Source organism: Dendrobates tinctorius, unplaced genomic scaffold (genome assembly GCF_039654945.1).
Source record: "Dendrobates tinctorius isolate UK_male_01 unplaced genomic scaffold, ASM3965494v1 ptg000152l, whole genome shotgun sequence".
Classification (NCBI taxonomy): domain Eukaryota; kingdom Metazoa; phylum Chordata; class Amphibia; order Anura; family Dendrobatidae; genus Dendrobates; species Dendrobates tinctorius.
Window position 1 is genome coordinate 3,086,247 of NW_027361819.1, and position 288,358 is coordinate 3,374,604.

General features: G+C 46.7%; 5 protein-coding genes and 1 long non-coding RNA gene across 12 annotated transcripts in view; 1 reads left to right on the forward strand and 5 right to left on the reverse strand.

Annotated features, from left to right (window-relative positions):
• Positions 1 to 14,995: 14,995 nt before the first annotated feature.
• LOC141050731 (uncharacterized) lies at positions 14,996 to 122,670 on the forward strand. The gene is made up of 9 exons (XM_073547341.1): positions 14,996 to 16,022; positions 38,825 to 38,910; positions 60,760 to 60,815; positions 68,651 to 68,877; positions 70,634 to 70,902; positions 78,210 to 78,335; positions 117,095 to 117,236; positions 118,707 to 118,757; positions 122,130 to 122,670. The coding sequence occupies exons 1-9, from the start codon at positions 14,996 to 14,998 to the stop codon at positions 122,396 to 122,398; spliced, it is 2,253 nt and encodes a 750-aa protein (XP_073403442.1). The 3' UTR covers positions 122,399 to 122,670.
• Positions 122,671 to 123,222: 552 nt separating this feature from the next.
• On the reverse strand, positions 123,223 to 159,759 carry CDIPT (CDP-diacylglycerol--inositol 3-phosphatidyltransferase). 4 transcript variants are annotated; one of them, XM_073547392.1, is made up of 7 exons: positions 159,561 to 159,759; positions 139,454 to 139,515; positions 125,713 to 125,847; positions 125,461 to 125,614; positions 125,299 to 125,380; positions 125,144 to 125,225; positions 123,223 to 125,050 (listed from the first exon to the last, which is right to left on the reverse strand). In XM_073547392.1, the coding sequence occupies exons 3-7, from the start codon at positions 125,804 to 125,806 to the stop codon at positions 124,881 to 124,883; spliced, it is 582 nt and encodes a 193-aa protein (XP_073403493.1). In that variant the 5' UTR covers positions 125,807 to 125,847; positions 139,454 to 139,515; positions 159,561 to 159,759; the 3' UTR covers positions 123,223 to 124,880. The 4 variants fall into 4 exon arrangements, with proteins under 4 accessions (XP_073403493.1, XP_073403490.1, XP_073403492.1 ...); XM_073547389.1 differs by lacking the exon at positions 139,454 to 139,515; XM_073547391.1 differs by lacking the exon at positions 139,454 to 139,515 and having other exon boundaries at positions 159,460 to 159,759.
• Positions 159,760 to 167,845: 8,086 nt separating this feature from the next.
• On the reverse strand, positions 167,846 to 193,286 carry TAOK2 (TAO kinase 2). 3 transcript variants are annotated; one of them, XM_073547339.1, is made up of 20 exons: positions 192,794 to 193,266; positions 182,517 to 182,720; positions 182,369 to 182,440; positions 182,181 to 182,282; positions 179,846 to 179,891; positions 179,661 to 179,757; positions 179,415 to 179,528; positions 179,069 to 179,160; positions 178,772 to 178,865; positions 177,067 to 177,148; positions 176,822 to 176,989; positions 176,311 to 176,517; positions 175,870 to 175,998; positions 175,555 to 175,791; positions 175,286 to 175,414; positions 174,625 to 174,828; positions 174,281 to 174,520; positions 170,021 to 170,233; positions 169,731 to 169,913; positions 167,846 to 169,086 (listed from the first exon to the last, which is right to left on the reverse strand). In XM_073547339.1, the coding sequence occupies exons 2-20, from the start codon at positions 182,646 to 182,648 to the stop codon at positions 168,553 to 168,555; spliced, it is 3,075 nt and encodes a 1,024-aa protein (XP_073403440.1). In that variant the 5' UTR covers positions 182,649 to 182,720; positions 192,794 to 193,266; the 3' UTR covers positions 167,846 to 168,552. The 3 variants fall into 3 exon arrangements, with proteins under 3 accessions (XP_073403440.1, XP_073403438.1, XP_073403439.1); XM_073547337.1 differs by lacking the exons at positions 167,846 to 169,086; positions 169,731 to 169,913; positions 170,021 to 170,233 and having other exon boundaries at positions 172,081 to 174,520; positions 192,794 to 193,286; XM_073547338.1 differs by lacking the exons at positions 167,846 to 169,086; positions 169,731 to 169,913; positions 170,021 to 170,233; positions 192,794 to 193,266 and adding an exon at positions 182,870 to 182,988 and having other exon boundaries at positions 172,081 to 174,520.
• A 212-nt stretch (positions 193,287 to 193,498) lies between these two features.
• TMEM219 (transmembrane protein 219) lies at positions 193,499 to 208,914 on the reverse strand. 2 transcript variants are annotated; one of them, XM_073547395.1, is made up of 6 exons: positions 208,759 to 208,914; positions 208,165 to 208,332; positions 200,262 to 200,478; positions 198,739 to 198,877; positions 198,324 to 198,471; positions 193,499 to 194,135 (listed from the first exon to the last, which is right to left on the reverse strand). In XM_073547395.1, exons 2-6 carry the CDS (start codon positions 208,318 to 208,320, stop codon positions 193,995 to 193,997), a joined length of 801 nt encoding a protein of 266 aa, XP_073403496.1. In that variant the 5' UTR covers positions 208,321 to 208,332; positions 208,759 to 208,914; the 3' UTR covers positions 193,499 to 193,994. The 2 variants fall into 2 exon arrangements, with proteins under 2 accessions (XP_073403496.1, XP_073403495.1); XM_073547394.1 differs by lacking the exon at positions 208,759 to 208,914 and adding an exon at positions 208,520 to 208,666.
• Positions 208,915 to 247,706: 38,792 nt separating this feature from the next.
• LOC141050765 (FMR1-interacting protein NUFIP2-like) lies at positions 247,707 to 261,460 on the reverse strand. The gene is made up of 4 exons (XM_073547408.1): positions 261,114 to 261,460; positions 250,960 to 251,949; positions 250,410 to 250,442; positions 247,707 to 248,506 (listed from the first exon to the last, which is right to left on the reverse strand). Exons 1-4 carry the CDS (start codon positions 261,241 to 261,243, stop codon positions 248,457 to 248,459), a joined length of 1,203 nt encoding a protein of 400 aa, XP_073403509.1. The 5' UTR covers positions 261,244 to 261,460; the 3' UTR covers positions 247,707 to 248,456.
• Positions 261,461 to 277,160: 15,700 nt separating this feature from the next.
• Positions 277,161 to 288,358, reverse strand: part of LOC141050767 (uncharacterized) — a 12,359-nt gene continuing 1,161 nt past the window's right edge. Inside the window, exons 2-3 of the long non-coding RNA XR_012220528.1 lie at positions 283,476 to 283,611; positions 277,161 to 282,760 (exon numbers count right to left, since the gene is read on the reverse strand). This is a non-coding gene — a long non-coding RNA (uncharacterized lncRNA). The remainder of the gene's footprint in view (positions 282,761 to 283,475; positions 283,612 to 288,358) is intronic.

The window sequence follows — 288,358 nt, forward strand, 5'->3', positions numbered from 1 at the left end:
AGACGCTTGAACCCTAGACAGGCTAGGTGGGCCTTGTTTTTTACACGTTTTGATTTTGTGGTCTCTTTTCTTCCTGGCACTAAGAATGTCAAGGCAGACGCCCTCTCTAGGAGCTTCTTTGCTGATTCTCCTGTGGTGACCAAGCCTGCTACCATCTTAGGCGAAGGGGTAGTTCTTTCTGCCATCTCTCCCGATTTGAGACGTGCTCTGGAAGAGTTCCAGGAGGACAAACCTGAGCGTTGTCCCAGGGGAAATTTGTATGTTCCTGACTAGTGGAAGAAGAGAGTGATGTCTGAAGTTCATTGCTCTGCATTGGCTGGTCATCCAGGTATTTTTGGTACTAGAGATCTGGTGAGTCGGTCTTTTTGGTGGCCCGCCTTGTCTCGTGATGTCAGGAATTTTGTGCAGTCCTGTGGGACTTGCTCCCGGTCTAAACCTTGTTCTCGCTCTAGTGGGTTGTTGATGCCTTTGCTGGTCCCCAGGAGGCCATGGACCCATATTTCAATGGATTTCATCTCTGATATGCCTGTCTCTCAGAGAATGACTGTTATTTGGGTGATTTGTGATAGGTTCTCTAAGATGGTTCATCTTGTACCACTCCCTAAGTTGCCATCTTCTTCTGAGTTGGTGCCCCTGTTTTTGCAACAGGTGGTTCGCTTGCACGGGATTCCTGAGAACATTGTATCTGACAGAGGAGTCCAGTTTGTGTCTAGATTTTGGAGGACTTTCTGTTCCAGGCTGGGAATTCAGTTGTCCTTCTCCTCTGCTTTTCACCCTCAGACCAATGGGCAGACAGAAAGAACAAACCAGACCTTGGAGTCGTATTTGAGATGTTTTATTTCCGCTGATCAGGATGATTGGGTTTCATTTTTGCCCTTGGTCGAATTTGCTTTAAATAGTAGAGCTAGTTCTGCCACTTTGATGTCACCTTTTTTTTGTAACTTTGGGTTTCATCCTTGATTTTCTTCAGGGCAGGTGGAGCCTTCTGCCTGCCCAGGCGTTGACACTGTGGTGGAGAGAATGCAACAGATCTGGGACCAAGTAGTGGATAAGTTATCTCTCTCCCAGGAAAAGGCCCAGCGGTTTTCCAACCGACATAGGACCATTGGTCCCCAGTTTAAGGTTGGTGATATGGTTTGGTTATCATCAAAAAATATCGCTATGAAGGTGGCTTCTCCTAAGTTTAAGCCTAGATTTATTGGACCTTACAAGATTTTGGAGATTATTAATCCGGTCTCTTTTCGTTTGGCTCTTCCTGTCACATTTAAAATCCATAATGTGTTTCATAAGTCCTTGTTGAAGAGGTTTGTTGAACCAGTTGTTCCTGGGGTGGCACCTCCGGACCCTGTATTGGTTGAAGGTAACATGGAATATGAGGTAGAGAAGATACTGGATTCCCGTCTGGCTAGACGGAGACTCCAGTATTTGGTTAAGTGGAAGGGTTATGGTCAGGAGGATAATTCCTGGGTCTCTGCCTCTGATATTCATGCCAAAAGATTGGTGCGTGCCTTTCATCGGGCTCACCCTGATCGCCCTGGTGGCGTGGATGAGGGTTCGGTGACCCCTCCTCAAGGGGGAGGTACTGTTGTGAGGTCATTTTCCCCTTCACCATTGAGGTCTGATGAACTCCCTCTTCTGGTGAAGGAAGGTAGTGAGGCTGATTGCCAAGCACCTGAGCAGGATGATGATGACTGGGTGACTGGAATTGCTGACTGGATATAAGGCAGCCGATGCCCTTCTGCCTTGCTGGTGATTTCTCAGAGGGATTCTAGGAGACCAGTCTGATTCCTGCTCCTCAAAAGCTAAGTTTTCTACTCTGCTTTTTGCATTTGTGTTTTGGTTTTGTTTTGCCTTGTTTTTCTGGATTTCTGCCATTCCCTGCTGGGGTGAGCTGAATTCCTTTTTGCTCTGTCTTCAGAAAATACCTGAGTACTGATATAGTCTTTTTGAAGCCTAGCGTCTTCAGGGCTTTTTTCCCTATCAGTCTGTTGGCTCTTGTTTTGATAGGGTTTTGGCGGATTGCAGACAGCAGATTTTCTATCCTGTCCTTTTTAGTTAGCTTGGGCACCATCATTTGCTCAGCCTATCTTTCTATCTGTGTGAGTGTTTTTTCATCTTGCTTCACCGTCATTATATGTTGGGGGTTGCCTATTGCTTTGGGGTCTGCTCTGGGGCAGTTTAGATTTCCCGTTCTGTCTTTAGGCTATTTAGTTCTCCGGCTGTGATCGAGGGGTCTAGGGCACCATAGGAACCCCCCACGGCTACTGCTAGTTGTTGATAGGTTCAGGGGTCTGCAATCTGATAGCTGCCAACATGTCAGTTTTCTGGACTTAGCTAGTATTTCTGTTTTTGCCTCCTACGGTGACTCATTCCTAACAGTTGACCAGGAAGGGAGAAATTCCCGTAGACTGACTGCCACGACCGTAGAAAGCAAACTCTGCCACGGGCAGCGCATCACACCAGTCATCCTGTCTGGAAGATGCCAAACATCTCAGAATTTGCTCCAGGGAGTGATTGGTACGTTCAGTCTGCCCATTAGATTCTGGATGGTAAGCAGAGGAAAAAGACAGAGTGATTCCCAACTTCTTACAAAAATTCCTCCAAAACTTGGCCACAAACTGCACACCTCTGTCAGACACCACATTCATAGGCACCCCATGCAGATGGACCACATGCTGCACAAACAACGTGGCAAAGGTTTCAGCAGACGGTAAAGCGGGCAGAGGTACAAAATGAGCCTGTTAGTAAAATCTATCCACCACCACCCACACAACGGAGTTACCCCTAGATGGAGGAAGATTAGTGATAAAATCCATGGCCAAATGTGTCCATGGTCTCTCCGGAATTGGTAAAGGCACCAATTCCCCGGCCAGCCGGCACTGAGAATTTTTTGAACGGGCACAAACCCCCAATGCAGACAATCTTTTAACATCCGCAACCATAGAGGGCCACCAGAAAACCCTAGCAACTGCCTCCTGGGTGTCCAAAATCCCAGGATGAGCACTCAATACAGACTCATGAAACTCCCGCTGGAGTCTAAGACGGAAATGTTCTGGTATAAACAATTTACCCACAGGTTTGTTACTGGGAGCCAGAGCCTGGGCCTCAAAAATCTCTCTCTCCAAATCAGACGAGAGTTCGGCCACCACCACCCCAGGCTGAAGAATGGAGGACAGGGGTCCAGGAGGAGACACCGGATAAAAGCTTTGTGACAATGCATCTGACTTAACATTCTTAGACCCCAGGCGGAAGGTGATGGAAAATTGAAACCGGAGGAAAAAAATTACCACCGGGCCTGCCTGGGGGTCAATCTTTTGGCAGACTCGATATAAGCTAAATTTTTGTGATCGGTGATCATGGTGACAGGATGAACAGCCCCCTCCAAAAAATGCCTCCATTCTTCAAAGGCCAATTTGACCACCAGAAGCTCTCTATTACCCACATCGTTATTTCTCTCGGCAGAAGAGAACTTTCAGGAAAAGAAGGCACAAGGTTTGAGGTTGGTCAGAGTAGCGGGACCCGGAGACAACACTGCCCCCACTCCCACCTCAGAAGCGTCTACCTACACGATAAAAGGTCCAGACGCATCTGGCTGAACCAACACTGGGCCGGAAATAAAACACTTTTTTAAAGTCAGAAAATAATTTTTTTGCAGACGTCGACCAATTCTTCACATCAGCACCCTTAAGTGTGAGATCAGTCAGGGGCTTGACCACCTGCAAAAAACCCTTAATGAACTTTCTCTAGTAGATTGCAAAGCCCAGAAAGCATTGCAAACCCTTTAAATCATGAGGTTGAACCCAATCAATAATAGGTTGGACTTTTTTTGGATCCATGCGAAATCCCTCACAAGAAACAATCAAACCCAAAAAAACAATTCCTGTACAAAGAGTGAACACTTCTCCAACTTAGCATACAAATGGTTTTCTCTAAGTGTCAGAAGAACCGTTCGCAGATGGTGCAAGTGGGTTTGACTATCAGGGGAGTACACTAAAATGTCATCAAGATAAATGACCACAAAGCTCCCAATCAGATCAGAGACAATGACATTAATAAAATTTTGAAAAACAGCAGGAGCGTTAGTCAGACTGAAAGGCATGACCAGGTTCTCAAACAGTCCTTCAGACATGAGAAACGCTGTTTTCTACTCATTCCCTTCACGAACCCTTATCGGGTTATAGGCCCCCTGTAAATCAAGCTTGGAAAACCATTTGGCAAACGAAAGTTGGTTACACAGATCTGGAAAGAGGGGGAGTGGATACATGTTTCTCACAGTAATCTTGTTGAGTTCCCAAAAGTCGAGGCATGGCCGCAACTTACCATCTTAATGAAAAAAAAAACAGTGGCTGCAGGCGTGACAGAAGGGCGAATATGCCCCTTGTGGAGACTCTCCGCAATATACTCCTTCATGGCTTGATGCTTGGGCCCAGACAGATTAAACAAATGAGCATTGGGAAGTTTAGCCCCAGCAACTAAGTCAATGGCACAATCGAATGGTCTATGTGGTCACAGCACCTCAGCCTTGCTTTCGGAGAACACGTCTTCAAAGTCTTTTAGGTACTCCGGAATACCCTCCAGACCGACAGACGAAACAGATACAGATTTTAAAGGGGTGGAAAATGGCACAGAATTGCAACACACACTGGTACAATTGGACTCCCATTGAACAATTTCCCCAGTCACCCAATCAATAACAGGGTTATGGCATTGAAGCCAAGGCATACCTAAAACCAGACCCGCAGGTAAATTATTCAAGACAAAACAGCTTATGTTTTGCACATGAGCAGGGCCCACTCTTAGTGAGAAAAGCTCAGACACAAAACAGATTCCCTCTCGGGTGAGAGGAGAGTAGTCAATGGCCACCACCTTGACTGTGGATTCAAGCCTAACTGTCCCTATCTTATAAAGAATCACAACACGAAGGCCAATTAAACTGATGGTAGATCCACAGTCAACGAAAGCGGTAGTCAAAACGTGACCACCAACAACCTCCAACTCCACCTGGAGAAGGACTTTAGCAAATGAGGAAAATTGCACCTGGGAGTCTGGGCAACCTCCTCGATCGTTACCCAGACATAGGCGTTTCCCGACGTCTTGGATGAGGTGGTACAAGAAGGACAGTCCTTTTTCCACTGTCCCGGGGCTCCACAGTAAAAGCACAGCTGGTTATCTCTGCGGCGTCTCCTCTCTCTCTCTTTGACCAAGATGACTGCCACCTGCATGAGTTCTGTAGTCGAAGATGTGTCCCTTGAGCTGGAGTATAAAGGGGTTTCCTGCTGCATCACCCCTTTGCCCTTGAGGCTACGGTCCATACGGACAGCCTGGGTCATGGCGTCCTCCAGGGTATCCTGGGAGGATGCAATGCCAGTGCATCCTGCAAACGGTTGGACAAGCCTCTGCGGAACAACCCTCTTAAGACGGCATCATTCCAGGCAATCTCAGCTGCCCAGCATCTGAACTCGGAACAAAACCACTCCGCTGAGTGCCTCCCCGGTGTCACACTCATCATCATATCCTCAGCTAGACGCACTCTATCAGGCTCATCATAAATATGCCCAAGAGCCTGAAAAAACAGATCCACAGACATACGTTCTGGAGCGGGGGGAGAGAGAGAAAAAGCCCAAGCCTGTGGAGCCCCCTTTAATAAAGAAAAAATAATTCCCACCCTCTGACATTCATTCACCGAGGAGTGCGGACGCAGAGAAAAAAAACAATTTACACCCCACTTTGAACACCCGGAATAATTTTTTATCCCCAGAAAAGGTGTCGGGTAACTTAACAGGTGGTTCAAGGGAAACTAAGGAAACATCTGTGGCACCTTCACCCCGAGCCCCAGAAGAAAAAGAACCCTGCATGGCATCAGCAGCCTCTCTCTGAACCTGTTGATGCGACTGAGCCAGGGTTCGCTGCTCCACAGACAGGTTTTGCATCATTTGAGTGAGGCTATTCACTTGTTCAGAGGGAGCATGCAACGGGTCCATGGCTAAACAAAACCCCCACACCCGACAAGGAAGAAGTACTCTGTGGTCAGTGATAATATCAAGAACCCTGCTGCAGACTTACAGCAGGAGTCTGCGCACATGTTCCAAGAGGTCAGAGAGTGTGTGAGGGGAGCTGCGGTAAGCTTACCTGCCGGAGCGCAGGTCCTGAAGCACGTGACCACCGGGGGAGTGGCTGGAGGCGGAGCCAGACGACGAGTAGTGGCGGTGACCAGCGATGTCGGAGAGTAGTCAGTATGTGCCAAAGTCAAGCCGGGAGGTAGAAGTAGTGCCAAAGGGTGAGACGCAAATGTGACACCCCAGAGTCTGGTTGCCATAGTGACATTGCCTCCCTCTAAGGTGTGAAGTCATGCCTGGAGGCCAGGTAACACAGGTTACATGACAATTCCTGCTGCAGGTCAGAAAGGGGAGCTTCCTTATAGATTCTGGCCAGCAGAGGGGGATAGTGAGTCAGCAAATAGTGCGCTGAGAGAGTAAACAAGGGAGTTGTCATGGAAACAGGAGCAGCTTGAGCTCGTGACAAGACAGTTAGACAGGTGGAGTTGGTCTGTGAGGAGGGAAGGGACTGGAGCAGAGACAAGAGGCTCTGGGGGAACTAAAATTGTGTATAGCTGACCCCAGAGCGAAGCGTTGATATAAAAAGGGACACCAGAGTCCTTGGCTGGGCAGGAGCTGTACGCCCTGACAGCCGAATCTTGAGTCCAGGGGACTGCAAGTTCCTTGGAGGCACTGAACACCTGAAGGCACGGCAGCAGATCAAGAGCCCGGGGCTGACAGTGAAAAGGACAGTACCCGTGGAATAGGCTCACGTTGTCTGCCATACAGGTTAGAGAAACCATCACGAAGGAGAGGGCCGCAGCTTAGCTACAAGCAGCAGGCAGAGGCGTATCCAGGGGGGGCAGCCGGGGCAGTTGCCCCGGGCGCAGGCAGCAGTGTCTCCCCCCCCGGCGGGTGCGTTCTGCCGCTACCAGTCCTGGGAGCCGGCGGTTCTCCGTGTCACCCGGCGCAGAGAAGGAGACCGCGCCGGCTCCCAAGCAGCAATTGTACTTGGGGTCTATACAGACGCCAGTACAATTGAAGCTCTGACCGCCGGGTCAGAGCGACGTCAGCAGCGTGATCAGGTCATGTGATCACGCTGCTGACGTCACTCCCGGCGCCCAGAGCGAACGCTGGTGGTAAGTGTGCTCCACTGTGGAGCTGAAGAACCACCGAAGATGGGAGATGGGGAGGTGTTCATGAGTGGAGATGGGGGTTAATGTGGGGATGGGGGTTAATGTGTGGGGGTTAATGAGTGGAGATGGGGGTTAATGTGGGGATGGGGGTTAATGTGTGGGGTTTGATGGGGGTTAATGTATGGGGATGGGGGTTAATGTGTGGGGGTTAATGTGGAGATGGGGGTTAATGAGTGGAGATGGGATTAATGTGGGGATGGGATTAATGTGTGGGGATGGGGGTTAATGAGTGGGGGGTTAATGAGTGGAAATGGGGGTTAATGTGTGGAGATGGGATTAATGTGGAGATGGGGGTTAGTGTGTGGGGATGGGGGATTAATGAGTGGAAATGGGGGTTAATGTGTGGAGGGGTTAATGAGTGGGGATGGGGGTTAATGTGTGGAGATAGGATTAATGTGGAGATGGGGGTTAATGTGTGGGGATGGGATTAATGTGGAGATGGGGGTTAATGTGTGGGGATGGGGGATTAATGAGTGGAAATGGGGGTTAATGAGTGGGGGGTTAATGAGTGGAGTTCGGGGTTAATGAGTGGGGGGTTAATGAGTGGAGATGGGGGTTAATGAGTGGGGGGGTTAATGAGTGGAGATGGGGGATTAATGAGTGGAGATGGGGGATTAATGAGTGGAAATGGGGGTTAATGTGTGGAGGGGTTAATGAGTGGGGATGGGGGTTAATGTGTGGGGGGATTTGGAGTGGGGGTACATAATGTGTGGGGGGATTTGGAGTGGGGGTACATAATGTGTGGGGAGATTTGGGAGTAGGGACGAGGGGTTATTGAGTGGGGATGGGGGGTACTTAATGTGTGTGGGGGATTGGGAATGGGGGGATTTGGAGTGGGGATGGTATTTAATGTGTGTGGGGAGATTTGAGGACACAAAATGAAGAGTATGTATGAGGAAACAGTATGGGGGATGGGTGCAGACAGTAAGGGGTGCAAACGGGTGAATGTATGTGGACACAGTATGGGGAGTCGGGGATATGTGTGAGCAGACAGTATAGAGAGTGAGGGGGTAAATATATGAGGAGACAGTATGAGGAGGGAGGGGAATAGTGTGAGGTGACAGTATATTGCAGATATTTGTGTTTAGGGGCATTATAATGACACTTCTATCTTTAAGGGCATCGTGTGGAGATTTGCTGCAGAAGACCGGAGAAGATGGACGTCTGCAGAGACGGCTGTGGATGAGAAAACTCATCATGGGGTCTGGACAAGAAGAAGAAAAGGAGAACAACTCCAGAGACGACGTCATCTATAAGGTACCTGGGTGTAAATGTTATTTGTGATACTGACTTATTCTCATGTTTTTATTTGTTAGGAACATTAAAGGGTTTGTCCAGGTTTGTGCTGAGTCTGCAGTCATTCTATGTGACTGCAGACTTCTGAGTTCTCACAGTGCTCACTGAACGCTGTCAGGATTCTCTCGTGCCGGTAATTTACATACATGCGGTCACATGCTGACTAGACATGTGTGGCCTCACTCAATGAAAATGAACTGAGCGAGGCCGGGCACGTCTAGTCGGAATGTGGCCAGAAGTATATAAATCACATACTTGTGCTGACATGAAGGTACATCAGCAAGGGAGAATCCTAAAAGTGTGCAGTGCATTTACTGTGAGAATTCAGAAGCTGCAATGTCAGGATTCAGCTCTGCAGGTTCCAGTAGTCATCACACGGACACTTCACTCATATGCGATTTTCATACTTGGCAACGAGCTTCTCATCCTGCTTTCAGTTTTTTACTGAACATTGAGAGCATTAGGGTGAGCGGCTCGTGGGTACATGGCTAAGAGTACAAGTCGCATATGTACTTGGGGGGGGGGGGGGCGCCGAATCAAATTCTTGCCCCGGGTGCCAGGAAGCCTAGATACGCCTCTGGCAGCAGGGACCCGGAAACAGAGCGCAGAAGGAAGGTCCCAAACCCCCACCTGGCAGGATGGATCCCCTGAATGCCTCCAGGCGAGCCGGACTCAATCCATCATCTGTATGTGGTACCCCGGATTGCAACAACTTGCAAGTAAAAGGTAAAGAAAACTGCATCTCTCTGTGTCCTTCTCTTATTTCTCTGCACCCCAACGTTCACCGCCATCTGAACAATCAATCAAATATATTTGCCCTGGGGAGCTGAACCATCTTTGCTGCGTCACCATCAGCCCCAGAGGACCAAAACCGCAGCGTCGGCCACTCATTGCCGAACACCACGGGTGGCGTCACTATTAAACATCACACAACTTTCCTCTATATTTAATTACTGGACTCCCAGGGCCACGGACCAGGTCATTGCCACCGTGACATCCTCTTTCAAGAGCCTGACCGGCCTGGTACCGAGTACCCTAAGGCCCTGTGGGGCACTCCACAAAGAGTGGTCAGGACATAGCAGAAAGGGAGCTGAAGATAGCGGTGCAGTACAAACAGGGCAGACAGACGGGAAGTAAGAGTACCAAGTCAAAGGTCAGAGCCAGAAACAGACAATAAGCACAGAGTCACAAGGCAATGCACAGAAAGAGAAAACAGACCGGGTCATACACTAAAAGGCAATCAGACTAAACAGTATGCAAGCACACCAGGGGGTCAGACACGCACCCAAAAATGAATGTATCACTGACAAGGATCCCTAGTCGCCTCCTGCAGTGATTTTACAGTACACGGCAGATGAATTGCCTGCTTTTCTTCTATTATCTATCAATGTAATATATATATATATATATATATATATATATATATATATATATATATATATACAGTCATATGTTAAAGTTTGGGCACCCCTATTAATGTTAACCTTTCTTCTTTATAACAATTTTGGTTTTGGCAACAGCTATTTCAGTTTCATATATCTAATAACTGATGGATTCAGTTATATTTCTGGATTCAAATGAGGTTTATTGTACTAACAGAAAATGTGAACTCTGCATTTAAACAAAATTTGACCGGTGCAAAAGTATGGGCACCTCAACATAAAAGTGACATTAATATTTCGTAGATCCTCCTTTTGCAAAAATAACAGCCTCTAGTCGCTTCCTGTAGCTATTAATGAGTTCCTGGATCCTGGATGAAGGTATTTGTGACCATTCCTGTTTACAAAACAATTCCAGTTCAGTTAAGTTTGATGGTCGCCGAGCATGGACAGCCCGCTTCAAATCATCCCACAGATGTACAATGATATTCAGGTCTGGGGACTGGGATGGCCATTCCAGAACATTGTAATTGTTCCTCTGCATGAATGCCTGAGTAGATTTGGAGCGGTGTTTTGGATCATTGTCTTGCTGAAATATCCATCCCCTGCGTAACTTCAACTTCGTCACTGATTCTTGCACATTATTGTCAAGAATCTGCTGATACTGAGTTGAATCCATGCGACCCTCAACTTTAACAAGATTCCCGGTGTCGGCATTGGCCACACAGCCCCAAAGCATGATGGAACCTCCACCAAATTTTAATGTGGGTAGCAAGTGTTTTTCTTGGAATGCTGTGTTTTTTAGCCTCCATGCATAACGCCTTTTTGTATGACCAAACAACTCAATCTTTGTTTCATCAGTCCACAGGACCTTCTTCCAAAATGTAACTGGCTTGTCCAAATGTGCTTTTGCAGACCTCAGGCGACTGTTTGTGGCGTGCTTGCAGAAACAGCTTCTTTCGCATCACTCTCCCATACAGCTTCTCCTTGTGCAAAGTGCGCTGTATTGTTGACCGATGCACAGTGACACCATCTGCAGCAAGATGATGCTGCAGGTCTTTGGAGGTGGTCTGTGGATGGTCCTTGACTGTTCTCACCATTCTTCTTCTCTGCCTTTCTGATATTTTTCTTGGCCTGCCACTTCTGGGCTTCACAAGAACTGTACCTGTGTTCTTCCATTTCCTTACTATGTTCCTCACAGTGGAAACTGACAGGTTAAATCTCTGAGACAACTTTTTGTATCCTTCCCCTGAAAAGCTATGTTGAATAATCTTTGTTTTCAGATCATTTGAGTTGTTTTGAGGAGCCCATGATGCCACTCTTCATAGGAGAATCAAATAGGAGAACTACTTGCAAGTGGCCACCTTAAATACCTTTTCTCATGATTTGATACACCTGGCTATGAAGTTCAAAGCTCAATGAGGTTACAAAACCCATTTAGTGCTTCAGGAAGTCAGTAAAAAGTAGTTAGGAGTGTTCAAATCAAGAAAATGATAAGGGTGCCCATACTTTTGCACCGGTCAAATTTTGTTTAAATGCAGATTTCACATTTTCTGTTAGTACAATAAACCTCATTTGAATCCAGAAATATAACTGAGTCCATCAGTTATTAGATATATGAAACTGAAATAGCTGTTGCAAAAACCAAAATTGTTATATAGAATAAAGGTTAACATTAATAGGGGTGCCCAAACTTTAACATATGACTGTATATGTGTGTGTCACTGACATCTATATATCTATGTGTATATATCTATTCTATCTATTCTATTCTAACTTGTCACGCTGTGATTATACTGTATGCGACACATGAATTGTCGGCTTTTCCAAGGAGATCAGTGTGTAAAAAAAAAATCGCACAGTATTCGCATGGTCCGAGGGCTGTGTGATTTTTTTTCTCGCACCCATTGACTTCTATTGCGGGATGCGATCCGATTTCCAATTACAATCGCAGCATGCTGCAAGTTTTTCCCAGTCCGATCGTGATCTGATCCGAGCTGGAAAAAAAAACGCAGATGAACACACAATGATAGAATAACATTGGTCCGAATGCAATCCGATATTTAATTGGATTGCATTCATCCAATTTCATCGCAAGTGGAAATGAGCCCTAAGACTAGCAGAAGAAGAAAAGCAAAAGGTGTCACCTGTGGTCTGCGTGATCTACACCACAAGAACACAAGTATTGAGACACACGTCACATTCATGAATTCTCGTTCTCTTCCATTGCCCCCTGGTGTAAAACCTCCGGGCCCCTCAGCCTGAGTGGATGACCTCTGGCCCCTCGCCCCCAGTGCACAACCTCCGGCCCCTCAGCCCCAGGTGTATAAGCTCCGGCCTCTCACCCCGAGTGGATGACCTCTGGCCCCTTGTCCCTATTGCATAAACTCCAGCCCCTCAGCCCCAGGTGTATAACCTCTGGTCCTTCACCCCCAGTATATAACCCCGCCCCTCACCCCCAGTGTTTAACCTCTGGCCCCTCGCCCCCAGTGCATAACCTCCAGCCCCTCACTCCCCAGGTGTACAACCCCTGGCAAAAATTCTGGAATCACTGGCCTTGGAGGATGTTCATTCAGTTGTTTAATTTTGTAGAAAAGAAGCAGCTCACAGACATGGCACAAAACTAAAGTCAATTCAAATGGCAACTTTCTGGCTTTAAGAAACACTAACAGAAATCGAGAACAAAAAATGTGGTAGTCAGTAATGGTTACTTTTTTAAACCAAGCATAGGGGAAAATTTATGGAATCACTCAATTGTGAGGAAAAAAATATGGAATCACCCTGTAAATTTTCATTCCCAAAACTAACACCTGCATCAAATTAGATCTGCTTGTAATCTGCATCTAAAAAGGAGTGAGCACACCTTGGAGAGCTGTTGCACCAAGTGGACTGACATGAATCATGGCTCCAACATGGGAGATGTCAATTGAAACAAAGGAGAGGATTATCAAACTCTTAAAAGAGGGTAAATCACGCAATGTTGCAAAAGATGTTGGTTGTTCACAGTCAGCTGTGTCTAAAATCTGGACCAAATACAAACAACATGGGAAGATTGTTAAAGGCAAACATAGACCAAGGAAGACATCAAAGCGTCAAGACCAGAAACTTAAAGCAATAGGTCTCCAAAACAGGAAATGTACAACAAAACAAATGAGGAACGAATGGGAGGAAACTGGAGTCAACGTCTGTGACCGAACTGTAAGAAACCACCTAAAGGAAATAGGATTTACATACAGAAAAACTAAACAAAAGCCATCATTAACACCTAAACAGAAAAAAACAAGGTTACAATGGGCTAAGGAAAAGCAATCATGGACTGTGGATGACTGGATGAAAGTCATATTCAGTGATGAATCGCAAATCTGCATTGGGCAAGGTGATGATGATGGAACTTTTGTTTGGTGCCGTTCCAATGAGATTTATAAAAATGACTGCCTGAAGAGAACATGCAAATTTTCACAGTCATTGATGATATGGGGCTGCATGTCAGGTAAAGGCACTGGGGAGATGGCTGTCATTACATCTTCAATACATGCACAAGTTTATGTTGATATTTTGGACACTTTTCTTCTCCCATCAATTGAAAGCATGTTTGGGGATGATGAAATCATTTTTCAAGATGATAATGCATCCTGCCTTAGAGCAAAAACTGTGAAAACATTCCTTGAAAAAAGACACATAAGGTCAATGTCATGCCCTGCAAATAGTCCGGATCTCAATCCAATTGAAAATCTTTTGTGGAAGTTGAAGAAAATGGTCCATGACAAGGCTCCAACCTGCAAGCTGATCAGATTGATGAAGAGTCCTGTGTGACACTCATTACGTCCATGCCTCAGAGACTGAAACCTGTTAGAAAAGCCAGAGGTGGCGCAACAAAATACTAGTGATGTGTCGGAGGGTTTTTTGTTTGTTTTTCATGATTCCATATTTCCCCCCCCCACAGAATTGAGTGATTCCATAATTATTCCCCTCTGTATAACCTCCGGCCCTTCATCTCCAGGTGTATAACCTCCAGCCCCTCACTCCCAGATGTATGACCTCCGGTCCCTCACCCCTAGGTGTATAACCTGTAGCTACTCGCTTCAGTTGCATAACCTCCGGCCCCTCGCCCCCAGTTGCATAACCTCCGGCCCCTCGCCCCCAGTGCATAACCTCCAGCCCTTCGCTGCCAGTGCATAACCTTCGGCCCCTCGCCCTAGGTGTATGACTTCCAGCCCCTCGCCCTAGGTGTATGACTTCCAGCCCCATGCCTCCAGTGCATAGCCTCCAGCCCCATGCCTCCAGTGCATAGCCTCCAGCCCCATGCCTCCAGTGTATAACCTCTGGCCCCATGCCTCCAGTGTATAACCTCCGGCTACTAGAGCTCAGTGTATAAACTTCGGCCCCTCACCCCGAGTGGATGACCTCCGACACCTCGTCCCTAGTGAATAACCTCTGGCCCCTCCCCCCAGTGAATAACCTCCGGCCACTCACCCCCAGTTTATAATATCCGGCCCCTCGCCCCAGTGCATAACCCCTGGCCCCTCACCCCCAATGTATAATATCCATCCCTTTGCCCCTAGTGTATAACCTCCGGACCCTCAGCACCAGTGTATGTTTCCATGGGGCGTATTCTGTAAGCATTTGCTGCAGATTGGACGCTGCTTACAGCCGCAGCGTCCATTCCGCAGTGTCCAGATGATACAGCATAGTGGAGGGGATTTTATGAAATCCCTTCTCCACTGAGGGGTATAGAGATGTTTTAGGTATGGTGTGCTGGAGGATGATACTACCTGTTAGAGTGGGTGCTCAAAGCTGGATGTGACAGTGTGCTGGGAGTCCTTGATGGGAGAATCTGAATTGGGGGGATTGTGGGAACCCCTGGATCTCAGTGTATGGCTTTGGAGTGATTTCTGTGGAAAAGCTTTGGTTATCACTACACCTGTAATGGGGGCTTTGGTTGACACTACTGTGAGGGGGGTGGGAGCTGGATGTGGCTCTCAAGGTCAGAAAGGTTGGGGACCACTGATATAGAGGATGAAACGCTGCAGACTACTAGAAGCGGAAGTCAGAAGAAAGAGTATTTTCAGTTTCATTTACAGATCAGGAAATGGCAGCCGCGGTGCTGGAGGGCGAGTTGAGCTGCCACATCTGCCAGAAACCTCACACTGGGCCGGTGTCACTTCCCTGTGAACATGTCTTCTGTCTGCTCTGTATACAAGACCATCTGGCCGCGCAGGACAAGTCTGAATTTTATACGTGTCCTCAGTGTGGGAAACGGTTCACTGCTAGACCTTCCGTGGAGAGGAAATCAGAGCTGAGAGGAGCGGAGCACCCCAGGTGTGCGCGGGAAACAACTCAGGCGCCTTGTAAGTACTGTGGTAACCCTTCAGCACCTGCCGCTAAGATCTGTCTGAAGTGTGAAGTGTCCCTGAGTCCTGCACATTTGGCCGCACACGAGTCGCTGGAACACAAGTTAGTAAGTCCAACAAATTCTCTGGAGAATCAGAAATGCTCGGTCCACAATCTGCCCCTGGAGTATTACTGCCTGCAGGATTCTGCCTGCATCTGTTCAGACTGCTCCATGCTGGGAGAGCACCGAGGACACCCCGCCGAAACTCTGGACGAGGCTGCCACAAAGAAGAAGAAGGAACTGAGGAAAAGTCTCCAGACATTGGACTCCGAAAGGAAGGAAACAAGGATGACTATTAAAAGTCTCCACGAGAGCCTACGTGCAGAAAAAAAAAAAGCCAGAAAACTGGAGAACCAGGTGATCGCCGTCTTTGGAGACCTGCAGGAACAACTACATGTCCTGAAAAAAAAAGTCAAATCTGAAGTCTCCATACAGAAAAGTCAAGTCATAAAATATCACTCCAACGTCATCTCAGAATTAAAAGAAGAATACAAGGAACGATCCCGCTCAATAAGTGATATCAGGAGTACGCTTCGCATGACCGAGCCATTATCTGTACTGCAACAAGAAGCCGCACCGAGCGAAGCCGCACCGAGCGAAGCCGCAGCCTGCGAACAAGAGGACGAGGACAAGAAGCCTCTGATTAGGGAAATGGACGCTGATCTGATCCTAGCAAACATGCACAGAAGTCTGACTGAAATTGTCTCCTACAGCTGCCACACAGGTAGAAGGATTTCCTATTCTATCCTAACAACCCATTGAGCAATTGAGCAGTGGTGCAACTAGTGTCCGATAGGCCCCCACCTGCATGGTGGTCAGATGTATGGGTCCTTGTAGCATTCTAGATCCTATTGTGACATGTGTATACATCCTGGTATAATGTTCACCATCCTGGGCCCCTTTCTGGTATAATATTCCCATCCTGAGCCCCTTCCAGTAATAATGGCTACCATCCTGGGAATCTTCCTGATATAATGTCACTCATTCTGGCCCCTTCCTAGTATAATATCCCCCATCGTGAGCCACTTCCAGTAATAATGCCCCTATCTTGGGCCCCTTCTTGCTATAATGTCCTTGAAAGTGCCCGTGCTTCAGCTGAATGTATGACCGTGATGGCTATGCCCCTGCCATTGAGAGAAATGTATCAATACTGTCTAATTCTTATTGAAAACTTAGATCTGACAAGTCTTAAAATATAAGCCAGAGCTTCATGTTGTTGGATAAAACTGTCTAATTTTAATACTGTGTAGTCAAAAGGCCTCACACACATTATATTGTCTGCCGAGCCCCCCGACATCAACAGACTTGGATGACAGTCTAATGTGTATGGGGACACTGGCTGAGAGATGGTCGAGGGAGATGACGATCACTCATGTCCGATTTTGGACTGCCGTGACATGACTGTCGGAGGCTTTCTCATAGACAGCACAGGAGCTCTCAGCAAAATGTATGGGAAAGATGGCTCAGACGACTGACCGATCAGCTGAAGTGTTTGGTCGATAGTCATCTAATGTGCAATGTGGACTAAACATCTATGACGACACAGAATTTAATCGTAATTATCCAGATGTCTATTTTCAGTAGACCTGGAGGCATAGACTGTTATCTTTATGTTGACTCTTCTTGTAGGTTGAATTGATATTTGTAAATTGATGAACGGCTGTTATTTACCTATTATACAGTTTATTGTAAGGTTATCTTTGCAAAACAAGGACGCAAGGTCACTGATCAATGGATGCTTGCTTAATATGTTGAATGACTATGGTGTGGGTCTTGTGGCTCATTGACTTGCAAAACAGTGGAGGAAAAATCTATGCAAAAGTGATTAAATAGTCAAACAATGTGAGTTAATCTCATCACCCCTTCCCCTTGACCTACGAATAATGGCTTGAAGAACAGTTGTGAAGTATAAAAAGGAATATGTGTCACGAGCGCTTCGGAGGTGACAGGCTATCATCCTGCGTCAGGCTTCAGAAGGTTTGAGCGCCTGTCCATACAGACTTCTCCCTGAACCATCTGCCTCTAGGACCCAGCGTTGACCTCCTCCTGCCCTGAGAAGTTTGGATCTATTTAGTTAGTGACTCAGCTGTGACCCAGTGTGGGTAATAGCTTCATTTCCACTTCTGCTTGCTAGAGTGTTGGACCTTCTCAGAGTGCTCCAGTTTGGTGTCTGGAATTCCTCTTCTGGTATCCATATCTGGCGATTCAGCTAAGTGTTCCCCTGTTTGTCTCACCTTACGTCTTTAGTTTAGCGGAGACTGCCTAGCGCGCATCTCCCTCCCGTTCCCTATTCAGGACTAGGCCCCAGGGAGATTCAGGGCCTCACATTCCGGCTCGGCGATTGGTGAGGAACCAATATAGGGACTCGGTAGGAGTTCTAGGGAGAGATTAGATCTAGCCTAGGGGGCCTTTAGTGCTTGAATGTTCGTAAGACATATGGTGGGGATGGGCAGGGGTAAGCATCTCAGGATGTACAAAATTTTTGGCAGAGTAAATAGTTTTACCGCGAGGTTCCTCCCCCACCAGGTCAAGTCTTTGTCCTTGAAAGATCTACTGTCTTTAAGAATTGATTCCTCTATTTTTTTAACGTTGAATTTGACTGTTTCCGATAGATTTGCAAACTGTATTTCAAGCTTCGACCCTACTCATCTGGCAATGAAGAGCAAAAAGTAGGGATTGTGATTTCTTTATTGCAGGGAGATCCACAATCGTGGGCTTTTTCCTTACCACAGGACTCTGTCTCCAGTCTGTGGAGGGTTTTTTTTTGGGCCCTGGCCCTCATTTATGATGACCCTGATCGAGTTACCCTGGCGGAGTCTAGACTTCGCCGCCTCCTGCAGGGGAACCGGTCAGTAGAGTCATATAGCTCTGAATTCCGTAGGTGGGCAACTGACACAAAATGGAATGATGCATCTCTTAAGAGCCAATTTTGTGAGGGTCTTTCTGAAAGACTAAAGGATGTTCTGGCTATGTATGAGGCTCCTGCGCCTTTGGAGGCGGCTATATCACTTGCTATACGTGAGGATAGACGCCTTCGGGATCGGTGGGTAAGACCACTTTCCCCAGGTCCCTTTGGTGGGAGTCGTTCCCCTGTGTCCGAGGATCAGCCTGGCGGTGAACCTGTGTTGGGGGAGGAGGTAGAACCCATGCAGTTAGGAGGGGCTGCCACCCCGTATTTCTCCGCTGAGAGTCGCAAGAAAAAAGGTGTTTGATTTTTCCAGGGGGGGGGGGGGGGGAGGGTCATTTTATTGGAGCCCGCCCTTTGGTACCAAGGCAAAAGGGTACTCTGTTAACCCTTGGTGGTCTGGAGCTAGCTAGATAAGCAGGTCGTGCATTTTTCTTTTGCTTGCAGTTCCCGATTTGTCCTGTCAGCAGAGGTAAAGCTAAAGAGCAAGGCCGAGAACATTTCTGTGTTTGTTGACAGTGGAGCTGGAGTCAGTATGGTGGACGCCGAGTTTGTGCTGTACATTAGCTAAGCCTATTCCCATTTTCGCCATTGATTCAGCTCCACTTACACAGAAGACTCTCATACAAATTGTTCATAATATAAAACTGAGGGTGGGGCCAACCCATTCTGAAATAATTCCATGCTATGTTTTAGAGGGGCTACCTACTCCAATTGTGTTGGGCCTACCCTGGCTGGTCAGACATAATCCGGTGGTGGATTGGCAAGCCAGGGAAATTATTGAATGGGGAGATTACTGTCAGGAGAACTGTCTGAATGTTTCCCTCTCTGCAGTCTCTGCACAAATCTTGCCGATGTAACAGGCCAGATTAACCCCCCGCCCAGAATATACCCGGGGTTAATGTGGCCTAAGCCAGATTATACCCCTCTGGGTCAGAATATACCCCAGCTGCTGTAGATCAGATTTTTCACGCTTTTGAGAATCATTGAGTGATATACTTAATAACAGGGCCCCAGGCAACGCACAGGAGCCCCAGATAATACACAGGGGCCCCAGGCAGCGCACAGTGGGGTAGAGGACACTCATGGGGCCCCAGACAGCGCACAGGGCCCCTGGCAGTGCTCAGGGCCCCAGGCAGCACACGGGGCCCCAAGCAGCACAAGGGGGCCCCAGGCAGTGCACAGGGCCCCAGGCAATACACAGGGTCCCCAGGCAGCATACAGTGACCACAGGCATCGCATAGGGCTCCAGGCAGCTCACAGGGGCCCCAGGCAGGACACGGGGGGCACAGACAGCGAACGGGGTCCCAGGCAGCACACAGGGCCCCAGGCAGCACCCAGGGCCCCCAGGCAGCGCAAAGAGCCCCAGACAGCGCACAGGGGCCCCAGGCAGGATACAGGGGCCCCTAGCAGTGCACAGGGGCCCCAGGCAGCGAACAGGGGGGGAGAGACAGTGCACAGGGCCCCAGGCAGCACACAGGGGCCCCAGGCAGAATACAGGGGCCCCAGACAGAATACAGGGGCCCCTGGCAGCACATAGGGGCCCCAGGCAATGCACAGAGGGACAGAGACAGTGCACAGGGGGGCAGAGACAGCACACAAGGGGGGAAGAGACAGCGCACAAGGGGGAAAAGACAGCACGCAAGGGGGGGGGAGAGACAGCGCACAGGGCCCCCTGTGCGCTGTCTCTGCCTCTCTGTGCGCTGTCTGGGACCACCTGTGTGCTGTTTGGGACCCCCTGTGTGATGTCTGGGGCCCCGTTCTTGAGTATATCACTCAATCCTGTGCAATGTCTGGGGATTTTGTGTGATGTCTGGGGCCCCTGTGCGATGTGTGATGTCTGGGGCCCCTTGACGATGTCTGGGGGCCCCTGTGCAATGTCTTGGGGCCCTGTGTGATGTCTGGGGCCCCTGTGCAATGTCTGGGGCCCCTGTGCAATGTCTGAGGCCACTGTGCGTTGTCTTGAGCACCTGTACGATGTCTGAGGCCCTTGTGTGATGTCTGGGGCCCCGTTCTTGATTAAAACACTCAATCCTGTGCCATGTCTGGGGCCCCTGTGCGCTGCGTGGGGCCCCGTGTGCTGTCTCTGCACCCCTGTGTGCTGCCAGGGGTCCCTGTATGCTGCCCGGGTCCCTGTGTGCTGCCTGGTGCCCCCATGTGCTGCCTGGGGCCCCGTGCACTGCCTGGGAACCCGTACGCTGTCTCTGGCCCCCGTGTGCTGTCTGTGGCCAAGTTCGCTGTCTCTCACCCCCCCCCCCCGTGTGCTGCCTGGGGCCCTGTGCGCTGTCTGGGTCCCGTTCACTGTCTCTGACCCCCGTGTGCTGCCTGGGACCCCGTTCTCTGTCTCTGCTGCCCTGTGTGCTGCCTGGAGCCCCGTTATTGACTATATCACTCAAGGGTTCTGAAAAGCTTGAAAAATCTGATCTACAGCAGCTGGGGTATATTCTGACCCTGAGAGGTATAATCTGGCCTAGGCCACTTTAACCCCGGGTATATTCTGGGCGGGGGGGTTAATCTGGCCTGTTACTCCGGGATTTCTGAAGGGCTTTAAGGATGTCTTTTCGGAGAGGGGGAGTCAGGAACTACCCCCGCATCGTGCATACGATTGTCCCATTAACCTGATCCCCGGAGCTAAGCTGCCCAAATCCAGACTGTATAATCTTTCTGGCCCTGAGAGACAGGCTATGAAGGAGTTCATTGCCGAAAGTCTGGAGAAGGGACACATCAGACCCTCATCTTCGCCCGTTGCGGTGGGGTTCTTCTTTGTGAAGAAGAAGGATGTCGGCTTACGTCCCTGTGTAGATTTCCGGGAATTAAATCAAATCACCATCCGAGACCCATACCCTCTGCCTCTGATTCCAGATTTGTTCAGTCAGGTGGTGGGAGCTAAAGTGTTCTCCAAGTTGGACATAAGGGGGGCTTACAATCTGGTTAGGATCAGAGAGGGGGGCGAATGGAAAACTGCCATCAACAACACTCAGGGCGCCTTTTTTTTTGAGCCTGGTTATGCCATTCGGTCTCACTACTGCCCCTGCAGTTTTCCAGCACTTCATCAACGACATATTTCGTCATTTGGTGGGCAGGTTTGTGGTGGTCTATTTAGATGACATTTTGATTTATTCGCCGGATTTTGGGACACATCAGGTTTTACAGATCTTAAGAGATAAACTGCAGGCCAAACTGGAGAAATGTGTTTTTGCCGTACAAGAGATACAGTTTTTGGGATATTTGTTGTCATGTTCCGGTTTTCGGATGGATCCGGAGAAGGTCCGTGCTGTCCTGGACTGGGACCGTCCTGAGAACCTGAAGGCCTTGCAGAGTTTTCTGGGCTTTACAAATGTTTACCGAAAATTCATTTGGAATTACTCTGCAATTGTTAAACCCTTTAATGACATGACAAGGAAGGGGTCGGATTTTTCTAATTGGTCAGAGGTTGCTCTGAATGCTTTTCCTCCCTAAAAAACTGTTCTGCCAAGGCACCCATACTCACTCAACCCGATGCCTTTCAGCCATTTATTGTAGAGGTTGATGCATCGGAGGTGGGGGTGGGGGCTGTGTTGTCTCAGGGTCAGTCTCCTGGTAAATGGCACCCATGTGCATTCTTTTCGAAAAAATTGTCCTTGGCCGAAAGGAACTATGACGTGAGCAACAGGGAGCTGTTGGCAATTAAATTGGCATTGGAAGAATGGCGACATTGGCTGGAGGGGGCTGCCCATCCAATTACAGTTATTACTGACCACAAAAATCTCTCATATCTGCAGTCGGCCAAGCGTCTGAACCCAAGACAAGCTAGGTGGTCGTTGGTTTTTACAAGGTTCAATTTCGTGGTCACTTTTCGCCCCGGGGTCAAAAATGTCAAGGCGGATGCTCTGTCTAGGAGCTTCCCGGGTGGGGGAGACCAAGAGAGTCCAGTACCAATATTGCAGGAGGGTGTACTTGTTTCGGCACTATATCCTGAACTGGAGGCTGAGGTGTTGGAGACACAGGGGGCGCCCCTGCCTACTGTCCTTCAGGGAAGCTATTTGTACCTCCCAGTCTGCGTCACAAGGTTATTAACGAACACCACAACTCGGTGCTAGCAGGGCATCCAGGGGGTAAAGCAACTGCGGACCTTCTCTCTCGTCGTTTTTGGTGGCCAGGGTTGCAACGGGATGTGGTGGAACAGGTGTCCACATGCAGTTCTTGCGCTCGCTGTAAGGTATCAAGTACTCACCATCTGGTACTCTCCTCCCATTACCAATTCCCTCCAGGCCTTGGACACATCTACCCATGGATTTCATCACGGACCTACCAGTATCTGCGGGTAAAACGGTGGTGTTGGTGGTCGTGGATAGATTTAGTAAAATGGTCCGTTTCGTCGCATTACCAGCACTTCCTAATGCCAAGACTCTGGCCCAGGTTTCCATTAATGAGATCGTAAAACTTCACGGGGTTGGAGTCTCCTGGATATATCACTTCAGCTGCTCGGCTGTGCCATAGTGCTAATAAAAATGAACTGCTCCAAGGGGGCAAGCGCAGCCGAAAAATTAAAAGCGTATGCTAGACCTGACGATTCAGATGCCGCACGGTCCCTCAGAAATAACCCCTCACAGGTTCAGCGTAAAAACCGCCCCTCTGAGGGTGGAGAGGAGAGTGTGCAGGAGGAATTAACCCTCAAGCAGGCATCTGAACAACTGATGCAGGCCATCTCTTTAACCAGAACATCGCTGACGGGGAAAATAGAGGACGTGTATACCGAGGTGGGGCGTCTTCGCCAAGATATGCAGGCCATGAAAGGGCGTATTATGGAGGTGGAGACGAGGGTCTCCAAGGTCGAGTATACCATCGCTCCCATGGAGGCCAAGCTTACGAGAGCGGCGGGCTCGGTAAACGCATGGAGGCAAAAAGCAGATGACTTGGAGAATAGAATGCGCCGGAATAACATCAGAGTCATTGGTCTGCCGGAGCACTCGGAAGGTCAGCATCCGGAACAGTTTCTAGAAGATTGGCTCAAAACCTCTCTGGGAGACGAATTCTCCCCAACATTTGCTGTGGAAAGGGCCCATAGGGTCCCCACAAGACCTCTTCCTCCTGGGGCCCCACCTAGACCCTTTTTGGCCCGTCTCCTCAACTGCAGGGACAGGGATTCAATTCTACGTCTAGCTCGACAAAAGAGTCCCATTAAGTTCAACAATGCCGTGATCTCAATTTTTCCAGACTTTTCCATGGAACTTCAGAAACAACGAGCACAATTCGTGGAGGTCAAGAGGCGGCTCCGGGAGAGGAATATCGTGTATTCAATGATTTATCTGGCCAGACTCCGGGTGGTTCACGGGGGTTCTTCCCTATTTTTTACGGATCCGGTGGAGGCGGCTGAGTGGCTGCGGTTCCACAAAGGGTCTGCTGAGAAGGAATCCTAATGTTTCTACTGTTAATCAGAATTCTTTCCATTGACGGTTTGATTGGAGCCTTTTCCACGGACGCCTGGATTACCAACAATACCGGACACTGAGTTCAGTGATGGTATCCCCGTGTTTATTCCGTGATGGGAGAGCAGGACTTTGCTCCCGTATTGTTTGTTTTTCCACTTTGATTTTTTTTATAGTGGTTTTGGTTTTATTTATTTTTTTTCAGGTATAATTCGCAGCCAACAGCAATTTCAGTCAGTGATGGTATCCCCTTCCTTATTTGTTGATGGGGGCGTGAGACTGTGCTCCAACACTACTAAGTTCTTGTTTTGTTTTTTTCTTCAAGGTCTTAGTTTTTATAGTTATTTAGTTAAATGCCGCAGCCGATGCCAATTTTGTTCTCTAGGTGATATCTCTGCACTCTGTTTGGGTACCACTATGCAACATATTCAGATAGGCGGGAATGGGTTCTGAGCTGATTTGTATGACCTGGAATGTAAGGGGCATAAAAACCCCCCGAAAGAAAATTAAGGTGTTCTCACAAATTAGACAATATCGCCCTCATATTGTGGCTCTGGTGGAGACGCACCTAACCAGGGATACGGTTCGATGGGTGCAAAAACCATGGGTACAGTGGTTTATACATGCTTTTCACACCAGCTATTCCAGGGGAGTTTCATTATTAATACATAAAGATGTTCGGTGGGAGACCAGGGAGGCCCGGAAAGATCCTGAGGGACGGTTTGTGTTTGCGCTAATTAACTCTCAGAAATATGTTATCCTGTGTATTTGCAACCCTCCCCCAGCGAATATGTCAATTATCCAGAAGGCATTGAGTTTCCCCCTGAATTACCCAGATGCTCACGTTATTTGTATGGGGGACTTTAATTTAGTTATGAATAATCATCTAGATAAACTGAGACTAGGTGATGGAGTGCAGAGCGGGACATCCCCCCGGTTACATCCCGGCTGTCACAATTTATGGCAGGAAGCGGGTGGCTGGATCTATGGAGAATGCGCCATCCTGAGACGAAGGAGTATACTTGCCACTCCTCCACTAAACGCTCTGTCTTGCATAGATTACATTTTTGGATCCGGCGGCCTGGCGACTTGGGTAGATGATGTTGAACATGGCAGTAGGGGGATTTCAGACCATAGTCCGGCTATTCTTAAACTTAAATTTCGCCCTTCGACCAACAGGATAACATGGAAGTTGAACCCCTTTTGGCTGAAGTTGATAAAATCGCCTGATAGGACGATAGATCAGTTACTTTGCTTCGTCTCGTCCCACCCTGAAACCCGAAATGTTAATATATTTTTTTGGACACTCTTAAAGCTTATCTGAGGGGTTGTTTGTCCTCTACGATCTCTTATATTAAACGGGTGACATCGGAGGAGGATGGCAGGATGGAGCGACGTCTGAAAAATTCGGAGGCAGCCTATATATCTGATCAAACTAATAATAATAGGGTAGAGTGGTTGACTGCTCAAAGGTTATATACTCAATATATTGATACTAAAACTAAACGTAAACTATTTTTTACTAGACAATCTTATTTTGAAATGGGGAATCAGGCTAGTAAATTTTTGGCTTATCTGGTGCGACAGCATAATACAACTAACACGATTCTGCAGATTCGCCACTCGGATGGTACTCTGGTTTCTTCAAAGGAGGAAATTCTGAAATGTTTTTCCGATTATTATAGTTCGTTGTATAACTCTAAAATTGATGTGGATGGCCCTGAGTGTCTAAATTATTTGTTAGACATAGAGTTTCCTACGCTGAGCCCTTCCCAGCAGGCCTTTATGGATGCTGAATTTACTCTGGAGGAGGTGGAGGATGCCATAAAGGATATGGCCTCTGGGAAGGCCCCTGGGCCGGATGGATTCCCTGTTGAACTGTATAGGAAATACCAGGAGATACTGGCGCCTCTTTTGTTGACGGTGTTTCGAGGGATTTGGGAGGGGGGGTGCATGCCGGATTCTTTCTATGAGGCCAATATAATAGTTCTTAAAAAGGAGGGGAAAGACCCTTTAGATTGTGGATCTTATCGGCCCATATCATTGGTAAATGTGGATTATAAGATTTTTGCAAAAATTTTGGCCAAGAGGTTAAATTCAGTCATATTGGATCTTGTACACTCTGATCAAACTGGCTTTATGCCTGGTAAGAGCACCTCCATTAATATTAGACGAGTCCAGTCAGTGGTCCAATATAGCTCTCTGGAGCAGGACAATGAATGGGCATTGGCATCGCTGGATGCGGCCAAGGCCTTTGACTCTCTTGAATGGCCTTTTCTCCGTGCATGTTTGCAGAGGTATGGATTCGGTGATAGATTTAAAAAATGGGTCAGTATTTTGTACATGAAGCCTAAGGCCCGGGTCATTGTAAATAATTCCATATCTGAGCCATTTTCACTGCATAGGGGAACTCGTCAGGGGTGTCCCCTTTCCCCGGCCCTTTTTGCTCTTGCTATTGAGGCACTGGCAATTCGTATAAGATCTTCCCCTGATGTTACTGTTATAGAGATAGCGGGTAGGACAGATACCATGGGCCTATATGCTGACGACATGGTGATATTTATGGACAAAGCGGAGGAGACCCTGACAAGAGTGATCACTATTATAAATAAATTTGGTAAATTTTCTGGCCTATACATAAATTGGGGGAAATCTGCTCTGATGCCTCTTTCCCATTCTCCAATGCCACGACTTGAGACTCTCTCCTTGCTACCCATTGTAACCAGTTTTAAATACCTGGGTGTCCATATTTCTAAAGACAGTAAACTTGATCTGCACCTTAATATATATCTGCTACAGGAGATGGTTAAGGCCAAATTTGGGGTAAACTTCCACTGTCTGTGGCCGGACGTATTAATTTGATTAAAATGATATTACTCACCAAGCTTAACTACTTTCTTCAACATAGTGCTATAGTGGTGCCCAGATCCTTTTTCACCAATTTGAATTCTCAGATCACGTCCTTTATATGGGGGAACACTAGGCCCAAACTTAAGCTAGCCATTTTGCAGAGGACCCCGAAGGGAGGGGGGGGCAGTGTTACCCAATTTCTTTTTGTATTATTTATCTGGGCAGGCCAAAGCCATAACCACGTGGATGCCCGGCGGTCACCTACCTAATTCTAAAAACCATTTACTTCATGACGCACAAACTAGTTGCCCTTTGGGATTTTTGGAAACGAGGAAAACAAATGTCTCACGACTGCTGCCCCTGCTTCGTCTGGCACGATCAATATGGAAACAGATCAAGAGGGTGGTTGGATTTGAGGATATTGTGGCTGAGATGCCCCTATGGAATAATGGCTACCTTCCGGCGTTACTTGAACATCCATCCGCCGAGTTTTGGGCTCAATATAGTGTCTCTACGATACGCGATCTGTATGACCATGGAACTTTGATCTCTTTTGAACAATTACAAATTAATCGCAGTGTCCCGAGGTCTCAGTTCTTTTGTTATTTACAGCTAAGATCAGCGTTTCAATCACATATGAGATATATAGGTACAGATAACGCTATTTCATCTCTACCCTTGATAGGGATCCTTAAATCACAAGGCCCCCAGGGTCTCATCTCCTCTCTATATACATATCTGTTGTCAATAGGGACAGAGTCCACCATAGACTCCATTAAGAAGAAGTGGGAAAGGCTCATCCCAGATACACAGGGAGAGGAGTGGGAAGAAATACTGGAATCATCGATCAAGGTATCTCCATCTGTTAACAACAGGATGATACAGTTATATATCATAAATCAGTCATATTTGACTCCAACTCGACTCTTTAAGATGGGTTGATACCAATCGTCGGAATGTTTAGATGTCATTCAATAGATGAAGACTTTATTCATATGATTTGGTGTTGTCCTGTTGTTGCACAATAATGGAGACAGGTGACATCACTACTGACGTCTCTGGTACAAATTCCTGTTCCCCTTGAGCCACTGGTCTGTCTACATGGAGTATGGGATGAGGAGACATGGGGTCAATATGTTGGGATATTTCTAAGGGAGACACTGTTTATGGCACGAAAGGTATTGGCATTGCGGTGGATGAGGAGTTCATCTCCCTCTCTCGGGTCCTGGATCAGTCTGGTGAACTTGATTATTCCATATGAGCGCACATTATATCAGAATAGAGGGTGCCCAGGTAAATTCGTATAACTATGGGAGAGGTGGAATTTCTCTCACCTTACTTTGTAGAGTGTAGATGTCACATAATAAATAGCTAATTGTGTGGAAGTAGGCTGCGGAATAGTTTTTTTCTTTTTTTTTGTTCTTGTAGATGTAGGTACGATTTAGTAGTTAGGTAGATATCATCGCTGGAATAATAACACAAGGCCATAGTGATTTAATGTACATTATGTTTTGCTTTATTTGCATGCAACTGGTATTTACATGTCGCTGTACATTTTAATGTCGTGTGAAATACATGTGTATTTTATATTATGTTTAACATTTCATACCAGTATGTATGCTGTACACTTGTTATGGTTCAATAAACAAATTTAAAAAAAAACAAAAACTTCACGGGGTTCCCTCCGATGTCGTGTCTGATCGGTGAACCCAATTTGTTTCCAAATTCTGGAGGGCATTCTGTTCTCGACTGGGGGTACAGCTGTCCTTCTCTTCAGCCTTTCATCCCCAGTCGAACGGGCAGACAGAGCGGGTCAACCAGAATTTGGAGACATACCTCAAGTGTATCTCTGAAAACCAAGAGGACTGGTCATCTTACTTACCATTAGCTGAATTTGCAATTAATAATCACCGTCAAGAGTCCACTGGCAGGTCACCATTTTTCGGTGCGTATGGTTATCATCCACAGTTTGGTACCTTTAATGGGGGAAGGGCTTAAGGAGCTCTGGAGGAGCGTTTCGCGTTGTCGCTTTCTTCCGTGTGGCATGGCATCCTGAAGAATGTGAGAATTATGGGAGACAGGTACAAACGTGTGGCTGACAGGAGACGTGTGCCAGGTCCGGACCTGAATGTGAATGACTTTGTGTGGTTGTCCACTAGGAATATTAATTTGAAGGTTCCTTCTTGGAAGTTGGGACCAAGGTTTATTGGTCCTTATAGAATATCTGCTGTCATAAACCCAGCGGCGTTTCGTCTGGAGCTTCCTCAAGCTCTCAAAATCCACAATGTTTTTCAAAAATCTCTTCTTAAGAAATGTGTGAACCCCATTGAGGGCTCATCCCCACCGCCCCACCCAATTTTGGTAGATGGCAATTTGGAGTTTGAGATTTCGAGGATTGTTGATTCTCGTCTCCTTCATCATTCCTTGCAGTACTTGGTGCACTGGAGGGGTTATCGTCCAGAGGAAAGGACGTGAGTGTCAGCATCAGAGGTGAATGCCCCCAGGTTGGTTAGGGCATTCCATACCTCACATCCTGAGAAACCGAGTCCTGAGTGTCCGGAGGCCACTCGAAGGAGGGGGGGTACTGTCACGAGCGCTTCGGAGGTGACAGGCTATCATCCTGCGACAGGCCTCAGAAGGACTGAGCGCCCAGGGCCGGCTCCAGGTTTTTGAGGGCCCCGGGCGAAAGAGTCTCAGTGGGCACCCCTTTAACACATACCACGATTCATGCCATGTGGCATCCGTGGTGCTGGCCAAAAAACGGACTTGTCTCCGTGTGGATCACACGGACATGTATATGATCCACACGGACACACGCTCTGTGGCAAAACACGTTCATGTGAAGGAGACTATTGATTAGTAGTGTACATATGAAAGAAAGATGAGAAAGAAAGAACAGAGAGAAAGAAAGGAAGAACAGAGAGAAAGAAAGAACAGAGAAAGAACGAGGGGAAAGAAAGAACAGAGAAAGAAAGGAAGAACAGAGAGAGAGAAAAAAAGAACAGAGAGAGAAATAAAAAAAGACTAGAGAGAGAAAGAAAGAGTGGACAGAAAAAAGAACAGAGAGAGAGAAAAAAAGAGGGGAAAGAAAGAACAGAGAGGTAGAGAGAAAGAAAGAGAAAGTAAGAGGGGAAAGAAAGAAAGAACAGAGAGAGAAAGAAAGAACAGAGAGAGAGAAAGAAAGAAAAGAGAGAGAGAGAAAGAAAAAACAGAGAGAGACAAAGAACAGAGAGAAAGAAGAAAGAGGGGAAAGAGAGAGGGGAAAGAAAGGACAGAGAGAGAAAGAAAGAGGGGAAAGAAAGAAAGACCAGAGAGAAAGAAAGAAAAAGAACAGAGAGAAAGAAAGCATGGACAGGAAAAAAGAACAGAGAGAAAAAGAAAGAAAGAGGGGAAAAAAAGATCAGAGAAGGAGAGAGAAAGAAAGAAAGAGGGGAAAGAAAGAACAAAGAGGGGAAAGAAAGATCAAAGAGGGAGAAAGAAAGAAAGAAAGAAAGAAAGAAAGAAAGAGGGGAAAGAAAGAACAGAGAGAGAAAATCCAATCTACCTGAAGATTTCATCCATTATAAGTTTATGCTTAGAACATACAACACTGCCCTTCACCTCTCCAAACAAACCTATTTCAGCACCCTCATCACCTCACTGTCCAATAACCCGAAACGTCTCTTTGACACTTTTCATTCTCTACTCAACCCAAGAGTACAGGCCCCAACCACGGAGCTCCGAGCTGACGATCTGGCCAATTACTTCAAAGAAAAAATTGACCAGATTCAACAGGAAATTATCTCCCAATCACCTCATACCATGCACTGTCCTCCCTCCCCACTGCATCTAGCTCACTCTCTGATTTTGAACCAGTCACAGAAGAAGAAGTAAGCAGGCTCCTTGCATCTTCTCGCCCAACCACTTGCACCAGTGACCCCATCCCATCACATCTCCTCCAGCCCCTTTCGCCTGCTGTCACCCCTCACCTAAGTAAAATATTTAACCTCTCTCTCTCTTCTGGTATCTTTCCCTCCTCATTTAAGCATGCCATCATACATCCACTACTTAAAAAACCATCCCTCGACCAAAACTGTTCCGCTAACTATAGACCTGTCTCTAATCTTCCCTTCATCTCTAAACTCCTGGAATGCCTGGTACACTCCCATCTTATCCGCTATCTCTTTGATAACTCTCTTCTCGACCCTCTCCAATCCGGTTTCCGCTCTTTACACTCTACTGAAACTGCCCTCACTAAAGTCTCTAATGATCTACAAACAGCTAAATCTAATGGTCATTACTCCATGCTAATTCTCTTGGGTCTCTCTGCAGCATTCGACACTGTGGATCATCAGCTCCTCCTCACTATGCTCAGCTACATTGGCCTCAAGGACACCGTTCTCTCCTGGTTCTCCTCCTATCTCTCTGACCGCTCCTTTACTGTATCTTTTGCCGGTTCCTCCTCCTCTCACCTTCCCCTTACTGTTGGGGTTCCTCAAGGATCGGTTCTAGGCCACCTCCTCTTCTCCTTGTACACTGCCCCTATTGGTCAATCAGTAGATTTGGTTTCCAGTACCATCTCTATGCTGATGACACCCAATTATACGCTTCTTCTCCTGACATCACGCCAGCCTTTCTAGAAAACACCTGCGATTGTCTAAACGCTGTGTCTAACATCATGTCCTCACTATATCTGAAACTGAACCTGTCAAAGACTGAACTCCTGGTGTTTCCTCCCTCTACTAATGTACCTATACCCGACACTGCCATTTCCGTGTGTGGTTCCACCATTACTCCCCAGCAACAGGCCCGCTGTCTTGGGGTCATACTTGACTCCGAGCTTTCCTTTGCCCCCCACATTCGATCACTGGCTCGCTCTTGTCATCTGCACCTCAAAAACATTTCTAGAATTCGATCTTTTCTTACTTTTGACTCCGCAAAAACTCTTACTGTTTCTCTTATTCATTCTCGTCTCGACTATTGTAACTCTCTTCTAATCGGTCTCCCTCTTACCAAACTCTCCCCTCTCCAATCTGTCCTGAATGCTGCAGCCAGGATCATATTCCTCACCAATCGTTACACCGATGCCTCTACCTTGTGCCAGTCATTACACTGGCTACCCATCCACTCTAGAATCCAGTATAAACTTATTACCCTCACCCACAAAGCCTTCCATGGCTCAGCACCACCCTACATCTCCTCCCTTGTTTCAGTATGCCACCCTACCCGCGCCCTCCGTTCTGCTGATGACCTGAGGTTAGTATCCTCAATAATCAGAACCTCCCACTCCCGTCTCCAAGACTATACACGTGCTGCGCCAATTCTTTGGAATGCACTTCCCAGGTCAATACGATTAGTCCCCAATCCCCACAATTTTAAGCGTGCCCTGAAAACGCATTTATTCAGACTAGCCTATCGCCTCAACACATTAACCTAATCTATCCCTGTGTGGCACAGCCAAAAGTTTTACCATAACCAGGTTCCCCGCATCATGTTCCCACATGCTTTATGCCTCCATTAGCCCTCTGTGTCTGTACTGTTACACACTTAACATTATGGCTGGTCCATACAATCAGGGCAACTGTTACCACCCACCTTTCGTGTCTCCCTCTTTCCTCATAGACTGTAAGCTTGCGAGCAGGGCCCTCACTCCTCTTGGTATCTGTTATGATCTATGTGATTATTGTTATGCTGTAATGTCTATTGTCTGTACAAATCCCCTCCGAAATGTAAAGTGCTGCGGAATATGTCAGCGCTATAGAAATAAAATTTATTATTATTATTATTAAAGAAAGAGAACAGAGAGAGAGAAAGAAAGATTCTATAGAGATACCATAGCAGCCCGGCTCCCATTGTAGTGCCCACCTGAGCCTCCCGATGCAGGACATATCATGATCCGCTCACATGGCCAACATCCCCGAGTCCAAGGTGATCCCACTGTTCACGCTGACGGAGGAGGACACGATGATGGATCTGAAGCATTCCCTAAAGTGCCTCCATGGTTCCATCACAATCTTCTCCCAAAATTACCTCATTTACAGACAGCTTCCAGCATGACACTTACGGTAGAAAGTCACGTGCGAGTTTTAAAGTGCTCCTCCGTGTACTCCTGTGTCCGCGGGAAAAGTAAACTCCCGACTGGGGCAGTCTCTCTCAAAATCGGGACTGTCCGACTGGACCTGGGACGGTTGAGAGGTATGAATGCTCCCCACCATACACCTCGTACACGTACGGCTCCGCACACCTCATGCACACAGGGTTCCGGTTTGTATGCCTCGTACACACACGGCTCCGCTCCGTACACACACACAGCTCCACTCCATACACACGTGGCTTCACTCTGTACACCCCGTACACACCCGGCTCTGCTCCGCTCCGTACACCTCGTACACACACGGCTCTGCTCCCCACACCTTTTACACACACGGCTCCGCTCCGTACACCTCGTACACATGCTGCTCCGCTCCCCACACTTCCGCTCCCCACACTTCGTACACACGCGGCTCTGCTCCGTACACCTCGTACACACACGGCTCTGCTCCCCACACCTTTTACACACGCGGCTCCGCTCCGTACACCTCGTACACACACTGCTCCACTCCCCACACCTCGTACACACGCGGCTCCGCTCCGTACACCTCGTACACACATGGCTCCGCTCCGTACACCTCGTACACACGCGGCTCCGCTCCGTACACCTCGTACACACATGGCTCCGCTCCGTACACCTCTTACACACGCGGCTCCGCTCTGTACACCTCGTACACACGCGGCTCCGCTCTGTACACCTCGTACACACGCGGCTCCGCTCCGTACACAAACGGCTCTGCTCCCCACACCTCATACACACAGAGCTCCGCTCCGTACACCTCGTACACATGCTGCTCTGGTCCATACACCTGATCTTGTACACACATGGCTCCGCTCCGTACACCTCAAACACACAGGGCTCCGCTCCGTACACCTCGTACACACAGGGCTCCGCTCCATACACCTCATACACACAGGGCTCCGCTCCGTACACCTCATACACACATGGCTCCGCTCTGTACACCTCGTACACACATGGCTCCGCTCTGTACACCTCGTACACACGCGGCTCCACTCCGTACACCTCGTACACACGCGGCTCCACTCCGTACACACGCGGCTCCACTCCGTACACCTCGTACACACAGGGCTCCGCTCCGTACACCTCATACACACGCGGCTCCGCTCCATACACCTGACCTCGTACACACATGGCTCCGCTCCGTACACCTCATACTCACATGGCTCCACTCCGTACACCTCATACACACAGGGCTTCGCTCCGTACACCTCATACACACGCGGCTCCGCTCCATACACCTGACCTCGTACACACATGGCTCCCCTCCGTACACCTCATACACACATGGCTCCGCTCCGTACACCTCGTACACACGCGGCTCCGCTCCGTACACCTCGTACACACGCGGCTCCGCTCCGTACACCTCGTACACACGCGGCTCCGCTCCGTACACCTCGTACACACGCGGCTCCGCTCACCTCGTACACAAGCGGCTCCGCTCGGTACACCTCGTACACACACGGCTCCGCTTCGTACACCTTGTACACACGCGGCTCCGCTCCGTACACCTCGTACACACGCGGCTCCGCTCCGTACACCTCGTACACATGCGGCTCCGCTCCATACACCTCATACACACGCGGCTCCGCTCCGTACACCTCATACACACGCGGCTCCGCTCCGTACACCTCATACACACGCGGCTCCGCTCCGTACACCTCATACACACGCGGCTCCGCTCCATACACCTCGTACACACACGGCTCCGCTCTGTACACCTCGTACACAAACGGCTCTGCTCCCCACACCTTTTACACACACGGCTCCGCTCCGTACACCTCGTACACATGCTGCTCCGCTCCCCACACTTCCGCTCCCCACACTTCGTACACACGCGGCTCTGCTCCGTACACCTCGTACACACACGGCTCTGCTCCCCACACCTTTTACACACGCGGCTCCGCTCCGTACACCTCGTACACACACTGCTCCACTCCCCACACCTCGTACACACGCGGCTCCGCTCCGTACACCTCGTACACACATGGCTCTGCTCCGTACACCTTGTACACACGCGGCTCCGCTCCGTACACCTCGTACACACATGGCTCCGCTCCGTACACCTCGTACACACACGGCTCTGCTCCCCACACCTTTTACACACACGGCTCCGCTCCGTACACCTCGTACACATGCTGCTCCGCTCCCCACACTTCCGCTCCCCACACTTCGTACACACGCGGCTCTGCTCCGTACACCTCGTACACACACGGCTCTGCTCCCCACACCTTTTACACACGCGGCTCCGCTCCGTACACCTCGTACACACACTGCTCCACTCCCCACACCTCGTACACACGCGGCTCCGCTCCGTACACCTCGTACACACATGGCTCCGCTCCGTACACCTCGTACACACGCGGCTCCGCTCCGTACACCTCGTACACACATGGCTCCGCTCCGTACACCTCTTACACACGCGGCTCCGCTCTGTACACCTCGTACACACGCGGCTCCGCTCTGTACACCTCGTACACACGCGGCTCCGCTCCGTACACAAACGGCTCTGCTCCCCACACCTCATACACACAGAGCTCCGCTCCGTACACCTCGTACACATGCTGCTCCGGTCCATACACCTGATCTTGTACACACATGGCTCCGCTCCGTACACCTCAAACACACAGGGCTCCGCTCCGTACACCTCGTACACACAGGGCTCCGCTCCATACACCTCATACACACAGGGCTCCGCTCCGTACACCTCATACACACATGGCTCCGCTCTGTACACCTCGTACACACATGGCTCCGCTCTGTACACCTTGTACACACGCGGCTCCACTCCGTACACCTCGTACACACGCGGCTCCACTCCGTACACACGCGGCTCCACTCCGTACACCTCGTACACACAGGGCTCCGCTCCGTACACCTCATACACACGCGGCTCCGCTCCATACACCTGACCTCGTACACACATGGCTCCGCTCCGTACACCTCATACTCACATGGCTCCACTCCGTACACCTCATACACACAGGGCTTCGCTCCGTACACCTCATACACACGCGGCTCCGCTCCATACACCTGACCTCGTACACACATGGCTCCCCTCCGTACACCTCATACACACATGGCTCCGCTCCGTACACCTCGTACACACGCGGCTCTGCTCCGTACACCTCGTACACACGCGGCTCCGCTCCGTACACCTCGTACACACGCGGCTCCGCTCCGTACACCTCGTACACACGCGGCTCCGCTCCGTGCACCTCGTACACACGCGGCTCCGCTCACCTCGTACACAAGCGGCTCCGCTCGGTACACCTCGTACACACACGGCTCCGCTTCGTACACCTCGTACACACGCGGCTCCGCTCCGTACACCTCGTACACACGCGGCTCCGCTCCGTACACCTCGTACACATGCGGCTCCGCTCCATACACCTCATACACACGCGGCTCCGCTCCGTACACCTCATACACACGCGGCTCCGCTCCGTACACCTCATACACACGCGGCTCCGCTCCGTACACCTCATACACACGCGGCTCCGCTCCATACACCTCGTACACACACGGCTCCGCTCCGTACACCTCGTACACAAACGGCTCCGCTCCGTACACCTCGTACACACGCGGCTTCACTCCATACACCTCGTACACGCGGCTCCGCTCCGTACACCTCGTACACTCATGGCTCTGCTCCTTACACCTCGTACACATGCTGCTCTGCTCCCCACACCTCTGCTCCCCAGACCTCGTACACACAGCTCTGCTACATCCACCCTGTAAACCCCTCCTGACCCAACACATAATAAACTTCACCTCATCCAGCAGCATGACAACCAGCACAGCCAAGTCCTGCATACACTGAGGGCCCTGATCATGTGACCCCTGACTCCTCCCCTCCTGTGACCTCATCGCAGGTCCTGTGCTGCAGAGAAGCCCAGCAGGAGCTATGTCATTGCTGGGATTTATCAGGGCTGTGGTGGCCGGTGGGGGTCTCTGGCAGGGTGAGGATGGGGTTGGCACATGGGGGCGTGGCGGCGGCGCGGGTATCATAGAATCATAGAATCGTAGAGTTGGAAGGGACCTCCTGGGCCATCTGGTCCAACCCCCTGCTCAAAGCAGGATTCGCTAAATCATCCCAGTCAGATGTCTGTCCAGCCTCTGTGTGAAGACTTCCATTGAAGGAGAACTCACCACTTCTCGTGGCAGCTTGTTCCACTCATTGATCACTCTAACTGTCAAAAAGTTTTTTCTAATATCTAATCTGTGTCTCCTCCCATTCAGTTTCATCCCATTGCTTCTAGTCTTTCCTTGTGCAAATGAGAATAAAGTTGATCCTTCTACAATGTGACAGCCCTTTAGATATTTGTAGACAGCTATTAAGTCTCCTCTCAGTCTTCTCTTTTGCAAACTAAACATTCCCAAATCCTGCAACCTTTCCTCATAAGACAGGGTTTGCAGACCGGTCACCATTCTGGTCGCTCTTTTCCCAGATAGCATGAGTGGGCGTGGCCCCCCTCGTCTCGCCAGGGCCCGGCATTTGCCCAGGTGTTGACGCCGACCCTGTGAGCGCCTGTCCATACAGACTGCTCCCTGAACCATCTGCCTCTAGGACCCAGCGTCGACCTCCTCCTGCCCTGAGAAGTTTGCATCTATTTAGAGAGTGGCTCAGCTGTGACCCAGTGTGGGTAATAGCTTCATTTCCACTTCTGCTTGCTAGAGAGTGGGACCTTCTCAGAGTGCTCCAGTTTGGTGTCTGTATCTGGCAATTCAGCTAAGAGTTCCCCTGTTTGTCTCACCTTACCATCTTAAGTTTAGCGGAGACTGCCTAGCGCGCATCTCCCTCCCGTTCCCTATTCAGGACTAGTCCCCAGGGAGATTCAGGGCCTCAGGTTCCGGCTCGGCGATTGGTGAGGAACCAATATAGGGACTCGGTAGGAGTTCTAGGGAGAGATTTGCTCTAGCCTAGGGGTCTCCAAATCCCTTCCCTAGTGTCTGGGCCCCCTTCCCCGTTTCCCTTTATGTTACACTTGTTTTTCCCTCACTGTGCGTGACAATATGCCTCTGTAACAAGACATCCAAGAGATCCAAAGTACTAGAGACTCTTTACAAATCCACAGTCATGAACACTCTACATCATGGAGAGTGTTCATGGTTCCATCACGAGGGACACAGATGTGACATTCTGCAGATGCCAGCTTAGGGGACCACGGCCCCTGCTGAAAGAATACAGATCTGCTAAATTGACCATCACAGAACCCATGGATACGTTTGGGATAGTAAGGATTTGGACCCACCAGTCACCTGAGGCCCATGGATAGGTTTTGAAAATCCAAAGTTGAGACCCATCGGTCACCTGGCTCCACGGAGATGTTCGGAGAAGCCAGGTTGTGACCCTCCGGTCACCTGGCCTCGTACGCAATGGACTGTCAGCTTCCTAAGCTTGTCGTTACCTCCGCTCTGTGCGTGCCACAGGTGTGGGAAGTCGGCCCTGGAAGTCGCAGCTGGTTTTAATCCCGGCAAGTCAGTGGAAGGGTGAAACTCTAATTTTGCACCATTTTGGGTATTTTGCTAAGGCTTTTCTATGTGTTATTTGCCTGTTTTGTGGTTCAACAAAGTATTATCACACTTTTTTACCCTCACTCTGTGTTGTCTGACTAGTATGCCCACAGTAAAAGGAGAGCGGGCATTTGGTGGGATGAGCCCTGGCCCATGTGGTTTTGGCTAGCGAGCTAGGGCACTTACTGAACCCCATGTCTCCACAGCATCATTTTTATTTAATAAATCATTAGTACAGATAAAAATAAGAAATCTTGTAATAAATATTATCAGAAAAAAATGCTTCTTTCTCTGCGAAATTGTCAATTCAAGGGTAAAATCTGTATTCAGAGATCGGAGATGGAAGTTAGTGCTGATAAGATTCTATGTAGTGGAAAGGAGGAGCTAGAGGCAGAGCTCCTCCCCACTGCATATAATCTTATTAGCACCAACTGTCATCTAATATCTCAGTAATGTAACAATCGATCTTCACGGAATACAGATTTTACCCCGGAATTTAGAATTTTGAGAATGAATGTTGGGTCCATGTATTGTCCCTGATAAGTGACTGATCATTGAGACCACCAGCAGTTACCTGGTACTTGCTGTTAAACCTGTAGCCAGTGCTCAATTCCCCCACAGCACCTCTACAGGGGAGATTATGTATTACACCACATACAATGTAATTGACAGGTTTGTCCATCAGATATACAGATGTGTTGGGTCATCAAGAGAGACGAAAAAAAAAATTGTAACCAATTCTATATTGTGTATTTTAGATGTGAAATATATAAAAGAATATGCAACCGATGAGAGTCAGTGTAACGAAGCAAAGCAGGAGGCGGACACGGAGCAGGGCACTACGGTGAGAGGATCGAGACACAATATATCAGTTAATATATGAAATTAGTTCTTAAAGGGTTACTGCTAGTGTTGTAAATGGGCATTGTCAGACTGCTTTTCTTTTACTTATAGTTGGTTGCCCTGGAGACCGACTACCGCTTCTAGACAGCAGAACGTGCACAGTGCTTACCAGCTCTTTCTTTTCAGCTTGTAAGCACTGTGTTGAAGCTGCCAGGATCGCTGCAGCGCACTGCTGCCTCCTAATCCTAGCCAGCTTCAGCAAAGAGCTTACAAGCTAGACGGTAGAGGTGGTCGGTCTTTTAGGTAATGAAAAGAAAACTGACAGTATCTCATACTGATTAATACTTTAGGCCGGGGTCACACTACAGAGGAATATGGGAGAGTCTATGGGTGCGCAAAAAATACGGATTACACACGGACCACACATGTGACTTGCGAGAAATACGCACCAGGTGTATTTTAGCAAAGCCGGCAATTCAGTGCGCGATACAGTAAACTCACACTGACAGGTTTAATAAAGAAACGAAAGAATAGATATATACACATAGAATACATATATATATATACATGTAATTGAGACGCACATATATATATATTTATATTTCACAGAGTTCTTCACAGCAGAATAGCTGCTAATTAAATTGCCGGCTTCTATCAAATCATTCCCCAACCCGACATGAAATGACACATGGTTACATACAGTAAATCATATCATTTCATGTTTTTTTTTTATATGTCTTTCATTAGTAATTAGATGAGGGTTGATGTGTAAAATTTGGGACGTGTAGGTGTTAATTTAAGGGGATAATTTGTTGTAATAAAATGTGTGGGCTCCCGCATTGACAAATTACCGCGGGAGCCCACACATTTTTTACAACGAATTAACCCCTTAAATTAACACCTACACCTCCCAAATTTGATAGAAGCCAGCAATTTAATTAGCGGCTATTCTGCTATGAAGAACGCTGTGAAATATAAATATATATATATATATATATGTGTGTGTGTCTCAATGACATGTGTCATAGGACTCCATTATATGTCCATTTTGCAAGCCTGCGAGAAAATCTCAGCATACGAATTACATACGGATGGTGACATGCGCAAAATAGGCGACCACACCTTGCTTACGGATGACATACGGAGCACTGTTTAGGGGACATTTCTCTGTATTACGCCTGTAAACTTCGGACCGTATTTTGCGTTGGTTAGTGTGACCCCGGCCTTAGGCTGTGTGCCCACGTAGCGGTTTTCAAGCGTTTTTTTCCTGAGCAGAAACGCATGCCCTTGCCAGGGAAAACGCATGCGCTTTTTGACACGCGTTTTTGACGCGATTATCAAGCGTTTTGACATGCGTTTTCCTATGCGTTTTTGCAATTACAGTGTATGTATGCGCATGCGATTCCGCACAATTAATGAACATGCTGTGTTTTTTTCCGCTATGCGTTTCCGGAGCAGAAAAAAAACGCACCATTAGCACAACATGTGCATTTTCCATTCTATTACATTTGATGCTTTTCTTAAGCGATTCCGCAGCAGAAACGCTTGTCTAAAAGCGCTGCGGAAACGCTTAAAAAACGCAACGTGGGCACACAGCCTTACACTGATAACTGTGACTGCGTCAACTGCAAACTAAGAATTCTATCCAGATCAAAAACAAATTATTCTCCAATGTCCATACGGTAAATTAGTAACACAAAGTTGCTTTTTGACCGAAATGTGCCAAAACTTCAAGGACACGAGCTGGTATCAGGTTCTGAGGGTTTGTTTTTTGTGGGACAAGTTGCACTTTAGAATGACATTATTCATTTTATCATGTGATGTACTGGGAAGCGGGGAAAAAATTCCAAGTGCGTTGAAATTGAAAAAAAAACTTTGTTTTTTGGATTTTTAATTTACCATATTCTCTATATGGTAAAACTAACCTCATAGTATGATTCTCTAGGTCAGTACAAGTTCGCAGATACCAATCATGTATATTTTTTTATTTAAGTGGTGAAAAAATTTTTGGAAATTTCTAAGAAAAAAAAAATTCACTTTTGTCGCCATTTTACTAGACCCGTAACTTTCTAATTTTTTGGGATCTGGGGCTGGTGGAGGATTTATTTTTTGCACTCTGAGCTGACATTTTTATTGATACCATTATGTTATGTTATATTTGCCTCTTACTGCATTATAACCCCTTAACGGCCGCCGATACGCCTTTTAACGGCGGCAGTTAAGGGTACTTAAACCACAGAGCCGTAAATTCACGACGCTGTGGAAAAAGTTTAGAGCACCACCCAGAGTCGGAATTTCTCTGGGGTCTCAGCTGCCAGAGGTAGCCGAGACCCCGGAGAACATGATTCGGGTCAGTTTTTACCGACCGCGGTGTTGCGATCGCCGTTATTAACAGTATAACGGCGACCGCAAAAAAGAAAAGCTGATGTGCCATATAATTTCTCTCTCCTCTCATGTGATTGCACATCAGAGGAGAGAGAAATAGGGTTCTCGATCCCCCCATTACCTCCGGGCGTCCCAGGCTCTCCTGGCTTCCCCCACCGGCGGGCTGCGTCTTCTTCCGGTAAGAAAATGGAGGGCGCATGCACAGTGCGAACGCCGAGATCTGCTGGCCGGCACCCGGCAACAATAGGAAGATTTTTCCTATTGGTTCATTTTAGTCACTGTGATAGACCCTAAAACAGTGATCAAAATAAAAAAAATAGTAAATGACCCCCCCCCTTTATCACCCCTTAGTTAGGGAAAAATAAAATAATAAAATAAAGAAAATGTGTTTATTTCCATTTTCCCATTAGGGTTAGGCTAAAGTGAGTTGGGCTAAAGTTAGGGTTAGGGGTGTGTTGGGGTTAGGGTTGTGGTTAGGGTTGAGATTAGGGTTAGGGGTGTGTTGGGGTTCGGGTTGGAGTTAGAATTGGGTGATTTCCACTGTTTAGGCACATCAGAGGCTCTCCAAACGCAACATTGCGTCACCATTGACTCCAGCCAAGTTTGCGTTCAAAAATTCAAACGGAGTTCCCTCCCTTCTGAGCTCTGCTGTGCGTGAAAACAGTGGTTTACTCCCACATATGGGGCATCAGCGCACTCAGGACAAATTACACAACAACTTTGGGGATATAATTTCTCCTGTTACCTTGGGGAAAATAAAAAATCAGGGGCTAAAAAATCATTTGTGTAAAAAAATTATTTTTTATTTTCACGGCTCTGCATTATAAACTTTAGTGAAACACTTGGGGGTTCAAAGCTCTCTCAACACCTCTGCATAAGTTCCTTGGGGGTCTAGTTTCCAAAATGGGGTCACTCGTGGGGGGTTTCTACTGTTTAGGCACATCAGGGGCTCTGCAAACGCAACATGATGCCCGCAGACCATTCCATCAAAATCTGCATTCCAAAATGCGCTCCTTCCCTTCCGAGCGCTGCCATGCGCCCAAACAGCTGTTCCCCCCACATATGGGGTATCAGAGTACTCAGGACAAATTGCACAACAACTTTTGTGGTCCAGTTTCTCCTGTTACCCTTGTGAAAGTAAAAAATTTGGGGGTGAAAAGATCATTTTTGTGGAAAACAAAAAGATTATTTATTTTCACGGCTCTGCGTTATAAACTTCTGTGAAACACTTGGAGGTTCAAAGTTCTCCCCACACATCTAGATAAGTTCCTTAAGGGGTCTAGTTTCCAAAATGGTGTCACTTGTGGGGTATTTTCACTGTTTGGGCACATCAGGGGCTCTCCAAACGTGACATGGCGTCTGATCTCAATTACAGCCAATTCTGCATTGAAAAAGTCAAACAGCGCTCCTTCCGAGCTCTGCCGTGCGTCCAAACAGTGGTTTACCCCTACATATGGGGTATCGGTGTATTCAGGAGAAATTGCACAACAAATTTTGTGGTTCATTTTCTCTTTTAACACTTGTGAAAATAAAAAAAAATTGATTCTGAAGTAAAATGTTCATAAAAAAAGTTAAATGTTAATTTTTTCTTCCTCGTTGCTTCTGCTCCTGTAGGGTTAATAATCTTCTTGAATGTAGTTTTGAGTAGCTTGAGGGGTGCAGTTTTTAGAATGGTGTCACTTTTGGGTATTTTCTGCCATATAGACCCCTCAAAGTGACTTTAAATGTGAGGTGGGGCCTAAAAAAAATGGTTTCGTAAATTTTCTTATAAAAATGAGAAATCGCTGGTCAACTTTTAACCCTTATAACTTCCTAACAAAAAAAAATTTTGTCTCCAAAATTGTGCCGATGTAAAGTAAACATGCGGAAAATGTTATTTATTAAGTATTTTGTGTGACATCACTCTCTGATTTAAGGGCATAAAATTAAAAGTTTGAAAATTGTGACATTTTAAAATTTTTTGTCAAATTTCCGTTTTTTTTCATAAAAAGACGCAAGTCATATCAAAGAAATTTTATCACTGTCATGAACAACAATATGTCACGAAAAAACAATCTCAGAATCAGCGGGATCTGTTAAAGCGTTCCAGAGTTATAACCTCATAAAGCGACAGTGGTCAGAATTGTACAAATTGGCCCGGTCATTAAGCTGCAAATTGGCTTTGTCACTAAGGGGTTAATGCAATATTGCCGCGGCCAAAAAAAACGTCATTCTGATTTTTATTTTTTTCTCATTACGCCATTTACCGATTGGATTAATTCTTTTTATATTTTGATAGATTGGACATTTGTGAATGCAGAGATACCAATTATGGTATGTATTACACAAATGCCCAAACTAATACAACCAAGGATGATATTAACTAATAAAATAAAATGTAATAACACAACAGAAAGAGCGACAAAGCTCACAGAGTATAATCCTAAAATGATTTATATTAAAGTTACATGTAACACAACAACAGATTAAAAAACAGAAACTGTTACGCAAAGTGTAGGGAGCATAGAGACTAACTAAAGTGCATAGCGCAACGAAATAGACTATTCAGCCATACAGAACAGCAGAAAATAGCAGCAGGTAAGTACAAAAATGGAGTCCGCCATATGGTTGCATAAATTAAATCAGCTATGACCTAACACAGAGTGGATGGCTAAATCTAGGCACAATAGTTGCCGGCAGAAAAAGGTACCGGACTTGGGACAGTCACATACATAAGAGGAAATACCATAACATGAAATCAACTCAGGAAGACTATTATGCAATGAGTACTTACAACACTGATGTCAGGTTGTATGTTGTAGAGATTTGTACTCACTCAGTGGCGGTTGAGGTAGGCACAGGAAGCAGTATTGATGAAATGTACAAGCACATTTATCAAAACTGCATAAACTGCTCTGGATAGGAAAAAAACAAATGAACAGCCTTTTCCGGCACAAAGTAACAGATAACTAAGTCCATATAGCACTGGATCCACCCGCACAGGTCAGTGTCTTCAGAAACACACACATGGGAGGTCTCTACACCTCCAGCCACAGACACTGAATGAGGCAACTGGCCTCCATTTTATCAGCCAAACCATGCCCCTGAGGTGGGGATATGTGAGCAGTCATTCCCACCCATCTCTTATGACCGCTGGTAAAACCCGGCAATGGAATAGCCAAATAACTCTCTCAGCACTATATGTGCTGGAGCATGCTGCCGAGTTCATATCACCGCAGCTATCAACTGTGATGACACATATCTCCCCTCAAGGACTTGTCCGGCGGCCATCTTACATACCCTCCCCCTCTGCCCAAAGTCGGGAGGCTTGGCACCTTCTGCTAACAGACAGTAGATGCTTGACAGAGCATCAGCATTGCCATGCAGTTTTTCTGACCTATGCTCCACATGAAAGTTAAAATCCTGAAGGGCTAGGAACCACCTGGTCCCTCAGGTATTGTTCCCTTTTTTCTCCCTCATCTACTTCAGGGGGGCATGGTCTGACACCAGTCTGAACTTCTTGCCCAAAAGGTAGTACCTTAGGGTGTCCAACGACCATTTGATGGCTAAACACTCCTTCTCCACTTTGTTGTAATTTTTCTCACAGGATGACAACTTTTGGCTGAGATACATTATGGGGTGCTCTTCTCTGTTCACTTCTTGGGACAAGACAGCTCCCAACCCAACATCCCACACGTCCGTCTGGACCACAAACTCCTTGGAGAAATCTGGTGCTATCAGCACCGGCTGTTTACACAGGGCTAGCTTCACTTACTGGAAGGCCGTCTCAGCTTCTGGAGACCACTTAGCCATAGCCGATTTTGTCCCTCTAAGGAGGTCTGTCAGAGAGGTGGCTACCATGGCGAAGTTCGGGATGAACCAGCGGTAGTATCCCACAATGCCCAGGAACGCCGTAACCGGTTTCTTCTAGAGGGGTTGTGGCCAGCCCTGGATCGCCTCAACTTTGTTTATCTGGGGCTTTATTTTGCCACTGCCTATGACATAGCCCAAGTAAATCGCTTCCTCTATTCACAAAGTGCACTTTTTCGGGTTAATGGAAAACCCCGCCTTCAGTAGAGCATCAAAGATTCTTGTATATTGGAAACATCCATCTGGTGTTCAAAAGGAAGTCTTCTCTTTGGCGCTTTGGGACATGGGAATTTGCCAATACCCTTTTGTGAGGTCGAGGGTAGTAATGTATCGAGCTGGCCCTAGCCTCTCAATTAATTCATCAACCCGGGGCATCGGTCTTAGAAACCTCGTTCAGCTTCCGATAGTCATTGCAAATTCGCCATTCCCCATTTAGTTTTGGCACTAGGACTATTGGACTTGACCAACCACTCTTTGATTCCTCGATGACACCCAAGCTCAGTATCCGCTTCACCTCCTTGGAGATCACCTCAGCATGCTTTGGGAATCCGGTGGGGCTTCAAGTTGACCCGGACATGAGGCTTCGTCAGGACGTCATGCTCTATGACCTTCATACAACCTGGAAGTTCTGAAAACAGGTCTCTGTTACGCTGTAGCAACTCTCAACACTGCTGCTTCTGCGAGCAAGACAAGGTGTCTGCCACCTTAACATCCTATGCACCGACATCGGACTTGGCCAGCAAACAAGGAGGTTCCACAGGTTCTCTGTCCTGCCACGGTTTGATCACGTTCACGTGGTACACCTGGTAGAGCTTCCGCTTCCCCGGTTGGTGGACTTTGTAGTTGACTTCACCAACTTTCTCCACGACCTCATAGGGGCCTTGCCACTTGGCCAGGAATTTGGTTTCCACCATGGGCACCAGTACAAGTACTCGATCCCCTGGGTTTAACTGTCTTACCCTGGCTGACCTATTATACACCCTGGACTGGGCTTCCTGAGCTTTGAGGAGGTGTTCCTTCACAATGGGCATCACAGCAGCAATCCTCTCTTGCATCTAGGTGACATGCTCTACCACGCTTATATAGGGGGTGGTTTCAGCCTCCCAGGATTCCTTCACCACATCCAGAAGTCCTTGAGGATGTCGTCAGTAGAGCTGTTCAAAAGGGGGGAAGTCAGTGGAAGCTTGGGGAACTTCCCGGATGGAGAACAACAGGTAAGGAAGTAGACAGTCCCTATCTCGGTGGTCCTTCTCCACTGCTTTCTTCAGCATAACCTTCAAGGTTTTGTTAAACCTCTCCACCAGCCCGTCAGTCTGGGGATGGTACACTGAGGTTCTGAGCTGGGAAATTTGCAGGCTCTTTCACAACTCTTGCATGACCTTCGACATGAAGGGGTCCCTTGGTCCGTCAGTATCTCCTTTGGCAGCCCGGTTCGAGAGAAGATATGGATCAGGTCCTTAGAGACACACTTGGCAGAGGCATTTCTTTAGGGTTCCGCGTAGCATAATCCAGGACCACCAATATATATTGATGTCCTCTTGCGGATTTTACCCGGGGTCCCACCAGGTCCATCGCTATTTGCTTGAATGGCACCTCGATGAAGGGCAATGGTACCAGAGGACTGCGAAAGTGGGCTACTGGAGAGGTCAGCTGGCATGTTGGACAGGGAAGACAATAGTTCATAATTTCTCTGTAAGACCCAGGCCAGTAGAATCACTGCAGAATACGCTCCAGGTCTTATCTGCCCCCAGATGACCACCCAGTACATGGGAATGAGCCAAGTCTAGCACCTTGCGTCTATAAGGCCTTGGTACCAACAGCTGCTCTATTACCTCACCTTTTGGCTTGGTTACCCTATAAAGCAGATCTCCAGTTACAGCAAAATGAGTGAAAAGACTATCAGCCCCCGGCTCCTGAGGCACACCATTTAACACAGTTACATTGTCAAATGTTAGGTCCCTGAGTTGGGCAGTTCCAAACTGTCATGTGGCATGCCTGTGGCCCCTCTAATGCTTGGGGAACAGCACTGCAGGCTGGATAGGCAAAATACGAGTAGTGCCGTCCTGTGCTGCAGTCCATTAGCTCGGTTGTCATGGGACAACGGGCGGCTATGTGACCAGGATTATGACATCTTCAACACTGTATGTTATGGGGAGGGACCTTGGGCACTAACTCCGGTGCTCTTGGCTGCCCAGGTGTGGCTCTAGCTCTCCTCTTTTGGGTGTCAGCCCTGCTTTGGGAATCCCAGTATGGATATGCCCCACCCCCTTGCTTCACCAAGGACCTCTCGACCGCCTGGTACCTCACCACCGAGTTCACCAGGTCATCGGCATTACGGGGATCTCCTTGGACAATCCAGGATTGCACCGGCCTCGGCAGGGAGTGTATCAGCCTGTCCATAACAACCCTCTCCACCATCTGTGTCGGGGAGGAGGATTCAGGTTGCAACCATTTTTGGACCAGGTGTAGGAGATCGAACATTTGGGACCGGGGAGGTTTGTCACTGCGATATGCCTAAATGTGCACCCACTGCGCCCTGACAGTCAAAGTCACTCCTAAGTGTGCCAAGATCTCAGCTTTCAACTTGGCATACTCTTTAGCATCCTGCAATGCCAGGTCATAATAGGCCTTTCGCGGCTCACCTGTTAAATATGCGCCAGAATCTCGGCCCACTGCTCCGGAGGCAATTTCTTCTGTTCCGCCACCCTCTTGAAAACAGTCAGGAACGCCTCAACGTCATCCCCCAGGTTCATCTTTTCCAACGCTCTTCTTTCCGTCTTCCGGACGTGAGCGTCATCAGCTGGACCTGGGGTTGGGTGTTATGAATGAGTCACCGTAGGAGGCAAAAGCAGAAATACAAGCTAAGTCCAGAAAACCAGAGAAGTTGGCAACTATCAGATTGCAGACCCCTGAACCTAAAAACACAACTAGCAGTAGCCGTGGGGGATTCCTACAATGCCCTAGACCCCTCGATCACAGCCGGAGAAATACATAGGCCTAAAGAAAGAAAGGGGAAATCTAAACTGCCCCAGAGCAGACCCCAAAGCAATAGGCAGCCCCCAACATATAATGACGGTGAAGCAAGATGAAAATAGTAACACAGACAGAAAGATAGACTGAGCAAAGACGGGGCCCCAAAACTACCTAGATAGGAAAGGACAGGAAGGCTGCTGTCTGCAATCTGCCAAAACCCTATCAAAAACATAAGCCAACCAGCTGATATGAAAAAGGCCCTGAAGCAGCTAGGCTTCAAAAACTGAATCAGCACTCAGGTATTTTCAGAAGACAGCTAAAAGAATTCAGCACACCCCAGCAGGGAATGGCAGAAATCCAGAAAAACAAAGCAAAAACAAAGTCAAAGCGCAAAAGGCCGAGCAGCAAACTTAGCTTTGGAGGAGCAGGAATTCAGACTGGTCTCCAAGGATCCCACAGAGAAATCACCCGCAGGGCAGAAGGGCGTCGGCAGCCTTATATCCAGTCCGTAACTCCACTCAGTCAGTCATCATCATCAGCCTCAGGTGTTTGACAATCAGGCTCACTACCTTTCTTTACCAGAAGAGGGAGTTCCTCGGGCCTCAGTAATGAAGGGGAAAATGAACTCACAACAGTTGGGGGCGCTCGTGTTGCCTTGGATGGCGGTTGCCAGAAGCTGCATCTGCTGCTGTTGCTCTTGCTGGCTCTGCTGTAACAACAGCCTGTTGGTTTCTTACTGCTGTTGCTGTGACTGAACCAAGTGTTTCAGCAGGTCCTCCATTTTGTCTCGCAATGCTTGCTGGCTTGCCACAGATTTAATCCAGGACATGCGGTATCGGCAGTCACACTGTCTCTTGGGATTCGTGCCCGTGCTTCTAACACCAATTGTAGGGGTCCATACTCACTCGGTGGCGGTTGAGGTAGGCACAGGAAGCAGTATTGATGAAATGTCCAAGAACGTTTATTAAAACTGCATAAACTGCTCTGGACAGGAAAAAACGAATGAACAGCCTTTTCCGGCACAAAGTAGCAAACAGAAAAAGTAACCAGTCCATATAGTAATGCGGGTCTGCCTGCTCAGGTCAGTGTCTTCAGCAACACACACACGGGAGGTCTCCACACCTCCAGCCACAGACACTGTGTGAGGCAACTGGCCTACCATTTTATCAGCCTAACCATGCCCCTGGGGTTGGGATATGTGAGCGGTCATTCGCACCCATCTCTTATGACCGCTCGTAAAACCCGGCCCTGGAATGGCCAAATCACTCTCTATATGTGCTGGAGCATACTTCCGAACTCACATCACCGCAGCTAACAACCGTGATGACACATATCTCCCCTTAAAGACTTGTCCGGTGGCCATCTTACAATGTTCACCATTGCCCCAACGCACGTTTCGCCAGAACTTCATCAGGAGGCGTGAAGTTCTGTTTTTTAATCTGTTGTTGTTGTTGTTGTTGTGTTACATTTAACTTTAATATAAATCATTTTAGGATTATACTCTGTGAGCTTTGTTGCTCTTTTTGTGGTGTTATTAGATACCAAATGTGTATTTTTTTAATTTTTATTTTTAATGGGGTAAAGGGGGTGTTGGGGTTTGCAGAACGCACTAAATAAAATGTAATAATGATAGTATGTTTGTAACCCGGGGTCCAACGTGCAAAGATGGAAAACTGCAGCTAGTGAAAAATGGTGGACGGAAGGTAAAGAAATGGCTACTTAGACACACAGTGTTAACCATCACACTGTGTGAACAGCAGTCTAATATGTGCGCTCGGTTTCTCCACAGAGTGGCAGATAAGAAACAGAACTAATAGTGCTGTACCCTGTTATATGTCACAGGTGTACAGCAGGGATGACACTAGTTGGGGTCCCTATAACTCACCCCCCACTACGCTGGTGATTGAGCCTGCCCTGTCACACGGTTTGTGCAAGTCAGCACATGCGGCTCTGCCGCCCGATGCAGGTGCTAAGCTCATGCGGGAGTTCCCACCCTACACTGCCTGACTCAGAGAACACTAGCAGTGCCGGTAGTAGCATGCATGCACAAGCCTCCCAACTGTCCTGGATCCAGCAGGACAGTCCCGATTTTGACAGCCTGCCCCGCTGTCCCGACCGGGAGTTTACTTTTCCCGCACTGCACTGATAAACCACCCCATGCACCGACTCCATCCATTCCTCGCCCTCCCAGAGAGACCCACCACAGACCCTCACTGCTAATAAATCCCAGCAATGACGTCGCTAGGCTTTTCTGTGCACACAGGACCTGTGATGAGGTCACAGGAGGGGAGGAGTCAGGAGTCACATGATCAGGAGCCTCAGTGTATGCAGGACTCTGCTGTGCTAGTTGTCATGGTGCTGGATGTGGGGAAGTTTATGTGTGGCGTCAGGAGGGGTTTACAGGGTGGATGTAGCAGAGCTGTGTGTACGAGGTGTACGGAGTGGAGCTGTGTGTGTAGGAGGTGTACGTAGTGGAGCCACGTGTGTACGAGGTATAAAGAGTGGAGCCGTGTGTGTACGAGGTGTATTGAGCGGAGCCACGTGTGTATGGGGTGTGCGGAGCAGAGCCGTGTGTGTAAAGTTGTGGCCAAAAGTATTGACACCCCTGCAATTCTGTCAGACAATACTCAGTTTCTTCCTGAAAATTATTGCAATCACAAATTCTTTGGTATTATTATCTTCTTTTAATTTGTCTTAAATGAAAAAAAACACAAAAGAGAATGAAGCAAAAAGCAAAACATTGATCATTTCACACAAAACTCCAAAAATGGGCCGGACAAAAGTATTGGCACCCTCAGCCTAATACTTGGTTGCACAACCTTTAGCCAAAATAACTGCGACCAACCGCTTCCGGTAACCATCAATGAGTTTCTTACAATGCTGGAATTTTAGACCATTCTTCTTTGGCAAACTGCTCCAGGTCCCTGATATTAGAAGGGGGCCTTCTCCAAACTGCCATTATTAGATCTCTCCACAGGTGTTCTATGGGATTCAGGTCTGGACTCATTGCTGGCCACCTTAGAAGTCTCCAGTGCTTTCACTCAAACCATTTTCTAGTGCTTTTTGAAGAGTATTTTGGGTCATTATCCTGCTAGAAGACCCATGACCTCTGAGGGAGACCAAGCTTTCTCACACTGGACCCTACATTATGCTGCAAAATTTGTTGGTAGTCTTCAGACTTCATAATGCCATGCACACGGTCAAGCAGTCCAGTGCCAGAGGCAGCAAAGCAACCCCAAAACATCAGGGAACCTCCGCCATGTTTGACTGTAGGGACCGTGTTTTTTTCTTTGAATGCCTCTTTTTTTCTCCTGTAAACTCTATGTTGATGCCTTTGCCCAAAAAGCTCTACTTTTGTCTCATCTGACCAGAGAACATTCTTCCAAAACGTTTTAGGCTTTTTCAGGTAAGTTTTTGCAAACTCCAGCCTGGCTTTTTTATGTCTCGGGGTAAGAAGTGGGGTCTTCCTGGGTCTCCTACCATACAGTCCCTTTTCATTCAGACGCTGACGGATAGTACGGGTTGACACTGTTGTACCCTCGGACTGCAGGGCAGCTTGAACTTGTTTGGATGTTAGTCGAGGTTCTTTATCCAACATCCGCACAATCTTGCGTTGAAATCTCGTCAATTTTTCTTTTCCGCCCACATCTAGGGAGGTTAGCCACAGTGCCATGGGCTTTACACTTCTTGATGACACTGCGCACGGTAGACACAGGAACATTCAGGTCTTTGGAGATGGACTTGTAGCCTTGAGATTGCTCATGCTTCCTCACAATTTGGTTTCTCAAGTCCTCAGACAGTTCTTTGGTCTTCTTTCTTTTCTCCATGCTCAATGTGGTGCACACAAGGACACAGGACAGAGGTTGAGTCAACTTTAATCCATGTCAACTGGCTGCAAGTGTGATTTAGTTATTGCCAACACCTGTTAGGTGCCACAAGTAAGTTATAGGTGCTGTTAATTACACAAATTAGAGAAGCATCACATGATTTTTCGAACAGTGCCAATACTTTTGTCCACCCTCTTTGTTATGTTTGGTGTGGAATTATATCCAATTTGGCTTTAGGACAATTCTTTTTGTGTTTTTTCATTTAAGACAAATTAAATGAAGATAATAATACCAAAAAATTTGTGTTTGCAATCATTTTCAGGAAGAAACTGAGTATTATCTGACAGAATTGCAGGGGTGTCAATACTTTTGGCCACAACTGTACTTGATGTACGGAGCGGAGCCCTGTGTGTATGAAGTATATGGAGCCATGTGCGTATTTTGGGTATATGGAGCAAAGCCGCATGTGTACGGGGTTTACGAAACGGAGCCCTGTGTGTACGAAGTGTACAGAGCTGAGTCGTGTGTGTACGGAGCGGGGAAGAGCCATGTGTGTACGAGGTTTACGGAGTGGAGCCATGTGTGTACTGAGTGGATCCGTGTGTGTGCGAGGTGTACGGAGCGGAACCGTGTGTGTATGAGGTGTGCAGATCCGTGCGTGTACAAGGTGTATGGTGGGGAGCATTCATACCTTCCAACTGTCCCAGATCCAGCGGGACAGTCCCGATTTTGAGAGTCTGCCCTGATGTCCCGGCCGGGAGCTTACTTTTCCCACAGATACAGGAGTACATGGAGCCCCGAGGAGCACGTGATGGAACCATGGAGGCACTTCAGTGAATGCTTCAGATCCATCACCGTGTCCTCCTCTGACAGTGCAGACAACGGGATCATCTTGGAATAAGTGATGCGGGTCATGTGAGTGGATCATGATATGTTCTGCACTGGGAGGCTCAGGTGGGCACTACAATGGGAGCCAGGCTGCTATAGTATCTTTATAGAATCTTTCTTTCTCTGTTCTTTCTTTCCCTCTCCCTGTTATTTTGTTCTCTCTCTAATCTTTATTTTTTCTTTCTCTCTCTGTCTGTTCTTTCTCTCCCCTCTTTCTCTCTCTCTCTCTGTTCTTTCTTTTTCTCTGTTTTCTTTCTTTCTCCTCTTTTTCTCTCTCTGTTCTTTCTTTCCCCTAGTTCTTTCTTTCTCTGTTCCTTTTTTCTGTCCCCTCTTTCTTTCCCTGTTCTTTTCTTTCCCCTCTTTCTTTCTCGCTGTTTTTTTCTTTTCCCTCTTTCTTTCTCTATCTGTTCTTTCTTTCCCCTTTCTTTCTCTCTCTGTTGTCTTTCTCGCTCTGTTCTTTCTTTTGCTCTCTGTTCTTTCTTTCCCCTCTTTCTTTCTCTCTCTGTTTTCTTTCTTTCTCTGTTCTTTTTCTCTCTGTTCTTTCTTTCCCCTCTTTCTTTCTCTCTGTTCTTTCTTTCTCTCTGTTCTTTCTTTCTCTCTCTGTTCTCTTTCCCCTCTTTCTTTCTCTCTGTTCTTTCTTTCTTTCTCTCTCTATTCTTTCTTTCCCCTCTTTCTTTCTCTCTTTCTGTTCTTCCTTTCTTTTTGTTCTTTCTTTCTCTCTGTTCGTTCTTTCTCTCTCTGTTCTTTCTTACTCTGTTCTTCCCCCCTTTCTTTCTCTCTCTGTTGTTTCTTTCTTTTCCCTCTTTCTTTCTCCCTCTGTTCTTTCTTTCTTTCGTTCCCCTCTTTCTCTCTCTGTTCTTTCTTTCTCTCTACGTTCTTTCTTTCCCCACTTTCTCTGTTCTCTCTTTCCCCTTTCTTTCTCTCTCTGTTCTTTCTTTCGCTCTGTTCTTGTTATGATGAGTCACCGAAGGAGGAAAAAACAAAATACCAGCCAAGTCCAGAAAAACCAGAGAGGTTGGCAGCTATCGGATTGCAGACCCCTGAACCTATCCACAACAACTAGCAGTAGCCGTAGGGGTTTCCTTCGGTGCCCTAGACCCCTCGATCACAGCCGGAGAACTACATAGCCTAAAGACAGAAAGGGGAAAAACTAAACTGCCCCAGAGCAGACCCCAAAGCAATAGGCAACCCCCAACATATAATGACGGTGAAGCAAGATGAAAACACTAACACAGATAGAAAGATAGGTTGAGCAAATGATGGGGCCCAAGCTAACTACATAGGACAGGATAGGAAAGCTGCTGTCTGCCATCCGCAAAAACCCTATCAAAATGAGCCAACCGACTGATAGGAAAAACAGGCCCTGAAGTCGCTAGGCTTCAAAAGACTATATCAGCACTCAGGTATATTCTGAAGACAGAGCAAAATATCAACAGATCAGAGACAAAAATGAAATTCAGCTCACCCCCGGCCGGGGATGGCAGAACTCCCAAAAAACAAGGCAAAACAAAAACAAAACTGAAGAGTACAAAGCAGAGCAGAAAAACTTAGCTTTGAGATGCAGGAATCAGACTGGTCTCCAAGAATCCAGCAGGAAAATCACCAGCAAGGAAGAAGGGCGTCGGCAGCCTTATATCCAGTCCTCAATTCCAGCCACCCAGTCATCATCTAGCTGCCCAGGTGTTTGGCAATCAGTCTCACTACCTTCCTTCACTAGAGGAGGGAGTTCATCAGACCTCAATGGTGAAGGGAAAAATGAACTCACAACAGTACCTCCCCCTTGAGGAGGGGTCACCGAACCCTCATCCATGCCACCAGGGCGATCCGGGTGAGCCCGATGAAAGGCACGCACCAATCTTTCGGCATGAATATCAGAGGCAGAGACCCAGGAATTATCCTCCTGACCATAACCCTTCCACTTAACCAAATACTGGAGTCTCCGTCTAGCCAGACGGGAATCCAGTATCTTCTCTACCTCATATTCCATGTTACCTTCAACCAATATAGGGTCAGGAGGTGCCACCACAGGAACTACTGGTTCAACAAACCTCTTCAACAAGGACTTATGAAACACATTATGAATTTTAAATGTGACAGGAAGAGCCAACCGAAAAGAGACCGGATTAATAATCTCCAAAATCTTGTAAGGTCCAATAAATCTAGGCTTAAACTTAGGAGAAGCCACCTTCATAGCGATATTTTTTGATGACAACCAAACCATATCACCCACCTTAAACTGGGGACCAAATGGTCCTACGCCAGTTGGAAAATAGCTGGGCCTTTTCCTGGGAGAGAGACAACTTATCCACTACTTGGTCCCAGATCTGGTGCATTCTCTCCACCACAGTGTCAACACCTGGGCAGGCAGAAGGCTCCACCTGCCCTGAAGAAAATCGAGGGTGAAAACCAAAGTTACAAAAAAAAGGTGACATCAAAGTGGCAGAACTAGCTCTATTATTTAAAGCAAATTCGGCCAAGGGCAAAAATGAAACCCAATCATCCTGATCGGCAGAAATAAAACATCTCAAATACGACTCCAAAGTCTGGTTTGTTCTCTCTGTCTGCCCATTGGTCTGAGGGTGAAACGCAGAGGAGAAGGACAACTGAATTCCCAGCTTGGAACAGAAAGTCCTCCAAAATTTAGACACAAACTGAACTCCTCTGTCAGATACAATGTTCTCAGGAATCCCGTGCAAGCGAACCACCTGTTGCAAAAACAAGGGCACCAACTCAGAGGAAGATGGCAACTTAGGGAGTGGTACAAGATGGACCATCTTAGAGAATCTATCACAAATCACCCAAATAACCGTCATTCTCTGAGAGACAGGCATATCAGAGATAAAATCCATTGAAATATGGGTCCATGGCCTCCTGGGCACCGGCAAAGGCATCAACAAGCCACTAGAGCGAGAACAAGGTTTAGACCGGGAGCAAGTCCCACAGGACTGCACAAAATTCCTGACATCACGAGACAAGGAGGGCCACCAAAAAGATCGACTCACCAGATCTCTAGTACCAAAAATACCTGGATGACCAGCCAATGCAGAGCAATGAACTTCAGACATCACTCTTTTCCTCCACTGGTCAGGAACATACAACTTTCCACTGGGACAAGGCTCAGGTTTGTCCTCCTGAAACTGTTCCAGAGCACGTCTCAAATAGGGCGAGATGGCAGAAAGAACTACCCCCTCACCTAAGATGGTAGCAGGCTTAGTCACAACAGGAGAATCAGCAAGGAAACTCCTAGAGAGGGCGTCTGCCTTGACATTCTTAGTGCCCGGAAGAAAAGAGACCACAAAATCAAAACGTGTGAAAAACAAGGCCCACCTAGCCTGTCTAGGATTCAAGCGCTTGGCCGACTCCAGGTAAATCAAATTCTTGTGGTCAGTAAGGACCACGACTTGGTGTTTGGCTCCCTCCAACCAATGTCTCCACTCCTCAAATGCCCATTTAATGGCCAACAGTTCCCGATTCCCCACATCATAGTTACGTTCGGATGGGGAGAACTTTCGGGAAAAGAAAGCACAAGGATTCATTTTAGATGTCACAGGATCTTTTTGGGACAACACCGCTCCTGCACCAATCTCAGAAGCGTCCACCTCCACCTGAAACGGGAGTGAGACATCAGGTTGCCGCAAAACCGGAGCAGAAGTGAATCTTCGCTTCAGCTCCTGAAAGGAAGAAACAGCCTCCGGAGACCAATTCAGCACATCAGCACCCTTCCTAGTCAAATCCATCAATGGCTTGGCAATACCAGAAAAATTAGCTATAAATTTCCGATAAAAATTAGCAAAACCCAAAAACTTCTGGAGGGCCTTCAAAGAAGTGGGCTGAACCCAATCATAAATGGCCTGTACCTTGGCCGGGTCCATTTCAATAGTTGACGGAGACAAAATAAATCCCAAAAATGAAATCCTCTGTACCCCAAAAAGGCATTTCGATCCCTTGACATACAGGGAATTCTCTCTCAAAATCCGGAACACAGTCCGAACATGTTCCACATGAGAATCCCAATTCTTGGTTGAAGATCAAAATATCATCCAGATAGATAATCAAAAATGTATCCACAAAGTCTCGGAATATATTGTTCATGAAGCACTGGAAGACAGAAGGGGCATTAGTGAGCCCAAAAGGCATCACCAGGTACTCAAAATGTCCCTCCGGAGTATTAAACGCCGTCTTCCATTCATCCCCATGCTTAATGCGAATAAGATTATACGCCCCTCTAAGGTCAAGCTTGGTAAACCAGCAAGCACCTTTAACTCTGGAGAATAGATCAGAAATCAGGGGTAACGGATACTGATATTTAACAGTAATTTTGTTGAGGGAACAATAGTCAATACAAGGTCTTAATGAACCATCCTTTTTAGCCACAAAAAAAAACAGCACCTAAGGGTGAAGAGGATGGTCTAATATGACCCTTCTCCAATGCCTCCTTAATATAGGATCGCATAGCCTCGTGCTCGGGTACAGATAAATAGAAAAGCCGACCCTTGGGGAATTTACACCCCGGGTTCAGCTCAATAGCACAGTCATAACTCCTATGAGGAGGCAGAGACGCAGACTCATTCTCACTAAATACATCATAAAAGTCAGCCAAATAGGAACATCATGCGACTGGGGAGAGGTGGAGAAAACAGGAGCATCACTAAGGGCACACCGACAACCCCAACTCACCACAGACACAGATTTCCAATCCAGAACTGGATTATGGATTTGCAACCAGGGAAACCCCAGAACAATGGTATCATGCAAATTATGCAACACCAAAAATCTGCAATTTTCTTGATGGTCTGGGGCGACCCGCATTACCACCTGGGTCCAAAACTGAGGTTTATTCTTCGCCAAAGGAGTAGCATCAATACCCCTCAAAGGGATAGGCGTCCGCAGAGGTGTCATAGGAAATCCACAACGTTTAGCAAAATCCAAGTCCATCAGGTTCAGAGCTGCTCCTGAATCCACAAAAGCCTTGGCGGAAAATGTGGACAGGGAGCAGATCAGAGTAATTGCCAGAAGAAACTTGGGTTGAACACCACCCACAGAAAACGTGTGTGCACAACGTTTCTCTCGTTTAGGGCAGACAGAAATAATATGCGAGGCATCTCCACAAAAAAAACACAGCTTATTACGCCTTCTGAACTCCTGACGTTGCGCCCTAGACAAAACTCTATCACATTGCATAGGTTCAGACACTTGTTCAACAGGTGGCAACACCTCTCGTGTAGTTTTGCGTTCACGTAAACGCCGATCAACCTGAATGGCTAATGACATAGAATCGTCAAGACCAGAGGGAACAGGAAATCCCACCATAGTATCTTTTACAGTTTCTGACAAACCCTTCCGAAAGAGAGCAGCCAAGGCATTATCATTCCAGGTAGTAAGGACCGCCCACTTTCGGAATTTTTGACAGTACAACTCTGCCGAATCCCGACCCTGGCTTAATGCCAACAGGGTCTTTTCAGCCTGATCAATAGCATTAGGTTCATCATACAACAACCCCAAGGCTTGAAAAAATGCATTCACATTATTCAGAATAGGATCATCAGGTTTCAAAGAAAACGCCCAATCCTGGGGATCGCCACGCAGCAAAGACATGACAATTTTAACCTGCTGCGCGGAGTTCCCCAACGAGTTAGGCTTCAAGGCAAAAAATAATTTACAATTATTCTTGAAATTCAAGAATTTAGACCGATCCCCCAAAAATACATCAGGAGTAGGAATCTTTGGTTCAGCAGCATGTGAATGAGCAAGATAGGCGGAAATTCCCCGCACTTCAGCAGCGAGCTGCTCCACACGATCAGACAATTGCTTCATCTCCATTGAGAGAAAAATTCCCCCTACGGCCTTAGAGATATAGAGGAAAAAATATGCACACAAAAAAAAAAATTCTGACACTTTTTTTTTTTTTTTTTTACAATTCTCTCCTGCTATTGAGTACCCTAGGATCTGCGGTATGGCTGGTGATTCTGTTATGATGAGTCACCGAAGGAGGAAAAAACAAAATACCAGCTAAGTCCAGAAAAATCAGAGAGGTTGGCAGCTATCGGATTGCAGATCCCTGAACCTATCCACAACAACTAGCAGTAGCCGTGGGGGGTTCCTACGGTGTCCTAGACCCCTCGATCACAGCCGGAGAACTATATAGCCTAAAGACAGAAAGGGGAAAAACTAAACTGCCCCAGAGCAGACCCCAAAGCAATAGGCAGCCCCCAACATATAATGACGGTGAAGCAAGATGAAAACACTAACACAGATAGAAAGATAGGTTGAGCAAATGATGGGGCCCAAGCTAACTACATAGGACAGGATAGGAAAGCTGCTGTCTGCCATCCGCAAAAACCCTATCAAAATGAGCCAACCGACTGATAGGAAAAACAGGCCCTGAAGTCACTAGGCTTCAAAAGACTATATCAGCACTCAGGTATATTCTGAAGACAGAGCAAAATATCAACAGATCAGAGACAAAAATGAAATTCAGCTCACCCCCTGCTGGGTATGGCAGAACTCCCAAAAAACAAGGCAAAACAAAAACCAAACTGAAGAGTACAAAGCAGAGCAGAAAAACTTAGCTTTGAGATGCAGGAATCAGACTGGTCTCCAAGAATCCAGCAGGATCACCAGCAAGGCAGAAGGGCGTCGGCAGCCTTATATCCAGTCCTTAATTCCAGCCACCCAGTCATCATCTAACTGCCCAGGTGTTTGGCAATCAGTCTCACTACCTTCCTTCACTAGAGGAGGGAGTTCATCAGACCTCAATGGTGAAGGGAAAAATGAACTCACAACAGTTCTTTCTTTCCCTTCTTTCTTTCTCTCTCTGTTCTTTCTTTCTCTCTGTTCTTTCACTCTGTTCTTTCTTCTTCTGTTTTTTCTTTCCCCTATTTCTTTCTCTCTCTCTGCTTTCTTTCTCTGTTCTTTCTTTCCCCTTTCCTTCTCTCTCTCTGTACTTTCTTTCTCCTCTTTCTTTCTCTCTGTTCTTCCTTTCTCTCTCTCTCCTTTCTTTCTTTCTCTCTCTAAGTTTTCTTTTTTCTCTCTTTCTGTTTTCTTTTCCTCAGTACCAGTCAGTGTGCACACAGTACCAGCCACTGTGCCCATAATGCCAGCCACTGTGCCCTCAGTACCAGTCAGTGTGATCAGCAGTGCTAAATGAGTGTGATTGGGGCGTGGACATGGGTGTGACTAGTTGTGAAATGGGTGTGGTCAGGGCTGTGGCCAAAAATTTGCCATGGCACGCTGCGCGCCGCAGCCTTTGTCCCTCTTTCCCTTCTTCAAAAGTTGTGAGGTATGCATGCATACAACTCCTGTCTGGAGGAGCTGGAATAAGCTGGGTACGAAGCCGGCCCTAACACATGCACACAGGGTGGTAACGAGTACCACATGCACACAAACACCATGTGAAAGAGATCATAGCACGCCGACGGGCGCCTCAGAGATCCTTTTATAGACTAGGCCAGTTAGAAAGGACCCTACTCGCTGGCCAATCTGGACTCGCCGCAGGACCTGAGCGGCTGATGACCGACCACCAATGGGAGGTCACCACCTCACGAGCATCCTCAGTAGGGCGAATCCTGCGCTTAATCTCAGGAGTGACTGTTCGCCACTGACTATTTCCAGTTACTATAGCTGAACCTGGAGAGGAAGCAGCGAGACGCTGAGACCGACGTCTTTGCTGAGCAGCATTCGCTGTGGTTGAGACTGAATGGGGGAACGCAGGGGAAGACAAGGCTTGGGATCCATCCAATGCAGAGGGAGAATCCCTGCGCCTAACATGGGATGATTTTGTTTTTTAGGTTTTGTTTTTTTTTTCATATTTTTAAAAACTTTTTTTGTCACTTTTTAGGGGACTTAAAACTGCGGTCGTCTGATTGCTTGTGCTATACACATATTCAGTGATTCCCTCATATAAATGTATTCTGCCATTTCCTCCTTAGTATTCGGAGTGTGGAGATGTGACCCTCAGTCCAGTAAAAAATGGGAACACGTACAGGTAAGACGTCATCTGCTAGAAATGTCACTGTAATAGAAACAGGGAAATAACTGGAAAAAGTAAAAAACTTTTCCTGGTAAAGTGTAATCATAATAAATAGGAAAATTAAGGACCAACAGAATAAAAATTACATGGCAACTTTCAACAGATTCTATTTTTTATCGCCGTAAGGCAGAGGATATTTTTTACTTTTTTCCTCCCCTTCTTCCAAGAGCCATAACTTTTTTTATTTTCCCGTCAACATTGCCATATGAAGGCTTGTTTTCTGTACGACAAGTTGCTGTTTTGAATTCCACCATTCGTTTATATACAGTGGGGGAAATAAGTATTTGATCCCTTGCTGATTTTGTGAGTTTGCCCACTGACAAAGACATGAACAGTCTATCATTTTAAGGGTAGGTTAATTTTAACATTGAGAGCTAGAATATCAAAAATAAAATCCAGAAAATCACATTGTATAAATTCTATAAATTTATCTGCACTTTGCAGTGAGAAATAAGTATTTGATCCCTCTGACAAACAAGACTTAACACTTGGTGGTAAAACCCTTGTTGGCAGGCCCAACAGTCAGACGTGTTTTGTAGTTGATGATGAGGTTTGCGCACATGTCAGGAGGAATTTTGCTCCACTCCTCTTTGAAGATGATCTCTAAATAATTAAGATTTTGAGGCTGTCGCTTGGCAACTCGGAGGTTCACCTCCCTCCATAAGTTTTCTATGGGATTAAGGTCTGGAGACAGGCTAGGCCGCTCCATTACCTTAATGTGCTTCTTTTTGAGCCACTCCTTTGTTGCCTTGGCTGTATGTTTTCGGTCACTGACTTGCTGCAAGACTCAGCCACGACCCAGTTTTAATATCCTGGCGGAGGGAAGGAGGTTGTCACTCAGGATTTTCCGGTACATGACTTTATTCTCCCATTGATGCGCTGAAGTAGTCCAGTGCCCTTAACAGAGAAACACCCCCAAAACATAATGTTTCCAATTCCACCTCCATGCTTGACAGTGGGGACGGTGTTCTTTGGGTCATTGGCAGTGTAAGGAAAACACACACACGAGAGGATCGGGGGATACGGATATCCACCCGCGCTCACCAATCTGTGATGGAGCTTACACAGTCACAGCTCTCTGGTGCCTCTCTTACCCTCAGGTCAGTCAGGGAACTGCACTTAGGATAAGTAGTCACCGGAGAGGCTGCCCTTTCAAGTACTGGTTATTGGGGCACCCTGCAGTGAGGGCGGTATATATCACCAGTCCCAGGCCGGAAATATATTTATAAACCTCCGATCCATCACTGCCAGGATCCCCCAATAACACCAGAACGGTATGCTACCACCAGTTCCTCATTAGATATAAGCCCGGTCCGTTAACAAGCTTACATAGGGTCAGAAACCAACCCCAGGTAGCATATAAGTACCCGCTGGATTCACGGACGTGGGAAATCGAGTTTCGGGATAAAAAGCAGCCCAAAATTAACTGATACTTTAATCGCTGAAAGGTGCACTGGATACTACAAATATATGCAGAGTAATATACAGAGATTACAGCCAGAGGTACAGATGAAGATTAGGGTATGGCCGTTAGCCGTTTGTATTTCTTGCATTTTCTTACTATTGCACCAGCAGTTGTTGTTAGCTGCTTGCATCAAGTAACCATGTCTTATCCCTTGTGGACTTCATGAAAGCGATAGTCCATAGGCACCTTCCTAGTTTCTGGCCCGTCTCCCCACGTGACGTGACATGGCTTCCATGGCAGAACAAAGGCTACTTTCACACTAGCGTTGTGCGACGGCCGTCGCCCTGCGTCGGGGCGATGTACCGTCGCACGCTGTGAAAGCTGTGGACAATGGGGGCAGCAGATGCAGTTTTTCATCGCATCCGCTGCCCCATTGTAATGTCTGGGGAGGAGGGGGCGGAGAAAATGGCAGAGAGGACACACAAAAAAGCGTTACGTGTAACTTTTTTTGTGCCGACGGTGCGCCAAAACACGACGACGATGGATGCGACGTGTGGCAATGCGTCGGTAATGTAAGTCTATAGAGAAAAAACGCATCCTGCGGGCAACTTTGCAGGATGCGTTTTTTCGCCAAAATGACGCATTGCGACGTGCGTCGCACGACACTAGTGTGAAAGTAGCCAAAGACGGACCTAAAAGTGTGTGGCTAGCTTTTAACCCTTACCGTGCCCCCTCCCATATTTGCCACCGCCCCTCTGGGTTGGACTGGATTCTTCTCCCTTCATCCCCTAGCTGAAATAATTCCCAATATCTAGGATGGGTCATAACTTCCTTGCGGGAGGTCCAAACGGGACGACTGACGTCTCAACGGGTTCATTGGGGCTGGACCGATACAGAGAGTCCAAACTTGGGTCAGTTAAGTGGTTCTGGAGAGCCAGTCTTGATAGCTTGGTATCCGGAACCGCTAGAGCAATGTGAGATGCAGGGGTGCGTGCAGGGGGCTACCAGGCTTCTGGAGATACATTGGCCTTAAAGGGAACCTTTCACCCCCCCCGGGTGTTTTTTAACTAAAGGAGCCACCTTCAGCAGCACTAAGTAACGCCAAAATATTAACTTTTATAAATAGGTCCTCATACCTGTAATGCGTCCCATAGGTATGGTGTGTCCCCCTGAAGCAGCCGCCTCCCCATCAATCATGTCTCTGTAGCGTCTGGGCCCCGCCTCTCATAGCCGTCCATCATGCCCCTGCTCTGCCGTCTGTGTTCCGCTTCCCATAGCCGTCCATCATGCCCCTGCTCTGCTGTCTGTGCCCCACCTCCCATAGCCGTTTGTATTTCTTGCATTTTCTTACTATTGCACCAGCAGTTGTCTCCTTCTCTCCCAGCGTCTTATGGTTTTGTAGCCCATTCCAGCTTTGTGCAGGTCTATGATCTTGTCCCTGACATCCTTAGAAAGCTCTTTGGTCTTGCCCATGTTGTAAGGGTTAGAATCTGACTGATTGAGTCTGTGGACAGGAATCTTTTATAAAGGTGACTATGTAAGACAGCTGTCTGTAATGCAGGTAATGAGTTGATTAGCAGCGTCTAACTGGTCTGTAGGAGCCAGAACTCTTAATGGTTGGTAGGGGATCGAATACTTATTTCTCACTGCAAAATGCAAATAAATTTATACAATTTATACAATGTGATTTTCTGGATTTTATTTTTGATATTCTATCTCTCAATTTTAAAATTTATCTACCCTTAAAATTATAGACTGTTCATGTCTTTGTCAGTGGGAAAACTTACAAAATCAGCAAGGGTTCAAATACTTATTTCCTTCACTGTATATATTGTACTGATAAATGAAAAAATAAATTCCCCCTGTGGTCAGGGAATCATACGCCCACATCCCCGGGAACAACCTGTTCACAAACAGGTTCAAAAACCAGGGGAAGAGTCTTGAGGAGATCATTTGCATATTCCCAGTGCCTTCTGGGATAAGTGAAGAGTCTCCGCGAGCTCAACGATCACTGGGTTTTGGCCGTTGCAGCTGAAAAGAGGAAATCGGAAAACCAGGGGAAGAGTCTTGAGGAGATCATTTGCATATTCCCAGTGCCTTCTGGGATAAGTGAAGAGTCTCCGCGAGCTCAACGATCACTGGGTTTTGGCCGTTGCAGCTGAAAAGAGGAAATTGGAAAAACCGCGCGCCGATAGGCGCGCGAAATTTGGCTCATCTTTCATCGTTTTTAAGAAATCTCAAGATGGAAGAGGCCAGGAGCCATTTGGTGAGCTGCATTTCTTGCTACATGTTCACAGATTTACCAGTGGAAAAGCCAAACTTCACATGCCACAAATGCAAGCTTGTGTCCCTGTTGGAGGAAAAGTTGCAAAATCTCGAAGAGAGGTTAGCTACGTTGAAGATCATTAAGGAAGGTGAAGAGTTCTTGGACAGAGCAGAATTATCTCTTCATGTTACAGAAAGAGAAGAAATTCGAAGTGCACCTGAAGAAACAGAGGAATGGAGACATGTGACCCAGAGAAGCAGGAGGACCAGGAGGCAGTCAGCACCCATACTGCTCAGGAACCAGTACCAGGCTCTCACGCAGGAAAACGATGAAGAAATACATCAGGATAAGACTTTGCCAACAAACAGCAACCTTGTACGCCCTCAGAGTCCTCCTGGATGGAGAAAGAAAAATGTTGTGAAGAAGAAACGGAGAGTGGTGGTCATGGGGGATTCCCTGCTGAGAGGAACAGAGGCCGCTATCTGCAGACCGGATATAACTACAAGAGAAATGTGCTGTCTTCCAGGTGCAAAAATTAAAGATGTGTCTGACAGGATATCAGGACTCTTCAGACCTACAGATGACTACCCATTCCTGCTACTACATGTGGGGACAAATGACACCGCAAGAAACGACCTGGAAATCATCTGCAGAGACTTTGAAGACTTAGGCAAGAAAGTGAAAGAACTGGGAGCGCAGGTGGTCTTCTCTTCCATCCTCCCAGTGGATGGCCATGGAACAAGGAGGTGGAATAAGATTCTGCAGGTGAACAACTGGCTACGTCGATGGTGCCGTCAGCAACGATTTGGATTTCTGAATCACGGAGTGAACTACTTATACGATGGACTACTTGCTAGAGATGGGGTGCACCTTACGAAGACTGGAAAGCAGGTATTTGGAAGTCGCCTTGCTACACTTGTAAGGAGAGCTTTACACTAGAACAACATGGGAAGGGAAGCAAAAGACCAGAAAAAGCCATACACCTGACAAATGCTATTGAGAACTCTGCTATTAGAAGTGGAAAGGAAGAACAAAGACGAAAGAATCTAATTAATAAAAATAATGGAGAAAGAGAAACCAATCACAAACTAAAATGTTTCTATACTAATGCACAAAGCATGGGCAACAAACAAGGAGAATTGGAACTACTAACACAGGAACAGAAATATGATGTAATTGGAATCACTGAAACTTGGTGGGACAATACACATGATTGGAATACAAGACTAGAAGGATACAACTTATTTGCAAGAAATAGACTTGATAAACGAGGAGGGGGTGTCGCATTGTATGTTCGAAACGCGTATATCTGCACAGAGATTGAAGCTTCAGAGACTGGGAGTTCTGTGGAAACTGTTTGGGTAAGAATACAAGGACAGAACAATGGAAAGGACACCATTGTAGGCATTTACTACAGGCCGCCTGTGCAAGCCGAAGATATAGATGAACTCTTTATGCATCAGATGGCCAAGTTCTCCAAAAAATATGACATAGTTGTCATGGGAGATTTCAACTATCCAGACATTTGTTGGGAATCTCTCTCAGGCAAAACTAACAGGTCAAGGAAATTCTTATCCTCTCTTTCTGACAACTTTATCTTCCAAAAGGTAAGGGAGAAAACAAGGGGAACTGCTACCTTGGATCTAATCCTTATAAACAGGGAGGAAATGGTTGAGGAGGTAAAAGTGGCTGGGACCCTAGGAGGTAGCGACCATGCTATTTTAGAATTTTGGATTACTAGAGGTGGAAGACCTGTGAAGACTCAGACGTCAAGGTTAGATTTCAGAAAGGCAGATTTTAAGGGATTCAGAAAGAGAATTGGAGGGATCCAATGGCTGGATATCCTTAAAGACAAAAATGTCCAGGAAGGATGGGAAATCTTGAAAAATGAAATTCTCAAAGCACAGTTGTTAACAATTCCGAAAAGAGGGAAGAATAGGAAGCATTTAAGGAAACCAGGATGGATGAACACAGAACTTAAGCACATGCTAAAAAGGAAGAAAAAAATGTTTATAAAATGGAAAGAGGGAGGCATATCTAAAGAAGAATATAATGCTGTCTGCAGAACCTGCAGGGCACAAATCAGATTAGCTAAAGCTGAAAATGAACTGAGGCTTGCAAGAGATGTCAAAAGCAATAATAAAGGATTTTGGGGATATGTCAAAAGTAAAAGAAAAGTCAAAGATGCTATAGGATTTTTACAGGATGAAAATGATGAAATGGTAAGACAGGATGTTGAGAAGGCTGAACTTTTAAATTCCTATTTTGCATCTGTTTTCTCTCAGAAAGGAAATGCAACATCAACTGTTATTCACTGTCCTATTAAGGGAATAGAAGAATCCAGGATATCTATAAACAGAAAGATAGTGAGGAAACACTTAGCTAACCTAAATGAATTCAAGTCTCCAGGTCCAGATGAATTACACCCCAGAGTACTGAAGGAGATAGCAGAAGAAATTTTTGAACCCCTCTCCATAATCTTTGAAAATTCTTGGAGAACAGGAGAAGTGCCAGAAGACTGGAGAAGAGCAAATGTTGTTCCTATCTTCAAAAAGGGGAAGAAGGTGGACCCAGGCAACTATAGGCCGGTGAGTCTGACTTCTATACCAGGAAAGATCTTTGAACAAATTATTAAACAACATGTATGTCAATACCTGGATAAGAATGAAGTGATTAAACAGAGTCAGCATGGGTTTGTAACTAATAAGTCATGTCAGACTAACTTAATTTCCTTCTATGACGGTATCACTGATTGGGTGGATCAAGGAAATGCTGTAGATATAGTATATCTTGACTTCAGCAAAGCATTTGACAAAGTCTCTCATACAATCCTTATTGAAAAAATGACTAAGTATGGAATGGACAAGGCAACTGTTAGGTGGATTCATAACTGGCTTAGTGATCGGACCCAAAGAGTGGTCGTAAATGGCTGCACATCCAGTTGGAAGAATGTCTCAAGTGGGGTACCACAGGGCTCTGTCCTGGGCCCTGTATTGTTCAACATCTTTATCAACGATTTAGATGAAGGAATTGAGGGTAAACTGATTAAATTTGCTGATGACACAAAGCTAGGAGGGATAGCTAATACTAGAGAAGAGAGAGAGAGGATTCAAAAAGATTTAAATAAACTGGAGAAGTGGGCAGCAACTAACAGAATGGTTTTTAACAGGGAGAAATGCAAAGTACTACATCTGGGCAATAAAAATGAAAAAAGCATATATAGAATGGGAGGAATAGGGCTAAGTGACAGCACATGTGAAAAAGACTTGGGTATACTAATAGATCACAGACTGAATATGAGTCAACAGTGTGATGCAGCAGCAAAAAAGGCAAATGCAATTCTAGGATGTATTAACAGAAGCATACAGTCTAGATCACGTGAAGTCATTATTTCCCTCTACTCCTCTTTGGTCAGACCTCATCTGGAATATTGTGTCCAGTTTTGGGCACCACATTTTAAAAAAGACATCAACAAACTGGAGCAAGTTCAGAAAAGAGCGACCAGAATGGTGACCGGTCTGCAAACCCTGTCTTATGAGGAAAGGTTGCAGGATTTGGGAATGTTTAGTTTGCAAAAGAGAAGACTGAGAGGAGACTTAATAGCTGTCTACAAATATCTAAAGGGATGTCACATTGTAGAAGGATCAACTTTATTCTCATTTGCACAAGGAAAGACTAGAAGCAATGGGATGAAACTGAATGGGAAGAGACACAGATTAGATATTAGAAAAAACTTTTTGACAGTTAGAGTGATCAATGAGTGGAACAGGCTGCCACGAGAAGTGGTGAGTTCTCCTTCAATGGAAGTCTTCAAACAGAGGCTGGACAGACATCTGACTGGGATGATTTAGCGAATCCTGCTTTGAGCAGGGGGTTGGACCAGATGGCCCAGGAGGTCCCTTCCAACTCTACGATTCTATGATTCTATGATTCTATGATTTTGGTGAGTAGTTTAAGATCTGCATTTAAAAAATGAAATTGGAAGATAGGAGTCTGGAATTATCTCATCCTTACCATTAGTCGGCAGGTGAATAATTACTTTATGATACTTATAAATATTTTGCACGGTGACTGGCGCCAGGAATACACAATTTGTCACCTGTTTTGCCTTTGTTCCAGACTAGAGATGAAATCTTCTGGCCTTTTCCGCTGCAAATATACCGGCATTAAGTTCCGGGTGAAAAATCCTCTGATTATTGAATACGAGATCGATTCTTGGCGCAATCACATGACGCCAATACAGAGGGACGGATGTGCGGCTATAAGTCATCTCTTCAACATCAAGACATCGGTGCAGCCGGGAGAAGTGTCAGCCGTGTATCTACCACATAACTTATCAGCAGCAGGTACAGAAAAATTGAAAATATATATATACAGGAGCTTCTCTCTAAATTAGAATATCATCAAAAAGTGAATTTATTTCAGTTCTTCAATACAGACAGTGCCTCTCCTCTATTCTATAGAGTCATTACACACAGAGTGATCTATGTCACGGGTTTATTTCTGGTAATGTTGATGATTACGGCTTACAGCCAATGAGAACCCAAAAGTCATTATCTCAGGAAATTAGAATACTTTATAACACCAGCTTGAAAATTATTGTAAAATCTGAAATGTCATCCTACTGAAATGTGTGATCAGTAAATGCACTCAGTACTTGGTCGGGCTCCTTCTGCATCAATTACTGCATCAATGCGGCGTGGCATGGAGGTGATCAGCCTGTGGCACTGCTGAGGGGTTATGGAAGCCCAGGTCGCTTTGATAGCAGCCTTCAGCTCGTCTGCATTGTTGGGTCTGGTGTCTCTCATCTTCCTCCTGACAATACTCCATAGATTCTCTATGGGGTTAAGGTCAGGTGAGTTTGCTGCCAATCAAGCCCAGTGATACTGTTGTGTGTACACCAGGTATTGGTACTTTTGGCAGTGTGGACAGGGGCCAAGTCCTGCTGGAGAATGACATTCCCATCTCCATAAAGCTTGTCAGCAGAGGGAAGCATGAAGAGCTCTAACATGTCCTGGTAGACGGCTGCGCTGACTTTGGTCTTGATAAAACACAGTGGACCTACACCAGCAGATGACATGGCTCCCCAAACCATCACTGATGGTGGAGACTTCACACCACACCTCCAGCAGCTTGGATTGTGGCCTCTCCACTCTTCCTCCAGACTCTGGGGCCACTGACCACAGTCCAGTTCTTCTTCTCCTTGGCCCAGGTAAGACGCTTCTGGCGTTGTCTATCGGTCATGAGTGGCTGACACAAGGAATGTGACACTTGTAGCCCATGTCCTGGACACGTCTGTGTGTGGTATGAAGCAATGACTCCAGCAGAAGTCCGCTCCTTGTGAATCTCCCCCACATTACTGAATGGCCTTTTCTTAACAATCCTTTCCAGGCTGCGGTTATCCCGGTGGCTTGTGCTCCTTTTTCTCCCACACTTTTTCCTTCCACTCCACTTTCCATTAATATTCTTGGATGCAGCACTGTGTGAACAGCCGGCTTCTTTACCAATGACCTTTTGTGACTTCCCCTCCTTGTGGAGTGTGTCAGTGACGGCTTTCTGGACATCGGTCAGGTCAGCAGTCTTCCCCATGATTGTGGAGTGTGTCAGTGACTGCCTTCTGGACATCGGTCAGGTCAGCAGTCTTCCCCATGATTGTGGAGTGTGTCAGTGACTGCCTTCTGGACATCTGTCAGGTCAGCAGTCTTCCCCATGATTGAGGAGCTACTGGAACAGACTACGGGACCTTTATAAACACTTAGGAGCCTTTACAGCGGTTTATTGTTAATTATTCTAATTTCCTGAGATAATGACTTTTGGGTTCTCATTGGCTGTAAGCCATAATCATCAACATTACCAGAAATAAACCCGTGACATAGATCACTCTGTGTGTAATGACCCTATAGAATAGAGGAGAGTCACTGTTTGTATTGAAGAACTGAAATAAATTAACCTTTTGATGATATTCTAATTTTGGGAGAAGCTCCTGTAAGACGGGATCCTTCTAATGATCAAATCACATTCACTGGGAGAGAGGTAACTGCTCACACGACCTCGGCTCCTGACTGGCATCCATATTTCTATATTTCCCATCTTTGTTCACAGAATGTGACATGTATAAACCCTACATCAAATGTGTCCATTACAGACCAGGTAAAATAATCCTGGAGACGCCGACCCAGATCGACCCATCCTACGTGATACTGGAAGACCCAAGTTTTTCCTTTCTGGGAGCTCTGAAAGAAAAGTGGTGGATGTGCATATCACGCTTTTTCTCTTTCCCTGGAGCCGTCCTGATGTTCGGCAAAAAACTGATGACCAAGTATCTCATTCACCTCTACCTGGTACCGAACAATGAAGCTGAAGTAAAGGAGGTAAAAGATTATTTATGAGAGCGGCTGTTTCTTGAGATTTCTTATACCAACAGCTGATAAAATGCCAAGCGAGAGGCCAAGTTCAAAAATGTTTTTTTTTTCTGCACCAAAATATGCATGCCCCAAAAGAAAGGGACTACTTTATACAACAAAACTGTCACTTTCTCTTATACAAGACGTTTATTTTATTGAAAATTACACAAAACAAAATTAGTAAAAAATGAGTGTATATCCCAGGTGGATGTGAATACTTTTCTGCCCAATGATGACAGAAGTATTCTAGGAGTGATACTTTTATTGGCTAACCAGAAAATAATATGTTTGCAGGCTTTCAGAGCACAGTGGCTCCTTCTTCAGGCAAGATTTCTTGAAGAAGGAGCCTCTGTGCTCTGAAAGCCTGCAAACATATTATTTTCTGGTTAGCCAATAAAAGTATCACTCCTAGAATACTTCTGTCATCATTGGGCAGAAAAGTATTCACATCGATTTTTCTGGCTAACACGGTACCACAATACAATTTGTTATTGTACATCATTATCCCAGATGGAGAAACACAAAAAGGACACATCAAGTCTGGATTTCATGCATACAGTGGGGCAAAAAAGTATTTAGTCAGTCAGCAATAGTGCAAGTTCCACCACTTCAAAAGATGAGAGGCGTCTGTAATTTACATCATAGGTAGACCTCAACTATGGGAGACAAACTGAGAAAAAAAAATCCAGAAAATCACATTGTCTGTTTTTTTTTTTTTCATTTTATTTGCATATTATGGTGGAAAATAAGTATTTGGTCAGAAACAAAATTTCATCTCAATACTTTGTGATATATCCTTTGTTGGCAATGACAGAGGTCAAACGTTTTCTGTAAGTCTTCACAAGGTTGCCACACACTGTTGTTAGTATGTTGGCCCATTCCTCCATGCAGATCTCCTCTAGAGCAGTGATGTTTTTGGCTTTTCGCTTGGCAACTCCCTCCAAAGGTTTTCTATAGGGTTGAGATCTGGAGACTGGCTAGGCCACTCCAGGACCTTGAAATGCTTCTTGCGAAGCCACTCCTTCGTTGCCCTGGTGGTGTGCTTTGGATCATTGTCATGTTGAAAGACCCAGCCACGTTTCATCATCAATGCCCTTGCTGATGGAAGGAGGTTTGCACTCAAAATCTCACGATACATGGCCCCATTCATTCTTTCATGTACCCGGATCAGTCGTCCTGGCCCCTTTGCAGAGAAACAGCCCCAAAGCATGATGTTTCCACCACCATGCTTTACAGTAGGTATGGTGTTTGATGGATGCAACTCAGTATTCTTTTTCCTGCAAACACGACAAGTTGTGTTTCTACCAAACAGTTCCAGTTTGGTTTCATCAGACCATAGGACATTCTCCCAAAACTCCTCTGGATCATCCAAATGCTCTCTAGCAAACTTCAGACGGGCCCAGACATGTACAGGCTTAAGCAGTGGGACACGTCTGGCACTGCAGGATCTGAGTCCATGGTGGCGTAGTGTGTTACTTATGGTAGGCCTTGTTAAAAACGGAAACTGAGGACTATTGGAGAAAAGGTGTGAAAGACAATTGTTCATTGAGCCCCAGTGGAGACATTGTACCTAGGGTCACTATCCACCGGCACTCCAATTGTGCCAATGCCCGTTTGGAATTTCCACCCCTGGTTCCACAATGGATACGGTCTATTCCACGGACCGAGAAGCCAGTCGGGTTTGAGCCATGGCACAACTTGGAAATATCTGTGGAGTCTTTTGACGCCAATATGTCCCAATATGTATAAAATAGTCCTTTTCTTTGGGGCATTCAAACTCCAGGTTCTCTGTAGGTTCTATATCATGGGGAGTTGCCCATTAATTACAATAATATTATGTTAAGTGACTTTTTGCAGGTATGATACCTTTTGTTGTACCAAAATATGCATATTATTCTTAGACGAATTGTCGTTTTGCTTGACACTGAAACTGCCCTCACTAAAGTCTCTAATGATCTGCTAACAGCTAAATCTAATGGTCATTACTCCATGCGAATTCTCTTGGATCTCTCTGCAGCATTCGACACTGTGGATCATCAGCTCCTCCTCACTATGCTCCATTCCATTGGCCTCAAGGACACCGTTCTCTCCTGGTTCTCCTCCTATCTCTCTGACCGCTCCTTCACTGCGACTTTTCCCAGCATTTCTTCCTCTGCTCTTCCCCCTTTCTGTCGAGGTTCCTCAGGGTTCAGTCTTAGGCTCCCTCCTCTCACAGCCAGAAATCTTGCTGGTTTTGAGGTGACCAAATACTTATTTTCCACCACAATTTGCAAAATAAATCTTCCCAAATCAGACAAGGTGATTTTCTGGATTTGTTTTCTCATTGTGACTCTCATAGTTGTGGTCTACCTATGATGTCAATTACAGGCCGCTCTCATCTTTATAAGTGGGAGAACTTGCACAATGGGTGGCTGACTAAATACTTTTTTCCCCACTGTATGTGGCACAGAATTGTCCTTTATTCCCTCATGTCACATGCATATTAAAAACATTCTCAGAATCTGACCTTTTCTCACATTTGTCACTGCAAAAACTCCTCCTGTTGCTCCTATTTATTCTTGTCGGGATCATTACAACTCTCTACTGATCGGTCTCCCTCAAGCCAATCTCTCTCCTCTCCAATCTGTTCAGAATGCAGCAGAAAGTCATATTTCTGTCCAGCCGCTACACCGATGACTCCACCCTGTGCCAGTCATCGCACTGGTTGGCGATCCATTATAGAGTCCAATATAAACTTCTCTCACACCCACAAAGCGCTCCACAGTTCTGCACCACCCTATATCTCCTGCCTCATCTCTGGCTACCACCTACAGTGGGGAAAATAAGTCTTTGATACACTGCTGATTTTGCCAGTTTTCCCACCTACAAAGAATGGAGAGGGCTGTAATTTTTATCGTAGGAAAAATTCACCTGTGAGAAACAGAATCTAAAAATAAAATCCAAAAAATCAGATTGTAGGATTTTTACATAATTAATTTGCATTTTAATGCTTAAAATAAGTATTTGATACAATAGAAAACAGAACTTAATATTTGGTCCAGAAACCTTTGTTTGCAATTACACAGGTCACATGTTTCCTGGAGTTCTTTCTTTTATTTTTTTTTTCCTCTAGTTCTTGACCAAGTTTGCACACACTGCAGCAGGGATTTTGGCCCCCTCCTCCATACAGATCTTCTCCAGATCTTTTAGGTTTCGGGGCTGTCGATGGGAAACACTGAGTTTCAACTCCTCCAAAGATTTTCTATTGGGTTCAGGGATGGAGACTGGCTAGACCTCTCCAGGACCTTGAAATGCTTCTTACGGAGCAACTCCATAGTTTCCCTGGCTGTGTGTTTCGGGTTATCGTCATGCTGGAAGACCAAGCCATGACCCAGCTTAAATGCTCTTACGGAGGGAAGGAGCTTGTTGGCCAAAATCTAGCGATGTATGACCCCATCCATCCTGCCTTCAATACTGTGCTGTCGTCCTGTCCCTTTTGCAGAAAAGCACCTCCAAAGTATGATGTTTTCCCCACCATGCTTTATGGTTGGGATGGTATTCTTGGAGTTGTACTCATCCTTCTTCTTCCTCCAAACACGCGTGGAGTTGATACCAAAAAGTTCTATTTTGGTCTCATCTGACCACATGACCTTCTGTCCCATGCCTCCTCTGGATCATCCAGATCGTCATTGGCAAACTTCAAATGGGCTTGGACATATGATGATTTGAGCAATGGGACCTTGCGTGCCCTGCAGGATTTTAACCCCTTTACCCCTGAGGGTGGTTTGCACGTTAATGACCGGGCCAATTTTTACAATTCTGACCACTGTCCCTTTATGAGGTAATAACTCTGGAACGCTTCAACGGATCCCGGAGATTTTGAGGTTATTTTTTCGTAACATATTGTACTTCACGTTATTGTTAAAAGTTCTTTAATATAACTTGTGTTTATTTGTGTAAAATAAGGCAATTTGGCAAAAATTGTGAAACGTTTGCAATTTTCAAACTTTAAATTTTTATGCCCTAAAAATAGAGAAATATTTCACACAAAATAGTTAATAAATAACATTTCCCACATGTCTACTTTACATCAGCACAATTTTGGAACCAAGTTTTTTTTTTTGTTAGGAAGTTATAAGGGTTAATAGTTGACCAGTCATTTCGCATTTTTACAACAAAATTTACAAAACCATTTTTTTTAGGGACCACCTCACATTTGAAGTCACTTTGAGGGGTCTATATGGCAGAAAATACCCAAAGGAGACCACATTCTAAAAACTGCACCCTTCAAGCTACTCAAAACCACAATCAAGAAGTTTATTAACCCTTCAGGTGTTTCACAGGAGCAGAAGCAACGAGGAAGAAAAAATTAACATTTAACGTTTTAGTCACAAAAATGATCTTTTAGCAACTTTTTTTTATTTTCACAAAGTTAAAAGAAGAAAAGGGACCCCAAAAGTTGTTGTCCAGTTTGTCTTGAGTACACTGATACCCTATATGTCGGGGGAACTACTGTTTAGGTGCACGGCAGAGCTCAGAAGGGAAGGAGCGGCGTTTGACTTTTTCAAACCAAAATTGGTTGGAATTGAGATTGGACGCCATGTTGCGTTTGCAGAGCCCCTGATGTGCCTAAACAGTGGAAACTCCCCACAAGTGACCCAATTTTGGAAACTAGACCCCCCAAGGAACTTATCTAGATGTGTGGTGAGAACTTTAAACCCCCCAAGTGTTTCACTAAAGTTTATAATGCCCGAATGTGAAGAAAAAAAACACATTTTTTTCTTTCCACAAAAATGATATTTTTGCCCCCAATTTTTTATTTTCCCAAGGGTAACAGGAGAAATTGGACCTCACAAGTTTTCCAATTTGTCCTGAGTACACTGATACCCCATATGTGGGAGAAATCCATTGTTTGGGCACACCTCGGAAGGGAAGTAGTGACATTTTGGAATGCAGACTTTGATGGAATGGTCTGCGGGTGTCATGTTCTGTCTGCAGAGCCCCTGATGTGCCTAAACAATAGAAACCACCCACATGTGACCCCATTTTGGAAACTAGACCCCCAAGGAACTTCCCTTTTTGGAACTAAGCGTTGAGCATTGTTTGGATGAAGAGAGATCAGCACCGATCCTAGGCGCAGGTCACCGTGGCTGTGCCCTGCGATTGGCGCGATCGATGTGATCATCGATCGCACCAATCAGAGCAGTTTTCGGGGATGCCTGGCGTTGCCAAGCACCAGCCTAGGATCGAGTACTTCGGTACTCGATCCTAGGCTGGGCCATCACTGTTTCAGGCAATCTGCCTGAATCAGTGAGAAAGGCTGCAATTGGCTGTTCAGAATTGAACAGCCAATCACAGTGATCATGAGTGCGTGTGGGCGGTGACGCCCCACAGGGTGACGGCACCATCTACCCACTTCGGTCGCAGTATCGCATTAAAGATATGACGTGCTATTCCATCCATGGTCAAATTGGCCCAGGTCACATGAACGGAATAGTACGTTGGATGTCAGAAAGGGGTTAATCCATGACGGCATAGTGTGTTACTAACTAATGTTTAGAGACTGTGGTCCCAGCTCTCTTCAGGTCAGTGACCAGGTCCTCCCGTGTAGTTCTGGACTGATTCCTGACCTTTCTCAGAATCTTTCTTACCCGATGAGGTGAGATCTTGCATGGAGCCCCCCACCGAGGAAGATTGACAGTCATACTGTGTTTCTTCAATTTTCTAATAATTGTGCCAACAGTTGTCACCTCTCACCGAGCTGCTTGCCTACTGTCCTGTATCCCATCCCAGCCTTGTGCAGGCCTACAAATTTGTCCCTGGTGTCCTTAGTCAGCTTCTTGGTCTTGGCCATGGTGGAGAGGTTGGAGTGTGATTGAGTGTGTGGACAGGTGTCTTTTTATACAGGTAATGAGGCCAAACAGGAGCAATTAATCCAGACAATGAGAGCAGAGTAGGAGGCTTCTTACAGTAACACTAACAGGTCTGAGAGAGGCAGAATTCTTGCTGGTTAGTAGATGATCAAATACTTATTTCATGCAATAAAATGCAATTTAATTATTCAAAAATCATACAATATGATTTTCAGTATTTTTTTTCTAAGATTCTGTCTCACTGGTGAAGTGTACCTACGATAAAAAATTACAGACCTCTCCATTCTTTGTAGGGGGGAAAACTTGTAATATCTGCAGTGTATCAAATACTTATTTTCCCCACTGCACCTGTCCTCTCCACAATGCACCACCCTCCATCTCCTCCCTCATCTCTGTCAACCACCCAACCCGCCTCTCCACAGTTCTACACCACCCTCCATCTCCGCCCTCATCTCTGTCAACCACCCTACCCGCCTCTCCACAGTTCTGCACCACCCTCCATCTCCGCCCTCATCTCTGTCAACCACCCAACCCGCCTCTCCACAGTTCTGCACCACCCTCCATCTCCGCCCTCACATACCACCTGCTCTTCGTTCTGATAATGACCTAATGACATCCTCTATTATACAAACTTTTAAAGATACGGCAATACTAAATACTTTTTATTTCTTTATTTTGGATTAAGAAAAGGAAGATGATTTCAACATTTTTGTTGGTTTTTTTTTTTTTACGTTTTTTAACTAATTTTTACATCTTGTTTTAGTCCCCTACAGAACTGGAAACTTTAATTATATGATTGATAGTACTATGTTCTACAATGGTTAAGTGAGCTAAAAATGATCTATTTTTTAAATCAGATTTAGGTCTTACATCTATTTTATTTTTTAATTATATTTTTTGATCTCACAATCTTCATTAAAAAAAATGGTAATATTGAAATTTTCCCACTGGCCATTGAGGCTCTATTGGATTCTATATTTCTTGTTGTTTTCAGGACTTTTCAGCAGGCTCATTATAAATATAGGCAGGATTACAATTACAGGTAACTCCTCTATATACAGCTGATAACACAGGATCCACCATTCACAGTAGATATCACAGCTCACCCCCTCCTCCTATACAATGATTGATAAACACCTCTTTATACAGCTCACCTCCTCCTGTACAATGACTGATAACCCCGCTATATACAGTAGATAACACAAGACACTCCATTCACAATAGGTGATGTCACAGCTCACCTCCTCCTTCTCCTGTACAATGATCTTTGCAAACGCTCATTAGATGTTTGAATACAACCGGTAGGGGCAGAGTCGGATCATTACTGTTAATGTACATGTGTTGTTTCTTGAAACAAAGAGGAAACTGACTTTAGAAGTGAGAGCCTAATATGTATAATCATTTCACATTAATCTTATCCAGGTTATTCAGAGTAACAAGCTCAGGAATGGATTCCACTTGTTTGACGTCCCGGCATTCATACAAAATGCCTGCACTAGAAAGAAGTACCTTGTGTCAGGACCTGAAGGTGCCTTTATATTTCCCAAGGTAAATGTGCAGAAGACCAAAGCTCCAAATCTGCTTCAGCGTTGAAGCGTCATTTCTTAGCATAAATTCTCTTTCCTTTAGTAGGAAGCAGGGCTGTGGAGTCGGTAAGCCAAACCTGCGACTCCGACTCCTCAATTTCCCTTACACCGGCTCCGACTCCCACATATATTGCTTATATTTAAGTGCAAAATGTATTGTAGTACAATGTGAACATCAGACATTTAATCATTTCTATGATACAATAATCAAGATATTTAGATAGAACATAATATCTATTTATTGGAATACAACTTTAGAACACAAAAAACTGTAATAAATTGTAAATATGTAATACACTATGTAATATCGATTACATATATATATATATATACACACACTATGTAATAAACTATAAGTGGCAAAAAACAGTTTTCAACAAAAACATACTAAATAACATTTGTGCAGTCTATGAATTTGTTGTAAGAAATAGAATTGCCTCCATCAGATCCTCCTTCATAGATGACCTCACATCTGACCTCATTATTCTAAGGCCAGAGAACAACCTCTCTACAGTAACTTGGGTTGGAGGTAAAGCCGTAACCGCATGGGAACATCTCTAACAATTTCCGGGTATAAAGGAATTGCCTCATGCACAGTCGGTTTTGATGAACGGTTTCATTTTTCTTTGAGAGCAAGTGAAACATTTTGCTGAAATCTGGTCAATCTGCTGCTATAGGAGACGGAGTGAAATGTTTTTCCTTGTGGCAACGCTTTGCCTGCTCCATGTCATCCAAATACTTGTCAAAGTCAAACTCCTCATCTGATGAGGATGAAGATATGGCAGCAGTAGCACTGTCAGGACCCGAGTCCTCTTACACCTGGCAGTCCTCCTGTAGGCCACTCTTCCTAACTGCTACCTCAGTCAGAGCTTCTTTTCCTTTAGTAAGCTGTTGATCATCAAGCAATATACGATGACTTGGGTCCACATAAACAGCTGCCAGAAAATTTTTATTTTCCAATAGCTGTGTCTCTCTCCATTTCATTGAAGCAGACATGCCATCTGCGATTAAACCTCCTCTTTGGGACAGGCAAAATAGCAAGTTCTTCCACTCCCTTATGAAAATGCCAGGAGTTAAATCCTCAGCTTGAAATTTTTTAGTCACGGTAAATAGGTGATTAAGCAATTCCTTCAATTCAGCCACCTGTGTCCATTGACCTTCAATTAGGGTTACCTGAGGGTTCACCATATCTATAAGAAACTGTTTTAGTTCAAGCAATCGCTCAATCATTAAATAAGTGCTGCCCCACCGAGTGGCTTGATTGACAATTGCCCCTTTTCCAGCACGTCTCTTCAAGATGGAATCAATTTTAGGGGTTCTGGCGGCAATAACCAATTTCCTCACTTTTCCAATCAGATTTCCAACATGTCCCTCTTGCAGACTATCTCTTATTGCCAGCTGCAGCGTGTTCACAACACAGCGCATGTGATGAATAGGAAAGTGTTTTGAAGCAGCTGCAACAAGATCATCTATTTCTACAGTATCATTTTGCTGTTCTTCTGTAGTAATATCTGTTTGCTTCTCAGTTACATGAACAGCACTGTGGCCTTCCATCTCAAACATACTGAATCCTAAATGTTCCTCTAGCTGTTGTTCATTACTCTCATTCATCAGTGTAATAATAATAATAATAATTTTTATTTATATAGCGCCAACATATTCCGCAGCACTTTACAATTCAGCGGGGACATGTACAGACAATAAATTCAATACAAGTTAAGACCATTTAAACAGTGACATTAGGAGTGAGGTCCCTGCTCGCAAGCTTACAATCTACAAGGAAATGGGGGGACACAGTAGGTGAGAAATGCTTGTTAATTCAGGTCTGGCAATTATAATAGGGATTTTCATATAAAGCTGCATGATCCGGTCATCAACCCGTGTGTTTAAGTGCAATAGTCAAGTATCAAGTGCAGTTATCGTGTGCATGGAGGGTGGAGACAGATGAATAGTAGGGTGCAGATTCAGAATAATATTTGGAAGGAGGGAACAGGGCAAAGTTAGCTTGCTGGGTAGTTGATGTGGTAGGCTTGTTTGAAGAGAAGGGTTTTCAAAGCGCGCTTGAATAGGTCAGGGCTAGGTATCAGTCTGATCGTCTGAGGAAGTGCATTCCAGAGAGCTGGAGCAGCACGAGAGAAGTCTTGGAGACGGAGGTGCGAGGTTCGGATTACGGGGGATGTTAGTCTTAGGTCATTTGCAGAACGGAGGGCACGTGTAGGGCGATAGACCGAGATGAGAGAGGAGATATAAGGCGGTGCAGAACTGTGGAGAGCTTTGTGGGTGAGAGAAATGAGTTTATATTGGACCCTGTAGCGAATAGGTAGCCAGTGTAATGACTGGCACAAGATGGAGGCATCGGAGAAGCGGCTGGACAGAAATATGACCCTGGCTGCCGCATTCAAGATGGATTGGAGAGGAGAAAGTTTGGTAAGAGGGAGACCGATCAGAAGAGAGTTGCAGTAGTCCAGACGAGAATGAATAAGAGCGACAGTAAGAGTCTTAGCAGTTTCAAAGGTGAGAAAAGGTCGGATTCCGGAGATGTTTTTAAGATGCAGGTGACAAGAGCGAGTGAGTGATCGAATATAGGGAGTAAAGGAAAGTCCAGTGTCGAATATGACCTCAAGACAGCGGGCGTGCTGCTTGGGAGTTATGGTTGAATTGTACTTATGTTTGTAATTGTACTTATGTTTGAAGCATTGTCCGTTACAATAGCAAGAACCTGTTCTTTTGTGAGTTCGTAATCTTGCAGAACTTTTTCCACTAAGGCCTGGAGAAACTGGCTTCTGTGATGAGCTTTAGTATCTTTTACTGGCTACGTGTTGGTAACAATTTCTTTGTTGTCACAAACATATCGAACATTGATGGCAAAATAGTTCACTCTGTGACGTGTGCAGGCATCCATTGTAAGAAACATGAAGCGTTTTTTGAGAGTCTTTTTAAGATCTTCCTTTTGTTTAAGAGCTTCTTCAATCACTAATTTTCTAATACTTTCTCTTTCCAGAGAAACACCAAGTTTGCGGCCATTTCTCCATTAAGAGCTGTAAAAGTTGGTCGTGCAAATAATGTTAATGGTAGACCGTCCATCACAACAAGCTCGATGAGCTGTCTTTTAAACATATCTTTTATCATTGTTACAGTAACTTTGTCACTTACAAAATATCTTGTTAATGATGTTTGAGATGCTCTTTCCTCCTCCTTTGCCTGGCAGGAAGTGCTGGGCACGGGTTTCTTGGTGCTGCTGTTATCTTTCTCAATCACAGCTTTGAAAACTTCTGGGTGGAAGCGTTGTAAATGTCTTTTTAGATTGGAAGCTCTTGTAGGAGCATTTTTATCACTGCCTGAGTATGCACTGATTTTAGCATCACAGCATTTGTTTTCCTCTGGGTCACTTGTCATACATTGACACACAAAATATGTTTCTTCTTGAGTCACTGTGAAATGCTCAAATACAGCTGACTTCATGGGGAGCTTCTTAGGCATTTTGTAATCATATACTGTAAATTCACTCTCAAAATAATTTTGTCCTATAAAATAAAATAATGTATATTATAATTCCAGCAAGAACAGGGAACCATGTACAGTGGGGAAAATAAGAATTTGATACACTGACAATTTTGCAAGTTTTCCGACCTACAAAGAAAGGAGAGGTCTACAATTGTACACTTCACCTGTGAGAGACAGACTAAAAAAAATCCAGAAAATCACATTGTATGATTTAAATATGCATTTTATTGCATGAAATACGTATTTGATACAGTAGAAAAACAGAATTTAATATTTGGTACAGAAACCTTTGTTTGCAATTACAGAGGTCAGACATTTCCTGTAGATTCTGTTTTTCCCAGTTGGTGTACCTAATGATTAAAAATTTCAGACCTCTCCATTCTTTGTAGGTGGGAATCGACAGTGTATCAAATACATACTTTCCCCACTGTATAATTTTAGATAGAAATAAAACAAACTTTGCATAAACCAATAGTACAGATGACAAATATAAAGTTTGTAAAAGATGTTATTAGATCGCTTTACTTTGAATTTCCAATCTCAGGCTTTTCTTAGGGTACAGCTCACCAAATGCTTCACAGTCTATAAAGAGGGGAGGAGGGAGGGAGCAAGTTTGTTGTGTATCATACTCCAGGAACAAAGAAATTGATAACAGAGCTAATAACTTAATGTTTTGGCTTCTATACCTATACAAGTCCTTATATAAGTCCTCATCAATCCTGTTGCTGTATTTTCCCTGTATATTGTATAGAAGCTAGCTTCCCAAAAGTATATGAGCTCAAAGAAAAAAACAAACAAGCATCAAGCATACAGAGGGAACATACTGGACTATTGATTTATGCACAGTTTATTGAAAGTTTAAATATGCTTTAAGAAGTAATTACCTTAATCTTGTTATCCTGTTCACTCTAGCAATTCTTCTGAGATGAGTGCAGGCCTTCCTTCTCTCTGAGTGTGTTTACTTTGTACCCTTGTCTGTAGAGGAGGAGCTTCACCAGTGCTGGAGTGCAGCACTGACTTATCTCAGCTAAGACAAAGCCTAGATCCTCAGGATACATTCATACCATAGGCGTAGCCAGGATCAAAACTAGGGGGGGGGGCAGAACCTCATACTGCACACCTCAGCTGCTGCAGAACCTCATACTGCACACCCCTACACTTGAAAATAAAGCCTGCGCCTTAAGAAGATGTGGTGATGAATGCAGTCTATTTATTCCAACTATCAATTGATGTTGATGTTACTGAAGACGAGCAATGCCTGTCCTGGGCGTCCTTTTGGGCAGCTATGAGCTGTACCTGACTGGTGCTGTAAAAAAAAGGAGTGTTAGTCTGTGTGCTATCCGGCTTTCATTCTTTTTGGTACAGATACGATATGGATAGACAGATATGGATATATAGATAGAGCAGATTTCTAATCTGCTTTTGCTATTGAAAACATTATCTATGAGCTCAAAAACCTTTCAGGTGTTTCGGTTTTTTAAAAAGCTGATCTGCTTTTGCAGCTGAAAAACGTATCCTCAAAAAACGCATCAAAAACGCTGTGTGTGAATGTAGCCTTAGATCAGGAATAGAACAGCCATTTATAGGACATTTCATAACTTTCCCAAATTCCTATTAACAAATATTCAGCACATCCTGCATTGAATTACTGTACCCAATTTATTATATATTTTAGGAGTGGGAGTCGGTCCATTTTATACCGACTCCACCAAAATGAGCATCGACTCCACAGCCCTGGTAGGAAGCAGTGTCACCAATGGGGATTTTATCCTCCTGGAACAAAGGACTGGTGATAGTAATTGCTTTAAATTTGTCTTCCGTTACACCGACTAGTTCCCTTCCTTCCCTTGTGTAGTTATTACAAATAATCAAAAGGCCTAGAAAAATAAAAGACATACTTAATACATGCATAAAAGACAACTTTATTGGGAGGGAAAGTTTGTGCTGCTGCTTCCGACTAAAGCAAAGAGAATTTGCTGTAATAAATGAGGCTTTCCGTGGCATCTTACAGCAGCAGCACCAATGGGGAGATACCAGTTAACCATCCTTTGGGTGGGTACTGTTCACAGCGGACAGTAGGAACGGTATGCCGAAGGCTGACTCTCCTGATCCATGGGTGGTAAGGGCCGAACTCCAAGAGGCTGTCCTGCAGATCTGCTCAATAGGTATGCAGCTTCTCTCCTGCCCATGAGGTGGACATAGCCCTAGTTGAGTGGGCTTTTATAGCTTGCGGAACCTGACAGCCTGCCAGCTCAAAGCAAATAGTAATAGTCTGCCTCAACCATTGGGATAAGGAGACTTTTGATACCTTCTGACCTGTTCTTCTCTGAGATGGAAAGGAAGAGATGTTCCGGCTTCCTGTGCTGCTTTGTGCGGCTCACATACGCCTTTAGAGCTCTACCAACGTCCAGAGAATGCAGGAGTCTCTCTTCATATGGATAAAAAATGGCACCCCATCAGTTGGTTTATGTCAGAGACGGAAGGCACCTTTGGGGTAAAAGAAGGTGGTGTTCTTAACAGGACTCGATCCTGTAGAAATATAAGAAAAGGCTCTCTGGAAACCAGAGTCTGAATCTTACTCCTTCGCCGTGCAGACGTCATAGCCACAAGAATAAAGGTCTTGAGGGATAGATACTTTATATCTGCTGACTCCAGAGGTTCAAAAGGAGCCTCATCAAGTTGCTCGAAGACAAGTCCTAGGTCCCATCTGGGAACTGGATCTGTGATAGTAGGCCGGATTCTTTGGGCCGCTTCCATAAACTTCTGGGACAATCTTTTTCCTACTACTGCTGACATGGCAGAAATCTGGACTCTAATAGTATTAGGCTTGAGACCTTTGTCAAAACCTTCTTGCAGGAAGTCCAAGATGTTCTGCAAGGTAGGAGAATGAGAGGACACCTGGTTCTTGATACACCAAGCTGAAAAAACCCTTCTCATTCTAGAATTAGTTTTGTTGGTGCTTGCACCTCTGGAAAGGAGGAGGGTATTGATTAAAGCTTCTCATAGCACCACCTTATTTAAAAGGTGGCGATCAACATCCAAGGCATCAGATGAAGACGGACCAGGTGATGACATCGGCCGTCCTGAGTCATCAGATGAGGGATGATGGGATGTCTCCAATACATTCCCCTGCTCATACTCATCAGAGGTGTGAACCATGCCTTCTTGAGCCGATAAAGGCATATAATCACCGAGGCCTGCTCTCTCTTGATCTTTTGCAGGACTCTGGCAACCATCAGTATAGGCGGAAACAAAATATGCCAAACGGAACCTGACTGGTATTGAGTCCAGTGCCCAAGGTCTGTCGCTCTTTTAGAGGGAACACAACCATTGTACCTTTACCTTCTCTCGGGCAGCCATCAAGTTGATCTGAGTGTTCCCCCATAATTCAATAATTTGATGGAAAATGCTTTGATCCAGAGACCGCTCCTCTGGAAGGGGTAGATTGCAACTTAGCCTGAAAGCTAAAACATTGCAACTCCTCTTGATAAATACGGCTGTCAACCGTTTCAAATCAGGTCTCTGCAGAGATAAAGATTGATGCCACTTCCAGTGAGATCGCTATGGATCTTGTTCCTCTCTAGTGGTTCATATAGAACACTGTGGTCTGATTGCTGGACCTGATCCTTACGGCTTTCCCTTGGATGATTGGATAAAAGTGAGAGAGCTCTCTGAACTGCTCTCATCTCCCTGAGGTTGGATGACAGGAGTTTCTCTCTCGGCGACCTGTCCCACCAACTCTCTTGTCCTTCATGTGGGCACCTCATCCTGTTAGAGATGCATTCATTGCTATCTCTGTCCATACAGGGGGAGAAAAGCGTTTGCCATTCATGAAGTGAAGTCACCATCTTAGGGAGGATCTCGATTCTCTGGAGCGGAACGTCAACTCGTCCCCTTTTTGTATTATCTCCAGCTGAAAAGGGTGGATGTGCCTTCTGGCCCATTTTATTGCTTCGATGGCTGCTACCATCAGTCCGAATGTTCTCATCCTTTGTCAAAGGGACATTGGTCTGGTTTGTCTCAATAATTCAACTGTGGCCCCGAATGCTCGGAAGTCTTTGCACAGGAAGTGACAGGCACATACTTCTGTTGTCCAGAATAAACCCCAAGAATATTCTCTCTCGGGATGCAGATATATGAGATTTTTCCCCAATTGATCACCCACTATAGTGTCTTGGTATGCATGAATATCAAATCGAGATGAACAGAGAGGGTCACGTCTGATGAGGCCTTTATAAGCCAATCGTTCAGGTATGGGAAGATTCTTATACCTTTCTGAGTCCTGCAATTACCGCTGCCACAGCCTTTGTGAAAACTCGAGGAGCAGAGGAGATCCCGAAAGGAAGTGAGGTGAGCTGGACTTAACTTGCCTCCTACCCAGACCGCTATTCGAAGATATTGTCGTTGGTTCATGTGGATGAGATTATGTAGACATGCGTCATTTAAGTTGATGCAAGCTAGGTAATCCCCTTGATCTAGAAGGAGTAGTATTGATTTTATTGATTCCATGTGGAACCTTGTTTTGAATATGAACTTGTTAAAAAACCTGAGCTCTCTATAGGGGAAAAACCCTGTACTTTTAATTCAGATCTACACTTCAGTCAGCCTGGCTGCAGCGGTGCTGAGAAATGGTGCCCTGCTCCTTTAAAGGGGTTTTCCACTATTAGGACAACTCTTTCTTAAACTAAATGTTTTACCCCGATAAAATAATAAAGCCTATACTCATCCCCTGTGCCGGCGCCCTTCCAGTGGGGCTGTGATGCCATGGAATGACACGTGATGTCCCGCATCCAATCAGGGATCAGCTGCAACCCTGGCTTCCTCTTCATGTTAAGTTCATCCAAAGGCGGAGACTGTGATGCCAGCGCTGATTGGGCACCGTGGTCACGTCACAACACCACATTACAGCCCTGGGGAGAGTGAGTGCCGTCACTGCAAGAACGGTGCCGGCACAGGAGGGGAGTATAGGCTTTATCTTATAGGGACCAAACATTTAGTTTAAGAAGGGGCTCTTGTAGTAGTGGACAAACTCTTTAAGTACTCAGGGAGCCGGTGTCTAACCCGGAAATTACATACATCTCATAGCAGTACACACGTTACATCTAGTGATGAGCGAACATGCTCGGATAACGTGTTATCCGAGTATCTCGGGTGTCATAAGATATTATGATCCAGTCCCCGCGGCTGCATGATACTCGTGCAAAACATGCAGGGATTGTCTGTTTGTGAGGCATCCCGCATGTCTCACAGTCGCAAAACATGCAGCCGTGGGGACTGGAACATATTATCTGAGCACGCCCGAGATACTCGGATAACATGTTATCACTAGTCACATCTCATAGCAGTGCCTTACATCACAGGCACACCACAAGCATGGAAAAAAAAGATAACCCCAGAGAGAAACTTAAATCGAAGCCAACAGCACTTAAAGGGGTTGTCCGGGCTTTCTGCATAAATTGTGTGTGTACTTAGGCTGCAGAATGCTGACCGAGTCTTGTGACCGGCCATCTCATGATTAGTGGTGGGTCGTTCATGAAAAACTCGTCTCCCTGCTGTGTATAGTGGGAGCCACTGAATTCTGGCTGGCTCTAACTGGGCATAAAATTCTGGTGTTCGGCGGACGTAACTCCGACCACCTGACACAAACGCTGTCCAGTCTTCACTTTAATTAGTTACCAGCAAGTAGACAGAGTTTTGGCTGTGGGTAGGTGGGGTTTCGGCTTCATTATCGTTAGCTTAAATATGTGTTCACCTATTCTTAACACATTTAATTGGGATCCATTTAGGAACCAGGGGAAGAGTCTTGAGGAGATCATTTGCATATTCCCAGTGCCTTCTGGGATAAGTGAAGAGTCTCCGCGAGCTCAACGATCACTGGGTTTTGGCCGTTGCAGCTGAAAAGAGGAAATCGGAAAAACCGCGCGCCGATTTTGGCTCATCTTTCATCGTTTTTAAGAAATCTCAATATGGAAGAGGCCAGGAGCCATTTGGTGAGCTGCATTTCTTGCTACATGTTCACAGATTTACCAGTGGAAAAGCCAAACTTCACATGCCACAAATGCAAGCTTGTGTCCCTGTTGGAGGAAAAGTTGCGAAATCTCGAAGAGAGGTTAGCTACGTTGAAGATCATTAAGGAAGGTGAAGAGTTCTTGGACAGAGCAGAATTATCTCTTCATGTTACAGAAAGAGAAGAAATTCGAAGTACACCTGAAGAAACAGAGGAATGGAGACATGTGACCCAGAGAAGCAGGAGGACCAGGAGGCAGTCAGCACCCATACTGCTCAGGAACCAGTACCAGGCTCTCACGCAGGAGAACGATGAAGAAATACATCAGGATAAGACTTTGCCAACAAACAGCAACCTTGTACGCCTTCAGAGTCCTCCTGGATGGAGAAAGAAAAATGTTGTGAAGAAGAAACGGAGAGTGGTGGTCATGGGGGATTCCCTGTTGAGAGGAACAGAGGCCGCTATCTGCAGACCGGATATAACTACAAGAGAAATGTGCTGTCTTCCAGGTGCAAAAATTAAAGATGTGTCTGACAGGATATCAGGACTCTTCAGACCTACAGATGACTACCCATTCCTGCTACTACATGTGGGGACAAATGACACCGCAAGAAACGACCTGGAAACCATCTGCAGAGACTTTGAAGACTTAGGCAAGAAAGTGAAAGAACTGGGAGCGCAGGTGGTCTTCTCTTCCATCCTCCCAGTGGATGGCCATGGAACAAGGAGGTGGAATAAGATTCTGCAGGTGAACAACTGGCTACGTCGATGGTGCCGTCAGCAACGATTTGGATTTCTGGATCACGGAGTGAACTACTTATACGATGGACTACTTGCTAGAGATGGGGTGCACCTTACGAAGACTGGAAAGCAGGTATTTGGAAGTCGCCTTGCTACACTTGTAAGGAGAGCTTTAAACTAGAACAACATGGGAAGGGAAGCAAAAGGCCAGAAAAAGCCTTACACCTGACAAATGCTATTGAGAACTCTGCTATTAGAAGTGGAAAGGAAGAACAAAGACAAAAGAATCTAATTAATAAAAATATTGGAGAAAGAGAAACCAATCACAAACTAAAATGTTTCTATACTAATGCACAAAGCATGGGCAACAAACAAGGAGAATTGGAACTACTAACACAGGAACAGAAATATGATGTAATTGGAATCACTGACACTTGGTGGGACGATACACATGATTGGAATACAAGACTAGAAGGATACAACTTATTTGCAAGAAACAGACTTGATAAACGAGGAGGAGGTGTCGCATTGTATGTTAGAAACGCGTATATCTGCACAGAGATTGAAGCTTCAGGGACTGGGAGTTCTGTGGAAACTGTTTGGGTAAGAATACAAGGACAGAACAATGGAAAGGACACCATTGTAGGCATTTACTACAGGCCGCCTGTGCAAGCTGAAGATATGGATGAACTCTTTATGCATCAAATGGCCAAGTTCTCCAAAAAATATGACATAGTTGTCATGGGAGATTTCAACTATCCAGACATTTGTTGGGAATCTCTCTCAGGCAAAACTAACAGGTCAAGGAAATTCTTATCCTCTCTTGCTGACAACTTTATCTTCCAAAAGGTAAGGGAGAAAACAAGGGGAACTGCTACCTTGGATCTAATCCTTATAAACAGGGAGGAAATGGTTGAGGAGGTAAAAGTGGCTGGGACCCTAGGAGGTAGTGACCATGCTATTTTAGAATTTTGGATAACTAGAGGCGGAAGACCTGTGAAGACTCAGACGTCAAGGTTAGATTTCAGAAATGCAGATTTTAAGGGATTCAGAAAGAGAATTGGAGGGATCCAATGGCTGGATATCCTTAAAGACAAAAATGTCCAGGAAGGATGGGAAATCTTGAAAAATGAAATTCTCAAAGCACAATTGTTAACAATTCCGAAAAGAGGGAAGAATAGGAAGCATTTAAGGAAACCAGGATGGATGAACACAGAACTTAAGCACATGCTAAAAAGGAAGAAAGAAATGTTTATAAAATGGAAAGAGGGAGGCATATCGAAAGAAGAATATAATGCAGTCTGCAGAACCTGCAGGGCACAAATCAGATTATCTAAAGCTGACAATGAATTGAGGTTGCAAGAGACGTCAAAAGCAATAATAAAGGAATTTGGGGATATGTCAAAAGTAAAAGAAAAGTCAAAGATACTATAGGATTTTTACAGGATGAAAATGATGAAGTGGTAAGACAGGATGTTGAGAAGGCCGAACTTTTAAATTCCTATTTTGCATCTGTTTTCTCTCAGAAAGGAAATGTAACATCAACTGTTCTTCACTGTCCTATTAAGGGAATGGAAGAATCCAGGATATCTATAAACAGAAAGATAGTGAGGAAACACTTAGCTAACCTAAATGAATTCAAGTCTCCAGGTCCAGATGAATTACACCCCAGAGTACTGAAGGAGATAGCAGAAGAAATTTTTGAACCCCTCTCCATAATCTTTGAAAATTCTTGGAGAACAGAAGTCCCAGAAGACTGGAGAAGAGCAAATGTTGTTCCTATCTTCAAAAAGGGGAAAAAGGTGGACCCGGGCAACTATAGGCCGGTGAGTCTGACTTCTATACCAGGAAAGATCTTTGAACAAATAATTAAACAACATGTAAGTCAATACCTGGATAAGAATGAAGTGATTAAACAGAGTCAGCATGGGTTTGTAACTAATAAGTCATGTCAGACTAACTTAATTTCCTTCTATGATGGAAACACTGATTGGGTGGATCAAGGAAATGCTGTAGATACAGTATATCTTGACTTCAGCAAAGCATTTGACAAAGTATCTCATACAATCCTTATTTAAAAAATGACTAAGTATGGAATGGACAAGGCAACTGTTAGGTGGATTCATAACTGGCTTAGTGATCGGACCCAAAGAGTGGTCGTAAATGGCTGCACATCCAGTTGGAAGAATGTCTCAAGTGGGGTACCACAGGGCTCTGTCCTGGGCCCTGTATTGTTCAACATCTTTATCAACGATTTAGATGAAGGAATTGAGGGTAAACTGATTAAATTTGCTGATGACACAAAGCTAGGAGGGATAGCTAATACTAGAGAAGAGAGAGGATTCAAAAAGATATAAATAAACTGGAAAAGTGGGCAGCAACTAACAGAATGGTTTTTAACAGGGAAAAATGCAAAGTACTACATCTGGGCAATAAAAATGAAAAAAGCATATACAGAATGGGAGGAATAGGGCTAAGTGACAGCACATGTGAAAAAGACTTGGGTATACTAATAGATCACAGACTGAATATGAGTCAACAGTGTGATGCAGCAGCAAAAAAGGCAAATGCAATTCTAGGATGTATTAACAGAAGCATACAGTCTAGATCACGTGAAGTCATTATTACCCTCTACTCCTCTTTGGTCAGACCTCATCTGGAATATTGTGTCCAGTTTTGTGCACCACATTTTAAAAAAGGCATCAACAAACTGGAGCAAGTTCAGAAAAGAGCGACCAGAATGGTGACCGGTCTGCAAACCATGTCTTATGAGGAAAGGTTGCAGGATTTGGGAATGTTTAGTTTGCAAAAGAGAAGACTGAGAGGAGACTTAATAGCTGTCTACAAATATCTCAAGGGCTGTCACATTGTAGAAGGATCAACTTTATTCTCATTTGCACAAGGAAAGACTAGAAGCAATGGGATGAAACTGAATGGGAGGAGACACATTAGATATTAGAAAAAACTTTTTGACAGTTAGAGTGATCAATGAGTGGAAAAAGCTGCCACGAGAAGTGGTGAGTTCTCCTTCAATGGAAGTCTTCAAACAGAGGCTGGACAGACATCTGACTGGGATGATTTAGTGAATCCTGCTTTGAGCAGGGGGTTGGACCAGATGGCCCAGGAGGTCCCTTCCAACTCTATGATTCTAAGTGTTCTAAGTGATCCAAAAGAGACAGCTAAGTGGAGCCAGATAACCAAAAAGAGCCAGACTGTCCATCTCTTCTCCTGATTCTGGAGAGGCTGCTCACTCCCCAACTAGTGTTTTCTGTCTGGCAGAGACACCACCCCCAAACTCTGCCAGCCCTTCCCTGTGCAGCACACTGCAGTCAGCAGTGGAAGGACTCAGCAGATTGGACTAACCAGGAAGGAAAAGATTTCTACATAGGTAATTATAATGTGCTGTGTGCATTCATCCCTCCCTCATTCATCCATCCCATTCTCGTCCATCCATCCCCATCCATCCATCTCTCATCCATCCATATACACATCACTATAGACTGAGGTTCTGCAGCAGCTGACATGTATTATGTGGTATATATGTAGACATACACACACATACTTACACTCTTACACAAACATCACTATAGACTTCACTTCACAGTACACATATGTCAGGGGTGATCTGGGGACATGTGAAGCTCTATCACCACTGTGGATGTGATGTGGGGACATGTGAAGCTCTGTCACCACTGTGGATGTGATGTGGGAACATGTGAAGCTCTATCACCACTGTGGATGTGATGTGGAGACATGTGACGCTCTATCACCACTGTGGATGTGATGTGGAGACATGTGAAGCTCTATCACCACTGTGGATGTGATGTGGGGACATGTGAAGCTCTATCACCACTGTGGATGTGATGTGGGGACATGTGAGGCTCTATCACCACTGTGGATGTGATATGGGGACATGTGAAGCTCTATCACCACTGTGGATGTGATGTGGGGACAAGTGACGCTCTATCACCACTGTGGATGTGATGTGGGGACATGTGACGCTCTATCACCACTGTGGATGTGATGTGGAGACATGTGAAGCTCTATCACCACTGTGGATGTGATGTGGAGACATGTGAAGCTCTATCACCACTGTGGATGTGATGTGGAGACATGTGAAGCTCTGTAACCACTGTGGATGTGATGTGGGGACATGTGACGCTCTATCACCACTGTGGATGTGATGTGGAGACATGTGACGCTCTATCACCACTGTGGATGTGATATGGGGACATGTGAAGCTCTATCACCACTGTGGATGTGATGTGGGGACATGTGAAGCTCTGTAACCACTGTGGATGTGATGTGGAGACATGTGAAGCTCTATCACCACTGTGGATGTGATGTGGAGACATGTGACGCTGTATCACCACTGTGGATGTGATGTGGAGACATGTGACGCTCTATCACCACTGTGGATGTGATATGGGGACATGTGACGCTCTATCACCACTGTGGATGTGATGTGGAGACATGTGAAGCTCTATCACCACTGTGGATGTGATATGGGGACATGTGAAGCTCTATCACCACTGTGGATGTGATGTGGAGACATGTGAGGCTCTATCACCACTGTGGATGTGATGTGGAGACATGTGACGCTCTATCACCACTGTGGATGTGATGTGGGGACATGTGAAGCTCTGTAACCACTGTGGATGTGATGTAGAGACATGTGAATCTCTATCACCACTGTGGATGTTATGTGGAGACATGTGAAGCTCTGTAACCACTGTGGATGTGATGTGGGGACATGTGAGGCTCTATCACCACTGTGGATGTGATGTGGGGACATGTGAAGCTCTATCACCACTGTGGATGTTATGTGGAGACATGTGAAGCTCTGTAACCACTGTGGATGTGATGTGGGGACATGTGAGGCTCTATCACCACTGTGGATGTGATGTGGGGACATGTGAGGCTCTATCACCACTGTGGATGTGATGTGGGAACATGTGAAGCTCTGTAACCACTGTGGATGTGATGTGGGAACATGTGAAGCTCTATCACCACTGTGGATGTGATATGGGGACATGTGACACTCTATCACCACTGTGGATGTTATGTGGAGACATGTGACGCTCTATCACCACTGTGGATGTGATGTGGAGACACGTGACGCTCTATCACCACTGTGGATGTTATGTGGAGACATGTGACGCTCTATCACCACTGTAGATGTGATGTGGAGACATGTGAAGCTCTATCACCACTGTGGATGTGATGTGGGGACATGTGAAGCTCTATCACCACTGTGGATGTGATGTGGGGACATGTGACGCTCTATCACCACTGTGGATGTGATGTGGGGACATGTGAAGCTCTATCACCACTGTGGATGTGATGTGGAGACATGTGAAGCTCTATCACCACTGTGGATGTGATGTGGGGACATGTGAAGCTCTATCACCACTGTGGATGTGATGTGGGGACATGTGAAGCTCTATCACCACTGTGGATGTGATGTGGAGACATGTGACGCTCTATCACCACTGTGGATGTGATGTGGGGACATGTGAAGCTCTATCACCACTGTGGATGTGATGTGGGGACATGTGAAGCTCTATCACCACTGTGGATGTTATGTGGAGACATGTGACGCTCTATCACCACTGTGGATGTGATGTGGGAACATGTGAGGCTCTATCACCACTGTGGATGTTATGTGGAGACATGTGACGCTCTATCACCACTGTGGATGTGATGTAGGGACATGTGAAGCTCTATCACCACTGTGGATGTGATGTGGGGACATGTGACGCTCTATCACCACTGTGGATGTTATGTGGAGACATGTGACGCTCTATCACCACTGTGGATGTGATGTGGAGACATGAGGCCCTATCACCACTGTGGATGTGATGTGGGGACATGTGAAGCTCTATCACCACTGTGGATGTGATGTGGGGACATGTGACGCTGTATCACCACTGTGGATGTGATGTGGGGACATGTGAAGCTCTAACACCACTGTGGATATGATGTGGGGACATGTGATGCTCTATCACCACTTTGGATGTTATGTGGAGACATGTGACGCTCTATCACCACTGTGGATGTGATGTGGGGACATGTGACGCTGTATCACCACTGTGGATGTGATGTGGGGACATGTGAAGCTCTATCACCACTGTGGATGTGATGTGGGGACATGTGACGCTCTATCTCCACTGTGGATGTGATGTGGGGACATGTGATGCTCTATCTCCACTGTGGATGTGATGTGGGGACATGTGACGCTCTATCTCCACTGTGGATGTGATGTGGGGACATGTGATGCTCTATCTCCACTGTGGATGTGATGTGGGGACATGTGACGCTCTATCTCCACTGTGGATGTGATGTGGGGACATGTGATGCTCTATCTCCACTGTGGATGTGATGTGGAGACATGTGAAGCTCTATCACCACTGTGGATGTGATGTGGGGACATGTGACGCTCTATCTCCACTGTGGATGTGATGTGGGGACATGTGACGCTCTATCTCCACTGTGGATGTGATGTGGGGACATGTGACGCTCTATCTCCACTGTGGATGTGATGTGGGGACATGTGATGCTCTATCTCCACTGTGGATGTGATGTGGAGACATGTGAAGCTCTATCACCACTGTGGATGTGATGTGGGGACATGTGACGCTCTATCACCACTGTGGATGTGATGTGGAGACATGTGACACTATCACCACTGTGGATGTGATGTGGGGACATGTGAAGCTCTATCACCACTGTGGATGTGATGTGGGGACATGTGACGCTCTATCTCCACTGTGGATGTGATGTGGGGACATGTGAAGCTCTATCACCACTGTGGATGTGATGTGGGGACATGTGAAGCTCTATCACCACTGTGGATGTGATGTGGGGACATGTGACGCTCTATCTCCACTGTGGATGTGATGTGGGGACATGTGACGCTCTATCTCCACTGTGGATGTGATGTGGGGACATGTGACGCTCTATCTCCACTGTGGATGTGATGTGGGGACATGTGATGCTCTATCTCCACTGTGGATGTGATGTGGAGACATCTGAAGCTCTATCACCACTGTGGATGTGATGTGGGGACATGTGACGCTCTATCACCACTGTGGATGTGATGTGGAGACATGTGACACTATCACCACTGTGGATGTGATGTGGGGACATGTGAAGCTCTATCACCACTGTGGATGTGATGTGGGGACATGTGACGCTCTATCTCCACTGTGGATGTGATGTGGGGACATGTGACGCTCTATCACCACTGTGGATGTGATGTGGGGACATGTGAAGCTCTATCACCACTGTGGATGTGATGTGGGGACATGTGACGCTCTATCTCCACTGTGGATGTGATGTGGGGACATGTGACGCTCTATCTCCACTGTGGATGTGATGTGGGGACATGTGACGCTCTATCTCCACTGTGGATGTGATGTGGGGACATGTGATGCTCTATCTCCACTGTGGATGTGATGTGGAGACATGTGAAGCTCTATCACCACTGTGGATGTGATGTGGGGACATGTGACGCTCTATCACCACTGTGGATGTGATGTGGAGACATGTGACACTATCACCACTGTGGATGTGATGTGGGGACATGTGAAGCTCTATCACCACTGTGGATGTGATGTGGGGACATGTGAAGCTCTATCACCACTGTGGATGTGATGTGGAGACATGTGAAGCTCTATCACCACTGTGGATGTGATGTGGAGACATGTGACGCTCCGTCACCACTGTGGATGTGATGTGGAGACATGTGACGCTCCGTCACCACTGTGGATGTGATGTGGGGACATGTGACGCTCTATCACCACTGTGGATGTTGTGGAGACATGTGAAGCTCTATCACCACTGTGGACGTGATGTGGGGACATGTGACGCTCTATCACCACTGTGGATGTAATGTGGGGACATGTGACGCTCTATCACCACTGTGGATGTGATGTGGGGACATGTGACGCTCTATCACCACTGTGGATGTTATATGGAGACATGTAAAGCTCTAACACCACTGTGGATATGATGTGGGGACATGTGATGCTCTATCACCACTTTGGATGTTATGTGGAGACATGTGACGCTCTATCACCACTGTGGATGTGATGTGGGGACATGTGACGCTGTATCACCACTGTGGATGTGATGTGGGGACATGTGAAGCTCTATCACCACTGTGGATGTGATATGGGGATATGTGAAGCTCTATCACCACTGTGGATGTGATGTGGGGACATGTGAAGCTCTATCACCAAAGTGGATGTGATGTGGGGACATGTGAAGCTCTATCACCACTGTGGATGTGATGTGGAGACATGTGACGCACTATCACCACTGTGGATGTGATGTGGGGACATGTGACGTTCTATCACCACTGTGGATGTTATGTGGAGACATGTAAAGCTCTATCACCACTGTGGATGTTATGTGGAGACATGTGACGCTCTCACCACTGTGGATGTGATGTGGGGACATGTGAGGCTCTATCACCACTGTGGATGTGATGTGGGGACATGTGAAGCTCTATCACCACTGTGGATGTGATGTGGGGACATGTGAAGCTCTATCACCACTGTGGATGTGATGTGGGGACATGTGAAGCTCTATCACCACTGTGGATGTGATGTGGGGACATGTGACGCTCTATCACCACTGTGGATGTGATGTGGGGACATGTGACGCTCTATCACCACTGTGGATGTGATGTGGGGACATGTGACGCTCTATCACCACTGTGGATGTGATGTGGGGACATGTGAAGCTCTGTCACCACTGTGGATGTGATGTGGGGACATGTGAAGCTCTGTCACCACTGTGGATGTGATGTGGGGACATGTGAAGCTCTATCACCACTGTGGATGTGATGTGAGGACATGTGACGCTCTATCACCACTGTGGATGTTATGTGGAGACATTTGACGCTCTATCACCACTGTGGATGTGATGTGGGGACATGTGAGTCTCTATCACCACTGTGGATGTGATGTGGGGACATGTGAAGCTCTATCACCACTGTGGATGTGATGTGGGGACATGTCAAGCTCTATCACCACTGTGGATGTGATGTGGGGACATGTGAAGCTCTATCACCACTGTGGATGTGATGTGGGGACATGTGACGCTCTATCACCACTGTGGATGTTATGTGGAGACATGTGAAGCTCTATCACCACTTTGGATGTGATGTGGGGACATGTGAAGCTGTCACCACTGTGGATGTGATGTGGGGACATGTGAATCTCCGTCACTACTGTGGATGTGATGTGGAGACATGTGACGCTCTATCACCACTGTGGATGTGATGTGGGGACATGTGAATCTCCGTCACTACTGTGGATGTGATGTGGAGACGTGACGCTCTATCACCACTGTGGATGTGATGTGGGGACATGTGATGCTCTATCACCACTGTGGATGTGATGTGGAGACATTTGAGGCTCTATCACCACTGTGGATGTGGGGACATGTGACGCTCTATCTCCACTGTGGATGTGATGTGGGGACATGTGATGCTCTATCTCCACTGTGGATGTGATGTGGAGACATGTGAAGCTCTATCACCACTGTGGATGTGATGTGGGGACATGTGACGCTCTATCACCACTGTGGATGTGATGTGGAGACATGTGACACTATCACCACTGTGGATGTGATGTGGGGACATGTGAAGCTCTATCACCACTGTGGATGTGATGTGGAGACATGTGAAGCTCTATCACCACTGTGGATGTGATGTGGAGACATGTGACGCTCCGTCACCACTGTGGATGTGATGTGGAGACATGTGACGCTCTGTCACCACTGTGGATGTTATGTGGAGACATGTGAAGCTCTATCACCACAGTGGATGTGATGTGGAGACATGTGAAGCTCTATCACCACTGTGGATGTGATGTGGGGACATGTGAAGCTCTGTCACCACTGTGGATGTGATGTGGGGACATGTGAAGCTCTATCACCACTGTGGATGTCATGTGGAGACATGTGACGCTCCGTCACTACTGTGGATGTGATGTGGGGACATGTGAAGCTCTATCACCACTGTGGATGTGATGTGGAGACATGTGAAGCTCTATCACCACTGTGGATGTGATGTGGGGACATGTGAAGCTCTATCACCACTGTGGATGTGATGTGGAGACATGTGAAGCTCTATCACCACTGTGGATGTGATGTGGAGACATGTGACGCTCCGTCACCACTGTGGATGTGATGTGGAGACATGTGACGCTCCGTCACCACTGTGGATGTGATGTGGAGACATGTGAAGCTCTATCACCACTGTGGATGTGATGTGGGGACATGTGAAGCTCTATCACCACTGGATGTGATGTGGGGACATGTGAAGCTCTATCACCACTGTGGATGTGATGTGGGGACATGTGACGCTCTATCACCACTGTGGAGGTGATGTGGGGACATGTGATGCTCTATCACCACTGTGGATGTGGGGACATGTGACGCTCTATCTCCACTGTGGATGTGATGTGGGGACATGTGACGCTCTATCTCCACTGTGGATGTGATGTGGGGACATGTGAAGCTCTATCACCACTGGAAGTGATGTGGGGACATGTGAAGCTCTATCACCACTGTGGAGGTGATGTGGAGACATTTGAGGCTCTATCACCACTGTGGATGTGGGGACATGTGACGACCACTGTGGATGTGATGTGGAGATACATTCATATGTAAAAGTTTGGGCACCCCTATTAATGTTAACCTTTTTTCTTTATAACAATTTTGGTTTTTGCAACAGCTATTTCAGTTTCATATATCTAATAACTGATGGGCTCAGTTATATTTCTGGATTCAAATGAGGTTTATTGTACTAACAGAAAATGTGCAATCTGCATTTAAACAAAATTTGACCGGTGCAAAAGTATGGGCACCCTTATCATTTTCTTGATTTGAACACTCCTATCTACTTTTTACTGACTTCCTGAAGCACTAAATTGGTTTTGTAACCTCATTGAGCTTTGAACTTCATAGCCAGGTGTATCAAATCATGAGAAAAGGTATTTAAGGTGGCCACTTGCAAGTAGTTCTCCTATTTGATTCTCCTATGAAGAGTGGCATCATGGGCTCCTCAAAACAACTCTCAAATGATCTGAAAACAAAGATTATTCAACATAGCTTTTCAGGGGAAGGATACAAAAAGTTGTCTCAGAGATTTAACCTGTCAGTTTCCACTGTGAGGAACATAGTAAGGAAATGGAAGAACACAGGTACAGTTCTTGTGAAGCCCAGAAGTGGCAGGCCAAGAAAAATATCAGAAAGGCAGAGAAGAAGAATGGTGAGAACAGTCAAGGACAATCCACAGACCACCTCCAAAGACCTGCAGCATCATCTTGCTGCAGATGGTGTCACTGTGCATCAGTCAACAATACTACGCACATTGCACAAGGAGAAGCTGTATGGGAGAGTGATGCGAAAGAAGCCGTTTCTGCAAGCACGCCACAAACAGAGTCGCCTGAGGTATGCAAAAGCACATTTGGACAAGCCAGTTACATTTTGGAAGAAGGTCCTGTGGACTGATGAAACAAAGATTGAGTTGTTTGGTCATACAAAAAGGCGTTATGCATGCGCTGTATTGTTGCCCGATGCACAGTGACACCATCTGCAGCAAGATGAGGCTGCAGGTCTTTGGAGGTGGTCTGTGGATTGTCCTTGACTGTTCTCACCATTCTTCTTCTCTGCCTTTCTGATATTTTTCTTGGCCTGCCACTTCTGGGCTTAACAAGAACTGTACCTGTTTTCTTCCATTTCCTTACTATGTTCCTCACAGTGGAATCTGACAGGTTAAATCTCTGAGACAACTTTTTGTATCCTTCCCCTGAAAAGCTATGTTGAATAATCTTTGTTTTCAGATCATTTGAGAGTTGTTTTGAGGAGCCCATGATGCCACTCTTCATAGGAGAATCAAATAGGAGAACTACTTGCAAGTGGCCACTTTAAATACCTTTTCTCATGATTTGATACACCTGGCTATGAAGTTCAAAGCTCAATGAGGTTACAAAACCAATTTAGTGCTTCAGGAAGTCAGTAAAAAGTAGTTAGGAGTGTTCAAATCAAGAAAATGATATGGGTGCCCATACTTTTGCACCGGTCAAATTTTGTTTAAATGCAGATTGCACATTTTCTGTTAGTACAATAAACCTCATTTGAATCCAGAAATATAACTGAGTCCATCAGTTATTTGATATATGAAACGGAAATAGCTGTTGCAAAAAACAAAATTGTTATAAAGAAAAAAGGTTAACATTAATAGGGGTGCCCAAACTTTTACATATGACTGTATTTGAGGCTCTATCACCACTGTGGATGTGATGTGGGGACATGTGACGCTCTATCTCCACTGTGGATCTGATGTGGGGACATGTGACGCTCTATCTCCACTGTGGATGTTATGTGGAGACATGGGAAGCTCTAACACCACTGTGGATGTGATGTGGGGACATGTGAAGCTCTGTCACCACTGTGGATGTGATGTGGGGACATGTGACGCTCTATCACCACTGTGGATGTGATGTGGGGACATGTGAAGCTCTATCACCACTGGATGTGATGTGGGGACATGTGACGCTCTATCACCACAGTGGATGTGATGTGGGGACATGTGATGCTCTATCACCACTGTGGATGTGATGTGAGGACAAGTGACGCTCTATCACCACAGTGGATGTGATGTGGGGACATGTGATGCTCTATCACCACTGTGGATGTGATGTGGAGACATTTGAGGCTCTATCACCACTGTGGATGTGATGTGGGGACATGTGATGCTCTATCACCACTGTGGATGTGATGTGGAGACACTTGAGGCTCTATCACCACTGTGGATGTGATGTGGAGACATGTGACGCTCTATCACCACTGTGGATGTGATGTGGAGACATGGGAAGCTCTATCACCACTGTGGATGGGATGTGGGGACATGTGGATGGGATGTGGGGACATGTGAAGCTCTGTCACCACTGTGGATGTGATGTGGGGAGATGTGACGCTCCGTCACCACTGTGGATGTGATGTGGGGAAATGTGAAGCTCTATCACCACTGGATGTGATGTGGGGACATGTGAAGCTCTATCACCACTGTGGATGTGATGTGGGGACATGTGACGCTCTATCACCACTGTGGATGTGATGTGGGGACATGTGAAGCTCTATCTCCACTGTGGATGTGATGTGGGGACATGTGACGCTCTATCTCCACTGTGGATGTGATGTGGAGACATGTGAAGCTCTATCACCACTGTGGATGTGATGTGGAGACATGTGAAGCTCTGTCACCACTGTGGATGTGATGTGGAGACATGTGAAGCTCTGTCACCACTGTAGATGTGATGTGGAGACATGTGAAGCTCTGTCACCACTGTGGATGTGATGTGGAGACATGTGACGCTCTATCACCACTGTGGATGTGATGTAGGGACATGTGAAGCTCTGTCACCATTGTGGATGTGATGTGGAGACATGTGAAGCTCTATCTCCACTGTGGATGTGATGTGGGGACATGTGACGCTCTATCACCACTGTGGATGTGATGTGGAGACATGTGAAGCTCTATCTCCACTGTGGATGTGATGTGGAGACATGTGAAGCCCTATCACCACTGTGGATGTGATGTGGAGACATGTGACGCTCTATCACCACTGTGGATGTGATGTAGGGACATGTGAAGCTCTGTCACCATTGTGGATGTGATGTGGGGACATGTGAAGCTCTATCACCACTGTGGATGTGATGTGGGGACATGTGAAGCTCTATCTCCACTGTGGATGTGATGTGGAGACATGTGACACTTTATCACCACTGTGGATGTGATGTAGGGACATGTGAAGCTCTGTCACCATTGTGGATGTGATGTGGAGACATGTGAAGCTCTATCTCCACTGTGGATGTGATGTGGGGACATGTGACGCTCTATCACCACTGTGGATGTGATGTGGAGACATGTGAAGCTCTGTCACCACTGTGGATGTGATGTGGAGACATGTGACGCTCTGTCACCACTGTAGATGTGATGTGGGGACATGTGACGCTCTGTCACCACTGTGGATGTGATGTGGAGACATGTGAAGCTCTGTCACCACTGTCGATGTGATGTGGAGACATGTGACGCTCTATCACCACTGTGGATGTGATGTAGGGACATGTGAAGCTCTATCACCACAGTGGATGTGATGTAGGGACATGTGAAGCTCTGTAACCACTGTGGATGTGATGTAGGGACATGTGAAGCTCTATCACCACTGTGCATGTGATGTGGAGACATGTGAAGCTCTGTCACCACTGTGGATGTGATGTAGGGACATGTGAAGCTCTGTAACCACTGTGGATGTGATGTAGGGACATGTGAAGCTCTGTCACCACTGTCGATGTGATGTGGAGACATGTGAAGCTCTGTCACCACTGTGGATGTGATGTAGGGACATGTGAAGCTCTGTAACCACTGTGGATGTGATGTAGGGACATGTGAAGCTCTGTAACCACTGTGGATGTGATGTAGGGACATGTGAAGCTCTGTCACCACTGTCGATGTGATGTGGAGACATGTGACGCTCTATCACCACTGTGGATGTGATGTAGGGACATGTGAAGCTCTATCACCACAGTGGATGTGATGTAGGGACATGTGAAGCTCTGTAACCACTGTGGATGTGATGTAGGGACATGTGAAGCTCTATCACCACTGTGCATGTGATGTGGAGACATGTGAAGCTCTATCACCACTGTGGATGTGATGTAGGGACATGTGAAGCTCTGTAACCACTGTGGATGTGATGTAGGGACATGTGAAGCTCTATCACCACTGTGCATGTGATGTGGAGACATGTGAAGCTCTGTCACCACTGTCGATGTGATGTGGAGACATGTGAAGCTCTATCATCACTGTGGATGTGATGTGGAGACATGTGAAGCTCTATCACCACTGTGGATGTGATGTAGGGACATGTGAAGCTCTATCACCACTGTGGATGTGATGTAGGGACATGTGAAGCTCTATCACCACTGTGGATGTGATGTAGGGACATGTGAAGCTCTATCACCACTGTGGATGTGATGTAGGGACATGTGAAGCTCTATCACCACTGTGGATGTGATGTGGAGACATGTGAAGCTCTGTAACCACTGTGGATGTGATGTAGGGACATGTGAAGCTCTATCACCACTGTGCATGTGATGTGGAGACATGTGAAGCTCTATCACCACTGTGGATGTGATGTGGAGACATGGGAAGCTCTGTCACCACTGTGGATGTGATGTAGGGACATGTGAAGCTCTATCACCACTGTGGATGTGATGTGGAGACATATGAAGCTCTGTAACCACTGTGGATGTGATGTAGGGACATGTGAAGCTCTATCACCACTGTGCATGTGATGTCGAGACATGTGAAGCTCTGTCACCACTGTCGATGTGATGTGGAGACATGTGAAGCTCTATCATCACTGTGGATGTGATGTGGAGACATGTGAAGCTCTATCACCACTGTGGATGTGATATAGGGACATGTGAAGCTCTATCACCACTGTGGATGTGATGTAGGGACATGTGAAGCTCTATCACCACTGTGGATGTGATGTAGGGACATGTGAAGCTCTGTAACCACTGTGGATGTGATGTAGGGACATGTGAAGCTCTATCACCACTGTGGATGTGATGTGGAGACATGTGAAGCTCTGTAACCACTGTGGATGTGATGTAGGGACATGTGAAGCTCTATCACCACTGTGCATGTGATGTGGAGACATGTGAAGCTCTATCACCACTGTGGATGTGATGTGGAGACATGGGAAGCTCTGTCACCACTGTGGATGTGATGTGGAGACATGTGAAGCTCTGTCACCTCTGTGGATGTGATGTGGAGACATGTGACGCTCTATCACCACTGTGGATGTGATGTAGGGACATGTGAAGCTCTGTCACCACTGTGGATGTGGAGACATGTGAAGCTCTGTCACCACTGTCGATGTGATGTGGAGACATGAGCTCTATCACCACTGTGGATGTGATGTGAAGACATGTGAAGCTCTATCACCACTGTGGATGTGATGTAGGGACATGTGACGCTCTATCACCACTGTATATGTGATGTGGGGACATGTGACGCTCTATCACCACTGTGGATGTGATGTGGGGACATGTGACGCTCTATCACCACTGTAGATGTGATGTGGAGACATGTGAAGCTCTATCACCACTGTGGATGTGATGTGGTGACATGTGAAGCTCTGTCACCACTGTGGATGTTATGTGGAGACATGTGACGCTCTATCACCACTGTGGATGTGATGTGGAGACATGTGAAGCTCTATCTCCACTGTGGATGTGATGTGGGGACATGTGAAGCTCTGTCACCACGGTGGATGTGATGTGGAGACATGTGACGCTCTGTCACCACTGTGGATGTGATGTGGAGACATGTGAAGCTCTGTCACCACTGTCGATGTGATGTGGAGACATGTGAAGCTCTGTCACCACTGTGGATGTGATGTGGAGACATGTGAAGCTCTGTCACCACTGTGGATGTGATGTGGAGACATGTGACGCTCTATCACCACTGTGGATGTGATGTAGGGACATGTGAAGCTCTATCACCACTGTGGATGTGATGTAGGGACATGTGAAGCTCTGTAACCACTGTGGATGTGATGTAGGGACATGTGAAGCTCTATCACCACTGTGCATGTGATGTGGAGACATGTGAAGCTCTGTCACCACTGTCGATGTGATGTGGAGACATGTGAAGCTCTATCATCACTGTGGATGTGATGTGGAGACATGTGAAGCTCTATCACCACTGTGGATGTGATGTAGGGACATGTGAAGCTCTATCACCACTGTGGATGTGATGTAGGGACATGTGAAGCTCTATCACCACTGTGGATGTGATGTAGGGACATGTGAAGCTCTGTAACCACTGTGGATGTGATGTAGGGACATGTGGAGCTCTATCACCACTGTGCATGTGATGTGGAGACATGTGAAGCTCTATCACCACTGTGGATGTGATGTGGAGACATGTGAAGCTCTATCACCACTGTGGATGTGATGTGGAGACATGTGAAGCTCTATCACCACTGTGGATGTGATGTAGGGACATGTGAAGCTCTATCACCACTGTGGATGTGATGTGGGGACATGTGAAGCTCTATTACCACTGTGGATGTGATGTGGAGACATGTGAAGCTCTGTAACCACTGTGGATGTGATGTAGGGACATGTGAAGCTCTATCACCACTGTGGATGTGATATGGAGACATGGGAAGCTCTGTCACCACTGTGGATGTGATGTGGAGACATGTGAAGCTCTGTCACCTCTGTGGATGTGATGTGGAGACATGTGACGCTCTATCATCACTGTGGATGTGATGTGGAGACATGTGACGCTCTATCACCACTGTGGATGTGATGTAGGGACATGTGAAGCTCTGTCACCACTGTGGATGTGGAGACATGTGAAGCTCTGTCACCACTGTCGATGTGATGTGGAGACATGTGAAGCTCTATCACCACTGTGGATGTGATGTGAAGACATGTGAAGCTCTATCACCACTGTGGATGTGATGTGAAGACATGTGACGCTCTGTCACCACTGTGGATGTGATGTGGGGACATGTGATGCTCTATCACCACTGTGGATGTGATGTAGGGACATTTGAAGCTCTGTCACCACTGTGGATGTGATGTAGGGACATGTGAAGCTCTATCATCACTGTGGATGTGATGTGGAGACATGTGACGCTCTATCACCACTGTGGATGTGATGTGGAGACATGTGACGCTCTATCACCACTGTGGATGTGATGTGGAGACATGTGAAGCTCTATCACCACTGTGGATGTGATGTGGAGACATGTGAAGCTCTATCACCACTGTGGATGTGATGTGGAGACATGTGAAGCTCTATCACCACTGTGGATGTGATGTGGAGACATGTGACGCTCTATCACCACTGTGGATGTGATGTTGAGACATGTGACGCTCTATCACCACTGTGGATGTGATGTGGAGACATGTGAAGCTCTGTCACCACTGTGGATGTGATGTGGTGACATGTGAAGCTCTGTCACCACTGTGGATGTGATGTGGAGACATGTGAAGCTCTATCACCACTGTGGATGTGATGTGGAGACATGTGACGCTCTATCACCACTGTGGATGTGATGTAGGGACATGTGAAGCTCTATCATCACTGTGGATGTGATGTGGAGACATGTGACGCTCTATCACTACTGTGGATGTGATGTGGAGACATGTGAAGCTCTATCACCACTGTGGATGTGATGTGGGGACATGTGACGCTCTATCACCACTGTGGATGTGATGTGGAGACATGTCACGCTCTATCACCACTGTGGATGTGATGTGGCGACATGTGACGCTCTATCACCACTGTGGATGTGATGTGGCGACATGTGACGCTCTATCACCACTGTGGATGTGATGTGGAGACATGTGACGCTCTATCACCACTGTGGATGTGATGTGGGGACATGTGAAGCTCTATCACCACTGTGGATGTGATGTGGAAACATGTGAAGCTGTATCACCACTGTGGATGTGATGTGGAGACATGTGACGCTCCATCACCACTGTGGATGTGATGTGGGGACATGGGAAGCTCTATCACCACTGTGGATGTGATGTGGAGACATGGGAAGCTCTATCACCACTGTGCATGTGATGTGGGGACATGTGACGCTCCATCACCACTGTGGATGTGATGTGGGGACATGGGAAGCTCTATCATCACTGTGGATGTGATGTGGAGACATGTGAAGCTCTGTAACCACTGTGGATGTGATGTGGAGACATGTGACGCTCTATCACCACTGTGGATGTGATGTGGGGACATGTGACGCTCTATCACCACTGTGGATGTGATGTGGGGACATGTGAAGCTCTGTCACCACTGTGGATGTGATGTGGGGACATGTGAAGCTCTATCACCACTGTGGATGTGATGTGGGGACATGTGAAGCTCTATCACCACTGTGGATGTGATGTGGTGACATGTGAAGCTCTGTCACCACTGTGGATGTGATGTGGTGACATGTGAAGCTCTGTCACCACTGTGGATGTTATGTGGAGACATGTGAAGCTCTATCATCACTGTGGATGTGATGTGGGGACATGTGAAGCTCTGTCACCACTGTGGATGTGATGTGGAGACATGTGAAACTCTGTCACCATTGTGGATGTGATGTGGAGACATGTGAAGCTCTATCTCCACTGTGGATGTGATGTGGGGACATGTGAAGCTCTGTCACCACGGTGGATGTGATGTGGAGACATGTGACGCTCTGTCACCACTGTGGATGTGATGTAGGGACATGTGAAGCTCTATCACCACTGCGGATGTGATGTAGGGACATGTGAAGCTCTGTAACCACTGTGGATGTGATGTAGGGACATGTGAAGCTCTATCACCACTGTGCATGTGATGTGGAGACATGTGAAGCTCTGTCACCACTGTCGATGTGATGTGGAGACATGTGAAGCTCTATCATCACTGTGGATGTGATGTGGAGACATGTGAAGCTCTATCACCACTGTGGATGTGATGTAGGGACATGTGAAGCTCTATCACCACTGTGGATGTGATGTAGGGACATGTGAAGCTCTGTAACCACTGTGGATGTGATGTGGAGACATGTGAAGCTCTATCATCACTGTGGATGTGATGTAGGGACATGTGAAGTTCTATCACCACTGTGGATGTGATGTGGAGACATGTGATGCTCTATCACCACTGTGGATGTGATGTGGAGACATGTGAAGCTCTATCACCACTGTGGATGTGATGTGGAGACATGTGACGCTCTATCACCACTGTGGATGTGATGTGGAGACATGTGACGCTCTATCACCACTGTGGATGTGATGTGGGGACATGTGAAGCTCTATCTCCACTGTGGATGTGATGTAGGGACATGTGATGTTCTATCACCACTGTGGATGTGATGTGGTGACATGTGAAGCTCTGTCACCACTGTGGATTTATGTGGGGACATGTGAAGCTCTGTCACCACTGTGGATGTGATGTGGAGACATGTGACGCTCTATCACCACTGTGGATGTGATGTGGAGACATGTGACGCTCTATCACCACTGTGGATGTGATGTGGAGACATGTGACGCTCTATCACCACTGTGGATGTGATGTAGAGACATGTGACGCTCTATCACCACTGTGGATGTGATGTGGAGACATGTGACGCTCTATCACCACTGTGGATGTGATGTGGGGACATGTGACGCTCTATCACCACTGTGGATGTGATGTGGAGACATGTGAAGCTCTGTCACCACTGTGGATGTGATGTGGTGACATGTGAAGCTCTGTCACCACTGTGGATGTGATGTGGAGACATGTGAAGCTCTGTCACCACTGTGGATGTGATGTGGGGACATGTGAAGCTCTATCACCACTGTGGATGTGATGTGGGGACATGTGACGCTCTATCACCACTGTGGATGTGATGTAGGGACATGTGACGCTCTATCACCACTGTGGATGTGATGTGGAGACATGTGAAGCTCTATCACCACTGTCGATGTGATGTAGGGACATGTAAAGCTCTGTCACCACTGTGGATGTGATGTGGGGACATGTGAGGCTCTATCACCACTGTGGATGTGATGTGGAGACATGTGACGCTCTATCACCACTGTGGATGTGATGTAGGGACATGTGAAGCTCTATCATCACTGTGGATGTGATGTGGAGACATGTGACGCTCTATCACCACTGTGGATGTGATGTAGGGACATGTGAAGCTCTATCATCACTGTGGATGTGATGTGGAGACATGTGACGCTCTATCACTACTGTGGATGTGATGTGGAGACATGTGAAGCTCTATCACCACTGTGGATGTGATGTGGGGACATGTGACGCTCTATCACCACTGTGGATGTGATGTGGGGACATGTGAAGCTCTATCACCACTGTGGATGTGATGTGGAGACATGTGACGCTCTATCACCACTGTGGATGTGATGTGGGGACATGTGAAGCTCTATCACCACTGTGGATGTGATGTGGGGACATGTGAGGCTCTATCACCACTGTGGATGTGATGTGGGGACATGTGAAGCTCTATCACCACTGTGGATGTGATGTGGGGACATGTGACGCTCTATCACCACTGTGGATGTGATGTGGGGACATGTGAAGCTCTATCACCACTGTGGATGTGATGTGGGGACATGTGACGCTCTATCACCACTGTGGATGTGATGTAGGGACATGTGACGCTCTATCACCACTGTGGATGTGATGTGGAGACATGTGAAGCTCTATCACCACTGTGGATGTGATGTAGGGACATGTAAAGCTCTATCACCACTGTGGATGTGATGTGGAGACTTGTGACGCTCTATCACCACTGTGGATGTGATGTGGAGACATGTGAAGCTCTGTCACCACTGTGGATGTGATGTGGGGACATGTGACGCTCTATCACCACTGTGGATGTGATGTGGGGACATGTGAAGCTCTATCACCACTGTGGATGTGATGTGGGGACATGTGACGCTCTATCACCACTGTGGATGTGATGTAGGGACATGTGACGCTCTATCACCACTGTGGATGTGATGTGGAGACATGTGAAGCTCTATCACCACTGTCGATGTGATGTAGGGACATGTAAAGCTCTATCACCACTGTGGATGTGATGTGGAGACATGTGACGCTCTATCACCACTGTGGATGTGATGTGGGGACATGTAAAGCTCTATCACCACTGTGGATGTGATGTGGAAACATGGGAAGCTCTGTCACCACTGTGGATGTGATGTGGAGACATGTGACGCTCTATCACCACTGTGGATGTGATGTAGGGACATGTGAAGCTCTATCACCACTGTGGATGTGATGTGGAGACATGTGAAGCTCTATCACCACTGTGGATGTGATGTGGAGACATGGGAAGCTCTGTCACCACTGTGGATGTGATGTGGGGACATGTGAAGCTCTATCACCACTGTGGATGTGATGTGGAGACATGTGACGCTCTATCACCACTGTGGATGTGATGTGGGGACATGTGAGGCTCTATCACCACTGTGGATGTGATGTGGGGACATGTGAGGCTCTATCACCACTGTGGATGTGATGTGTAGACACGTGACGCTCTATCATCACTGTGTATGTGATGTGGGGACACGTGACGCTCTATCACCACTGTGGATGTGATGTGGAGACACGTGACGCTCTATCACCACTGTGGATGTGATGTGGGGACACGTGAAGCTCTATCACCACTGTGGATGTGATGTGGAGACATGTGAAGCTCTATCACCACTGTGGATGTGATGTGGGGACATGTGAAGCTCTATCACCACTGTGGATGTGATGTGGGGACATGTGACGCTCTATCACCACTGTGGATGTGATGTGGAGACAAGTGACGCTCTATCACCACTGTGGATGTGATGTGGGGACATGTGAAGCTCTATCACCACTGTGGATGTGATGTGGGGACACGTGACGCTCTATCACCACTGTGGATGTGATGTGGGGACACGTGAAGCTCTATCACCACTGTGGATGTGATGTGGAGACATGTGAAGCTCTATCACCACTGTGGATGTGATGTGGGGACATGTGAAGCTCTATCACCACTGTGGATGTGATGTGGGGACATGTGACGCTCTATCACCACTGTGGATGTGATGTGGAGACAAGTGACGCTCTATCACCACTGTGGATGTGATGTGGGGACATGTGAAGCTCTATCACCACTGTGGATGTGATGTGGAGACATGTGAAGCTCTGTCACCACTGTGGATGTGATGTGGGGACATGTGAGGCTCTATCACCACTGTGGATGTGATGTGGGGACATGTGAGGCTCTATCACCACTGTGGATGTGATGTGTAGACATGTGACGCTCTATCATCACTGTGTATGTGATGTGGGGACATGTGACGCTCTATCACCACTGTGGATGTGATGTGGAGACACGTGACGCTCTATCACCACTGTGGATGTGATGTGGGGACACGTGAAGCTCTATCACCACTGTGGATGTGATGTGGAGACATGTGAAGCTCTATCACCACTGTGGATGTGATGTGGGGACATGTGAAGCTCTATCACCACTGTGGATGTGATGTGGGGACATGTGACGCTCTATCACCACTGTGGATGTGATGTGGGGACATGTGAAGCTCTATCACCACTGTGGATGTGATGTGGAGACATGTGACGCTCTATCACCACTGTGGATGTGATGTGGGGACATGTGAAGCTCTATCACCACTGTGGATGTGATGTGGGGACATGTGAGGCTCTATCACCACTGTGGATGTGATGTGGGGACATGTGAAGCTCTATCACCACTGTGGATGTGATGTGGGGACATGTGACGCTCTATCACCACTGTGGATGTGATGTGGGGACATGTGAAGCTCTATCACCACTGTGGATGTGATGTGGGGACATGTGACGCTCTATCACCACTGTGGATGTGATGTAGGGACATGTGACGCTCTATCACCACTGTGGATGTGATGTGGAGACATGTGAAGCTCTATCACCACTGTGGATGTGATGTAGGGACATGTAAAGCTCTATCACCACTGTGGATGTGATGTGGAGACTTGTGACGCTCTATCACCACTGTGGATGTGATGTGGAGACATGTGAAGCTCTGTCACCACTGTGGATGTGATGTGGGGACATGTGACGCTCTATCACCACTGTGGATGTGATGTGGGGACATGTGAAGCTCTATCACCACTGTGGATGTGATGTGGGGACATGTGACGCTCTATCACCACTGTGGATGTGATGTAGGGACATGTGACGCTCTATCACCACTGTGGATGTGATGTGGAGACATGTGAAGCTCTATCACCACTGTCGATGTGATGTAGGGACATGTAAAGCTCTATCACCACTGTGGATGTGATGTGGAGACATGTGACGCTCTATCACCACTGTGGATGTGATGTGGGGACATGTAAAGCTCTATCACCACTGTGGATGTGATGTGGAAACATGGGAAGCTCTGTCACCACTGTGGATGTGATGTGGAGACATGTGACGCTCTATCACCACTGTGGATGTGATGTAGGGACATGTGAAGCTCTATCACCACTGTGGATGTGATGTGGAGACATGTGAAGCTCTATCACCACTGTGGATGTGATGTGGAGACATGGGAAGCTCTGTCACCACTGTGGATGTGATGTGGGGACATGTGAAGCTCTATCACCACTGTGGATGTGATGTGGAGACATGTGACGCTCTATCACCACTGTGGATGTGATGTGGGGACATGTGAGGCTCTATCACCACTGTGGATGTGATGTGGGGACATGTGAGGCTCTATCACCACTGTGGATGTGATGTGTAGACATGTGACGCTCTATCATCACTGTGTATGTGATGTGGGGACACGTGACGCTCTATCACCACTGTGGATGTGATGTGGAGACACGTGACGCTCTATCACCACTGTGGATGTGATGTGGGGACACGTGAAGCTCTATCACCACTGTGGATGTGATGTGGAGACATGTGAAGCTCTATCACCACTGTGGATGTGATGTGGGGACATGTGAAGCTCTATCACCACTGTGGATGTGATGTGGGGACATGTGACGCTCTATCACCACTGTGGATGTGATGTGGAGACAAGTGACGCTCTATCACCACTGTGGATGTGATGTGGGGACATGTGAAGCTCTATCACCACTGTGGATGTGATGTGGGGACACGTGACGCTCTATCACCACTGTGGATGTGATGTGGGGACACGTGAAGCTCTATCACCACTGTGGATGTGATGTGGAGACATGTGAAGCTCTATCACCACTGTGGATGTGATGTGGGGACATGTGAAGCTCTATCACCACTGTGGATGTGATGTGGGGACATGTGACGCTCTATCACCACTGTGGATGTGATGTGGAGACAAGTGACGCTCTATCACCACTGTGGATGTGATGTGGGGACATGTGAAGCTCTATCACCACTGTGGATGTGATGTGGAGACATGTGAAGCTCTGTCACCACTGTGGATGTGATGTGGGGACATGTGAGGCTCTATCACCACTGTGGATGTGATGTGGGGACATGTGAGGCTCTATCACCACTGTGGATGTGATGTGTAGACATGTGACGCTCTATCATCACTGTGTATGTGATGTGGGGACATGTGACGCTCTATCACCACTGTGGATGTGATGTGGAGACACGTGACGCTCTATCACCACTGTGGATGTGATGTGGGGACACGTGAAGCTCTATCACCACTGTGGATGTGATGTGGAGACATGTGAAGCTCTATCACCACTGTGGATGTGATGTGGGGACATGTGAAGCTCTATCACCACTGTGGATGTGATGTGGGGACATGTGACGCTCTATCACCACTGTGGATGTGATGTGGAGACAAGTGACGCTCTATCACCACTGTGGATGTGATGTGGGGACACGTGAAGCTCTATCACCACTGTGGATGTGATGTGGGGACACGTGACGCTCTATCACCACTGTGGATGTGATGTGGGGACACGTGAAGCTCTATCACCACTGTGGATGTGATGTGGAGACATGTGAAGCTCTATCACCACTGTGGATGTGATGTGGGGACATGTGAAGCTCTATCACCACTGTGGATGTGATGTGGGGACATGTGACGCTCTATCACCACTGTGGATGTGATGTGGAGACAAGTGACGCTCTATCACCACTGTGGATGTGATGTGGGGACATGTGAAGCTCTATCACCACTGTGGATGTGATGTGGGGACATGTGAAGCTCTATCACCACTGTGGATGTGATGTGGGGACATGTGAAGCTCTATCACCACTGTGGATGTGATGTAGGGACATGTGACGCTCTATCACCACTGTGGATGTGATGTGGAGACATGTGAAGCTCTATCACCACTGTGGATGTGATGTAGGGACATGTAAAGCTCTATCACCACTGTGGATGTGATGTGGAGACATGTGACGCTCTATCACCACTGTGGATGTGATGTGGAGACATGTGAAGCTCTGTCACCACTGTGGATGTGATGTGGGGACATGTGACGCTCTATCACCACTGTGGATGTGATGTGGGGACATGTGAAGCTCTATCACCACTGTGGATGTGATGTGGGGACATGTGAGGCTCTATCACCACTGTGGATGTGATGTGGGGACATGTGAAGCTCTATCACCACTGTGGATGTGATGTGGGGACATGTGAAGCTCTATCACCACTGTGAATGTGATGTGGAGACATGTGACGCTCTATCACCACTGTGGATGTGATGTGGGGACATGTGAAGCTCTATCACCACTGTGGATGTGATGTGGGGACATGTGAAGCTCTATCACCACTGTGGATGTGATGTGGAGACATGTGAAGCTCTATCACCACTGTGGATGTGATGTGGAGACATGTGACGCTCTATCACCACTGTGGATGTGATGTGGGGACATGTGAGGCTCTATCACCACTGTGGATGTGATGTGGGGACATGTGAGGCTCTATCACCACTGTGGATGTGATGTGGAGACATGTGACGCTCTATCATCACTGTGTATGTGATGTGGGGACATGTGGAGCTCTATCACCACTGTGGATGTGATGTGGAGACATGTGAAGCTCTATCACCACTGTGGATGTGATGTGGAGACAAGTGACGCTCTATCACCACTGTGTATGTGATGTGGGGACATGTGAAGCTCTATCACCACTGTGTATGTGATGTGGGGACATGTGACGCTATCACCACTGTGGATGTGATGTGGAGACATATGAAGCTCTATCACCACTGTGGATGACATGTGGAGTGGTGCTTTTCACATAGAGAGCCATACATACAAGGATAGGGGATAAGGAGCCATGCCTACCAAGATAGGGATGACGGGACAGTGCACAATCTTTTTTTTTTATATAGCGCTAACATATTCCGCAGCGCTTTACAGTTTGCACACATTATCATCACTGTCCCCGATGGGGCTCACAATCTAAATTCCCTATCAGTATGTCTTTGGAATGTGGGAGGAAACCCACGCAAACACGGGGAGAACATACAAACTCCTTGCAGATGTTGTCCTTGGTGGGATTCAAACCCCAGCGCTGCAAGGCTGCAGTGCTAACCACTGAGCCACTGTGCTGCCCTAATGCATACCCGGCTTATACTCGAGTCAATAAGCTTACCCAATTTTTCGTGGCAAATTTAGGTGCCTCAGCTTATACTCAGGTCGACTTGTATATATGGTATATAAGCCAACAGGAAAAAAAAGAAAAATATTCAGGATTGAGAGTCCTCAGTAATCCTGAATATTTTTCTATCTACTGGCTAACACGGTACAAAGATATACATCTTTCCTGTAGGAAAAAAAGAGACATACTTCTCAACATTACCACTTGTCCCTTCAGGAAGACAGAAGAAAAAAACCCACAAGGAAAGGAGGGGAGCTAGAGGTGTATATAGACGGAAGACAATTTAAACTAATTGCTATCACCTGTCCTTTGTTCCAGAAGGATAAAATCCCCATTGGTGCTGCTGTAGGACAAGGAAAGAAAGGTTTCTGGTATTTCCTGGCATAGTCTTAAGAGATTAAAATATTCACTCCTCACTTGAGTGACTCCCCCCCTCCCCCGATGCGCGTCCTCATACTGTTCAGTTCTCACTTGGCCTCCACTTCCTGCAGTGGTGATATCCCCCCCATCTCAGGAATATGTGACCTCTGCAGCCAATTACTTGCTACCATAGTAATGTGTTACATCCATCGATTGGCTGCAGCAGTCGTATATTCCCGTCATCACTACAATTAAAGACTGCAAGAAGATCAGACAGCCTTAGAAATGAAGCGTCAGGAGAGTATGACTTTTTTTTTTCTCAAACCAACCTGAAATAATGATTTTACTTTCCCAACAACCCCTTTAGGCCTCAAACTGAATTTTGTGATTTTTTTCAGTAGTCTTTTTTTTATATCAGTTTTTTCATCTCTCGCTCAACAAAAAGAAAAAAAAAAAGTTTCCAAACGTCTTCTATAGAGTAGGGCATGTTCATGTTTTTTGGTCAGTTTTCTGTCCGTAGGGAAGTACTGTCAGGCTAACATTGGGACCGCGTGCTATGTGCGAGGTCACGGGGGGCTCTGCAGCATCTGCTGGTCTGATTGATAGGACAGACTAGTGCTGGGAACCTCCAATATGTGGACGGGCATGAGGAGACAACTTGTCGGGGTCACTGGTCTGATAAATTCAGCGACCCATGCGGACGGAGCCCTAAAGAATAGAAAACCGGCCAGGGTCCGGATGACACACGAGCACGGAACATTTTTGGACGGACAGATCCCCATGAACGGCCAAAGACTGATCTGCATATCGGATAAAAAAAATTAACCTGCATTTTTTTTTTTCCATGTGGAGAATTGGCCTAATTGTGATCCCTGGATTCCGTGGAGTGGGACAGGTTGTGATAGTCTTGTATGTTTGTGATTTCAGGAGCTGCATTTTCTCTTTACAAAGCCGTCCGCCCAGTACCCGTACTCAGAAATCCGGATAGATAACAGGACGACGAGTATCAGCCTCACCATCGCAGAGAAGGGCAGTGCTGACGAGATCTGGAAATGTCACCTGGATGACGGTGAGCGGAACAATAACCCCCATAGATCACATAGGTGCCATACAGATCAGCATTCACCAGGGATATCAGATGGGCACCAACAAACCCTGTCGGAAAATATGCCATAGGTGACAAATAATGGGTTAATTCAACATGATGTGAGCAACGCCAAAGCTTTGCAATATTTGGCTGCTTTCACACTAAGCAATTTTTTTTTTTCAATCTGCATTGCAGTTTTTCAAGCCAAAGCCAGAAGTAGATCCAGCAAGAAGAACTGTTTTCTTCATATTTCCCATCCATTCCATCCATCGAGATGGAAGTTTCACTGATTTATTGACATATCATGAACATGTCAAGTCGGGGGAGTGACATAAGGAGTGCAAGAAAGGCTGACAACGGCCGTTTCGCGCTGCTCGAGCGCTTCAACGGGTCCGAGCAGCGCGAAACGGCCGTTGTCAGCCTTCCTTGCACTCCTCATGTCACTCCCCCGACTTGACATGTTCATGATATGTCAATAAATCAGTGAAACTTCCATCTCGATGAGTGCGACCTCTTCTCTTTGCATGGATTCCCAGGATTGACTGTTTCCAGGTCTGGCACCCGAGATTCCCAGCTGTTGGGCTTCTGCATGCCGCACATCATTTGAAGTTACACGGTAACGGCGGTGCCGTCCGCTTTTTATCTTGAGTTTTGTGACACACATAATTATGATGGGTTTTTCCAACCAATCCAAGAGGAATCCATAACAGCATGTTGACACTACATCCAATATCCACTTGAAAAAGTGCTAACAAAATACTCAAAATGTCTATGTAAAAACAACTCCCTGATCCCACGTTCGGCCTTTTAAGCGTATTTTAATCGCTTCAAGATTCCAAAGACACAAAGCGACTAAAAGAACTGACGGCTGAAAATTGCTAAAAAATTACCAAACACAGGAAATGATCAAAAAAGGTGTCAGCAGGTGGTGAAAAAAATAATAAGAGAAAAAAATGGATTTTTGAAATCGTATTTGCTTTGCTGGCTGTAAAAAGCCACGTGTTCACTTTGTATGTACAGCGAGATGTATAAGATTGGGCACCACCAGTCAAAATTACTGTAATTGTGAAGCAAGTTGAAGACGAAATGATCTAAAAGGGCTACAGTTACAGATGACACATTTCATTTCCATTTTAGGTAAAAAAAAAATAAAAAATTAAAAAAAAATATATAGTGAAATTTTTTAAATTTTAAAATTACAAAAAGGAAAATGGATCAATGCAAAAGTTTGGACACCCTTGTCGATTTGTGTGTTCAGATAACTTGATCAAGGTTTCAGACCTGAATTACCCAAGTTAGGGTTTTGGCTTCTTCACCATCATCGTTAGGAAAGGCCTGGGTGCTGGAAATTTCCAGCTTTATAAAAACCCTGAATCCCACCTCTGAGTGGGAGAAGTCAATAAAATATCAAAATACCAAATGTGCTGCTAACTTTACATTCATTACCTTTAGATGACCTGGAAATACTGTCAAACCCAAGCAGAGGCCAAGGATCCGTCTCAGGTACTGGTACATCTGGGGGATATCCCAGGCCCTGTGGCCGGTATCTCTGGGGGGGGGATATCTTTTGTCCTGTGGCCGGTATCTCTGGGGGATGTTTTGTCCTGTGGCTGGTATCTCTGGGGGGGGGGGGGGGGATATGTTTTGTCCTGTGGCCGGTGTCTCTGGGGGGGGGGGGGATATCTTTTGTCTTGTGGCTGGTATCTCTGGGTGGGGGGGAATATCTTTTGTCCTGTGGCTGGTATCTCTGGGGGGGGAATATCTTTTGTCCTGTGGCTGGTATCTCTGGGGGGGGGGGGGAATATCTTTTGTCCTGTGGCCGGTGTCTCTGGGGGGATATCCCGGGCCCTGTGGCTGGTATCTCTAGGGGGGGGGATATCTTTTGTCCTGTGGCTGGTATCTCTAGGGGGGGGGATATCTTTTGTCCTGTGGCTGGTATCTCTAGGGGGGGGGGATATCTTTTGTCCTGTGGCTGGTATCTCTAGGGGGGGGGGATATCTTTTGTCCTGTGGCTGGTATCTCTAGGGGGGGGGGATATCTTTTGTCCTGTGGCTGGTATCTCTGGGGGGGGGATATCTTTTGTCCTGTGGCCGGTATCTCTGGGGGGGGGGGATATCTTTTGTCCTGTGGCCGGTATCTCTGGGGGGGGGGGATATATTTTGTCCTGTGGCTGGTATCTCGGGGGGGGGGATATCTTTTGTCCTGTGGCTGGTATCTCTGGGTGGGGGGGATATCTTTTGTCCTGTGGCTGGTATCTCTGGGGGGGGGATATCTTTTGTCCTGTGGCTGGTATCTCTGGGGGGGGATATCTTTTGTCCTGTGGCTGGTATCTCGGGGGGGGGGGGGGATATCTTTTGTCCTGTGGCTGGTATCTCTGGGTGGGGGGGATATCTTTTGTCCTGTGGCTGGTATCTCTGGGGGGGGGGATATCTTTTGTCCTGTGGCCGGTATCTCTGGGGGGTGGGATATCTTTTGTCCTGTGGCCGGTATCTCTGGGGGGGGATATCTTTTGTCCTGTGGCTGGTATCTCTGGGGGGGGGGGGATATCTTTTGTCCTGTGGCTGGTATCTCTGGGGGGGGGGGGATATCTTTTGTCCTGTGGCCAGTATCTCTGGGGGGGATATCTTTTGTCCTGTGGCCGGTATCTCGGGGGGGGGGATATCTTTTGTCCTGTGGCTGGTATCTCGGGGGGGGGGGGAAATCTTTTGTCCTGTGGCCGGTATCTCTGGGGGGGGGGGAGATATCTTTTGTCCTGTGGCTGGTATCTCTGGGGGGGGGGGGGATATCTTTTGTCCTGTGGCTGGTATCTCTGGGGGGGGGGGAGATATCTTTTGTCCTGTGGCTGGTATCTCTGGGGGGGGGATATCTTTTGTCCTGTGGCTGGTATCTCTGGGGGGGGGGGGAATATCTTTTGTCCTGTGGCCGGTGTCTCTGGGGGGATATCCCGGGCCCTGTGGCTGGTATCTCTGGGGGATGTTTTGTCCTGTGGCTGGTATCTCTGGGGGGGGGATATGTTTTGTCCTGTGGCCGGTGTCTCTGGGGGGATATCCCGGGCCCTGTGGCTGGTATCTCTAGGGGGGGGGATATCTTTTGTCCTGTGGCTGGTATCTCTGGGGGGGGGGATATCTTTTGTCCTGTGGCTGGTATCTCTGGGGGGGGGATATCTTTTGTCCTGTGGCCGGTATCTCTGGGGGGGGGGATATCTTTTGTCCTGTGGCTGGTATCTCTGGGGGGGGGATATCTTTTGTCCTGTGGCTGGTATCTCTGGGGGGGGGGGGGGAGATATCTTTTGTCCTGTGGCTGGTATCTCTGGGGGGGGGATATCTTTTGTCCTGTGGCTGGTATCTCTGGGGGGGGGGGGGGAGATATCTTTTGTCCTGTGGCTGGTATCTCTGGTGGGGGGGGGAGATATATTTTGTCCTGTGGCTGGTATCTCTGGGGGGGGGGGATATCTTTTGTCCTGTGGCTGGTATCTCTGGGGGGGGGAGATATCTTTTGTCCTGTGGCTGGTATCTCTGGGGGGGGGAGATATCTTTTGTCCTGTGGCTGGTATCTCTGGGGGGGGGATATCTTTTGTCCTGTGGCTGGTATCTCTGGGGGGGGGGGAGATATCTTTTGTCCTGTGGCTGGTATCTCTGGGGGGGGGATATCTTTTGTCCTGTGGCTGGTATCTCTGGGGGGGGGGGGAGATATCTTTTTTCCTGTGGCTGGTATCTCTGGGGGGGGGGGGATATCTTTTGTCCTGTGGCTGGTATCTCTGGGGGGGGGGATATCTTTTGTCCTGTGGCTGGTATCTCTGGGGGGGGGAGATATCTTTTGTCCTGTGGCTGGTATCTCTGGGGGGGGGATATCTTTTGTCCTGTGGCTGGTATCTCTGGGGGGGGGGGAGATATCTTTTGTCCTGTGGCTGGTATCTCTGGGGGGGGGGATATCTTTTGTCCTGTGGCTGGTATCTCTGGGGGGGGGGGATATCTTTTGTCCTGTGGCCAGTATCTCTGGGGGGGGGATATCTTTTGTCCTGTGGCTGGTATCTCTGGGGGGGGGGGGGAGATATCTTTTTTCCTGTGGCTGGTATCTCTGGGGGGGGGGATATCTTTTTTCCTGTGGCTGGTATCTCTGGGGGGGGGATATCTTTTGTCCTGTGGCTGGTATCTCTGGGGGGGGGGATATCTTTTGTCCTGTGGCCAGTATCTCTGGGGGGGGGATATCTTTTGTCCTGTGGCTGGTATCTCTGGGGGGGGGGGAGATATCTTTTGTCCTGTGGCTGGTATCTCTGGGGGGGGAGATATCTTTTGTCCTGTGGCTGGTATCTCTGGGGGGGGGATATCTTTTGTCCTGTGGCTGGTATCTCTGGGGGGGGGGGAGATATCTTTTGTCCTGTGGCTGGTATCTCTGGGGGGGGAGATATCTTTTGTCCTGTGGCTGGTATCTCTGGGGGGGGGATATCTTTTGTCCTGTGGCTGGTATCTCTGGGGGGGGGGGAGATATCTTTTGTCCTGTGGCTGGTATCTCTGGGGGGGGGGGAGATATCTTTTGTCCTGTGGCTGGTATCTCTGGGGGGGGGGATATCTTTTTTCCTGTGGCTGGTATCTCTGGGGGGGGGGATATCTTTTGTCCTGTGGCCAGTATCTCTGGGGGGGATATCTTTTGTCTCATGGCTGGTATCTCTGGGGGGGGGGGATATCTTATATCTTAGGCTATGTTCACACATTGTGACTGTTGTTTTGTTTTTCCTGCAATAGCAATAAAACTGCACTATTTTTGAATGTTGAGACAAAAAAAAAAAACTTGAAGGCAACATGTGAACGCAGCCGCACTGTCACCCCCGACACAGTGTCATGTTGTTTGCGTCATTTTCATTTTTTTTTATCCTAGCCTCAAAAATCTTCATAGAAAAGAACTACAAGAACCTGTGTGCCCGCCTGCCAATGCTGGAGCCCATCCTGCTGGACCTGCTGCACCAACGCGTCATTAACGAGGAAGAGGAGACGTACATAAAACACAAGGGGCCGGGCTTCACTGCAAACCGCGAACTCCTAAAGATGATCGTCAAGAAGGGAGCAGAGGAAAAGTTCTACATGGTCCTGAAGGAGAAAGACCCCCTACTGGTGGATGACCTGGAGGGAAGACTGGTGTTGGCATGACATCAGCGCTGCCAGAAGTGACCTGAACGTGGCGGTGCCGGACTATAACAAGGCGAACCTATCCACTACACGTGTCCCCGCGACCGGTCCTAGTATGGACGACTTCCACCCGGGACATTTACAGCAATTTTTAAAACAGTAAAATATTCGGATAACTTTGTATTTTAAACCCTTTTGTTCAAAATGGAATTTTTTTTTGTAACTCTTCTACATTCTAGGAAATGTATAAAGAAATTAATGTTACCATTCTTTTTTAAAAAAAAAAAAAATGAAAACAGTACAAATTTATATTTAATTGACCACAAATGGCAGCGAAACGTCAGAAATATTTATAAATGTTGTTCCATAAAAAACAAAAAAAAAAAAAAAAAAAATCGGACAAAATTCTCCCTATAAGACTACAGTAATGTGTGACCTGTGGTGACCTCGCCTCCTCACTGATGACATCATCAGGATTCCTTCTATGACATTAGAGGGGGGGCAGAGCGTCTCGGTACCTGCCGGCTGCACATAGGGGAGGACCTCAGAGCAGATCCCCCTGGGATGGAGGTCGCTTCCTCCTCTTCGCAGTCCTGGCCGTCACCTCCTTGTGCCTGGAGGAGCTGGGAATAGACGGGTCATACAGGGGGGGGAGGCGTCCTGCGTCCTCAATGAGAGGGGGCAGGTCAGAGCTTCTTCTCCGGTGCCCTCCGTGGGCTGTAGCCCTCCAGGCGATGAGACTGCTGAGGACGACGTCTCCTCTCTTCTCGTGCGTTGGGTCTGATCATTCCCCGTCGGTCTGGCAGACGGCGGCCGTCAGTCACAGAGACCCCGTTACACACGTGTGACATCAGAAGTCTTTATTATAATGTACAGCGTGATCGGAGGAATGATACAGCTGGGGCAGGGAGAGGGCACGACGCTCAGCTACCAGACACAACAGGAGGCCGAAATACAGAACTACCACAAGTGCCGGACACCACACAGGGCACAGGCTGTGTGCCGCTGAGCACCGACACCGCTCAATGGAAATCCTCTGACCTGGTCCCATAAAATAATCTAAAATTAAAATCTCAGAATTATCTCTGCGTACTACAAAGGGCAGGAATGCCGGAGTACCTGTGCCGTACAGAACGAGGCGAGGCCAGAGCTGCAATCACAATTCGGCCATTTTGTGACTCTTTGTAGGCCGGCACTGCGTGGTCAGCGCCTTTTGCAGAGCATGCTCGGCTGTTGTGCATTATGGGTAATACTATTTACATCGGGTACAGTACAATATTCATAGCTCGTCGTGCAGTGCATCATGGGGCTTCAGCGGCTGTCAGTCCAGTCCTGATGATCACCAGCGGCAGAATTGTGAATGCAGCTCCGGATGGAACCACATAAGTAGAGATGAGCAAAGAAATCTGCACGAAGTGCACAATGTCATGACCGTGCAGGGGCTGAAAAATTGCAATAAGAACCACCCAGGACGCCGGCATTCGAGCGCCGATCGAGAAAGTCTGTAAACGTGGACGCCGGACGAGGGGAAGCGTCTTCCTCATCTCCTAACACAAGTGAAGGAAAGGATTCAACACAGGATGTAAAAGCCTCGAAACATGTGGCGGCTTTCTTCCAAAACCAGTGCAAACATTGCAATACCGGACACAATCCATGGATGGGGGGGCGCTGTTCTTGGTACTTCTACTCCTGTGAACTGAAGGCTTTTCCCTGAGACTTTCCTCTGCCTGCCCCCATAACCAGCGCTGACCCCAGACAGCACTCGCTGAGATCGCTCGCTCCTTGTCTCCTCTGCTGCTTACAGTATGTACATCTCCCTGGAACGAGGGGCCGCAGCGGGAACACACGAGGGGCCGCGGCGGGGGCACACGAGGGGCCGCGGCGGGGGCACACGAGGGGCCGCGGCGGGGGCACACGAGGGGCCGCGGCGGGGGCACACGAGGGGCCGCGGAGGGAGCACACGAGGGGCCGCGGAGGGAGCACACGAGGGGCCGCGGAGGGAGTACACGAGGGGCCTCGGAGGGAGCACACGAGGGGCCGCAATGGGGGCACACCAGGGGCCGCGGCGGGGCCACGTGTGACGGCAAACTGGCTGCATGTAAATGACACCATTGCACGCGTACATCGCTGCCCGTGAACCCCGAGGCTGATGAGCCGGCTCTCCACGACAGGTCGGGATAGGGTCAAGTTCAAGGGACGCGGCGTCAAAATATTAAAAACAATTCAATGAAACATAAGAATTGATACAAAACAAAAAATTACAGTAAAAAAGGTTCAGAAAACTGAGGATCAGGAACAGCGGTCCACAAAAACCACGAGCAGCGCCCCCATAACACAGCAATGAGGAGCAGGATGGACAGTAATACCTGATGCCACCACCAGGCGGCAGTGGCTTGGGGGGGGGGTTTATAACCTGGGGCCGACGTCCAGGTGGGGGAGGGGGTCTGGGCGGACGACATACGAGACCGAACACTCAGGTAATAAATTACTTCATGCCCGCGCCTTAATCCCTCAGTTTCTTCTTCGCCCGCTCGGCGCGGTCCAGGGCGGCCATGTTGCAGGAAGCCGTCACCAGGTGCAGGAGGCTGATGACAGCTTTCACTAGAGAGACCGGGCAGCAGAGCGTGACGACGAGGCGGAAGAGACCGACTCCCCCGAGGGGTCCCAGTGTGACTGTGAAAGGCAGGAGCACAAAGTGTCACCCCAAATGTTTTACCCCGCGCCCCTGAAGACCACAGATGCACAAAGACTGAGAAGAGCGCCTACCTGCTGGCCCCTCGGAGAAGTGCAGCAGGTATAACATGCAGTAGAAGAGTTCATTCCCGGCACACATGAAGAACAGGACCGGCTGCGAGAAAAACAAGTCAGTGACTAACGGTCAGCCACCAAAACTGACCCCAAAAATTTCCCAGTGCCCCTACCCGGGAGGTGTAGTACAGCCGCAGTACGGGGTTACCCGACAGGTCGATGGTCTTGTGACTGTCGCTGCCCTTCAGGGTTGAGCTGTGGAGAACAAGAAAGATGTGGATAAGACTGCTGACAAGAGTGTCCTCCAGCAGGGGGTGACACTGAGCACAGGATACCTGTGGAGGTGCAGCCAGTGACTGGCGATGTCCAGGCTCATGCTCAGCTGGAACAGCAGCGTGTACGACGGGTACAGCAGCGACAGGTTCACCAGGAGACACATGGTAGCGCAGCGGTCGGTCAGCATGTCCAGCATGGCTCCAAACTTGGTGCCTGGGGAAAAGGAACATGTTGGGTTCGTGCTCCTGACTGTATCGTCAGTACTGGGCGCTGATCGCGGGTCCGGCCCGAAACAGCAAACATGGCCTCACCTTGATTAAGAGCTCGAGCTGCATGTCCATCAAAGGCGTCCAGGAGACCACTGAGAAGGTAGAAGGTGGAGGCCACCAGGGGGGAGGTCGGCATGAAATAAAAAGCAACGAAGGCAAGGAGTATCCGGGCATAACCTGCAGGAACGACACAGAGAATGGAGGGTGACACCACAAGAACCCAGGAGCCATCATGTTTCTACTCCAGAGCTGCACTCACTATTCTGCTGGTGCAGTCACTGTTTACAAACATTACATTTGCTGGTCCTGCGTTACCTCCTGTATTATACTCCAGAGCTGCACGCACTATTCTGCTGGTGCTGTCACTGTGTACATACATTACATTACTGATCCTGAGTTACATCCTGTATTATACTCCAGAGCTGCACTCACTATTCTGCTGGTGCAGTCACTGTGTACATACATTACTGATCCAGAGTTACATCCTGTATTATACTCCAGAGCTGCACTCACTATTCTGCTGGTGCAGTCACTGTGTACATACATTACATTACTGATCCTGAGTTACATCCTGTATTATACTCCAGAGCTGCACTCACTATTCTGCTGGTGCAGTCACTGTGTACATACATTACATTACTGATCCTGAGTTACATCCTGTATTATACTCCAGAGCTGCACTCACTATTCTGCTGGTGCAGTCACTGTGTACATACATTACTGATCCTGACTTACATCCTGTATTATACCCCAGAGCTGCACTCACTATTCTGCTGGTGCAGTCACTGTGTACATACATTATATTACTGGGGAAGAGTCTTGAGGAGATCATTTGCATATTCCCAGTGCCTTCTGGGATAAGTGAAGAGTCTCCGCGAGCTCAACGATCACTGGGTTTTGGCCGTTGCAGAATTTGGGCTCATCTTTCATCGTTTTTAAGAAATCTCAAGATGGAAGAGGCCAGGAGCCATTTGGTGAGCTGCATTTCTTGCTACATGTTCACAGATTTACCAGTGGAAAAGCCAAACTTCACATGCCACAAATGCAGCTTGTGTCCCTGTTGGAGGAAAAGTTGCGAAATCTCGAAGAGAGGTTAGCTACGTTGAAGATCATTAAGGAAGGTGAAGAGTTCTTGGACAGAGCAGAATTATCTCTTCATGTTACAGAAAGAGAAGAAATTCGAAGTGCACCTGAAGAAACAGAGGAATGGAGACATGTGACCCAGAGAAGCAGGAGGACCAGGAGGCAGTCAGCACCCATACTGCTCAGGAACCAGTACCAGGCTCTCACGCAGGAAAACGATGAAGAAATACATCAGGATAAGACTTTGCCAACAAGCAGCAACCTTGTACGCCCTCAGAGTCCTCCTGGATGGAGAAAGAAAAATGTTGTGAAGAAGAAACGGAGAGTGGTGGTCATGGGGGATTCCCTGTTGAGAGGAACAGAGGCCGCTATCTGCAGACCGGATATAACTTCAAGAGAAATGTGCTGTCTTCCAGGTGCAAAAATTAAAGATGTGTCTGACAGGATATCAGGACTCTTCAGACCTACAGATGACTACCCATTCCTGCTACTACATGTGGGGACAAATGACACCGCAAGAAACGACCTGGAAACCATCTGCAGAGACTTTGAAGACTTAGGCAAGAAAGTGAAAGAACTGGGAGCGCAGGTGGTCTTCTCTTCCATCCTCCCAGTGGATGGCCATGGAACAAGGAGGTGGAATAAGATTCTGCAGGTGAACAACTGGCTACGTCGATGGTGCCGTCAGCAACGATTTGGATTTCTGGATCACGGAGTGAACTACTTATACGATGGACTACTTGCTAGAGATGGGGTGCACCTTACGAAGACTGGAAAGCATGTATTTGGAAGTCGCCTTGCTACACTTGTAAGGAGAGCTTTAAACTAGAACAACATGGGAAGGGAAGCAAAAGACCAGAAAAAGCCATACACCTGACAAATGCTACTGAGAACTCTGCTATTAGAAGTGGAAAGGAAGAACAAAGACGAAAGAATCTAATTAATAAAAATATTGGAGAAAGAGAAACCAATCACAAACTAAAATGTTTCTATACTAATGCACAAAGCATGGGCAACAAACAAGGAGAATTGGAACTACTAACACAGGAAAAGAAATATGATGTCATTGGAATCACTGACACTTGGTGGGACAATACACATGATTGGAATACAAGACTAGAAGGATACAACTTATTTGCAAGAAACAGACTTGATAAACGAGGAGGGGGTGTCGCATTGTATGTTAGAAACGCGTATATCTGCACAGAGATTGAAGCTTCAGAGACTGGGAGTTCTGTGGAAACTGTTTGGGTAAGAATACAAGGACAGAACAATGGAAAGGACACCATTGTAGGCATTTACTACAGGCCGCCTGTGCAAGCTGAAGATATGGATGAACTCTTTATGCATCAAATGGCCAAGTTCTCCAAAAAATATGACATAGTTGTCATGGGAGATTTCAACTATCCAGACATTTGTTGGGAATCTCTCTCAGGCAAAACTAACAGGTCAAGGAAATTCTTATCCTCTCTTGCTGACAACTTTATCTTCCAAAAGGTAAGGGAGAAAACAAGGGGAACTGCTACCTTGGATCTAATCCTTATAAACAGGGAGGAAATGGTTGAGGAGGTAAAAGTGGCTGGGACCCTAGGAGGTAGCGACCATGCTATTTTAGAATTTTGGATAACTAGAGGCGGAAGACCTGTGAAGACTCAGACGTCAAGGTTAGATTTCAGAAAGGCAGATTTTAAGGGATTCAGAAAGAGAATTGGAGGGATCCAATGGCTGGATATCCTTAAAGACAAAAATGTCCAGGAAGGATGGGAAATCTTGAAAAATGAAATTCTCAAAGCACAGTTGTTAACAATTCCGAAAAGAGGGAAGAATAGGAAGCATTTAAGGAAACCAGGATGGATGAACACAGAACTTAAGCACATGCTAAAAAGGAAGAAAAAAATGTTTATAAAATGGAAAGAGGGAGGCATATCTAAAGAAGAATATAATGCTGTCTGCAGAACCTGCAGGGCACAAATCAGATTACTAAAGCTGAAAATGAATTGAGGCTTGCAAGAGATGTCAAAAGCAATAATAAAGGATTTTGGGGATATGTCAAAAGTAAAAGAAAAGTCAAAGATGCTATAGGATTTTTACAGGATGAAAATGATGAAATGGTAAGACAGGATGTTGAGAAGGCTGAACTTTTAAATTCCTATTTTGCATCTGTTTTCTCTCAGAAAGGAAATGTAACATCAACTGTTATTCACTGTCCTATTAAGGGAATAGAAGAATCCAGGATATCTATAAACAGAAAGATAGTGAGGAAACACTTAGCTAGCCTAAATGAATTCAAGTCTCCAGGTCCAGATGAATTACACCCCAGAGTACTGAAGGAGATAGCAGAAGAAATTTTTGAACCCCTCTCTATAATCTTTGAAAATTCTTGGAGAACAGGAGAAGTGCCAGAAGACTGGAGAAGAGCAAATGTTGTTCCTATCTTCAAAAAGGGGAGGAAGGTGGACCCAGGTAACTATAGGCCGGTGAGTCTGACTTCTATACCAGGAAAGATCTTTGAACAAATTATTAAACAACATGTATGTCAATACCTGGATAAGAATGAAGTGATTAAACAGAGTCAGCATGGGTTTGTAACTAATAAGTCATGTCAGACTAACTTAATTTCCTTCTATGACGGTATCACTGATTGGGTGGATCAAGGAAATGCTGTAGATATAGTATATCTTGACTTCAGCAAAGCATTTGACAAAGTCTCTCATACAATCCTTATTGAAAAAATGATTAAGTATGGAATGGACAAGGCAACTGTTAGGTGGATTCATAACTGGCTTAGTGATCGGACCCAAAGAGTGGTCGTAAATGGCTGCACATCCAGTTGGAAGAATGTCTCAAGTGGGGTACCACAGGGCTCTGTCCTGGGCCCTGTATTGTTCAACATCTTTATCAACGATTTAGATGAAGGAATTGATGGTAAACTGATTAAATTTGCTGATGACACAAAGCTAGGAGGGATAGCTAATACTAGAGAAGAGAGAGAGAGGATTCAAAAAGATTTAAATAAACTGGAGAAGTGGGCAGCAACTAACAGAATGGTTTTTAACAGGGAGAAATGCAAAGTACTACATCTGGGCAATAAAAATGGAAAAAGCATATATAGAATGGGAGGAATAGGGCTAAGTGACAGCACATGTGAAAAAGACTTGGGTATACTAATAGATCACAGACTGAATATGAGTCAACAGTGTGATGCAGCAGCAAAAAAGGCAAATGCAATTCTAGGATGTATTAACAGAAGCATACAGTCTAGATCACGTGAAGTCATTATTTCCCTCTACTCCTCTTTGGTCAGACCTCATCTGGAATATTGTGTCCAGTTTTGGGCACCACATTTTAAAAAAGACATCAACAAACTGGAGCAAGTTCAGAAAAGAGCGACCAGAATGGTGACCGGTCTGCAAACCCTGTCTTATGAGGAAAGGTTGCAGGATTTGGGAATGTTTAGTTTGCAAAAGAGAAGACTGAGAGGAGACTTAATAGCTGTCTACAAATATCTAAAGGGCTGTCACATTGTAGAAGGATCAACTTTATTCTCATTTGCACAAGGAAAGACTAGAAGCAATGGGATGAAACTGAATGGGAGGAGACACAGATTAGATATTAGAAAAAACTTTTTGACAGTTAGAGTGATCAATGAGTGGAACAGGATGCCACGAGAAGTGGTGAGTTCTCCTTCAATGGAAGTCTTCAAACAGAGGCTGGACAGACATCTGACTGGGATGATTTAGCGAATCCTGCTTTGAGCAGGGGGTTGGACCAGATGGCCCAGGAGGTCCCTTCCAACTCTACGATTCTATGATTCTATGATCCTGAGTTACCTCCTGTATTATACTCCAGAGCTGCACTCACTATTCTGTTGGTGCAGTCACTGTGTACATACATTACATTACTGATCCTGAGTTACATCCTGTATTATACTCCAGAGCTGCACTCACTATTCTGCTGGTGCAGTCACTGTGTACATACATTACATTACTGATCCTGAGTTACATCCTGTATTATACTCCAGAGCTGCACTCACTATACTGCTGGTGGAGTCACTGTGTACATACATTACTGATCCTGAGTTATATCCTGTATTATACCCCAGAGCTGCACTCACTATTCTGCTGGTGCAGTCACTGTGTACATACATTATATTACTGATCCTGAGTTACCTCCTGTATTATACTCAAAAGCTGCACTCACTATTCTGCTGGTGCAGTCACTGTGTACATACATTACATTACTGATCCTGAGTTACCTCCTGTATTATACTCCAGAGCTGCACTCACTATTCTGCTGGTGCAGTCACTGTGTACATACATTACATTACTGATCCTGAGTTACATCCTGTATTATACTCCAGAGCTGCACTCACTATTCTGCTGGTGCAGTCACTGTGTACATACATTACATTACTGATCCTGAGTTACCTCCTGTATTATACTCCAGAGCTGCACTCACTATTCTGCTGGTGCAGTCACTGTGTACATACATTACATTACTGATCCTGAGTTACATCCTGTATTATACTCCAGAGTTGCACTCACTATTCTGCTGGTGCAGTCACTGTGTACATACATTACTGATCCTGAGTTACATCCTGTATTATACTCCAGAGTTGCACTCACTATTCTGCTGGTGCAGTCACTGTGTACATACATTACATTACTGATCCTGAGTTACATCCTGTATTATACTCCAGAGCTGCACTCACTATTCTGCTGGTGCAGTCACTGTGTACAGACATTACATTACTGATCCTGAGTTACCTCCTGTATTATACTCAAGAGCTGCACTCACTATTCGCAGTCACTGTGTACATACATTACATTACTGACCCTGAGTTACATCCTGTATTATACCCCAGAGCTGCACTCACTATTCTGCTGGTGCAGTCACTGTGTACATACATTACATTACTGATCCTGAGTTACATCCTGTATTATACTCCAGAGGTGCACTCACTATTCTGCTGGTGCAGTCACTATGTACATACATTACTGACCCTGTTACATCCTGTATTATACTCCAGAGCTGCACTCACTATTCTGCGGGTGCAGTCATTGTGTACATACATTACATTACTGATCCTGAGTTACGTCCTGTATTATACTCCAGAGCTGCACTCACTATTCGCAGTCACTGTGTACATACATTACATTACTGACCCTGAGTTACATCCTGTATTATACCCCAGAGCTGCACTCACTATTCTGCTGGTGCAGTCACTGTGTACATACATTACATTACTGATCCTGAGTTACATCCTGTATTATACTCCAGAGGTGCACTCACTATTCTGCTGGTGCAGTCACTGTGTACATACATTACTTATCCTGAGTTACATCCTGTATTATACTGCAGAGCTGCACTCACTATTCTGCTGGTGCAGTCACTGTGTACATACATTACATTACTGACCCTGAGTTACATCCTGTATTATACCCCAGAGCTGCACTCACTATTCTGCTGGTGCAGTCATTGTGTACATACATTACATTACTGACCCTGAGTTACATCCTGTATTATATTGCAGAGCTGCACTCACTATTCTGCTGGTGCAGTCACTGTGTACATACATTACATTACTGATCCTGAGTTACCTCTTGTATTATACCCCAGAGCTGCACTCACTATTCTGCTGGTGCAGTCACTGTGTACATACATTACATTACTGATCCTGAGTTACCTCCTGTATTATACTCCAGAGCTGCACTCACTATTCTGCTGGTGCAGTCACTGTGTACATACATTACTGATCCTGAGTTACATCCTGTATTATACTCCAGAGCGGCACTCACTATTCTGCTGGTGCAGTCACTGTGTACATACATTACATTACTGATCCTGCGCTACCTCCTGTATTATACTCCGGAGCTGCACTCACTATTCTGCTGGTGCAGTCACTGTGTACATACATTACATTACTGATCCTGAGTTACCTCCTGTATTATACTCCAGAGCTGCACTCACTATTCTGCTGGTGCAGTCACTGTGTACATACATTACTGATCCTGAGTTACCTCCTGTATTATACTCCAGAGCTGCACTCACTATTCTGCTGGTGCAGTCACTGTGTACATACATTACATTACTGATACTGAGTTACATCCTGTATTATACTCCAGAGCCGCACTCACTATTCTGCTGGTGCAGTCACTGTGTACATACATTACATTACTGATCCAGAGTTACATCCTGTATTATACCCCAGAGCTGCACTCACTATTCTGCTGGTGCAGTCACTGTGTACATACATTACTGATCCTGAGTTACTACCTGTATTATACTCCAGAGCTGCACTCACTATTCTGCTGGTGCAGTCACTGTGTACATACATTACATTACTGATCCTGAGTTACATCCTGTATTATACCCCAGAGCTGCACTGACTATTGTGCTGGTGCAGTTACTGTGTACATACATTACATTACTGATCCTGAGTTACAACCTGTATTATACCCCAGAGCTGCACTCACTATTCTGCTGGTGCAGTCACTGTGTACATACATTACATTACTGATCCTGAGTTACAACCTGTATTATACCCCAGAGCTGCACTCACTATTGTGCTGGTGCAGTTACTGTGTACATACATTACATTACTGATCCTGAGTTACAACCTGTATTATACTCCAGAGCTGCACTCACTATTCTGCTGGTGCAGTCACTGTGTACATACATTACATTACTGATCCTGTGTTACATCCTGTATTATACCCCAGAGCTGCACTCACTATTCTGCTGGTGCAGTCACTGTGTACATACATTACATTACTGATCCTGAGTTACAACCTGTATTATACCCCAGAGCGGCACTCACTATTCTGCTGGTGCAGTCACTGTGTACATACATTACATTACTGATCCTGAGTTACATCCTGTATTATACTCCAGAGCTGCACTCACTATTCTGCTGGTGCAGTCACTGTGTACATACATTACATTACTGATCCTGAGTTACATCCTGTATTATACTCCAGAGCTGCACTCACTATTCTGCTGGTGCAGTCACTGTGTACATACATTACTGATCCTGAGTTACAACCTGTATTATACCCCAGAGCTGCACTCACTATTCTGCTGGTGCAGTCACTGTGTACATACATTACATTACTGATCCTGAGTTACATCCTGTATTATACTCCAGAGCTGCACTCACTATTCTGCTGGTGCAGTCACTGTGTACATACATTACTGATCCTGAGTTACATCCTGTATTATACCACAGAGCTGCACTCACTATTCTGCTGGTGCAGTCACTGTGTACATACATTACATTACTGATCCTGAGTTACATCCTGTATTATACTCCAGAGCTGCACTCACTATTCTGCTGGTGCAGTCACTGTGTACATACATTACATTACTGATCCTGAGTTACATCCTGTATTATACCACAGAGCTGCACTCACTATTCTGCTGGTGCAGTCACTGTGTACATACATTACATTACTGATCCTGAGTTACATCCTGTATTATACTCCAGAGCTGCACTCACTATTCTGCTGGTGCAGTCACTGTGTACATACATTACATTACTGATCCTGAGTTACATCCTGTATTATACTCCAGAGCTGCACTCACTATTCTGCTGGTGCAGTCACTGTGTACATACATTACATTACTGATCCTGAGTTACATCCTGTATTATACCCCAGAGCTGCACTCACTATTCTGCTGGTGCAGTCACTGTGTACATACATTACATTACTGATCCTGAGTTACATCCTGTATTATACTCCAGAGCTGCACTCACTATTCTGCTGGTGCAGTCACTGTGTACATACATTACATTACTGATCCTGAGTTACATCCTGTATTATACTCCAGAGCTGCACTCACTATTCTGCTGGTGCAGTCACTGTGTACATACATTACATTACTGATCCTGAGTTACATCCTGTATTATACCCCAGAGCTGCACTCACTATTCTGCTGGTGCAGTCACTGTGTACATACATTACATTACTGATCCTGAGTTACAGCCTGTATTATACCACAGAGCTGCACTCACTATTCTGCTGGTGCAGTCACTGTGTACATACATTACATTACTGATCCTGAGTTACAACCTGTATTATACCCCAGAGCTGCACTCACTATTCTGCTGGTGCAGTCACTGTGTATATACATTACATTACTGATCCTGAGTTACATCCTGTATTATACTCCAGAGCTGCACTCACTATTCTGCTGGTGGAGTCACTGTGTACATACATTACATTACTGATCCTGAGTTACAACCTGTATTATACCCCAGAGCTGCACTCACTATTCTGCTGGTGCAGTCACTGTGTACATACATTACATTACTGATCCTGAGTTACATCCTGTATTATACTCCAGAGCTGCACTCACTATTCTGCTGGTGCAGTCACTGTGTACATACATTACATTACTGATCCTGAGTTACATCCTGTATTATACCCCAGAGCTGCACTCACTATTCTGCTGGTGGAGTCACTGTGTACATACATTATATTACTAATCTTGTACTGATCCTGAGTTACATCCTGTATTATACTCCAGAGCTGCACTCACTATTCTGCTGGTGCAGTCACTGTGTACATACATTACATTACTGATCCTGAGTTACAACCTGTATTATACCCCAGAGCTGCACTCACTATTCTGCTGGTGCAGTTACTGTGTATATACATTACATTACTGATCCTGAGTTACATCCTGTATTATACCCCAGAGCTGCACTCACTATTCTGCTGGTGCAGTCACTGTGTACATACATTACATTACTGATCCTGAGTTACATCCTGTATCTCTTTTATTATAAAAATATCAAAAACACAATACATAAGACAGACAAAAACAACATTCCAGAAATCAAAAACCACGATACATGAACTAAAATAAACCACACCGAAAAAACTTGTGCAAATATTCTAGCTTACGACAGTCCATCTCTGAAGGACATAGTGCAGTGTCTCCAGGCTTTGCAGCCTGAGGGACCCCCAGCAGGAACCTCCAAAAAAAAACAAAGAAAACAAACAAAAATCCATTCCTTCACATTCAACCCCATTCACACCTTCACTCATGCTCCCATTCATTCCTATATACTGGATTTAAAACAGGAAAGTAAACACTTTTTCTGGCCCACTGCCTTAAACAGAAAAAACAGCCATCTTGGCAGACCCTCAACTACTTCCCCTCAACACAGCAAGAAACCACCCCCCTTTTTCCCTTTTTTTTTTTTTATATATATATTTTTTTTTTTATTTTTTTATTTATTTATTTTTTCCCACCACCCACACCACAGGTCCACAAGTTCGTAGCCTTTTCCACACCTAGGTCCATGAAAGTTTATGGCCTCAGAAAAAAACAAAAACAGCACCTCAGGGTCCAGGAAAGTTTATGGCCCGTCTCTACATTTCCTTATATATTTCACATGGTCCTTGGTGTAGTTCCCAGGCCATCTTCCTTCTGATCTTCGGCCCTTGATTTCTCAGGGTCCATTCCAGGGTCCAAACTTCCCCCCTCCCTCCCGCAAGAAACCCCCACCCAACCTGACTGTACCCCTTCCCCCTTTCCTAACTATAATATATACATTTTTTTAAAAGCACCATCCTAACGACATACATACAATACTGCATACATGTACAGATACACAAAAAGCACATACTGCACTTGTTATACACCCAAGATACGACCTGCTATAACCAGCGATAATATTACCCAAACAATAAGTATTAACCACATTTCCAAAAACCTTGCCACAGGCCCAAGTTTGGTGCCTGCAAGCCCAATATCCATTAAATTTCATGCTTCCAAAACAAAAAGCTAAAGTGACATGCACCAGCCCAACACCAGGAAAGGAGTTCTGGAGGCCCCATCCCTCACTAACACATTCACCCTGTCCCTCAACAACTAAGACTGTCCCTACTTCTGTCCCTATCTGTCCCTACCTGCCCCTACTCTACCTAACTTATCATAACTAACTCTCTATCTGTCCCTCAGTGCCTGTCCCTCCCTGTCCCTATCTGCCCCTAATTCTGTCCCTAACACCCAGTGAAACTTATGCTATCCCTACCCTCATTCACACGGAGCTAGCTCTCCCTTGAGTGCGTTTCTAAAAGGAGAGGCCCCTCCAAAGCCAAGAGGCCTTCCTCACACCCAACCTTTCGAACTCCAAAGAACGGACCTTCACCAGGTCACCCAAGATGTTTCCTACCACCTCATCCCTCGGGAGGGTTTTTTTCCGCGTCGAAACTAGGCACCGTGCATTCCAAGTGTAGAACCTAACCACTACACTGACTAGGAATAAAGTGCACGGGTCCCGGCCACCCAGGGATCTGAACGCTCCATAGGCCCACTCAGCGTAGGAGAGGGACGTCAGCCGCGGCCAACGTATGGAAGCACCCACCCTGTTGTAAACCTCTGCATTAAAGGGACAATGAAGCAGGAAGTGCTCCATGCTTTCCAGCACATCGCCACACTCCTCACGGGGACAACCCCGATCATCGGATTTCCTGCACTTCAAGTAATCCTTTACATACAGCCTCCCGTGGAAGCAACGCCAGGTCAAGTCCCAAAACTTCATGGGGATCCGCTTAGAATTTAAAAGCCCCAGCCCGACCTCCAGATCCCGGCCTGGGCAATCCTTAAGGGTCAGGGGCTTCTGGAAATGGGTCAACAGGACCCTCCTGTCAAGGCACTGCCTCGACATGGTCCTGATTTCCCACATTCCCAGACCCCACCGGCGGATCACCTTCAGAACCGGGGTAGCGTAAGCCGGGAGATGCCCATGAGGTGTGCGTAGGTCCTTCACCTGCCCTCCTGTCTCCCATTCCTGGAAGAAAGGCCAAAGCCAACCCTTGCAGGAGACTACCCACGGAGGAGCCCTCTCTAGCCAGAGGTTGGAGATGTTAGTCTTAAGAAAGGTGTTTACTAGAAACACCACCAGGTTGACCATACCCAACCCGCCTAGTCTCCTCGTACGGTATGTAACCTCCCTCTTGATTAGGTTAAGCCTATTCCCCCATAACAATTGGAAGAACAGGCTATAGACCCGTGTCCAGAGAGGTTCCGGCAAGATGCACACACTGCCCAGGTATATTAATAAAGGTAGCAGAAAGCCTTTAGCCAGGGCAACCCTTTCCCTCAGGGTTAAAGACCAACCCTTCCATTGGTCCACCTTTTGGGCGGCGATCTTAAGTCTGCCCTCCCAATTTTGCTGGGGGTAATCCCCGGGGCCAAATTCGATGCCTAGAATTTTGGCGGTGGCCTGGGGCCCTGGAAGGGTGTCCGGGAGATCAAACCTGGGATCTCCCCCTCCCAGCCAGAGACTTTCACACTTATCCCGGTTGATCATGGACTCGGATGCCTCCGAGTAGCGCACTACCTCCGACATGACCCAATCCGCCTCCCTTCTCGAGGACACGAAAAGGGAAACATCATCGGCATACGCCACCACCCTCAGAGAGGACCCAGAGCCCGCCTGGTCCATCCCGACTCCCGCCAACGGTCCACGATCTACCCTCCTTAGGAAGGGATCGATCGCGAACACGTATAAAAGCCGGCTCAGCGGACAGCCCTGACGGACCCCAGAACCCACCTCAAAAGGACGACCTGACCAACCGTTCACCAGCGGAAAAGTCTCAGCCCCTTGGTACAAGATCTCTAACCATTTTACAAACCTCCCAGGCAGACCATACCTCAAAAGGACGGACCAGAGGTACTCGTGGTTGACCCGGTCAAAGGCTTTCGCTTGATCTAATGACAGCAAGTACCCCCTCCAGTGACCTGCCCTACCCTGCTCCACTGCCTCTCGGACACCGAGCACAGCACTAAAAGTACTGCGGCCCGGAACAGAGCAATGCTGAGCCCCTGAAAGGAGCCGGGGTGCAAACTTCACCAGCCGATTAAACAGCACCTTGGCCAGAACCTTCCGGTCCGTATCGAGGAGCGCTATGGGACGCCAATTCTCGATACGGGACGGATCCTTACCCTTTGACAGAATAATGAGGGCTGACTTCCTCATTGAGTCGGGAAGAGTGCCCGAGGAGAGACACTCATTAAATAACCCTGTCAAGAGGGGGACCAAGGAGTCCCTAAAAGTCTTATAGAACTCGGATGTTAAGCCATCCGGACCTGGCGATTTCTTGGGCCGAAGCCCATCAATGGCCAGTCTCACTTCCTCTTCCCTGATTTCCTCTGCAAAAACACCAAGAGAGGGATCACCCCCTGGCTCAGGGACGGTTTCAGCCAGGAAAGCCGACATCCTGTCCCGATCCAGATCCTTCTTTTCCAAGAGGTGTGAGTAGAAGGATCTGACCACCTCCAGGATCCCTGATTTGGATCTGTTCAGGGACCCCGTACTGTCGATCAGTCCTGTCACCATCTTACAATTCACTGACATCTTACAGTTTCTGTAAGGGTCGGGTGAGCGGTACTTCCCGAAGTCCCTCTCAAAAACTAAAGATGTGTGTCTATCATACTGACACCTCTTGAGCAAAGATTTCACTCTGGAGATTTCCTCACGGTCACCTCCAGTCGAGACAAGCTGCTCGAGTTTCCTCCCCAGGGCCTGGTACAAGCGGTGCCTGTTCAGACTCCTGAGGCTCGAGAGCTGACGGAAGAACCCCGCCACCCGCTTTTTGAAGATCTCCCACCACTCTGACTTACTACTACAGAGATCCAACAGCGGTACCTGGCTCTGAAGAAAATCCTCGAAGGATTGTCTCACCTCCGCTTCTTCCAGCAGGGACGAATTGAGCTTCCACAGCCCTCTTCCCATCCGATGAGTCTCTGCAACATTCAGAGAAAAGAAAATTAGACAGTGATCGGAGAACTCCACCTCAACGGCGGACACAGCAGAAAAGATGGCGTCCTCCTTCAAAAAAAACCTGTCTATTCTAGACCTACAGCTACCCCTATGGTAGGTGAAACCTCCGTGACCTGGGGTGTGCCGGATGTGGACATCCACCAGGCGAGCTTCGCTGGCTATGCTATTCAACGCGACGCTATCATAAGCCAGGCGATCTCCGGGACCCCCCCGGTCACGGGACCTCGTAATGGTGTTGAAGTCCCCACCGAAGACCACCTGCCGGCTCGTAAAAAGAAAGGGCTTGATCCTCAGGAAGAGACATTTGCAGTCCCACTTGGACTGCGGGCCGTAGATGTTGATGAGCCGGAGCTCTTGTCCCCTCATGAAGACATCTAGGATCAGGCACCTCCCCATTTCCAACTCAGTAACCCGTCGGCATTCAACAGCTGCAGTCTTAAAAAGGACTGCAACTCCGCTATACGGCTCGGCCGCAAGAGACCAGTATGAGGGCCCGCACCTCCACTCCCTCCGTGCTTTATAGATGGCCCCCATGTCTGTTAGTCTGGTCTCTTGCAAGAATAAAATTTCTGCCTCAATCCGGGAGAAAAAATCAAAGGCCGTGAAGCGAGCCGCATCTGACTTTATGCTGGCAACATTAATAGATGCCAGCGTCAACAGGGCGAGTTCCGCCATCATGGGTGATCAAGTTGGATGGCCAACTTCTTACCACTGCTATCACCTCCACCTGGGGAGGGGTCGGACACCTTCCTTTTCAGGGAAGCTCCCGTTGTGTCCATCCCACCCCCCGCGGTGTCCTCGCCCCCGGGTTCCAGGTCTGTCCCCCCCCCCAGGAGGAACACTGCCCCCTGAGGGACGGACCCCACCATCCCCCGAAGGACCCTCCGGTGGTACCCCCGGCCCATCATCCGAGCTTCCGAGGACGCTGAACCGGTTGGAGAGATCAATCAGAGGGGGGTCAGCGGGCCCTTCCATGCGCACCCTGGTGGTCGGGGGCGGGGGAGATTTTGAAGGCTTGCCAGCCTTCTTCCCCACCGATTTGTTACGATTGGCACGTTTACTTTTGCCACCCGCTGCTGTAGGCTGCTCCTGGACCTCCTCATCAACACTTTCATACTGTGAGGACCCGTCCGAGTCAGCCGCTTTATCCTCCCTCTCCATCCTCCTGATCTCCTCTCTCACCACACTCTCCCTCAGGACCTCAGAGGCTTTTGCCACGGGCCTGGAAGGAGGAGCAGGCATCGACCCGGTTGCCCGAGACTTCACCTGCCCCCCACCCCCATGGTGTTTTTCTTGCCTCCGCACATACGCGGGGCCCTCACCTTGGCATTGCCCTTCCTCACCGGTCCCTCAGCCCCTTCCCCTCCGCCACCACCTGCCACAGCTGCAGGAGCGCCGCCAGAGGTTTCTCCCTCACGGACTCCTCCCGCCGGGCCTGCAGCGGCATTAGAAAAGGAGCGAGGGCAGCGGCTGAGAGGGTGACCTAGGTCACCACACAAGTGACACCGAATGTCTTTACACGAGGCGGCCAGATGACCTACCCCACCACACAAGGCACATTTCTGTACCTTGCAGCTAGCGCTGAAGTGAGTGGGGTCGCCGCACTTGTGGCAGACCCTCGGTTGCCCCTGGTAGAAGACCAGGATCCTGTCCCTTCCCAGGAACGCCGAGGAAGGGATGTGGGTGACCGTGCCGCCGGAAACCTTCAGTTTAACCATGAAGGTCCAGCCCCCCGACCAGATGCCGAATTCGTCCCTGTTCTTTTTGGGGACCTCGGTGACTTCCCCGTAACGGGAAAGCCACGTCATAATGTCCACGCCGGCAAGTGACTCGTTACAAGTGACCACGGTCACTCGCTTGACGGAATTTTGGCGAGACACCGCTTGCGCAACGAAGTCTCGCCATCCGGGCTCTTCCCGCACCAGCTCATAGTTAGACCAGAAGAGCTCAAGCCCCTCTGGCCGCACAAAGCTGACGTCGAAGAAGCGGGACGCCAAAGGATGTATCAGGGCAAAGACGTCATTCGCCCCGAAGCCCATCTTAAGGAGGAGCTCCACCACCTTGCTCCTAGGTGGACAAGCTTCACTGCCCCCCCACCTAAGATAGACCACATTCCTCCTTTGCGGCCCCTGCCCGACTGTGGGGAGAGACCAAACAGTCCCTCCCTCCCTTTGGTTTTGGAAGGCAGCAAGGCCGTGTCTCTCTATCCAGAAAGACAAGTCCACTGTCCTCCCCTCTACCACTATCGACATTTCTCCTTTTTTGAGGGCCTCCAGCAAACGGTGGTGCAAAGCGCCGTCCCTGGAGCCCGGAGGCGAGGAGACCCCCCCAGGACCACCCCGATCCCCAGCCGCGGCCCCCGCATAACTATGTTGGGGTCTTGCGGCCAGGGGGGCAGACGGGCCAGCCGTCCCACCACTACCACCACTTGTGCCAGCACTCTCATTCGTCCTCCCAATCACTCTCCCATTCACTCTTTTATTATTTGTATTCACTCCAGCACACTCACCCACATTCACAGTAGCACTCACTCCCTCATCCATGTCACTCATATCACCATTCACTTCAGCAAACATCTCCTCAAATATGTCCACTCCGCTTTCATACTCACTCTCACTCGCACAATTGGTGAACATAGCAACATTATTTACATTTCCCGAACCAGTGTAGTTCCTCTCTTTGCCTGCTGGGGGCCCTGAGCTCTCTTGCTGGGAGCTACTCCAGCTCCTGTCCAGGAGCGCCGCTGCCCCTTTAAATGCCTCAGTGCTGATGACATCATGCACTCTGCCCTGGCTGGGCCTAGGAGCAGCAGCAGCTCCTGGTTTCAGCTCCATTTTTTTTTTCTTTTCCTGAGTTTTCATTGCTCTGGGCAGGGACGGCCACTGGCACCGCTCCCTGCCCTGCACTTTTCTTCACCCCCACCGCCGGCTTGCCAGGGAGCGCCAGAGTCCCCGCACCCCCAGATGAAGGTAGGTGGGCCGGGGACCCCGACAACTCCCCGCCAGCTTTTGGGGGCAGCACAGCATTACTTGGAAGGGTGGGTGGGACAGAGGGCAGCGGGCCCGCAGTGGCCACGCCCCCCCGCCGGTCGCAGCCACCCCAGGCAGAGCCGCGGCCCCCTGCGAGGCCACAGCCCCCCCGGGTGACGCGAGCACAGCGGGCAGAGCCGCGACCACGCCCCCCCACCAGTCACAGCCACCACGGGCAGAGCAGCGACCCCTTGCGAGGCCACGCCCCCCGGGCGACACAGACGCAGCGGGTGGGGCGACGCCGGAGGACATGCCCCCCCCCCCGCACGCCACAGCCTTTGCAGGCCGGGCAACACTCGGGGAGGCCACGCCCCCCTCATGGACCACCGCCGCCACCCTATGCCCACCACTTGAGACAGGCAAGGCCGGCCACTCCCCCTCGTCGCCCAGCGGCGGCGGAGCCCCCTGCACGGACCCCTTTTTGGGAGACCCCGCTCTCACCACAGGCGCCAACATGGGAGCGACCAGCACTTTGCACCGCCTCAGCTGCTGCTTGATGTTCTGTTCGCCCTTCCTAGGCTTCTGGACCCCCACTAGCGATCCAGACTTAGCGGATCCGTACGTGGGGGGTCCAGAAGCCCCAGCACTCGCCGCCGGAGGTGCGGCCCTGGCTGTACCAACTTTACCTGGTGCCAGGCCAGCCCCCCCTGCCACCGAGGGCTGAGCCTGGACACCACCACCAACACCACAACCAGCACCGACCTCCATGTCGCTGCCCTGGTCTGAACTGTCACCAGATGCGACAGTCAGGTCACAACAGTCATCTCTCTCCCCGCTCCCTCGCTGCGGACCCACCACAGGGCCCGAGCCGGGGTGGGTAGCGGGTTCCACACAGCGGGACAGAGGGGCCCCAGGAAGAGGAGCAAAAACCAGTTGTTCCTCCACGCCTTCAGAGGCCTTACGCCTGCGCCTCCTGTTTCTCCTCTTCCCGGTTGCCTCATCCTCCGGGCAGACCTCATACCCAAACAACAGCGTGCCAAACCGTGCTGGGGATTCCGTCTGCCGTACTTGTTTAAGGATGAGGCAGCCCCCCTCAGAACTACTCCCGCTCCCTCCATCCTCCCCCTCGCTCCCGCTTTCCTCCGCGTTACTGGAGTCCAGCGGGAGGGCCACCTGCTCGGGGGCTATCCCGCTGCATGTTACCTGACTCACGCTGGTGTCCGCCAGGTCTTCAGGTGGAGGTGGCCCGGATGTGGTGTGGGCGCCATCTTGCTCTTCCTCCTCCTCGCTTTCCTCCACCTGGACGGGGACTCCTGACCCCCCAGGAGACCCACCGGCCATGGCCCTGAACCGGTCCTCGTTCTGCAGCTTCTCCTGGAAGGGGCCGCTGCCGGCCATGATGGTACTTCGCCGGTCCTCCAGGGCCCGAATCTCCCCTTTCAGGCCCGCTTGACCGTGGCGGTGACCTCCGCTCTCTTTGAGGCAGGGAGCCTGTTTTTACTGATGACCCGGGCTCCCTCCATCTCCCCCCGGAGTCTCCTGAGCTGCTTGCCGGCCTCCTCGTACTTGGAGAGGTGGGCATGAATGCGGGAGGCATAGGTGGTAGCTGGCTCTCCCGCAACCTTGGAGCCCCAGATGTTAAGGGGGGGCCCTGCCTCACCTCTGCCGGCTGCTGCACCTCCGGGGGAAGGGCCCGCCACAGCCTTCACTTCAGGTGTCCCGGACCCTGGAGCCTTGCGGCCCCCTGGGGTCCGCTTTTTCCCCATCTCTGGGACTGTCTGGCTGTGCCTTGGGCCTCCTGATGGTGGATGAGGCCCCCCCACCCCCAGCTGGCTTGCCGGAGGGTGGGAGCCAGGGGCACAGCCCCGGCGCTCAGTCCCAGGGAGAGTCCTCTTTCCTGGGAAGGGGGCAGATGGAAAGTCCTTGCAGGAAAAAAAACCTCCCTTCCCAGGAGCTTAGCAAAACCCCAGCCTGCAGAGGCTCAGCTGCGACGCTCCTCCTCTTCTGGGGTGTGTCCAGAGCTGCACTCACTATTCTGCTGGTGCAGTCACTGTGTACATATATTACATTACTGATCCTGAGTTACATCCTGTATTATTCAATGTCAGCAAGCAGTTAATCCTGTTCTAAGTCTTATCCTCCTATATATTCAGACATAGCTTGGGGATAGCATTTATGCAGGGGGCATTTATGCACACTTTATCCAAGTACTGGCAGTTATAACATGGCAGTTGGGCAGGAGACAGGTAAGACAATTATATACATCTACTCCCTGTACATTTGGAGTACAAGAAATATATACCATATGCATTTGTGTAATTTTAATCCTGGCCGCTGCATTCACACACATCCACCGCCCTGGCATTAACTCTATACACTCCATCCACATTGGCCCCTCGCTTCTTTCCTCTCCTATGTATAGCACTCATGCTCTTTTCACATTGTTAAACTGCACAGATCCAGTCAGTCCCACCATTCAACATCAGAGACGCTCTCACAAATCACTTAACCATCTGCTCACTCTTTCTATCCTCCTTCTCCTAGTCGCAGGAGACATTGCTCCCAACCCTGGTCCCCCATTTTATAGAAAGTCAAACCTCCCGACTGCTACACTCAGAAACCCCTCTAATCTTATTAATATTCCCTGCATGCCATCTGTCTCTCTTAATTGTGCACTTTGGAATTCTCGCTCAGTGTGTAACAAACTCTCCTTCATCCATGACTTCTTCCTTTCTAATTCTCTTAACCTCCTGGCTCTTACTGAAACCTGGATCAAGCAGTCAGACACTACCGCTGCTGCTGCTCTTTCATACAGGGGGCTACACTTCTCTCATACCCCAAGATCAGACAATAGAGCAGGTGGAGGCGTTGGTCTGCTCCCATCACCAAAATGTACCTTTCAGGTTATCCCTCAAGTACCCTCACTTGTCTTCCCTTCTTTTGAGGTCCATGCCGTCAGACTCTACACCCCCTTCTCCATGCAAGTGGCGGTGGTGTATCGTCCCCCCGGCCCCTCCCATCAGTTCCTGGATCATTTTGCCACTTGGCTTCCACATTTTCTCTCCTGTGACATCCCTACCCTCATCATGGGAGATTTCAACATCCCCATTGCTCTTCCCCTCTCATCATCTGCTACTCACCTTTTATCTCTAACCTCCTCATTTTGCTTTTCGCAGCTTACTAATTCTCCAACGCATGAAGACGGAAACTCCCTCGACTTGGTCTTCTCTCGGCTTTGTGCAGTGGATGATTTTGCAAACTCCCCTCTCCCGCTCTCTGACCACAATCTTCTTTCATTCTCTATTAAGAACTGCCAGGCTGCTCAGGTCACCCCCACTGTCCAGACTTATAGAAACATACAGGCCATTAACACCCAGAAACTTCTGAAGAACTTGCAGTCTTCATTGGCCCCTATCTCCTCCCTCTCATGTCCTGATTCTGCATTGAAGCATTACAATGAAACACTTCAAACTGCCCTGGATGAATTTGCACCCCCTATAAATAGAACACCACAACGCAGACGGCGACAACCCTGGCACACGGTGCAAACACGTTTCCTGCAGCGGTGCTCCAGGTGCGCCGAACGTCTGTGGAGAAAATCCAATCTACCCGAAGATTTCATCCATTTTAAGTTTATGCTTAGAACATACAACACTGCCCTTCACCTCTCCAAACAAACCTATTTCAACACCCTCATCACCTCACTGTCCAATAACCCGAAACGTCTCTTTGACACTTTTCATTCTCTACTCAATCCAAGAGTACAGGCCCCAACCACAGAGCTCCGAGCTGACGATCTGGCCAATTACTTCAAAGAAAAAATTGACCAGATCCGACAGGAAATTATCTCCAAATCCCCTCATACCATGCACCGTCCTCCCTCCCCCACTGCATCTAACTCACTCTCTGACTTTGAACCAGTCACAGAAGAAGAAGTAAGCAGGCTCCTTGCATCTTCTCGCCCAACTACTTGCACCAGTGACCCCATTTCCGTCACATCTCCTCCAGTCCCTTTCCCCTGCTGTCACCCCTCACCTAACTAAAATATTTAACCTCTCTCTCTCTTCTGGTATTTTTCCCTCCTCATTTAAGCATGCCATCATACATCCACTACTTAAAAAACCATCCCTCGACCAAAACTGTGCCGCTAACTATAGACCTGTCTCTAATCTTCCCTTCATCTCTAAACTCCTGGAACGCCTGGTCCACTCCCGTCTTATCCGCTATCTCTCAGAAAACTCTCTTCTCGACCCTCTCCAATCCGGTTTCCGCTCTTTACACTCCACTGAAACTGCCCTCACTAAAGTCTCTAATGATCTGCTAACAGCTAAATCAAATGGTCACTACTCCATGCTAATTCTCTTGGATCTCTGCAGCATTCGACACTGTGGATCATCAGCTCCTCCTCACTATGCTCCGTTCCATTGGCCTCAAGGACACCGTTCTCTCCTGGTTCTCCTCCCATCTCTCTGACCGCTCCTTTACTGTTTCTTTTGCTGGTTCCTCCTCCTCTCACCTTCCCCTTACTGTTGGGGTTCCTCAAGGATCGGTTCTAGGCCCCCTCCTCTTCTCCTTGTACACTGCCCCTATTGGTCAAACAATCAGTAGATTTGGTTTCCAGTACCATCTCTATGCTGATGACACCCAATTATACGCTTCTTCTCCTGACATCACGCCAGCCTTTCTAGAAAACACTGGCGATTGTCTAAACGCTGTGTCTAATATCATGTCCTCACTATATCTGAAACTGAACCTCTCAAAGACTGAACTCCTTGTGTTTCCTCCCGCTACTAATGTACCTATACCCGACATTGCCATTTCTGTGTGTGGCTCCACTATGACTCCCCAGCAACAGGCCCGCTGTCTTGGGGTCATACTTGATTCCGAGCTTTCCTTTGTCCCCCACATTCGATCACTGGCTCGCTCTTGTCATCTGCACCTCAAAAACATTTCTAGAATTCGACCTTTTCTTACTTTTGACTCCACAAAAACTCTTACTGTTTCTCTTATTCATTCTCGTCTCGACTATTGTAACTCTCTTCTAATCGGTCTCCCTCTTACCAAACTCTCCCCTCTCCAATCTGTCTTGAATGCTGCAGCCAGGATCATATTCCTCACCAATCGTTACACCGATGCCTCTACCTTGTGCCAGTCATTACACTGGCTACCCATCCACTCCAGAATTCAGTATAAACTTATTACCCTCACCCACAAAGCCTTCCATGGCTCAGCACCACCCTACATCTCCTCCCTTGTTTCAGTATACCACCCTACCCGCGCCCTCCGTTCTGCTGATGACCTGAGGTTAGTATCCTCAATAGTCAGAACCTCCCACTCCCGTCTCTAAGACTTTACACGTGCTGCGCCAATTCTTTGGAATGCACTTCCCAGGTCAATACGATTAGTCCCCAATCCCCACAATTTTAAGCGTGTCCTGAAAACGCATTTATTCAGACTGGCCTATCGCCTCAACACATTAACCTAACCTATCCCTGTGTGGCACAGCCAAAAATTTTACCATAACCAGGTTCCCAGCATCATGTTCCCACATGCTTTATGCATCCATTAGCCCTCTGTCTGTACTGTTACACACTTAACATTATGGCTGGTCCATACAATCAGGGCAACTGTTACCACCCACCTTTCGTGTCTCCCTCTTTCCTCATAGACTGTAAGCTTGCGAGCAGGACCCTCACTCCTCTTGGTATCTGTTATAATCTATGTGATTATTGTTATGCTGTAATGTCTATTGTCTGTACAACCTCTGAAATGTAAAGTGCTGCGGAATATGTCGGCGCTATAAAAAAAATAAAATTTATTATTATTATTATTATACCCCAGAGCTGCACTCACTATTCTGCTGGTGCAGTCACTGTGTACATACATTACATGACTGATCCTGAGTTACATCCTGTATTATACCCCAGAGCTGCACTCACTATTCTGCTGGTGCAGTCACTGTGTACATACATTACATGACTGATCCTGAGTCACATCCTATATTATACTCCAGAGCTGCACTCACTATTCTGCTGGTGCAGTCACTGTGTACATAGATTACATTACTGATCCTGAGTTACATCCTATATTAAACTCCAGAGCTGCACTCACTATTCTGCTGGTGCAGTCACTGTGTACATACATTACATGACTGATCCTGAGTTACATCCTATATTATACTCCAGAGCTGCACTCACTATTCTGCTGGTGCAGTCACTGTGTACATACATTACATGACTGATCCTGAGTTACATCCTGTATTATACTCCAGAGCTGCACTCACTATTCTGCTGGTGCAGTCACTGTGTACATACATTACATGACTGATCCTGAGTCACATCCTATATTATACTCCAGAGCTGCACTCACTATTCTGCTGGTGCAGTCACTGTGTACATAGATTACATTACTGATCCTGAGTTACATCCTATATTATACTCCAGAGCTGCACTCACTATTCTGCTGGTGCAGTCACTGTGTACATACATTACATGACTGATCCTGAGTTACATCCTGTATTATACTCCAGAGCTGCACTCACTATTCTGCTGGTGCAGTCACTGTGTACATACATTACATGACTGATCCTGAGTCACATCCTATATTATACTCCAGAGCTGCACTCACTATTCTGCTGGTGCAGTCACTGTGTACATACATTACATGACTGATCCTGAGTTACATCCTGTATTATACTCCAGAGCTGCACTCACTATTCTGCTGGTGCAGTCACTGTGTACATACATTACATTACTGATCCTGAGTTACCTCCTGTATTATACCCCAGAGCTGCACTCACTATTCTGCTGGTGCAGTCACTGTGTACATACATTACATTACTGATCCTGAGTTACATCCTGTATTATACCCCAGAGCTGCACTTACTATTCTGCTGGTGCAGTCATTGTGTACATACATTACATTACTGATCCTGAGTTACCTCCTGTATTATACTCCAGAGCTGCACTCACTATTCTGCTGGTGCAGTCGCTGTGTACATACATTACATTATTGATCCTGAGTTACATCCTGTATTATACTCCAGAGCTGCACTCACTAATCTGCTGGTGCAGTCACTGTGTACATACATTACTGATCCTGAGTTACCTCCTGTATTATACTCCAGAGCTGCACTCACTATTCTGCTGGTGCAGTCGCTGTGTACATACATTACATTACTGATCCTGAGTTACCTCCTGTATTATACCCCAGAGCTGCACTCACTATTCTGCTGGTGCAGTCACTGTGTACATACATTACTGATCCTGAGTTACCTCCTGTATTATACCCCAGAGCTGCACTCACTATTCTGCTGGAGCAGTCACTGTGTACATACATTACTGATCCTGAGTTACATCCTGTATTATACTCCAGAGCTGCACTCACCATTCTGCTGGTGCAGTCACTGTGTACATACATTACATTACTGATCCTGAGTTACATCCTGTATTATACTCAAGAGCTGCACTCACTATTCTGCTGGTGCAGTCACTGTGTACATACATTACATTACTGATCCTGAGTTACATCCTGTATTATACCCCAGAGCTGCACTCACTATTCTGCTGGTGCAGTCACTGTGTACATACATTACATTACTGATCCTGAGTTACATCCTGTATTATACCCCAGAGCTGCACTCACTATTCTGCTGGAGCAGTCACTGTGTACATACATTACTGATCCTGAGTTACATCCTGTATAATACTCCAGAGCTGCACTCACCATTCTGCTGGTGCAGTCACTGTGTACATACATTACATTACTGATCCTGAGTTACATCCTGTTTTATACCCCAGAGCTGCACTCACTATTCTGCTGGTGCAGTCACTGTGTACATACATTACATTACTGATCCTGAGTTATATCCTGTATTATACCCCAGAGCTGCACTCACTATTCTGCTGGAGCAGTCACTGTGTACATACATTACTGATCCTGAGTTACATCCAGTATTATACTCCAGAGCTGCACTCACTATTCTGCTGGTGCAGTCACTGTGTACATACATTACATTACTGATCCTGAGTTACCGCCTGTATTATACCCCAGAGCTGCACTCACTATTCTGCTGGAGCAGTCACTGTGTACATACATTACTGATCCTGAGTTACATCCTGTATTATACTCCAGAGCTGCACTCACCATTCTGCTGGTGCAGTCACTGTGTACATACATTACATTACTGATCCTGAGTTACATCCTGTATTATACTCCAGAGCTGCACTCACTATTCTGCTGGTGCAGTCACTGTGTACATACATTACATTACTGATCCTGAGTTACATCCTGTATTATACCCCAGAGCTGCACTCACTATTCTGCTGGTGCAGTCACTGTGTACATACATTACATTACTGATCCTGAGTTATATCCTGTATTATACCCCAGAGCTGCACTCACTATTCTGCTGGAGCAGTCACTGTGTACATACATTACTAATCCTGAGTTACATCCCGTATTATACTCCAGAGCTGCACTCACTATTCTGCTGGTGCAGTCACTGTGTACATACATTACATTACTGATCCTGAGTTACATCCTGTATTATACTCCAGAGCTGCACTCACTATTCTGCTGGTGCAGTCACTGTGTACATACATTACATGACTGATCCTGAGTTACATCCTATATTATACTCCAGAGCTGCACTCACTATTCTGCTGGTGCAGTCACTGTGTACATACATTACATGACTGATCCTGAGTTACATCCTGTATTATACTCCAGAGCTGCACTCACTATTCTGCTGGTGCAGTCACTGTGTACATACATTACATTACTGATCCTGAGTTACCTCCTGTATTATACCCCAGAGCTGCACTCACTATTCTGCTGGTGCAGTCACTGTGTACATACATTACATTACTGATCCTGAGTTACATCCTGTATTATACCCCAGAGCTGCACTCACTATTCTGCTGGTGTAGTCACTGTGTACATACATTACATTACTGATCCTGAGTTACATCCTGTATTATACTCCAGAGCTGTACTCACTATTCTGCTGGTGCAGTCACTGTGTACATACATTACTGATCCTGAGTTACACCCTGTATTATACCCCAGAGCTGCACTCACTATTCTGCTGGTGCAGTCATTGTGTACATACATTACATTACTGATCCTGAGTTACCTCCTGTATTATACTCCAGAGCTGCACTCACTATTCTGCTGGTGCAGTCGCTGTGTACATACATTACATTACTGATCCTGAGTTACCGCCTGTATTATACCCCAGAGCTGCACTCACTATTCTGCTGGTGCAGTCACTGTTTACATACATTACTGATCCTGAGTTACATCCTGTATTATACTCCAGAGCTGCACTCACCATTCTGCTGGTGCAGTCACTGTGTACATACATTACCGATCCTGAGTTACATCCTGTATTATACCCCAGAGCTGCACTCACTATTATGCTGGTGCAGTCACTGTGTACATACATTACATTACTGATCCTGAGTTACATCCTGGATTATAATCCAGAGCTGCACTCACTATTCTGCTGGTGCAGTCACTGTGTACATACATTACATTACTGATCCTGAGTTACATCCTGTATTATACTCCAGAGCTGCACTCACTATTCTGCTGGTGCAGTCACTGTGTATATACATTACATTACTGATCCTGAGTTACATCCTGGATTATACTCCAGAGCTGCACTCACTATTCTGCTGGTGCAGTCACTGTGTACATACATTACATTACTGATCCAGAGTTACCTCCTGTATTATACTCCAGAGCTGCACTCACTATTCTGCTGGTGCAGTCACTGTGTACATACATTACATTACTGATCCTGAGTTACATCCTGTATTATACTCCAGAGCTGCACTCACTATTCTGCTGGTGCAGTCACTGTGTACATACATTACATTACTGATCCTGAGTTACATCCTGTATTATACCCCAGAGCTGCACTCACTATTCTGCTGGTGGAGTCACTGTGTACATACATTACTGATCCTGAGTTACATCCTGTATTATACTCCAGAGCTGCACTCACTATTCTGCTGGTGCAGTCACTGTGTACATACATTATATTACTGATCCAGAGTTACCTCCTGTATTATACTCCAGAGCTGCACTCACTATTCTGCTGGTGCAGTCACTGTGTACATACATTACATTACTGATCCTGAGTTACATCCTGTATTATACCCCAGAGCTGCACTCACTATTCTGCTGGTGCAGTCACTGTGTACATACATTATATTACTGATCCTGAGTTACATCCTGTATTATACCCCAGAGCTGCACTCACTATTCTGCTGGTGCAGTCACTGTGTACATACATTACATTACTGATCCTGAGTTACATCCTGTATTATACCCCAGAGCTGCACTCACTATTCTGCTGGTGGAGTCACTGTGTACATACATTACTGATCCTGAGTTACATCCTGTATTATACTCCAGAGCTGCACTCACTATTCTGCTGGTGCAGTCACTGTGTACATACATTATATTACTGATCCAGAGTTACCTCCTGTATTATACTCCAGAGCTGCACTCACTATTCTGCTGGTGCAGTCACTGTGTACATACATTACATTACTGATCCTGAGTTACATCCTGTATTATACCCCAGAGCTGCACTCACTATTCTGCTGGTGCAGTCACTGTGTACATACATTACATTACTGATCCTGAGTTACATCCTGTATTATACTCCAGAGCTGCACTCACTATTCTGCTGGTGCAGTCACTGTGTACATACATTACATTACTGATCCTGAGTTACATCCTGTATTATACTCCAGAGCTGCACTCACTATTCTGCTGGTGCAGTCACTGTGTACATACATTACATTACTGATCCTGAGTTACATCCTGTATTATACTCCAGAGCTGCACTCACTATTCTGCTGGTGCAGTCACTGTGTACATACATTACATTACTGATCCTGAATTACATCCTGTATTATACTCCAGAGCTGCACTCACTATTCTGCTGGTGCAGTCACTGTGTACATACATTACATTACTGATCCTGAATTACATCCTGTATTATACTCCAGAGCTGCACTCACTATTCTGCTGGTGCAGTCACTGTGTACATACATTACATTACTGATCCTGAGTTACATCCTGTATTATACCCCAGAGCTGCACTCACTATTCTGCTGGTGGAGTCACTGTGTACACACATTACATTACTGATCCTGAGTTACATCCTGTATTATACTCCAGAGCTGCACTCAGTATTCTGCTGGTGCAGTCACTGTGTACATACATTACATTACTGATCCAGAGTTACCTCCTGTATTATACTCCAGAGCTGCACTCACTATTCTGCTGGTGCAGTCACTGTGTACATACATTACATTACTGATCCTGAGTTACATCCTGTATTATACTCCAGAGCTGCACTCACTATTCTGCTGGTGCAGTCACTGTGTACATACATTACATTACTGATCCTGAGTTACATCCTGTATTATACCCCAGAGCTGCACTCACTATTCTGCTGGTGGAGTCACTGTGTACATACATTACTGATCCTGAGTTACATCCTGTATTATACTCCAGAGCTGCACTCACTATTCTGCTGGTGCAGTCACTGTGTACATACATTACATTACTGATCCAGAGTTACCTCCTGTATTATACTCCAGAGCTGCACTCACTATTCTGCTGGTGCAGTCACTGTGTACATACATTACATTACTGATCCTGAGTTACATCCTGTATTATACCCCAGAGCTGCACTCACTATTCTGCTGGTGCAGTCACTGTGTACATACATTATATTACTGATCCTGAGTTACATCCTGTATTATACCCCAGAGCTGCACTCACTATTCTGCTGGTGCAGTCACTGTGTACATACATTACATTACTGATCCTGAGTTACATCCTGTATTATACTCCAGAGCTGCACTCACTATTCTGCTGGTGCAGTCACTGTGTACATACATTACATTACTGATCCTGAGTTACATCCTGTATTATACTCCAGAGCTGCACTCACTATTCTGCTGGTGCAGTCACTGTGTACATACATTACATTACTGATCCTGAGTTACATCCTGTATTATACCCCAGAGCTGCACTCACTATTCTGCTGGTGCAGTCACTGTGTACATACATTACATTACTGATCCTGAGTTACATCCTGTATTATACTCCAGAGCTGCACTCACTATTCTGCTGGTGCAGTCACTGTGTACATACATTACATTACTGATCCTGAGTTACATCCTGTATTATACTCCAGAGCTGCACTCACTATTCTGCTGGTGCAGTCACTGTGTACATACATTACATTACTGATCCTGAGTTACATCCTGTATTATACCCCAGAGCTGCACTCACTATTCTGCTGGTGCAGTCACTGTGTACATACATTACATTACTGATCCTGAGTTACATCCTGTATTATACTCCAGAGCTGCACTCACTATTCTGCTGGTGCAGTCACTGTGTACATACATTACATTACTGATCCTGAGTTACATCCTGTATTATACTCCAGAGCTGCACTCACTATTCTGCTGGTGCAGTCACTGTGTACATACATTACTGATCCTGAGTTACCTCCTGTATTATACCCCAGAGCTGCACTCACTATTCTGCTGGTGCAGTCACTGTGTACATACATTACTGATCCTGAGTTACATCTTGTATTATACCCCAGAGCTGCACTCACTATTCTGCTGGTGCAGTCACTGTGTACATACATTACATTACTGATCCTGAGTTACATCCTGTATTATACTCCAGAGCTGCACTCACTGTTCTGCTGGTGCAGTCACTGTGTACATACATTACTGATCCTGAGTTACATCCTGTATTATACTCCAGAGCTGCACTCACTATTCTGCTGGTGCAGTCACTGTGTACATACATTACATTACTGATCCTGAGTTACCTCCTGTATTATACCCCAGAGCTGCACTCACTATTCTGCTGGTGCAGTCACTGTGTATATACATTACATTACTGATCCTGAGTTGCATCCTGTATTATACCCCAGAGCTGCACTCACTATTCTGCTGGTGCAGTCACTGTGTACATACATTACATTACTGATCCTGAGTTACATCCTGTATTATACTCCAGAGCTGCACTCACTGTTCTGCTGGTGCAGTCACTGTGTACATACATTACTGATCCTGAGTTACATCCTGTATTATACTCCAGAGCTGCACTCACTATTCTGCTGGTGCAGTCACTGTGTATATACATTACATTACTGATCCTGAGTTACCTCCTGTATTATACCCCAGAGCTGCACTCACTATTCTGCTGGTGCAGTCACTGTGTATATACATTACATTACTGATCCTGAGTTGCATCCTGTATTATACCCCAGAGCTGCACTCACTATTCTGCTGGTGCAGTCACTGTGTACATACATTACATTACTGATCCTGAGTTACATCCTGTATTATACTCCAGAGCTGCACTCACTATTCTGCTGGTGCAGTCACTGTGTACATACATTACATTACTGATCCTGAGTTACATCCTGTATTATACCCCAGAGCTGCACTCACTATTCTGCTGGTGCAGTCACTGTGTACATACATTACATTACTGATCCTGAGTTACATCCTGTATTATACTCCAGAGCTGCACTCACTATTCTGCTGGTGCAGTCACTGTGTACATACATTACATTACTGATCCTGAGTTACATCCTGTATTATACTCCAGAGCTGCACTCACTATTCTGCTGGTGCAGTCACTGTGTACATACATTACATTACTGATCCTGAGTTACATCCTGTATTATACTCCAGAGCTGCACTCACTATTCTGCTGGTGCAGTCACTGTGTACATACATTACATTACTGATCCTGAGTTACATCCTGTATTATACTCCAGAGCTGCACTCACTATTCTGCTGGTGCAGTCACTGTGTACATACATTACTGATCCTGAGTTACATCCTGTATTATACCCCAGAGCTGCACTCACTATTCTGCTGGTGCAGTCACTGTGTACATACATTACATTACTGATCCTGAGTTACCTCCTGTATTATACCCCAGAGCTGCACTCACTATTCTGCTGGTGCAGTCACTGTGTACATACATTACATTACTGATCCTGAGTTACATCCTGTATTATACCCCAGAGCTGCACTCACTATTCTGCTGGTGCAGTCACTGTGTACACACATTACATTACTGATCCTGGGTTACATCCTGTATTATACTCCAGAGCTGCACTCACTATTCTGCTGGTGCAGTCACTGTGTACATACATTATATTACTGATCCTGAGTTACATCCTGTATTATACCCCAGAGCTGCACTCACTATTCTGCTGGTGCAGTCACTGTGTACATACATTACATTACTGATCCTGAGTTACCTCCTGTATTATACTCCAGAGCTGCACTCACTATTCTGCTGGTGCAGTCACTGTGTACATACATTACTGATCCTGAGTTACCTCCTGTATTATACCCCAGAGCTGCACTCACTATTCTGCTGGTGCAGTCACTGTGTACATACATTACATTACTGATCCTGAGTTACATCCTGTATTATACTCCAGAGCTGCACTCACTATTCTGCTGGTGCAGTCACTGTGTACATACATTACATTACTGATCCTGAGTTACATCCTGTATTATACCCCAGAGCTGCACTCACTATTCTGCTGGTGCAGTCACTGTGTACACACATTACATTACTGATCCTGGGTTACATCCTGTATTATACTCCAGAGCTGCACTCACTATTCTGCTGGTGCAGTCACTGTGTACATACATTACATTACTGATCCTGAGTTACATCCTGTATTATACCCCAGAGCCGCACTCACTATTCTGCTGGTGCAGTCACTGTGTACATACATTACATTACTGATCCTGAGTTACATCCTGTATTATACCCCAGAGCTGCACTCACTATTCTGCTGGTGCAGTCACTGTGTACATACATTACATTACTGATCCTGAGTTACATCCTGTATTATACTCCAGAGCTGCACTCACTATTCTGCTGGTGCAGTCACTGTGTACATACATTACATTACTGATCCTGAGTTACATCCTGTATTATACTCCAGAGCTGCACTCACTATTCTGCTGGTGCAGTCACTGTGTACATACATTACATTACTGATCCTGAGTTACATCCTGTATTATACCCCAGAGCTGCAGTCACTATTCTGCTGGTGCAGTCACTGTGTATATACATTACATTACTGATCCTGAGTTACATCCTGTATTATACCCCAGAGCTGCACTCACTATTCTGCTGGTGCAGTCACTGTGTACATACATTACATTACTGATCCTGAGTTACATCCTGTATTATACCCCAGAGCTGCACTCACTATTCTGCTGGTGCAGTCACTGTGTACATACATTACATTACTGATCCTGAGTTACATCCTGTATTATACTCCAGAGCTGCACTCACTATTCTGCTGGTGCAGTCACTGTGTACATACATTACATTACTGATCCTGAGTTACATCCTGTATTATACCCCAGAGCTGCACTCACTATTCTGCTGGTGCAGTCACTGTGTACATACATTACATTACTGATCCTGAGTTACATCCTGTATTATACTCCAGAGCTGCACTCACTATTCTGCTGGTGCAGTCACTGTGTACATACATTACATTACTGATCCTGAGTTACATCCTGTATTATACTCCAGAGCTGCACTCACTATTCTGCTGGTGCAGTCACTGTGTACATACATTACATTACTGATCCTGAGTTACATCCTGTATTATACCCCAGAGCTGCACTCACTATTCTGCTGGTGCAGTCACTGTGTACATACATTACATTACTGATCCTGAGTTACATCCTGTATTATACTCCAGAGCTGCACTCACTATTCTGCTGGTGCAGTCACTGTGTACATACATTACATTACTGATCCTGAGTTACATCCTGTATTATACTCCAGAGCTGCACTCACTATTCTGCTGGTGCAGTCACTGTGTACATACATTACATTACTGATCCTGAGTTACATCCTGTATTATACCCCAGAGCTGCAGTCACTATTCTGCTGGTGCAGTCACTGTGTATATACATTACATTACTGATCCTGAGTTACATCCTGTATTATACCCCAGAGCTGCACTCACTATTCTGCTGGTGCAGTCACTGTGTACATACATTACATTACTGATCCTGAGTTACATCCTGTATTATACACCAGAGCTGCACTCACTATTCTGCTGGTGCAGTCACTGTGTACATACATTACATTACTGATCCTGAGTTACATCCTGTATTATACTCCAGAGCTGCACTCACTATTCTGCTGGTGCAGTCACTGTGTATATACATTACATTACTGATCCTGAGTTACATCCTGTATTATACCCCAGAGCTGCACTCACTATTCTGCTGGTGCAGTCACTGTGTACATACATTACATTACTGATCCTGAGTTACATCCTGTATTATACTCCAGAGCTGCACTCACTATTCTGCTGGTGCAGTCACTGTGTACATACATTACATTACTGATCCTGAGTTACATCCTGTATTATACTCCAGAGCTGCACTCACTATTCTGCTGGTGCAGTCACTGTGTACATACATTACATTACTGATCCTGAGTTACCTCCTGTATTATACTCCAGAGCTGCACTCACTATTCTGCTGGTGCAGTCACTGTGTACATACATTACATTACTGATCCTGAGTTACATCCTGTATTATACTCCAGAGCTGCACTCACTATTCTGCTGGTGCAGTCACTGTGTACATACATTACATTACTGATCCTGAGTTACATCCTGTATTATACCCCAGAGCTGCACTCACTATTCTGCTGGTGCAGTCACTGTGTACATACATTACATTACTGATCCTGAGTTACATCCTGTATTATACTCCAGAGCTGCACTCACTATTCTGCTGGTGCAGTCACTGTGTACATACATTACATTACTGATCCTGCGTTACATCCTGTATTATACTCCAGAGCTGCACTCACTATTCTGCTGGGCTTTTGCTATTTCTTCCTCCTATAATAACCCGTGCCCTGACTCCCGGGAGACCCCGCACACGGTACGGCCGGTAATCTCCGCTTCTCACCGATCAGGTTGGGCACAAACAGGAAAATATTCTCCTCAGACATCTTGTTCCGTGACGTCACCGGCGGACTTCGGCACTCTGACAACCAAAACAGTACAATAGAGCGCAGGCGATAGAGCGTCCTCTGGAGAACCAATGAGAGGAGGCAGCTAAGGATAGAGCGTCTCCCCCTCACATGATAGAGAACGGGAGGCAGGAAAGAGCGTCTGCTGCTGCAGTATGACATAGCCCTATGGAAACCACAGCGTCCCCTTGTGGAGGGAAGCTGCGCTACACGAGCAGTGCTGCAGGAGCTGATTCCTCCTGGTAATGGCGGCGGCTCCTTGTTCCCTCTCTGCTCTCATTATTATCTCTGCTGTCAGACGCCTCAGATGACAGATGTGTGGAAACTCCACGTTTATCTTCAATATTGGAATTCTTTCAGGTTTTGAGGATTTTCCCCTTGAAGGTGTCCGGTAACGAGTGCTGAGAGGACGGCGGCTCCTTGTGTTCTGTGCTGGGTCAGTGAGGACTCCGCATTTACTGAGGCCTGAGCGTCGTGTGGTGGGGGCCGGGGGCTCAGGGTGGAGGACGATCGCTCGGGGTGCGACCCTTCCTGCGCGCTCCCGGTACTGAGCCCCCTACAGTCACGCGGCCCACGAGCGGAAAGGGGGACAGAGCACGCTGAGCGCATGGCGGCAAATCTTGGCCACGCCCATGGACTCTCAAGCCACGCCCATTTGCCATTTTCTCCCTTGGCAGAAGGAGTTGTTAGAGGAGCGCTGGCAGTGAGGGACATTCAGCAGACGCATAGACCCAAATCCAGGACCCTCCGCCCTGTCTGGGAGAAGTCCCCTGTATCCGGGGGCCGTCCCCTGTATCCGGGGGCCGTCCCCTGTATCCGGGGGCCGTCCCCTGTATCCAGGGGCCGTCCCCTGTATCCAGGGGCCGTCCCCTGTATCCGGGGGCCGTCCCCTGTATCCGGGGGCCGTCCCCCGTATCCTGGTCCGTCCGCTGTATCCTGGTCCGTCCGCTGTATCCTGGTCCGTCCGCTGTATCCTGGTCCGTCCGCTGTATCCTGGTCCGTCCGCTGTATCCGGGGGCCGTCCGCTGTATCCTGGTCCGTCCGCTGTATCCTGGTCCGTCCCCCGTATCCTGGTCCGTCCGCCGTATCCTGGTCCGCCCGCCGTATCCTGGTCCGCCCGCTGTATCCGGGGGCCGCCCGCTGTATCCGGGGGCCGCCCGCTGTATCCGGGGGCCGCCCGCTGTATCCGGGGGCCGCCCGCTGTATCCTGGGGCCGCCCGCTGTATCCTGGGGCCGCCCGCTGTATCCTGGGGCCGCCCGCTGTATCCTGGGGCCGCCCGCTGTATCCTGGGGCCGCCCGCTGTATCCTGGTCCGTCCGCTGTATCCGGGGGCCGTCCCCTGTATCCGGGGGCCGCCCGCTGTATCCTGGTCCGTCCGCTGTATCCGGGAGCCGTCCGCTGTATCCTGGTCCGCCCGCTGTATCCTGGGGCCGTCCGCTGTATCCTGGTCCGTCCGCTGTATCCTGGTCCGTCCGCTGTATCCGGGGGCCGTCCCCTGTATCCGGGGGCCGCCCGCTGTATCCTGGTCCGTCCGCTGTATCCGGGAGCCGTCCGCTGTATCCTGGTCCGTCCGCCGTATCCTGGTCTGTCCGCCGTATCCTGGTCCGTCCCCCGTATCCTGGTCCGTCCCCCGTATCCTGGTCCGTCCCCCGTATCCTGGTCCGTCCCCCGTATCCTGGTCCGTCCGCTGTATCCTGGTCCGTCCCCCGTATCCTGGTCCGTATCCTGGTCCGTCCCCCGTATCCTGGTCCGTCCCCCGTATCCTGGTCCGTCCCCCGTATTCTGGTCCGTCCCCCGTATCCTGGTCCGTCCCCCGTATCCTGGTCCGTCCGCCGTATCCTGGCCCGTCCGCCGTTTCCTGGCCCGTCCGCCGTTTCCTGGCCCGTCCGCCGTTTCCTGGCCCGTCCGCCGTTTCCTGGCCCGTCCGCCGTATCCTGGCCCGTCCGCCGTATCCTGGCCCATCCGCCGTATCCTGGCCCGTCCGCCGTATCCTGGCCCGTCCGCTGTATCCTGGTCCGTCCGCTGTATCCTGGTCCGTCCGCTGTATCCTGGTCCGTCCGCTGTATCCTGGTCCGTCCGCTGTATCCTGGTCCGTCCCCCGTATCCTGGTCCGTCCACTGTATCTGGGGCTGTCCACTGTATCCTGGTCTGTCCGCTGTATCCGGGGGCTGTCCGCTGTATCCGGGGGCTGTCCGCTGTATCCGGGGGCTGTCCGCTGTATCCGGGGGCTGTCCGCTGTATCCGGGGGCTGTCCGCTGTATCCGGGGGCCGTCCGCTGTTTCCTGGGCCGTCCGCTGTTTCCTGGGCCGTCCGCTGTTTCCTGGGCCGTCCGCTGTTTCCTGGGCCGTCCGCTGTTTCCTGGGCCGTCCGCTGTTTCCTGGCCCGTCCGCTGTATCCTGGCCCGTCTGCTGTATCCTGGCCCGTCTGCTGTATCCTGGCCCGTCTGCTGTATCCTGGCCCGTCTGCTGTATCCTGGCCCGTCTGCTGTATCCTGGCCCGTCTGCTGTATCCTGGTGCCGTCCGCTGTATCCTGGTCTGTCCGCTGTATCCTGGTCTGTCCGCTGTATCCTGGTCTGTCCGCTGTATCCGGGACTGTCCGCTGTATCCGGGGGGCTGTCCACTGTATCCTGGTCCATCCGCTGTATCCAGGGCTGTCCGCTGTATCCTGGTCCATCCACTGTATCCGGGGACTCTCCACTGTATCCGGGGGCTGTCCCCTTTATCCTGGTCCATCCACTGTATCCTGGTCCGCCCGCTGTATCCGGGGCCTCCGGTGCAGATTCCTGTGTCTCTGGTACAGATCAGTGCTCCCTGGCGGCTGGACCGGAGGCCACGAATCTCTGACCTTCCAGCGTCCCCTGCGGCTTTTGCTCCCCCAGGGCCGGAGCGACGTCCTCTGTGCGTCAGACTCCTCTCTAGTTGGATCCTGTGGATTATTTCTTGTTCTTCATTCACAGTCGGAGCCGCCAGAACTTTCTCATCTTTCTGTAGCGTCACTATATGACGTCTGGTGTCTGTAAGGCCGTGTTCACACGGTGCAGAAATACTGTGTTTCTTGTTTTCTGCAGGATCCGCACCAATCTGCACAATAACAATCTTCTCCCCCTTATGTGATGAGTTTTTATATACGGAAAAGTTTGATTCTGCACTTTATAAATTATCTGAATTTTTTTTACCTGCGTTTTTCCAGCTTCCACTTTACAGAGGGAAAATAAAGCACCAAGAAGGCAGAGTGCAGCAGCGTCTTTAGACCACAGGGGGCGCCATTCTCATGAAAACACATCCACTTTGCTTGGACAGTTAAAGCAGCAGAAAATAAGCTGCATTTACCCTCCATGTGAACACGGACTTAATATCCAAGGAAAGTGGATGTGATTCCAGGACATTGTTGCTCTCTGTGGTCTGAAGACGTGAGGTGCAAGACTCAAGTGTATGGGATCACACTAACCAGATAGACAAGGTAAGACAAACGGGAATAAAAGAAAACTACACCGACCAAAGAACCGAGTGAGAAACGGATCAGGAGGAGTCACACAAACCAATCCCGGCAGAAATCTCCTGAATACGACTCCAATCGCCTGCTACAAACTCTAAAAACTCCCAACCAGGCGGTAAGAACTATCACTGGCAACGTCAGAAGCAAGAAGGAGGGTTCTTACACCTGCAGGGAGTGACGAGCTCAGAACAGCTGATACCACCAGACAGAGCTCTGCACTAAGCCACTTAACCCTTCCAGCACCAGAGCAAAGAAAGCCAGAACTGCTAATAGGACGGTGACGCCGCGTTATACACCTGCGGTAGTCGGGTCGCCATCGCCGTGATCGTCTGACCCCCCCCCCCTCACCAATAATGTACTGAGCCCTTTCTCATTCTCTCTTTGGTTTCTGGCTGGATCTCCTCCCTGCAGACACAGTTATCAGGGGTCAGTCCAACATTCGGGCCCACAGAGCCCCCCACACCTGAACACTCCTCACCCCATATGTGTCCCCATATATCCCATGTTCCGAGCCTGCTACCCTTACCGACATGGATGAGATCTGAGAGGAGGGAGCAGGAGACAATCTCACCCTGTGCCACCGACCTTGGGACTCACAGTTATTCTTTTTTAATGCAGCTTTCAATTAAGCAATTAGTTTAGCTGCATCAGACTCTGGAATGAACCTTACATCTCCTCAGAGTCTCAGGTTGACGCCTTGTCCCCCATGCTTTACACTTCAGCAATAATAGTACATGAAGACTAGAGCCAGGAGAGAATGAGTTCAATAACATGAGTGCATTCTTCTTCTCGTCCACTAGATGTCGCTGTGCTACTACCCATCATTACTGCAAGTGGCCTGATCCCAGGACAATGGCCCTAGGGGGCATTTATCCCTGATATTGGGGGCCCTGCTGGAGCATCTGCATTAGGGCGCAATCACTTCGCCTTTCACCAGCAAATATCACAGATACATTGTAACGAGTCCCTCAGCTGTGTGAGCAGAACTAGTTTTTGGCTTCCATTCCGCTCCAACGACCTTCATTCAACTGCTAAGAGGAGGAGTACCTGGATGGGAGGGACCCCCAGAAAGGCAGCTGTCACTACCATACCGTGCGCGATCTACTACTGATGCACTGCTGCTGGAAACGAGTTACTAGGAGATGTCACCGAGCGTGTGAATTATAGAAGACCCAACACACAGACCCCCCCCATCCCGAGAGCAGCCACCATGGACATGGTGCAGAAAGATACAGGGAGCTCCACCTAGCGGTGGCTGCAGACAGGATCTTATCATGTATCTCTGTATACAGGGAGCTCCCCCTAGTGGTGACTGCAGACAGGATCTTATCATGTATCTCTGTATACAGGGAGCTCCCCCTAGTGGTGGCTGCAGACAGGATCTTATCATGTATCTCTGTATACAGGGCGCTCCCCCTAGTGGTGACTGCAGACAGGATCTTATCATGTATCGCTGTATACAGGGAGCTCCTCCTAGTGGTGGCTGCAGACAGGATCTTATCATGTATCTCTGTATACAGGGAGCTCCCCCTAGTGGTGACTGCAGACAGGATCTTATTATGTATCTCTGTATACAGGGAGCTCCCCCTAGTGGTGGCTGCAGACAGGATCTTCTCATGTATCTCTGTATACAGGGCGCTCCCCCTAGCGGTGGCTGCAGACAGGATATTATCATGTATCTCTGTATACAGGGAGCTCCCCCTAGTGGTGGCTGCAGACAGGATCTTCTCATGTTTCTCTGTATACAGGGAGCTCCCCCTAGTGGTGTCTACAGACAGGATCTTATCACGTATGCCTGTATACTGGGCAGTGCCCCTAGTGGTGTCTACAGACGGGATCTTATCACATATTTCTGTATACAGAGAGCTCCCCCTAGTGGTGGTTGCAGACAGGATCTTCTCATGTTTCTCTGTATACAGGGAGCTCCCCCTAGTGGTGGCTGCAGACGGGATCTTCTCATGTTTCTCTGTATACAGGGAGCTCCCCCTAGTGGTGGTTGCAGACGGGATCTTATCATGTATCTCTATACAGGGAGCTCCCCCTAGTGGTGGCTGCAGACAGGATCTTCTCATGTTTCTCTGTATACAGGGAGCTCCCCCTAGTGGTGGCTGCAGACAGGATCTTCTCATGTTTCTCTGTATACAGGGAGCTCCCCCTAGTGGTGTCTACAGACAGGATCTTATCACGTATGCCTGTATACTGGGCAGTGCCCCTAGTGGTGTCTACAGACGGGATCTTATCACATATTTCTGTATACAGAGAGCTCCCCCTAGTGGTGGTTGCAGACGGGATCTTATCACGTATCTCTGTATACAGAGAGCTCCCCCTAGTGGTGGTTGCAGACGGGATCTTATCACGTATCTCTGTATAGAGAGCTCCCTCTAGTGGTGGCTGCAGATGGGATCTTATCACGTATCTCTGTATACAGGGAGCTCCCCCTAATGGTGACTGCAGACAGGATCTTATGTATCTCTGTATACAGGGAGCTCCCCCTAGTGGTGACCGCAGGCAGGATCTTATCCATCTCTGTATACAGGGAGCTCCCCCTAGTGGTGCCCGCAGACAGGATCTTATCATGTACAGGTGTGGCCAAAAGTATTGACACCCCTGCAATTCTGTCAGATAATACTCAGTTTCTTCCTGAAAATGATTGCAAACACAAATTTTGTTATTATCTTCATTTAATTTGTCTTAAATGAAAAAACACAAAAAGAATTGTCCTAAAGCCAAATCGGATATAATTCCACCACAAACATAAAAAAGAGGATGGACAAAAGTATTGGCACTGTTGGAAAAATCCTGTGATGCTTCTCTAATTTGTGTAATTAGCAGCACCTGTAACTTACCTGTGGCACCTAACAGGTGTTGGCAATAACTAAATCACACTTGCAGCCAGTTGACATGGATTAAAGTTGACTCAACCTCTGTCCTGTGTCCTTGTGTGTACCACACTGAGCATGGAGAAAAGAAAGAAGACCAAAGAACTGTCTGAGGACTTGAGAAACCAAATTGTGAGGAAGCATGAGCAATCTCAAGGCTACAAGTCCATCTCCAAAGACCGGAATGTTCCTGTGTCTACCGTGCGCAGCGTCAAGAAGTGTAAAGCCCATGGCACTGTGGCTAACCTCCCTAGATGTGGACGGAAAAGAAAAATTGACAAGAGATTTCAACGCAAGATTGTGCGGATGTTGGATAAAGAACCTCGACTAACATCCAAACAAGTTCAAGCTGCCCTGCAGTCCGAGGGTACAACAGTGTCAACCCGTACTATCCGTCGGCGTCTGAATGAAAAGGGACTGTATGGTAGGAGACCCAGGAAGACTCCACTTCTTACCCCGAGACATAAAAAAGCCAGGCTGGAGTTTGCCAAAACTTACCTGAAAAAGCCTAAAACATTTTGGAAGAATGTTCTCTGGTCAGATGAGAGAAAAGTAGAGCTTTTTGGGCAAAGGCATCAACATAGAGTTTACAGGAGAAAAAAGAGGCATTCAAAGAAAAGAACACGGTCCCTACAGTCAAACATGGCGGAGGTTCCCTGATGTTTTGGGGTTGCTTTGCTGCCTCTGGCACTGGACTGCTTGACCGTGTGCATGGCATTATGAAGTCAGAAGACTACCAACAAATTTTGCAGCATAATGTAGGGCCCAGTGTGAGAAAGCTGGGTCTCCCTCAGAGGTCATGGGTCTTCCAGCAGGACAATGACCCAAACCACACTTCAAAAAGCACTAGAAAATGGTTTGAGAGAAAGCACTGGAGACTTCTAAGGTGGCCAGCAATGAGTCCAGACCTGAATCCCATAGAACACCTGTGGAGAGATCTAAAAATGGCAGTTTGGAGAAGGCACCCTTCAAATATCAGGGACCTGGAGCAGTTTGCCAAAGAAGAATGGTCTAAAATTCCAGCAGAGCATTGTAAGAAACTCATTGATGGTTACCGGAGGCGGCTGGTCGCAGTTATTTTGGCTAAAGGTTGTGCAACCAAGTATTAGGCTGAGGGTGCCAATACTTCTGTCTGACCCATTTTTGGAGTTTTGTGTGAAATGATCAATGTTTTGCTTTATTCTCTTGTTTTTTCATTTAAGACAAATTAAAAGATAATACCAAAGAATTTGTGATTGCAATCATTTTCAGGAAGAAACTGAGTATTATCTGACAAAATTGCAGGGGTGTCAATACTTTTGGCCACAACTGTATCTCTGTATACAGGGAGCTCCCCCTAGTGGTGGCTGCAGACGGGATCTTATCATGTATCTCTGTATACAGGGAGCTCCCCTAGTGGTGGCTGCAGACAGGATCTTATCATGTATCTCTGTATACAGGGAGCTCCCCCTAGTGGTGGCTGCAGACAGGATCTTATCATGTATCTCTGTATACAGGGAGCTCCCCCTAGTGGTGGCTGCAGACGCGATCTTATCATGTATCTCTGTATACAGGGAGATCTCCCTAGTGGTGACTGCAGACGGGATCTTATCATGTATCTCTGTATACAGGGAGCTCCCCCTAGTGGTGGCTGCAGACGCGATCTTATCATTTATCTCTGTATACAGGGCGCTCCCCCTAGTGGTGGCTGCAGACGGGATCTTATGTTATCTCTGTATACAGGGAGCTCCCCCTAGTGGTGACTGATCTCCACACAATGAGCTGCAGTTTTGACCATTTTTTAGTTTTCATGACGCTATGTTTTCGGCGTCCACCCTCCTCGCGCCTCCACATGACACAGACACCATTTTCCATTCCAGTTTAATACTTTAATATCCAACATATTTCATGTAATGTAAAGTCTCTGCAGTTTCCTGAATTGCCCGCGCTCCGCAGGCCGATCCTGCTTCATTCTCACCTCCCAAATAAAATAAATGGAAAAAAAAAAAAAAGTACAGAAACTGAGGCCTCGAGGGCCTAGACACCCCAGAGGGATATTGAGTTTTTATTTTTTTTTAATACATTCCTTAATAGCTTGTCTTTTTTTTTTTAGGTTTTTTTTTATTTTTTTTTTTCTATTAAAAAAAAAATAAATTTGCAGGCATCCGATCTCTCGCACGCTCACGGTACACACAGACGCACAACCGCCCGTCAGGACACCCAGTGACAACATCAGTAAAATGATACAGCGACCGAACAGATAATAAAAGGGACTAAAAAAAAAATCATAATTAGAGGCATTTACCCAGTAAAGTGCTAGAAAAACAAGCAGTGATTGATCTTCTACCACAGACGGGGGGAAATACGGGGGCAGCGGACCGAGAAAAGAGGAACCAATAATTAGGGCAGGTGGGGCGGGGGGGCTATGTACACAGGGAGGGGCCGTCTGATAGCGCAGGAACGGAACCGAAGCCAAGAATCAAAGAAAGAGGGCGAGAGCCGCCATATTGTCATCATCACAGGTAAGGGGAGGGCGCTCCTGCCGCCAGCGAGGGGTTACGGAGGGCGTTGGGCTCAGGAGTACGACAGGTGCGAGCCATTGGAGAGCTGAGAAGTGACACTAGTGCTTCGGCTCAGCCCGGCCTCGGACGGTCCTCCAGGGGCCCCTCTCCGCAGAGGTTGGGGGCTGTTACGCAGTAGGAGGAGGCCGGCTCGGCCGCTGGAGGAGGACGGTGAGGCAGAGGAAGAGGAGGAGGAGGAGGAAGAAGGCATGACGGACGATGAGGAGCCCGGAGGGTGCAGACCCCATGAAGAAGAGGGAGGGGCGAGTAGTGTCGGCTGGCGCCACAACTGCGGAGCTCCAGTATTCTGCACGCCGTGACTCCAGTGTGAGCCGCTGCGAGGAACGGGGCGGGAGGGCCAGCCAGGAGGGGGCGCCGGGTAGCCCTGATTAAACGCCTCTGCGGGGATCCCGGTCAGCGCCATGTTGCTGAATCCTAGACGCATGCTCTCCGAGTCAAAGGCTTCGATCTCACGGGCCTGACGTTCCAGGAGGCTGCGGATCCGCTCCGAGCGTTCACTCTGCAGAGCCAGCATCTCCTCCTCTATCTGCGGGAACAGAGACCATGTCAGAGACCATCCCCCGACGGCGCACAGAGCCGCCTGACCCGCCACACTGCAGCGCCATCCAGGCCCCAGACCCGCCACACTGCAGCGCCGTCCGGGCCCCACACCCGCCACACTGCAGCGCCATCCGGGCCCCAGACCCGCCACACTGCAGCGCCATCCGGGCCCCAGACCCGCCACACTGCAGCGCCATCCGGGCCCCAGGCCTGCGCCAGAGCAGCCTGGGCCACCATGTCTTGAGACGGCCCAGAACCCCCCTTTTTTTCCCAGTGGTAATGGGGATGGCTATCAGCTGTAATGTCCAGATGCCATTGCCCCCCTCCTCCCTTGTAGCTGGGGTTAACCCCCCATCTTGAGTTGCCCCCTCCTCCCTTGTAGCCCCCCCCCTTTTCTCCTGTATCCGGGGCACCCCTCGGCCTCCTCCCTTGTAGCCTCCCCCCTCCTCCCGTGTCTGGGGCACCCCCCCTCCTCCCTTGTAGCCTCCCCCCCATCCCCTGTATCCGGGGCGCCCCTCGGCCTCCTCCCTTGTAGCCTCCCCCCTCCTCCCGTGTCTGGGGCACCCCCCCCTCCTCCCTTGTAGCCTCCCCCCCATCCCCTGTATCCGGGGCGCCCCTCGGCCTCCTCACCCTCTGCTCCAGCAGTGCCCGGCGGATGGACACGCGCTGCTCCAGCTCCTTGATCTCGCGCTCGTGCTGCGCCTCGGTGTGGATCTTGATCTTGCTCTGGTAGGCGTTGAGCAGCTCCAGCTCCTTCTGCAGTTGGATCCGCAGATCCTGATACTCCGACTCCTGGGTCTCATCCAGCCGGAGCTGCAGATACAAGAGGGTGGGGACAACATGAAGGAAGAAGCGGCAGCCGGAGCCCCCCCCACTGCAGACACGCTGGGAGCTGTAGTGCCACCTGCCCCGGTACGTACGGCCTGTGTGGAGAGCATCTCGTTGATGCTGTGGTCGTACTGCTCCGCCAGGATGGCCAGCTTGCGGGTCTGCTCGTCCTTCAGCCTCTTCAGGATGCTCTTGTGCTCGCTCTTCGGGGTGGTCTCCAGCAGGTGGTTGCGCAGCGCCTTGTACTGCCGCGTCTGGATCTTGCACGTGTCCTGGAACTGACGCTTTATCTGCAGCTCCTTGGACTAGAGACAGAAATGTATGGAGGGAGGGAGAGACGGGAGCAGATGTGGGGGACAGTCCCAGTGCATGACGGGAGGGAGGAAAGGGGAGAATAGGGGTGAAGAGAAGACATCATCAATCCTTCCCGGGGGTCCGTGCACTGCAGATTCGTGCCCCCCATCCTGTACAACCCACTGACCCCATAGCACATAAATACATACAGAGCTGGGCGCACAGACTACATCTCCCATAATGCAGCCATATACAGAGAACCAGCAGGGGGCAGCAGAGGCACGAGGAGCGGAACTGAGACCCCAAGATGAATCGTCTCCTTATACTCAAGACACATCCAGAGCTGCAATCCCACCGTCTACAGGGGTTAATACTGGACGCCTCGCACCAGTCATAAGGGGCTCATACTGTGAGGAGCGGCAGAGCACAGAGAACATCGATGCTGGAGGAATTGTGAGTGCAGCTCTGGATGTGAGGGGAGTACAAGGACCCTGCACGCAGCTCTGGATGTGAGGTGAGTACAAGGGCTCTGCACACAGCTCTGGATGTGAGGGGAGTACAAGGACCCTGCACGCAGCTCTGGATGTGAGGTGAGTACAAGGGCTCTGCACGCAGCTCTGGATGTGAAGGGAGTACAAGGGCCCTGCACGCAGCTCTGGATGTGAGGGGAGTACAAGGGCCCTGCGAGCAGCTCTGGATGTGAGGGGAGTACAAGGGCCCTGCGCACAGCTCCGGATGTGAGGGGAGTACAAGGGCTCTGCACGCACCTCTGGATGTGAGGGGAGTACAAGGGCCCTGCACGCACCTCTGGATGTGAGGGGAGTACAAGGGCCCTGCGAGCAGCTCTGGATGTGAGGGGAGTACAAGGGCCCTGCGCACAGCTCTGGATGTGAGAGGAGTACAAGGACCCTGCGCACAGCTCTGGATGTGAGGGAAGAACAAGGGCTCTGCACGCAGCTCTGGATGTGAGCGGCGTACAAGGACCCTGCACGCAGCTCTGGATGTGAGAGGAGTACAAGGACCCTGCGCGCAGCTCTGGATGTGAGAGGAGTACAAGGACCCTGCGCACAGCTCTGGATGTGAGGGAAGTACAAGGGCTCTGCATGCAGCTCTGGATGTGAGAGGCGCACAAGGACCCTGCACGCAGCTCTGGATGTGAGAGGAGTACAAGGACCCTGCACGCAGCTCTGGATGTGAGAGGAGTACAAGGACCCTGCGCGCAGCTCTGGATGTCAGGGGAGTACAAGGACCCTGCGCACAGCTCTTGATGTGAGGGGAGTACAAGGACCCTGCGCACAGCTTTGGATGTGAGGGGAGTACAAGGACCTTGAGCGCAGCTCTGGATGTGAGGGGAGTACAAGGACCTTGAGCGCAGCTCTGGATGTGAGGGGAGTACAAGGACCTTGAGCGCAGCTCTGGATAGGAGGGGAGGACAAGGACCTTGAGCGCAGCTCTGGATAGGAGGGGAGGACAAGGACCTTGAGCGCAGCTCTGGATAGGAGGGGAGGACAAGGACCTTGAGCGTAGCTCTGGATAGGAGGGGAGTACAAGGACCTTGAGCGCAGCTCTGGAGGTAACTGCAGCCCTAATTGTCTCTTAAGAGTAACAACTCTGAGTGCAGCTCTGGATGTGACTGGAGGATACTAGGAATGAGCTGGTCCTACTCTCTGCAGATTGTCCGTCCCCCTCCAGTCTCTGCTGGCCGCAGTCATCACCAATCCCTCCCCCGGCGCCCATATTACACCATTAGCCTCTTCCCTGCCTGTCAGACACAGCCTTTCCCCCCGCAGGTACACGAGCTCCGCGCCCCGGACACCATGACAGATGGTTTATGATGAAAGAAATGACACAAACTGGATGATTTTCACTTCCGGTTTATTACAAACAAAACAACGAAAAATAACACAAAAAAAAGGAACAGAAATGACGGATTTACACTGGAGGGGACGGGAACAAAAAATATGGAGGGAAAATAAAAAATATATATAGAGGTATAGAATAAATAGGTTTAACCCCTTGCTGCCTGCACAGGCCTCCTCACAGCAACACAGGGGTTGAACGTTAAATATATATATATATATATTTTGTGCTGATAAAAACAGAACGGTCAGCAGTTGTTTGTTTTTTCACAATGTGGAAGGGAAGGAAATAAATAAAAAAAAATACAAAAATCATGATCAAATTTAAAAAAAAAAAAAAAGGGTGACGAGAACAAAAAGGGGGTTTGTTTTGTTTTTTTTCCTCTTATCCTGAGTTTGGGGAAGGCTGGTCTCAGGCACAGAAAGGGCTAATAGGCTACCAAAAATACACAAACCCATGAAAAACAGAGCAGCAAAACCTCGAGACGCAATACACACAAGAGCCACAAGGTGTCGCCAAAAGCCTCAACTGCACAAAGCAACGGTGTGCGATGCACACAACAGCCTCCAGATGTCAGCAGCGGCACACGGACTACGCGGCCCTGCAACTACACTAGTGTGGAACTACAAGTCCCAGCAGACAGCACAAGCTGAGATCTCAATGAAAATCAACAGCAGTTGGTTGTATCAGATGCAGATGATTCACAGACTGCCCTGTGGGTATAACAAGGCACAGGAAGTCCCCTGGGCAGATAAATGCATTACAGTACTGATCGTAAGGACTGTTAACCTCTTCCCTGCCACAGAGACCAGCATGAGCCCTTAAAAAAAAAAAAAAAAATGTAAAGAAAAAACAAAACAAAAATGCAAAACAAAACCAACCCCCTTCATGCCGCCCCCTAGTAGTCTGATCCCATAATACAAGTTTTGTACATGGAAATGGCGCCCGTTATCAGTGCCGGGTGCATGTCACGTACGGTGCCGCACACAGGAGCATCAATCGTGCAAAAGGAGATCTAATAAAATAGTGCAAGAGGCTTCCCGTCGCCATGTCCCTGCATTAAGGCACCTCACACTTGTGGCCATCGGCTCTCAGCGCCACGGTATAGGGTTTGTTCGCTTGATGGCGCTGGCCCTTCCCACGGCCCTTCCCATAAGGGGCCCCCGCTGCTCTCTGTGCCTCGCCGCCTCCCTCCGCTCTCGGCTCATCAGTCGGGGGATCCGGCTGGGCTTTTCCTCCCTTAAGAGTTTCATTTTGGTCATATAGATGAGGGCGGCTGGGGGCAGGACGGCGCAGAGCCGGCGGACGGCCCGTGTGAGGCTAGCGTTTAGTGTCCTTGCTATGTGTGAGGGGGCCCCTGTGAGCCGCTGCCACCATGACAGTTTGCTGGTCCCGGCGGAGGAGCGGCTGGCCAGCACAGGTATCCGGCTCCGGTAACCGCCTTTATAAGTTTTGGGGAAGAGGTAGAAGAGCCCTCCCTCTCCGGCCGCCCCGCAGCGCTGGAGGACCCTGAACAGAGGCTTCGGCAGCCGCAGCAGCGCCCTGAGCCACAGTCTGCGGGATCTTTTTGGCCACCCTTTAAGCCACTGACCGGCCAGCCTTCCAAAGGAGCCAGCGGCCAGAAATATGGAGAGGAAAATCCCAGGGGATGTGAAGACCCCCACGGCAATGGCCAGGACCGGCACGTAATATAAGCGGAGTCTGTAACTCATTGCCAGCGCGGCCAATGCCCCCCAGCTCTGAGCCAGCAGCATAAAGGTGGCGGAACCGAGAGGGAAGACCCAGCACAGCAGGATGTAGCCGCACAGCAGGCTGGCCCCCAGGGTCTCCAGGGCCACCAGCGCAGAGTCTAGGAGCGGCCCTGACCTCCAGAGGGTGAGGAGCGCCAGCAGCAGAGGCAGCAGGGACCAGGGACAGAAAGGTCGGGAGGCTGCCAGCAGAGTCAGCGCCCCGCAGATGGCGTGACTGGGGAGCGAGGAGGAGACCTGTGGAGGGGACGGACGCACAGAGACCTCCGGCTCAGGCATCCATGCAGAAGACAGCTCAAAGTATGGAGCGTCCGGGTCTGGACAACCATCAGCCTCGCTGCGCTCTACAGCTCCCCCCACATCTGCTGCGTCCTCCTCACCCTCAGAGCTGCAGAGGCTGAACGTGCCTCCCTCTACCCCATCCTCCTCCTCCTCCTCCCCAGGCCTTACTTTCAGGCTCTTGGGCTGCTGCCGGACCTCAGCGGCGTGTTTCTGCCGTAGTTCCTGCTCTCGGCGCTTGTTGTACTCCAGCTGGTTGCCCAGCTCTGTCTGGTGCTGCAGGCGGATCAGCTCGCTGCGGGTGTGCTGCAACATCTGCAGGTGCCGAAACTCCAGTTCTTGGGTGCACTCGTGCTGTCGCAGCAGCATGGCGCATTCCAGATCCCGCTGCGTCTGCTTCTTGTTCAGCTCCTGGGAGAAGAGACAAGCGATTAATTGGTCCGGCACCACCGGCCGGCAACTCTGATCCCGCACGGTCCGGCACCACCGGCCGGCAACTCCGATCCCGCACTCACCTCCCTCAGAAGGTCCTGGTCCAGGTTGTGCCGCGCCAGGAGCATCTTGCGCTTGTACTGCCGACACTGGAGCTCAAAGTATTGTCGCTGCCGGCGTAACAGATTGGCTTCCTCCTCAGCCTGGTAGTGCTGCATGCTCTCCTTCTGCCGCAGCAGCCATTCCTGCTTCTCCCGCTTTGGGGTGCTCTGGTTTTCCTGCAGCTCCTACGACAACAAGATCAAAATTACCTCCCAGCCGCACACCGAGATCAGCGGCAAAATGTCAAGCGTTAATCAGCACAATGGGACAGCGTCAGGGTCTTGTGTCATTCACCCAGCACCAGACGGGCAGGTGAGCGGTGGGCGACAGCGGCCGTCTGGGGGGCTCACTTGTCATCAGTAGGTGACTGCTGCCGCTTACGTCATGTCTGCATCTGCCAAAATGCACGAGCGGAGCGCTGATCGTTCTGCGCAATCATCACCGCTCCCCTCCAGACACAAAGCAAGCGGCAATCACCTCAAATGTGTGAGCCCTTAGTAACAGGCCAAGCCGATAGAGATCCTCTCATCTCGCCCCTAATCTCGCCTCGTGTCCCCCTGCCCTTCGCCTCCAATCTTGCCTTGTGCCCCCTCGCCTCGTCCCTTCTCCAATCTCGCCTCGTCCACCCCCTCGACTCCTCACCTCCTTCAGCTGCTCCTTGCGGATCTTGTACTGCCGCTTCTGACTCTCCAGCAGGTTAGTCAGCTCCTTCTTCTGCTGGCCCAAGATGTGCTGCTGAAACTTCTTCTCTTCCGTCATGGCAGACTTCGCCTGGGAAGTAAAGGCCGTGTTACATCCACCTGCTGCCGCCATCACCCACATGGGCCCCTACAAACCGGACATCCCCAATACACAGGGGCAGCAGAGAACCAACACTTTCTAGGTTCCCACAGATGGTGGTCAGACATTACCTCCTTCTCGAAGATGACCTGGTGCTTCTTGGTCAGCTTGTCGGTCTCGGCTGAGAAGTTGCTCCGGTGGGCCTCCAGCTCCTTGTCCAGACGCTGCTGGTGCTCATCCAGCTCGGACTTCAGCTTGTTTTCTAGCGCCATCAGCTGCTTCTGGTGCTGCCGGCGCATGCGCTTGTAGCCAGACATCTGCTCCCGTAAAGCAGAGTCCTGCTCATGCTCCTGGATCTGCCGCGTTACCTGCGAGACACGGAAAACACGTGATAGACGATATGGCGACATCATAGAACCAGACCCCCATCACTGCAGGACCCTCACCAGCGAGGCTGTGCGGATCGTGGCAAAGTGGTCCCTGTTGCGGCAGTATGCCCGTCTGCGAGCGGCCGAGGTCGACTGCTGGGCCTCCATCTCGGGCTGGTACGGATCATCGTATATGTTGTCATGAGTCTGGAGAAATAAAAATAAAAAAAAGACTAAAATGGTGAAACCAGGGGGGGGGGGTTGGGTTATAGCAACCGAACAGGGAAAGGCTTCTATCCACCTCCAGGAGAAGAATCACACAATGGAGGCTGATGGCTTGGAGTCCCCGGCCCTCCACTCCATACAGCTACACGCTACGGCGGTCATGTCTGCCGGGATCATCCTGATCATCAGCACTTAGTAATATCATCCCCACCGTTGTGGGTGGTCTTATACTGGCTGGGATACTCCACAACTATGGTGGTCAGTTGGCTCCTGTGGCTCCTGAGAAGCACGTACCGGCAGGCGATGTATGACGGAGCTGTTGGAGGTCACTGTGTGCTCGCCCTCCTGCATCATGGCCATCTCGCCGCTATCGTCGGAGGCGTCTGCCAGGCTGTTCACCGAGCTGCTCTGACTGCTGGCGCTGATGGACATGCTGGGCACGGACTGGCTGCTCTCCATGCTGGTTATTGTGCCCGTACAGTGGAGAAACTGCTCCGCTTCCTAGAAGAGAGAAAGGACAATGTATCCGCCTGCCAGACCCCTGCCATGTGGACCGATACAGCCATGGTGCCACGCAGACACCCCGCTGGTACAGCCATGGTGTCACGCAGACACCCCGCTGGTACAGCCATGGTGTCACGCAGACACCCCGCTGGTACAGCCATGGTGTCACGCAGACACCCCGCTGGTACAGTCATGGTGTCACGCAGACACCCCGCTGGTACAGCCACGGTACCACGTCATACCAGAATAATCATGAAAGATGGGTTCTCTATTATTGGACTACCCCCAACAGTCCTCTCACCTCCTCCTCCTCAGTGGTCTCGGTGTTGGGCCCGTTCTGAGTGTCCTGGAAGAGGATCTTCTTCATCTTACGGTACTGCAGGTTGTCAAGCTCCCTGACGGCGTCTTTTGTGCGCTGGATCAGCTCCATGATGACGGTCTGTGGCCTCTCCCGCTGCAGGAAGCGGTGCTGAGATGGAGGAGAGACAGGAGGCTTTATAATCACCGCTTAGAAAGTCTCGTCCGACACCGGCGAACTGTACTGACCTTGAGCAGGATGTCGGAGCTCGGCCGGTCTTGGGGAATCTTCTGTAGACAGGAGTCCACAAAATTCCGGAAATATTCAGACCTGCGAGATAGGATAAAACACGACAATCATGGAGAATCAGACACATACACTGGTGAAACACCGAGGTCCAGAGGCTCAGACACGTATATTGGCGATACGCTGGGGACTGGAGGCTCAGACACGTATACTGGTGACACGCCGAGGTCTGGAGGCTCAGACTCATACACTGGTGATATGTCGGGGACCGGAGGCTCAGACTCATACACTGGTGATATGTCGGGGACCGGAGGCTCAGACACATACACTGGTGAAACGCCGAGGTCCAGAGGCTCAGACACGTATATTGGCGATACGCTGGGGACTGGAGGCTCAGACACGTATACTGGTGACACGCCGGGGACTGGAGGCTCAGACACGTATACTGGTGACACGCCGAGGTCTGGAGGCTCAGACTCATACACTGGTGATATGTCGGGGACCGGAGACTCAGACACATACACTGGTGATATGTCGGGGACCGGAGACTCAGACACATACACTGGTGATATGTCGGGGACCGGAGACTCAGACACATACACTGGTGATATGTCGGGGACCGGAGACTCAGACACATACACTGGTGATATGTCGGGGACCGGAGACTCAGACACATACACTGGTGATATGTCGGGGACCGGAGACTCAGACACATACACTGGTGATATGTCGGGGACCGGAGACTCAGACACATACACTGGTGATATGTCGGGGACCGGAGACTCAGACACATACACTGGTGATATGTCGGGGACCGGAGACTCAGACACATACACTGGTGATATGTCGGGGACCGGAGGCTCAGACACATACACTGGTGATATGTCGGGGACCGGAGGCTCAGACACATACACTGGTGATATGTCGGGGACCGGAGGCTCAGACACATACACTGGTGATATGTCGGGGACCGGAGGCTCAGACACATACACTGGTGATATGTCGGGGACCGGAGGCTCAGACACATACACTGGTGATATGTCGGGGACCGGAGGCTCAGACACATACACTGGTGATATGTCGGGGACCGGAGGCTCAGACACATACACTGGTGATATGTCGGGGACCGGAGGCTCAGACACATACACTGGTGATATGTCGGGGACCGGAGGCTCAGACACATACACTGGTGATATGTCGGGGACCGGAGGCTCAGACACATACACTGGTGATATGTCGGGGACCGGAGGCTCAGACACATACACTGGTGATATGTCGGGGACCGGAGGCTCAGACACATACACTAGTGATATGTCGGGGACCGGAGGCTCAGACACGTATACTGGTGATATGTCGGGAACCGGAGGCTCAGACACATACACTGGTGATATGTCGGGGACCGGAGGCTCAGACACATACACTGGTGATATGTCGGGGACCGGAGGCTCAGACACGTATACTGGTGATATGTCGGGGACCGGAGGCTCAGACACATACACTGGTGATATGTCGGGGACCGGAGGCTCAGACACGTATACTGGTGATATGTCGGGGACCAGAGGCTCAGACACATACACTGGTGATACGCCGAGGTCTGGAGGCTCAGACACGTATATTGGCGATACGACGGGGACTGGAGGCTCAGACAAATACACTGGTGATACCCCAGGGTCCAGAGGCCGCACCATCGTCGGGTGTGGCACTCACCAATGATTGGACTGCAGGACAGGAGACTCATTCTGGGCGATGTGATATAAGGCACTCATAGCATTCATGTTGAACAGCGGGGGCTTCCTCTCAGCTGCGGGGAAGAAGGAACAGTCATCATTACTGATCATACGGGTGATGGATCCCGGCTCTCCCCTTCCTCTTCGGCAGGATAACGTGCTGTACATCGGTGACCCGGGATGTGATGCCACACTATATATCGTCACACTGGCGGCAGGGCGTAGGAGAAGCTCTTCCAAGTTCCAATATGCCGGCGCCCCGTGCTCAGGCACTTACCTAGCTCAATGCTGGTGATCCCCAGGGACCACACGTCCACCTTGCCATCATACTGCCCCTCGTCCATGGCCAGAATCACCTCCGGAGCCATCCTGAAGAGCAAGCACGGGGCATTACACAAAACTAAACTTAAATGAGGCTCCACAGGCTTATTTGCATATTTGTATTTCCCAGGGAGCATTGCACCTAGGATTTCACTGATTGAGCGCCTTTGCCGGCTGCCGCAGTGTTTTCTTTGACTGGTCTCCCTGAGATCAGTGATTGTTTCGTGATGTTGACAAAACTACTACCACATAGGAAGACAACTCCCAGCACCCACAATCAGTCCAGTGAGCGCTCCACTCACCAGTACGGGGTTCCTACAAAGGAATTAGCTGGAGCCACGATGGACGCAGAGCCGAAATCCCCCAACTTCACCAACCCCGGCTCCGTCAGGAGGATGTTACCGGCCTTCACATCCCTACACAAGACGAAAGCAAGAAAGTCAGCAAGTACTGAACACAAACCTGCTGACTGTTTCCACTAAAAGTAAGCAGAACATTGAGTGCAGCTCTGGGGTAGTATGGGGAGGATTGACACATAGAACCCTCACCTGTGGATCATGTTGTGGGCGTGCAGGTAGGCCAGGCCCTGGAGGGCACCGTGGGTGATAGCAGCGATCTCCACCTCCTGGAGTGGCTTCTTGTGCACTGTACAGGATAATGAGGACACGGGGTGAGCGCTGGAGGATCGTCACTACATGACGGACAGAAGGACCCTCAGTCTCATGTAACTCACCCTCCAGGAGGTCGGAAGCAGATCCCAAGCAGTACTCCATCACCAGCTGAGCATCGGCCATGGGAGCATGAGAAGAAAAAAATAATAATGAGAGTTCAGTCTGGAGTGACGCCCACGGGGGTCAAGATGAGGAGTCTCCAGGGTTCAATCCTCTCCGCTGCCAACCTCACATCAAACCGATGCCTGGGGGTGACAGACACCGCAGCGAGAGCGATCGGGGAGGCCAGAAGGAAAGAAAACGCAGCAGGGAGGAGCGGACACAGGAGAGGCAGCAGGGAGGATCGTGGGGAACGCAGCAGGGAGGAGCGGCCACAGGAGAGGCAGCAGGGAGGATCGTGGGGAACGCAGCAGGGAGGAGCGGGCCCAGGGGGGAAAAAAATGCAGCAGGAAGGTGCGGCCCATGGGGGGGGGGGGTGGCGGTACGCAGCAGGGAGGAGCAGCCGGGTGGGATGCAGAAGGGAGGAGCAGGCCCGGGGGAAAAAAGTAGCAGGGAGGAGCTGGCCCGGTTGAGAAAATAAAAAAAAAAAAAAAAAAAAAAAAAGTAGGGAGAAGGCCTAGGTAGGGGCCTGCAGAAATGGAGAAGGGAGAGAAACTAACGGGGTGGAGGGGGGTGTGGTCTGGTCTGAGGACACGCAAAAGATAGAGCAGCCAGGGGTACAGGAGAAATGCAGAAGGGAGAGCGATCGGGGAGGCTTGAAGGAAAGAAAACGGAGCAGGGAGTAGCGGCCCGTGAGGGGAAAGCAGCAGGGAGGAGCGGGGGGGGGGGGTCGGGGGAAAAGTCTGGGGACTCTCAGAAGATAGAGCAGCCAGGGGTACTAGAGAAACGCAGAAGGGAGACTGGTTGGGGGTCCAGGAGAATGCAGGCGGGCAGAGGAATGAGGTGACTAATCTGCTAGCCGGTCTCTGGGCACAAGAGGCAGGCGGGGGTGTGTGGCAGTGACGTGGCGGTGGCCGGGGGGGGGCCATTGTGATGGCTTTTTCTGTACACGGCGCTGCCTCCCACTCACGGCAATCAGACTCCGCAGACAAGACGGGATGTGAGCGAACATATACCATCATACAGAGGACACCGAGCTCGGGTGCATGCGATACTACCAAGGGAAACAGCAGGGGGCGCCACAGAGAAAGGACTAGGGCGCTGGATGAAGGGAATAATCTGTGCATGACGGATTACTGGAATTTTGTGTATTATAAGAATTACAAAAGAGAAAGAAGAGACGTCACACGAAGCCGTGAACCAGACGGGTGACAACACCAGAACCACCGGCGGTAATAAGAAAACCACCGGAGCCGCAGAACCGGGAATCACCGAGTACAGACCCTAGTCAACAAAGAGTTATATGATACAGCCAGTACCACAATCCAGAGCTGCGCTCAGGATCAGTAATGTAATGTATGTACACAGTGACTGCACCAGCAGAAAAGTGAGTGCAGCTCTGGGGTATAATACAGGAGGTAACTCAGCATCAGTAATGTAATGTATGTACACAGTGACTCCACCAGCAGAATAGTGAGTGCAGCTCTGGAGTATAATACAGGATGTAACTCAGGATCAATAATGTAATGTATGTACACAGTGACTGCACCAGCAGAATAGTGAGTGCAGCTCTGGGGTATAATACAGGAAGTAACTCAGGATCGGTCATGTAATGTATGTACACAGTGACTCCACCAGCAGAATAGTGAGTGCAGCTCTGGAGTATAATACAGGATGTAACTCAGGATCAATAATGTAATGTATGTACACAGTGACTGCACCAGCAGAATAGTGAGTGCAGCTCTGGGGTATAATACAGGAGGTAACTCAGGATCAGTAATGTAATGTATGTACACAGTGACTGCACCAGCAGAATAGTGAGTGCAGCTCTGCAGTATAATACAGGAGGTAACTCAGGATCAGTAATGTAATGTATGTACACAGTGACTGCACCAGCAGAATAGTGAGTGCAGCTCTGGAGTATAATACAGGATGTAACTCAGGATCAGTAATGTAATGTATGTACACAGTGACTGCACCAGCAGAATAGTGAGTGCAGCTCTGGAGTATAATACAGGATGTAACTCAGGATCAGTAATGTAATGTATGTACACAGTGACTGCACCAGCAGAATAGTGAGTGCAGCTCTGGAGTATAATACAGGATGTAACTCAGGATCAGTAATGTAATGTATGTACACAGTGACTGCACCAGCAGAAAAGTGAGTGCAGCTCTGGGGTATAATACAGGAGATAACTCAGGATCAGTAATGTACGTACACAGTGACTGCACCAGCAGAATAGTGAGTGCAGCTCTGGAGTATAATGCTGGATATAACGCAGGCTCAGTATTACTCACCCAGGCCGTGTGCTCCCGCAGGTAACATCCTTTGTATTCTATGGTGTTGGGATGTCGCAGCTTTTGGAGGAATTTCACTTCTTTGATGATGTCCTGCCATTTCTACACCAATAAGGCGAGAGGTTTAGTATCAGTGCATGTAGCGTGCGTCCCACCTTACACGCCGCCCCCTGCCGGGCAGCACTCACCTCATTAGACTGCTTGCCACTATAAGACATCTTCTTAATGGCGACGACCTCATTATTCCGGATGTCTCGGGCCTGGAGGGAGGACAATCATGGTTATGGAGGTGGTCAGTCTCAATCGTCGCTGGTCCTGGTAATGGAGGATACTTACAAAATAGACGGCGCCGAAGCTGCCGTGCCCGATCTCCCGCAGGTCGGCAAAGAGTTTTTCCGGGTCATCTTTGAAGAAAAGTTCGGCCACCTCAGGGTCTTTCAGGCTGCCAGCCCGGGCGTTGGACGGCATGACGAGCGCCAGGGGATACCCCCCGCGGGAAGCCACCGCCACCACTCCCAATGGAGGACGGACCCACCGAGGCTGTCAGACAGGAGAGGATAGAAGAAACATCTCCAATTATTCCATGGTGGCAGAGAAGGGGAAAGAGGCAAATATGGGGGGCACAATGAAAAGCAGGGGGCGTCTGACGAGATAGTAGGGGGCACGTGAGCGCACCACACTATAAATACCTTCTACCCTGCGGAAAGCCGCCGTTAACTCTTTCCCTGCCATGCACACCACCATCGCTACGAGCGCTCCTCCGACCACCGTCTCGCCAGGTGATGCATTAACCCCCGCACTACCGGCGAGGCTGCGTCCAGTTATGGTCAGGGAGATGACAGAAGAGGCCCCGCCTCCTTTGCTGACAGCCATAGTTACAGCTTTTCTATTGGTCTTCACCCAGAGGGGGCGGAAGCCGGGAGTCAGGCAGAGCCGTCAGTCAGTTCCTCCATCTGCCGCCCCCCAGCACAGCACGGCTGTGACCCCGGCAGGACGACAGGCTGGCGAGAAGGCTCTGCACCCACCATCATTGGTAATGGGCAGGACTCATCCCTCACCTGCCCCTGGTGAACCACAACCAACTCTGCACAGTGTTAGCCACTGACCCGCCACCCTCCGCTACTACGCCCTCCGCCTCCATCCACTGCCGCTGACCTACAGCCCCCACAACCCATCACCCTCCCACACTCAGCGGTTCACTAAACCATCCTCAGCTGCCACCATCCCGCCACCCTCACCCTCTTCCCTCCTCCCACCATCCCGCCACACTCACCCTCCTCCCACTGGCCCGCCACCTTCACACCCCCCCCCCCCTTCCCCGGCTGCCACCGACTAGTCGTCCTCACCCCCCTCCCGACTCTCCCAGGCTGGAAAAACACCTGTCGCCCTCACCCCACCTTCCTAGCTGTCACCAGTCTGCTGCCCTCGACCTGCCACTCTCCTCTCGGCTGTCACCGACCTAAGGCCCTCACCCTCCTCCTAGCTTCACAGTCACATCACCATCACCCCTCTTTCCTGGATGTCACTGCACCACCCTATTCCCAGCTGTCACCTGCCCACAGCCCTCACCCTCCTCCCGGCTGTCGCCGACCCGCCGCCCTCACCCGCCTCCCGGCTGTCGCCGACCCGCCGCCCTCACCCGCCTCCCGGCTGTCGCCGACCCGCCGCCCTCACCCGCCTCCCGGCTGTCGCCGACCCGCCGCCCTCACCCGCCTCCCGGCTGTCGCCGACCCGCCGCCCTCACCCGCCTCCCGGCTGTCGCCGACCCGCCGCCCTCACCCGCCTCCCGGCTGTCGCCGACCCGCCGCCCTCACCCGCCTCCCGGCTGTCGCCGACCCGCCGCCCTCACCCGCCTCCCGGCTGTCGCCGACCCGCCGCCCTCACCCGCCTCCAGGCTGTCGCCGACCCGCCGCCCTCACCCGCCTCCCGGCTGTCGCTGACCCGCCGCCCTCACCCTCCTCCAGGCTGTCACCGACCCACAACCCTCAGCCTCTTGGTTAAATGATTTTGCAATGGGCAACAATGTCTGGAGTAATTCCAAGAATAGGATGACCCACATATTACTCTGACAGAAATACAACTCTTTTCTGATGTCCGTAACACCAATAAGTGTATCACACCCGCTCCCGATCCACGTAATATCCCTGGGTCACACACTGAGCACAGGAGATCTTGTGCCTTAACCATCCAGATCCCAGACTTCTTACAGTGGGGAGGACGGTGTGGCCCCCACAAGCTGCGAGACCCCCGACCAAGTCACAGAACAAGGAAACATTTATAGCGCAGGGACGTCCTACAATGGAGGAGCAGCACAGACGTAACGTGGCCATGAAATAATCACCCTGATAACAATGGACTCCACTGAAGGGAGGCTCACACTCCCCAAACCTGCAGTGCCCTGAAAAGAACCTTCATACCCCATAAACTTTCCCACAGTGTCCATGTTACACCCACAGACTTACAGGTATTTTATTGGGATTTTATGTGACACCAACAGTAAGTTCAAGTATTTGTAAAGTGTATAGGAAGCGAAACGGGGTTTTCTAATAAATTATAAAAATATAAATCTGACAATTGTGCCGTGCACACTCAGCTCCGAGATCAGGACTTTGTAGGACCACCTTGCTCTGCAGTCACTGCTGCAGTCTTTTGGGGGTCTGTCTCACCCTCCTATCTCTGCAGTCTTTTGGGGTCTGTCTCTCCCACCTTTCTTTGCAGTCTTTTGGGGTCTCTCCAGCTTTGCACATCTAGAGAAGATAATTTGCCCCCTCACTCTCGCTCAGTGAGACTGGATGGAGACGTCTGTGATCAGTAATTTTCACGTCTTGTCCCAGATTCTCTGGGATTTGGGTCTGGTCGGTGACTGCGCCGATCACACACAGGAATATGCTCTGAGCTAAACCCTCCATTGTGGCTCTGGCAGGATGTTTAGGGTCGCTGTCCTGCTGGAGGGTGTACCTATGTCCCAGTCTCAGGTCTCCTGCAGCATCTAACAGGTTTTCCTCCAGTATTGCACTGAGTTTAGCGCCATCCATTTTCCCATCACCTGTGACCAACTTCGCAGCCCCTGCTGAAGAAAAACCTCCCCACAGTAGGATGCTTACACCACCATGTGTGACAGTGGGGATGCTGTTTTCAGGGTGATGTGTAGTGTTAGTTTTCCACCACATATAGTTCCCCTTTGCTCTCATCTGACCAGAGCCCCTTCTGCCACATGCTCGCTGGGTCCCCTACATGGGACTTGTTATGGATTTCAAGAAGGTCTTTCTTCTTGCCGTTCTTCCATAAACAGGGCTGTGGAGTCAGAGTCCATTTTGGTGGCGTCAGAGATGGAACAAAGTGGACCAACTCCGACTCCCATCATATATAATACATTAGGTGCAGCAGTACAATTCAGAATTTGCTGTAAATGTTTCCATAATAATTTGGGAAAGAGATGAACTGTCCCTTAAATGTCTGTTCCTGACCTGAGGATCTCTGCTTTTAGTTGCACTTTCTGCACATGCTCAGTAGTGACCAGATCTGTGGAGTTGGAGTCAGAAGTCTGGCTTACCGACTCCACAGCCCTGTCCATAAAGGCCATATTTGTGGCAGGGCTGTGGAGTCGGAGTCGTGGAGTCGGTGCTCATTTTGGTGGAGTCGGAGTTGGAGTCGGTATAAAATGGACCGACTCCGACTCCTAAAATATATAATAAATTGGGTACAGTAATTCAATGCAGAATGTGCTGAATATTTTTTCATAGGAATTTGGGAAAGTTATGAAATGTCCTATAAATGGCTGTTCTATTCCTGATCTAAGGCTACATTCACACACAGCGTTTTTCCTGTGTTTTTTGAGGATACGTTTTTCAGCTGCAAAAGCTGATCATCTTTTTAAAAAAACGCATCACCTGAAAGGTTTTTGAGCTCATAGATAATGTTTTCAATAGCAAAAGCAGATTAGAAATCTGCTCTATCTATCCATTTATCCATATCTGTCTATCCATATCGTATCTGTACCAAAAAGAATGAAAACCGGGTAGTACACCAATATATATTCTGTTCTATCTAAATATCTTGATTATGGGATCATAAAAATGATTACATGTCTGAGGTTCACATTGTACTACAATAAATGTTTCACTTAAATATAAGCAATATGTGTGGGAGTCGGAGTCGTGGTCGGTGTAAGAGAAATTGAGGAGTCGGAGTTGCAGGTTTGGCTTACCGACTCCACAGCCCTGTCCATAAAGGCCATATTTGTGGGAGCATATGACTAATAGTTGTCCTGTGAACAGATTCTCCCCCGAGCTGTGGATCTGTGGCTCATCCAGTGACCACGAGCCTCCTCTCTGCTGCTTCTCCAATTAGGCTACTTTTACACTTGCTGCTTTTTTTTGTGGCCCATTTTTGCGGGCCGTATCGCCGCAATTTTTACGGTCCGCCGCAATAACGGACCACAAAAAAGCTTGCGGATCGCCGTTTTTTATTTTTCCAATACTATTGAAATAGCACTGGAAAAAAAAACGGCGTTTCGCAAAATCAGACATCACGGTGCTCCACAAAAACAAACGGAAGTTTGTTTTTGTGGCCCCATTGATTTTCAATGGGGGCCGTGTCCATACGCCATGAAAAAGATCGAGTAAGCTCGAGCTTTTATCACAGCCGCAAATACAGCTTCCACGGCCGTACGGCACACCGTGGAATTGTGGCGGGCCGATTTTGCGGCCCCATAGGAATCTATTGGGGCCACAAAATCGGCCCACGAAAGCACGGCAAGTGTAAAAGCAGCCTTAGTGCTCTCCTTGCTTGAATTTTCAGGTTAGGTGGACGGCCATATCTTAATAATATGGCACAACTGCAAGTCTCCCACCATTTTTGGATGATGGCTTGATGCTCCTCGAGATGTTCAGAGCTTGTGCTACATAGATATAATATATATATCTCCTAACCCTGCTTTCTTCTCCACAACTTTATCCTTCACCTGTCTGGTGGGCTCCTTGGTTTTCATGATGCTGTTTGATTCTCAATGTTCCACAAACCTCTGAGGCCTTCACAGACCAGCTGTAGTTGTACTGAGAAGAATTAACACCCAGGTGGACGCAATGTACTAATTATGTGACTTCTGGGGACGATTGGTCCCTCGGGATGTTATTTAGGGGCATCAGTCCACAGGAGGCTGAATATTAATGCACAGAACAATTGTCAGATTTATATTTAGAATTTGAAAACCTTGTATCATTTCCTTTACACGTCAAAAATACTTGTACTTAGTGTTGTGTCACAGAAAATCCAGATAAAATACATTTATGTTTGTGGGTGTAATGTGAATAATTGTGAAAATATTCATGGGGTATGTAGATTTTATCAAGGTCATATCTCTGTGACTGATATCAGCCCCTCTTAACACTCCAGCACTATTAGACACGGTGACATAACATCAAACACTGCAAGTCCCAGGTGACACACCGCCCTTTGCTACAATCACGGCCATAAAGTGACAATGGCTGTGAACTTCCTGTGTCAGCGCTGCCGCGTCCTGCGTTTCCCCCATGGTCGCCTCCGCGGGATCACACTGCATTCATCAGACACATAGTAAAATAAAGACGCCCCCCTGAGCCCTATCACTTAACGAGGGCCCGCCGACCCCCCAAAATGTCATAACACATTATAGGAAGAGGTGACAACAGCTAACAGTCGAGCAAGAAGACGAAGACAGCAGCGGAGACATCGAAGAGAATCAATAATGATTCTAAGTAAAAATTGACAACCACCGAGGCTGCCCCTCAGTTGTCAGTGCAGAGGTGTAATGTCCCAGAGAAGAGGAGGCCGAGCCCGACCACCACTGTGCAAAACACAGAAGTACAAGGTGTTCAGTGCTCAGAGACACGGCCGAGGTGAGGAGGCTGAGCCCGACCACCACTGAGCAAGACACAGAAGTACAAGGGGTTCACTGCTCAGAGACACAGCCAAGAAGAGAAGGCTGAACCCGACCACCTCTGAGCAAGACACAGAAGTACAATTTTTTCCCTGCTCAGAGACACAGCCAAGAAGAGAAGGCTGAGCTCGACCACCTCTGAGGAAGACACAGAAGTACAAGGTGTTCACTGCTCAGAGACACAGCCGAGAAGAGAAGGCTGAACCCGACCACCTCTGAGGAAGACACAGAAGTACAATTTGTTCACTGCTCAGAGACACGGCCGAGGAGAGAAGGCTGAGCCCCACCACCACTGAGCAAGACACAGAAGTACAAGTTGTTCAGTGCTCAGAGACACAGCCGAGGTGAGGAGGCCGAGCTCGACCACCACTGAGCAAGACACAGAAGTACAAGTTGTTCAGTGCTCAGAGACACAGCTGAGGTGAGGAGGCCGAGCCCAACCACTAGTGAGCAAGACGCAGAAGTACAAGTTGTTCAGTGCTCAGAGACACGGCCGAGGTAAGAAGGCCGAGCTCGACCACCACTGAGCAAGACACAGAAGTACAAGGTGTTCAGTGCTCAGAGACATGGCCGAGGAGGCTGAGCCCGACCACCACTGAGCAAGACACAGAAGAAAAATATCACGACCAGGGTTATGAGGTTGGTAAGCCAAACAACTAACTGCAACTATCCAATTTCCCTGACTTCCGACTAAAACTCCACAGCAAAGCACTATATACTGTATATACAGGGGCAGGATGGCTCCTACCATTAGTGATAGGCCTGATCCCTACATACTGTGTATATCCCCCTATATACTGTATATATAGGGGCAGGATGGCTCCTACCATTAGTGATAGGCCTGATCCCTATATACTGTGTATATCTCCCTATATACTATATATACAGGGGCAGGCTGGCTCCTACCATTAGTGATAGGCCTGATCCCTACATACTGTGTATATCCCCCTATATACTGTATATACAGGGGCAGGATGGCTCCTACCATTAGTGATAGGCCTGATCCCTATATACTGTGTATATCCCCCTATATACTATATATACAGGGGCAGGCTGGCTCCTACCATTAGTGATAGGCCTGATCACTATATACTGTGTATATCCCCCTATATACTATATATACAGGGGCAGGCTGGCTCCTACCATTAGTGATAGGCCCGATCCCTATATACTGTGTATATCCCTCCCTATATACTATATATACACGGGGCAGGATGGCTCCTACCATTAGTGATAGGCCCGATCCCTATATACTGTGTATATCCCCTATATACTATATATACAGGGGCAGGATGGCTCCTACCATTAGTGATAGGCCCGATCCCTATATACTGTGTATATCCCTCCCTATATACTATATATACACGGGGCAGGATGGCTAGTGATAGGCCTGATCACTATATACAGACTCCACAGCCCCGGTCACTACTGAGCATGTGCAGAAAGTGCAGCAGATTTATCTCCCCTAAAAGATCAGGAACGGAACAGACATTTACAGGACATTTCAGAACTTTCCACAAATCATTATGGAAACATTTCCCGCACCCCTGCATTGTACTACTGCGCCCGATGGATTAGATATGATAGGAGTCAGAGTTGCTCCATTTTATACCGACTCCACAGCACTGATCAGGACTGGTCCATAAAATATCGGATACAGATTGTTTCCAGGTTTTATTGACTGATGAGACGACTCTGGACGGAGCAGATGGATCAGTACCGGGCACAAACCTCCACTGTCACTCAGACCTCAGCGAGGTGGAGGTGGGCTCTGCTATGGGTGGGATTATTACAGAGAAACTTGTTGAACCTTTTTGGGTTGAAATTGAATCACAATTATCTCTAGAACCTCCTGCTGGCGATTAGAAGACATAAGTGGCGCAGGAAAAATTGTGTGTCTCCAGAAAACCAGGATTGTTCTGCAGGACAAGACTCCACCGCAGTATCGATGTCTCCACTGCTCGGGACCACCAAAGGTCTTAAAGTTGGTGAATAATGACCCTATCCAGTTCTCACCGGACCTAAACCCTGGTGAGAACGTCTCACCTGGGAGAGGTCGAGTTCCCACTACTTTCAGTGGTAGTTGGGGCTTAGGTAAAAAGGGACTTGGGCTTATGTGCCACTGACTAGAAGGATGCAGAGTCACAGCGTCCAATGTCGTGCATCATTTTGAGAATCTAGTGTCACCGTTGTGTCCCTCATTTTGGAACATTCCCTGCATAGTACGTAGCGCGAGTCCGAGCAGCGACCTCCACAGCCCACAAAATAAAGCAAGGAGAACGTCTGGTCACACGGTCACAGCCAATATGGCGGCATACAAGCCGAGCCCCTGCACTGTGACTCCGCGCAGAACTTACACGTTTTGCATCCTGGAGTTGCAGAGCTGCCCATTCCTGGCTCTGGAGGACTGGCAGCACCTGTCACGCCACAGCACAACCCCTTCTCCAGTAAAGTCAGGGGGTGGAGGGGCAGTATCGGCGGGAATAAGTCACCAGCCACAAGGTGAACTACATATCCCAGAAGTGGAGTCGTGCTGCACTGAGGAGTAGGGAAGGATCACACAACTGTGCAGCATCCACAGCTGACATCTCCCAGCAGTCCTTGCTTTCACTGGTGATTTGCATTCTGGGAAGTGTCATCCTCTGCCAGCATTTCAGGAGCTCAGTTTATAAACTTGCTGACCGTTTCCAATGTCAACCAGATGATTGTCAGGGTGCAAGCAACCTCCAGAGCCCCCAAGATTAAAGGGAAGGTTTCTGAGGCAGGTGACAGCGGCAGCCATTACTGAGCCTCCATTTCTGCTGCACCAACATATTCCAAAGCGCAGTACAAAACCTTCATGGAAGGAAACCACCAACACGACCACGGCACAAGTGGAAACTCCATGACCCCCTACCGCCCAATCCTCTACTAGGACTCTAAAACATGTCCTATAGAATTCAAAACCAGCAAGCATCCAGTTGGAAGAATGTCTCAAGTGGGGTACCACAGGGCTCTGTCCTGGGCCCTGTATTGTTCAACATCTTTATCAACGATTTAGATGAAGGAATTGAGGGTAAACTGATTAAATTTGCTGATGACACAAAGCTAGGAGGGATAGCTAATACTAGAGAAGAGAGAGAGAGGATTCAAAAAGATTTAAATAAACTGGAGAAGTGGGCAGCAACTAACAGAATGGTTTTTAACAGGGAGAAATGCAAAGTACTACATCTGGGCAATAAAAATGAAAAAAGCATATACAGAATGGGAGGAATAGGGCTAAGTGACAGCACATGTGAAAAAGACTTGGGTATACTAATAGATCACAGACTGAATATGAGTCAACAGTGTGATGCAGCAGCAAAAAAGGCAAATGCAATACTAGGATGTATTAACAGAAGCATACAGTCTAGATCACGTGAAGTCATTATTTCCCTCTACTCCTCTTTGGTCAGACCTCATCTGGAATATTGTGTCCAGTTTTGGGCACCACATTTTAAAAAAGACATCTACAAACTGGAGCAAGTTCAGAAAAGAGCGACCAGAATGGTGACCGGTCTGCAAACCCTGTCTTATGAGGAAAGGTTGCAGGATTTGGGAATGTTTAGCTTGCAGAAGAGAAGACTGAGAGGAGACTTAATAGCTGTCTACAAATATCTAAAGGGCTGTCACATTGTAGAAGGATCAACTTTATTCTCATTTACACAAGGAAAGACTAGAAGCAATGGGATGAAACTGAATGGGAGGAGACACAGATTAGATATTAGAAAAAACTTTTTGACAGTTAGAGTGATCAATGAGTGGAACAGGCTGCCACGAGAAGTGGTGAGTTCTCCTTCAATGGAAGTCTTCACACGGAGGCTGGACAGACATCTGTCTGGGATGATTTAACGAATCCTGCTTTGAGCAGGGGGTTGGACCAGATGGCCCAGGAGGTCCCTTCCAACGCTACGATTCTATGATTCTAAGCTTTATTTACCAGGACAGAACTTAATCTGGGATCTGCTGAGGCCAAAAGTCTGTGTCTCTTCCCCCCCACAGCTGGATGCCAGTGACAGTTCTCTGATATCAGCCACGTCAGGACTTATTGATCGGTCTGATTGAGAGTGGTCAGTACAGGAAGTGATGACATCCTGTCTGTGATCACATGATGTCCTCAACCAATCACTGGCCTTGGTGGGATCACACGCCAGACATGTAAACGTCACGTGACTCACAGACAGGACGTCATTACTTCTGGTCCTGGGGCAGCCAGGGGAGGGGGAAAATCACAGAGACAGTAGCGATTACATTATTTTATCTTGTTCCTGATGTTTTTGCCAATTGTAAAAACTCCCAGAAGCCCCTTTAATATTTATCACATTCAGTGCTCCCCTCCCCCAGCAAGGGACATCACCCCGTTTGGCACGTGACTCCACCACACACACTTGTCCGGCACATGACATACCCCCCCTCTCTGTCCGAAACATGACAGCCCCCCACTCCCCTTCCAGTGCTACCATTACCGTATCAGAAGCTGTTTGGTTACATCTTCATCCCATAACGGCAGCGGGAAACTCATCATCACGACCCGGGGTGGGCATGCAATGGCGGCCAGTAGGGGAGGGGACGAATTAAAGGGACGGTGCGGATTGATGCCCGAGCTCGCCCGCCGGTGTTGGCTGCACTCCCGGTGACCTCCTGGACCCCCGTACACACCGGCATCCCCGTCACTTACCGGAAAGCGTCAGAGTGCGGCAGGGTCCTGGCCAGTCAGGCGGGGGTCTCAGTGGGCGCTCAGCCGCTGCCCGTGGCCTCCCATGCTGGCTCCGTGGGCAGCGAGCCCCCCGGTCCCGGTAACCGTGGCGATCTCCGCGGACATATGTCTAGTGTGTGACTATACAGCAGCCCCTAGAGTGGTCTCCCCCATACAGAGACACAATGTGAGGCAGATACCCCCCAATATGGAGCCTGATCACAGCTCTCCTCCCCGGGGGTGCAGCCTACATGGCCGCACTGTCCCCATACACCGTGTACTGAGGAGTCGTCGGTGCCGGAGCCCCAGCTCGGTGTCAGTCTGCGGGGAGCATCCTGCAGCCCCCTCGCCCCGTCCTCTCTATACAGCTCGCTGCTCCTCTCCTCCCCCTCTTTTTTTTTTTTCCTCTCAGCCCATCCAAGATGGCGAACCGGGCGGGAGCTAAACCGGAAGCTGCTAAGAATCCATGCTGGGCATGCGCAAAACGACGGGGCGTCTACAGCTAGAAACTCAGTGCGCAGACGCGGACACCTCTCAGTCTCCGCGTTGTGCGCATGCGTGCTTTTCATTCTAGTGATGGTATTTCAACAAAACTTTATTTACAAATGAAAACAAAACAAAGCTTTAGAGAAGGGCACCGTCTGTGATTAACCCTTACAGAACCAGTACTTTATTTTCTTCCGAGAATTTCTTTTTTTTTTTTTTTTTTGAGGGCCAAGTTGTAGTTCTCGATAATTGTTGTATATATAATGTAATGGAAAACAAGAAAAAAAAAAACATTGAAATTTCATTCATTTACTACTGCATATAGTGAACATCCCATTCTGTGGCTGGAGACTCCATTATGGCGTCGTCTGCAGGCCCTTGGCATTCCATCATCGCGTTACTTACAGGGGCGCTGATGGACGCTCCTCCGGTATTGCACCAGCAGTGATTGGGGCGATCACCCCGAGAGGAGACCGGAGGCAGCGTCCGCCTATGTCAGCCTCCAGGAGCCGCCGGCGCTGACAGGCACAGTCAGACACAGACCCCAGTCCCGTGAGGTGGGGTCATCACCAGACGCCGTGCATCTCTAGCGTACACGATACATGGTGTCTGTGAGAGAAATCAGCCCACGCCTCTCCAGGGGGAAAGAATTTATTTTAGCACCCAAAATGAAAATGAGATCTGGAGAAAGTGTCCGTCAGAGCAGCCCCGGCCCAGGGGTCCTCTTATCCTTCAGGGAGGAACTCCAGCAGCCACCGACCACAATCAGCAGGAGGACAATGAGGAAGCAAACCAGCACCGCAGACAGCAGGCGCCCCGACACCACGGCAGAGTCCTCCTGATAGAGAGCAACACAGCGAATCACATCGTAGCCCCCAAGTATCAGCATCATTATTCTGCACCCTGAGCGTCAGCGTCACTATCTTCTATCAGAGTGTCAGCATCACTATCCTGCACCCCGAGTGTCAGCGTCACTATCCAGCACCCCCAGTGTCAGCGTCACTATCCAGCACCCCAGTGTCAGCGTCACTATCCAGCACCCCCAGTGTCAGCGTCACTATCCAGCACCCCCAGTGTCAGCGTCACTATCCAGCACCCCGAGTGTCAGCGTCACTATCCAGCACCCCGAATGTCAGCGTCACTATCCAGCACCCCGAGTGTCAGCGTCACTATCCAGCACCCCGAGTGTCAGCGTCACTATCCAGCACCCCCAGTGTCAGCGTCACTATCCAGCACCCCGAGTGTCAGCGTCACTATCCAGCACCCCGAGTGTCAGCGTCACTATCCAGCACCCCCAGTTTCAGCGTCACTATCCAGCACCCCGAGTGTCAGCGTCACTATCCAGCACCCCGAGTGTCAGCGTCACTATCCAGCACCCCGAGCGTCAGCGTCACTATCCTGCACCCCGAGCGTCAGCGTCACTATCCTCTACCACGAGCATCAGCGTCACTATCCTCTACCACGAGCGTCAGCGTCACTATCCTCTACCACGAGTGTCAGCGTCACTATCCTCTACCCCGAGTGTCAGGATCACTATCCTGCACCCCGAGTGTCAGCGTCACTATCCTGCACCCCGAGTGTCAGCGTCACTATCCTGCACCCCGAGTGTCAGCGTCACTATCCTGCACCCCAAGCGTCAGCGTCACTATCCTGCACCCCAAGCGTCAGCGTCACTATCCTGCACCCCAAGCGTCAGCGTCACTATCCTGCACCCCGAGTGTCAGGGTCACTATCCTACACCCCGAGTGTCAACGTTACTATCCTCTACCCAGAGTGTCAGCGTCACTATCCTCTACCACAAGTGTCAGCGTCACCATCCTGCACCCCAAGTGTCAGCGTCACTATCCTGCACCCCGAGCGTCAGCATCACAATCCTCTACCCGAGCATCACCGTCATCATCTTCTATCCCAAGTGTCAACGTCACTATCCTGCACCCCAAGTGTCAGTGTCACTATCCTGTACCCAAGGTCGGACTGGAGAACCGGAACACTGGATGATTCTCAGGTGGGCCCAGGTCCTTGACATGCCTCCGAGTAGGACATAGAGGGGTCCTGCTGATTTCAACTGAATGTGTGTCCAAGGACGCACATTCAGATGAAATGTATTGCGGTGCAGAAAGTCGCAGTAGCAGTCGCCGGCTGAAGTCAGTGATCCAGTTTCAGGTGGTGCATGAAAGAGACCTCAACAGGTGCACTGACGTCAGCTTCCAGCCTCTGATAGGTCGGAAGCCATTTTGACTTGACTGTGCTAGATCTGAAGGAAGAGGACACCAAGAAGCAAGAAGAATTTTTTTCTTATTCTTTTGTGGATGCAGCATGATGCTTGGCCATGAACATGAGGGCCACAGACCAGGGACAAGGGGGTCACAGACCAGGGGTCTAGTAACATGGGGGCTATCTACCAGGAGCATGAGGACCACAGACCAGAGGGGCGAGTGACATGGAGGCCACGGACCAGAGACACGGGGGCCACGGACATGAGGGCCATGGATGTAAAAGCCAAGGACCAGGGACATGGAGGTCAGAGACTGGAGACATAAGGGCCCAAGATGGGGGATATTAATTAATGGGGCCAGATTAAGGGACTTAGTTACTGTATGGAGGCCAAAATTAGGAACCTACATTTTTAGTTTATGGCGGTAAGTGGAAGACATACTTACTGTAGGGGTCAATAAGGGGACAATACTGCTGTAATATAATTTACTTTTGAGGATACGGTCTTCCATTGAGTGGAACAAAAGGAGGGCCTTGTTACTGTGCAGGAGGGCACTATGTCGCTTTTTTTCGTCATTTGGTGTTGTGCATAAGTCGGGGAATAAGTGGGAGATGTGCTCTGGAAGTGAATGCCTATTGATAACTGTCTTATTTTCTACAGAGACAAGTCCTGGCTGGAAAAAGTGATGGTAATCGGTGCCAGATGAAGCAGAAAAGCGAAGGTAAAGGACTTCAACTACAGACGTCAATGGTGATCACTGTATTACCTGTACATTGACATTATTTACAGAGCTCTTGTGTATAGTGTCACTGGGGATCACTATATTAGGCCGGTTTCACATTAGCGCTTTTTCAGCGCGCGCACGGCCGGGGGTAGCTCCGCCCCCGAGCCGGCTCTCTGCCCGGCGTGCCCGCCCCTTCCTTGTAGCGCCGCCTCCTAGCGGACAGCGGCGCCTGCGATCGGCGCACCCTATCTTTAGCATAGGGTGCGCCGATCGTGCGCAGGCCGTGCGCTAGTTGCGCTTTGACCTGCGCTGCGCACTTTTGACGGTGCGCCGTGCGCGCCAAAATCCGAAAAGTTTGATTTTGGCGCGCACGGCGCACCGTCAAAAGTGCGCAGCGCAGGTCAAAGCGCAACTAGCGCACGGCCTGCGCACGATCGGCGCACCCTATGCTAAAGATAGGGTGCGCCGATCGCAGGCGCCGCTGTCCGCTAGGAGGCAGCGCTACAAGGAAGGGGCGGGCACGCCGGGCAGAGAGCCGGCTCGGGGGCGGAGCTACCCTCGGCCGTGCGCTCGCTGAAAAAGCGCTAATGTGAAACCGGCCTTACCTGTATACTGACACTGGTGATCACTGTATTACCTGTACACTATATACAGAGCTCCTGTGTATAATGTCACTGGTGATCCCTGTATTACCTGTACAATATACACTACTGTATATACAGAGCTCCTGCGTATGTCACTGGTGATCCCTGTATTACCTGTACACTATGCACTATATACAGAGCTCCTGTGTATAATGTCACTGGTGATCCCTGTGTTATCTGTACACTATACACAGAGCTCCTGTGTATGTCATCGATGTTCACTGTATTACCTATACACCATATATAGCGCTCCTGTGGATAATGTAACCGGTGGTAATAACAGTGCTGCTAGCATTGTGGTGTTTATTAATGATCAGTATTGTAATATTCGATCACAATGTTGTAATATGTGGTCTGGTCACGGTGTGGCGGAATTTCTACCTTGTATGTGATACTATTGGTCTTGGTATAGTGAATTATGTTATGTATGGTGGTCATTTGTTCTCTCTGAAATTAATTAGGAGATGATTTAATTCCTTTAGTGATTAAATACTTGGAACAAGATGCACTTACAGGGGTTCTCCAGTGAAAATCCCCTCTCCGCAGGATAAGTGATAACTTATTGATTGGTGGGGGTCCGACTTCTGGGACCCGCACTGATTGACAGAATGTGGAGCTTTTATACCCATTAGACTAGAGCGGCATGTGTGACACGACCACTGAGCCATTCATTCCCTCAGTGGCTGTGAGCGCTGCTCTTGTTTTTTTCTTGAAGCCCCAAAGATGATGAATGGAGCTGCGGACAGACATCCCACCTGCCGCTCAATTTTAAAATGGAGAGAAAACTGTCCTGTCAGGGATAAAACTTTCCAATTCTTCCAATCGGTGCGGTTTCCAATGGTCGGACTTAAACGATCAATAAGTTATCAACTATCATGTGGAGCCCATGGATTGGTGACAACTTGTTTTACGCATAGAACCCTTTAATGTAAACTACCGTAAATTGTACATCCCAGTTATGGTGATGCACAGCAGATGTGCAGGAGCCACTATAACAGAGATGATGGCTAACAGATATCTGCATATAGCTGTAGGGTGGGCTCCAGCCACTCCAGTCCAACGCTGCCTGTACCCCAAGTGTAAGCGTCACTACCCTGTACCCCGAGTGTCAGTGTCATTATCCTGTACCCCAAGTGTAAGCGTCATTATCCTGTACCCAGGGTGTCAGTATCATCATCCTGTACCCCAAGTGTCATTATCCTGAACCCAGAGTATCAGTATCATTATTATGCACGAAAGTCAGTATCATTATTTTGCACCATGAGTGTATCAAAATCCTGTACCCCAAGTGTCAGGGTCATCCATCCTGTACCCCGTGTAATTTTCCTTTACCCCGACTGTCAGAGTCACTGTTCTGTACCCCGAGTGTCAGTATAATTATCCTTTACCCCAAGTGTCAGTGTCATTATCCTGCACCCCAAGTGACCATATGTAGTGTCTCACCGTAGACATCATGGCTTTCAGCCCTGGGTCTCTTCTATACTTCAGGCTGTAACACTCGGAGGTGACGCCAGTTTCCGTCTCCCCCACATACAGTTCTGGAGGTAGTTGGTGTCCACTGGGGTTCACGGCAGAACACTGGAAGGACGACCTGCATGGAGACGGTTGGTGGTGAATGTGCACGGTGTCTGAGGATTGGCAGAGGCAGTTCCGCCATATAGTCTGATATTACGCCTCCATCTTCAGTCTGCACATACAGGTTATTTATGTAAAGCAGGGGAGATAAGTGGCTGCAAACACATCAGGCTCTACTTATCTCCACAGAAACAACACCCTGAGACAGGACAAGGGCATCCCATAATTTTTACCTACAAACACAACTAGGAGGTCCAACACCGCCGGCTGAGAGGTCACTCACCACTTCTGCGGTAAAACGGACCGTGGACCGCTCACTATCACACACAACTTTCTGTAGCAATCGGCGTCACTGTCATTACACTGTGCGGACCCCCAGCTGGAGGTGACTGTGATCAGTATGGGGGAGTCTGTGCCCGGACCTGCGGGAAATCAATACAGTGAGACGGGGTCTGAGATCACAAACCAGAAAAATGAGTGGCAGCCACCAGGAGTCACAGCCCAGGGGCAAAGACATGATGATGCTGGTGGTGGTGAGGATAGTGGTAGTAATAGTAATGATAGTGGTAAGGATAGTGGTATAGTAATGACGATGATGAAAGAGGTGGAAGTAATAATGATTGTGGTGAGGATAATGGTGGTAGTAATGATGATGATGAGGATAGAGGTGGTAGTAATAATGATGATGATAAGAATAGTGGTGGCAGTAATGATGATGAGGACAGAGGTGGTAGTAATGATGATGATGAGAATAAAGGTGGTAGTAATGATGATGATGAGAATAGTGGTGGTAGTAATAATGATGATGATGAGAATATTGGTGGCAGTAATGATGATGAGAATAGAGGTGGTAGTAATGATGATGATGAGAATAAAGGTGGTAGTAATGAGGATAATGAGAATAGTGGTGGTAGCAATGATGATGATTAGGATAGTGGTGGTAGTAATGATGATGATGAGGATAGAGGTGGTAGTAATAATGCAGATAAGAGATGATGTTGGTGGTGGTGAGGATAGTGGTGGTAATAGTAATGCTAGTGGTAAGGATAGTGGTATAGTAATGACGATGATGAAAGAGGTGGAAGTAATAATGATTGTGGTGAGGATAATGATGGTAGTAATGATGATGATGAGGATAGTGGTGGTAGCAATGATGATCATGAGAGTACAGGTGGTAGCAATGATGATGATGAGAGTACAGGTGGTAGCAATGATGATCATGAGAGTACAGGTGGTAGCAATGATGATGATAAGGATAGAGGTGGTAGCAATGATGATCATGAGAGTACAGGTGGTAGTAATGATGATCATGAGAGTACAGGTGGTAGTAATGATGATGATGAGGATAGTGGTGGTAGCAATGATGATCATGAGAGTACAGGTGGTAGCAATGATGATGATGAGCGTACAGGTGGTAGCAATGATGATGATGAGAGTACAGGTGGTAGCAATGATGATCATGAGAGTACAGGTGGTAGCAATGATGATGATAAGGATAGAGGTGGTAGTAATGATGAGGATAGAGGTGGTAGTAATGATTATAATGAGGATAGAGGTAGTAGTAATGATGATGATGATAGAGGTGGTAGTAATGATGAGGATAGAGGTGGTAGTAATGATGATGATGAGGATAGAGGTGGTAGCAATGATGAGGATAGAGATGGTAGTAATGATTATAATGAGGATAGAGGTAGTAGTAATGATGATGATGGTGATGGTAGTGATGATGATGGTGAGTATAGTTATTGCAGTAATGATGATGGTGCTGGTAGTAGCAAAGATGATGGTGGTGGTAAGGATAGTGACCTGTCATCCCGAGCTGGCCGGCTCTCGCCCAGATACGCAGGCCGCTATGATTCCCTGGTGGTGTCAGAGTTACCCCGGCCAACACGGACACATTATCATGATCTTCGTGGTCTGCGGCTGAGCCGATAGCTGCCGGATGCGAGGTCGGGAGGCCGGTGACATTGTGCTGAGGACAGATGGGATGAGCACTCAGCGTCTGTAGGACGGTGTCGAAATCCTGAAGAAATATAGAGAACATTTTGTAAGTGAGACCAATGTAGATCCTCTGCTCCCTGTCAGTGAATCAGAGAGCGCAGTGTATGACCTCTGCTCCCTGTCAGTGAATCAGAGAGTGCAGTGTAAGACCTCTGCTCCCTATCAGTGAATCAGCAAGTGCAGTGTACGACCTCTGCTCCCTATCAGTGAGCGTTGTGTACGACCTCTGCTCCCTATCAGTGAATCAGAGAGCGCAGTGTACGACCTCTGCTCCCTATCAGTGAATCAGAGAGCGCAGTGTACGACCTCTGCTCCCTATCAGTGAATCAGTGAGCGCAGTGCACGACATCTACTCCATATCAGTGAATCAGTAAGCGCAGTTTACGACCTCTGCTCCCTATCAGTGAATCAGAGAGCGCAGTGTACGACCTCTACTCCATATCAGTGAATCAGAGAGCGCAGTGTACGACCTCTACTCCCTATCAGTGAATCAGAGCGCAGTGTACGACCTCTACTCCATATCAGTGAATCAGACAGCGCAGTGTACGACCTCTGCTCCCTATCAGTGAATCAGAGAGCGCAGTGTACGACCTCTGCTCCCTATCAGTGAATCAGAGAGCGCAGTGTACGACCTCTGCTCCCTATCAGTGAGCGCAGTGCACGACCTCTGCTCCCTATCAGTGAATCAGAGAGCGCAGTGTACGACCTCTGCTCCCTATCAGTGAATCAGAGAGCGCAGTGTACGACCTCTACTCCCTATCGGTGAATCAGAGCGCAGTGTACGACATCTACTCCATATCAGTGAATCAGACAGCGCAGTGTACGATCTCTGCTCCCTATCAGTGAATCAGAGAGCGCAGTGTTGTGAGCTCATTTTCTCGTTCACCTTTGATGTCCGATGAACTCTCTCACCACCTCCTTTCACCAGCAGAAACTGATTTGGATGGGAGAGACCTGTCACCTGAACAGGTGGATTGCAATTGGACATTAGGAATCTCTGAGTGGATATAAGGCAGCCGACGCCCTGTAGGGTTGCTGGTGATTTCTCTGCTCTGAGCTCTGGCCTTCAGTTCAGTTCCTGTCTTCTAAAGCTAAGTTTTGCTCTGTTATTGTTCCATGAGATTTTGTCTGATTTGCTTAGTTTTGTGTTCTGCCAGCCCCGGCTGGGGCTTTGCTGAATTTCCATTTTGTCCCTGATCGGTTTAATCTCTTTTGCTCTGTCTTCAGAATATATCGGAGTGCTGATATAGGGATTTTGAAGTCTAGTGACTTCAGGGCCGCTTTTCCTATCAGATGTGTTGGGACATTTTTGGTAGGGTTTTTGCGGATTGCAGCCAGCATCTTTTCTGTCCTATCTAGTTAGTTGGGCCCCATCGTTTGCTCTGCCTGTCTTTCTGTCTGTGCTAGTGTTTTCATCGACAATACATGTTGGGGGCTGTCTACTGCTTTGGGGTCTGCTCTGGGGCAGTTTAGATTTCCCCTTTCTTTAGGCTTATTTAGTTCTCCAGCTGTGACGAGGTGTCTAGGACCACCGTAGGAACGCTCCACGGCTACTGTTAGTTGTTGTGAATAGGATCAGGGGTCTGCAATCCGCTAGCTACGAACCTCTACGGTTTTCTGGACTTAGCTTGCATTTTTGTTTTTTCCTCCTCCGGTGACTCATTCATAACAGCGCAGTGAATGACCTCTGCTCCCTATCAGTGAATCAGAGAGCGCAGTGTACGACATCTGCACACGATCAGTGAATCAGAGAGCCCAGTGTACATCTGCTCCCTATCAGTGAATCAGAGAGCACAGTGTACGACCTCTGCTCCCTATCAGTGAATCAGAGAGCACAGTGTACGACATCTACTCTATATCAGTGAATCAGAGAGCACAGTGTATGACCTCTGCTCCCTATCAGTGAATCAGAGAGCGCAGTGTACAACATCTGCTACATGTCAGTGAATCAGAGAGCGCAGTGTACAACATCTGCTACATGTCAGTGAATCAGAGAGCGCAGTGTACGACCTCTGCTCCCTATCAGTGAATCAGTGAGCGCAGTGTAGGACATCTACTCTATATCAGTGAATCAGAGAGTGCAGTGTACGACCTCTGCTCCCTATCAGTGAATCAGAGAGCCCAGTGTACGACATCTGCTCCCTATCAGTGAATCAGAGAGCGCAGTGTACGACATCTGCTACATGCCAGTGAATCAGAGAGCGCAGTGTACGACCTCTGCTCCCTATCAGTGAATCAGAGAGCGCAGTGTACGACATCTGCTACATGTCAGTGAATCAGAGAGCGCAGTGTACGACCTCTGCTCCCTATCAGTGAATCAGAGAGCGCAGTGTACGACCTCTGCTCCCTATCAGTGAATCAGAGAGCGCAGTGTACGACATCTGCTACATGTCAGTGAATCAGAGAGCGCAGTGTACGACATCTGCTACATGCCAGTGAATCAGAGAGCGCAGTGTACGACATCTGCTCCCTATCAGTGAATCAGAGAGCGCAGTGTACGACCTCTGCTCCCTATCAGTGAATCAGAGAGCGCAGTGTACGACATCTGCTACATGCCAGTGAATCAGAGAGCGCAGTGTACGACATCTGCTACATGTCAGTGAATCAGAGAGCGCAGTGTACGACATCTGCTACATGTCAGTGAATCAGAGAGCGCAGTGTACGACATCTGCTACATGTCAGTGAATCAGAGAGCGCAGTGTACGACATCTGCTACATGTCAGTGAATCAGAGAGCGCAGTGTACGACATCTGCTACATGTCAGTGAATCAGAGAGCGCAGTGTACGACATCTGCTACATGTCAGTGAATCAGAGAGCGCAGTGTACGACATCTGCTACATGTCAGTGAATCAGAGAGCGCAGTGTACGACATCTGCTACATGTCAGTGAATCAGAGAGCGCAGTGTACGACATCTGCTACATGTCAGTGAATCAGAGCGCAGTGTACGACATCTGCTACATGTCAGTGAATCAGAGCGCAGTGTACGACATCTGCTACATGTCAGTGAATCAGAGAGCGCAGTGTACGACATCTGCTACATGCCAGTGAATCAGAGAGCGCAGTGTACGACCTCTGATACTTATCAGTGAATCAGAGACCACAGTGTACGACATCTGCTACATGTCAGTGAATCAGAGAGCGCAGTGTACGACATCTGCTCCCTATCAGTGAATCAGAGAGCGCAGTGTACGACCTCTGCTCCCTATCAGTGAATCAGAGAGCGCAGTGTACGACATCTACTCTATATCAGTGAATCAGAGAGCGCAGTGTACGACATCTGCTCCCTATCAGTGAATCAGAGAGCGCAGTGTACGACCTCTGCTCCCCATCAGTGAACTGATAAAGTAAATTAATGTGAATGCACAATGTAAGTGCATATTGACACATGACCATTAACCAGTGAAAACAAAAAGCACAAATATCCTGAAATAAAAAGTAAAAAATAAACTGCAAATAATGCATATAAATACTAGAGTAGGACTGTCCCACAAGGGTTGCCGTGACGTGGCGGGATGGCTTGTACGTTATTTTGATCAAAATTATGTTTACTAAATACCCTTATTATTATTATTATTATTACTTTTATGCATTATTTGCAGTTTATTTTTTACTTTTTATTTCAGGATATTTGTGCTTTTTGCTTTTTGTTTTCCCCGTCAGTGAATCAGAGAGCGTAGTGTGCAACCTCTACTCCCCGTCAGTGACTCAGTGAGTGCAGTGTACGACCTCTACTCCCCGTCAGTGAATCAGAGAGTGCAGTGTACGACCTCTGCTCCCCGTCAGTGAATCAGAGAGTGCAGTGTACGACCTCTGCTCCCCGTCAGTGAATCAGAGAGTGCAGTGTACGACCTCTGCTCCCCGTCAGTGAATCAGAGAGTGCAGTGTACGACCTCTGCTCCCCGTCAGTGAATCAGAGAGTGCAGTGTACGACCTCTGCTCCCCGTCAGTGAATCAGAGAGTGCAGTGTACGACCTCTGCTCCCCGTCAGTGAATCAGAGAGTGCAGTGTACGACCTCTGCTCCCCGTCAGTGAATCAGAGAGTGCAGTGTACGACCTCTGCTCCCCGTCAGTGAATCAGAGAGTGCAGTGTACGACCTCTGCTCCCCGTCAGTGAATCAGAGAGTGCAGTGTACGACCTCTGCTCCCCGTCAGTGAATCAGAGAGTGCAGTGTACGACCTCTGCTCCCCGTCAGTGAATCAGAGTGCAGTGTTCGACCTCTGCTCCCCGTCAGTGAATCAGAGAGCGCAGTGTACGACCTTTGCTCCCCATCAGTGACTCAGTGAGTGCAGTGTACGACCTCTGCTCCCCATCAGTGACTCCAGTGTACGACCTCTGCTCCCTGTCAGTGAATCAGAGAGCGCAGTGTACGACCTCTACTCCCCGTCAGTGACTCAGTGAGTGCAGTGTACGACCTCTGCTCCCCGTCAGTGAATCAGAGTGCAGTGTTCGACCTCTGCTCCCCGTCAGTGAATCAGAGAGCGCAGTGTACGACCTTTGCTCCCCATCAGACTCAGTGAGTGCAGTGTACGACCTCTGCTCCCCATCAGTGACTCCAGTGTACGACCTCTGCTCCCTGTCAGTGAATCAGAGAGCGCAGTGTTCGACCTCTGCTCCCCGTCAGTGAATCAGAGAGCGCAGTGTACGACCTCTGCTCCCCGTCAGTGAATCAGAGAGTGCAGTGTTCGACCTCTGCTCCCCGTCAGTGAATCAGAGAGTGCAGTGTTCGACCTCTGCTCCCCGTCAGTGAATCAGAGAGCGCAGTGTACGACTTTTGCTCCCCATCAGTGACTCAGTGAGTGCAGTGTACGACCTCTGCTCCCTATGAGTGACTTAGAGAGCGCAGTGTACGACCTCTGCTCCCCATCAGTGACTCCAGTGTACGACCTCTGCTCCCTATCAGTGAATCAGAGAGCGCAGTGTACAACCTCTACTCCCCGTCAGTGACTCAGTGAGTGCAGTGTACGACCTCTACTCTCCGTCAGTGACTCAGTGAGTGCAGTGTAAGACCTCTACTCCCCGTCAGTGACTCAGTGAGTGCAGTGTACGACCTCTACTCCCCGTCAGTGACTCAGTGAGTGCAGTGTACGACCTCTAGTCCCCATCAGTGACTCAGTGAGTGCAGTGTTCGACCTCTGCTCCCCGTCAGTGAATCAGAGAGCGCAGTGTTCGACCTCTGCTCCCCGTCAGTGAATCAGAGAGCGCAGTGTACGACTTTTGCTCCCCATCAGTGACTCAGTGAGTGCAGTGTACGACCTCTGCTCCCTATGAGTGACTTAGAGAGCGCAGTGTACGACCTCTGCTCCCCATCAGTGACTCCAGTGTACGACCTCTGCTCCCTATCAGTGAATCAGAGAGCGCAGTGTACAACCTCTACTCCCCGTCAGTGACTCAGTGAGTGCAGTGTACGACCTCTACTCTCCGTCAGTGACTCAGTGAGTGCAGTGTAAGACCTCTACTCCCCGTCAGTGACTCAGTGAGTGCAGTGTACGACCTCTACTCCCCGTCAGTGACTCAGTGAGTGCAGTGTACGACCTCTAGTCCCCGTCAGTGACTCAGTGAGTGCAGCGTACGACCTCTGCTACCCATCAGTGACTGCAGTGTAAGACCTCTACTCCCTGTCAGTGATTCAGTGAGTGCAGTGTACGACCTCTGCTCCCTATCAGTGACTCAGAGAGCGCAGTGTACGACCTCTGCTCCCCGTCAGTGAATCAGAGAGCGCAGTGTACGACCTCTGCTCCCTGTCAGTGACTCAGTGAGTGCAGTGTACGACCTCTACTCCATATCAGTGACTCAGTGAGTGCAGTGTACGACCTCTACTCCATATCAGTGACTCAGTGAGTGCAGTGTACGACCTCTACTCCATATCAGTGAATCAGTGAGTGCAGTGTACGACCTCTGCTCCATATCAGTGACTCAGTGAGTGCAGTGTACGACCTCTGCTCCATATCAGTGACTCAGTGAGTGCAGTGTACGACCTCTGCTCCCCGTCAGTGAATCAGAGAGCGCAATGTACGACCTCTGCTCCCTGTCAGTGACTCAGTGGAGTGCAGTGTATGACCTCTGCTCCCTATCAGTGACTCAGTGAGCGTAGTGTACGACCTCTACTCCCCGTCAGTGACTCAGTGAGTGCAGTGTACGACCTCTGCTCCCCGTCAGTGACTCAGTGAGTGCAGTGTACGACCTCTGCTCCCCGTCAGTGACTCAGTGAGTGCAGTGTACGACCTCTGCTCCCTGTCAGTGACTCAGTGAGTGCAGTGTACGACCTCTGCTCCCTGTCAGTGACTCAGTGAGTGCAGTGTACGACCTCTACTCCCCGTCAGTGACTCAGTGAGTGCAGTGTACGACCTCTGCTCCCTGTCAGTGACTCAGTGAGTGCAGTGTACGACCTCTGCTCCCTGTCAGTGACTCAGTGAGTGCAGTGTACGACCTCTACTCCCCGTCAGTGACTCAGTGAGTGCAGTGTACGACCTCTGCTCCCCGTCAGTGAATCAGAGAGTGCAGTGTACGACCTCTGCTCCCCGTCAGTGACTCAGTGAGTGCAGTGTACGACCTCTGCTCCCCGTCAGTGAATCAGAGAGTGCAGTGTACGACCTCTACTCCATATCAGTGACTCAGTGAGTGCAGTGTACGACCTCTACTCCATATCAGTGAATCAGTGAGTGCAGTGTACGACCTCTGCTCCATATCAGTGACTCAGTGAGTGCAGTGTACGACCTCTGCTCCATATCAGTGACTCAGTGAGTGCAGTGTACGACCTCTACTCCATATCAGTGAATCAGTGAGTGCAGTGTACGACCTCTGCTCCATATCAGTGACTCAGTGAGTGCAGTGTACGACCTCTGCTCCATATCAGTGACTCAGTGAGTGCAGTGTACGACCTCTGCTCCCCGTCAGTGAATCAGAGAGCGCAGTGTACGACCTCTGCTCCCTGTCAGTGACTCAGTGGAGTGCAGTGTATGACCTCTGCTCCCTATCAGTGACTCAGTGAGCGTAGTGTACGACCTCTACTCCCCGTCAGTGACTCAGTGAGTGCAGTGTACGACCTCTGCTCCCTGTCAGTGTCTCAGTGAGTGCAGTGTACGACCTCTGCTCCCCGTCAGTGACTCAGTGAGTGCAGTGTACGACCTCTGCTCCCTGTCAGTGACTCAGTGAGTGCAGTGTACGACCTCTACTCCCCGTCAGTGACTCAGTGAGTGCAGTGTACGACCTCTGCTCCCTGTCAGTGACTCAGTGAGTGCAGTGTACGACCTCTACTCCCCGTCAGTGACTCAGTGAGTGCAGTGTACGACCTCTGCTCCCTGTCAGTGACTCAGTGAGTGCAGTGTACGACCTCTACTCCCTGTCAGTGACTCAGTGAGTGCAGTGTACGACCTCTGCTCCCTGTCAGTGAATCAGTGAGTGCAGTGTACGACCTCTACTCCCTGTCAGTGACTCAGTGAGTGCAGTGTACGACCTCTACTCCCCGTCAGTGACTCAGAGAGTGCAGTGTACGACCTCTGCTCCCTATCAGTGACTCAGTGAGTGCAGTGTACGACCTCTGCTCCCCGTCAGTGAATCAGAGAGTGCAGTGTACGACCTCTGCTCCCTATCAGTGACTCAGTGGAGTGCAGTGTACGACCTCTGCTCCCTGTCAGTGTCACAGCAGAGGGTTCGGTGCAGTGGATTCGCTCGTCATTAGACGCCTCGCACAGATTTCGTACTTTACCTTAGTAAAATCGTCGTCTGTCACGGGATACAAACGCAGGTAGGACCCAAAACACAGGAAGGTGACGGCGAGCGTGGCCAGACACAGGAGGAAGGTGACCAGCGGAGGGTGATGGCGCACACAGAGCCGAAGCCCCGCACACAACGGACAGGCCATGGCGGCGTCAACCTGAGAGGCAAGAAACAGGTCACTTCACAACAGCCATGGCTGCAGTCTCTATGACGACTCTCCATGTACCACTACCCTACTCCGCAACATCTGCCCCCGAACCCCTCGTGGGCTGCAGAAAACTACAACTCCCAGCATGCCCTGCGGCCGGTGGTGCGCTTGGCCTGTCATTTCTTTATGTATTCACCATTTATACTTCACATTGTGTTTGCTGGGACTTGTAGTCCAACACGACATAACCCAAGGGCCCTCATGAGGGGTTACAGGGGAGGGGCAGCTCTGCGCAAAGCATTCTGGGACAAGTGTGCGCAGGGGACGGGTCTCCCAGGATGCATTTCACCAGGCCGGGGCCCAGCTCGGTATTCTGTCTCCCTCCCCATCCACCACTGTACGACCACCCCGCACTGCAGCGCCCCCCTCAGGTACCCCGTGTGCAGGCGGCAGCCGGCCGGGCTCCTGCTGCAGCCGCGCTCATACTCCGCCTCACAGGGTGTGAGCTACAACAAAATGGCCTCAGCCCAACGTCTGCAACCGACAGCCACGTGTCCAACGGTTACCATGGAAACAACCAACCGACCTGTGCGCGTGGCTCGGGCGTTGCCCAATAGTTGGGAGCACGGCCATATTTATGGTTCCTATGGCGACCGCGGCTGTGATATGAACTGTGGTCACTACAGCAACCAATCACATCACTGCTTACAGTCACATGCTGATGAAAGTGTGAAAGCAGAAACGTGATTGGTAGATAACAAGCATCTCTGAATCTAATCCTCTCCAGTGTGATACTGACTGCTAAGCTGTGTATCTAATCCTCTCCTGTGTGATACTGACTGCTGAGCCGTGTATCTAATCCTCTCCTGTGTGATACCGACTGCTGAGCCGTGTATCTAATCCTCTCCTGTGTGATACCGACTGCTGAGCCGTGTATCTAATCCTCTCCTGTGTGATACCGACTGCTGAGCCGTGTATCTAATCCTCTCCTGTGTGATACTGACTGCTGAGCCGTGTATCTAATCCTCTCCTGTGTGATACCGACTGCTGAGCCGTGTATCTAATCCTCTCCTGTGTGATACCGTCTGCTGACCTGTGTATCTAATCCTCTCCTGTGTGATACTGTCTGCTGAGCCGTGTATCTAATCCTCTCCTGTGTGATACCGACTGCTGAGCCGTGTATCTAATCCTCTCCTGTGTGATACCGTCTGCTGAGCCTTGTATCTAATCCTCTCCTGTGTGATACTGTCTGCTGAGCCGTGTATCTAATCCTATCCTGTGTGATACTGACTGCTAAGCTGTGTATCTAATCCTCTCCTGTGTGATACTGACTGCTGAGCCGTGTATCTAATCCTCTCCTGTGTGATACTGACTGCTGAGCCTTGTATCTAATCCTATCCTGTGTGATACTGACTGCTGACCTGTGTATCTAATCCTCTCCTGTGTGATACTGACTGCTGAGCCGTGTATCTAATCCTATCCTGTGTGATACTGACTGCTGAGCCGTGTATCTAATCCTATCCTGTGTGATACTGACTGCTAAGCTGTGTATCTAATCCTCTCCTGTGTGATACTGACTGCTGAGCCGTGTATCTAATCCTCTCCTGTGTGATACTGACTGCTGAGCCTTGTATCTAATCCTATCCTGTGTGATACTGACTGCTGACCTGTGTATCTAATCCTCTCCTGTGTGATACTGACTGCTGAGCCGTGTATCTAATCCTCTCCTGTGTGATACCGACTGCTGAGCCGTGTATCTAATCCTCTCCTGTGTGATACCGACTGCTGAGCCGTGTATCTAATCCTCTCCTGTGTGATACCGACTGCTGATCTGTGTATCTAATCCTCTCCTGTGTGATACCGTCTGCTGACCTGTGTATCTAATCCTCTCCTGTGTGATACCGTCTGCTGAGCCTTGTATCTAATCCTCTCCTGTGTGATACTGACTGCTGAGCCTTGTATCTAATCCTATCCTGTGTGATACTGACTGCTGAGCTGTGTATCTAATTCTCTCCTGTGTGATACTGACTGCTAAGCTGTGTATCTAATCCTCTCCTGTGTGATACTGACTGCTGAGCCGTGTATCTAATCCTCTCCTGTGTGATACCGACTGCTGAGCCGTGTATCTAATCCTCTCCTGTGTGATACCGTCTGCTGATCTGTGTATCTAATCCTCTCCTGTGTGATACCGTCTGCTGACCTGTGTATCTAATCCTCTCCTGTGTGATACCGTCTGCTGAGCCTTGTATCTAATCCTCTCCTGTGTGATACTGACTGCTGAGCCTTGTATCTAATCCTATCCTGTGTGATACTGACTGCTGAGCCGTGTATCTAATCCTATCCTGTGTGATACTGACTGCTAAGCTGTGTATCTAATCCTCTCCTGTGTGATACTGACTGCTGAGCCGTGTATCTAATCCTCTCCTGTGTGATACTGACTGCTGAGCCTTGTATCTAATCCTATCCTGTGTGATACTGACTGCTGACCTGTGTATCTAATCCTCTCCTGTGTGATACTGACTGCTGAGCCGTGTATCTAATCCTCTCCTGTGTGATACTGACTGCTGAGCCGTGTATCTAATCCTCTCCTGTGTGATACCGACTGCTGAGCCGTGTATCTAATCCTCTCCTGTGTGATACCGTCTGCTGATCTGTGTATCTAATACTCTCCTGTGTGATACCGTCTGCTGACCTGTGTATCTAATCCTCTCCTGTGTGATACCGTCTGCTGAGCCTTGTATCTAATCCTCTCCTGTGTGATACTGACTGCTGAGCCTTGTATCTAATCCTATCCTGTGTGATACTGACTGCTGAGCCGTGTATCTAATCCTATCCTGTGTGATACTGACTGCTGAGCCGTGTATCTAATCCTCTCCTGTGTGATACTGACTGCTGAGCCGTGTATCTAATCCTATCCTGTGTGATACTGTCTGCTGAGCTGTGTATCTAATCCTATCCTGTGTGATACTGTCTGCTGAGCTGTGTATCTAATCCTATCCTGTGTGATACTGACTGCTGAGCCGTGTATCTAATCCTATCCTGTGTGATACTGACTGCTGAGCCGTGTATCTAATCCTCTCCTGTGTGATACTGACTGCTGAGCCGTGTATCTAATCCTATCCTGTGTGATACTGACTGCTGAGCCGTGTATCTAATCCTCTCCTGTGTGATACTGACTGCTGAGCCGTGTTTCTAATCCTCTCCTGTGTGATACTGACTGCTGTGCCTTGTATCTAATCCTATCCTGTGTGATACTGACTGCTGAGCCGTGTATCTAATCCTATCCTGTGTGATACTGTCTGCTGAGCCTTGTATCTAATCCTCTCCTGTGTGATACTGTCTGCTGAGCCGTGTATCTAATCCTCTCCTGTGTGATACTGACTGCTGTGCCTTGTATCTAATCCTATCCTGTGTGACACTGTCTGAGCCTTGTATCTAATCCTATCCTGTGTGATACTGACTGCTGAGCCGTGTATCTAATCCTATCCTGTGTGATACTGTCTGCTGAGCCTTGTATCTAATCCTCTCCTGTGTGATACTGTCTGCTGAGCCGTGTATCTAATCCTCTCCTGTGTGATACTGACTGCTGTGCCTTGCATCTAATCCTATCCTGTGTGATACTGTCTGCTGAGCCTTGTATCTAATCCTCTCCTGTGTGATACTGTCTGCTGAGCCGTGTATCTAATCCTCTCCTGTGTGATACTGTCTGCTGAGCCGTGTATCTAATCCTCTCCTGTGTGATACTGTCTGCTGACCGTGTATCTAATCATATCCTGTGTGATACTGACTGCTGAGCCTTGTATCTAAGCCTATCCTGTGTGATACTGTCTGCTGAGCCGTGTATCTAATCCTCTCCTGTGTGATACTGACTGCTGAGCCGTGTATCTAATCCTATCCTGTGTGATACTGACTGCTGAGCTGTGTATCTAATCCTCTCCTGTGTGATACTGACTGCTGAGCCGTGTATCTAATCCTCTCCTGTGTGATACTGTCTGCTGAGCCGTGTATCTAATCCTCTCCTGTGTGATACTGTCTGCTGAGCCGTGTATCTAATCCTCTCCTGTGTGATACTGACTGCTGAGCCTTGTATCTAAGCCTATCCTGTGTGATACTGACTGCTGAGCCTTGTATCTAAGCCTATCCTGTGTGATACTGACTGCTGAGCCTTGTATCTAAGCCTATCCTGTGTGATACTGACTGCTGAGATGTGTATCTAATCCTCTCCTGTGTGATACTGTCTGCTGAGCCTTGTATCTAATCCTCTCCTGTGTGATACTGTCTGCTGAGCCGTGTATCTAATCCTCTCCTGTGTGATACTGACTGCTGTGCCTTGTATCTAATCCTATCCTGTGTGACACTGTCTGCTGAGCCTTGTATCTAAGCCTATAGTGCCGCTCTGCATTAACCCTTCACCCTCCGGCCGCTGATCCAGCCTCTCGGTGGTTGCAGTTCCCATAGAAACAGAGAGCTGTAATTTTCCCCATAAAGTGCAGGCGAGCGGCCGGTGCTGAGACGCTGATTGCTGCTCGTTCTTTCTATAATGGTGCGTGGGACCGGATGATGGGAGATGCAGGCGACCAATTTATCCCCGACCCCGCGCTGCCCCCACTACTGACTATTCACACTGCAGCCATTTATATCCCCTCCATAGGGAGGCAGGAAGCTGTAACCAGGAAGCGATGAGCGCCGAGCATCCTGCAGGCACAGGGACCGCCGGCGGCTGCCGCTGACACCACACGTCACAGCACCGCCGGGTGTCAGGTCCATCTGCTACTGCCCCCTATAGATGGGAATGTGGAAACGAAATACATAGCGGTTATATTCTTGTACGTAGAATAGATAGAAATAATAGGGGCAGCATTATCTAAGCACTGTTTTTCAGTGATTCCTTTGTATCTCCGTTCATACTGCACCCACACACACACAAATGATGCACCATTTGAAAGGTAAACTTGCCCCCTTCAGCAAGAAAATAGCCAAACAAACCACACATCCACGATTTGATCACAAAATACAGTTTAAACATTCATTTTCATAAACCTGCAGTAAGGAAAAATGACCTGCAGGTGGCATCACAGTACCCCAAAGCACACTACCACAAAGCTGCTTACAGACATCACAAACAAATCCAAAAATTTGCCTTGGGGGCTTTCCAGCTTGCCGAACTGCTTGCCCAGCCTATTTCAGGCACATTGGAGGATTGCACACTTCACTGCAGGTGAGTCACATATGCGAACACATTTGTATACATGCACTGCTTTTTCACTGTTTACTTCGCCCGACATAAACAAGTGATACAGCAATTGAAAGGTAAACTTGCTCCCTTCTGCAAGAAAAGAGCTAAACTAACCACACATTCATGATTTTATCACTAAATACAGTTTAAACATTAATTTCCATAAACCTGCTGAAATACACAATGACCTGCAGGTGGCACCTCAACCGGAAGACATTTTTTGGCCTCTACTTATCAAACCAATTTATTGTATAACCAATCTCCATATATAAATATCCATCTGTGTTCATCAGCTCATGAAATACATTTATAATTGACCAGTTAACTTTGTCAGTGCAGCAAACTCACTCCAGGAGTTCATTGTGGATCTCTGAATGATCCAATGTTGTCCTAAATGACTAATGATGATAAATATAATCCACCTGTGTGTAATCAAGTCTCCGTATAAATGCCCCTGCTCTGTGATAGTCTCAGGGTTCTGTCTGACGCACAGAGAGCATCATGAAGACCAAGGAACACAACAGGCAGGTCCGTGATACTGTTGTGGAGAAGTTTAAAGCCGGATTTGGATACAAAATTATTTCCAAAACTTTAAACATCCCAAGGAGCACTGTGCAAGCGATCATATTGAAATGGAGGGAGGATCATCCCACTGCAAGTCTACCAAGACCCGGCCGTCCCTCTAAACTTTCATCTCAAACAAGGAGAAGACTGATCAGAGATGCAGCCAAGAGGCCCATGATCACTCTGGACGAACTGCAGAGATCTACAGCTGAGGCGGGACAGTCTGTCCATAGGGCAACAATCAGTCGTACACTGCACACATCTTGCCTTTATGGAAGAGTGGCGAGAAGGAAGCCATTTCTCAAAGATATACATAAAAAGTGCCCTTTAAAGTTTGCAACAAGCCACCTGGGAGAAACACCAAACATGTGGGAGAAGGTGCTCTGGTCAGATGAAACCAAAATCGAACTTTTTGGAAACAATGCCAAACGATATGTTTGGCGTAAAGGCAACACAGCTCATCACCCTGAACACACCATCCCCACTGTCAGACATGGTGGTGGCAGCATCATGGTTTGGGCCTGCTTTTCTTCAGCAGGGACAGGGAAGATGGTTAAAATTGATGGGAAGATGGATGGAGCCAAATACAGGACCATTCTAGAAGAAAACCTGTTGGAATCTGCAAAAGACCTGAGACTGAGACGGAGATTTGTCTTCCAACAAGACAATGATCCCAAACATAAAGCAAAATCTACAATGGAATGGTTCACAAATAAACGTATCCAGGCGTTAGAATGGCCAAGTCACAGTCCAGACCTGAATCCAATCGAGAATCTGTGGAAAGAGCTGAAAACTGCTGTTCACAAACGAATAATATTGCACGCCCCACTTTTCAGTTTTTGAATTTCCCCAAAAAATTAAAATAGCCAATAAATATCGTTCAACTTCACAATTGTGTCCCACTTGTTGTTGATTCTTCACCAAAAATTTACATTTGGTATCTTTATGTGGGAAGCATGATATGTGGGAAAAGGACGAAAAATTCTTGTACATAGGAGCAGTATTATAGTAGTTATATTCTTGTACATAGGAGCAGTATTATAGTAGTTATATTCTTGTACACAGGGAGCAGTATTATAGTAGTTATATTCTTGTACACAGGGAGCAGTATTATAGTAGTTATATTCTTGTACATAGGAGCAGTATTATAGTAGTTATATTCTTGTACATAGGAGCAGTATTATAGTAGTTATATTCTTGTACATAGGAGCAGTATTATAGTAGTTATATTCTTGTACATAGGAGCAGTATTATAGTAGTTATTTTCTTGTACACAGGGAGCAGTATTATAGTAGTTATATTCTTGTACATAGGGGGCAGTATTATAGTAGTTATATTCTTGTACATAGGAGCAGTATTATAGTAGTTATATTCTTGTACATAGGAGCAGTATTATAGTAGTTATTTTCTTGTACACAGGGAGCAGTATTATAGTAGTTATATTCTTGTACATAGGGGGCAGTATTATAGTAGTTATATTCTTGTACATAGGAGCAGTATTATAGTAGTTATATTCTTGTACATAGGGGGCAGTATTTTAGTATATTCTTGTACATAGGAGCAGTATTATAATAGTTATATTCTTATACATAGAGGGCAGTATTATAGTAGTTATATTCTTGTACATAGGAGGCAGTATTATAGTAGTTATATTCTTGTACATCGGGGGCAGTATTATAGTAGTTATATTCTTGTACATAGGGGACAGTATTATAGTAGTTATATTCCTGTAAATAGGGAGCAGTAGTATAGTAGTTATATTCCTGTACAAAGGGAGCAGTAGTATAGTAGTTATATTCTTGTACATAGGAGCAGTATTATAGTAGTTATATTCTTGTACATAGGGGGCAGTATTATAGTAGTTATATTCCTGTACATAGGGAGCAGTAGTATAGTAGTTATATTCTTGTACATAGGAGGCAGTATTATAGTAGTTATATTCTTGTACATAGGGGGCAGTATTATAGTAGTTATATTCTTGTACAAAGGGAGCAGTAGTATAGTAGTTATATCCTTGTACATAGGGAGCAGTATAGTAGTTATATTCTTGTACATAGGGGAAGTATTATAGTAGTTATATTCCTGTATATAGGGGCAGTATTATAGTAGTTATATTCTTGTACAAAGGAGCAGTATTATAGTAGTTATATTCCTGTACAAAGGGAGCAGTAGTATAGTAGTTATATTCCTGTACAAAGGGAGCAGTAGTATAGTAGTTATATTCTTGTACATAGGAGCAGTATTATAGTAGTTATATTCTTGTACATAGGGGGCAGTATTATAGTAGTTATATTCCTGTACATAGGGAGCAGTAGTATAGTAGTTATATTCTTGTACATAGGAGGCAGTATTATAGTAGTTATATTCTTGTACATAGGGGGCAGTATTATAGTAGTTATATTCTTGTACATAGGGAGCAGTATTATAGTAGTTATATTCCTGTACATAGGGAGCAGTAGTATAGTAGTTATATTCTTGTACATAGCAGGCAGTATTATAGTAGTTATATTCTTGTACATAGGGGGCAGTATTATAGTAGTTATATTCTTGTACATAGGGAGCAGTATTATATTAGTTATATTCCTGTACATAGGTGGCAGTATTATAGTAGTTATATTCTTGCACATAGGGAGCAGTATTATAGTAGTTATATTCTTGTACATAGGGGGCAGTATTATAGTAGTTATATTCTTGTACATAGGGAGCAGTATTATAGTAGTTATATTCTTGTACATAGGTGGCAGTATTATAGTAGTTATATTCTTGTACATAGGGGCAGTATTATAGTAGTTATATTCTTGTAAATAGGAGGCAGTATTATAGTAGTTATATTCTTGTAAATAGGAGCAGTATTATAGTAGTTATATTCTTGTACATAGGGAGCAGTATTATAGTTGTTATATTCTTGTACATAGGGGACAGTATTATAGTAGTTATACTCCTGTACATAGGAGCAGTATTATAGTAGTTATATTCTTGTACATAGGGGGCAGTATTATAGTAGTTATATTCTTGTACATAGGTAGCAGTATTATAGTAGTTATATTCTTGTACATAGGGGGCAGTATTATAGTAGTTATATTCTTGTACATAGGGGGCAGTATTATAGTAGTTATGTTCTTGTACATAGGGGCAGTATTATAGTAGTTATATTCTTGTACATAGGGGGCAGTATTATAGTAGTTATATTCTTGTACATAGGGGGCAGTATTATAGTAGTTATATTCTTGTACATAGGAGCAGTATTATAGTAGTTATATTCTTGTACATAGGGGGCAGTATTATAGTAGTTATATTCCTGTACATAGGGAGCAGTAGTATAGTAGTTATATTCTTGTACATAGGAGGCAGTATTATAGTAGTTATATTCTTGTACATAGGGGGCAGTATTATAGTAGTTATATTCTTATACATAGGGGGCAGTATTATAGTAGTTATATTCTTGTACAAAGGGAGCAGTAGTATAGTAGTTATATCCTTGTACATAGGGAGCAGTATAGTAGTTATATTCTTGTACATAGGGGAAGTATTATAGTAGTTATATTCCTGTACATAGGGGCAGTATTATAGTAGTTATATTCTTGTACAAAGGAGCAGTATTATAGTAGTTATATTCCTGTACAAAGGGAGCAGTAGTATAGTAGTTATATTCCTGTACAAAGGGAGCAGTAGTATAGTAGTTATATTCTTGTACATAGGAGCAGTATTATAGTAGTTATATTCTTGTACATAGGGGGCAGTATTATAGTAGTTATATTCCTGTACATAGGGAGCAGTAGTATAGTAGTTATATTCTTGTACATAGGAGGCAGTATTATAGTAGTTATATTCTTGTACATAGGGGGCAGTATTATTGTAGTTATATTCTTGTACATAGGGAGCAGTATTATAGTAGTTATATTCCTGTACATAGGGAGCAGTAGTATAGTAGTTATATTCTTGTACATAGCAGGCAGTATTATAGTAGTTATATTCTTGTACATAGGGGGCAGTATTATAGTAGTTATATTCTTGTACATAGGGAGCAGTATTATATTAGTTATATTCCTGTACATAGGTGGCAGTATTATAGTAGTTATATTCTTGTACATAGGGAGCAGTATTATAGTAGTTATATTCTTGTACATAGGTGGCAGTATTATAGTAGTTATATTCTTGTACATAGGGGGCAGTATTATAGTAGTTATATTCTTGTACATAGGGAGCAGTATTATAGTAGTTATATTCCTGTACATAGGGAGCAGTAGTATAGTAGTTATATTTTTGTACATAGCAGGCAGTATTATAGTAGTTATATTCTTGTACATAGGGGGCAGTATTATAGTAGTTATATTCTTGCACATAGGGAGCAGTATTATAGTAGTTATATTCTTGTACATAGGGGGCAGTATTATAGTAGTTATATTCTTGTACATAGGGAGCAGTATTATAGTAGTTATATTCTTGTACATAGGTGGCAGTATTATAGTAGTTATATTCTTGTACATAGGGGCAGTATTATAGTAGTTATATTCTTGTAAATAGGAGGCAGTATTATAGTAGTTATATTCTTGTAAATAGGAGCAGTATTATAGTAGTTATATTCTTGTACATAGGGAGCAGTATTATAGTTGTTATATTCTTGTACATAGGGGACAGTATTATAGTAGTTATACTCCTGTACATAGGAGCAGTATTATAGTAGTTATATTCTTGTACATAGGGGGCAGTATTATAGTAGTTATATTCTTGTACATAGGTAGCAGTATTATAGTAGTTATATTCTTGTACATAGGGGGCAGTATTATAGTAGTTATATTCTTGTACATAGGGAGCAGTATTATAGTAGTTATATTCTTGTACATAGGGGGCAGTATTATAGTAGTTATATTCTTGTACATAGGGGGCAGTATTATAGTAGTTATATTCTTGTACATAGGGGGCAGTATTATAGTAGTTATATTCTTGTACATAGGTGGCAGTATTATAGTAGTTATATTCTTGTACATAGGGGGCAGTATTATAGTAGTTATATTCTTGTACATAGGGAGCAGTATTATAGTAGTTATATTCTTGTACATAGGGGGCAGTATTATAGTAGTTATATTCTTATACATAGGGGGCAGTATTATAGTAGTTATATTCTTGTACATAGGGGGCAGTATTATAGTAGTTATATTCTTGTACATAGGGGGCAGTATTGTAGTCGTTATATTCCTGTACATAGGGGGCAGTGTTATAGTAGTTATATTCTTGTACATAGGAGCAGTATTATAGTAGTTATATTCTTGTATATAGGGGCAGTATTATAGTAGTTACATTCTTGTACATAAGGGGCAGTATTATAGTAGTTATATTCTTGTACATAAGGGGCAGTATTATAGTAGTTACATTCTTGTACACAGGGGCAGTATTACGGTAGCTATATTCTTGTACATAGGGGCAGTATTATAGTAGTTGTATTCTTAATATAGGGGCAGTATTAAAGTAGTTATATTCTTTTACATAGGGGGCAGTATTATAGTAGTTATTTTCTTGTACATAGGGGCAGTGTTATAGTAGTTATATTCTTGAACATAGGAGCAGTATTATAGTAGTTATATTCTTGTACATAGGGGCAATATTATAGTAGTTATATTCTTGTACATAGGGGGCAGTATTATAGTAGTTATATTCTTGTACATAGGTAGCAATATTATAGTAGTTATATTCTTGTACATAGGTAGCAGTATTATAGTAGTTATATTCTTGTACATAGGAGCAGTATTATAGTAGTTATATTCTTGCACATAGGGCAGTATTATTGTAGGTATATTCTTGTATATAGGAGCAGTATTATAGTAGTTATATTCTAGTACATAGGGAGCAGTATTATTGTAGCTATATTCTTGTACATAGGGGCAGTATTATAGTAGTTATATTCTTGTACATAGGAGCAGTATTATAGTAGTTATATTCTTGTAAATAGGAGGCAGTATTATAGTAGTTATATTCTTGTACATAGGGAGCAGTATTATAGTTGTTATATTCTTGTACATAGGTGACAGTATTAGAGTAGTTATATTCCTGTATATAGGAGCAGTATTATAGTAGTTATATTCTTGCACATAGGGGGCAGTATTATAGTAGTTATATTCTTGTACATAGGTAGCAGTATTATAGTAGTTATATTCTTGTACATAGGGGGCAGTATTATAGTATATTCTTGTACATAGGGAGCAGTAGTATAGTAGTTATATCCTTGTACATAGGGGCAGTATTATAGTAGTTATATTCTTGTACATAGGAGCAGTATTATAGTAGTTATATTCTTGTAAATAGGAGGTAGTTTTATAGTAGTTATATTCTTGTACATAGGGAGCAGTATTGTAGTTGTTATATTCTTGTACATAGGGGACAGTATTATAGTAGTTATATTCCTGTACATAGGAGCAGTATTATAGTAGTTATATTCTTGCACATAGGGGGCAGTATTATAGTAGTTATATTCTTGTACATAGGGGGCAGTATTATAGTAGTTATATTCTTGTACATAGGGGGCAGTATTATAGTAGTTATATTCTTGTACATAGGTGGCAGTATTATAGTAGTTATATTCTTGTACATAGGGGGCAGTATTATAGTAGTTATATTCTTGTACATAGGAGCAGTATTATAGTAGTTATATTCTTGTACATAGGAGCAGTATTATAGTAGTTATTTTCTTGTACACAGGGAGCAGTATTATAGTAGTTATATTCTTGTACATAGGGGGCAGTATTATAGTAGTTATATTCTTGTACATAGGAGCAGTATTATAGTAGTTATATTCTTGTACATAGGGGGCAGTATTTTAGTATATTCTTGTACATAGGAGCAGTATTATAATAGTTATATTCTTATACATAGAGGGCAGTATTATAGTAGTTATATTCTTGTACATAGGAGGCAGTATTATAGTAGTTATATTCTTGTACATCGGGGGCAGTATTATAGTAGTTATATTCTTGTACATAGGGGACAGTATTATAGTAGTTATATTCCTGTAAATAGGGAGCAGTAGTATAGTAGTTATATTCCTGTACAAAGGGAGCAGTAGTATAGTAGTTATATTCTTGTACATAGGAGCAGTATTATAGTAGTTATATTCTTGTACATAGGGGGCAGTATTATAGTAGTTATATTCCTGTACATAGGGAGCAGTAGTATAGTAGTTATATTCTTGTACATAGGAGGCAGTATTATAGTAGTTATATTCTTGTACATAGGGGGCAGTATTATAGTAGTTATATTCTTGTACAAAGGGAGCAGTAGTATAGTAGTTATATCCTTGTACATAGGGAGCAGTATAGTAGTTATATTCTTGTACATAGGGGAAGTATTATAGTAGTTATATTCCTGTATATAGGGGCAGTATTATAGTAGTTATATTCTTGTACAAAGGAGCAGTATTATAGTAGTTATATTCCTGTACAAAGGGAGCAGTAGTATAGTAGTTATATTCCTGTACAAAGGGAGCAGTAGTATAGTAGTTATATTCTTGTACATAGGAGCAGTATTATAGTAGTTATATTCTTGTACATAGGGGGCAGTATTATAGTAGTTATATTCCTGTACATAGGGAGCAGTAGTATAGTAGTTATATTCTTGTACATAGGAGGCAGTATTATAGTAGTTATATTCTTGTACATAGGGGGCAGTATTATAGTAGTTATATTCTTGTACATAGGGAGCAGTATTATAGTAGTTATATTCCTGTACATAGGGAGCAGTAGTATAGTAGTTATATTCTTGTACATAGCAGGCAGTATTATAGTAGTTATATTCTTGTACATAGGGGGCAGTATTATAGTAGTTATATTCTTGTACATAGGGAGCAGTATTATATTAGTTATATTCCTGTACATAGGTGGCAGTATTATAGTAGTTATATTCTTGCACATAGGGAGCAGTATTATAGTAGTTATATTCTTGTACATAGGGGGCAGTATTATAGTAGTTATATTCTTGTACATAGGGAGCAGTATTATAGTAGTTATATTCTTGTACATAGGTGGCAGTATTATAGTAGTTATATTCTTGTACATAGGGGCAGTATTATAGTAGTTATATTCTTGTAAATAGGAGGCAGTATTATAGTAGTTATATTCTTGTAAATAGGAGCAGTATTATAGTAGTTATATTCTTGTACATAGGGAGCAGTATTATAGTTGTTATATTCTTGTACATAGGGGACAGTATTATAGTAGTTATACTCCTGTACATAGGAGCAGTATTATAGTAGTTATATTCTTGTACATAGGGGGCAGTATTATAGTAGTTATATTCTTGTACATAGGTAGCAGTATTATAGTAGTTATATTCTTGTACATAGGGGGCAGTATTATAGTAGTTATATTCTTGTACATAGGGGGCAGTATTATAGTAGTTATGTTCTTGTACATAGGGGCAGTATTATAGTAGTTATATTCTTGTACATAGGGGGCAGTATTATAGTAGTTATATTCTTGTACATAGGGGGCAGTATTATAGTAGTTATATTCTTGTACATAGGAGCAGTATTATAGTAGTTATATTCTTGTACATAGGGGGCAGTATTATAGTAGTTATATTCCTGTACATAGGGAGCAGTAGTATAGTAGTTATATTCTTGTACATAGGAGGCAGTATTATAGTAGTTATATTCTTGTACATAGGGGGCAGTATTATAGTAGTTATATTCTTATACATAGGGGGCAGTATTATAGTAGTTATATTCTTGTACAAAGGGAGCAGTAGTATAGTAGTTATATCCTTGTACATAGGGAGCAGTATAGTAGTTATATTCTTGTACATAGGGGAAGTATTATAGTAGTTATATTCCTGTACATAGGGGCAGTATTATAGTAGTTATATTCTTGTACAAAGGAGCAGTATTATAGTAGTTATATTCCTGTACAAAGGGAGCAGTAGTATAGTAGTTATATTCCTGTACAAAGGGAGCAGTAGTATAGTAGTTATATTCTTGTACATAGGAGCAGTATTATAGTAGTTATATTCTTGTACATAGGGGGCAGTATTATAGTAGTTATATTCCTGTACATAGGGAGCAGTAGTATAGTAGTTATATTCTTGTACATAGGAGGCAGTATTATAGTAGTTATATTCTTGTACATAGGGGGCAGTATTATTGTAGTTATATTCTTGTACATAGGGAGCAGTATTATAGTAGTTATATTCCTGTACATAGGGAGCAGTAGTATAGTAGTTATATTCTTGTACATAGCAGGCAGTATTATAGTAGTTATATTCTTGTACATAGGGGGCAGTATTATAGTAGTTATATTCTTGTACATAGGGAGCAGTATTATATTAGTTATATTCCTGTACATAGGTGGCAGTATTATAGTAGTTATATTCTTGTACATAGGGAGCAGTATTATAGTAGTTATATTCTTGTACATAGGTGGCAGTATTATAGTAGTTATATTCTTGTACATAGGGGGCAGTATTATAGTAGTTATATTCTTGTACATAGGGAGCAGTATTATAGTAGTTATATTCCTGTACATAGGGAGCAGTAGTATAGTAGTTATATTTTTGTACATAGCAGGCAGTATTATAGTAGTTATATTCTTGTACATAGGGGGCAGTATTATAGTAGTTATATTCTTGCACATAGGGAGCAGTATTATAGTAGTTATATTCTTGTACATAGGGGGCAGTATTATAGTAGTTATATTCTTGTACATAGGGAGCAGTATTATAGTAGTTATATTCTTGTACATAGGTGGCAGTATTATAGTAGTTATATTCTTGTACATAGGGGCAGTATTATAGTAGTTATATTCTTGTAAATAGGAGGCAGTATTATAGTAGTTATATTCTTGTAAATAGGAGCAGTATTATAGTAGTTATATTCTTGTACATAGGGAGCAGTATTATAGTTGTTATATTCTTGTACATAGGGGACAGTATTATAGTAGTTATACTCCTGTACATAGGAGCAGTATTATAGTAGTTATATTCTTGTACATAGGGGGCAGTATTATAGTAGTTATATTCTTGTACATAGGTAGCAGTATTATAGTAGTTATATTCTTGTACATAGGGGGCAGTATTATAGTAGTTATATTCTTGTACATAGGGAGCAGTATTATAGTAGTTATATTCTTGTACATAGGGGGCAGTATTATAGTAGTTATATTCTTGTACATAGGGGGCAGTATTATAGTAGTTATATTCTTGTACATAGGGGGCAGTATTATAGTAGTTATATTCTTGTACATAGGTGGCAGTATTATAGTAGTTATATTCTTGTACATAGGGGGCAGTATTATAGTAGTTATATTCTTGTACATAGGGAGCAGTATTATAGTAGTTATATTCTTGTACATAGGGGGCAGTATTATAGTAGTTATATTCTTATACATAGGGGGCAGTATTATAGTAGTTATATTCTTGTACATAGGGGGCAGTATTATAGTAGTTATATTCTTGTACATAGGGGGCAGTATTGTAGTCGTTATATTCCTGTACATAGGGGGCAGTGTTATAGTAGTTATATTCTTGTACATAGGAGCAGTATTATAGTAGTTATATTCTTGTATATAGGGGCAGTATTATAGTAGTTACATTCTTGTACATAAGGGGCAGTATTATAGTAGTTATATTCTTGTACATAAGGGGCAGTATTATAGTAGTTACATTCTTGTACACAGGGGCAGTATTACGGTAGCTATATTCTTGTACATAGGGGCAGTATTATAGTAGTTGTATTCTTAATATAGGGGCAGTATTAAAGTAGTTATATTCTTTTACATAGGGGGCAGTATTATAGTAGTTATTTTCTTGTACATAGGGGCAGTGTTATAGTAGTTATATTCTTGAACATAGGAGCAGTATTATAGTAGTTATATTCTTGTACATAGGGGCAATATTATAGTAGTTATATTCTTGTACATAGGGGGCAGTATTATAGTAGTTATATTCTTGTACATAGGTAGCAATATTATAGTAGTTATATTCTTGTACATAGGTAGCAGTATTATAGTAGTTATATTCTTGTACATAGGAGCAGTATTATAGTAGTTATATTCTTGCACATAGGGCAGTATTATTGTAGGTATATTCTTGTATATAGGAGCAGTATTATAGTAGTTATATTCTAGTACATAGGGAGCAGTATTATTGTAGCTATATTCTTGTACATAGGGGCAGTATTATAGTAGTTATATTCTTGTACATAGGAGCAGTATTATAGTAGTTATATTCTTGTAAATAGGAGGCAGTATTATAGTAGTTATATTCTTGTACATAGGGAGCAGTATTATAGTTGTTATATTCTTGTACATAGGTGACAGTATTAGAGTAGTTATATTCCTGTATATAGGAGCAGTATTATAGTAGTTATATTCTTGCACATAGGGGGCAGTATTATAGTAGTTATATTCTTGTACATAGGTAGCAGTATTATAGTAGTTATATTCTTGTACATAGGGGGCAGTATTATAGTATATTCTTGTACATAGGGAGCAGTAGTATAGTAGTTATATCCTTGTACATAGGGGCAGTATTATAGTAGTTATATTCTTGTACATAGGAGCAGTATTATAGTAGTTATATTCTTGTAAATAGGAGGTAGTTTTATAGTAGTTATATTCTTGTACATAGGGAGCAGTATTGTAGTTGTTATATTCTTGTACATAGGGGACAGTATTATAGTAGTTATATTCCTGTACATAGGAGCAGTATTATAGTAGTTATATTCTTGCACATAGGGGGCAGTATTATAGTAGTTATATTCTTGTACATAGGGGGCAGTATTATAGTAGTTATATTCTTGTACATAGGGGGCAGTATTATAGTAGTTATATTCTTGTACATAGGTGGCAGTATTATAGTAGTTATATTCTTGTACATAGGGGGCAGTATTATAGTAGTTATATTCTTGTACATAGGAGCAGTATTATAGTAGTTATATTCTTGTACATAGGAGCAGTATTATAGTAGTTATTTTCTTGTACACAGGGAGCAGTATTATAGTAGTTATATTCTTGTACATAGGGGGCAGTATTATAGTAGTTATATTCTTGTACATAGGAGCAGTATTATAGTAGTTATATTCTTGTACATAGGGGGCAGTATTTTAGTATATTCTTGTACATAGGAGCAGTATTATAATAGTTATATTCTTATACATAGAGGGCAGTATTATAGTAGTTATATTCTTGTACATAGGCAGTATTATAGTAGTTATATTCTTGTACATCGGGGGCAGTATTATAGTAGTTATATTCTTGTACATAGGGGACAGTATTATAGTAGTTATATTCCTGTAAATAGGGAGCAGTAGTATAGTAGTTATATCCTTGTACATAGGGAGCAGTATAGTAGTTATATTCCTGTACATAGGGGCAGTATTATAGTAGTTATATTCTTGTACAAAGGAGCAGTATTATAGTAGTTATATTCCTGTACAAAGGGAGCAGTAGTATAGTAGTTATATTCCTGTACAAAGGGAGCAGTAGTATAGTAGTTATATTCTTGTACATAGGAGCAGTATTATAGTAGTTATATTCTTGTACATAGGGGGCAGTATTATAGTAGTTATATTCCTGTACATAGGGAGCAGTAGTATAGTAGTTATATTCTTGTACATAGGAGGCAGTATTATAGTAGTTATATTCTTGTACATAGGGGGCAGTATTATAGTAGTTATATTCTTGTACATACGGGCAGTATTATAGTAGTTATATTCTTGTACAAAGGGAGCAGTAGTATAGTAGTTATATCCTTGTACATAGGGAGTAGTATAGTAGTTATATTCTTGTACATAGGGGAAGTATTATAGTAGTTATATTCCTGTACATAGGGGCAGTATTATAGTAGTTATATTCTTGTACAAAGGAGCAGTATTATAGTAGTTATATTCCTGTACAAAGGGAGCAGTAGTATAGTAGTTATATTCCTGTACAAAGGGAGCAGTAGTATAGTAGTTATATTCTTGTACATAGGAGCAGTATTATAGTAGTTATATTCTTGTACATAGGGGGCAGTATTATAGTAGTTATATTCCTGTACATAGGGAGCAGTAGTATAGTAGTTATATTCTTGTACATAGGAGGCAGTATTATAGTAGTTATATTCTTGTACATAGGGGGCAGTATTATAGTAGTTATATTCTTGTACATAGGGAGCAGTATTATAGTAGTTATATTCCTGTACATAGGGAGCAGTAGTATAGTAGTTATATTCTTGTACATAGCAGGCAGTATTAGAGTAGTTATATTCTTGTACATAGGGGGCAGTATTATAGTAGTTATATTCTTGTACATAGGGAGCAGTATTATATTAGTTATATTCCTGTACATAGGTGGCAGTATTATAGTAGTTATATTCTTGCACATAGGGAGCAGTATTATAGTAGTTATATTCTTGTACATAGGGGGCAGTATTATAGTAGTTATATTCTTGTACATAGGGAGCAGTATTATAGTAGTTATATTCTTGTACATAGGTGGCAGTATTATAGTAGTTATATTCTTGTACATAGGGGCAGTATTATAGTAGTTATATTCTTGTAAATAGGAGGCAGTATTATAGTAGTTATATTCTTGTAAATAGGAGCAGTATTATAGTAGTTATATTCTTGTACATAGGGAGCAGTATTATAGTTGTTATATTCTTGTACATAGGGGACAGTATTATAGTAGTTATACTCCTGTACATAGGAGCAGTATTATAGTAGTTATATTCTTGTACATAGGGGGCAGTATTATAGTAGTTATATTCTTGTACATAGGTAGCAGTATTATAGTAGTTATATTCTTGTACATAGGGGGCAGTATTATAGTAGTTATATTCTTGTACATAGGGGGCAGTATTATAGTAGTTATGTTCTTGTACATAGGGGCAGTATTATAGTAGTTATATTCTTGTACATAGGGGGCAGTATTATAGTAGTTATATTCTTGTACATAGGGGGCAGTATTATAGTAGTTATATTCTTGTACATAGGAGCAGTATTATAGTAGTTATATTCTTGTACATAGGGGGCAGTATTATAGTAGTTATATTCCTGTACATAGGGAGCAGTAGTATAGTAGTTATATTCTTGTACATAGGAGGCAGTATTATAGTAGTTATATTCTTGTACATAGGGGGCAGTATTATAGTAGTTATATTCTTATACATAGGGGGCAGTATTATAGTAGTTATATTCTTGTACAAAGGGAGCAGTAGTATAGTAGTTATATCCTTGTACATAGGGAGCAGTATAGTAGTTATATTCTTGTACATAGGGGAAGTATTATAGTAGTTATATTCCTGTACATAGGGGCAGTATTATAGTAGTTATATTCTTGTACAAAGGAGCAGTATTATAGTAGTTATATTCCTGTACAAAGGGAGCAGTAGTATAGTAGTTATATTCCTGTACAAAGGGAGCAGTAGTATAGTAGTTATATTCTTGTACATAGGAGCAGTATTATAGTAGTTATATTCTTGTACATAGGGGGCAGTATTATAGTAGTTATATTCCTGTACATAGGGAGCAGTAGTATAGTAGTTATATTCTTGTACATAGGAGGCAGTATTATAGTAGTTATATTCTTGTACATAGGGGGCAGTATTATTGTAGTTATATTCTTGTACATAGGGAGCAGTATTATAGTAGTTATATTCCTGTACATAGGGAGCAGTAGTATAGTAGTTATATTCTTGTACATAGCAGGCAGTATTATAGTAGTTATATTCTTGTACATAGGGGGCAGTATTATAGTAGTTATATTCTTGTACATAGGGAGCAGTATTATATTAGTTATATTCCTGTACATAGGTGGCAGTATTATAGTAGTTATATTCTTGTACATAGGGAGCAGTATTATAGTAGTTATATTCTTGTACATAGGTGGCAGTATTATAGTAGTTATATTCTTGTACATAGGGGGCAGTATTATAGTAGTTATATTCTTGTACATAGGGAGCAGTATTATAGTAGTTATATTCCTGTACATAGGGAGCAGTAGTATAGTAGTTATATTTTTGTACATAGCAGGCAGTATTATAGTAGTTATATTCTTGTACATAGGGGGCAGTATTATAGTAGTTATATTCTTGCACATAGGGAGCAGTATTATAGTAGTTATATTCTTGTACATAGGGGGCAGTATTATAGTAGTTATATTCTTGTACATAGGGAGCAGTATTATAGTAGTTATATTCTTGTACATAGGTGGCAGTATTATAGTAGTTATATTCTTGTACATAGGGGCAGTATTATAGTAGTTATATTCTTGTAAATAGGAGGCAGTATTATAGTAGTTATATTCTTGTAAATAGGAGCAGTATTATAGTAGTTATATTCTTGTACATAGGGAGCAGTATTATAGTTGTTATATTCTTGTACATAGGGGACAGTATTATAGTAGTTATACTCCTGTACATAGGAGCAGTATTATAGTAGTTATATTCTTGTACATAGGGGGCAGTATTATAGTAGTTATATTCTTGTACATAGGTAGCAGTATTATAGTAGTTATATTCTTGTACATAGGGGGCAGTATTATAGTAGTTATATTCTTGTACATAGGGAGCAGTATTATAGTAGTTATATTCTTGTACATAGGGGGCAGTATTATAGTAGTTATATTCTTGTACATAGGGGGCAGTATTATAGTAGTTATATTCTTGTACATAGGGGGCAGTATTATAGTAGTTATATTCTTGTACATAGGTGGCAGTATTATAGTAGTTATATTCTTGTACATAGGGGGCAGTATTATAGTAGTTATATTCTTGTACATAGGGAGCAGTATTATAGTAGTTATATTCTTGTACATAGGGGGCAGTATTATAGTAGTTATATTCTTATACATAGGGGGCAGTATTATAGTAGTTATATTCTTGTACATAGGGGGCAGTATTATAGTAGTTATATTCTTGTACATAGGGGGCAGTATTGTAGTCGTTATATTCCTGTACATAGGGGGCAGTGTTATAGTAGTTATATTCTTGTACATAGGAGCAGTATTATAGTAGTTATATTCTTGTATATAGGGGCAGTATTATAGTAGTTACATTCTTGTACATAAGGGGCAGTATTATAGTAGTTATATTCTTGTACATAAGGGGCAGTATTATAGTAGTTACATTCTTGTACACAGGGGCAGTATTACGGTAGCTATATTCTTGTACATAGGGGCAGTATTATAGTAGTTGTATTCTTAATATAGGGGCAGTATTAAAGTAGTTATATTCTTTTACATAGGGGGCAGTATTATAGTAGTTATTTTCTTGTACATAGGGGCAGTGTTATAGTAGTTATATTCTTGAACATAGGAGCAGTATTATAGTAGTTATATTCTTGTACATAGGGGCAATATTATAGTAGTTATATTCTTGTACATAGGGGGCAGTATTATAGTAGTTATATTCTTGTACATAGGTAGCAATATTATAGTAGTTATATTCTTGTACATAGGTAGCAGTATTATAGTAGTTATATTCTTGTACATAGGAGCAGTATTATAGTAGTTATATTCTTGCACATAGGGCAGTATTATTGTAGGTATATTCTTGTATATAGGAGCAGTATTATAGTAGTTATATTCTAGTACATAGGGAGCAGTATTATTGTAGCTATATTCTTGTACATAGGGGCAGTATTATAGTAGTTATATTCTTGTACATAGGAGCAGTATTATAGTAGTTATATTCTTGTAAATAGGAGGCAGTATTATAGTAGTTATATTCTTGTACATAGGGAGCAGTATTATAGTTGTTATATTCTTGTACATAGGTGACAGTATTAGAGTAGTTATATTCCTGTATATAGGAGCAGTATTATAGTAGTTATATTCTTGCACATAGGGGGCAGTATTATAGTAGTTATATTCTTGTACATAGGTAGCAGTATTATAGTAGTTATATTCTTGTACATAGGGGGCAGTATTATAGTATATTCTTGTACATAGGGAGCAGTAGTATAGTAGTTATATCCTTGTACATAGGGGCAGTATTATAGTAGTTATATTCTTGTACATAGGAGCAGTATTATAGTAGTTATATTCTTGTAAATAGGAGGTAGTTTTATAGTAGTTATATTCTTGTACATAGGGAGCAGTATTGTAGTTGTTATATTCTTGTACATAGGGGACAGTATTATAGTAGTTATATTCCTGTACATAGGAGCAGTATTATAGTAGTTATATTCTTGCACATAGGGGGCAGTATTATAGTAGTTATATTCTTGTACATAGGGGGCAGTATTATAGTAGTTATATTCTTGTACATAGGGGGCAGTATTATAGTAGTTATATTCTTGTACATAGGTGGCAGTATTATAGTAGTTATATTCTTGTACATAGGGGGCAGTATTATAGTAGTTATATTCTTGTACATAGGAGCAGTATTATAGTAGTTATATTCTTGTACATAGGAGCAGTATTATAGTAGTTATTTTCTTGTACACAGGGAGCAGTATTATAGTAGTTATATTCTTGTACATAGGGGGCAGTATTATAGTAGTTATATTCTTGTACATAGGAGCAGTATTATAGTAGTTATATTCTTGTACATAGGGGGCAGTATTTTAGTATATTCTTGTACATAGGAGCAGTATTATAATAGTTATATTCTTATACATAGAGGGCAGTATTATAGTAGTTATATTCTTGTACATAGGCAGTATTATAGTAGTTATATTCTTGTACATCGGGGGCAGTATTATAGTAGTTATATTCTTGTACATAGGGGACAGTATTATAGTAGTTATATTCCTGTAAATAGGGAGCAGTAGTATAGTAGTTATATCCTTGTACATAGGGAGCAGTATAGTAGTTATATTCCTGTACATAGGGGCAGTATTATAGTAGTTATATTCTTGTACAAAGGAGCAGTATTATAGTAGTTATATTCCTGTACAAAGGGAGCAGTAGTATAGTAGTTATATTCCTGTACAAAGGGAGCAGTAGTATAGTAGTTATATTCTTGTACATAGGAGCAGTATTATAGTAGTTATATTCTTGTACATAGGGGGCAGTATTATAGTAGTTATATTCCTGTACATAGGGAGCAGTAGTATAGTAGTTATATTCTTGTACATAGGAGGCAGTATTATAGTAGTTATATTCTTGTACATAGGGGGCAGTATTATAGTAGTTATATTCTTGTACATACGGGCAGTATTATAGTAGTTATATTCTTGTACAAAGGGAGCAGTAGTATAGTAGTTATATCCTTGTACATAGGGAGTAGTATAGTAGTTATATTCTTGTACATAGGGGAAGTATTATAGTAGTTATATTCCTGTACATAGGGGCAGTATTATAGTAGTTATATTCTTGTACAAAGGAGCAGTATTATAGTAGTTATATTCCTGTACAAAGGGAGCAGTAGTATAGTAGTTATATTCCTGTACAAAGGGAGCAGTAGTATAGTAGTTATATTCTTGTACATAGGAGCAGTATTATAGTAGTTATATTCTTGTACATAGGGGGCAGTATTATAGTAGTTATATTCCTGTACATAGGGAGCAGTAGTATAGTAGTTATATTCTTGTACATAGGAGGCAGTATTATAGTAGTTATATTCTTGTACATAGGGGGCAGTATTATAGTAGTTATATTCTTGTACATAGGGAGCAGTATTATAGTAGTTATATTCCTGTACATAGGGAGCAGTAGTATAGTAGTTATATTCTTGTACATAGCAGGCAGTATTAGAGTAGTTATATTCTTGTACATAGGGGGCAGTATTATAGTAGTTATATTCTTGTACATAGGGAGCAGTATTATATTAGTTATATTCCTGTACATAGGTGGCAGTATTATAGTAGTTATATTCTTGCACATAGGGAGCAGTATTATAGTAGTTATATTCTTGTACATAGGGGGCAGTATTATAGTAGTTATATTCTTGTACATAGGGAGCAGTATTATAGTAGTTATATTCTTGTACATAGGTGGCAGTATTATAGTAGTTATATTCTTGTACATAGGGGCAGTATTATAGTAGTTATATTCTTGTAAATAGGAGGCAGTATTATAGTAGTTATATTCTTGTAAATAGGAGCAGTATTATAGTAGTTATATTCTTGTACATAGGGAGCAGTATTATAGTTGTTATATTCTTGTACATAGGGGACAGTATTATAGTAGTTATACTCCTGTACATAGGAGCAGTATTATAGTAGTTATATTCTTGTACATAGGGGGCAGTATTATAGTAGTTATATTCTTGTACATAGGTAGCAGTATTATAGTAGTTATATTCTTGTACATAGGGGGCAGTATTATAGTAGTTATATTCTTGTACATAGGGGGCAGTATTATAGTAGTTATATTCTTGTACATAGGGGGCAGTATTATAGTAGTTATGTTCTTGTACATAGGGGCAGTATTATAGTAGTTATATTCTTGTACATATTGGGCAGTATTATAGTAGTTATATTCTTGTACATAGGGGGCAGTATTATAGTAGTTATATTCTTGTACATAGGAGCAGTATTATAGTAGTTATATTCTTGTACATAGGGGGCAGTATTATAGTAGTTATATTCCTGTACATAGGGAGCAGTAGTATAGTAGTTATATTCTTGTACATAGGGGGCAGTATTATAGTAGTTATATTCTTGTACATAGGGAGCAGTATTATATTAGTTATATTCCTGTACATAGGTGGCAGTATTATAGTAGTTATATTCTTGCACATAGGGAGCAGTATTATAGTAGTTATATTCTTGTACATAGGGGGCAGTATTATAGTAGTTATATTCTTGTACATAGGGAGCAGTATTATAGTAGTTATATTCTTGTACATAGGTGGCAGTATTATAGTAGTTATATTCTTGTACATAGGGGCAGTATTATAGTAGTTATATTCTTGTAAATAGGAGGCAGTATTATAGTAGTTATATTCTTGTAAATAGGAGCAGTATTATAGTAGTTATATTCTTGTACATAGGGAGCAGTATTATAGTTGTTATATTCTTGTACATAGGGGACAGTATTATAGTAGTTATACTCCTGTACATAGGAGCAGTATTATAGTAGTTATATTCTTGTACATAGGGGGCAGTATTATAGTAGTTATATTCTTGTACATAGGTAGCAGTATTATAGTAGTTATATTCTTGTACATAGGGGGCAGTATTATAGTAGTTATATTCTTGTACATAGGGGGCAGTATTATAGTAGTTATGTTCTTGTACATAGGGGCAGTATTATAGTAGTTATATTCTTGTACATATTGGGCAGTATTATAGTAGTTATATTCTTGTACATAGGGGGCAGTATTATAGTAGTTATATTCTTGTACATAGGAGCAGTATTATAGTAGTTATATTCTTGTACATAGGGGGCAGTATTATAGTAGTTATATTCCTGTACATAGGGAGCAGTAGTATAGTAGTTATATTCTTGTACATAGGGGGCAGTATTATAGTAGTTATATTCTTGTACATAGGAGGCAGTATTATAGTAGTTATATTCTTGTACATAGGGGGCAGTATTATAGTAGTTATATTCTTATACATAGGGGGCAGTATTATAGTAGTTATATTCTTGTACAAAGGGAGCAGTAGTATAGTAGTTATATCCTTGTACATAGGGAGCAGTATAGTAGTTATATTCTTGTACATAGGGGAAGTATTATAGTAGTTATATTCCTGTACATAGGGGCAGTATTATAGTTGTTATATTCCTGTACAAAGGGAGCAGTAGTATAGTAGTTATATTCCTGTACAAAGGGAGCAGTATTATAGTAGTTATATTCTTGTACATAGGAGCAGTATTATAGTAGTTATATTCTTGTACATAGGGGGCAGTATTATAGTAGTTATATTCCTGTACATAGGGAGCAGTAGTATAGTAGTTATATTCTTGTACATAGGAGGCAGTATTATAGTAGTTATATTCTTGTACATAGGGGGCAGTATTATAGTAGTTATATTCTTGTACATAGGGAGCAGTATTATAGTAGTTATATTCCTGTACATAGGGAGCAGTAGTATAGTAGTTATATTCTTGTACATAGCAGGCAGTATTATAGTAGTTATATTCTTGTACATAGGGGGCAGTATTATAGTAGTTATATTCTTGTACATAGGGAGCAGTATTATATTAGTTATATTCCTGTACATAGGTGGCAGTATTATAGTAGTTATATTCTTGCACATAGGGAGCAGTATTATAGTAGTTATATTCTTGTACATAGGGGGCAGTATTATAGTAGTTATATTCTTGTACATAGGGAGCAGTATTATAGTAGTTATATTCTTGTACATAGGTGGCAGTATTATAGTAGTTATATTCTTGTACATAGGGGCAGTATTATAGTAGTTATATTCTTGTAAATAGGAGGCAGTATTATAGTAGTTATATTCTTGTAAATAGGAGCAGTATTATAGTAGTTATATTCTTGTACATAGGGAGCAGTATTATAGTTGTTATATTCTTGTACATAGGGGACAGTATTATAGTAGTTATACTCCTGTACATAGGAGCAGTATTATAGTAGTTATATTCTTGTACATAGGGGGCAGTATTATAGTAGTTATATTCTTGTACATAGGTAGCAGTATTATAGTAGTTATATTCTTGTACATAGGGGGCAGTATTATAGTAGTTATATTCTTGTACATAGGGAGCAGTATTATAGTAGTTATATTCTTGTACATAGGGGGCAGTATTATAGTAGTTATATTCTTGTACATAGGGGGCAGTATTATAGTAGTTATATTCTTGTACATAGGGGGCAGTATTATAGTAGTTATATTCTTGTACATAGGTGGCAGTATTATAGTAGTTATATTCTTGTACATAGGGGCAGTATTATAGTAGTTATATTCTTGTAAATAGGAGGCAGTATTATAGTAGTTATATTCTTGTAAATAGGAGCAGTATTATAGTAGTTATATTCTTGTACATAGGGAGCAGTATTATAGTTGTTATATTCTTGTACATAGGGGACAGTATTATAGTAGTTATACTCCTGTACATAGGAGCAGTATTATAGTAGTTATATTCTTGTACATAGGGGGCAGTATTATAGTAGTTATATTCTTGTACATAGGTAGCAGTATTATAGTAGTTATATTCTTGTACATAGGGGCAGTATTATAGTAGTTATATTCTTGTACATAGGGAGCAGTATTATAGTAGTTATATTCTTGTACATAGGGGGCAGTATTACAGTAGTTATATTCTTGTACATAGGGGGCAGTATTATAGTAGTTATATTCTTGTACATAGGGGGCAGTATTATAGTAGTTATATTCTTGTACATAGGTGGCAGTATTATAGTAGTTATATTCTTGTACATAGGGGGCAGTATTATAGTAGTTATATTCTTGTACATAGGGAGCAGTATTATAGTAGTTATATTCTTGTACATAGGGGGCAGTATTATAGTAGTTATATTCTTATACATAGGGGGCAGTATTATAGTAGTTATATTCTTGTACATAGGGGGCAGTATTATAGTAGTTATATTCTTGTACATAGGGGCAGTATTGTAGTCGTTATATTCCTGTACATAGGGGGCAGTGTTATAGTAGTTATATTCTTGTACATAGGAGCAGTATTATAGTAGTTATATTCTTGTATATAGGGGCAGTATTATAGTAGTTACATTCTTGTACATAAGGGGCAGTATTATAGTAGTTATATTCTTGTACATAAGGGGCAGTATTATAGTAGTTACATTCTTGTACACAGGGGCAGTATTACGGTAGCTATATTCTTGTACATAGGGGCAGTATTATAGTAGTTATATTCTTAATATAGGGGCAGTATTAAAGTAGTTATATTCTTTTACATAGGGGGCAGTATTATAGTAGTTATTTTCTTGTACATAGGGGCAGTGTTATAGTAGTTATATTCTTGAACATAGGAGCAGTATTATAGTAGTTATATTCTTGTACATAGGGGCAATATTATAGTAGTTATATTCTTGTACATAGGGGGCAGTATTATAGTAGTTATATTCTTGTACATAGGTAGCAATATTATAGTAGTTATATTCTTGTACATAGGTAGCAGTATTATAGTAGTTATATTCTTGTACATAGGAGCAGTATTATAGTAGTCATATTCTTGCACATAGGGCAGTATTATAGTAGGTATATTCTTGTATATAGGAGCAGTATTATAGTAGTTATATTCTAGTACATAGGGAGCAGTATTATAGTAGCTATATTCTTGTACATAGGGGCAGTATTATAGTAGTTATATTCTTGTACATAGGAGCAGTATTATAGTAGTTATATTCTTGTAAATAGGAGGCAGTATTATAGTAGTTATATTCTTGTACATAGGGAGCAGTATTATAGTTGTTATATTCTTGTACATAGGTGACAGTATTAGAGTAGTTATATTCCTGTATATAGGAGCAGTATTATAGTAGTTATATTCTTGCACATAGGGGGCAGTATTATAGTAGTTATATTCTTGTACATAGGTAGCAGTATTATAGTAGTTATATTCTTGTACATAGGGGGCAGTATTATAGTATATTCTTGTACATAGGGAGCAGTAGTATAGTAGTTATATCCTTGTACATAGGGGCAGTATTATAGTAGTTATATTCTTGTACATAGGAGCAGTATTATAGTAGTTATATTCTTGTAAATAGGAGGTAGTTTTATAGTAGTTATATTCTTGTACATAGGGAGCAGTATTGTAGTTGTTATATTCTTGTACATAGGGGACAGTATTATAGTAGTTATATTCCTGTACATAGGAGCAGTATTATAGTAGTTATATTCTTGCACATAGGGGGCAGTATTATAGTAGTTATATTCTTGTACATAGGGGGCAGTATTATAGTAGTTATATTCTTGTACATAGGGGGCAGTATTATAGTAGTTATATTCTTGTACATAGGTGGCAGTATTATAGTAGTTATATTCTTGTACATAGGGAGCAGTATTATAGTAGTTATATTCTTGTACATAGGGGGCAGTATTATAGTAGTTATATTCTTGTACATAGGGAGCAGTATTATAGTAGTTATATTCTTGTACATAGGGGGCAGTATTATAGTAGTTATATTCTTGTACATAGGGGGCAGTATTATAGTAGTTATATTCTTGTACATAGGGGGCAGTATTATAGTAGTTATATTCTTGTACATAGGGAGCAGTATTATAGTAGTTATATTCTTGTACATAGGGGGCAGTATTATAGTAGTTATATTCTTGTACATAGGGGGCAGTATTATAGTAGTTATATTCTTGTACATAGGGGGCAGTAGTATAGTAGTTATATTCTTGTACATAGGGAGCAGTATTATAGTAGTTATGTTCTTGTACATAGGGGCAGTATTATAGTAGTTATATTCTTGTACATAGGGGGCAGTATTATAGTAGTTATATTCTTGTACATAGGGGCAGTATTGTAGTCGTTATATTCTTGTACATAGGGGCAGTATTATAGTAGTTATATTCCTGTACATAGGAGGCAGTGTTATAGTAGTTATATTCTTGTACATAGCTGCAGTATTATAGTAGTTATATTCTTGTACATAGGGGCAGTATTATAGTAGTTATATTCGTGTATATAGGGGCAGTATTATAGTATATTCTTGTACATAGGGGGCAGTATTATAGTAGTTATATTCTTGTACATAGGAGCAGTATTATAGTAGTTATATTCTTGTACATAGGGGCAATATTATAGTAGTTATATTCTTGTACATAGGGGGCAGTATTATAGTAGTTATATTCTTGTACATAGGGGGCAGTATTATAGTAGTTATATTCTTGTACATAGGGAGCAGTATTATAGTAGTTATATTCTTGTACATAGGGGGCAGTATTATAGTAGTTATATTCTTGTACATAGGGGCAGTATTGTAGTCGTTATATTCCTGTACATAGGAGGCAGTATTATAGTAGTTATATTCTTGTACATAGGTGCAGTATTATAGTAGTTATATTCTTGTACATAGGAGCAGTATTATAGTAGTTATATTCGTGTATATAGGGGCAGTATTATAGTATATTCTTGTACATAGGGGGCAGTATTATAGTAGTTATATTCTTGTACATAGTAGCAGTATTATAGTAGTTATATTCTTGTACATAGGGGCAGTATTATAGTAGTTATATTCTTGTACATAGGAGCAGTATTATAGTAGTTATATTCGTGTATATAGGGGCAGTATTATAGTATATTCTTGTACATAGGGGGCAGTATTATAGTAGTTATATTCTTGTACATAGTAGCAGTATTATAGTAGTTATATTCTTGTACATAGGGGGCAGTATTATAGTAGTTATATTCTTGTACATAGGGGCAGTATTATAGTAGTTATATTCTTGTACATAGGAGCAGTATTATAGTAGTTATATTCTTGTACATAGGGGGCAGTATTATAGTAGTTATATTCTTGTACATAGGGGGCAGTATTATAGTAGTTATATTCTTGTACATAGGGGGCAGTATTATAGTAGTTATATTCTTGTACATAGGGAGCAGTATTATAGTAGTTATATTCTTGTACATAGGGGGCAGTATTATAGTAGTTATATTCTTGTACATAGGGGGCAGTATTATAGTAGTTATATTCTTGTACATAGGGGGCAGTATTATAGTAGTTATATTCTTGTACATAGGGAGCAGTATTATAGTAGTTATATTCTTGTACATAGGGGCAGTATTATAGTAGTTATATTCTTGTACATAGGGGCAGTATTATAGTAGTTATATTCTTGTATATAGGGGCAGTATTATAGTATATTCTTGTACATAGGGGGCAGTATTATAGTAGTTATATTCTTGTACATAGGAGCAGTATTATAGTAGTTATATTCTTGTACATAGGGGCAATATTATAGTAGTTATATTCTTGTACATAGGGGGCAGTATTATAGTAGTTATATTCTTGTACATAGGAGCAGTATTATAGTAGTTATATTCTTGTACATAGGGGGCAGTATTATAGTAGTTATATTCTTGTACATAGGGGGCAGTATTATAGTAGTTATATTCTTGTATATAGGAGCAGTATTATAGTAGTTATATTCTTGTACATAGGGGGCAGTATTTTAGTAGGTATATTCTTGTATATAGGAGCAGTATTATAGTAGTTATATTCTTGTACATAGGGAGCAGTGTTATAGTAGTTATATTCTTGTACATAGGGGGAGTATTACAGTAGCTACAGTGCTGGCCAAAAGTATTGACACCCCTGCAATTCTGTCAGATAATACTCAGTTTCTTCCTGAAAATGATTGCAAACACAAATTCTTTGGTATTATCTTCATTTAATTTGTCTTAAATGAAAAAACACAAAAGAGAATGAAGCAAAAAGCAAGACATTGATCATTTGACACAAAACTCCAAAAATGGGCCAGACAAAAGTATTGGCACCCTCATCCTAATACTTGGTTGCACAACCTTTAGCCAAAATAACTGCGACCAACCGCTTCCGGTAACCATCAATGAGTTTCTTACAATGCTCTGCTGGAATTTTAGACCATTTTTCTTTGGCAAACTGCTCCAGGTCCCTGATATTTGAAGGGTGCCTTCTCCAAACTGCCATTTTTAGATCTCTCCACAGGTGTTCTATGGGATTCAGGTCTGGACTCATTGCTGGCCACCTTAGAAGTCTCCAGTGCTTTTTCTCAAACCATTTTCTAGTGCTTTTTGAAGTGTGTTTTGGGTCATTGTCCTGCTGGAAGACCCATGACCTCTGAGGAAGATCCAGCTTTCTCACACTGGGCTCTACATTATACTGCAAAATTTGTTGGTAGTCTTCAGACTTCATAATGCTATGCACACGGTCAAGCAGTCCAGTGCCAGAGGCAGCAAAGCAACCCCAAAACATCAGGGAACCTCCGCCATGTTTGACTGTAGGGACCGTGTTCTTTTCTTTGAATGCCTCTTTTTTTCTCCTGTAAACTCTATGTTGATGCCTTTGCCCAAAAAGCTCTACTTTTGTCTCATCTGACCAGAGAACATTCTTCCAAAACGTTTTAGGCTTTTTCAGGTAAGTTTTGGCAAACTCCAGCCTGGCTTTTTTATGTCTCGGGGCAAGAAGTGGGGTCTTCCTGGGTCTCCTACCATACAGTCCCTTTTCTTTCAGATGCCGACGGATAGTACGGGTTGAGACTGTTGTACCCTCGGACTGCAGGGCAGCTTGAACTTGTTTGGATGTTAGTCGAGGTTCTTTATCCGACATCCGCACAATCTTGCGTTGAAATCTCTTGTCTATTTTTCTTTTCCGTCCACATCAAGGGAGGTTAGCCACAGTGCCATGGGCTTTACACTTCTTGATGACACTGCGCACGGTAGACACAGGAACATTCAGGTCTTTGGAGATGGACTTGTAGCCTTGAGATTGCTCATGCTTCCTCACAATTTGGTTTCTCAAGTCCTCAGACAGTTCTTTGGTCTTCTTTCTTTTCTCCATGCTCAATGTGGTACACACAAGGACACAGGACAGAGGTTGAGTCAACTTTAATCCATGTCAACTGGCTGCAAGTGTGATTTAGTTATTGCCAACACCTGTTAGGTGCCACAGGTAAGTTACAGGTGCTGTTAATTACACAAATTAGAGAAGCATCACATGATTTTTCGAACAGTGCCAATACTTTTGTCCACCCTCTTTATGCTTGGTGTGAATTATATCCAATTTGGCTTTAGGACAATTCTTTTTGTGTTTTTTCATTTAAGACAAATTAAATGAAGATAATAATACCAAAGAATTTGTGTTTGCAATCATTTTCAGGAAGAAACTGAGTATTATCTGACAGAATTGCAGGGGTGTCAATACTTTTGGCCATGACTGTATTCTTGTACATAGGGGCAGTATTACAGTAGTTATATTCTTGTATATAGGGGCAGTATTCTAGTAGTTATATTCTTGTACATAGGGGGCAGTATTATAGTAGTTATATTCTTGTATATAGGGGCAGTATTATAGTAGTTATATTCTTGTACATAGGAGCAGTATTCTAGTAGTTATATTCTTGTACATAGGGGGCAGTATTATAGTAGTTATATTCTTGTACATAGGAGCAGTATTATAGTAGTTATATTCTTGTACATAGGGGCAGTATTATAGTAGTTATATTCTTGTACATAGGGGCAGTATTCTAGTAGTTTTATTCTTGTACATAGGGGCAGTATTATAGTAGTTTTATTCTTGTACATAGGGGCAGTATTCTAGTAGTTTTATTCTTGTACATAGGGGCAGTATTCTAGTAGTTTTATTCTTGTACATAGGGGCAGTATTCTAGTAGTTATATTCTTGTACATAGGGGCAGTATTCTAGTAGTTATATTCTTGTACATAGGGGCAGTATTCTAGTAGTTATATTCTTGTACATAGGGGCAGTATTCTAGTAGTTATATTCTTGTACATAGGGGCAGTATTCTAGTAGTTTTATTCTTGTACATAGGGGCAGTATTATAGTAGTTTTATTCTTGTACATAGGGGCAGTATTATAGTAGTTTTATTCTTGTACATAGGGGCAGTATTCTAGTAGTTATATTCTTGTACATAGGGGCAGTATTCTAGTAGTTATATTCTTGTACATAGGGGCAGTATTCTAGTAGTTATATTCTTGTACATAGGGGCAGTATTCTAGTAGTTATATTCTTGTACATAGGGGCAGTATTCTAGTAGTTTTATTCTTGTACATAGGGGCAGTATTCTAGTAGTTTTATTCTTGTACATAGGGGCAGTATTATAGTAGTTTTATTCTTGTACATAGGGGCAGTATTATAGTAGTTATATTCTTGTACATAGGGGCAGTATTATAGTAGTTATATTCTTGTACATAGGGGCAGTATTCTAGTAGTTATATTCTTGTACATAGGGGCAGTATTCTAGTAGTTATATTCTTGTACATAGGGGCAGTATTATAGTAGTTATATTCTTGTACATAGGGGCAGTATTATAGTAGTTATATTCTTGTACATAGGAGCAGTATTCTAGTAGTTATATTCTTGTACATAGGGGCAGTATTCTAGTAGTTATATTCTTGTACATAGGGGCAGTATTATAGTAGTTATATTCTTGTACATAGGGGCAGTATTATAGTAGTTATATTCTTGTACATAGGGGCAGTATTATAGTAGTTATATTCTTGTACATAGGGGCAGTATTCTAGTAGTTATATTCTTGTACATAGGGGCAGTATTCTAGTAGTTATATTCTTGTACATAGGGGCAGTATTCTAGTAGTTATATTCTTGTACATAGGGGCAGTATTATAGTAGTTATATTCTTGTACATAGGGGCAGTATTCTAGTAGTTATATTCTTGTACATAGGGGCAGTATTATAGTAGTTATATTCTTGTACATAGGGGCAGTATTCTAGTAGTTTTATTCTTGTACATAGGGGCAGTAATATAGTAGTTATATTCTTGTACATAGGGGCAGTATTATAGTAGTTATATTCTTGTACATAGGGGCAGTATTATAGTAGTTATATTCTTGTACATAGGAGCAGTATTCTAGTAGTTATATTCTTGTACATAGGGGCAGTATTCTAGTAGTTATATTCTTGTACATAGGGGCAGTATTATAGTAGTTATATTCTTGTACATAGGGGCAGTATTATAGTAGTTATATTCTTGTACATAGGGGCAGTATTATAGTAGTTATATTCTTGTACATAGGAGCAGTATTCTAGTAGTTATATTCTTGTACATAGGGGCAGTATTCTAGTAGTTTTATTCTTGTACATAGGGGCAGTATTCTAGTAGTTTTATTCTTGTACATAGGGGCAGTATTATAGTAGTTATATTCTTGTACATAGGGGCAGTATTATAGTAGTTATATTCTTGTACATAGGGGCAGTATTATAGTAGTTATATTCTTGTACATAGGAGCAGTATTCTAGTAGTTATATTCTTGTACATAGGGGGCAGTATTATAGTAGTTATATTCTTGTATATAGGGGCAGTATTATAGTAGTTATATTCTTGTACATAGGAGCAGTATTCTAGTAGTTATATTCTTGTACATAGGGGGCAGTATTATAGTAGTTATATTCTTGTACATAGGGGCAGTATTATAGTAGTTATATTCTTGTATATAGGGGCAGTATTATAGTAGTTATATTCTTGTATATAGGGGCAGTATTATAGTAGTTATATTCTTGTACATAGGAGCAGTATTCTAGTAGTTATATTCTTGTACATAGGGGGCAGTATTCTAGTAGTTATATTCTTGTACATAGGGGCAGTATTCTAGTAGTTTTATTATTGTACATAGGGGCAGTATTATAGTAGTTATATTCTTGTATATAGGGGCAGTATTCTAGTAGTTATATTCTTGTATATAGGAGCAGTATTATAGTAGTTATATTCTTGTATATAGCAGTATTATAGTAGTTATATTCTTGTACATAGGAGCAGTATTAGTTTTATTCTTGTACATAGGAGCAGTATTATAGTAGTTATATTCTTGTCCATAGGAGCAGTATTATAGTAGTTATATTCTTGTATATAGGGGCAGTATTATAGTAGTTATATTCTTGTACATAGGGAGCAGTGTTATAGTAGTTATATTCTTGTACATAGGGGCAGTATTAGTTTTATTCTTGTACATAGGAGCAGTATTATAGTATATTCTTGTAAATAGCAGTATTATAGTAGTTATATTCTCCTACATATGGGTGGTATTGTAGTTTTTTTCTTGTACATAGGAGCAGTATTATAGTATATTCTTGTACATAGGAGCAGTATTATAGTAGTTATATTCTCGTACATATGGGCAGTATTATGGTAGTTATTTCCTTGTGCATAGGGAGCAGTATTATAGTAGTTATATTCTTGTACATAGGGGTGGTATTATAGTAGTTTTATTCTTGTACATAGGAGGCAGTATTATAGTAATTTTATTCTTGTACATAGGGGCAGTATTGTAGTATATTCTTGTGCATAGGGTGCAGTATTATAGTAGCTATATTCTTGTACATATGGGCGGTATTATAGTTGTTATATTCTTGTACATAGGGGCAGTATTATAGTAGTTATAGTCTTTTACCTAGGGGGCAGTATTATAGTATATTCTTGTACATAGGGGCAGTATTATAGTAGCTATATTCTTGTACATAGGGGCAGTATTATAGTAGCTATATTCTTGTACATAGGGGCAGTATTATAGAAGTTTTATTCTTGTACATATGGGCGGTATTACAGTAGTTATATTCTTTTACATAGAGGTAGTATTATAGTAGTTATATTCTTGTACATAGGAGCAGTATTATAGCAGTTATATTCTTGTACATAGGGGCAGTATTATAGTAGTTATATTCTTGTACATAGGGGCAGTTTTATAGTAGATAGTGTTGTGTAAGTTTATCTCTGCAGACCATGAAGGATGGCATCTGCAGTTTTCCATGTTTGCTTATTTTGTGGGGTTTTTTTTCTGGTTTCCTCCCACACTACAGATACTGATGGGGAATATAGAGCGGGAGTGACAATGGGGACAATGCTGATATCAGTACAGCGCTGTGGGTTATGATGGTGCTATTTGAGATGAATGAACACTGGGTGCAGTAGGATACAAATGTTCTCGTCTGTAATGGTTGGGTATAACGACTATGGTCTTCTTGGTCTTCAGGTTCAGTTTCCACAATAGTCAATGTAGTCATTTTTGGGAATTTCCCATTCGTGAATGTTCTTTTAGCCGATGCATCTAATAATCAGCAGGAGAATATTGCACCATGTTGTGTGAATTTGTATATTGATGCAGTTGAGCAATACAGTCACCTGCCCCGTGTTCTGCTGCACAGACGACTGTTCTGCCAACGTCGGCCATACACCGCAGGGCTCCTAGCAGTACAGTACCCACCATGAACAAGTGATGCCTTTACCGGCAGGGAGCACTGCTGCTTTGCCCCAATTTCCAGGATGCAAAGGGAAACCTCAGAATTAACCCTGTCTAGGATTGCATAAGGGGCCATATGGCCCCATTACTTATTTGTACTGGGGGGCAAAAATTACCAGATATCCAACACACTACCATCCTCATAACATTCTCTCTGCAGTCACCTCTAGGAAGAGATCCCTGTATACGATATAAAAGATCTAGATAAGGAAACTGAAGGTAAAATAATCACATTTGAAGACGTTGTAAAGCTAGGAGGTATAGCTAACACTAGAGAAGACAAAGGATTCAGAAGGCTCAGCTTGAACAATGGGCAGCGACTAATGGTATTTAACAGGGAGAAATTCAAAATTCTACATCTAGGCAAGAAAATGAAAATTACATCTATAGAATGGGAGGAATAGAACTAAGCAACAGCCCATGTGAATTAGATTTAAGTATACTAATAGATCACAGGCTGCATATGAGTCAACCGTGTGATGCAACAGCAAAAAAGGAAAATACAGTTCTTGGATGTATTAAGAGAAGAATAGAGTCTAGATCACATGTATATCTTTGTATGAAGTAATTGTCCCCCTCTACGCCTCCTTGGCCAGGCCTCATCTGGAATTCTGTGTCCAGTTTTGGGCACCGCATTTTAAAAAAGACATTGAAAAACTGGAGCAAGTTCAGAGAAGAGCAAGCAGTATAATGAGCGGACTGCAAAGTATGTCCTTTGTGGAACGGTTACAGAATTTGGGAATGTTTAGCTTGCAAAAGGGAAGATTGAGAGGAGACTTAATAGCTGTCTACAAATATCTGAAGGGCTGTCACATTGTAGAGGGATGAAACTGAAAGGGAGAAGACACAGATTAGATATTAGAAAAAACTTTTTGACAGTGAGGCTGATCAATGAGTGGAACAGGCTGCCGGGAGAGGTGCTGAGGTCTCCTTCAATGGAAGTCTTCACACAGAGGCTGGACAGAGTCTGGGATGATTTAGTGACTCCTGCATTGAGCAGGGGGTTGGACATGATCTTGGAGGTCCCTTCCAACTAAAGGTACTGTCACACTTAGCGATGTACCAGCGATATGACGCGGTCAGGATCGCTGGTACATCGCTAAGTGGTCGCTAGTGAGCTGCCACATAGGCAGATCTCACCAGCGACATGGCTGGGGACGGGGGTCACTACTTACCTGTCACACCAGGCGATCCTGTGTCCTCCCGCCCGGCTCCACGCGTCGCTCATCGTCACAGCAGGAAGCGCCGCAGGAAGCTGACGACTAGAAACAGTCCTGGACGTTCTCGCGCGATCAGCGATAACCAGCGGGGGAGCCGGTCGGAGGTAAGTATCAGACACAGCGATATCGCTAGCAATATCGCTATAACGTCACTAGTTATAGCGATATTGCTAGCGATATCGCTTAGTGTGACAGTACCTTTACGCTCAAGATTCTATCTCTGTATAGAATCCTAATGTATCTGCAGTCACCACTAGGGGGAGCTCCCTGTGTACAGAGATATATGATAAGATCCTGTCTGCAGCCACCACTAGGGGGAGCTCCCTGTATAGAGATACATGATAAGATCCTGTCTACAGTCACCACTAAGGGCCGCTCCCTGTATAGATATATAAGATCCTGTCGGCAGCCACTAGGGGGAGCTCAGTGCAAACAATGTATCCTTGTAATCTCATGCAGTGAGCGCCCCCTAGTGGTGGTAGCAGAATGCTATTTCAGATCAGTCCATGGAGAGGATGAAATGCTAAGTGCGTGTCACATATCCCGTGATGGAAAAATAAGACATCGTCAGCAGGCTGGAGGGTAATAAAACAGATTTTAATGACAATATCCCCCAGGTCTGGCTTTCAACAAATTGCCAGTTTGGGTTTTAGTGCCTCAGCCACAACTTAGCGTGAAAAGTGTTAAAATAAGCAGAAAAAAAAAAAAAAAAAAAAAAAAAAAGAATGAAAGAAGGTGCTTAGCAAGAGTGAAAAAAATAAGTGAGCGTCTTTCCTGGTAGAGAATCCTTCCTCCTGGAGCCGTGGAGAATCCGCGCTGCACAGTCAGCCACAGGGGCGGCGCTCACACTGCATTGGAGGCAGGGTAAAAAGCAAAAGGTTCTAAAAATAAAAAGCCGAGTCCGGAGAGAAGCGAAACTCTGAGTGAGCGGGAGAGCGCCACCCGTGCCCGCTGCAGCAGAGAGCGGCTGAGGCCGGAGATCCACACAAATTTAGGGTTGGGGCCAGAAAACGCAGGAGGCAACCGGGCCCCCCCCTTCTGAAGGAAAACCCAGGACTCTCCATCTTACGGGACGCTATGGGGGGAGAAGGGGGCGACAAAATAAAAAAAATACTAACTAAAAAGAAAACTCTCCAGGAAATGCCACCTTAACCCCTTCCTGCCCAGAGGTCACAGAGAAGGCGGGTATAAAGCAGTCTCTCGTGGGGCGCATCATGAATGCCGCTCTGCGGACTGAGTGTTTCGTTGGGGAAGGTGGGTTTTTGGGGCTGGAGGGACGGACCACCACACCGAAGACGGGGGCTGGGGGGGGCTCCGCTCTGTGCCTTAACCTTTGCCATCCATGGCTTCTGCATATAGGACTACACGGGAGGGATCTGAAAGAGAAGAGAATGATGGGAACATTATCTCTGCTTGCTGTAAGGGAACACTCATATGTTCACAGATGAGGGTTTGTTAGAGCCGGGACTTGTACATTGTAACAAACCCTCAGCTCCTGGATGAAGCCGAAAATCAAGCAGAGATTCCACCACAGACAAGGCCCCGCCCAGCGCTCCTCTCCGCCCCCTTCCCGGCCGGCGCTCCTCTCCGCCCCCTCCCCCCCCTCTCCCCGGCCGGCGCTCCTCCCCGCCCTCCCCCACCCCACCCTCTCCCCGGCCGGCGCTCCTCTCCGGCCAGCGCTCCTCTCCGCCCTCCCCCCCCCCCCTCTCCCCGGCCGGCGCTCCTCTCCGGCCAGCGCTCCTCTCCCCCCCCCCCCCCCGGCGCTCCTCTTCCCCCCCCCCCCCCGGCCGGCGCTCCTCTTCCCCCCCCCCCCGGCCGGCGCTCCTCTTCCCGGCCGGCGCTCCTCTTCCCCCCTCCCCCCTCCTCTACCCCCACCCCCGGCCGGCGCTCCTCTCCGCCCTCTCCCCCCCCCGGCCGGCGCTCCTCTCCGCCCTCTCCCCCCCCCGGCCGGCGCTCCTCTCCGCCCTCTCCCCCCCCCCCCCCGGCGCTCCTCTCCGCCCTCTCCCCCCCCCCGGCGCTCCTCTCCGCCCTCTCCCCCCCCCCCGGCGCTCCTCTCCCCCCCCGGCGCTCCTCTCCGCCCTCTCCCCCCCCCGGCGCTCCTCTCCCCCCCCGGCGCTCCTCTCCCCCCCCGGCGCTCCTCTCCGCCCTCTCCCCCCCCGGCGCTCCTCTCCCCCCCCGGCGCTCCTCTCCGCCCTCTCCCCCCCCCGGCGCTCCTCTCCCCCCCCGGCGCTCCTCTCCGCCCTCTCCCCCCCCCGGCGCTCCTCTCCCCCCCCGGCGCTCCTCTCCGCCCTCTCCCCCCCCCCCCCGGCGCTCCTCTCCGCCCTCTCCCCCCCCCCCCCCGGCGCTCCTCTCCGCCCTCTCCCCCCCCCCCCCGGCGCTCCTCTCCGCCCTCTCCCCCCCCCCCGGCGCTCCTCTCCGCCCTCTCCCCCCCCGGCGCTCCTCTCCCCCCCCGGCGCTCCTCTCCGCCCTCTCCCCCCCCCCCGGCGCTCCTCTCCGCCCTCTCCCCCCCCGGCGCTCCTCTCCCCCCCCGGCGCTCCTCTCCGCCCTCTCCCCCCCCCCCGGCGCTCCTCTCCGCCCTCTCCCCCCCCGGCGCTCCTCTCCGCCCTCTCCCCCCCCCCCCGGCGCTCCTCACCGCCCTCTCCCCGCCGGCGGTCCTCTCCCCCCCCCGGCGCTCCTCTCCGCCCTCTCCCCCCCCCGGCGCTCCTCTCCCCCCCCGGCGCTCCTCTCCGCCCTCTCCCCCCCCCCCCCCGGCGCTCCTCTCCGCCCTCTCCCCCCCCCCCCCCCGGCGCTCCTCTCCGCCCTCTCCCCCCCCCCCCCGGCGCTCCTCTCCGCCCTCTCCCCCCCCCCCCCGGCGCTCCTCTCCGCCCTCTCCCCCCCCCCCCCCGGCGCTCCTCTCCGCCCTCTCCCCCCCCCCCCCGGCGCTCCTCTCCGCCCTCTCCCCCCCCCCCCCGGCGCTCCTCTCCGCCCTCTCCCCCCCCCCGGCGCTCCTCTCCGCCCTCTCCCCCCCCCCGGCGCTCCTCTCCGCCCTCTCCCCCCCCCCCGGCGCTCCTCTCCGCCCTCTCCCCCCCCCCCGGCGCTCCTCTCCGCCCTCTCCCCCCCCCCCGGCGCTCCTCTCCGCCCTCTCCCCCCCCCCCGGCGCTCCTCTCCGCCCTCTCCCCCCCCCGGCGCACCTCTCCGCCCTCTCCCCCCCCCCGCACCTCTCCGCCCACTCCCCGACCGGCGCTCCTCTCCGCCCTCCGCCCTCCCCGGCCGGCGCTCCCCCTCCGCCCGGCCTCTTACCTTTCTTATGCACGTTCCAGATACGATTCCACTCTGAAGAAAAAAAAAAAAAAAAAAAGAAAATGGAAATCTGAATAAAATCCCAGCACAACGTTACAAAGCATCAGTTATGCAACTCCAGCACTGGTATATTATAAACACAGACAGGACAGCAGCAGGCCGCCAATACAGGACTGGATGCAACTGTAACAAACCCTCAACGGTGTGTCTAAGAAGGGAAAGATGGGTCTGTACAAGAATATTCCCATTCTCTGGCAGCAAGCGGTGGTCAAACACTACGGCCAATGATCTGCTGCCTCCCGGGCCAGTGCGGGACCAGGTTGTACTCCCCCTAAACTAAGAGTCCGGGAATGGTGACTGACAACATGAGAGCGTGCACAGCGGCAGTCATCGTTGTCAGAACTAAAACATCTCAACTGCACACGAGGAAACTGCAGGGTTAACAATCACTGGGAGCAGCGGCTGCCCGACCTTTCCAGCACCAGGGGATAATGGGGTTTCCAGCAGTTATCGGCGTTCGGACCTCCATTTACCATCTGCCACCACTCACCTTGCAGGCTGTAGGAGACCATGGCTTCCCAATCTTTCGGATTCTCCATGGTGGTCACCTCGGGATCAGCTCCTTCTATATAGAAGCCATGGGACAGGCGCACCAAAGCCATCACCGGAGGGGCTTTGTCCAGGTCTCCGCCACCTTCCACCCCTCCAGGGGTGTCTTCTTGAGGCTCCCTCACCTCTAGCGGCACTGCCTGACCAGCTCCTGGTTCATTAATAAAGGATAACCCCCATTCGTTCTGGAAAATGGCCCCTAGGTTTTCCTGGCTGACTGGGGAAGGTGGGGAGGAGGAGAGGGAGGAACAGGAGGAGGAGGAAAGGGAGCCGGCGTGCAGCGCAGCGGCGTCACTCTGCGCAGCGTTCAGGCAGTTGGGGAGGGTAGTGGAGGTGCGGAGGGCAGAGCTGGGCACCAGTCCTTTGCCATCCAGGTTCTCTTTCACCTTGCTGGCGTAACTGATTTTCGGCAGCGTCCTGGCGCTGCTGCTGTCGACAGGAAAGACAGGCAGAGGCTTGAAGAGCAGCCAGCTGTCCGTGGCCGGCTCCTTGTCTGTCGGGGGTGAGGGCTGGCGCGAGACGGCTTTGTTTTTGTCCCCGGCCGTCTGCTCAGGTCTCATCTCCGCACACGGGGGCTCTGTAGAATTTAAGGCTTCGCGGTTCCTGGGGCGCTGGGTGTGGGGACCCCCTCCGGGCCTGGGCACCCACGCTTTACGTTTTCCATCCCGGTATTGGCTCTCATAGTCCCAGTAGCCTTTACGGTGTCCAGAATACGAAGTGCGGTGGTGGTGATGGTGGTGTGTGGGGTAGTAATTGGGATGGTACTGGGAGGGGGGTGGTGGTCTCTGCAGCCCTCGGCCAGAGGAGTCTTTCTCGCAGCCTCGCAGGTGACGCAGGTTCAGGGAGTTAGAGGGGCTGAGGGGGACGCTCTCCTCGGTGCGGCCGGCTAGCGCCTCAATTTCTGGTCCAAATCCGTTTGAGTCCCAGGAGCCTGAAGTGGAAGAGAGAAGAAAATGAATACAGAGACCATCGACCACAGGTCACAGAAGGGGGCACGTCACACACAGCTGACCCCGGAATCACTGGAGTGGGGGGGGCCCTAAATGAGGACCCCTGTGTACTCACATCCCGGCACTGGAAATGAAGCTTACCCTCAATCCCAGTCCTCATGCTGCATGTGACCACTTCAGCCAATCAACAGCCTCAATGGTCTCATGCTGCAGAGGTCGCACGCCCGAGGAAGCACGGAGACCGGCAAAGCACGGAGACCGGCGGGGGCGAGGGATCTGTACCCAATCGGATCCCAATACTTCTCACAACTCACCAAGTCCAGACTGATACAATGTAACAAAGTTTGTTTTGTTTATAACCTCTGGACATATAATTGTGACCTCAGCTATGAGAACTAGGAGGACATAGTGACAGCTGCAGAGGTTCTACACAATGGGAAATGTTCACACTTGTGCTCCCTTTACGTGTGGACACTATGGGGGTCATGGGAATAACCAGCAGCAGGTGCCGCACTGATGGGAGTGGTAGTCCTATGCTGCTGTGCGCAGGTTGCAAGGACGGGATGATCCCCTCCCTTATAGATGTGTAGTTGCCGCACACAACAGCAGCTGACGGTGTGGAATCCCACAGTGTACGCCCCCAGTGGCCACACTGGTAACTGCACCCCGGGAGGAAGGAAGAAGCAGCAGCAGACCCAACCATACCCAACAGCCGACACCAGCCTGAGACATGGAGGTCAGGGAAGACCCGGCTGGCGGAGCAGGAAGGGGGACACGGGAGGCAACATTAACCTCTCACTGCCCACAACAGTAACTAGAGAAAGTCCAGACCCACACAGGGACCGCCAACATGGAGCGTGAGCAGAGGCGCCCCCCAAAGCCAGGAGTCATCTGTACACAGCAAAAGCTTTCACCCCCCCAGCACTGCTATATGTATACACACAACACAGCACCAGCCTCTGCATGCATGAAAATATACACACAGGGGAGAAGTCACCTGCCGCCCCTACATATACACACACACAGGGGGAGAAGTCACCCGCCGCCCCTACATATACACACACACACAGGGGGAGAAGTCACCCGCCGCCCCTACATATACACACACACACAGGGGAGAAGTCACCCGCCGCCCCTACATATACACACACACACAGGGGAGAAGTCACCCGCCGCCCCTACATATACACACACACAGGGGAGAAGTCACCCGCCGCCCCTACATATACACACAGGGGAGAAGTCACCCGCCGCCCCTACATATACACACAAACACAGGGGAGAAGTCACCCGCCGCCCCTACATATACACACAGGGGAGAAGTCACCCGCCGCCCCTACATATACACACACACACAGGGGAGAAGTCACCCGCCGCCCCTACATATACACACACACACAGGGGAGAAGTCACCCGCCGCCCCTACATATACACACACACACAGGGGAGAAGTCACCCGCCGCCCCTACATATACACACACAGGGGAGAAGTCACCCGCCGCCCCTACATATATACACACACAGGGGAGAAGTCACCCGCCGCCCCTACATATATACACACACACAGGGGAGAAGTCACCCGCCGCCCCTACATATACACACACACACACACAGGGGAGAAGTCACCCGCCGCCCCTACATATACACACACACACACACAGGGGAGAAGTCACCCGCCGCCCCTACATATACACACACACACAGGGGAGAAGTCACCCGCCGCTCCTACATATACACACAGGGGAGAAGTCACCCGCCGCCCCTACATATACACACACAGGGGAGAAGTCACCCGCCGCCCCTACATATACACACACACACACAGGGGAGAAGTCACCCGCCGCCCCTACATATATACACACACACAGGGGAGAAGTCACCCGCCGCCCCTACATATATACACAAACACAGGGGAGAAGTCACCCGCCGCCCCTACATATACACACACACACACAGGGGAGAAGTCACCCGCCGCCCCTACATATACACACACACAGGGGAGAAGTCACCCGCCGCCCCTACATATATACACACACACACACACACACACACAGGGGAGAAGTCACCCGCCGCCCCTACATATACACACACACAGGGGAGAAGTCACCCGCCGCCCCTACATATATACACACACACAGGGGAGAAGTCACCCGCCGCCCCTACATATACACACACACACACAGGGGAGAAGTCACCCGCCGCCCCTACATATACACACACACAGGGGAGAAGTCACCCGCCGCCCCTACATATATACACACACACAGGGGAGAAGTCACCCGCCGCCCCTACATATATACACACACAGGGGAGAAGTCACCCGCCGCCCCTACATATACACACACACACAGGGGAGAAGTCACCCGCCGCCCCTACATATACACACACACACACAGGGGAGAAGTCACCCGCCGCCCCTACATATACACACACACACACAGGGGAGAAGTCACCCGCCGCCCCTACATATACACACACACACACACAGGGGAGAAGTCACCCGCCGCCCCTACATATACACACACACAGGGGAGAAGTCACCCGCCGCCCCTACATATACACACACACAGGGGAGAAGTCACCCGCCGCCCCTACATATACACACACACAGGGGAGAAGTCACCCGCCGCCCCTATATATACACACAGGGGAGAAGTAACCCGCCGCCCCTACATATATACACACACACAGGGGAGAAGTCACCCGCCGCCCCTACATATATACACACACACACACAGGGGAGAAGTCACCCGCCGCCCCTACATATATACACACACACACACACAGGGGAGAAGTCACCCGCCGCCCCTACATATACACACACACACACAGGGGAGAAGTCACCCGCCGCCCCTAGATATACACACACACAGGGGAGAAGTCACCCGCCGCCCCTACATATACACACACACACAGGGGAGAAGTCACCAGCCGCCCCTACATATACACACACACACAGGGGAGAAGTCACCCGCCGCCCCTACATATACACACACACACAGGGGAGAAGTCACCCGCCGCCCCTACATATACACACACACACACAGGGGAGAAGTCACCCGCCGCCCCTACATATACACACACACACACAGGGGAGAAGTCACCCGCCGCCCCTACATATACACACACACACACACACACACACACGGGAGAAGTCACCCGCCGCCCCTACATATACACACACACACAGGGGAGAAGTCACCCGCCGCCCCTACATATATACACACACACACACACAGGGGAGAAGTCACCCGCCGCCCCTACATATACACACACACACAGGGGAGAAGTCACCCGCCGCCCCTACATATACACACACACACAGGGGAGAAGTCACCCGCCGCCTCTACATATACACACACACAGGGGAGAAGTCACCCGCCGCCCCTACATATACACACACACACAGGGGAGAAGTCACCCGCCGCCCCTACATATACACACACACACACAGGGGAGAAGTCACCCGCCGCCCCTACATATACACACACACACACACAGGGGAGAAGTCACCCGCCGCCCCTACATATACACACACACACACACACACAGGGGAGAAGTCACCCGCCGCCCCTACATATACACACACACAGGGGAGAAGTCACCCGCCGCCCCTACATATACACACACACACGGGAGAAGTCACCCGCCGCCCCTACATATACACACACACACACGGGAGAAGTCACCCGCCGCCCCTACATATACACACACACACACACACACACAGGGGAGAAGTCACCCGCCGCCCCTACATATACACACACACACACAGGGGAGAAGTCACCCGCCGCCCCTACATATACACACACACAGGGGAGAAGTCACCCGCCGCCCCTACATATACACACACACAGGGGAGAAGTCACCCGCCGCCCCTACATATACACACACACAGGGGAGAAGTCACCCGCCGCCCCTACATATACACACACACAGGGGAGAAGTCACCCGCCGCCCCTACATATACACACACACAGGGGAGAAGTCACCCGCCGCCCCTACATATATACACATACACACACACACACAGGGGAGAAGTCACCCGCCGCCCCTACATACACACACACACACACACACACACACACACAGGGGAGAAGTCACCCGCCGCCCCTACATACACACACACAGGGGAGAAGTCACCCGCCGCCCCTACATATACACACACAGGGGAGAAGTCACCCGCCGCCCCTACATATACACACACAGGGGAGAAGTCACCCGCCGCCCCTACATATACACACAGGGGAGAAGTCACCCGCCGCCCCTACATATACACACACAGGGGAGAAGTCACCCGCCGCCCCTATATATACACACAGAGGGGAGAAGTCACCCGCCGCCCCTATATATACACACAGAGGGGAGAAGTCACCCGCCGCCCCTATATATACACACAGAGGGGAGAAGTCACCCGCCGCCCCTATATATACACACAGAGGGGAGAAGTCACCCGCCGCCCCTACATACACACACAGGGGAGAAGTCACCCGCCGCCCCTACATATACACACACAGGGGAGAAGTCACCCGCCGCCCCTATATATACACACACAGGGGAGAAGTCACCCGCCGCCCCTATATATACACAGAGGGGAGAAGTCACCCGCCGCCCCTATATATACACACACAAGGGAGAAGTCACCCGCCGCCCCTATATATACACACATATATATTATATACACACACACACACAGGGGAGAAGTCACCCGCCACCTCTATTAGTGTGGACTCGTCCCCCTGTATGTAGTGTATCCCCCCCTAGTGGTGTGAGCGGTCTCGTCCCCCGTGTATAGGGGCAGTGCACCCCCCATCAGTGCGAGCGGTCTCGTCCCCCCCGTGTATAGGGTCAGTGCACCCGGTATATAGCTATATATAGGGGGCAGTGTCCCTCCTCCCCCCCCCCGGTATATAGGGGGCAGTGTCCCTCCTCCCCCCCCCCGGTATATAGGGGGCAGTGTCCCTCCTCCCCCCCCCCGGTATATAGGGGGCAGTGTCCCTCCTCCCCCCCCCCCGGTATATAGGGGGCAGTGTCCCTCCTCCCCCCCCCCGGTATATAGGGGGCAGTGTCCCTCCTCCCCCCCCCCGGTATATAGGGGGCAGTGTCCCTCCTCCCCCCCCCGGTATATAGGGGGCAGTGTCCCCCCCCCCCCGGTATATAGGGGGCAGTGTCCCCCCCCCCGGTATATAGGGGGCAGTGTCCCCCCCCCCCCGGTATATAGGGGGCAGTGTCCCCCCCCCCGGTATATAGGGGGCAGTGTCCCCCCCCCCCCCGGTATATAGGGGGCAGTGTCCCCCCCCCCGGTATATAGGGGGCAGTGTCCCCCCCCCCGGTATATAGGGGGCAGTGTCCCCCCCCCGGTATATAGGGGGCAGTGTCCCCCCCCCCGGTATATAGGGGGCAGTGTCCCCCCCCCCGGTATATAGGGGGCAGTGTCCCCCCCCCCCGGTATATAGGGGGCAGTGTCCCCCCCCCCGGTATATAGGGGGCAGTGTCCCCCCCCCCCGGTATATAGGGGGCAGTGTCCCCCCCCCCCGGTATATAGGGGGCAGTGTCCCCCCCCCCCGGTATATAGGGGGCAGTGTCCCCCCCCCCCGGTATATAGGGGGCAGTGTCCCCCCCCGGTATATAGGGGGCAGTGTCCCCCCCCCGGTATATAGGGGGCAGTGTCCCCCCCCGGTATATAGGGGGCAGTGTCCCCCCCCCCCGGTATATAGGGGGCAGTGTCCCCCCCCCGGTATATAGGGGGCAGTGTCCCCCCCCCCCCCGGTATATAGGGGGCAGTGTCCCCCCCCCGGTATATAGGGGGCAGTGTCCCCCCCCCCGTATATAGGGGCAGTGCCCACCCCCCCGGTATATAGGGGCAGTGTACCCCCCCCCCCCCCGGTATATAGGGGCAGTGTATCCCCCCCCCCGGTATATAGGGGCAGTGTATCCCCCCCCCGGTATATAGGGGCAGTGTATCCCCCCCCCGGTATATAGGGGCAGTGTATCCCCCCCCCGGTATATAGGGGCAGTGTATCCCCCCGGTATATAGGGGCAGTGTATCCCCCCGGTATATAGGGGCAGTGTATCCCCCCGGTATATAGGGGCAGTGTATCCCCCCGGTATATAGGGGCAGTGTATCCCCCCGGTATATAGGGGCAGTGTATCCCCCCGGTATATAGGGGCAGTGTATCCCCCCGGTATATAGGGGCAGTGTATCCCCCCGGTATATAGGGGCAGTGTATCCCCCCGGTATATAGGGGCAGTGTATCCCCCCGGTATATAGGGGCAGTGTATCCCCCCGGTATATAGGGGCAGTGTATCCCCCCGGTATATAGGGGCAGTGTATCCCCCCGGTATATAGGGGCAGTGTATCCCCCCGGTATATAGGGGCAGTGTATCCCCCCGGTATATAGGGGCAGTGTATCCCCCCGGTATATAGCGGCAGTGTATCCCCCCGGTATATAGCTGTATATAGGGGCAGTGTATCCCCCCGGTATATAGCTGTATATAGGGGCAGTGTATCCCCCCGGTATATAGCTGTATATAGGGGCAGTGTATCCCCCCGGTATATAGCTATATATAGGGGCAGTGTCGCCCCCGGGTATATAGGGGCAGTGTCGCCCCCGGTATATAGCTGTATATAGGGGCGTATATAGGGGCAGTGTGCCCCCGGTATATAGCTGTATATAGGGGCAGTGTGCCCCCGGTATATAGCTGTATATAGGGGCAGTGTGCCCCCGGTATATAGCTGTATATAGGGGCAGTGTGCCCCCGGTATATAGCTGTATATAGGGGCAGTGTGCCCCCGATATATAGCTGTATATAGGGGCAGTGTGCCCCCGGTATATAGCTGTATATAGGGGCAGTGTGCCCCCGGTATATAGCTGTATATAGGGGCAGTGTGCCCCCGGTATATAGCTGTATATAGGGGCAGTGTAACACCCCCCCCCCCCCCCCCCGGTATATAGGGGCAGTGTGCCCCCCGGTATATAGCTGTATATAGGGGCAGTGTATCCCCCCGGTATATAGCTGTATATAGGGGCAGTGTATCCCCCGGTATATAGCTGTATATAGGGGCAGTGTCGCCCCCGGTATATAGCTGTATATAGGGGCAGTGTCGCCCCCGGGTATATAGGGGCAGTGTCGCCCCCGGTATATAGCTGTATATAGGTGCGTATATAGGGGCAGTGTGCCCCCGGTATATAGCTGTATATAGGGGCAGTGTGCCCCCGGTATATAGCTGTATATAGGGGAAGTGTAACACCCCCCCCCCCCCCCCGGTATATAGGGGCAGTGTGCCCCCCGGTATATAGCTGTATATAGGGGCAGTGCATCCCCCCGGTATATAGCTGTATATAGGGGCAGTGTATCCCCCGGTATATAGCTGTATATAGGGGCAGTGTCGCCCCCGAGTATATAGGGGCAGTGTCGCCCCCCGGTATATAGCTGTATATAGGGGCAGTGTATCCCCCCGGTATATAGCTGTATATAGGGGCAGTGTCGCCCCCCGGTATATAGCTGTATATAGGGGCAGTGTATCCCCCCGGTATATAGCTGTATATAGGGGCAGTGTATCCCCCCGGTATATAGCTGTATATAGGGGCAGTGTCGCCCCCCGGTATATAGCTGTATATAGGGGCAGTGTACCCCCCCGGTATATAGCTGTATATAGGGGCAGTGTACCCCCCCGGTATATAGCTGTATATAGGGGCAGTGTACCCCCCCGGTATATAGCTGTATATAGGGGCAGTGTACCCCCGGTATATAGCTGTATATAGGGGCAGTGTACCCCCCCCCCCGGTATATAGGGGCAGTGTACCCCCGGTATATAGGGGCAGTGTACCCCCCCCGGTATATAGGGGCAGTGTACCCCCCGGTATATAGGGGCAGTGTACCCCCCCCCCCCGTATATAGGGGCAGTGTAACCCCCCCCCCCCCCCCCGGTATATAGCTGTATATAGGGGCAGTGTATCCCCCCGGTATATAGGGGGCAGTGTATTCCCCCCGGTATATAGGGGCAGTGTACCCCCCGGTATATAGGGGCAGTGTACCCCCCCCCCCCCGTATATAGGGGCAGTGTAACCCCCCCCCCCCCCCGGTATATAGCTGTATATAGGGGCAGTGTACCCCCCCCCCCGGTATATAGGGGCAGTGTACCCCCCGGTATATAGGGGCAGTGTACCCCCCCCGGTATATAGGGGCAGTGTACCCCCCGGTATATAGGGGCAGTGTACCCCCCCCCCCCCGTATATAGGGGCAGTGTAACCCCCCCCCCCCCCCCCCCCGGTATATAGCTGTATATAGGGGCAGTGTATCCCCCCGGTATATAGGGGGCAGTGTATTCCCCCCGGTATATAGGGGTATACAGGGGGCAGTGTATCCCCCCGGTATATAGGGGTATATAGGGGGCAGTGTATCCCCCCGGTATATAGATGTATATAGGGGGCAGTGTATCCCCCCGGTATATAGATGTATATAGGGGGCAGTGTATCCCCCCGGTATATAGATGTATATAGGGGGCAGTGTATCCCCCCGGTATATAGATGTATATAGGGGCAGTGTATCCCCCCGGTATATAGGGGTATATAGGGGGCAGTGTATCCCCCCGGTATATAGGGGTATATAGGGGGGCAGTGTATCCCCCCGGTATATAGGGGGCAGTGTATCCCCCCGGTATATAGGGGGCAGTGTATCCCCCCGGTATATAGGGGTATATAGGGGGCAGTGTATCCCCCCGGTATATAGCTGTATATAGGGGCAGTGTATCCCCCCGGTATATAGCTGTATATAGGGGCAGTGTATCCCCCCGGTATATAGCTGTATATAGGGGCAGTGTATCCCCCCGGTATATAGCTGTATATAGGGGCAGTGTATCCCCCCGGTATATAGCTGTATATAGGGGCAGTGTATCCCCCAGTATATAGCTGTATATAGGGGCAGTGTATCCCCCCGGTATATAGCTGTATATAGGGGCAGTGTATCCCCCAGTATATAGGGGCAGTGTATCCCCCAGTATATAGGGGCAGTGTATCCCCCCGGTATATAGCTGTATATAGGGGCAGTGTATCCCCCCGGTATATAGCTGTATATAGGGGCAGTGTATCCCCCAGTATATAGGGGCAGTGTGCCCTCCCCGTCGCCTCTTCCCGCCTCTCACCTGTCTTCGGGCGGCTGCGGTTCAGCTGGTTCATGTCGTGCTCGCTGGGGCTGAGTCGCTCCTTCCTCCGGCTCACTGGGCCCTCCCGCGGGTTACTGTTCTCATCCTGGGCCAGGTGCTCCTTGTGCATAATAATCACGGTGCGGGGAGCGGGAGGAAGAAGACTCCGGGAAAATGGAGGAGGAGCCGGCGACGACAACGGAAGAGGAGACCGAGGAAGAGCGAAGCCGCGGACAGGAGAACCTCACCCACACAGCGGCAGCAGGAAGAGACAGAGCCGCCCGCTCCGGCCCGGAGGAGGAGCTTGTCTGGGCGGGGTTACGTCGCGCAGGAGGCCGCGGACACGTCACACGTCCCGGTGCGTGCGTCCCCGGCAGCGGGCGCCGCCATCTTATTGGTGGTGAAGATCTGTGGCATCGCGTGATTACAACAGAAACCGGATCTGTGGTAGAGCAGGGACAAAACTGATCGTATACTGAGCTACCCCTATATACAGTACAGCTGCCCCTATATACTGTGATGCCGCCCCTATATACAGTACAGCTGCCCCTATATAATGTGATGCCGCCTCTATATACAGTACAACTGCCCCTATATACTGTGATGCCGCCCCTATATACAGTACAACTGCCCCTATATACTGTGATGCCGCCCCTATATACAGTACAGCTGCCCCTATATACTGTGATGCCGCCCCTATATACAGTACAACTGCCCCTATATACTGTGATGCCGCCTCTATATACAGTACAACTGCCCCTATATACTGTGATGCCGCCCCTATATACAGTGCAGCTGTCCCTATATACTGTGATGCCACCTCTATATACAGTACAGCTGCCCCTATATACTGTGATGCCGCCTCTATATACAGTACAACTGCCCCTATATACTGTGATGCCACCTCTATATACAGTACAACTGCCCCTATATACTGTGATGCCACCCCTATATACAGTACCGCTGCCCCTATATACTGTGATGCCACCCCTATATACAGTACAGCTGCCCCTATATACTGTGATGCCGCCTCTATATACAGTACAACTGCCCCTATATACTGTGATGCCGCCCCTATATACAGTGCAGCTGTCCCTATATACTGTGATGCCACCTCTATATACAGTACAGCTGTCCCTATATACTGTGATGCCGCCTCTATATACAGTACAACTGCCCCTATATACTGTGATGCCGCCTCTATATACAGTACAACTGCCCCTATATACTGTGATGCCGCCCCTATATACAGTGCAGCTGTCCCTATATACTGTGATGCCGCTCCTATATACAGTGCAGCTGTCCCTATATACTGTGATGCCGCCCCTATATACAGTACAACTGCCCCTATATACTGTGATGCCGCCTCTATATACAGTACAACTGCCCCTATATACTGTGATGCCGCCCCTATATACAGTGCAGCTGTCCCTATATACTGTGATGCCGCCCCTATATACAGTGCAGCTGTCCCTATATACTGTGATGCCACCTCTATATACAGTACAGCTGCCCCTTTATACTGTGATGCCGCCTCTATATACAGTACAACTGCCCCTATATACTGTGATGCCACCTCTATATACAGTACAACTGCCCCTATATACTGTGATGCCACCCCTATATACAGTACCGCTGCCCCTATATACTGTGATGCCGCCCCTATATACAGTACAGCTGCCCCTATATACTGTGATGCCGCCTCTATATACAGTACAACTGCCCCTATATACTGTGATGCCGCCCCTATATACAGTGCAGCTGTCCCTATATACTGTGATGCCGCCCCTATATACAGTGCAGCTGTCCCTATATACTGTGATGCCGCCCCTATATACAGTACAACTGCCCCTATATACTGTGATGCCTTCCCTATATACAGTATGACTGCCCCTATATACTGTGATGCCACCCCTATATACAGTACAGCTGTCCCTATATACTGTGATGCCGTCCCTATATACAGTACAACTGCCCCTATATACTGTGATGCCACCTCTATATACAGTACAACTGCCCCTATATACTGTGATGCCGCCTCTATATACAGTACAGCTGTCCCTATATACTGAGCTACCCCTATATACAGTACAGCTGCCCCTATATACTGTGATGCCGCCCCTATATACAGTGCAGCTGTCCCTATATACTGTGATGCCGCCCCTATATACAGTACAACTGCCCCTATATACTGTGATGCCGCCTCTATATACAGTACAACTGCCCCTATATACTGTGATGCCGCCCCTATATACAGTGCAGCTGTCCCTATATACTGTGATGCCACCTCTATATACAGTACAGCTGTCCCTATATACTGTGATGCCGCCTCTATATACAGTACAACTGCCCCTATATACTGTGATGCCGCCTCTATATACAGTACAACTGCCCCTATATACTGTGATGCCGCCCCTATATACAGTGCAGCTGTCCCTATATACTGTGATGCCGCCCCTATATACAGTGCAGCTGTCCCTATATACTGTGATGCCGCCCCTATATACAGTACAACTGCCCCTATATACTGTGATGCCTTCCCTATATACAGTATGACTGCCCCTATATACTGTGATGCCACCCCTATATACAGTACAGCTGTCCCTATATACTGTGATGCCGTCCCTATATACAGTACAACTGCCCCTATATACTGTGATGCCACCTCTATATACAGTACAACTGCCCCTATATACTGTGATGCCGCCTCTATATACAGTACAGCTGTCCCTATATACTGTGATGCCGCCTCTATATACAGTATGACTGCCCCTATATACTGTGCTGCCACCCCTATATACAGTACAGCTGTCCCTATATACTGTGATGCCGCCCCTATATACAGTACAACTGCCCCTATATACTGTGATGCCGCCTCTATACAGTACAACTGCCCCTATATACTGTGATGCCGCCTCTATATAGAATCATAGAATCGTAGAGTTGGAAGGGACCTCCTGGGCCATCTGGTCCAACCCCTGCTCAAAGCAGGATTCGCTAAATCATCCCAGTCAGATGTCTGTCCATCCTCTGTTTGAATACTTCCATTGAAGGAGAACTCACCACTTCTCGTGGCAGCCTGTTCCACTCATTGATCACTCTAACTGTCAAAAAGTTTTTTCTAATATCTAATCTGTGTCTCCTCCCATTCAGTTTCATCCCATTGCTTCTAGTCTTTCCTTGTGCAAATGAGAATAAAGTTGATCCTTCTACAATGTGACAGCCCTTTAGATATTTGTAGACAGCTATTAAGTCTCCTCTCAGTCTTCTCTTTTGCAAACTAAACATTCCCAAATCCTGCAACCTTTCCTCATAAGACAGGGTTTGCAGACCGGTCACCATTCTGGTCGCTCTTTTCTGAACTTGCTCCAGTTTGTTGATGTCTTTTTTAAAATGTGGTGCCCAAAACTGGACACAATATTCCAGATGAGGTCTGACCAAAGAGGAGTAGAGGGAAATAATGACTTCACGTGATCTAGACTGTATGCTTCTGTTAATACATCCTAGAATTGCATTTGCCTTTTTTGCTGCTGCATCACACTGTTGACTCATATTCAGTCTGTGATCTATTAGTATACCCAAGTCTTTTTCACATGTGCTGTCACTTAGCCCTATTCCTCCCATTCTATATATGCTTTTTTCATTTTTATTGCCCAGATGTAGTACTTTGCATTTCTCCCTGTTAAAAACCATTCTGTTAGTTGCTGCCCACTTCTCCAGTTTATTTAAATCTTTTTGAATCCTCTCTCTCTCTTCTCTAGTATTAGCTATCCCTCCTAGCTTTGTGTCATCAGCAAATTTAATCAGTTTACCCTCAATTCCTTCATCTAAATCGTTGATAAAGATGTTGAACAATACAGGGCCCAGGACAGAGCCCTGTGGTACCCCACTTGAGACATTCTTCCAACTGGATGTGCAGCCATTTACGACCACCCTTTGGGTCCGATCACTAAGCCAGTTATGAATCCACCTAACAGTTGCCTTGTCCATTCCATACTTAGTCATTTTTTCAATAAGGATTGTATGAGAGACTTTGTCAAATGCTTTGCTGAAGTCAAGATATACTATATCTACAGCATTTCCTTGATCCACCCAATCAGTGATACCGTCATAGAAGGAAATTAAGTTAGTCTGACATGACTTATTAGTTACAAACCCATGCTGACTCTGTTTAATCACTTCATTCTTATCCAGGTATTGCCATACATGTTGTTTAATAATTTGTTCAAAGATCTTTCCTGGTACAGAAGTCAGACTCACCGGCCTATAGTTGCCTGGGTCCACCTTCTTCCCCTTTTTGAAGATAGGAACAACATTTGCTCTTCTCCAGTCTTCTGGCACTTCTCCTGTTCTCCAAGAATTTTCAAAGATTATGGAGAGGGGTTCAAAAATTTCTTCTGCTATCTCCTTCAGTACTCTGGGGTGTAATTCATCTGGACCTGGAGACTTGAATTCATTTAGGTTAGCTAAGTGTTTCCTCACTATCTTTCTGTTTATAGATATCCTGGATTCTTCTATTCCCTTAATAGGACAGTGAATAACAGTTGATGTTACATTTCCTTTCTGAGAGAAAACAGATGCAAAATAGGAATTTAAAAGTTCAGCCTTCTCAACATCCTGTCTTACCATTTCATCATTTTCATCCTGTAAAAATCCTATAGCATCTTTGACTTTTCTTTTACTTTTGACATATCCCCAAAATCCTTTATTATTGCTTTTGACATCTCTTGCAAGCCTCAATTCATTTTCAGCTTTAGATAATCTGATTTGTGCCCTGCAGGTTCTGCAGACAGCATTATATTCTTCTTTAGATATGCCTCCCTCTTTCCATTTTATAAACATTTTTTTCTTCCTTTTTAGCATGTGCTTAAGTTCTGTGTTCATCCATCCTGGTTTCCTTAAATGCTTCCTATTCTTCCCTCTTTTCGGAATTGTTAACAACTGTGCTTTGAGAATTTCATTTTTCAAGATTTCCCATCCTTCCTGGACACTTTTGTCTTTAAGGATATCCAGCCATTGGATCCCTCCAATTCTCTTTCTGAATCCCTTAAAATCTGCCTTTCTGAAATCTAACCTTGACGTCTGAGTCTTCACAGGTCTTCCTCCTCTAGTTATCCAAAATTCTAAAATAGCATGGTCGCTACCTCCTAGGGTCCCAGCCACTTTTACCTCCTCAACCATTTCCTCCCTGTTTATAAGGATTAGATCCAAGGTAGCAGTTCCCCTTGTTTTCTCCCGTACCTTTTGGAAGATAAAGTTGTCAGCAAGAGAGGATAAGAATTTCCTTGACCTGTTAGTTTTGCCTGAGAGAGATTCCCAACAAATGTCTGGATAGTTGAAATCTCCCATGACAACTATGTCATATTTTTTGGAGAACTTGGCCATTTGATGCATAAAGAGTTCATCCATATCTTCAGCTTGCACAGGCGGCCTGTAGTAAATGCCTACAATGGTGTCCTTTCCATTGTTCTGTCCTTGTATTCTTACCCAAACAGTTTCCACAGAACTCCCGGTCTCTGAAGCTTCAATCTCTGTGCAGATATACGCGTTTCTAACATACAATGCGACACCCCCTCCTCGTTTATCAAGTCTGTTTCTTGCAAATAAGTTGTATCCTTCTAGTCTTGTATTCCAATCATGTGTATTGTCCCACCAAGTGTCAGTGATTCCAATGACATCATATTTCTTTTCCTGTGTTAGTAGTTCCAATTCTCCTTGTTTGTTGCCCATGCTTTGTGCATTAGTATAGAAACATTTTAGTTTGTGATTGGTTTCTCTTTCTCCAATATTTTTATTAATTAGATTCTTTCGTCTTTGTTCTTCCTTTCCACTTCTAATAGCAGAGTTCTCAATAGCATTTGTCAGGTGTATGGCTTTTTCTGGTCTTTTGCTTCCCTTCCCATGTTGTTCTAGTGTAAAGCTCTCCTTACAAGTGTAGCAAGGCGACTTCCAAATACATGCTTTCCAGTCTTCGTAAGGTGCACCCCATCTCTAGCAAGTAGTCCATCGTATAAGTAGTTCACTCCGTGATCCAGAAATCCAAATCGTTGCTGACGGCACCATCGACGTAGCCAGTTGTTCACCTGCAGAATCTTATTCCACCTCCTTGTTCCATGGCCATCCACTGGGAGGATGGAAGAGAAGACCACCTGCGCTCCCAGTTCTTTCACTTTCTTGCCTAAGTCTTCAAAGTCTCTGCAGATGGTTTCCAGGTCATTTCTTGCGGTGTCATTTGTCCCCACATGTAGTAGCAGGAATGGGTAGTCATCTGTAGGTCTGAAGAGTCCTGATATCCTGTCAGACACATCTTTAATTTTTGCACCTGGAAGACAGCACATTTCTCTTGAAGTTATATCCGGTCTGCAGATAGCGGCCTCTGTTCCTCTCAGCAGGGAATCCCCCATGACCACCACTCTCCGTTTCTTCTTCACAACATTTTTCTTTCTCCATCCAGGAGGACTCTGAAGGCGTACAAGGTTGCTGTTTGTGGGCAAAGTCTTCTCCTGATGTATTTCTTCATTGTTTTCCTGCGTGAGAGCCTGGTACTGGTTTCTGAGCAGTATGGGTGCTGACTGCCTCCTGATCCTCCTGCTTCTCTGGGTCACATGTCTCCATTCCTCTGTTTCTTCAGGTGCACTTCGAATTTCTTCTCTTTCTGTAACATGAAGAGATAATTCTGCTCTGTCCAAGAACTCTTCACCTTCCTTAATGATCTTCAACGTAGCTAACCTCTCTTCGAGATTTTGCAACTTTTCCTCCAACAGGGACACAAGCTGCATTTGTGGCATGTGAAGTTTGGCTTTTCCACTGGTAAATCTGTGAACATGTAGCAAGAAATGCAGCTCACCAAATGGCTCCTGGCCTCTTCCATATTGAGATTTCTTAAAAACAATGAAAGACGAGCCAAAATTCGCGCGCCGTTAGGCCAAAACCCAGAGATCGTTGAGCTCGCGGAGACTCTTCACTTATCCCAGAAGGCACTGGGAATATGCAAATGATCTCCTCAAGACTCTTCCCCTGGTAAGAGGGAATATACTGTGATATACAGTACAACTGCCCCTATATACTGTGATGCCGCCTCTATATACAGTACAGCTGTCCCTATATACTGTGATGCCGCCCCTATATACAGTACAACTGCCCCTATATACTGTGATGCCGCCCCTATATACAGTATGACTGTCCCTATATACTGTGATGCCACCCCTATATACAGTACAGCTGTCCCTATATACTGTGATGCCGCCCCTATATACAGTACAACTGCCCTATATACTGTGATGCCGCCCCTATATACAGTATGACTGCCCCTATATTCTGTGATGCCGCCTCTATATACAGTACAACTGCCCCTATATACTGTGATGCCGCCCCTATATACAGTACAACTGCCCCTATATACTGTGATGCCGCCCCTATATACCGTACAACTGCCCCTATATACTGTGATGCCGCCCCTATATACAGTACAACTGCCCCTATATACTGTGATACTGCCCCTATATACTGTGATACTACCCCTATATACTGTGATATCACCCCCTATATACTGTGATACCGCCCCTATATACTGTGATACCGCCCCTATATACAGTACAACTGCCCCTATATACTGTGATGCCGTCCCTATATACAGTACAGCTGTCCCTATATACTGTGATGCCACCCCTATATACAGTACAACTGCCCCTATATACTGTGATACCGCCCCTATATACAGTACAGCTGTCCCTATATACTGTGATACCGCCCCTATATACAGTACAACTGCCCCTATATACTGTGATGCCACCCCTATATACAGTACAACTGCCCCTATATACTGTGATGCCGCCCCTATATACAGTACAACTGCCCCTATATACTGTGATACCGCCCCTATATGCTGTGATATCGCCCCCATATACTGGGATATCACCCCTATGTACTGTGATACCGCCCCTATATGCTGTGATATCACCCCTATATACTGTGATACCGCCCCTATATACTGTGATATCGCCCCTATATGCTGTGATATCGCCCCTATATACTGTGATACTGCCCCTATATACTGTGATACTACCCCTATATACTGTGATATCACCCCCTATATACTGTGATACCGCCCCTATATCCTGTGATACCACCCCTATATGCTGTGATATCGCCCCTATATACTGTGATACCGCCCCTATATACTGTGATATCGCCCCTATATACTGTGATACTGCCCCTATATACTGTGATACTGTCCCTATATACTGTGATACTGCCCCTATATACTGTGATACTACCCCTGTATACTGTGATATCACCCCCTATATACTGTGATATCACCCATATATACTGTGATATCGCCCCTATATACTGTGATACCGCCCCTATATACTGTGATATCACCCACTATATACTGTGATACCTCCCCTATATACTGTGATACCGCCCCTATATACTGTGATACTGCCCCTATATACTGTGATACTACCCCTGTATACTGTGATATCACCCCCTATATACTGTGATATCACCCATATATACTGTGATATCGCCCCTATATACTGTGATACCGCCCCTATATACTGTGATATCACCCCCTATATACTGTGATACCGCCCCTATATACTGTGATATCGCCCCTATATACTGTGATACCGCTCCTATATACTGTGATATCACCCACTATATACTGTGATACTGCCCCTATATACTGTGATACCGCCCCTATATACTGTGATATCACCCATATATACTGTGATACTGCCCCTATATACTGTGATACTGCTCCTATATACTGTGATATCACCCCTATGTACTGTAATGTCACCCCCTATATACTGTGATACCGCCCCTATATACTGTGATATCGCCCCTATATACTGTGATATCACCCTATATGCTGTGATATCGCCCCTATATACTGTGATATCACCCCTATGTACTGTGATATCACCCCCTATATACTGTGATACCGCCCCTATATACTGTGATATCACCACTACATACTGTGATATCACCCCCTATATACTGTGATACCGCTCCTATATACTGTGATACCGCCCCTATATACAGTGATATCACCCTTATATACTGTGATACCGCCCCTATATACTGTGATACCGCCCCTATATGCTGTGATACCACCCCTATACACTGTGATATCGCCCCTATATACTGTGATATCACCCCCTATATACTGTGATACCGCCCCTATATACTGTGATACTGCCCCTATATACTGTGATACCGTACCTATATATTGTGATACCACCCCTACAGTATATACTCTGATACCGCCCCTATATACTGTGATACCGCCCCTATATACTGTGATATCACCCTATATACTGTGATACCGCCTCTATATACTGTGATACCTCCCCTATATACTGTGATATCACCCCTATATACTGTGATATCACCCCCTATATACTGTGATATCACCCCCTATATACTGTGATACCGCTCCTATATACTGTGATACCGCCCCTATATACTGTGATATCACCCCCTATATACTGTGATACCGCTCCTATATACTGTGATACTGCCCCTATATACTGTGATATCACCCCTATATACTGTGATACCACCCCTATATACTGTGATATCACCCCCTATATACTGTGATATCACCCCTATGTACTGTGATACTACCCCTATATACTGTGATAACGCCCCTATATACTGTGATACCGCCCCTATATACTGTGATACTACCCCTATATACTGTGATACCGCCCCTATATACTGTGATACCGCCCCTATATACTGTGATATCGCCCCTGTCACGGGGTCCTTCTCTGGTATCACACAATCAACAGAGCAAGCGAAGAGTGAACAATTCCAAGACCTTTATTCAGGCAAAAATCCAAAAAGGTCCATATTCAGTCCACCACACAAAGGATAAGATAGTCCAGAATAAGAATGCAGTCCAGTATCAGGATAAAATGTCCAGGGAAATGAGATTCCAAAACACTCTAGCACCAGAGGATAAAACTGGGTCCTTTTCTCTCTGAAGTGCTGTCTGTACACGATCCTGTACACCGACTTGCCCAGCTCCTGTTCTACCCCGACCCCCTTCCTTGTCCAGGGAAAGTCAAACCAGTTGGGGCGGTTTCCAGGCCTCCCAGAGGAGAACAAAGGGCCTTAGGGATTAATGCACTACAGGGGGTCATCAAGAGACAGATACAGTGAGGCTGTAGACTTACAATGTAATAAGAAAAACACTATGAAAATAACTGAAATAGAAAAATAGGAATATACAAAAAATGACATCCACATAGCATATCACACCATCACAACCTCTCCCCCCCCCATAATAAGTGAGCACGCCATGAGGTCTACACAGACCTCAGGCCTGCTCACTTTAGTCCACATTGCTCAGTTATTTATAATTCCTTGTACAGTGGCAGGGGTAGGTCGGCCTGGGGAGCCTATGGTTCTTCTTGTCGAGACAGTCCATCGGCGTTCTGGTGTTGGCTTCCCCGCTTGTATTGGATGGAGAAGCTGTAGGGTTGTAAGGACAAGCTCCACCGCAGCAATCTTCCATTGTCCCCTGATACGCGATTCAGCCATGTGAGGGGGTTGTGGTCTGTAACAATTGTAAAGTCTCTGCCATACAAGTATGGCTGCAATTTTTTTAGCGCCCATACGATGGCAAGGCACTCCTTTTCAATAGTGGCATAGGCAACTTCCCGATCCAGTAGTTTCCGACTGGCAAAAGCAACAGGATGTTCTTCTCCGGCGGCGTTCACTTGGCTAAGTACTGCCCCAATCCCAAAGGTGGATGCATCTGTCTGCACGAGGAACCTGCGTTTATAATCCGGGGCAGCCAAGACAGGAGCAGTGACGGGGGAAGTCTTTAACGCTGAAAAGGCATCCTCGCATGCCGTCGTCCACGTCACATTCCTAGGCATGTTCTTGCGGGTCAGGTCGGTTAGGGGCTTGGCCAAGGTGCTGAAGTTAGAAACAAATTTGCGATAGTAACCAGCAGTTCCTAAAAACGCAAGTACCTGCTTTTTAGTCTGGGGTCTACACCAGTTGCTAATGGCTTCCACCTTGGCAGGCTCAGGCCTTAGTGTCCCACCCCCTACTCTATGCCCGAGGTACTGCACCTCAGCCATCCCTATTTGGCACTTATCAGGGCGAATGGTCAGTCCTGAAGTAAGGATACAGTCCAGCACTATGCCCAAGAGTTTAAGATGTTCCTCCCAGGTTGTGCTAAAAATGGCAATGTCGTCTAAGTAAGCACAGGCAAAGTCCTGACATTGTTGTAACAGGTGATCCACCAGTCTCTGGAAAGTAGCGGGGGCAGTTTTCATCCCAAAGGGCATTCCCAGAAACTCATAAAGCCCAAATGGAGTAATGAAGGCTGAGCGCTCCCAAGCGTCCTCCATTAGGGGTATCTGCCAGTACCCCTTGCTCAAGTCTAACGTGGTCACAAATTGGGCACTGGCCAGACGATCCAATAGATCATCAATCCTGGGCATGGGATAAGCATCACTCTTGGTGGCATCATTTAGTCGTCTGTAATCAACGCAGAATCGTGTTGTACCATCCTTCTTGGGGACCAGGACGACAGGAGAGGCCCAATAACTGTGAGATGGCTGAATAACTCCCAGTTGTTTCATCTCCTCCAGTTCGTTCTTTATCATGCCTTGAACAGCCTCTGGAACCCGGTAGGCAGCCTGCTGGATGGGGCGTTGTCCGGGGGTTTCCACATGGTGACTGGTGAGAGTAGTCTTCCCCGGCTTTGAGGAGAAAGCAGCAGCCCTCGGCCTTAGTACGGCGACAATATCGTCCTTTAGTATATCCGATAAATGGGAGCCCAGGGGCACTTGTTCCAGTGATCCTCCCGCTTGGGCAACCTGGAGGAGATCTGGGAGATACTCGTCGGCGGCGGTATCACTAGGGGGGTGGCAGACAGCTAGAACAGGCAAAGATCGGTCGTGGTAGTCTTTCAGCATGTTAATGTTGACGGTTTTCTGTCGTCGACCGCTAGAGTCCAGGGCAATAACATAGTTAGTGTCATTAATTTTCTTGACAACCTGATAAGGGCCTTCCCACACTGCTTGAAGCTTGTTGGCAGGGGAAGCAGTAATCACGAGCACTTGCTGTCATTCCATAAATTCCCGGTTCCTGGCATTACGGTCATACCAGGTTGTTTGTCTGGACTGGGCCATTCGCTGATGTTCTTTAGTGAAGGTAGCTAGCTGGCCGAGACGGTCTCTGAGCTCTAGAACATAGGGAACGATGGGCATTCCGGTATCTGAGATGTCTCCCTCCAAATGTTCTTTCAGAAGAGTGAGAGACCCACGGACCTTCCGGCTAAACAGTAGTTCGAAGGGAGAGAACCCTGTGGACTCTTGGGGAACCTCCCGATAGGCGAAGAGGAGACGTGGCAGGTACTTTTCCCAGTCTTTTTCAATGTCAACAAAAGCCCTCAGCATATTTTTTAGGGTTCCATTAAAGGTTTCACATAGTCCGTTGGTCTGCGGGTGGCATGGGGTGGTGCGAATGGCTCGAACACCACAGGTATGCCATAGGGACTGGACCAGATCTGACATGAACTGAGTGCCTTGATCCGACAATATTTCACTAGGAAACTCTACCCGGGTAAAGATGGCAACAAGGGCCTCGGCTACCTTTACTGCTGTAATACTGGACAGGGCCACAGCTTCAGGATACCTAGTGGCATAGTCCACCACGGTCAGGATATATTTTTTCCCCGACCTGCTGGGGTGGGCCAGAGGACCTATGATGTCGACGGCTACACGTTGAAATGGTTCCTCAATTATGGGCAGGGATTGCAGGGGTACCTTATGTCGAGCTCCTGGATGCCGCATTCGCTGCCACACATCACAGGTGCGGCAATAATGGTCTACCGACTGCGAGACGCCCGGCCAGTAAAAACTTTGGGTGAGTCTCTTTTCAGTCCTTTTTCTCCCTTGCTGCCCAGCCAAGGGGATGTCATGGGCCAGTTGAAGTAGCTGTGCCCTGTACTTCTGAGGGACAATGAGTTGCCTGGTCGTTGCGTCAGGGTTGCCCTGGTCACTGCCCTTTGTTACACGATAATACAGTCCGTTTTCTCGAGTGAAGCCATCCCCATTATCTCCCATGTGCCCAGTTTCTGCCTTTCGCCTAAGGGCTGCTAAGCTAGTGTCACCCTCTATTTCTCTCCTAAACTCCTCTCTGTCCCAAGACTCTCTCAATGTAGTAGCAGCGAAAGTATTGCTTACCGACTGATGCAGTTCGTGGTGGTTGCTCCCTGGTGGGGTCTGGATGACATAGTGCTTGAAGGGCCTGTAGTCGGGTGACTGCTCCCACAAATTGGCACTGTAACTCCCCAATGTCGTTCACAAGGAGGATATCTGCAGGAAGTCCTCCCATAACTCCAATCCAACACAGTTTTTCTCCACAACCATAATCCAAACGCACAGAAGCTCGCTGTATATATTTGCGGGCACCGCCCGCCAGGACAATGGGAATTCCCAGACCCTGGTAAATTGCCTCGGGTCGAACCACACGGGGGTCAGCGATAGTCAAGAATGCCCCCGTGTCTCTAAATCCTGACACTTTGTATCCATCAATAAAGACATCCTGCAGGTGGCGTTGCCGTTGCTTTGAGTAGCTAAAGGACAGAGGCCGGAGTCCGTACACTCCAGGAGGGGTATCTATGGTGCCGTGGTCGGTGGTCCTCTCTGGTGGGGGTGGTGGTAGCTCTTCCTCAAGTGTGGTGGAATGTACAAGATGCACTGGACGAGGTGGGGCTGCGTGGGGCTCCCTCCGAATCCTGGAGGGACAGCCAGACTGCAAATGTCCAGGTTGCCCACACCCATAACACCTCCTCTCTGTGATACCCCCAGGTCGTGGTCGGAACTGTTGGGGCCTAGGATTGTGAGGCGTGATTGTCATCGGCTTGCGACTAGGTGGAAGGGCAGATATAATTGGAGGGGGACGGGGCGCGGGAGCAGGCCGTGGTTCATTGTCCAGAAGCCTCCTCCATTGCGGCCGGATAGTAAGGGCTTCATCGGCCAGGGCTGCAGCTCTATCCACTGTACACGGCGTGCGCTCCCGGACCCATTCCCGTACCTCTGCAGGGCACTTGGCAAGAAATTGTTCTATAAGGAACGCCTGTATAACATCATCCACAGTAAAGGCGTTTTCTGCTTCCAGCCATCTACGACATGCCTCGGACATCTTATGTGCATACATCCTAAACGATCCCCCCGTGGTGCATGGGAGGTCTCGGAACTTGGCCCTATATGAGTCTGGGGTGATAGCATGGTAATCCAGGATAGTCCGCTTTACAATGTTATAATCCCGATTCCGCAGTGCATCAAAGGTTCGGTAAGCCTCCGCCATGCTTCCGTTCAGGAGCCCCACTAACAAACGCATCCAGCTAGAGTGGGGCACCTCCATCACAGCACACTGCTGCTCAAAGTCTTTGAAGAACCCCTCCACATCTCCAGAAGCCTCATCAAACGGCTTAAACTCTGTCCGGGTGATCCGTACAGGCTCCCGAATTGTTGGGGTTACACTCCACATTGCGTTACTCCCTTTTTCAAGCTCCATTGCTTCCTGTCTCCGCTGTGCCCGGCGGGCAGCCTCCTCCTTGTACTCCTGAGAGACGCCGGGGCCCAGAACCGCCATCTCTTCTTCATACCACACCAACCACTGGCTTTTCTGGAAGGGGATCCCTGTCTCCAGGGCTCGTCCTTCAGACATCTGGGAGGAGATGGCCGGGCTAGCGCCCACCAGTAGATCGATTAAGGCCTCTTTAGTCAGTCCCTGGTAGTTCAGGCCCAGGTCTCTGGCTCTCTCCTGTAAACTGCATACAGTCCAATTTCTGTACTCACTCTGTGGGTGGTTCTCCATTGGTGACGCTCTGTTGATCCCACTGCTGCCACCAGTTGTCACGGGGTCCTTCTCTGGTATCACACAATCAACAGAGCAAGCGAAGAGTGAACAATTCCAAGACCTTTATTCAGGCAAAAATACGAAAAGGTCCATATTCAGTCCACCACACAAAGGATAAGATAGTCCAGAATAAGAATGCAGTCCAGTATCAGGATAAAATGTACAGGGAAACGAGATTCCACAGCGCTAGCATCCAGAGGATAAAAATGGGTCCTTCTCTCTGAAATGCAGTCTTTTCACCATCTTGTCTCTACCGGAACTGACCTGTCCAGCTGCCGTTCTTCCCCCCACCCCCTTCCTTGTCCAGGGGTAGTCCAACAAGTTGCCTCCCAGAGGAGAACAAAAGGCCTTAGGGATTAATGCACTACAGGGGGTCATCAAGAGACAGATACAGTGAGGCTGTAGACTTACAATGTAATAAGAAAAACACTATGAAAATAACTGGAATTGTTAAAAATAGGAATATACAAAAAATGACATCCACATAACATATCACACCATCACAACCGTGATACCGCCCCTATATGCTGTGATATCACCCACGTATACTGTGATACCGCCCCTATAAACTGTGATATCACCCCCTATATACTGTGATACTGCCTCTATACTGTAGCACTGGCCCTATGTACAGCAATACCGCCCCTATATACTATATTGCCCCTATATACAGTAATATAAACCTATAAAGAAGTTGCAGTGGCCAAACGGGATCTTACCCCTAAGGGGGTGTGTGCACGCTGCGGATTTGGCCGCTGCGGATCCGCAGCAGAATTAGCTGCGGTGTACTGTACCATTATTCCTTATGGGATTTAAAAACCGCTGTGCAGACGCTGCGGAATTTTCCGCGCCGATTTTGCTGCGGTTTCAAATCCACAGAAAGAATTGCATGTCAATTCTTTCTGCGGATTCCACAGCGGTTTACCATCTCCTCCATTGTGGAGGTGATAAACCGCAGGTAAACCGCAGGCTAATCCGCAGCAGATTCCGCATAGAGAATCTATGGAGTATTGCCAAGAGGAAGATCAGAGATGTCGGGGTAGCTATTGAGGCAGGGCTAAATTAACCCTTCACGGTTGAGCCAGTGATGTCCAAATTATTCCACAGAGTGTTGCTAGCAACTCAAATTACCAGACGAGACGGGGGTCTCTGTACGGGAGGATCGAGACAGATCACTAGTCCCCTTTATTTTAGTCACTTCTTTTATAACATTTTGCTTAATTATGCAAAGTTCTCAACTACCAATAACATGATTTCACTTTATAAGCCAATAATATTGCAAGAAAACCGGAAACTACATATATGTCCGTATCCAAATAGAAAGTAGTATAATGGCATATTCTTCAGAGTTTTACACCCCGCCTCCCTTATCTTGCACCTGATAGGAACAGTCTGGTTTCATGACAGTTTGAACTTTTACCTAATTACAAAATCTGTTACAGCAACAAAAACGGAGAAATTAAACCTTCAGAGAATGGACAAAACGAAACTTCAGCTTTGATTTTAGTTTTAACCCTTCACATCCCCCCTAGATAAATTTTGTTAACACATATGCAGCATCAGAGGTGCTATCCCAAGCTAACAGCTTGATGGGTACTGGTCTTCACATGACTGAAGCCGTGTTACCAGTCATGGCTGTCGCGGCGCACCCATCCCCCCTGTATACTGCAGTTCACGAATAACAATTTTTGATGACGGTGGTGGGGATCTTTTGTAGGTAGCCATGTGCTTGGCTTCAACATCTTCATCAAGTAGCCTTTTGAGATCGGTGTAGAGAAGAGCAGGGGCAACGACACCTTTGGTATCATCATTAGCTGTCTTAGTGCAGAATTTCCTAATACATACAGAAATACACCAAAGAACAAGTTTTAGTATCACATATACAACAAGGATACAGGCAGCAATGTGTAACAAGCTCTGTAAGATCCCAGCTATCCAGCCCCCAATTCCCTTAAACCAATTGGCTGGATTGAGAAAGGAGAAGGTGTCTGACCACCAACTGTCCTTAGTACGATCATTGTCTTTATCGTATTGATCTCTGAGTCTTTGAATATCTTCTAACTTTAACTTCTACCAATAATAATATGGAAAATGCGAAAAACCAAAACATTATGCCCCTTCATTTGCTATTGGCTTGTTGGGTGATGAGGAGGACTTGATAGGGACCGTCATACAAGGGTTCTAGTCCATGCTTCCTGACATGCCTCTTCACGACTACCAAATCACCAGGCTTCAGGTTATGACAGGTGTCGGTTTCTGCTGAATCTGGAAAAGAAAACTAGAACATGGGTGTTAGCAAGATTTTACTAAGCTGAATAACATATTGGACAGCACGGTCAGTCTCTTCTGATAACTGTTAATGCTGGAAATTCGCAACTGGGGGCCTAGCATCAAACAATATCTCATATGGGGACAGGCCATGTTTTGTAATAGGGGTAGTACGAATGTGGTATAGTACAATGGGTAAGAGCTCTGGCCATGGAGCCGTAGTCTCCTGCATCATTTTGGTCAATTGTCCCTTCAGTGTGCCGTTCAGCCTCTGGATTGTGGGTGGTACGGAGTATGGAGGGCTACAGTGGATCCAAGCATTGTCAGAACTTCTTGGTACGCATGAGAAGAAAAGGCCAGACCTTGGTCACTTTCAACAACTTCTGGAACCCCATATCTGCATATGACTTCCATCACCAGTTTCTTTGCTGTGGTTTTTGCAGTCATGTTGGTAACAGGGAATGCTTCCGGCCAACTGGAGAACCGGGGCCCAGTAGAATTTTTGCACCAGTGCGAGGGCCTGATTCTTTCCTCGATGTGTAGGCCCATGTGGCAATAGCAGGGTACATCCGCTTAGGGAGACACACGAGTTGGTCCTTTTTCCAGAGACCATTATCCATTCGTGCCCCATCAGTCTTCCATTGCTTCACCTCTTCCTTTGGAGACATTCTCTGCATCGTCATTAAGCGGTCTCGCGGGGTCCGACAGAAAACTTCAGTCTGTTGTAGATCATCAGGTTCTCGTAGGGTCAATGCTTCTTGTAACTGTGTACGCTGAGAGCGTGTGGTCACCATAGTTGGTATGGTTGGTTCAACGGGTAAGAGAGCGGCGACTTTTGCTTGCATATCCGCAAATGCGTTGCCAACAGTCTGTGGACTGTTCCTAGGACCGTGCGCCTTAACTTTGATAATGGCCACCTGAGTAGGTAATTTGATCGAGTCCATGAGGGTTTTAACAGCTTCAGCATTTTTCACTGGGGTTCCGGCAGTAGTAATAAACCCTCGATTGGCCCATAGAGCCCCAAAATCGTGAGCAATACCAAATGCATACCGTGAGTCCATGTATATATTAGCCCGTCTGTTCTTGGCCAAAGTACATGCAGTAGACAGAGCCTGGAGTTCTGCTTCTCGTGCTGACTGTGAGGGCGGGAGCGCAGCTGCGTGCACTACAGTGTCCTCTGTGGTAACAGCGTATCCCGTGTGGAATCTACCAAACTCGTCAGCATATCTTGAACCGTCCGTGTATAACACCAGATCAGGATTTGGGAGTGGGTTCTCACTGACATTTGGTGGAGTAGCTGTTTCTTCAGTCAGAAGTTGGGAACAATCATGTTGGAGGTAATCCTCATCACTGCCATCTTTCCTTATAGTTCATTATACCGTCTTTCAAGGCGTTGTAAAGGGGATGCATTATGCGGGATGCATCCGGTATCCACTGACAACAATAAGTGCATAAGAAAGCGCTGGAGTTCAGTTTCATCCTTTGGGAAAGGAAGGGAGCTGGCAGCTATTATTCTTCTGCGAGGTGTCTGGCACCCTGAAGGAGACAGTGACCCAAGAATATCACTTGACCAAGGCAGAACCGAAGTCCCGAGGCCGAAACCCGACAGTTCAGTGCTGCCAGATGCTTGAGGAGGCTAACAGTGGCAGCAAAGGCAAAAGACACCTGCTCATATTTTTTTTTTTTTTTTGCAAACTGGTTGGGACTGTTTTGGGCCCCTTGTGGCATCTGTGGGAAAGGCATGAAAAATACAGATTTCCTCACTGTCTTCATCTACATAGGGATTATATAACGTAAGAGCCATCTGACCATCATCTTGGAATTGTATTCTGGAGCGGAACTGTGATAATAAATCTGCTCCTAGTAAATTTACAGGACATGTGGGAGAGATTACAAACTGAATAGTGACCTCGCGGAAGGGTTTTATGGGGTTTATAAAAGTATATTAATTGGGTCTGCCATCTACCCCGATTAAAACAGTGGCCTGTATGACAATCTCTCTGAAAGTGTCCGAATCGGGCACAGCGCCAGAATTGCTGACGAGAATTAGCAGGGTTCCCAGTCATAGGATTGGAAGAGATGTTGGAGCGCGGGAGCTGGAGTTTGAGGGGGAGCTGTGTATTTGCAGCTGCAGTGGGGGCGATGGGAGGGGACTGGAGCAGCTATGGCTGCTAGCTTGGTTTTTTTTTTCTTTTTCTCTCTCTCTGCTGAACAGAGCGGGTTAAAGTCTTCTGAAAAATTTTTTTTTTTCCTCTGGATCTGGTAAATGGAAGGGGGTGGATACTCATAACCACTAGCAATATTAGGCATAATGGGGACTAAGGTTGGCAGCGGATGATAATAGGTACCGTCAGCAAAGGTGGGGGCTGCTACTCCCAGTCTCCTTGTACAATTGTCATCTAGCAGGGAGACCTCTTCTGTCAAATCATCACTTTTAACTATTTGTCTGCCTGACACATTAGTATCAATCTCGGTTCCTTCTTAACCAATCACTTTCTCACACCACAGTCACTTTCTTGAACCACAATACATCCAGTCCCTGCCATAATAGACAATTTTTCCTTCTTCAACATAGCAGTAACAGAAACAATCAGAATTCACTTCCTCTGTTCTTCCTAACACCTTCGTCACACAATTCATGTGCCAAGCCACAAAATTCTTCTTTTCCTTCCACGGATTCTCTCATTTAGAGCTAAATATCCTTACTTCAGTTGTGCACAGATCTGGAGCGGCCGTACAGTCTGTTCCACAGGGTCAATAATGCCCCTCTGGGAAGCCCAAGATTCGCGGTACTCAGTGAAAGGAGGAGGGCGTCTCAGACTATACCTCCAGACACCTCTGGTTATATATATCTATCTATATATACCTGAGTTACGTATCCTACCCAGTCTTCGATCACTTCACCACGCCTGACTCTAATAGTGAATTCAGGACTTCAGGATATTTTGACTGTAAAGAGAGTCACAATCACTGGTCAATCCGGGGTGTCCATCCCTTATGAGGTATGGTTCGAGCACTGGGCCCCCAACGGGACTGCACCTCTATATGATTCCACCCATGAATCACCCCACCATCAAGGACAAACCTCAGATCCTCTTTGCAGTAACAAGCACAGGAAAACCACACCAATGGTCAGTCTGAACAGCATAACTGCCAACTTACCGTGGTTGTTGTGGGGGATGATCAGTCCCAAATTTTCCAGCACCCGTGTCCGCTCTGAGGGTCCTTTGTCTTGTTGTCCTCCAGGGGCAGAGGCGTCCCTATTCGGGAGCCCCACGTTGGGCGCCAGCTGTCGGGGTAGCTATTGAGGGAGGGCTAAATTAACCCTTCACGGTTGAGCCAGTGATGTCCAAATTATTCCACAGAGTGTTGCTAGCAACTCAAATGACCACACGGAGACGGGGGTCTCTGTACGGGAGGATCGAGACAGATCACCAAGCCCCTTTATTTTAGTCACTTCTTTTATAACATTTTGCTTAATTATGCAAAGTTCTCAACTACCAATAACATGATTTCACTTTATAAGCCAATAATATTGCAAGAAAACCGGAAACTACATATATGTCCGTATCCAAATAGCATAGAAAGCAATACAATGGCATATTCTTCAGAGTTTTACACCCCTGCCTCCCTTATCTTGCACCTGATGGGAACAGTCTGGTTTCATGACAGTTTGAACTTTTACCTAATTACAAAATTTATCTTACAGCAACAAAAACGGAGAAACAAAACCTTCAGAGAATGGACAAAACGAAACTTCAGCTTTGATTTTAGTTTTAACCCTTCACAGAGACACCAGACCCAACAATGCAGACGAGCTGAAGGCTGCTATCAAAGCGACCTGGGCTTCCATAACCCCTCAGCAGTGCCACAGGCTGATCGCCTCCATGCCACGTCGCATTGATGCGGTAATTGATGCAGAAGGAGCCCCGACCAAGTACTGAGTGCATTTACTGATCATACATTTCAGGAGGACAACATTTTGGATTTTACAATCATTTTTCCAGCTGGTGTTATAAAGTATTCTAATTTACTGAGATAGTGACTTTTGGGTTTTCATTGGCTGTAAGCCATAATCATCAACATTACCAGAAATAAACCCGTGACATAGATCACTCTGTGTGTAATGACTCTATAGGATAGAGGAGAGTCATGTTTGTATTGAAGAACTGAAATAAATTCACTTTTTGATGATATTCTAATTGTGTGAGAAGCCCCTGTACATACACAGGCATAAACACATGCACAGAGAGACACACACGGCTGGCTCCAGGTTTTCGTGGACCCCGGGCGACAGAGTCTCAGTGGACCCTTTAACACGACCCACGATTCATGATGCACAGATACAGCAGAGAAATATAGATATACAATGCCAAAGATTTCACTTCCTTCATTACATGAGTGATAACTATTGTAAATTCTACAATACCATACAGCAGAGGGGATTCAAGTGATCCATGGGCCACAAGTTTCAGTACCTGTAGTAGAGGTAAATGGTATATTGATCAATGTATCCCACCAGTAGAAACTGTTATCAGCAGTGTATCCTTTACAGAAGTCAATTTCCGCCTATATAGTCCTCCATGCAGTGTTATGGGCCCGATATAATGTTCCATACAGAATAATGGACCCCATATAATGCTCCATACAGAATAATGGGCCCCATATAATGCTAAATACAGAATAATGGGCCCCATATAATGCTCCATGCAGAATAACGAGCCCCACATAATGCGCCATACAGAAAAATGAGCCCCATATAATGCTCCATACAGAATAATGAGCCCAATATAATGCTCCATACAGAATAATGGGCCCCATATAATGCTCCATACAGAATAATGAGCCCCATATAATGCTCCATACAGAATAATGGACCCCATATAATGCTCCATACAGAATAATGAGCCCCATATAATGATCCATACAAAATAATGGGCCCCATATAATGCTCCATCCAGAATAATGAGCCCCATATAATGCTCCATACAGTATAATAGGCCCCATATAATGCTCCATACTGAATGGGCCCCATATAATGCTCCATACAGAATAATGAGCCCCATATAATGCTCCATACATTATAATGGGCCCTATATATTGCTCCATACAGTATAATGGACCCCATATAATGCTCCATACAGTATAAAGGACCCCATTTAATGATCCACACATAAAAAAATAAACACTCACCGTTTCCTTTTCCTCCACTGCTCCAGGCTCCGTTGCTCTGGTCTCCTCAGCGTCTTATGACTCTCTGCACTGCTCAGTGCTTTTGTTGTCATCGTGCCCTCTGCCCTGAGACATCAGCGAGTCATGGACCCTGGAGCTGCAAAGAAACGGAGAAGTAAATATTTCAGTTTAAGGCAGGGGTGGCGGCGCACCACGCTAGCACTGGACCTCCTCCCGAGTCAAGGGCCAAATAAGGTGCTGACGTCCACAGCGGCTCTGCCTGCCTACAAGGGCCTTCTCCACCTCCAGGCCCCGTTGCAGCTGCACCGGAGGTATGTCCGCCTCTGGGTTGTGTACTAGGACCCCTGTTAACCTGAAGAAGACGCATCTTTGCATGTACAAGCTCCGGCCTCTTTGCTGTCTCATTGAGAATGCAGTATATGTATAGCAGGGTGTGTTCTCTCTACGGCTTTTATAGAAAATAAGCTGCAGAAAATTAAATATGTTCATTTTATCTTTTGCTTTGTCATGTGTGCAGCATATTACAGCCTCAGGGGGGTTTGTATACAGTGCATGAAAATCACGCTGCTGCCGCCGCCGCTCTGTGTAATGGTTGACCTGAAGGACTACTCCCTATAATAGCAGGTTTCTGAGCTGAATGCTTACGTGACTGGTAGCCAGAACCAGTATAAGCTTTAGGGTACATTATTGCATAAAGGGGCCTATTAGTAATATAATTATTCTGTTAGTTTCATCTGCTAAGCCTATTCCTAATGCTTAACGGTGCCTTTCATAGTTCAGGCTGCTACAGTAGAAGCTTCCTAAAAAAGAGGCAGAGAACTTACACAGTCTGATTTATCTTCCTTTTTTTTATCCTGCAAAAAGTTCAGCCTGGTTTTTTTTTCAGTGGTCAGCAAAGCATATTGGGGTTTGCATCAATCCAATATTTATGGGAGATATATTTTGTGCATTGTGGCGAAGGGATGAACATAATGCATTCACTCACATTACTGTAAAGTCATTCTAACCCTTCCAACTTAATATCGGTCCAATTTATGATGCTATCCATGCCAACTTTCATCTCTATAAAAAGGTAAAATTTCAATAGGAAATACCACAATATCGACTGCCTGGGACATCCATGGGTGAAGATATGCTGAGAGCTTGGGATCTCATAAACTTCTATAAAAACCTTGCACGTCAATCAATCACCTGGCCTCTAACACATGTCCTGTTTGTTCCTTCCTTAGACTTCAGACATGAATCAGGAAGCCAGGTAGTTTCTTTGTTTCGCCCAGCCCTGTGATATTGCCCTCTTCATTTAACAATATGTTCACACAATCGTATTTTTGGTCCAAGTGCTGTTTGTGAATAAACTGTCCTCACACGGACATCACTAGGAAATACGTTGTTCAAATAGGCTCTTCCGCTGAGCGGGCGTTTTTTTCTTTTCTTTTTTTCAGATTGAATCTACGGTTGAAAAAAAAATTGCAGCAAGCGCGGTATTCATCTTTATGTTGGATGAGGCTTGTCTATTAAAGTCTATGGATGCGCAAAAAAAAAATCGTATCCTTTACCAGTCAACCCTATACCATCTGACCTTCACAGATACATCACCATGTAGATTTTACAAACTGTTCTAAATTGTTTTACTTCCTAAAGAAACAGTCTTGTATGTGCTCTAATCCTTCAATGTGTAATTCTGTAGTGGCGCGAAATCGAGATTTGCAGATGACTTCTTTGAGCCAGAATCCTTGGACGAGGTGGATCAGCAGATGCTGCATCTGATTCCATATTCCTGCTGGATCCTATGGGAAGAATAGTAAAATCCATGTTTAGGAGATCCTGTATCAGCCACGCCATACTGACAATGGCGAATTCCATGTAGATGGACATCTGATCTACGGTAAGTGCTTCTCTTTGGCCAATAGGCCAAGATTATTTCAGATATTACAGGCCAATAAGGACGTCTGCAGCCTTGTGTTTCCTCCAACCTTCACAAAGAGAAGAGTTAGGTCCTTTCATAATGGAAGCGAATATCGTAGATGCTTTTATAGTTCAAGAATTTAGGACAAATCCAAAACAAAAGAGTCTAAATTCCACGCCAGAAGGTTCGTTCTTGTAGGGGCAAGATTACTAAACGTATTTCATGCCTGGCCATAGACTACTACAGATAGTTGAGGATGAAGATCATACAAGGAGGCTACTCTCTACATTTCTTCAAGGTTTTTCTGATGTGTTAAATTAATCTGTTTCCTGACCAAACAGAACTATTATTATTATTTAAGGACCTTCGACTCGGTGTCGAGCCATGGCGACTTGATGGATGAACACTCTGAACTATTGACATGGAACATTAGTCTTTACAGGGCCGAGAGCGGATATCCCCTGGTAGAAAGAGATATTCACAATGGAAACCAGAAACTCCGTTATCGCCAACTTGTAAATTAAGGACATTTTGGTCAATCTACAATTTATTAGAGGTCGAGTTACACATTTCTATTTCAGAGGATGAGGGAGCATTTTTTCAGGATTGCTGTATTCAAGGAAAAGTTTTTTTATTTCCAATCCCAAGCTTTCCTATCACCAGCTTCAAGGCTGTTCACAAAAGTGGCCATTGTTGCCATCACAGCTTTATGTCTTCAGGGAATAATACGTATCTAGATTATTGACTGGCTATGGCACCTTTCTCCAATACACCTTCAGTCTCCCCTTCGAACGACTCTCCGACTTCTCCAGAAACTCTAGTTTCTTTTCAACATCATTTAACTCCTGCTACCAAGAAGTCGTTCCTTGGTTTCATGATGGCCTCTACATACCAAACCTTGTTTCTTCCTGAGAAAAGATTTTTAACTTCAAGAAAGAAGTCGGTCTTCTTATTTTTCCTTCCCGTTTCTTGGGGCATTTGGGCTCCACAGTTCTGAGCCAGATAACCGAAATCCCTCGGGTGAAGACTCATTTTTTAAGGATCTGACGCAAGAAATTCTTTTTGTCTGAGTTGGGAATCTTACAGATTATAACAAGGAATATGACATTTTTTTCTCTTACTCACAGGACTTTCTGTGATAGTTTTAACATCCGGTCTTTTCACAGTGATTATAATGTTTTCAACTGATGGAGCAAACTATTGACGATTCAGTCCAATGGGATCCCATTCATTGATCAGGTGGGGAAAGATCCTAACATCGAAAATATTCATTCATGAAAAAATGAAAAATGCAAGACTAACTCTTTCAAGAATCAAGCACAGAGAAGGTCTCGTCCGGTCAGAATATGCAGATCCGTATTTTACATCATCAAGACGTGGAGCATGAGACGTAACACTTGGTGATGAGAACAATCCTGAAGTGGTCAGAGTGAAATCTGCTAGACTGAGGAGCCGTGGATTCAACAGGTTCAGTGATTATTCAGGATGATCTTCGGAAGAGTCCGAACCCAGCAGAGTGGACTTTCTCCATTAATTACTTTCACTAACAGATTGGGAATGCCTCAGATAGATCTGTTGCTGACAAAAGAAGATCATAAGTTGACTTATTTTAGTTTTCTCCGTAAGGGTGAACCTCCAGAGGTCCTACTAGAAGGAAAAATGTTGGCCATCATCATGCTCAAAAGCTTTCTGAAATGCTAGGTAGCCCCGTTCTGGTTTCCAGGATTGTTAAATCAATGGAGCGCAGAATACTGGAATCTTCAGCACAAAGATCTTCTCCAGAAGATCCAGACTAGACATGCTGCTTTATCTCTTGTTATAAGACTAGACTGAAAGAGTTCTTGAGTGTCAAAAATGATGAACACCTTGATGTCTCCTGAAAACCTTCTACTAGTAGTTTGTTATCAAAGGTCTCGAAGAAATTCTGATTTTGGCTCAAAGTAGACAATTATTCCTCATACATTTACCTATCGTGGTTAAACTTCTGCAAGATGGTTTCAAAAGGATCTTGAAACTAAGATCCTTCATGCTCTCACCGCTGCCACCAACTGTTTTATGGATGGGAAATTTTACAATCTCAAATTCTTAAAGACTCAAAACCCGTCAGGCCAAATTCCCCCCTCAATTATTATCGAGATGCCTTGCTCTCCTCTTGTAAAGATTGTTTCTCGGTTTTAACAACTTTTGAGGTTGACATCACCAGATTGTCCTTTATTTATTTTTTTTTTGTGGTCATCACGTCTCTTTGCAGCTGTCTTGGTGGCACCACATGGGTTTCCGCAAACTCAATCCAGAGAAACGGGACAATGGGCACAAATGATGTAATAAATCCGTCGTGTGTGACATTGTGGTGGTGAGCATTTCTCTGCCTGAATCAGGGTCTGCTCACATGCCACAAGAAACTGGATCAAAAGTGACCTACATATATGAACAGCAAGTCCTTTTGCAATAGAAATCAATATGAAGAGTCTTTAAGTCCTTCATTAACGTTTTCTTCCCCAAAAAAGTTTCTTAAAAAAAAAACCCTTGTGTGCATGCAGCCTAAACCTTCCCTATATGTTTTATTTATTTTTTACAAATTTGTGCCATCACTGGCCAGCGTCGGTGGGCAGAGTTTCTCGGTTGCCCGCTGTGGCTTGACCCTAGGGATTCAGTGCTGGTCGCACTCGCCTTTGCCGTCACCTATAACTTTTTACCATCTCTGTCATAATTATAAAAAAAATCTAATGATTTTCTGCAAATTTTCCAAATTTTAGGGTCGCAGCAAAATAATAAAATATGCCCATACGTATGAATTTTCCTCTTGGCCAGGGGCTATATGGCGAGTTTGGGAAAAACAGGGGGCGATCAGTGCTGGTGCCATAATGCGTGGTTGGCGTCTGTGTTGTGCAGCCGGAACCTGAGTCTATCTGTCAGGGCCAACTCTGACCTCAGTGGTTCAAACCTTTAGAGGCTCTTGTCAATTGTGACAGCAGCA

What these genes read in the sequence shown, in the direction of transcription:
- TMEM219 (XM_073547394.1), bottom strand. An exon ending in CAGACGACGATTTTACTAAG is followed by an intron (nt 200,479 to 208,164) that starts GTAAAGTACGAA and finishes ATATTTCTTCAG; the next exon opens with GATTTCGACACCGTCCTACA. An exon ending in CGGCCAGCTCGGGATGACAG is followed by an intron (nt 198,878 to 200,261) that starts GTCACTATCCTT and finishes GATTTCCCGCAG; the next exon opens with GTCCGGGCACAGACTCCCCC.
- TAOK2 (XM_073547337.1), bottom strand. Translation starts at nt 182,648, where the DNA reads ATGCCGTCCAACGCCCGGGCTGGCAGCCTGAAAGACCCTGAGGTGGCC. An exon ending in GCTTCGGCGCCGTCTATTTT is followed by an intron (nt 182,441 to 182,516) that starts GTAAGTATCCTC and finishes TCCTCCCTCCAG; the next exon opens with GCCCGAGACATCCGGAATAA. An exon ending in GATCACCAGCATTGAGCTAG is followed by an intron (nt 178,866 to 179,068) that starts GTAAGTGCCTGA and finishes TCTTCCCCGCAG; the next exon opens with CTGAGAGGAAGCCCCCGCTG.
- CDIPT (XM_073547390.1), bottom strand. Translation starts at nt 126,930, where the DNA reads ATGGGTGCTGACTGCCTCCTGGTCCTCCTGCTTCTCTGGGTCACATGT. An exon ending in CCATTCCTCTGTTTCTTCAG is followed by an intron (nt 125,848 to 126,860) that starts GTGCACTTCGAA and finishes TCGTTCCTGCAG; the next exon opens with GTTATGCCCGGATACTCCTT. An exon ending in AGCTCGAGCTCTTAATCAAG is followed by an intron (nt 125,615 to 125,712) that starts GTGAGGCCATGT and finishes CCTTTTCCCCAG; the next exon opens with GCACCAAGTTTGGAGCCATG.
- LOC141050731 (XM_073547341.1), top strand. Translation starts at nt 14,996, where the DNA reads ATGGCAGCCGCGGTGCTGGAGGGCGAGTTGAGCTGCCACATCTGCCAG. An exon ending in ACATAACTTATCAGCAGCAG is followed by an intron (nt 68,878 to 70,633) that starts GTACAGAAAAAT and finishes CTTTGTTCACAG; the next exon opens with AATGTGACATGTATAAACCC. An exon ending in GAAATGTCACCTGGATGACG is followed by an intron (nt 117,237 to 118,706) that starts GTGAGCGGAACA and finishes CATTACCTTTAG; the next exon opens with ATGACCTGGAAATACTGTCA.
- LOC141050765 (XM_073547408.1), bottom strand. Translation starts at nt 261,243, where the DNA reads ATGCACAAGGAGCACCTGGCCCAGGATGAGAACAGTAACCCGCGGGAG. An exon ending in GGTCTCCTACAGCCTGCAAG is followed by an intron (nt 250,443 to 250,959) that starts GTGAGTGGTGGC and finishes TTTTTTCTTCAG; the next exon opens with AGTGGAATCGTATCTGGAAC. An exon ending in CTGGAACGTGCATAAGAAAG is followed by an intron (nt 248,507 to 250,409) that starts GTAAGAGGCCGG and finishes CTTCTCTTTCAG; the next exon opens with ATCCCTCCCGTGTAGTCCTA.